Raw genomic sequence first — 288,358 nt, forward strand, 5'->3', positions numbered from 1 at the left:
ATTTAGACCCAAGGATAGATCCCAGGAGGAGACTGGATGATGAACAAAAGGACTCTGATTTTTAATGGCTTGAACCTGAGCAAGCCTAACAATCCACATTTCACAGAGAACAGCGGTTACAGGACCCAAGTGTCAAAGGCCTCAAAGGTCAGGTGATCAGAGATCGGGACTGTCAGGACCACCACTACTACCGCCACCACTTTTGTGACCAACACCACTCACTCGCGACACATGCCTCGGATGCTACTGTACAGGGGGACTCCTCACTCACTTGTCCCTCCTGACAATGAGCGGAGCGCCCCCCCCAGCCAGTTACCACATCAATATCACACTTTCTTCTGTCACCATTTACCATTTTGACCGGCCTCGGAGACACCAGCACTGGGTCACACACTTGCACACAGGCCGCCCTGCTTTCCCGAGAGCACCTAATAGGTCCCCTTCTTGCACTCCGGCATACACAGGGTAACACAGTCCTGCTATTCTCACCCTCCTCAGGGATTAACAACAGTTGGCCAGGGACACCACAGGCTGTGGTCCTACAGAGAGGGGCATAGACCACCAGCCAGAGGTCACTGGAATGAGACCCGGAGATGAGCCATGACCATTACACACACGCAGATAGGGACCAGAAATTGTAAGGGGGTGAGGGGGTGTGGAGGGACAGTTTGGAGCACAGTACAGAGAAGAGACAGTGATAGGGGATGATGGTGAGGGCACAATATGGAGGGAACAGAATGCAGAGTTGGGAAAGTGTGAGGAGGAGGCACAGTATAAAGATTAGACGGTATGGGGGAGGGGGGAACGTGTGCGGTTAGTGGGAAGAGGGGACCTAGTATGAAAAGGATCAGCGTGGTGGGATTCTGAAGATAGGGACAATGTGGCGGTTATAGCTAATCAGAGCAGACAGTGTGGCGGTTATAGCTAATCAGAGCAGACAGTGTGGCAGTTATAGGTCAGAAGGTTGAACACTGGTGATTATAGTTCATAACAGGGGATGGTGTTGAGGCAGTATTTTATAAAAGGACAATGTGGAGGCCTTGTTCCGTAAGAGGTACATTGTGGGGGTCACATATCTTTTGCAGAGAGCAAAGTCGGGGAGAATTATTCATTCAGGGGCACAGCATAGGTGTTACACACACGTCCCAGTCCATTGCACTTTCTTGTGCTCCGCTTGGGCTTTGCAGGTTGCCTGGCAGGTTTCCATGTGATGAAATGCCTGGGCTTAAGGGCTTGAAAGACACACACCTGGGCCTTGAGACTAGACTTGCAGTGTGTGTGCACAGCAACCTGGCTGCAGGACGTTTCCTGTAGACCAGCAGCTTCTAGTGCCTTCTTCCTACTGGTTTGCGGCTTCTAGTGACTCTGGAGTTGTCGGCTACCTGTCCCCAGGTCTCCTGGACCTCTTCTGTGTCCACTTACGGTTTTCATTACATCTTTCTGGCTTTGTGTGGCTTCCTTGGCTGCTGACTCTCCCATTATTCCGGAGTGTTATGTGCTACCTGCTTAGTTTCCTGCACTTCTCCTGCTTGCCTGCGGTTTCCCACTATCCCCTTGCCTGCCTGTGGTTTCCTGATGTCCTCCACCTGCCTGCAGTTTCCAGCATTACATCTCTCTACCTATGGTTTCCAGTCCCTCTACTCACCAACCTGCTACACCGATGCTCGTGGCCCATGTGCCCACCTGGGCCTTGAAGATGCACCTTACTCAGTGAGCCCCTTAAACTTCTTGTAACAATAGGGCAGATAATTTTATTAAGGGACATTATGATGTCATTGTTAGTTTTATCCCCACAATATCAGGATGTGCTGCAGGAGCCCGGCGAAGATTGAAGTCTGCAGACAAGAGCTGTAGATGTGAAAAATCATTATGGTGTCTGGACAGGAGGGAGAAGAAAATAAAGAGAACAACTGTAAAGTACATGCATGTAAAAGTTTATTGTGATAATGACTACATCTCATAAGGATTGTGGTTCCAGTACAGCCTGCTGATGGTTGTTAAAAACAACTCACTGGGTTCGCCTGACATTGCAATTGATCACTGTACTAAGCTTGTCAATGTATTCATGTATTGATGGCAGTTCTGGTGATGTATTCATCTAGTGATGATGGTTGTGCTGTATTCATGTAGTGATGGTGGTTCTGGTGATGTATTCCTGTACTGATGGTGGTTCTGGTGATGTATTCATGCGATGGTGGTAATGGTGATGAATTCATATACTGATGATGGTTCTAGTGAGATACTGTCACAGCCGAAAGTGTTCTAACCCTTGAAATTGTTCCAGAAAATAAAGTATTTATCCTAGAAAATTATTGCAATTACACGTTTTCTTATGCACATGTTTATTTTCTCAGTGTGTACTGGAACAACAACAAAAAGAGAAAAAAGGGGCAAATTGGACATAATTTCACACAAAACCACAAAAATTGGCCAAACAAAATTTCCAAAAATGTGGGTAAACAACTTTGTTTCAAGCATGTGATGCTTGTTCTAACTCACCTGTCTAACTCACAGGTGGGGGCAATATGAAAATCACACCTGAAACCAAATAAAAATGGGAGAAGTTGACTCAATCTTTGCATTGTGTGTTTGTGTGTGCCACACCAAGCATGGAGTACAGAAAGAAGAGAACAGTCTGAGGACTTGAGAACCAAAATAGTTGAAAATATCAACAATCTCAAGGTTACAAGTCCATCTCCAAAGATCTTGATGTTCCTTTGTCCATAGTGTGCAACATCAGGAAGTTTACAACCCATGGTGCTGTAGCTAATCTCCAGGTCGTGGACGGCTTAAAAACATTGATGAAAGGTTGCAACACAGGATAGTCCGGATAGTGGATAAGCCCCAATCAAATTCCAAAGAAACTATCCATCAAATGTGAATGAAATGCTATAGCAGGAGGCCTAGGAGGATCCCACTGCTGACACAGAGAAATAAAAAAAGCTAGACTGCAGTTTGCTAAAATAACCAAAATCCTTCTGGGAAAGCGTCTTGTCGACAGATGAGGACTAGAAAGAAAAGAACACAGTGCCTACAGTCAAATATGATTGAGGGTCAGAAATGTTTTGGAGTTGTTTTGCTGCCTCTGGCACTAGGTGCATTAACTGTACTCGGCATCATAAAAGCTGACATTTACCAAAGGATGTTGGGTCGCAATGTAGTGCCCAGTGTCAGAAAACTGGGTTTGTGTCCTAGGTCATGGGTTTTCCAGCAGGACAATAACCCAAAAATACATCAAGAAGTAGCCAGAAATGGATGGAAACAAAGCGCTGGAGAGTTCTGAAGTGGCAGCAATGAGTCCAAATCTACATCGCATTGAACATCTGTGGAGAGATCTTACAATTGCTGTTGGGAGAAGACGCTGTCAAACATGAGAGACCTGGAGCAGTTTGCAAAAGAAGAGTAGTCCAAATTTCCAGTTGAAAAGTGTAAGACGTTGATGGTTATACAAAGTGCTGAATTTAGGTTATTTATCCCAAAGGATGTGCAACCAAATATTAAGTTGAGGGGGCCAACAATTTTGTCCAGCCCATTTTTGGGGTTTTGTGTGAAATTATGCTAAATGTGCCTTTTTCTCTTTTTTTTGTGTTGTCCTAATACAAAGGAGATAAATACATGAATAACAAAACATGTAATTGTAATAATTTTCTGGGATAAATACTTAATTTTTTTTAAACAATTTCAAGGGTGCCAACACTTTTGGCCATGACTGTGTTCATGTACTGATAGTGGTTCTGGTGACATGTTCTAGTACTAACGGTGGTTTTGGTGATGTATTGATGGTGATTTAGGGGATGTATTCACATACTGATGATGGTTCTGGTTATGTATGACTGTACTGATGATGGTTCTGGTGTTCTTTTCATGTACTGATGATTGTTGATGGTTTTGGTGATGTATTCATGTGCTGATGGTAGTCCTGGTAATGTATTCATATACTGATGATGCTCATGGTGATGTATTCTTGTACTGATGGTGGCTCTGATAATGTATTCATGTAGTGATGAAGTGTTTGGTGATGTATTAATGTATTTAATATATTTATGATGGTTCTGGTGAAACATTAATGTACTGATGGTGGATCTGGTGATGTATTTATGTACTGATGTTGGATCTGATGTATTCAGGTATTGATATAGGGTTTGGTGATGTATTCATGTACTAATATTGGTTCTGGTGCTGAATTCTTGTATTGATGGTGTTTTTTTGGTCATGTACTACTCCTTTATTCTCCAGGATCTCTCTGCAGCATTCGACACTGTGGATCACCAGCTCCCTCTCACTATGCTCCAGTCTATTGGCCTGAAGAATACCATTCTCTCTTGGTTCTCCTCCTACCTATCTGACTGCATCTTCACTGTATCTTTTGCCAGTCCTTACTCCTCTAATCTTTCCCTTACTGTTGGGGTTCCTCGAGGCTCAGTCCTAGACCCTCTCCTCTTCTCCCTTTATACTGCCCATATTGGACAAACCATCAGCAGATTTAGTTTCCAGTATCATCTCTGATACTGATGATGGAGCGGTATTCATGCACTAATAGTGGTTATGGTGCTGTATATATGTACTGATTGTGCTTTTGATTTATGTATTGATGGTGAATCTGGTGATGCATGACATGGTGGTGTTGGGGATGTATTCATGTACTGATGGTGCTTCTGGTGATGCATTCATGTACTAATGGTTGTTTTACCGATGTATTCATATGTTGATGGTGGGGTCTAGTCATGTATTTCTGTACTAATGATGGTTCTGGTGATGTGTTCATGAGCTGATGGTAGTTTTGGTGATGTATTCATGGTGGAACTGGTGATATATTGATGTACTGATGGTGGTTTTGGGGATGTATTTATTTGCTGATGGTGGCTATGGTGATACATTCATGTACTGATGATGGTTCTGATATATTCACGTGTTGATATTAGTTCTGGTGATGTATTCATGTACTGATGGTAGATTTGGTGTTGTACTCATGTAGTAATGATGGTTCTGTATTCATGTACCGATGGTAGTTTTGGTGCTGTATTCATGTACTATTGGTGGGTTTGGTGACGTATTAACAGTAAGTATTGATGGTGATTCAGGTGATGTATCCATGTCCTAATGATGGTTTTGATTATGTATTTATGTACTGATGGCAATTTTTTATTCATGTACTGATTATGGTTCTGTATTCACGTACTGATAGTGGTTCTGATGACGTATATATGTACTGATGGTGGCTTTGGTGATGTATTCCTGTACTGATGAAGGGTCTGGTGATGTTTTCATGTGCTGATGGTAGTGCTGGTGCTATATTTTGGTACTGATGGTAGTTCCGGTGCAGTATTCATGCACTGATGGTGTTTTTGGTGATGTATTCATGTACTGATTGTGGCTCTGGTGATGTATTCATGTACCGATAGAGGTTCTGGTGATGTATTCATGTACTGATTGAATCTGCTATGGTAGACTGAGCTCAGTGGTTCGCAGCCAAGATACAAAAACAAGGGCATCAGCAAAGAGCCAGCACTAGACCCATGGAGGGTGAGTACCTGCTTCGTACACTAATAAGGTAATGTCAACAATTTCCCTGTACATTGACTGATGAGGTAATGACGACCATGTCCTCATACGCGGACTGATGAGGTAATGACAGTTATCTCCCTATACGCTGAGTGCTAAAGTAATGACGGGCATCTCCCTGTACGCTGACTGATGAGACAATAATGTCCATCTCCCCGTATGCTCCCTGATGAGGCAATGAAGGCCATCTCCTCGTATGCTGAGGGAAGGCACACATACACACACCTTGGTACACTCACTGCCAGCTCCACAATAAGAAAAAGAACCATTAGCTGCCACAGGCCAATTGGACGCCCATTACAGGTAGCGTATGGCTTGATTGTGCGGTTTACAGAGCAACAGGAACAGAGCTATTAAATTGTATATTTAATCCAGAAAGATAGGCAGTGTTTATAAAAATGTATAAGAGGATACAGGATGGGAACAAAACAATATGATATATATAATTAGTTACAAAAAAATAAAAGGGACAACGAAAGAAACTTACTAAACCTGATCACAGAAATGGCTCAGAGCTTAGCGGAGGGAAGCACTCCTGAATTGGAAAATGGACACACAGCGAACTGGGTGTTCCCAGAATGACAAAAGGCCCAAACCCAGATGCTGCTTTTTATTAGCTCTAGGACAAGTCCACACCTCCCCTTGACCTCATGTGGAGGCTGTTTGAGGGATGTTCTCAGCGCTTCAGGATTTGAGGAGATCCCTAAATTTACAAGATATCTTTGCCGCTAAAGGTCCCAGGCATTAGATATTGACGTTATATTTTCCATTGTGATTTTACCTTTACATAGAGAGCAAATATGATCTGGTTCGCATCATCTATAAGACCTATATTAAGTTGGAGGAGTTCTAGTGTCCCCACATCGATGAGTGAAAGCACTTCATTCAATCTCTTGCTACAACGCCGGAAATCTATGTCCCATAAATATTGGATTGATATAAAACCCCAATATTCATATCTGGACAATGGAAACACAAAGGCTGGAACATCCTCAGCAAGATCCTTTTGAATCCTGGTTTAATTACCTGTTCACAACAGGGAGTCCTGGCTTCAAAGGGGATGAGGTGTTAGCTCTCTGTATTTCCTCTCTTTTAATTAGTTGCTCTCTCTCTTGCTATAAGTAATTTTCCCTCTTCCCTATATGCTCCTTGTAAAGGTCTACTTTAAATGGAGTTTACTTCTGTAGCTGTCTTATGGATTTAAATATTTCTATGACATTTGCCATCTTTGATATAGATTTACTAACGTCTGTAGGTTCATACTGTGTGGCATAATATAGGATTATGTTTTTGGTTCCCTCTTTCCCCTATTGATTTGTGAAACCTCTGCTTGAATGAATTAACTGACGCCTTGTATGATGGATATACGGCTGCGCTGTGTGTAAAAGGTACAAATCTGTCCTACGTATGCTCAATATAGGGATGCACAGTGTGTAAAAGGTACAAATCTGTCCTACGTATGCTCAATATAGGGATGCACTGTGTGTAAAAGGTACAAATCTGTCCTACGTATGCTCAATATAGGGATGCACTGTGTGTAAAAGGTACAACTCTGTCCTACGTATGCTCAATATAGAGATGCACTGTGTGTAAAAGGTACAAATCTGTCCTACGTATGCTCAATATAGGGATGCACTGTGTGTAAAAAGGTACAAATCTGTCCTACGTATGCTCAATATAGGGATGCACTGTGTAAGAAAGGTACCTGTCTGGCCTATGTACGGTCTATATAAGGCTGCGCTCTGTATGAAAGGTACCTGTCTGGCCTATGTACGGTCTATATAAGGCTGCGCTCTGTATGAAAGGTACCTGTCTGGCCTATGTACGGTCTATATAAGGCTGCGCTCTGTATGAAAGGTACCTGTCTGGCCTATGTACCCGTCTGGCCTATGTATGGTCTACATTGGCCTGTGCTATGTGTGACAGATATTTGACTTGCATCCAATTTTTTTTTCAATCTATAGCCGCCATTTTAGGGGATGGAGGTTAAAGCACCTTAAAATGCAAAACAAAAAAATAGTGAGAAATGGTCACTGCGCTCTAGAGTGCTGACATATGTGGTAGGTTCAGTCACTGCGCTCTCGTGTGCCGACATATGGGGTGGGTTTACCGTCACTGCGTTCTAGCGTGCCGACATATGTGGTGGGTTTACCGTCACTGCGCTCTAGCGTGGTGGGTTCACTGTCACTATGCCGACATATCTGGTGGGGTTTACAGTCACTGCGCTCTAGTGTGCCGACATATGTGGTGGGTTTACAGTCACTGCGCTCTAGCGTGCCGACATATGTGGTGGGTTCACTGTCACTATGCCGACATATCTGGTGGGGTTTACCGTCACTGCGCTCTAGTGTGCCGACATATGTGGTGGGTTTACCGTCACTGCGCTCTCGTGTGCCGACATATGTGGTGGGTTTACCGTCACTGCGCTCTAGTGTGCCGACATATGTGGTGGGTTCACTGTCACTATGCCGACATATGTGGTGGGTTTACCATCACTGCGCTCTAGTGTGCCGACATATCTGGTGGGTTCACGGTCACTATGCCGACATATCTGGTGGGGTTTACCGTCACTGCGCTCTAGCGTGCTGACATATGTGGTGGGTTTACAGTCACTGCGCTCTAGTGTGCCGACATATGTGGTGGGTTTACAGTCACTGCTCTCTAGCGTGCCGACATATGTGGTGGGTTTACCATCACTGCGCTCTAGTGTGCCGACATATCTGGTGGGTTTACTGTCACTATGCCGACATATCTGGTGGGGTTTACCGTCACTGCGCTCTCGCGTGCCGACATATGTGGTGGGTTTACCGTCACTGCGCTCTAGTGTGCCGACATATCTGGTGGGTTCACTGTCACTATGCCGACATATCTGGTAGGGTTTACCGTCACTGCGCTCTAGTGTGCCGACATATGTGGTGGGTTTACAGTCACTGCTCTCTAGCGTGCCGAAATATGTGGTAGGTTTAGCATCACTGCGCTCTAGTGTGCCGACATATCTGGTGGGTTTACTGTCACTATGCCGACATATCTGGTGGGGTTTACCGTCACTGCTCTCTAGCGTGCTGACATATGTGGTGGGTTTACCATCACTGCGCTCTAGTGTGCCGACATATGTGGTGGGTTTACCATCACTGTGCTCTAGTGTGCCGACATATCTGGTGGGTTCACTGTCACTATGCCGACATATCTGGTGGGGTTTACCGTCACTGCGCTCTAGTGTGCCGACATATGTGGTGGGTTTACAGTCACTGCTCTCTAGCGTGCCGACATATGTGGTAGGTTTAGCATCACTGCGCTCTAGTGTGCCGACATATCTGGTGGGTTTACTGTCACTATGCCGACATATCTGGTGGGGTTTACCGTCACTGCTCTCTAGCGTGCTGACATATGTGGTGGGTTTACCATCACTGCGCTCTAGTGTGCCGACATATGTGGTGGGTTTACCATCACTGCGCTCTAGTGTGCCGACATATGTGGTGGGTTTACCATCACTGTGCTCTAGTGTGCCGATATATCTGGTGGGTTTACAGTCACTGCTCTCTAGCGTGCCGATATATGTGGTGGGTTTATCGTAATTGCGCTCTAGCGTGCTGACATATGTGGTGGGTTTACGGTCACTGCGCTCTAGAGTGCTGACATATGTGGTGGGTTTACGGTGACTGCGCTCTAGAGTGCTGACATATGTGGTGGGTTTAACGGTCACTGCGCTCTAGAGTGCTGACATATGTGGTGGGTTTACAGTCACCGCGTTCTAGAGTGCTGACAGAGACACCAGAAGAATAAGTACATTCATATGCCATCCAGCAGATCCACTAGTCCGTTTCGGAGGCATTACTTGGTCTTCGGGGCTGGTCTTCTCTCCTTCTTCAGGTGGACGTTGGCGTGGGATTTTAGATTCGCGGACTCGTTGAAGGCTTTTCCACATTTGGTACAGATGAATGGTTTCTGTCCGGTGTGAAGACGTTCATGTCTGCGCAGGTTGGAGCTTTGAGTAAAACTCTTTCCACACTCCTGACAGTCCGTTTCGGAGGCGTTACTTAGTCTTCGGGGCTGGTCTTCTCTCCTTCTTCAGGTGGACGTTGGCGTGGGATTTTAGCTTGGCAGACTCGTTGAAGGCTTTTCCACATTTGGTACAGATGAATGGTTTCTGTCCGGTGTGAAGACGTTCATGTCTGCGCAGGTTGGAGCTTTGAGTAAAACTCCTTCCACACTCCTGACACTTGAACGGCTTCTCCCCATTATGGATTCTCTGATGACTGGCTGCGGAGGAGCGATCTCTGAAGCGTTTCCCACACACATGACATTCGTAGGGCTTTTCTCCACTGTGGATTCGCTGGTGGGCCACCAGGGTTGAGGGTTGGGTGAAGCACCTGCCACATTTCTGGCAGCTGAATGGTTTCTCCCCTGTGTGGATTCTCTGGTGTATAACAAGTGTGGTGTTGTCGGCAAAACATTTCCCACAATCCGAGCATCGAAATGGCTTCTCTTCTTTATGGCTCCGAAGATGCTCAGCAAATAATGATTTACTGAAGAATAAGTTCCCGCAGTCCATACACTGATATGGTTTATTGACTTTATGGGCTTTCTGATGTAACAGCAGCAGCGAATGCTGGACAAAGCGCTTCCCACACAACGGACAGACGAAGAGCTTCTCTTCTGTGTGACTCTTCTGATGAAGGTCGAGCAGTGCCGGCTGCAGGAAGCGTTTCCCACACTCGGGGCAGGAGTAAGCTTTCTTTCCTGAGGCTAGGCTTCTGTTTAGGATGGTCTTCTTACATTGAGTACATGTCTTACTCTGTCCACCGCTGCATGACCTCACATTCCACCTCCAGCCCTCTGCCGAGTCCAGATGTCTGGTTTTGATCACTGCGATAGTCATTTTTTTCCTACATCTGTTGCACTCTTTGAGCTTCCATGAAACCTTTTGAAGCAAACCTTTCCGTTTTAAAGCCTTGTCTGTACAGCTTTTAACCCTGATTCGTCGTAACATATGTGATTTCTTGCATTGTCTCCTAGTGTTATGCAGATCTGAGCCACATGGACCTCTAGCCGTGCCATGCACAGTGCAGAACCTGGGCCCCTTGCCTACACTTGTCTTCTTACAACCTGGCTGGGGTCCACTACCACTGGCATGGAAGGTGCAGGGCTCTGCCCATGGATCCACAGATCTAGTTAGGGACCCACTCGTTTGATCATTTGTGGAATCACAGGTACACCGTCTCTTTCCGGGATAAGTGATAAGTGATTTTTTTGGGCCACAATGAGATTTTTTCTCACATATTGCAGTGTTCCCAGCTGTATTTTCTGCACCCTTCTTGGACGGTCTAATGTCCTGCATTGCTGTGTCCTTGTGTTTAGCACATGCTCCATCTGGGGCTGGTGAGGCGGTGAGCCGGTCATAAGGTTCTGAAGGACTAAATGCGACTTCCCGACTCCTATCACTCCTTAAAGATCTTCGGGGGGAGAAGGGAGTTGGCTCGTTCCTATTGTCACAGCTTCTACTTTTGCTAACTCTTTTTCCACATAGTTTATCAGTTCTGCCAAGTGTTTTCTTTCGGTCTACCCTGCTGCCAGTTCTCTTTGGGACTGGATTACATACTTGCTCATCGTCTGGCGGGGATGGGACTGGATTACACACTTGCTCATCGTCTGGCGGGGATCTAGGCTTCACTTCTCTCTTGAATGAACAGTGAGCATATGCCATTTCACGGCATTGACCAGACTTGCTTGTACTGACACTATCGGTAACCCCTGGTTCCAAACACTCAAGAGTTACGTCTCCACGATTACTGCGCCCATCACCCTCTGATCCCACACGTAGAGACCTTGACTTGGAAGGATCAGGCATTTCCATTTTCTCCATTCCTCTGGTTTTGTTATTTGAGGGGGGCGCAGTTCACTCTTGTTAGGGTCCCGTGTGTGGGGTCTCTGCCCGAATGGTGAGTTTTTTTCAATCGTTACTCTGCTGCTTCAGTCTTTCTAACGTGAGATCTTATTTCTGGATTACTATGGAGTTGGCCAAGTTCCTGGCTGGTAAAGTGATAATTATATACATGGATATCATCTGCTTCTGAGAGCTTTCTGCAAAATTGCTTTGTAAGGACTTTTTGATTTCTTTAGTCCAGCAGATACTGAAGTATTCTTCCTATAGGCCTTTAAGATGTTTCACCTGTGGTCCACCGCAGGCAGGTCACAGCTGCACAAAAGAAACAGAAAACACTCAATGTCTGGACTGGAAAAATGCTAACATTGCCATCACAGAAAAGTTAGATAATGCTCAGTGGGTCACCACTTGTGAAAGGTCAGAAAAGGATGCTGGGGTGGGCTCAGCACAGGGGGCGAGTAAGTTGGAAGCAGGGCTGAAACAAGTTCTCAGAGGGGCACAGAGAGGTCATAAATTGGCAGTAGGGGTGGGGATAGAGGGTTCAATAGCAGAAAGCATGGATGAAGCACGGGCGCCGGCCGAGGGGTCAGGAGCCCAAAGTTTAAAAGGACGGAAAAGGCTTAGGAGTGGAGAGCCTGTGGGACACTGAGGGGGCATGCAGAAGGGTCACTTATCTGGAAGCAGTGGTGGGAACAAAAGGCTCTGAAGCAGGTGAGGAAGCAAAAGGCTCAGGAGCGGGGAGCATGAGACATACAGAGGGGTTGTAAGCGGTAGAACGAATGGGGATAGAGGGACCAGAAGTTGCAGGGCGCTGACAAAGGGGTTCAGCAGCTGGAAGAAGTGGAGACAGAATACGCAGAGGTTCCAATTTCTCTACTTTGGCCTCAGCCTCTAAATGTGAGGATGCAACCACAAGGATAAGTATGCGACAGCCCCTCATTTCATAAACTAGCACCCCCATAACTACAGCTGCTATTCATCCTGCCAATATATATTCAGGATGTGACGGTAAGCTCCAGTGCACAACACATAGCTCAAACACCATAGACTGTGTCCTCGAGGACTCTGCTGGGGAAGGAGACACCCAAAATCCTGGAAATCTCCTCCTCTGCTTGATGTAAAAAAAAAAGAAAAAAAAAAAAAAAAGGTAGGTTTGATCCATTGTGGAGATCCCCTCCCTTATCACAATGTCTTTTATAAAGGGGAATCCTGAATATCATGTCCTCACTGTACCACATCTATATATACCTCCATGTCCTGGTCTACACACCACTGGTAAAATGCCAGGTGTTTCATGTAGAAAACTCATACCAAGATGAATTTCAGCACTTTTTCCATAACCTGCACAACTCCATTGAGAAACAAAGTAAATCATTTTGGAGGTAGAAAATAAAAATAACAAAACTAAAATAATGTGGTTGCATAAGTGTAAACACCCTCTTATAATTTACAGCAATTCTGATTAACCCCAGAGAAAGGGGGTCCATAAACAGCTGAAAACACAGCAAAAGGATCTCATTGTAGAAATGTATCAGTCAGTAGAAAGGTACAAAAAATTTTAAGGCTATGCTCACACATTGCATTTTTTCAGCGTTTTTTTCTGCAGCAAACTTTGATCTTTTGGCAGGAAAGAAGCTGCATCAAAAACGCAGGTTCCCAAAGTTCAGCTCTGCTTCCACCACAGAAGCATGAACACAGGTCATCAATGCAAGACATATGTGAAACAATATTCACCAGAATAACAAATGTAACATTAGGGGGGTGGAGGTGGGTGTGAATTGCTCAGGAATAGTTTAACTAAGACACTGGCAGTGCATCGAGTTTGTATGACACTATTTACGTTCACACTATGGTCTGCCATTCAGTTGCTCAGGGCATTGTTCAATTTCACACCTCCCTGGGCTACAGGTATTGTTCAAATCTCACATTTAGCTCAGCTAATGTTTACACATTACTAATTTAATTAAACTCTCCTAATACAAACTACCATCTCAGTGACCACGACAGGATGGTAAAATCACAAAAATAAATGTGTTTCACAAACTGTTGTACTTGCTTATTTTCACTAAAAATGCAGCAAAACCTAATCGCTATGTTCACACTAGGTGTTTTTTCATTACCAATTACTTCCAATGGGTGAAAAACGTTGAAAAAAGTGACATGCTCTATTCTGCAAAACACTGTGAAGAAGTCATCAAGAAGTGACATTACCTAGAACTGGACATCTCTCAAAAATAGACAAAGACAAGAAAAAAAATTGGTGCTGCAGGCTTCCAAGAAGCTGACAGCAACACTAAAGGAGCTGCAGCAATTTCTGGTAAGTACTGGTTATCTATTGCATGTGACAACAATCTCCCGTATCTTTCATATGTCTATCCTGTGGGGTTGGGGGAATTTTGAAACTGAAAAAGTTTTAAATTTCATTCAATTTCGCAACAAAATTTTCTGGCCTCTGCTAAAATTATGAGGACAAAAAGGAATTTCACCATTCAGCACATAATGCCCCAAAGCGACCTCCAAATCAGCAAAATAATGGCTTAATCAGAAGATTAAAGATTTGGAATGGCCGAGCCAGATCCCAGACCTACACCCTATAGAGAATCTGTGACGACCTGAAGAGGGCGCTGTACACAGAAGTCCCAACGATCTGAGCTGTGGAGCGGATGCAAGGAAGAGCGGGCAAAGATAGTCACGTCTAGATATGCCGTGCTGATGGACCCCAAAAGACTGAACGCTGCCAGATATGCACGTGGCACTGCACCAGGGTATTAATGGAAGGGGGGGGCAGATTTATGCAATCCATATTATTTCAGTTTTTGATTTTTCTATTTCCACCTGAAAAGATTTCAGTTTATTTTCCAATTGAATTGTATGGATTATGGCCAACATTAGAGGTGGAAAAGGTTCGGAAATTATTGTTCTTTGTCTGATTTTTGTACATGACAGAAACCTGTAATTTTAAACAGGGGTGTGCAGACTTTTTATAATCACCTGCATGTCATGTATGACATCTTTTGGCAGCACATATGGGGTATTTGGCCCCCGGTGCCTGTCCTACCACTGTCCAACTCGTAAACCATGAAGCAATAGCACATAGAGATGAAGTGAGGGGCACTTTACATACACTTACCTGTGAATGCCGACATGCCCACCATTCAGTTCTTAAAGCTAATACATAAGGGTTGCCTTCTACATGGTGGTGTCTGTGTACTAGGACTCCTAGCTATTTCAAAGGGGTGCACCTGAAGAAGGAGTGTCCTAGAATGTACAAACTGTGACCAAGTCACTGGCAGAGTGCTGGAGGGGAGGACTCTTACTGAGGATATTCACTTCAGTGATTCGAAACCCAGAAGTTTTGCTCCAGCACACTAAGTGTTGAGAGGGGTTAATCAGCCATGTTAAGGGCTGGGTTTCTTAGAACCATAGAGTGGGTGTTAGGTTGTTCTCCATATCTCCACCTCAGGGTGCGGTCTGGGGTTTAAATAGACGGCCTGCTGAGGCATTCAGTGTTCAGGGTGTCTGGAGAGGCTAGCTCCAGAGACGCTCGCTCCAGAGACGCTCGCTCCAGAGACACGCTTGTGTGTTGCTACACTGACCCTGAGCGGGCAGACCCCCGCAGGCCTATGGGCAGTTGTATTCATTTTATTTTGTTTACCCATTACGCCAGAAAGGCCGTGTTCGTTCTGATGGACTTTACAGTGCTTACAGAGTACTAACACATATCTGCGCCCTGGGACTTAAGAGCCTGGTACGTATTAGTACGCCTTGGCGATTTCGCCCGCACACAAGCAGTACGGGGCGATCGCCGCCGGGTGTCAGCTGTGACAATGTGCTGGGAGCAGTCCTGTTGCGCTTCCAGCACATTAACCCCCGAAATGCTGCAATCGAAGTCGATCGCAGCATTCCGGAGGTAAGCGCAGGTACTCACCTCTTCCCCGGCGTACCGCGCTGTCTGAGGCCGGGTCACGTGGTTGTCATGATGACCCGATGTCGTCATGACAACATCCGGGTCACCAGACAGCAGGAAGATACTTTGGTCATGCGCAGTGCACGATCAAAGTATCTTCTGTCTCTGCAGCGCTGACAGCCTGTATATAGCATAGGGATGGTGCTCCATTCCTGTGCTATACAGGCGATCAGAGTAAAAAAAGTGAAAGTCCCAGAGTGGGACAAAATGTAAAAGTAGGAAAACTGTCAAAGTGGCAAAAAAAAAATCCCCAAAAAATAAAAATATAATGTAACCTTGAATAAATAATGAAAAATAAACAAAGTACACATATTTGGAACGACCTATAAAACTGTCCCACTAGTTTAACCCCTTCAGTGAACACGGTAAAAAATAAATATAAAAAACAATGCTTTATCATACCAAACAAAAAATTTAATAAAACGCGATCAAAAAGACGAATGTAAATAAAAATGGTACCGCTGAAAACATCATCTCGTCCCGCAAAAAACAAGCCGCCATACAGCTCCATCAGCTGAAAAATAAAAGTTATACCTCTCAGAATAAAGCGATGCAAAAAAAATTTTTTTTTCTATAAAATAGCTTTTATTGTGTAAAAGCACCAAAACATAGAAAAACAATATAAGGCTGTGTGCCCACGATGCGTTTTTTAAGCATTTCCGCTGCGGATTATCATTGCGGAAAAAAACGCAGCACTACCAATTATTTTGCAGCAGCGCTGCGTTTTCGCCGCCATTGACTTGCATTGGAACGCATGGAATCCGCATCACTGCATCTGTACATGCAGAATCCATGCGTTTCAATGTGCGGATGGTACTCGGGTGTGGAGGACAGGAGACTCTCCTCCAGACCTCCCCCCTACCATAGAACCTGTGAAAAAAGAATAAAATAAATATACTTACCTTCTGATGGCCTCCGGTGTGCTGGTCTTCGCTTGCTGGCAGATCACGGTGGACTGAAGGACCTGCGCTGACGTCATAGTCATGTGACGGCAGGTCCTTCAGTGTACCGCGATCTGCCGGCGGCCAGGACGGAGCGAAGCAAGACAGTAGGGGGCCATCAGAAGGTAAGTATAGATTTATTTTTTACCATTCTTATTCTTTTCTTTTAACTATTACTTGGTCACACTATATATGCCGGTTGCCAGTTGCATGGATTTATATAGTGTGACTGAGGTGTCAAGCACTTTCCAAGTGATGCTAAAATCGCTTGTCAACCCGCATGCGGAAATGCATGTGAAGAACGCGTCACATCCGCATGTCCCTGGCAGGAAAATGCACGCACAATCCGCACGCACAAACCGCACGCGCAATCCGCATGCATTTTTTCTGCCAGGGAGATGCAGAAACGCTCAGGAAAAAATCCAGAACATTTCTGCATGGTGGGCACATAGCCTTAATGTGGTACCACTGTAAACGTACTGACCCAAAGAATAAATCTTATAAATTTTACCACACGCGGAACGGCATAAAAAACACCCCCAAAAAAAACTATTCCTGAATTGTTGGTTTTTGTTTATTCTGCCTCCCAAAAATCGGAATAGAAAGTGATCAAAAAATGTCACAAATAAAAACGTCAACTCATCCCGCAAAAAACAACCCGTCACATGACTGTCTGCCAAAATATGGATTGCCTGCCATGCACGAGCGATCTCCGCATGTTTTTTTTTGGGTGTCTAATAACTGTGAAACATGCGGGCGGGGACTCGAGCATATCACTCGAGCACCCGCGATACATGGTGCATACCCGAGTACCCGATGCAAACTCAAGTAGCGAGCACTTGCACTCAAGATTAATGACAACTTATTCAATATGATGACCTAATGTTATCAAATTCTGTGCCGTACCTCTGGGATCAAAATGTTCACTATACCTCTTGATAAAATCCTTGAGGGGTGTAGTTTCCAAAATAGTGTCACTTGTGGTGGGTTTCCACTGTTTAGGCGCATCAGGGGCTCTCCAAACACAACATGGCGTCTGCTGTTAATTCCAGCCAATTTTGCGTTCAAAAAGTCACACAGTGCTCCTTCCCTTCTGAACTCTGCCGTGCACCCAAACACTGTATTTTCCCCACATATGGGGTATTGGTGCACTCAGGAGAAATTGCACAACAGTTTTTGGAGTCCATTTTCTCCTCTTACCGTTGTGAAAATAAAAAAATTTGGGGCTAAAAGATTATTTTTGTGGAAAAAGTTTGATTTTTTTTTTTATTTTCATGGCTCCATGTTATAAACTTCTGTAAAGCATTTGGGGATTCAGGGTGCTCACCACACATCTAGATAGGGGGGGGGTCTAGTTTCCAAAATGGGGTCACTTGTGGTGGGTTTCCACTGTTTAGGCACATCAGGGGCTCTCCAAATGCAACATGGCGTCCGCTAATCAAATTTGACATTCAAAAAGTCAAATGGCGCTCCTTCTCTTCCGAGCGCCCAAACAGTAGTTTTCCCCCACATATGGGATATTGGTGTGCTCAGGAGGAATTGCACAACAAATTTTGGGGTCCAATTTTTCCTGTTACCCCTGCGAAAATAAAAAACATTGGAGTCTAAAGTAAAATTTTTGTGAAAAAATATAAATGTTCATTTTTTTTCTTCCACATTTGATTAGTTCCTGTGAAGCATCTGAAGGGTTAATAAAGTTCCTGAATGTGGTTTTGAGCACCTTGAGGGGTGCATTTTTTAGAATGATGTCACTTTTGGGTATTTTCTGTCATAAAGACCCCTCAAAGTGACTTCAAATGTGATGTGGTCCCTAAAAAAATGGTTTTGCAAATTTTGTTGGAAAAATAAGAAATCACTGGTCAACTTTTAGGCTATGTGCCCACGATGCAGAAATGAAGCAGAAAATTTCTGCAGCATTTCTGCATCTCCCTGGCAGAAAAAAAACGCATGCAGATTGTGCATGCGTTTTTCCTGCAGAATACATGCGGATTCACATGCGTTTCCGCATGCAGATTGACAAGAGCTTTCCAGGCGATAGCATCACTTGGAAAGTGCTTGACAACTAGGTCACACTGTATAAATCCATGCAAACAGCAACCAGCATGGATTTATACAGTGTGAACCGTAAAAATTAAAACAAATAAAGCTATACTCACCCCCGAGGCCCCGGCGTGGCTGCAGCGCTGCTTCCTGTCTGGTTCCCGGCTGCCGGCATATCGCGAGACAGAGCGGTGAAGGGCCTGCGGTCACATGACTGTGACGTCACCGAAGGTCCTTCAGCGCTGCTGGCATTCAGAGAGAAGACGCCGGAAAGGTGAGTATAAACTTTGTTATTTTATTCTTTTTTTACAGGTACAATGGTACACAGGTCTGGATGAGAGTCTCCTCTCCTCCAGAACTGGGTACCATCCGCACATAGAGACGCACAGAAGCCGCTTGTAAAAATGTACATGTTATGATCTGCTACAGAGACTAAGGAAAGGAAGGAGATCTGTCCCTACAATAGAACTAAACTAGATCCCTACGATGTAACGGGGAACCTGATCCTGCGATCAGACCCGCTAAAGTCCTCGGCTAGTCTGTACGAAGACCTATAGATGTGAGGGAGGGATCCCTACAAGAACTAGGGACTGGTATAAGTTGGACACCTCCTAGCAGAAATAGTAGCAGTCAAAGACAAACACACAACAAAAAGCATAGAGGTCAGAAGACCTAGCAAAACTAACAGAGAACGGCAACAGAGCACCAAGCTAGCTCAAGAGTAGTAAATACAATGAAGTCCAGCAAGACCAGGAGGGCGGAGCCGGATTAAATAGGCAAAAATGGTCATGTGACCAGCAAACTAAAAAAAAACTAACAGGAGAGTTCTAACAGTACCCCCTCTTCTAAGAGGATCCTCCGGATCCCCTAGGCCCAGGCTTACCAGGAAACCTCCTGTGAAACGCTCTGACAAGTCTGGAAGCAGAACCATCATCCGCCCTCACCCATGAGTTATCCTCAGGTCCGAAACCCTTCCAAGCGACGAGATACTGCAAACTCCCTCTATACCGTCTAGAATTTAGGATGCGGGAAATTTCATATTCCCCGTCCTCCACCACCGGAGGAACAGTGGCAGAGGCGTCACAATCAGACACATCAGCTTTTTTCAACAGAGAAACATGAAACACCGGGTTAATCTTCCAGGACGTAGGAACCTCCAACCTAACAGCAGATTGGTTAACTATCTGAAGCACCTTAAAGGGCCCTACGAACTTGGGACCCAATTTTTTAGAAGGAATCCTCAATCGCAGATTCTTAGAGGACAACCAAACCATGTCACCAACAGCAAACAAAACCTCTTGCCGTTTCCTATCAAAGTACCTCTTAGATTTCTTGTTAGCCTCCTGAAGATTACCACGCACATCCGTCCAAACTCTCTCCAAATCACCGGAAAAACTCTCCTCCTCAGGCACAGCCGATACCAATTTGGAAAATGACCCAAAAGACGGATGTCTCCCAGAACAACAAAAAAAAAGGCGAACACCCAGCAGAAGAGGATGTATGGTTGTTAAGAGCAAATTCAGCAAGTGGCAGAAACTCAGACCACCCCTCTTGATTGTCTGCCACAAAACAACGCAAGAACTGCTCAACATCCTGGTTCTTCCTTTCAGTCTGGCCATTAGACTCCGGATGATATCCGGATGAAAACGACAAATGAACTCCCAACCTGTCACAAAAGGCACGCCAAAAACGAGCCACGAACTGAGGTCCCCTATCAGAAACAATGTCAGTAGGAACACCATGTAGTCTGACAATTTCCTTGACAAAGGCCTTAGCGAGTGTCTTAGCGCAAGGCAGTTTGATGAAGGGAACCAAGTGACACATCTTGCTAAAACGGTCCACGACCACCCAGATGACCGTGAAACCTTCAGAGGGAGGAAGGTCAGTAATAAAGTCCATAGCCAGATGTGTCCAAGGTGCACTAGGAACCTCCAGAGGGCAAAGCAACCCTGCAGCAGGAGCATGCGAAGACTTGGATCTAGCACACACAGTACATTGGCGCACCCACTTAATTACTTCCTTCTGCCATCCAGGCCACCAAAAACTGCGACCCACAAGTCTCTTAGTCTCAGAAATTCCTGGATGACCTGCCAACCGAGACTCATGACACTCAACAAACAAATCTCTCCTAAAGGTCCTAGGCACAAACAACCTCCCATGGGGAGTGTTAGATTGGGCATTCTCCTGAGCTTTAAGAATCTCATCCTCCAAAACGGAGTCCAAAGCAGCAATCACAACACCTTCTTGTAAAATGGTCTCCTCCTCCTCCTCCTCCTCAACACCTACCATGGGAGAAAAGCTGCGAGACAAAGCATCCGCTTTAACATTCTTGGTACCCGGGATGTAAGTAACGGAAAAATTAAACCGCGAGAAAAAAAGTGCCCACCTAGCCTGACGGGCATTCAAGCGCTTGGCAGCATCAAGATAGATCAGATTTTTATGATCAGTGAAAACCTGAATGGGAAATTCAGCACCTTCCAAGAAGTGACGCCAGTGTTCAAATGCGTGTTTAATCGCCAGCAATTCCCGATTACCAATATCGTAATTAAGTTCAGTCTCAGAAAATTTTTTTGAAAAAAAGGCACAGGGATGTAATCCATCCTTGTTTTCCTGCGACAAAACAGCACCGACCCCCACAGAAGAAGCATCAACCTCAACCAAAAACGGCTTAGTCACATCAGGCTGCATAAGGATGGGAGCAGAGCTGAACCTCTCCTTGAGATACACAAAAGCTTCAATGGCCTCAGAAGTCCACTGAACCGCATTAGCACCTTTCCTGGTGAGATCGGTCAGCGGTTTGACAATAATAGAAATTTTTTATAAATTTTCTGTAATAATTGGCGAAACCCAAAAACCTCTGTATCGATTTCAAACCAATAGGCCTAGGCCATTCCTGCACAGCTTGAACTTTAACCGGGTCCATCTCAAAACCTTCGCTGGAGATAATGTAGCCCAAAAAACTAATTCTCTGTACAGCGAACTCACATTTCTCCAGCTTAGCAAAAAGCGAATTGTCCATTAATAACTGTAATACCTCACGCACGCTCCGCCAATGAGACTCCAGATCTGGCGAATAAATCAGAATGTCATCCAAATACACAACCACATTTTTACCGATCAAAGGTCTAAGGATGTCATTAATAAGATTCTGAAAAAATGCTGGAGCATTAGTAAGACCAAAAGGCATAACCAGATTCTCAAAATGACCCACAGGAGTGTTAAAAGCAGTCTTCCATTCATCACCCTCCTTCATGCGCAACAGATTGTATGCCCCCTTAAGGTCAATTTTAGAGAACCACTTGGCCCCCAATAACTGGTTAAACAGATCAGGAATCAATGGCAGTGGGTAAGGATTGCGTACAGTAATTTTATTAATCTCACGAAAATCCAGACAAGGACGTAAACCGCCGTCCTTTTTTTTAACAAAAAAAAATCCAACCGCCACAGGAGACTTAGAGGGCCTAATGTGACCGGCGGCCAAACTTGTCTGTATGTATTCCTCCAAAGCCTTCCTCTCAGGAATAGTAAGGTTAAATAAACGACTTTTAGGAAGAGTCGCTCCAGGGACAAATTCAATAGAACAATCATAGTCTCTATGGGGAGGCAAAACCTGCGATTCCTTCTCAGAAAAAACTCTCCAAAAATCCTGAATAGGAACAGGCAATTCCCCTTTTTCCACCGCAGCAATGCGCCCGTTACAACACTTGTCATAACACTTAGGGCTCCAGGACTTAATTTCATTGGTAGACCAATCCAGTACAGGATTGTGCAATTTTAACCAGGGCAAACCCAATATTACTGGAGAAGGCAAATTATCCAATACCACCAAATCCAAATTCTCTTGATGAATACCATTAATAGTGAGGGGAAATTCACAGACCTTGTGAGTAACACTCTTCAAGGGGGAGCCATCAACAGAAACCACAGCAATAGGGGATGACAAAGGTTTAGGTTCTAATCTAAGTTTTTCCAAGAATCCCCCATCAATCACATTCAGAGTAGAACCACAATCCACAAATACCCGAAATTCAATTAATTCATCCTGAGCAGCAGTAGTGGCAGATAGGAATACCCCCTTAGAATTTAAACAGGCAATACGAGCATGACTGACCATTTTTTTTTTTCTTTCTTCATACGAAGCACACAGCTCTTAATAAAATGAGCAGAATTTCCGCAATAGAAGCACAAGCCTTCAGAAAATCGGCGGTCTTTTTCCTGAGAGCGGGGTGCCATCGCCCCAATTTCCATCGGCTCTCCATTGTCAGCACAGACCCTCTCAAGACTCGAAGCTGACATAGCAGAGGATTTACTCTCATTAACCCTTGCACGCAGTCTCCTGTCCACCCGTATAGCTAATTGCATTGCCTCCTGCAAGTTTCCAGGTGTGGGATAAGCAATCAGTAAATCCTTAACCCTTTCACCTAGCCCTGCAAGAAACAAGCTTTTCAAAGCTGAATCGTTCCACCCCACCTGGGCAGACCACCGACGGAAGTGAGAACAATATTTTTCCACATTACCTGATCCCTGCCTCAAACGTCTTAATTCAGACTCAGCAGATGAGACACGATCAGGATCATCATACAACAACCCCAAAGCAGAAAAAAAACTATCCACTGATCTAAAGCATGGATCACTAGGTTGGAGAGAGAAGGCCCATCCCTGAGGATCTTTGCGCAAAAGTGACATTATGAACCCTATGCGCTGTGATTCATCACCAGAGGATCCGGTCTCAAACGAAAATATAATAGACAAGCATTTTTAAAAGAAAAAAAATCTTGTTGTTCGCCAAAAAATAAATCAGGCAGACGTACCTTAGGTTCCACAAAATGTGCTCCAGAACAGCTACTCACGTGTTGTTGGAGCTTGGCCACCTCCAGAGAGAGTCCCTGCAAGCGTTGAGCCAAATCTTGCACCGAGATCATGATGGAAAACTGGATGTCTTTCCCCAGAGAAAATCCTTTCCCTTTTTTTTTTTTTTTAAGGCTGGACTTACTGTTATGATCTGCTACAGGAACTAAGGAAAGGAAGGAGATCTGTCCCTACAATAGAACTAAACTAGATCCCTACGATGTAACAGGGAACCTGATCCTGCGATCAGACCCGCTAAAGTCCTCGGCTAGTCTGAACGCAGACCTATAGATGTGGGGGAGGGATCCCTACAAGATCTAGGGACTGGGATACGTTGGACACCTCCTAGCAGAAATAGTAGCAGTCAAAGACAAACACACAACAAAAAGCATAGAGGTCAGAAGACCTAGCAAAACTAACAGAGAACGGCAACAGAGCACCAAGCTAGCTCAAGAGTAGTAAATACAATGAAGTCCAGCAAAGCCAGGAGGGCGGAGCCGGATTAAATAGGCAAAAATGGTCATGTGACCAGCAAACTAAAAAAAACCTAACAGGAGAGTTCTAACAGTACAGTCGCGGTTTCTGTGCGTCTCAATGCAAGTCAATGGCGGGAGTGCCGCTGCGCTTCCGCAAAATTAAATGACATGCTGCGGATTTTTGTACGCAGCATAAACGCTCCGGAAAAATCCGCAGCATGTGCATAGAACATGCGGAATCCCCTTGGGGACCATGGGGTGCGGATTACCTAGCGTTTCCGCTGCGGAAATTCCGCAGCATAAACGCTTGAAAAACGCTACGTGGGCACCCAGCCTTAACCCTTATAGCTCCCTAACAAAAAAAAAATGTTGGTTCCAAAATTGTGCTGATGTAAAGTAGACATGTGGGAAATGTTATTTATTAACTCTTTTGTGTGACAGATCGCTCTGATTTAAGGGCATGAAAATTAAAAGTTTAAAAATAGCAAAATTTTCACCAAATTTCTGATTTTTTCACAAATAAACGCAAGTGATATCGAAGAAATGTTACCACAATCATGAAGTACAATATGTCACGAAAAAACAATCTCAGAATCAGGGGGACCCGGTGAAGCTCCAGAGTTATTACCTCATAAAGGGGCAGTGGTCAGAGTTGTAAGAATTGACCCGGTCATTAACATACAGACCACCCTCGGGGGTAATAAAACAGTGAGAGATTTAAAGAGACAGCGTTCCTGTGTCTACCTCAGCGTGAGCCGATCTACCACAGGTGGTGCTTCGAATGCATGCATCGCTCTAGGCACACGTGTAGGGCTGTGGACAAACCGCATGTACTGGGTAGAGGCGGCCATAAGCCGGTAAGCGACGTTCGACAGCATGGAGGACCTAATTAAGCACCTTGTGATAGCCCAGCAGGAGACAAGTAAACTGCTTATGCAGCAGATCCAGCAACAGCAGGAGCATATATATCTAGCAAGTATACAGCTAGATGCTTCAGTAACTTGTGCGCTGACACATTTCTCTAATTATTCTTAGGAGTTATATGCTCAAAAAAAGCCTTCTGCGTGATCCCTGGAATTTTGCAAAATCCTGATTAATAACTTAATACAAGTTGTCTCCCCGAGGAAGAATTCTCGATTCCACGCTGCTGCTGGGTCCGATGGATAAAGAGTCCATGTTTTAGAAATCGTGTAGGAGTTGAGCCAGGGGCGCCCAGAGATAGAAGAGGGCACCTGTGCAATAACAGTATATGGGCCCTCTGAGGTCCAATAGCTCTTAATAATGCAACCCTTCATGTACAGGTTTGAGGGCGTAGTGGGACCCCTTACCTCTCGGGCCCCTGTGCAGCTGCACAGGTTGCACCAATGATGCGTCCACCCCCGAATTGAGCCACATTATAGATGGTCACAGACTCTGGGACTTCCATGCTATTGGTACAACCTATGCAGTAAACAACTTCTGTCACCCACATTATTGAACTCCAAAGGGCCGAAATACTATTTTTGCACAGGGGCCCTCTTGTCTCGGACTCTCGGTCAAGCCAGGTGTGGGAAAGACTCAGTGCAACACAAAGGGAAGAGGGAAAGGGAGCCCAGACATTAGGGAAAGTGGAGACCTCCTAGGTTAATCTAGCGTCACCCTGTCTCCCCTAACGTCCCTGTATTGGCTTTCCACCAATAGCCGCACGCGTGCCTTGTCCTGTCTTTCCCTGGCGTATGGGTAAGGCTAAGGAAGGGAGATGAGCACTAGTCGATCACCACTAAACACTATAGACAACAGGGGTGGACAAACGGGAAAATTGCTTAGCATTAGACAACTCCAGACAAATGCGCACATGTCCTCAAGCTCCCGAGAGGACGAAGTAATGCTCTTCCTAAAGCCTTCACAAGTAGTAAGGAATATTGCCGGCATCTCCCTCTGTACACAGCAGGTATTTATACACCCATGCCAGGGTGTTAATTAGCCAGAGGAAGGTAGCCGCTGGGTCCTAGAAACAGCCAGCCTGTAAGAAGATGTCTGCAATGCCAAACGTAGAGATCTGCAACCAACTGTAGGGTGACTGTCTGTCACCTCTGACACTCCCGTGACACTATCCCTGCACAGGTATATGTGCAACTTCCATTTAGATTTGATCTTCGTATTGACCCTTGGTCAATATGGCAAGATTGTTTCAAACCTTACAGGCCAATAAGAATGGCAATGGCATTGTATTTCCTCCAGCGCTCACAAAGAGAAGCTTTTGTTCATTTCATACAGGAAGAGGAAATTATAGATCATGGATGTTTAGGCTCATAGAAGAAGGCTGCGCCCTCCTGTTCTTCAGCTCTTCCACCACAGACAGGTTAATCTGCACTTTATCATGGAAAATGAATCATACAGAGCTGAAACTAGGAGTCCTCCAGTGGCTCAGTGGTTAGTACTGTATGATGGCTCAGTGGTTAGCACTGTATCATGGCTCAGTGGTTAGCACTGCAGCCTTGCAGCGCTGAGGTCCTGGGTTCAAATCCCGAGGACAACATGTGCAAGGAGTTTGTATGTTCTCGCCGTGTTTCCTTGGTTTTCCTCCGTTTTTTTCCCACACTCCAAAGACTGATAGAGAATGTAGATTGTGAGCCCTAATGGGGGCAGTGCCGATAATGTATGTAAAGCGCTGCGGAATATGTTGGCGCTATATAAAGAGGATTATAGATTTTTTGTCATTATGTAGTCGTAGACTCTGCTACCGCCACCCTGCAGCCGATGGACTGGCAGTGAATCTCATGGACTGGCGGTGAATCTCGCCTTTTCTTAGATGCCTGCTTGCACATTCCTATTTCAGTGGAATACAGAAGAGTTTTCAGAATTGCTGCGATCAGAGATAATATTTTTATTCCTCTCCAGATTACCACCAGCTTCAAGGGTGTTGACAACAGTCGCCATTGTGGCTGAAACAGCTTCTGTCTTGGAAACGCGTCATCCTAGAACTAGATGATTGGGTGGTACACTTTCCCCAATAAGCCTTCAGTTTCCCTGTGAATGACACCATCTTTTCCATAATTTACCTCCAGCTATCCGATAGTTGTTCCTTGACCTCATGGTGGACTCTACATACCAAATCTTGTTTCCTCCTGAGGAAAAGACTTTTAACCTCAAGAAGAATGTGGATTGATTCCTCTCCCCCTGACACCTGATTCCTCTCCCCCCGATTCCGCTCCCCCCCAACGCCGCGCATTCAGTCATCAGTGTTCTGGGTGTTCGCTGCTCCCATCCTTACAAGTCCTAACGTGGAGATCCATATTTTCAGGATCTACAGAAGAACTTTCGTTCCGAGATTGTGATCCTGCAAGTTCTCAAGATGAACAGAAGTCTCCTTACTTGGAAGTCCTATCGTAGTGGATTTAACAGATCGGCCATTCCAGAAGTTAATATTTTCAACCAATGGAAAAAAATTGCTTAAATTTTGATGCTTCAGTCGGATGATGGGGAACCTGTCAGCGAAGAGTTCATGAGAGGTCTCTGGTCTTTCTAGGATAGAATATGTCCATCCACCTCAGAACAAAAGACCCAAGTTCTTTAATTTAAGGAATCAAATAAAGAAAAGGACTGGTCAGAATATGCAAATCTGTATTTAACCTCAACAATACAAGAGGCATGAGAAGGCCAACCTTTTTATGACCATGCAAGGCGATCCTGAATTGGGCAAAATGAGATCTGTAGGATTGACAACCCTTGCATTTAAGAAGTTCTGTGATCAAGCGGATCTTCAGAGGAGTCTGAATCCATCAGAGGAATTACACTCACAGATTTGGATTTCCTCAGATAGAAAATGTTCTTCCATATCTGCCTGACATAGATATTCACCCCCCTCCCTTATTCCCCTTCTGCTCAGCACAAAAGCCCCAATTAACACACGCCTGGTAAATAGTTTATGCAAACACGGCCAGCCAAGGAGTGTTATAACTTCGTTAGGAAGCAAGCATCGTGTCTCTGAAAGACGCAGGAGGTAATTAAAAAGCAGGCTTGCACTAATTTGCGTGTAACTGTTGAAGCTGCTTCCCGTGCCTCAAAGGGAAATTTCAAGACGCACTGACTCCAATATGAAATATGAAATCTTGTGAGTTCCATAGGTCCGACAGTAACGGGACCCATACGTGTAGTGACCCAATCAGCCCAGGAATGTATAGGTAGTTTTCCAGGGCTGTAACCAAAATCAGGGAGCTGTAGCGCAAAAACACCAGAATGGCAGACTGCAGTTATGTGATGTGGGATATCTAAATAAAGATAAAATCATAAGGGAAAAAATGGCGTAGTTTGCACGCTTCTGCGATCAACGAGCGATGAGTTATCGCAGAAGTTAGCGTTTTTAATAAAAATGTACAGGCTGGAGACCGTCCCACATGATGTCACCACAAGGGGCGTGGGGTCAGATCTCCCCTCAGGTATAAGAGAATCTATGGAGAAGACAGGAGCACTAATTGCCAGGGGGGAATAAGAATTATAAGCAACGGGTCCTGTTCAATAACAGCATAATCTGGAGAGCCCCTCCTCCACCTATATTGAATAGTCTCCGCGATCGTATAGTGTAAGTTGTCTTCTTTTCACCCTGTTTATTTTATGTAACTGCCTATGTATTTTAATGTCCCCTTTGTAACATCCTTGTATATATTTTTCCTAAACACGGCCTCCCTTTTGGATTAAATATAAAATTTAATAGTCCCGTTTCTTTTGTTCTGTAATCGTTCCCTTCCCCAAAGCCATATACGCTACCAAAACGCAGGCGTCCGGCCTGTATTATATTTCAAACTCGGCCGGTGGTGGCAGAGAGTATTAATAATTGGGCTATCGTGAAGCTGACAGTGACCGTACGGAGGGCGTTACACACGGATTCCAGGCTGTGGAACCCAGGGTGTTGCGCCATACGCTCACTGGTCGCTTACCGATACCTAAATAGATAGTCTGGATCGCGTGCTCGCGACTCCGGACGAAATACGGACAGCGCGACGGCACGGTGAGATATTGCAGGATCTCCCCGGTGTCGTTCCTGACTGTGTGTAGGTGGAATTCCTGACCAATTGGTGGCAGCGGTGGGATATTGTGTGATCCTGCTGATGCCGTTCCTAACAGCCTTATATGCAAGTCATTACCTGTCCCTTAACATTTTTTTGGGGAAAAACCATTTTGTTTTTGCATGTTTTATTTTAAGTCAGTAAAAGTGGCGTAATAATCTGACAACGTTGTTCACAGCAGTGACCTGGGAGTCAGAGATGCTCCCAGGGGTCTTCTCCATGCTGTTCCCATGTCATTTGAGCACTGCTCCCATCGATTTTGGCAATTTTTAGGCCCTCTGCAGACCTCCGGGGAGGGGGCTCCAGAAAAATGCACGAGTTTCCCATAGACTTACATTGGGCTTGTTGCTCGCTTCAACCACCCGAGTATTCCAATGTGCTCGACCCGAGCAACGAGCATTTTACTGTTCGCTCATCACTAGTAATCACTCATTCTGTATAAGCCTTCTAGTCTTTTCAAAAGCATCTTTTACAAGTTGTTTGGGGTTTCCCTTTTCTAAAATTCTACCCCCTTAAGACCTTACTCTTTGAATCGCCACTTGATCAGAGCGTGTGAATAAGCTCCATACTGGTGAAAAAGAAAAATCTATGGGCCAGCCGAAACGTCCGTGAAAAGTTACTCTGCGTCACAAGCCGCGAGCTGGGATAGTCAAGGATTCCGAGGTCAATAGCCAGGAGGGTATGTCATAAACAGGGGAAGAGACCAGGGCTGTGGGGTCGGTGAGCCAAACCTCCAACTCCTCAATGTCCACGACCCCGACTCCAACTCTCTCATACACGGCCCTGACCCCCTCATACACGGCCCCGACCCCCTCATACACAACTCATGTGCACAGATTCATCTCAGCTAAGTCCAGACCCTGAGATCAGTAATAGGACAGACATTTATAGGACATTTTCATAACTTTCCCAAATTATTATGAAAAAATATTCCCCACAAACTGCACTGAACGACTGCACCCAATTTATTATATATTTTAGGAGTCGGAGTTGATCCATTTTATACCGACTCCACCAAAATGGGCTCCGACTCCACAGCCCTGGAAGAGACCGTCTTAGGTAACAACCCAAGGTCAAAATACTGGGAGGATAGCAGATAAGAGGAAAGGGTTGAGGCAAAAGGGATGGTCAGAAGGAGGTCCAAGGTCAGGCAGCGATAGATCAATGAGCAAGACACTAGGCACAAAGAACAAACCCCACGGAGCTGGTGACGGCCGGCAGCTATCTGGGACTAACAGCCCAGCTAAATAAGTGAGCAATAAAGGGAGCAAGGGGCATCTGGGGGGAGCGCAGCACCTCGCAGTCTCAGACTGGACGCCGGGCTGCTAAGAAAAGCACAGACAGCTCAGCATACCTGTGAAGATCTGAGGCTGTGGGTAGTATTAATCACATAGGCAATTAGTCTTATTTCTTCCGTCCACGGTCTCACAGCACCTCCGGGAGGTTAATCACAACAACATGACCCCAGTGCACAAGCTCCCAACACAGAACCGGTAGCTGCATTGCCCCTGTGCCAGGCAATACCCACTGTCTCCCAACTGTTGTATCCCCCGCCGGTATAGTCTGCAGCCTATGCTACTCCAGACGATGGATACCACAACCGTATGGATCCAGCTCCAGCTGCCAATAACCCTCCATTCCCCGGTCAGTGTCCGCGCCTCCCGGAAATGGATCCCATCCCTCAGGAGACCACTGCCACCATCCCAAAGCTAACTGTGCATTGGTGGAAGTATTTTGCTGAGGCCGAGCCCCTGACCTGTGACTGCATGCGAGACCCCCTGTGGTGACAGCTCCACAGTCTACTATCCCAATCCACATAATGGGACTAGTGACTGGGAGAACAAGGCTTAATGCCCCTGAGACATGGATGTGAGTAATGATGGGTAATCAGGTGAAGCAATCCCCTGCTGTATACATAAGATCTGTCACTGAATGATAACAGCCATTCCTGAGCCTGGAGAGAGTTGTGCTCCTTAAACTGATGAGCAAATGTCTAATAACACATAACAAGAGTGATGTAAGCAGGACCTCCGCACGAGGGACAGAGCGTCATAGCGTCTGTGCGGGGGGGGCTGTAATCACAGCAGGGACATGTAGAAAGGCGCCTGCGCCCCCAATGTCAGCGCTTGCCGAAGCAATATTCAAGTACATGGGAGCGGCCAGCAGCGACTGAGGATCACAGCGCTATGACTGCACCAGCGGCGACTGAGGATCACAGCGCTATGACTGCACCAGCGGCGACTGAGGATCACAGCGCTATGACTGCACCAGCGGCGACTGAGGATCACAGCGCTATGACTGCACCAGCGGCGACTGAGGATCACAGCGCTATGACTGCACCAGCGGCGACTGAGGATCACAGCGCTATGACTGCACCAGCGGCGACTGAGGATCACAGCGCTATGACTGCACCAGCGGCGACTGAGGATCACAGCGCTATGACTGCACCAGCGGCGACTGAGGATCACAGCGCTATGACTGCACCAGCAGCCAGGACAAAGTGTATATCATGTTCTAAAATCATTATACCACCAGTTTTAATGAAAAAAGCTTCTAGTGATGCACATTGCACCACTAACAACCTCAGTGTAGAGGGCAGCGGGACAGGTTAAGGACCCCTTGATAATGGCGACAATCTCCGCCATCTTTGCGGGAGGGCATGCGTCTGATCCGGAGCCCAGGTTCTGCCTCTGTAACATAATCATTTCTTTTTGCTGATCCAGCACTAGTGTTTGCAACTTAGAACATTTTTCTTGGTAGGTGGCATCAAAATCCTAAAGTTCAGAAACTTGTTGCCTCAAGGTGGTCACAATGGACTCCGGTTTGTGCGAGCGCAGTCAACGGAGGCCGAGGCCGATGCATCTTAGCAGTTAAGAATGGAGGAGCAGCCGGTAGAGAAGAGCTGGGCTGAAGGCTGGGAGCTCGATAATGGCGCCAGGAAGGAAGCGCAAGGCCAGGATTAAATAGGGGAGCCAACTCCCAGAACGCCACAGGGCGGAGCCAACTCCCAGAACGCCACAGGGCGGAGCCAACTCCCAGAACGCCACAGGTACTGGTGGTATCTGGATTAGCAAGGAACTGTCCAGAGAGCTGAATAGCTCAAAGGGAAAAGCTTCTGCCTGGTCTACTGGAGTCACAGGATTTGAGTCTTGACATTTGTCTTCCTCCAAAAACAATTCACACCCAAGTAATTCCTGAAAGGCTTCTAGTAATAGTTGATTAAAGTTGTGGAAGAAAGTCTCTTTTTGGCCCAAAGTGCAGGATTATTCTTCACAGATCTACTAAGTGTGATTGAACTTCTGCAACATGGTTTCCATAAGGACCTCAGAACTAAGACCCTTGTAGGACCCATTATTGCTACCAGCTGAATCATGGAAGGCTTTACAACCACAAATCCTTGACTAGACCGTCTCCATCTGAACCTCTTTACTGATGCTGACATAGAACTATCATCCGGGACTGGGGATAGCCATGTAGCAGCTAACAGAGGCCACAGCTGCCTGCTGCACCCAGCACCGGGCATTGATCGCCCCTGCCAGAGACTCAGCTACTGCCTGTCAGAGAAGCGGGGTCTCTTCCCGTTGACAGGGCGGGACTACTGGCGTCGTGCTGATTGACAGCCGTCTCTCTACTGCCTATTTCGGGGAAGCCTACTGTCAATCAGCACGACGCCAGTAGTCCCGCCCTGTCAACAGGAAGGGTTGGTTTCTATGGCCATCACATCCTCCTAGGAATTAAGAGCTACAAGAACGTTCTCGTTTCCGGATAGTGGTGTTTAAGGACAATTCCAGTGTTTATTTCCTCTCAGTAATAGCGTCAGTCATAATCCATCAAATGAGTAATATGTCTTATTCACCACCAGGTTCTCTGCCCTGGAGATCTGCCTTATGTGACCATCGAGGTTCTCTGCCCTGGAGATCCGCCTTATATAACCATCGAGGTTCTCTGCCCTGGAGATCCGCCTTATATAACCATCGAGGTTCTCCGCCCTGGAGATCCGCCTTATATAACCATCGAGGTTCTCCGCCCTGGAGATCCGCCTTATATAACCATCGAGGTTCTCCGCCCTGGAGATCCGCCTTATATAACCATCGAGGTTCTCCGCCCTGGAGATCCGCCTTATATAACCATCGAGGTTCTCCGCCCTGGAGATCCGCCTTATATAACCATCGAGGTTCTCCGCCCTGGAGATCAGTCTTATATAACCATCGAGGTTCTCCGCCCTGGAGATCCGCCTTGTATAACCATCGACTTCAATCAAAACATTAGTTGTTGCTTTTCTGAGTCCTTTGATTGGGCTCAAAGTCTCCTAATGACTTCAACCAAATGAATACGGTCATCTGTAAGATAAGTTATTCACTTGGAAGAAATACTCCAGTTTGTCCCACTTAAAGCTGATCCTGCCAGATCTACTTCCACATGATTGGCAGAAGGATCTGGAGATCCACAACTTGTCCTCTGTAAGACTATAAACTGTCATCCTCATCTGTGGTAACAACTTATACCAGAATTCAGCAATCAGCACAGGGGGCTCCAAGAGCAGTGCTTGAGAAATCACCCACCATCATACCTGGAGCGAGCCTGATCCCACCTGTGCCGCCAGATACAGTACCACCAGATCCCACCTGTGCCGCCAGATACAGTACCACCAGATCCCACCTGTGCCGCCAGATACAGTACCACCAGATCCCACCTGTGCCGCCAGATACAGTACCTTATATAACCATCGAGGTTCTCTGCCCTGGAGATCCGCCTTATATAGCCATCGAGGTTCTCTGCCCTGGAGATCCGCCTTATATAACCATCGAGGTTCTCTGCCCTGGAGATCCGCCTTATATAACCATCGAGGTTCTCTGCCCTGGAGATCCGCCTTATATAACCATCGAGGTTCTCTGCCCTGGAGATCCGCCTTATATAACCATCGAGGTTCTCTGCCCTGGAGATCCGCCTTATATAACCATCGAGGTTCTGCGCCCTGGAAATCCGCCTTATATAACCATCGAGGTTCTCCGCCCTGGAAATCCGCCTTATATAACCATCGAGGTTCTCCGCCCTGGAGATCCGCCTTATATAACCATCAAGGTTCTCCGCCCTGGAGATCCGCCTTATATAACCATCGAGGTTCTCTGCCCTGGAGATCCGCCTTATATGACCATCGAGGTTCTCTGCCCTGGAGATCCGCCTTATATGACCATCTGTGCCGCCAGATACAGTACCACCAGATCCCACCTGTGCCGTCAGATACAGTACCACCAGATCCCACCTGTGCCGCCAGATACAGTACCACCAGATCCCACCTGTGCCGCCAGATCCCACCTGTGCCGCCAGATCCCACCTGTGCCGCCAGATACAGTACCACCAGATCCCACCTGTGCTGCCAGATACAGTACCACCAGATCCCACCTGTGCAGCCAGATACAGTACCAGCAGATCCCACCTGTGCAGCCAGATACAGTACCACCAGATCACAGCTGTGCAGCCAGATACAGTACCACCAGATCCCACCTGTGCCACCAGATACAGTACCACCAGATCCCACCTGTGCAGCCAGATACAGTACCACCAGATCCAAACTATGCCGCAAGATCCCACCAGATCCCACCTGTGCTGTGCGATCCCGCGAGATAGTGGGGGTGGACAGGGGGGCAAGAGGAGGAAGGGCAGGGCGAAAGGGTGGGGGAGTACATACGTCATGTGATGACAAAGAGGAAATAATAATGACAGAAAACAGCCCCCCACCCCTTATATACCGCGCTCTTCTCCCCACGTGTCCTCCTGTACCTGCAGCGGGTACTCCTCAGAGACACTTCCGGGTCCAGCTGCACACGGCCGAGACTAGAATGGAGGTGCTGCAGGGAGTGATGACGTCACCGGAAAGGGCGGGGCCTCCTCCTCCAGTGCAGCCCGAAAACAGGAAGCAGCAACCAGTGCTGGAGAGGAGACGAGTGTATACGAGAACCAAGAGCCGAGTACAGCCGAGTACAGCCGAGTACAGCCGAGTACAGCCGAGTACAGCCGAGTACAGCCGAGTACAGCCGAGGGGACGGGCGTAACGGCTGTGTATATATACACAGCTCAGCAGTCAGTATCACACAGGAGAGGATTAGATACACGGCTCAGACAGTATCACACAGGATAGGATTAGATACACGGCTCAGCAGACAGTATCACACAGGAGAGGATTAGATACACGGCTCAGCAGACAGTATCACACGGGAGAGGATTAGATACACGGCTCAGCAGACAGTATCACACGGGAGAGGATTAGATACACGGCTCAGCAGACAGTATCACACAGGAGAGGATTAGATACACGGCTCAGCAGTCAGTATCACACAGGATAGGATTAGATACACGGCTCAGCAGTCAGTATCACACAGGATAGGATTAGATACACGGCTCAGCAGTCAGTATCACACAGGATAGGATTAGATACACGGCTCAGCAGACAGTATCACACAGGAGAGGATTAGATACACAGCTCAGCAGTCAGTATCACACAGGATAGGATTAGATACACGGCTCAGCAGACAGTATCACACAGGAGAGGATTAGATACACGGCTCAGCAGTCAGTATCACACAGGAGAGGATTAGATACACGGCTCAGCAGACAGTATCACACGGGAGAGGATTAGATACACGGCTCAGCAGACAGTATCACACGGGAGAGGATTAGATACACGGCTCAGCAGACAGTATCACACGGGAGAGGATTAGATACACGGCTCAGCAGACAGTATCACACGGGAGAGGATTAGATACACGGCTCAGCAGACAGTATCACACGGGAGAGGATTAGATACACGGCTCAGCAGACAGTATCACACGGGAGAGGATTAGATACACGGCTCAGCAGTCAGTATCACACAGGATAGGATTAGATACACGGCTCAGCAGACAGTATCACACGGGAGAGGATTAGATACACGGCTCAGCAGACAGTATCACACGGGAGAGGATTAGATACACGGCTCAGCAGACAGTATCACACGGGAGAGGATTAGATACACGGCTCAGCAGACAGTATCACACGGGAGAGGATTAGATACACGGCTCAGCAGACAGTATCACACGGGAGAGGATTAGATACACGGCTCAGCAGACAGTATCACACGGGAGAGGATTAGATACACGGCTCAGCAGACAGTATCACACGGGAGAGGATTAGATACACGGCTCAGCAGACAGTATCACACGGGAGAGGATTAGATACACGGCTCAGCAGACAGTATCACACGGGAGAGGATTAGATACACGGCTCAGCAGACAGTATCACACAGGAGAGGATTAGATACAGGCTCAGCATACAGTATCACACAGGAGAGGATTAGATACAGGCTCAGCAGACAGTATCACACAGGAGAGGATTAGATACAAGGCTCAGCAGACAGTATCACACAGGAGAGGATAAGATACACGGCTCAGCAGACGGTATCACACAGGAGAGGATTAGATACACAGCTCAGCAGACAGTATCACACAGGAGAGGATTAGATACACGGCTCAGCAGACAGTATCACACAGGAGAGGATTAGATACACAGCTCAGCAGACAGTATCACACAGGATAGGATTAGATACAGGCTCAGCATACAGTATCACACAGGAGAGGATTAGATACAAGGCTCAGCAGACAGTATCACACAGGATGGGATTAGATACACAGCTCAGCAGACAGTATCACACAGGATAGGATTAGATACACGGCTCAGCAGACAGTATCACACAGGAGAGGATTAGATACACGGCTCAGCAGACAGTATCACACAGGAGAGGATTAGATACACGGCTCAGCATACAGTATCACACAGGAGAGGATTAGATACACAGCTCAGCAGACAGTATCACACAGGAGAGGATTAGATACACGGCTCAGCAGTCAGTATCACACAGGAGAGGATTAGATACACGGCTCAGCAGACAGTATCACACAGGATAGGATTAGATACACGGCTCAGCAGTCAGTATCACACAGGATAGGATTAGATACACGGCTCAGCAGTCAGTATCACACAGGATAGGATTAGATACACAGCTCAGCAGTCAGTATCACACAGGATAGGATTAGATACACGGCTCAGCAGTCAGTATCACACAGGAGAGGATTAGATACACGGCTCAGCAGTCAGTATCACACAGGAGAGGATTAGATACACGGCTCAGCAGTCAGTATCACACAGGATAGGATTAGATACACGGCTCAGCAGTCAGTATCACACAGGATAGGATTAGATACACGGCTCAGCAGTCAGTATCACACAGGATAGGATTAGATACACGGTTCAGCAGACACTATCACACAGGATAGGATTAGATACACGGCTCAGCAGACAGTATCACACAGGTTAGGATTAGATACACGGCTCAGCAGACAGTATCACACAGGATAGGATTAGATACACGGCTCAGCAGACAGTATCACACAGGATAGGATTAGATACACGGCTCAGCAGACAGTATCACACAGGAGAGGATTAGATACACGGCTCAGCAGTCAGTATCACACAGGATAGGATTAGATACACGGCTCAGCAGTCAGTATCACACAGGATAGGATTGGATACACGGCTCAGCAGACAGTATCACACAGGATAGTATTAGATACACGGCTCAGCATACAGTATCACACAGGAGAGGATTAGATACATAGCTCAGCAGTCAGTATCACACAGGAGAGGATTAGATACACGGCTCAGCAGACAGTATCACACAGGAGAGTATTAGATACACGGCTCAGCAGACAGTATCACACAGGAGAGGATTAGATACTACATGGCTCAGCAGACAGTATCACACAGGAGAGGATTAGATACACGGCTCAGCAGACAGTATCACACAGGAGAGGATTAGATACACGGCTCAGCAGACAGTATCACACAGGAGAGTATTAGATACACGGCTCAGCAGACAGTATCACACAGGAGAGGATTAGATACTACATGGCTCAGCAGACAGTATCACACAGGAGAGGATTAGATACACGGCTCAGCAGACAGTATCACACAGGAGAGGATTAGATACACGGCTCAGCAGACAGTATCACAGGAGAGGATTAGATACACGGCTTAGCAGTCAGTATCACACAGGATAGGATTAGATACACGGCTCAGCAGTCAGTATCACACAGGATAGGATTAGATACACAGCTCAGCAGACAGTATCACACAGGTTAGGATTAGATACACGGCTCAGCAGTCAGTATCACACAGGATAGGATTAGATACACGGTTCAGCAGACACTATCACACAGGTTAGGATTAGATACACGGCTCAGCAGACAGTATCACACAGGATAGGATTAGATACACGGCTCAGCAGACAGTATCACACAGGATAGGATTAGATACACGGCTCAGCAGACAGTATCACACAGGAGAGGATTAGATACACGGCTCAGCAGTCAGTATCACACAGGAGAGGATTAGATACACGGCTCAGCAGTCAGTATCACAGGAGAGGATTAGATACACGGCTCAGCAGACAGTATCACACAGGAGAGGATTAGATACACGGCTCAGCAGACAGTATCACACAGGAGAGGATTAGATACACGGCAAGTGACCGGGGCAGTCTCTGGGTAAAGGATTGGTACGACCTGTGGCGGCAGATGATAGACGTGAGCTCCCAGGTGAGCAGGCGAGAGTCTCTGGATAAACGGGTGGTCACAGCATGTGATGGCGGAGCCTCCAGGAAGACCAACAGACAGGTAGCAGGTGACCGCTCCCAGGTGAGCGGGCAGGAGTCTCTGGACAGGCGGGTGGTCACAGCACGTGACGGCGGAGCCTCCAGGTAGGCTAGCAGGCAGGTAGTTGATGTGCGCTCCCAGGTGAGCGGGCAGGAGTCTCTGGACAGGCGGGTGGTCACAGCACGTGACGGCGGAGCCTCCAGGTAGGCTAGCAGGCAGGCAGCAGATGAGCGCTCCCAGGTGAGCGGGCAAGCTGGTCCATAGACAGACTGACAGAAGTTGGAAGGCAGACCGTCGGACCTCAGGCTAGCAGGCAGGTGGCAGGATATCAGGCAGGAATTAGACAGCAAGCTGGCAGGTATCTGGCAGGTATCTGGCAGGTATCTGGCAGGTATCTGGCAGGTATCTGGCAGGTAACTGGCAGGTATCTGGCAGGTAACTGGCAACGGGACCTGAGGGCTGAAGCAGAGTAGTGAACAGTGCTACAACATTGCTCGGGCACCTCCATTTTGGAGGAGGTGCCTTTTATATGGGAGGTCCTCCGGCAATTGGCCGGGGACTCCTTAGGACGGCGCGCGTGGTCCCTTTAAGAGAGAGGGAGCGCGCGCGCCCTAAGCACACTGCCGGGGAAGGAGCGCGTGCCGGAAGCAGCGGGGAGAGAAGCACTGGAGGACGCCGCGCCAGGAGCGGGGAGGTGAGAGGGACGGCGTCTCTGCCTAGAACGGGGCAGAGACGCCGATGCTACAGTACCCCCCCCTTTAGGCCCCCTCTTTTTTTGGCCAGAAAGAAATTTCTCAAGGAGAAGCGGGGCGTTGATGTTCTCCCTGGGTTCCCAAGTTCTCTCCTCAGGACCAAACCCCTTCCAATCTACCAGAAAAAAGGTTTTTCCTCTTACCCTCTTGGAGGCCAGAATACTCTCTACCTCAAAGATGTCATCAGCGGAAACCGGAGCAGGAGGGGCACCTGGATTTTTGGAAAAAAAGTTAAAGACAACGGGTTTGAGGAGAGATACGTGGAAGGAGTTGGGGATCCGTAGGGTGGCCGGGAGTTTTAATTTGTAGGCCACAGGGTTAATTTGCCTGAGGACTTCGAAGGGGCCGATGAATCGAGGACCCAACTTGTAGGAGGGTACTTTGAGCCGCACATGTTTGGATGAGAGCCAAACCTTGTCTCCCTGACGGAATTGAGGCGGATCCAGACGTCTCTTATCAGCATATCTCTTCATCCGCTCAGAGGAGAGAAGAAGAGCGGACCTGGTGCTCTCCCAAATAGTAGAAAATTCGCTGACAAGAGACTCCGCAGCAGGGTTGTCCACAGAAACGGAGACAGGAAGTGGAATCTGGGGATGTTGGCCACCGACTATAAAGAACGGGGATTTGGAAGAGGACTCGCTCTCATGGTTATTAAAAGAGAACTCGGCCCATGGTATGAGATCCACCCAGTCCGAGTGGTGAGCATCAACGAAGTGCCGGAGGTAGCTGGACAAGATCTGATTGATCCGCTCCACTTGACCATTGGACTGAGGGTGGTAAGCGGAGGAGAAATCCAGGGTAATGTCCAGCAGCTTACATGTGGCTCTCCAGAAGCGAGAGGTGAACTGAACCCCACGATCCGACACGATGTGGAGGGGCAGACCATGGAGACGGAAGATGTGGCGGATAAAGTCTTCAGCCAGCTCGGGTGCAGACGGAAGACCAGGCAGGGGAATGAAGTGGGCCATCTTAGAAAAACGGTCAGCGACAACCCAAATGACAGTACAACCGGCAGAAACTGGAAGGTCGGTGATAAAGTCCATAGCGATGTGTTGCCAAGGAGCAGCAGGTACGGGAAGGGGCAGGAGATGGCCGGTAGGTAGATGTCGGGGAACTTTGTTACGGGCACAGGATGAACAGGCCGCGACGAAGTCTACCACATCCTTACGCAGGGTAGGCCACCAGTAATGCCGGGTAATAAGTTGGAAGGTCTTCTTTTGGCCAGCATGGCCAGCTAGTTTAGAAGAATGTCCCCAGCGAAGAACCCTCTCCCGATCTGGCACAGCTACGAACGTCTTACCGGGTGGAAGACGAGTCAGATCCAAGGGGGCCAAATTCATCACCTTGGAGGAGTCGATGATGTGCGTAGGTTCCTCCTCTTGATCGGAGGACAGGAAGGACCGGGACAAGGCATCAGCTTTGACGTTCTTGTCCGCCGGACGGAAATGAAGAATGAAGTCGAAGCGGGCAAAAAACAACGACCACCGGGCCTGGCGAGGATTGAGTCTCTGGGCATTTTGGAGATATGCCAGGTTTTTGTGATCCGTGTAGATAATTACCGGGTAGAGAGCCCCTTCAAGCAGATAGCGCCACTCTCCCAGTGCCAATTTGATGGCTAGCAATTCCCGGTCTCCAATGGAGTAGTTGCGCTCCGACGAGGAGAAGATTTTGGAGAAGAAGCCGCACGTTACCATTCTCCCGGTAGAAGACTTCTGGGTGAGCACCGCTCCGGCTCCGGAGGAGGAGGCATCAACCTCCAGGTAGAATTGTTTATTTGTCACGCTGTCTCTGTATACTGGAGGTAGGGGGCCTAAGCTGACCCTAAGCTGGGGCCCTGACTAATCCCTCAACCTGGAGGTACTGTTAAAGGTACAGAGGTCCAGGCCGCCAGCGTAACCCCTACCTCCTGAGGATCCCTGCACCTAAGTAATCTAGTCCTGAGAAGGACCCCGATCACAACAAAAGGGGACAAGTAATAATATGCCCACACACAGTACTTAGACGAACGAGACAGTACAAGGGAAAAACCAAAACCACCTTGCATACAAAAACTACACAACTACAACAGAGGGAACACCAACGGGAAAGGAGATAAATGATAAAGCGAGGAAGGGAAAAAACACTCCAAATACACTTATCTCTGAAACTCCAAATACCACGATCTGCTCTGTTAGTCTGCATGAAATGCTTTCACCGACACTTCCCTAACAGACCAGCAGGCATTTGAAGGAGTCTCACTACAGCAGCATTGATTGCAGCTGGGCGAGGCTGGACCTCGTCTAGCACAGAGAGAGAGAGAATTAACTCCCTCACTGCCGAAAAACACAAAGCACCAAAAAGTCAGCTGCGAGAAGTCAGGCTGTGTAATCGTGACGATCTTCGTGGCGACACACCCGTGACATTATTACAGTCCGGACGGTGCAGGACGGGAGCAGAGGCGAAGGCTTTCTTTAGGGAAAGGAAGGCCTCCTCGGCTTCAGGCGACCATGTCCTGGGGTTAGCCCCCTTACGGGTAAGTGCAGATATGGGAGCAGTCCGAGACGAGAAGTGTGGGATGAAAAGACGATAATAATTAGCGAAGCCCAGGAATCGCTGTATCGCCTTCAAACCTTCAGGACGAGGCCATTTTAGAACGGAAGAGAGCTTCTCGGGATCCATTTGCAGACCTGTTTGGGAGATGACATAGCCCAAGAACGGAAGGGAGGTCTGATCGAAGAGGCACTTCTCGTATTTGGCGTAAAGGTGGTTCTGCCGAAGCCTAAGCAGGACCTGACGAACATCCCTCCGGTGTGTGGGGAGATCCGGAGAGAAGACCAAGATATCGTCCAGGTATACCACTACGCAGGAGTACAGGAGGTCACGGAAGATGTCGTTGACTAGTTCCTGAAAGACCGCGGGAGCATTACAGAGACCGAAGGGCATCACAAGGTACTCGTAGTGACCGTCCCGAGTATTGAATGCCGTCTTCCACTCGTCTCCTTGACGGATACGGACCAGATTATACGCTCCTCGTAGATCCAGCTTGGAGAAGATCCTGGCGCCCTTGAGACGGTCAAACAATTCGGAGATGAGTGGCAGGGGATATTTGTTTTTTACCGTGATGAGATTGAGTCCTCTGTAGTCAATACAGGGACGTAGCGAGCCGTCTTTCTTTTTGACAAAGAAGAATCCGGCTCCAGCCGGGGAGGTAGATTTTCGGATAAATCCCCTAGCCAGATTCTCTTCAATGTACTCAGACATGGCTCGGGTCTCGGCTGCAGACAATGGGTAGATACGCCCACGGGGAGGAGTGGTGCCAGGTACCAGGTCGATCGGGCAATCGTATGGCCTATGGGGTGGCAACGTCTCAGCTTCCTTCTTACCGAAGACGTCCGCATAGGGCCAGTAGGGAGCCGGGAGACCAGGTAAGTTAGCTGGAGTAGGCTGAGGGCGAAGTGGACGGACCGGGACCAGGCAGGTCCTATGGCAGTCAGGACCCCATCGGAGTACTTCACCGGACCGCCAGTTCAATACGGGTTCATGTGTCTGGAGCCAAGGTAGACCTAGCAACAGGGAGTGAGAAAGTCCGGACAGCACATGGAATGAGATCTCCTCAGAGTGCAGCATTCCCACCTGCAGGGTTATGGGTTCGGTGACGAGCAGGATGGTCTCCGAGAGAAGTCTTCCATCCACGGAGGCGACTGACAATGGTTCAGCCAGGGACTTGGTGGGAATATGGTATCTCTCTACCAGAGACTGGGAGATGAGGTTTCCAGCAGCTCCAGAATCCAGATGGGCTAGTTCAAAGAGACGGTTTTCTCCCCAAGCAATAGAGACCGGTAAGGTCAGAGACGGAGAGGGCTTACTTTTGTCTAGGACGACCTCTCCGAGTGGTCCTAGACACTGGCGTTTCCCGGCTTTTCCGGGCAGGAACGGATGAAGTGCTTCATACTGCCACAATAGAAACAGCTTCCCTCGGCTCGGTGAGATTCTTGGCGAGAACCGACCATCTTGGTCTGGTCGACCTGCATAGGCTCAGGAGAGTGTAGCTCAGGAGAGACGGAGGGAGTGACGGGTTTCTGAAAAGTAGGAGCTAGACGTGGAAACCTCCTCTCACGGGTGACCTCTTTGGCACGCTCCTGGAACCGCAGGTCAATCCGGGTGGCAAGAGTTATTAGGTCATCGAGAGTGGTAGGAATGTCCCGACCGGCAAGTTCATCTTTAATATGGCCGGACAGACCCTCCCAGAAGACGGAAACCAGAGCGTCATTATCCCAGGCCAGCTCCGAGGCAAGGGTACGGAACCGTATGGCATATTGGCCCACGGTGAGACTTCCCTGACGGAGGCGTAGCAGAGATGATGCGGATGAGGTCTTCCGTCCGGGTTCGTCGAAGACTTTCCGGAAAGCCGTGAGAAAGGCAGGCAAGTCGGACACCAGGGGGTCTCCTCTCTCCCATAGAGGATTTAGCCAGGCCAGGGCCTCTCCGGTGAGATGGGACATGATGAAGGCAATTTTGGCCCGGTCGGAGTTAAACTGGTGAGACAGGAGTTCAAAGTGCAGGGTGCACTGATTTATGAAGCCCCGAGCCTGGGCGGAGTCGCCTCCGAAACGAGGAGGTGCAGAAAGCCGGGGTCCGGGGTAGGATACCATGTTATTAGTGGGCAGTGGAGCTGCCGGATTGCGAGTCATGGCACTGGCGGTGGTTGCAGGCAGAGCAGTCAGAGTGTCCAGGCGAGAATTGACATTCCGCAGGTGACCCAGGATGGACTCCTGTTGGGACCTCTGACGGGACAGTTCATGACATAGGTCCGAGAGCGAGGGAGCTTGGGTGCCACCGGGTTCCATGGCCCGAGCAAACTGTAACGGGTCTGGGAGGCGGAACCTCTGAGCTACTATACAAGGGGGCGGTCCTTGTAAGGGAGCGGGTGGCGACCAGGGTAGACGGGCAGGCAGTCACAGCAGGTGACTGGGACAGTCTCTGAATGAACGGACAGGAGGTCACGGCAAGTGACCGGGGCAGTCTCTGGATGAAAGGGCAGGAGGTCACGGCAAGTGACCGGGGCAGTCTCTGGATGAACGGGCAGGAGGTCACGGCAAGTGACCGGGGCAGTCTCTGGGTAAAGGGTTGGTACGACCTGTGGCGGCAGATGATAGACGTGAGCTCCCAGGTGAGCAGGCGAGAGTCTCTGGATAATCGGGTGGTCACAGCATGTGACAGCGGAGCCTCCAGGAAGACCAACAGACAGGCGGCAGATGAGCGCTCCCAGGTGAGCGGGCAGGAGTCTCTGGACAGGCGGGTGGTCACAGCACGTGACGGCAGAGCCTCCAGGTAGGCTAGCAGACAGGTAGCAGATGAGCGCTCCCAGGTGAGCGGGCAAGCTGGTCCATAGACAGACTGACCGGAGCTGTAAGGCAGACCGTCGGACCTCAGGCAAGCAGGCAGGTGGCTGAAGTGCGCTCCCAGGTGAGCGGACAGGCTGGTCCTTAGACTGACAGGAGTTGGAAGGCAGACCGTCGGACCTCAGGCTAGCAGGCAGGTGGCAGGATATCAGGCAGGAATTAGACAGCAGACTGGCAGGAATCTGGCAGGTAACTGGCAACGGGACCTGAGGGCTGAAGCAGAGTAGTGAACAGTGCTATAACATTGCTCGGGCACCTCCATTTTGGAGGAGGTGCCTTTTATATGGGAGGTCCTCCGGCAATTGGCCGGGGACTCCTTAGGACGGCGCGCGCGGTCCCTTTAAGAGAGGGGGAGCGCGCGCGCCCTAAGCACACTGCCGGGGAAGGAGCGCGTGCCGGAAGCAGCGGGGAGAGAAGTGCTGGAGGACGCCGCGCCAGGAGCGGGGAGGTGAGAGGGACGGTGTCTCTGCCTAGAACGGGGCAGAGATGCCGATGCTACACGGCTCAGCAGTCAGTATCACACAGGATAGGATTAGATACACGGCTCAGCAGTCAGTATCACACAGGATAGGATTAGATACACAGCTCAGCAGACAGTATCACACAGGATAGGATTAGATACACAGCTCAGCAGACAGTATCACACAGGAGAGGATTAGATACACGGCTCAGCAGACAGTATCACACAGGAGAGGATTAGATACACGGCTAAGCAGACAGTATCACACAGGAGAGGATTAGATACACGGATCAGCAGACAGTATCACACAGGAGAGGATTAGATACACGGATCAGCAGACAGTATCACACAGGATAGGATTAGATACACGGATCAGCAGACAGTATCACACAGGAGAGGATTAGATACACGGCTCAGCAGACAGTATCACACAGGAGAGGATTAGATACACGGCTCAGCAGACAGTATCACACAGGATAGGATTAGATACACGGATCAGCAGACAGTATCACACAGGAGAGGATTAGATACACGGCTCAGCAGACAGTATCACACAGGAGAGGATTAGATACACAGCTCAGCAGTCAGTATCACACAGGAGAGGATTAGATACACAGCTCAGCAGTCAGTATCACACAGGAGAGGATTAGATACCCGGCTCAGCATACAGTATCACACAGGAGAGGATTAGATACACGGCTCAGCAGACAGTATCACACAGTAGAGGATTAGATACACAGTTCAGCATACAGTATCACACAGGAGAGGATTAGATACACGGCTCAGCAGACATTATCACACAGGAGAGGATTAGATACTCAGCTCAGCAGACAGTATCACACAGGATAGGATTAGATACACGGCTCAGCAGACAGTATCACACAGTAGAGGATTAGATACACGGCTCAGCAGACAGTATCACACAGTAGAGGATTAGATACACGGATCAGCAGACAGTATCACACAGGAGAGGAATAGATACACGGGTCAGCAGACAGTATCACACAGGAGAGGATTAGATACACGGCTCAGCAGACAGTATCACACAGGATAGGATTAGATACACGGATCAGCAGACAGTATCACACAGGATAGGATTAGATACACGGATCAGCAGACAGTATCACACAGGAGAGGATTAGATACACAGCTCAGCAGACAGTATCACACAGGAGAGGATTAGATACACGGCTCAGCATACAGTATCACACAGGAGAGGATTAGATACACGGCTCAGCAGACAGTATCACACAGCAGAGGATTAGATACACGGCTCAGCAGGCAGTATCACACAGGAGAGGATTAGATACACGGCTCAGCAGACAGTATCACACAGGATAGGATTAGATACATGGATCAGCAGACAGTATCACAGGATAGAATTAGATACACGGCTCAGCATACAGTATCACACAGGATAGTATTAGATACACGGCTCAGCAGTCAGTATCACACAGGATAGGATTAGATACACGGCTCAGCAGTCAGTATCACACAGGAGAGGATTAGATACCCGGCTCAGCATACAGTATCACACAGGATAGGATTAGATACACGGCTCAGCAGTCAGTATCACACAGGATAGGATTAGATACACGGCTCAGCAGACAGTATCACACAGGATAGGATTAGATACACGGCTCAGCAGACAGTATCACACAGGATAGGATTAGATACACGGCTCAGCAGTCAGTATCACACAGGAGAGGATTAGATACACGGCTCAGCAGTCAGTATCACACAGGATAGGATTAGATACACGGCTCAGCAGTCAGTATCACACAGGATAGGATTAGATACACGGCTCAGCAGTCAGTATCACACAGGATAGGATTAGATACACGGCTCAGCAGTCAGTATCACACAGGATAGGATTGGATACACGGCTCAGCAGACAGTATCACACAGGAGAGGATTAGATACACGGCTCAGCAGTCAGTATCACACAGGAGAGGATTAGATACACGGCTCAGCAGTCAGTATCACACAGGATAGGATTAGATACACGGCTCAGCAGTCAGTATCACACAGGATAGGATTAGATACACGGCTCAGCAGTCAGTATCACACAGGATAGGATTGGATACACGGCTCAGCAGACAGTATCACACAGGAGAGGATTAGATACATAGCTCAGCAGTCAGTATCACACAGGATAGGATTAGATACACAGCTCAGCAGACAGTATCACACAGGAGAGGATTAGATACACGGCTCAGCAGTCAGTATCACACAGGAGAGGATTAGATACACGGCTCAGCAGACAGTATCACACAGGAGAGGATTAGATACTACATGGCTCAGCAGACAGTATCACACAGGATAGGATTAGATACACGGCTCAGCAGACAGTATCACACAGGATAGGATTAGATACACGGCTCAGCAGACAGTATCACACAGGTTAGGATTAGATACACGGCTCAGCAGACAGTATCACACAGGAGAGGATTAGATACACGGCTCAGCAGACAGTATCACACAGGATAGGATTAGATAAGATACACGGCTCAGCATACAGTATCACACAGGAGAGGATTAGATACACGGCTCAGCAGACAGTATCACACAGGAGAGGATTAGATACACGGCTCAGCAGACAGTATCACACAGGATAGGATTAGATACACGGCTCAGCAGACAGTATCACACAGGATAGGATTAGATACACGGCTCAGCAGTCATTATCACACAGGATAGGATTAGATACACGGCTCAGTAGTCAGTATCACACAGGAGAGGATTAGATACACGGCTCAGCAGTCAGTATCACACAGGATAGGATTAGATACACAGCTCAGCAGTCAGTATCACACAGGAGAGGATTAGATACACGGCTCAGCAGACAGTATCACACAGGATAGGATTAGATACACGGCTCAGCAGACAGTATCACACAGGTTAGGATTAGATACACGGCTCAGCAGACAGTATCACACAGGAGATTATTAGAAACACGGCTCAGCAGACAGTATCACACAGGAGATTATTAGAAACACGGCTCAGCAGTCAGTATCACACAGGATAGGATTAGATACACGGCTCAGCAGACAGTATCACACAGGTTAGGATTAGATACACGGCTCAGCAGACAGTATCACACAGGAGATTATTAGAAACACGGCTCAGCAGACAGTATCACACAGGAGATTATTAGAAACACGGCTCAGCAGTCAGTATCACACAGGATAGGATTAGATACACGGCTCAGCAGACAGTATCACACAGGAGAGGATTAGATACACGGCTCAGCAGACAGTATCACACAGGATAGGATTAGATACACGGCTCAGCAGACAGTATCACACAGCAGAGGATTAGATACACAGCTCAGCAGACAGTATCACACAGGTTAGGATTAGATACACGGCTCAGCAGACAGTATCACACAGGAGATTATTAGAAACACGGCTCAGCAGACAGTATCACACAGGAGATTATTAGAAACACGGCTCAGCAGTCAGTATCACACAGGATAGGATTAGATACACGGCTCAGCAGACAGTATCACACAGGTTAGGATTAGATACACGGCTCAGCAGACAGTATCACACAGGATAGGATTAGATACACGGCTCAGCAGACAGTATCACACAGGATAGGATTAGATACACGGCTCAGCAGACAGTATCACAGGAGAGGATTAGATACACGGCTTAGCAGTCAGTATTACACAGGAGAAAATTAGATACACGGCTCAGCAGTCAGTATCACACAGGAGAGGATTAGATACACGGCTCAGCAGACAGTATCACACTGGAAAGAATTAGATACACGGCTCAGCAGTCAGTATCACACAGGAGAGGATTAGATACACAGCTCAGCAGTCAGTATCACACAGGAGAGGATTAGATACACGGCTCAGCAGACAGTATCACACTGGAAAGAATTAGATACACGGCTCAGCAGACAGTATAACACAGGATAGGATTAGATACACGGCTCAGCAGGCAGTATCACACAGGAGAGGATTAGATACACAGCTCAGCAGTCAGTATCACACAGGAGAGGATTAGATACACGGCTCAGCAGACAGTATCACACTGGAAAGAATTAGATGCACGGCTCAGCAGACAGTATAACACAGGATAGGATTAGATACACGGCTCAGCAGTCAGTATCACACAGGATAGGATTAGATACACGGCTCAGCAGACAGTATCACACAGGATAGGATTAGATACACGGCTCAACAGACAGTATCACACAGGAGAGGATTAGATACACGGCTCAGCAGACGGTATCACACAGGAGAGGATTAGATACACGGCTCAGCAGACAGTATCACACAGGAGAGGATTAGATACACGGCTCAGCATACAGTATCACACAGGAGAGGATTAGATACACGGCTCAGCAGACAGTATCACACTGGAAAGAATTAGATACACGGCTCAGCAGACAGTATAACACAGGATAGGATTAGATACACGGCTCAGCAGTCAGTATCACACAGGATAGGATTAGATACACGGCTCAGCAGACAGTATCACACAGGATAGGATTAGATACACGGCTCAACAGACAGTATCACACAGGAGAGGATTAGATACACGGCTCAGCAGACGGTATCACACAGGAGAGGATTAGATACACGGCTCAGCAGACAGTATCACACAGGAGAGGATTAGATACACGGCTCAGCATACAGTATCACACAGGAGAGGATTAGATACACGGCTCAGCAGTCAGTATCACACAGGAGAGGATTAGATACACGGCTCAGCAGACGGTATCACACAGGAGAGGATTAGATACACGGATTAGCAGACAGTATCACACAGGAGAGGATTAGATACACGGCTCAGCATACAGTATCACACAGGAGAGGATTAGATACACGGCTCAGCATACAGTATCACACAGGAGAGGATTAGATACTACATGGCTCAGCAGACAGTATCACACAGGATAGGATTAGATACACGGCTCAGCAGTCAGTATTACACAGGAGAAAATTAGATACACGTCTCAGCAGACAGTATCACACAGGAGAGGATTAGATACACAGCTCAGCAGACAGTATCACACAGGATAGGATTAGATACACGGCTCAGCAGACAGTATCACACAGGATAGGATTAGATACACGGCTCAGCAGACAGTATCACACAGGAGAGGATTAGATACACAGCTCAGCAGACAGTATCACACAGGATAGGATTAGATACACAGCTCAGCAGACAGTATCACACAGGATAGGATTAGATACACGGCTCAGCAGTCAGTATCACACAGGATAGGATTAGATACACAGCTCAGCAGACAGTATCACACAGGTTAGGATTAGATACACGGCTCAGCAGACAGTATCACACAGGAGAGGATTAGATACACGGCTCAGCAGTCAGTATCACACAGGAGAGGATTAGATACACGGCTCAGCAGTCAGTATCACACAGGAGAGGATTAGATACACGGCTCAGCAGTCAGTATCACACAGGATAGGATTAGATAGACGGCTCAGCAGTCAGTATCACACAGGATAGGATTAGATAGACGGCTCAGCAGACAGTATCACACAGGATAGGATTAGATAGACGGCTCAGCAGACAGTATCACACAGGATAGGATTAGATACACGGCTCAGCAGACAGTATCACACAGGAGAGGATTAGATACACAGCTCAGCAGACAGTATCACACAGGAGAGGATTAGATACACGGCTCAGCAGACAGTATCACACAGGAGAGGATTAGATACACGGCTCAGCAGACAGTATCACACAGGAGAGGATTAGATACACGGCTCAGCAGACAGTATCACACAGGAGAGGATTAGATACACGGCTCAGCAGACCGTATCACACAGGAGAGGATTAGATACACGGCTCAGCAGACAGTATCACACAGGAGAGGATTAGATACACGGCAAGTGACCGGGGCAGTCTCTGGGTAAAGGATTGGTACGACCTGTGGCGGCAGATGATAGACATGAGCTCCCAGGTGAGCAGGCGAGAGTCTCTGGATAAACGGGTGGTCACAGCATGTGATGGCGGAGCCTCCAGGTAGGCTAGCAGGCAGGCAGCAGATGAGCGCTCCCAGGTGAGCAGGCAAGCTGGTCCATAGACAGACTGACAGAAGTTGGAAGGCAGACCGTCGGACCTCAGGCTAGCAGGCAGGTGGCAGGATATCAGGCAGGAATTAGACAGCAAGCTGGCAGGTAACTGGCAGGTAACTGGCAACGGGACCTGAGGGCTGAAGCAGAGTAGTGAACAGTGCTACAACATTGCTCGGGCACCTCCATTTTGGAGGAGGTGCCTTTTATATGGGAGGTCCTCCGGCAATTGGCCGGGGACTCCTTAGGACGGCGCGTGTGGTCCCTTTAAGAGAGAGGGAGCGCGCGCGCCCTAAGCACACTGCCGGGGAAGGAGCGCGTGCCGGAAGCAGCGGGGAGAGAAGCGCTGGAGGACGCCGCGCCAGGAGCGGGGAGGTGAGAGGGACGGTGTCTCTGCCTAGAACGGGGCAGAGATGCCGATGCTACACGGCTCAGCAGTCAGTATCACACAGGATAGGATTAGATACACAGCTCAGCAGTCAGTATCACACAGGATAGGATTAGATACACGGCTCAGCAGTCAGTATCACACAGGATAGGATTAGATACACAGCTCAGCAGTCAGTATCACACAGGATAGGATTAGATACACGGCTCAGCAGACAGTATCACACAGGAGAGGATTAGATACACGGCTCAGCAGACAGTATCACACAGGATAGGATTAGATACACAGCTCAGCAGTCAGTATCACACAGGATAGGATTAGATACACGGCTCAGCAGTCAGTATCACACAGGATAGGATTAGATACACAGCTCAGCAGACAGTATCACACAGGAGAGGATTAGATACACAGCTCAGCAGACAGTATCACACAGGAGAGGATTAGATACACGGCTCAGCAGACAGTATCACACAGGAGAGGATTAGATACACAGCTAAGCAGACAGTATCACACAGGAGAGGATTAGATACACAGCTCAGCAGACAGTATCACACAGGAGAGGATTAGATACACAGCTCAGCAGACAGTATCACACAGGAGAGGATTAGATACACGGCTCAGCAGACAGTATCACACAGGATAGGATTAGATACACGGCTCAGCAGTCAGTATCACACAGGATAGGATTAGATACACAGCTCAGCAGTCAGTATCACACAGGATAGGATTAGATACACGGCTCAGCAGACGTATCACACAGGAGAGGATTAGATACACGGCTCAGCAGACAGTATCACACAGGAGAGGATTAGATACACGGCTCAGCAGACAGTATCACACAGGAGAGGATTAGATACACGGCTCAGCAGACAGTATCACACAGGAGAGTATTAGATACACGGCTCAGCAGACAGTATCACACAGGAGAGGATTAGATACACGGCTCAGCAGACAGTATCACACAGGAGAGGATTAGATACACGGCTCAGCAGACAGTATCACACAGGAGAGGATTAGATACACGGCTCAGCAGACAGTATCACACAGGAGAGGATTAGATACACGGCTCAGCAGACAGTATCACAGGAGAGGATTAGATACACGGCTTAGCAGTCAGTATCACACAGGATAGGATTAGATACACGGCTCAGCAGTCAGTATCACACAGGATAGGATTAGATACACAGCTCAGCAGACAGTATCACACAGGTTAGGATTAGATACACGGCTCAGCAGACAGTATCACACAGGAGAGGATTAGATACACGGCTCAGCAGACAGTATCACAGGAGAGGATTAGATACACGGCTCAGCAGTCAGTATCACACAGGAGAGGATTAGATACACGGCTCAGCAGTCAGTATCACAGGAGAGGATTAGATACACGGCTCAGCAGACAGTATCACACAGGAGAGGATTAGATACACAGCTCAGCAGACAGTATCACACAGGAGAGGATTAGATAAGATACACGGCTCAGCAGACAGTATCACACAGGAGAGGATTAGATACACAGCTCAGCAGACAGTATCACACAGGAGAGGATTAGATACACGGCTCAGCATACAGTATCACACAGGAGAGGATTAGATACACAGCTCAGCAGACAGTATCACACAGGAGAGGATTAGATACATGGCTCAGCAGACAGTATCACACAGGAGAGGATTAGATACACGGCTCAGCAGTCAGTATCACACAGGATAGGATTAGATACACAGCTCAGCAGACAGTATCACACAGGAAAGAATTAGATACACGGCTCAGCAGTCAGTATCACACAGGATAGGATTAGATACACGGCTCAGCAGACAGTATCACACAGGAGAGGATTAGATACACGACTCAGCAGTCAGTATCACACAGGAGAGGATTAGATACACGGCTCAGCAGACAGTATCGCACAGGAGAGGATTAGATACACAGCTCAGCAGTCAGTATCACACAGGATAGGATTAGATACACGGCTCAGCAGACAGTATCACACAGGAGAGGATTAGATACACGGCTCAGCAGACAGTATCACACAGGATAGGATTAGATACACGGCTCAGCAGACAGTATCACACAGAATAGGATTAGATACACGGCTCCACAGACAGTATCACACAGGATAGGATTAGATACACGGCTCAGCAGTCAGTATCACACAGGATAGGATTAGATACACGGCTCAACAGTCAGTATCACACAGGAGAGGATTAGATACACAGCTCAGCAGACAGTATCACACAGGAGAGGATTAGATACACGGCTCAGCATACAGTATCACACAGGAGAGGATTAGATACACAGCTCAGCAGACAGTATCACACAGGAGAGGATTAGATACATGGCTCAGCAGACAGTATCACACAGGAGAGGATTAGATACACGGCTCAGCAGTCAGTATCACACAGGATAGGATTAGATACACAGCTCAGCAGACAGTATCACACAGGAAAGAATTAGATACACGGCTCAGCAGTCAGTATCACACAGGATAGGATTAGATACACGGCTCAGCAGACAGTATCACACAGGAGAGGATTAGATACACGACTCAGCAGTCAGTATCACACAGGAGAGGATTAGATACACGGCTCAGCAGACAGTATCGCACAGGAGAGGATTAGATACACAGCTCAGCAGTCAGTATCACACAGGATAGGATTAGATACACGGCTCAGCAGACAGTATCACACAGGAGAGGATTAGATACACGGCTCAGCAGACAGTATCACACAGGATAGGATTAGATACACGGCTCAGCAGACAGTATCACACAGAATAGGATTAGATACACGGCTCCACAGACAGTATCACACAGGATAGGATTAGATACACGGCTCAGCAGTCAGTATCACACAGGATAGGATTAGATACACGGCTCAACAGTCAGTATCACACAGGAGAGGATTAGATACACGGCTCAGCAGTCAGTATCACACAGGAGAGGATTAGATACATGGCTCAGCAGACAGTATCACACAGGAGAGGATTAGATACACGGCTCAGCAGTCAGTATCACACAGGATAGGATTAGATACACGGCTCAGCAGACAGTATCACACAGGATAGGATTAGATACACAGCTCAGCATACAGTATCACACAGGATAGGATTAGATACACGGCTCAGCAGACAGTATCACACAGGAGAGGATTAGATACACGGCTCAGCAGACAGTATCACACAGGAGAGGATTAGATACACGGCTCAGCAGACAGTATCACACAGGAGAGGATTAGATACACGGCTCAGCAGACAGTATCACACAGGAGAGGATTAGATACACGGCAAGTGACCGGGGCAGTCTCTGGGTAAAGGATTGGTACGACCTGTGGCGGCAGATGATAGACGTGAGCTCCCAGGTGAGCAGGCGAGAGTCTCTGGATAAACGGGTGGTCACAGCATGTGATGGCGGAGCCTCCAGGAAGACCAACAGACAGGTAGCAGGTGACCGCTCCCAGGTGAGCGGGCAGGAGTCTCTGGACAGGCGGGTGGTCACAGCACGTGACGGCGGAGCCTCCAGGTAGGCTAGCAGGCAGGTAGTTGATGTGCGCTCCCAGGTGAGCGGGCAGGAGTCTCTGGACAGGCGGGTGGTCACAGCACGTGACGGCGGAGCCTCCAGGTAGGCTAGCAGGCAGGCAGCAGATGAGCGCTCCCAGGTGAGCGGGCAAGCTGGTCCATAGACAGACTGACAGAAGTTGGAAGGCAGACCGTCGGACCTCAGGCTAGCAGGCAGGTGGCAGGATATCAGGCAGGAATTAGACAGCAAGCTGGCAGGTATCTGGCAGGTATCTGGCAGGTATCTGGCAGGTATCTGGCAGGTATCTGGCAGGTATCTGGCAGGTATCTGGCAGGTATCTGGCAGGTATCTGGCAGGTAACTGGCAGGTAACTGGCAGGTAACTGGCAGGTAACTGGCAGGTAACTGGCAACGGGACCTGAGGGCTGAAGCAGAGTAGTGAACAGTGCTACAACATTGCTCGGGCACCTCCATTTTGGAGGAGGTGCCTTTTATATGGGAGGTCCTCCGGCAATTGGCCGGGGACTCCTTAGGACGGCGCGCGTGGTCCCTTTAAGAGAGAGGGAGCGCGCGCGCCCTAAGCACACTGCCGGGGAAGGAGCGCGTGCCGGAAGCAGCGGGGAGAGAAGCACTGGAGGACGCCGCGCCAGGAGCGGGGAGGTGAGAGGGACGGCGTCTCTGCCTAGAACGGGGCAGAGACGCCGATGCTACAGTACCCCCCCCCTTTAGGCCCCCTCTTTTTTTGGCCAGAAAGAAATTTCTCAAGGAGAAGCGGGGCGTTGATGTTCTCCCTGGGTTCCCAAGTTCTCTCCTCAGGACCAAACCCCTTCCAATCTACCAGAAAAAAGGTTTTTCCTCTTACCCTCTTGGAGGCCAGAATACTCTCTACCTCAAAGATGTCATCAGCGGAAACCGGAGCAGGAGGGGCACCTGGATTTTTGGAAAAAAAGTTAAAGACAACGGGTTTGAGGAGAGATACGTGGAAGGAGTTGGGGATCCGTAGGGTGGCCGGGAGTTTTAATTTGTAGGCCACAGGGTTAATTTGCCTGAGGACTTCGAAGGGGCCGATGAATCGAGGACCCAACTTGTAGGAGGGTACTTTGAGCCGCACATGTTTGGATGAGAGCCAAACCTTGTCTCCCTGACGGAATTGAGGCGGATCCAGACGTCTCTTATCAGCATATCTCTTCATCCGCTCAGAGGAGAGAAGAAGAGCGGACCTGGTGCTCTCCCAAATAGTAGAAAATTCGCTGACAAGAGACTCCGCAGCAGGGTTGTCCACAGAAACGGAGACAGGAAGTGGAATCTGGGGATGTTGGCCACCGACTATAAAGAACGGGGATTTGGAAGAGGACTCGCTCTCATGGTTATTAAAAGAGAACTCGGCCCATGGTATGAGATCCACCCAGTCCGAGTGGTGAGCATCAACGAAGTGCCGGAGGTAGCTGGACAAGATCTGATTGATCCGCTCCACTTGACCATTGGACTGAGGGTGGTAAGCGGAGGAGAAATCCAGGGTAATGTCCAGCAGCTTACATGTGGCTCTCCAGAAGCGAGAGGTGAACTGAACCCCACGATCCGACACGATGTGGAGGGGCAGACCATGGAGACGGAAGATGTGGCGGATAAAGTCTTCAGCCAGCTCGGGTGCAGACGGAAGACCAGGCAGGGGAATGAAGTGGGCCATCTTAGAAAAACGGTCAGCGACAACCCAAATGACAGTACAACCGGCAGAAACTGGAAGGTCGGTGATAAAGTCCATAGCGATGTGTTGCCAAGGAGCAGCAGGTACGGGAAGGGGCAGGAGATGGCCGGTAGGTAGATGTCGGGGAACTTTGTTACGGGCACAGGATGAACAGGCCGCGACGAAGTCTACCACATCCTTACGCAGGGTAGGCCACCAGTAATGCCGGGTAATAAGTTGGAAGGTCTTCTTTTGGCCAGCATGGCCAGCTAGTTTAGAAGAATGTCCCCAGCGAAGAACCCTCTCCCGATCTGGCACAGCTACGAACGTCTTACCGGGTGGAAGACGAGTCAGATCCAAGGGGGCCAAATTCATCACCTTGGAGGAGTCGATGATGTGCGTAGGTTCCTCCTCTTGATCGGAGGACAGGAAGGACCGGGACAAGGCATCAGCTTTGACGTTCTTGTCCGCCGGACGGAAATGAAGAATGAAGTCGAAGCGGGCAAAAAACAACGACCACCGGGCCTGGCGAGGATTGAGTCTCTGGGCATTTTGGAGATATGCCAGGTTTTTGTGATCCGTGTAGATAATTACCGGGTAGAGAGCCCCTTCAAGCAGATAGCGCCACTCTCCCAGTGCCAATTTGATGGCTAGCAATTCCCGGTCTCCAATGGAGTAGTTGCGCTCCGACGAGGAGAAGATTTTGGAGAAGAAGCCGCACGTTACCATTCTCCCGGTAGAAGACTTCTGGGTGAGCACCGCTCCGGCTCCGGAGGAGGAGGCATCAACCTCCAGGTAGAATTGTTTATTTGTCACGCTGTCTCTGTATACTGGAGGTAGGGGGCCTAAGCTGACCCTAAGCTGGGGCCCTGACTAATCCCTCAACCTGGAGGTACTGTTAAAGGTACAGAGGTCCAGGCCGCCAGCGTAACCCCTACCTCCTGAGGATCCCTGCACCTAAGTAATCTAGTCCTGAGAAGGACCCCGATCACAACAAAAGGGGACAAGTAATAATATGCCCACACACAGTACTTAGACGAACGAGACAGTACAAGGGAAAAACCAAAACCACCTTGCATACAAAAACTACACAACTACAACAGAGGGAACACCAACGGGAAAGGAGATAAATGATAAAGCGAGGAAGGGAAAAAACACTCCAAATACACTTATCTCTGAAACTCCAAATACCACGATCTGCTCTGTTAGTCTGCATGAAATGCTTTCACCGACACTTCCCTAACAGACCAGCAGGCATTTGAAGGAGTCTCACTACAGCAGCATTGATTGCAGCTGGGCGAGGCTGGACCTCGTCTAGCACAGAGAGAGAGAGAATTAACTCCCTCACTGCCGAAAAACACAAAGCACCAAAAAGTCAGCTGCGAGAAGTCAGGCTGTGTAATCGTGACGATCTTCGTGGCGACACACCCGTGACATTATTACAGTCCGGACGGTGCAGGACGGGAGCAGAGGCGAAGGCTTTCTTTAGGGAAAGGAAGGCCTCCTCGGCTTCAGGCGACCATGTCCTGGGGTTAGCCCCCTTACGGGTAAGTGCAGATATGGGAGCAGTCCGAGACGAGAAGTGTGGGATGAAAAGACGATAATAATTAGCGAAGCCCAGGAATCGCTGTATCGCCTTCAAACCTTCAGGACGAGGCCATTTTAGAACGGAAGAGAGCTTCTCGGGATCCATTTGCAGACCTGTTTGGGAGATGACATAGCCCAAGAACGGAAGGGAGGTCTGATCGAAGAGGCACTTCTCGTATTTGGCGTAAAGGTGGTTCTGCCGAAGCCTAAGCAGGACCTGACGAACATCCCTCCGGTGTGTGGGGAGATCCGGAGAGAAGACCAAGATATCGTCCAGGTATACCACTACGCAGGAGTACAGGAGGTCACGGAAGATGTCGTTGACTAGTTCCTGAAAGACCGCGGGAGCATTACAGAGACCGAAGGGCATCACAAGGTACTCGTAGTGACCGTCCCGAGTATTGAATGCCGTCTTCCACTCGTCTCCTTGACGGATACGGACCAGATTATACGCTCCTCGTAGATCCAGCTTGGAGAAGATCCTGGCGCCCTTGAGACGGTCAAACAATTCGGAGATGAGTGGCAGGGGATATTTGTTTTTTACCGTGATGAGATTGAGTCCTCTGTAGTCAATACAGGGACGTAGCGAGCCGTCTTTCTTTTTGACAAAGAAGAATCCGGCTCCAGCCGGGGAGGTAGATTTTCGGATAAATCCCCTAGCCAGATTCTCTTCAATGTACTCAGACATGGCTCGGGTCTCGGCTGCAGACAATGGGTAGATACGCCCACGGGGAGGAGTGGTGCCAGGTACCAGGTCGATCGGGCAATCGTATGGCCTATGGGGTGGCAACGTCTCAGCTTCCTTCTTACCGAAGACGTCCGCATAGGGCCAGTAGGGAGCCGGGAGACCAGGTAAGTTAGCTGGAGTAGGCTGAGGGCGAAGTGGACGGACCGGGACCAGGCAGGTCCTATGGCAGTCAGGACCCCATCGGAGTACTTCACCGGACCGCCAGTTCAATACGGGTTCATGTGTCTGGAGCCAAGGTAGACCTAGCAACAGGGAGTGAGAAAGTCCGGACAGCACATGGAATGAGATCTCCTCAGAGTGCAGCATTCCCACCTGCAGGGTTATGGGTTCGGTGACGAGCAGGATGGTCTCCGAGAGAAGTCTTCCATCCACGGAGGCGACTGACAATGGTTCAGCCAGGGACTTGGTGGGAATATGGTATCTCTCTACCAGAGACTGGGAGATGAGGTTTCCAGCAGCTCCAGAATCCAGATGGGCTAGTTCAAAGAGACGGTTTTCTCCCCAAGCAATAGAGACCGGTAAGGTCAGAGACGGAGAGGGCTTACTTTTGTCTAGGACGACCTCTCCGAGTGGTCCTAGACACTGGCGTTTCCCGGCTTTTCCGGGCAGGAACGGATGAAGTGCTTCATACTGCCACAATAGAAACAGCTTCCCTCGGCTCGGTGAGATTCTTGGCGAGAACCGACCATCTTGGTCTGGTCGACCTGCATAGGCTCAGGAGAGTGTAGCTCAGGAGAGACGGAGGGAGTGACGGGTTTCTGAAAAGTAGGAGCTAGACGTGGAAACCTCCTCTCACGGGTGACCTCTTTGGCACGCTCCTGGAACCGCAGGTCAATCCGGGTGGCAAGAGTTATTAGGTCATCGAGAGTGGTAGGAATGTCCCGACCGGCAAGTTCATCTTTAATATGGCCGGACAGACCCTCCCAGAAGACGGAAACCAGAGCGTCATTATCCCAGGCCAGCTCCGAGGCAAGGGTACGGAACCGTATGGCATATTGGCCCACGGTGAGACTTCCCTGACGGAGGCGTAGCAGAGATGATGCGGATGAGGTCTTCCGTCCGGGTTCGTCGAAGACTTTCCGGAAAGCCGTGAGAAAGGCAGGCAAGTCGGACACCAGGGGGTCTCCTCTCTCCCATAGAGGATTTAGCCAGGCCAGGGCCTCTCCGGTGAGATGGGACATGATGAAGGCAATTTTGGCCCAGTCGGAGTTAAACTGGTGAGACAGGAGTTCAAAGTGCAGGGTGCACTGATTTATGAAGCCCCGAGCCTGGGCGGAGTCGCCTCCGAAACGAGGAGGTGCAGAAAGCCGGGGTCCGGGGTAGGATACCATGTTATTAGTGGGCAGTGGAGCTGCCGGATTGCGAGTCATGGCACTGGCGGTGGTTGCAGGCAGAGCAGTCAGAGTGTCCAGGCGAGAATTGACATTCCGCAGGTGACCCAGGATGGACTCCTGTTGGGACCTCTGACGGGACAGTTCATGACATAGGTCCGAGAGCGAGGGAGCTTGGGTGCCACCGGGTTCCATGGCCCGAGCAAACTGTAACGGGTCTGGGAGGCGGAACCTCTGAGCTACTATACAAGGGGGCGGTCCTTGTAAGGGAGCGGGTGGCGACCAGGGTAGACGGGCAGGCAGTCACAGCAGGTGACTGGGACAGTCTCTGAATGAACGGACAGGAGGTCACGGCAAGTGACCGGGGCAGTCTCTGGATGAAAGGGCAGGAGGTCACGGCAAGTGACCGGGGCAGTCTCTGGATGAACGGGCAGGAGGTCACGGCAAGTGACCGGGGCAGTCTCTGGGTAAAGGGTTGGTACGACCTGTGGCGGCAGATGATAGACGTGAGCTCCCAGGTGAGCAGGCGAGAGTCTCTGGATAATCGGGTGGTCACAGCATGTGACAGCGGAGCCTCCAGGAAGACCAACAGACAGGCGGCAGATGAGCGCTCCCAGGTGAGCGGGCAGGAGTCTCTGGACAGGCGGGTGGTCACAGCACGTGACGGCAGAGCCTCCAGGTAGGCTAGCAGACAGGTAGCAGATGAGCGCTCCCAGGTGAGCGGGCAAGCTGGTCCATAGACAGACTGACCGGAGCTGTAAGGCAGACCGTCGGACCTCAGGCAAGCAGGCAGGTGGCTGAAGTGCGCTCCCAGGTGAGCGGACAGGCTGGTCCTTAGACTGACAGGAGTTGGAAGGCAGACCGTCGGACCTCAGGCTAGCAGGCAGGTGGCAGGATATCAGGCAGGAATTAGACAGCAGACTGGCAGGAATCTGGCAGGTAACTGGCAACGGGACCTGAGGGCTGAAGCAGAGTAGTGAACAGTGCTATAACATTGCTCGGGCACCTCCATTTTGGAGGAGGTGCCTTTTATATGGGAGGTCCTCCGGCAATTGGCCGGGGACTCCTTAGGACGGCGCGCGCGGTCCCTTTAAGAGAGGGGGAGCGCGCGCGCCCTAAGCACACTGCCGGGGAAGGAGCGCGTGCCGGAAGCAGCGGGGAGAGAAGTGCTGGAGGACGCCGCGCCAGGAGCGGGGAGGTGAGAGGGACGGTGTCTCTGCCTAGAACGGGGCAGAGATACCGATGCTACACGGCTCAGCAGTCAGTATCACACAGGATAGGATTAGATACACGGCTCAGCAGACAGTATCACACAGGAGAGGATTAGATACACAGCTCAGCAGACAGTATCACACAGTAGAGGATTAGATACACGGCTCAGCAGACAGTATCACACAGGAGAGGATTAGATACACGGCTAAGCAGACAGTATCACACAGGATAGGATTAGATACACAGCTCAGCAGACAGTATCACACAGGAGAGGATTAGATAACCGGCTCAGCATACAGTATCACACAGGAGAGGATTAGATACACGGCTCAGCAGACAGTATCACACAGTAGAGGATTAGATACACAGTTCAGCATACAGTATCACACAGGAGAGGATTAGATACACGGCTCAGCAGTCAGTATCACACAGGAGAGGATTAGATACCCGGCTCAGCATACAGTATCACACAGGAGAGGATTAGATACACGGCTCAGCAGACCGTATCACACAGGAGAGGATTAGATACACAGCTCAGCAGACAGTATCACACAGTAGAGGATTAGATACACGGCTCAGCAGACAGTATCACACAGGAGAGGATTAGATACACGGCTAAGCAGACAGTATCACACAGGAGAGGATTAGATACACGGCTCAGCAGACAGTATCACACAGGAGAAGATTAGATACACGGCTAAGCAGACAGTATCACACAGGAGAGGATTAGATAACCGGCTCAGCATACAGTATCACACAGGAGAGGATTAGATACACGGCTCAGCAGACAGTATCACACAGGATAGGATTAGATACACGGCTCAGCAGACAGTATCACACAGGAGAGGATTAGATACACGGCTCAGCAGACAGTATCACACAGGATAGGATTAGATACACAGCTCAGCAGACAGTATCACACAGTAGAGGATTAGATACACGGCTCAGCAGACAGTATCACACAGGAGAGGATTAGATACACGGCTAAGCAGACAGTATCACACAGTAGAGGATTAGATACACGGCTCAGCAGACAGTATCACACAGGAGAGGATTAGATACACGGCTCAGCAGACAGTATCACACAGGAGAGGATTAGATAACCGGCTCAGCATACAGTATCACACAGGAGAGGATTAGATACACGGCTCAGCAGACAGTATCACACAGGATAGGATTAGATACACGGCTCAGCAGACAGTATCACACAGGAGAGGATTAGATACACGGCTCAGCAGACAGTATCACACAGGAGAGGATTAGATACACGGCTCAGCAGACAGTATCACACAGGATAGGATTAGATACACGGCTCAGCAGACAGTATCACACAGGAGAGGATTAGATACACGGATCAGCAGACAGTATCACACAGGAGAGGAATAGATACACGGGTCAGCAGACAGTATCACACAGGAGAGGATTAGATACACGGATCAGCAGACAGTATCACACAGGAGAGGATTAGATACACGGCTCAGCAGTCAGTATCACACAGGAGAGGATTAGATACACAGCTCAGCAGTCAGTATCACACAGGAGAGGATTAGATACCCGGCTCAGCAGACCGTATCACACAGGAGAGGATTAGATACACGGCTCAGCAGACCGTATCACACAGGAGAGGATTAGATACACAGCTCAGCAGACAGTATCACACAGTAGAGGATTAGATACACGGCTCAGCAGACAGTATCACACAGGAGAGGATTAGATACACGGATCAGCAGACAGTATCACACAGGAGAGGAATAGATACACGGGTCAGCAGACAGTATCACACAGGAGAGGATTAGATACACGGCTCAGCAGACAGTATCACACAGGATAGTATTAGATACACGGCTCAGCAGTCAGTATCACACAGGATAGGATTAGATACACGGCTCAGCAGTCAGTATCACACAGGATAGGATTAGATACACGGCTCAGCAGTCAGTATCACACAGGATAGGATTAGATACACGGCTCAGCAGTCAGTATCACACAGGATAGGATTGGATACACGGCTCAGCAGACAGTATCACACAGGAGAGGATTAGATACACGGCTCAGCAGTCAGTATCACACAGGATAGGATTAGATACACGGCTCAGCAGTCAGTATCACACAGGATAGGATTAGATACACGGCTCAGCAGTCAGTATCACACAGGATAGGATTAGATACACAGCTCAGCAGACAGTATCACACAGGAGAGGATTAGATACACGGCTCAGCAGTCAGTATCACACAGGAGAGGATTAGATACACGGCTCAGCAGACAGTATCACACAGGATAGGATTAGATACACGGCTCAGCAGACAGTATCACACAGGATAGGATTAGATACACGGCTCAGCAGACAGTATCACACAGGATAGGATTAGATACACGGCTCAGCAGACAGTATCACACAGGTTAGGATTAGATACACGGCTCAGCAGACAGTATCACACAGGATAGGATTAGATAAGATACACGGCTCAGCAGACAGTATCACACAGGAGAGGATTAGATACACGGCTCAGCAGACAGTATCACACAGGAGAGGATTAGATACACGGCTCAGCAGACAGTATCACACAGGAGAGGATTAGATACACGGCTCAGCAGACAGTATCACACAGGATAGGATTAGATACACGGCTCAGCAGACAGTATCACACAGGATAGGATTAGATACACGGCTCAGTAGTCAGTATCACACAGGAGAGGATTAGATACACGGCTCAGCAGTCAGTATCACACAGGATAGGATTAGATACACAGCTCAGCAGTCAGTATCACACAGGAGAGGATTAGATACACGGCTCAGCAGACAGTATCACACAGGAGAGGATTAGATACATAGCTCAGCAGACAGTATCACACAGGATAGGATTAGATACACGGCTCAGCAGACAGTATAACACAGCACAGGATTAGATACACGGCTCAGCATACAGTATCACACAGGAGAGGATTAGATACACGGCTCAGCAGTCAGTATCACACAGGAGAGGATTAGATACACGGCTCAGCAGACAGTATCACACAGGAGAGGATTAGATACACGGCTCAGCAGACAGTATCACACAGGAGAGGATTAGATACACGGCTCAGCAGACAGTATCACACAGGATAGGATTAGATACACGGCTCAGCAGACAGTATCACACAGCAGAGGATTAGATACACAGCTCAGCAGACAGTATCACACAGGTTAGGATTAGATACACGGCTCAGCAGACAGTATCACACAGGAGATGATTAGATACACGGCTCAGCAGACAGTATCACACAGGAGATGATTAGATACACGGCTCAGCAGTCAGTATCACACAGGATAGGATTAGATACACGGCTCAGCAGTCAGTATCACACAGGAGAGGATTAGATACACGGCTCAGCAGACAGTATCACACAGGAGAGGATTAGATACACGGCTCAGCAGGCAGTATCACACAGGAGAGGATTAGATACACGGCTCAGCAGTCAGTATCACACAGGAGAGGATTAGATACACGGCTCAGCAGACAGTATCACACTGGAAAGAATTAGATACACGGCTCAGCAGTCAGTATCACACAGGAGAGGATTAGATACACAGCTCAGCAGTCAGTATCACACAGGAGAGGATTAGATACACGGCTCAGCAGACAGTATCACACTGGAAAGAATTAGATACACGGCTCAGCAGACAGTATAACACAGGATAGGATTAGATACACGGCTCAGCAGTCAGTATCACACAGGATAGGATTAGATACACGGCTCAGCAGACAGTATCACACAGGAGAGGATTAGATACACGGCTCAGCAGTCAGTATCACACAGGATAGGATTAGATACACGGCTCAGCAGTCAGTATCACACAGGAGAGGATTAGATACACGGCTCAGCAGACGGTATCACACAGGAGAGGATTAGATACACGGATTAGCAGACGGTATCACACAGGAGAGGATTAGATACACGGCTCAGCATACAGTATCACACAGGAGAGGATTAGATACACGGCTCAGCAGACGGTATCACACAGGAGAGGATTAGATACACGGATTAGCAGACGGTATCACACAGGAGAGGATTAGATACACGGCTCAGCATACAGTATCACACAGGAGAGGATTAGATACACGGCTCAGCATACAGTATCACACAGGAGAGGATTAGATACACAGCTCAGCAGTCAGTATCACACAGGAGAGGATTAGATACACGGCTCCGCATACAGTATCACACAGGAGAGGATTAGATACACGGCTCAGCAGACGGTATCACACAGGAGAGGATTAGATACACGGCTCAGCAGACAGTATCACTCAGGAGAGGATTAGATACACGGCTCAGCAGACAGTATCACTCAGGAGAGGATTAGATACACGGCTCAGCAGACAGTATCACTCAGGAGAGGATTAGATACACGGCTCAGCAGACAGTATCACACAGGAGAGGATTAGATACACGGCTCAGCAGTCAGTATCACACAGGAGAGGATTAGATACACAGCTCAGCAGACAGTATCACACAGGAGAGGATTAGATACACAGCTCAGCAGTCAGTATCACACAGGAGAGGATTAGATACACGGCTCAGCATACAGTATCACACAGGAGAGGATTAGATACACGGCTCAGCAGTCAGTATCACACAGGATAGGATTAGATACACGGCTCAGCAGTCAGTATCACACAGGAGAGGATTAGATACACGGCTCAGCAGACAGTATCACACAGGATAGGATTAGATACACAGCTCAGCAGACAGTATCACACAGGAAAGGATTAGATACACAGCTCAGCAGACAGTATCACAGGAGAGGATTAGATACACGGCTCAGCAGACAGTATCACACTGGAAAGAATTAGATACACAGCTCAGCAGACAGTATCACACAGGAGAGGATTAGATACTACATGGCTCAGCAGACAGTATCACACAGGATAGGATTAGATACACGGCTCAGCAGTCAGTATTACACAGGAGAAAATTAGATACACGTCTCAGCAGACAGTATCACACAGGAGAGGATTAGATACACAGCTCAGCAGACAGTATCACACAGGATAGGATTAGATACACGGCTCAGCAGTCAGTATCACACAGGATAGGATTAGATACACAGCTCAGCAGACAGTATCACACAGGTTAGGATTAGATACACGGCTCAGCAGACAGTATCACACAGGAGAGGATTAGATACACGGCTCAGCAGACAGTATCACACGAGAGGATTAGATACACGGCTCAGCAGACAGTATCACACAGGAGAGGATTAGATACACGGCTCAGCAGTCAGTATCACACAGGAGAGGATTAGATACACAGCTCAGCAGACAGTATCACACAGGAGAGGATTAGATACACAGCTCAGCAGACAGTATCACACAGGAGAGGATTAGATACACGGCTCAGCAGACAGTATCACACAGGAGAGGATTAGATACACGGCTCAGCAGACAGTATCACACAGGATAGGATTAGATACACGGCTCAGCAGACAGTATCACACAGGATAGGATTAGATACACAGCTCAGCAGACAGTATCACACAGGAAAGGATTAGATACACAGCTCAGCAGACAGTATCACAGGAGAGGATTAGATACACGGATCAGCAGACAGTATCACACTGGAAAGAATTAGATACACGGCAAGTGACCGGGGCAGTCTCTGGGTAAAGGATTGGTACGACCTGTGGCGGCAGATGATAGACATGAGCTCCCAGGTGAGCAGGCGAGAGTCTCTGGATAAACGGGTGGTCACAGCATGTGATGGCGGAGCCTCCAGGTAGGCTAGCAGGCAGGCAGCAGGTGAGCGCTCCCAGGTGAGCAGGCAAGCTGGTCCATAGACAGACTGACAGAAGTTGGAAGGCAGACCGTCGGACCTCAGGCTAGCAGGCAGGTGGCAGGATATCAGGCAGGAATTAGACAGCAAGCTGGCAGGTAACTGGCAGGTAACTGGCAACGGGACCTGAGGGCTGAAGCAGAGTAGTGAACAGTGCTACAACATTGCTCGGGCACCTCCATTTTGGAGGAGGTGCCTTTTATATGGGAGGTCCTCCGGCAATTGGCCGGGGACTCCTTAGGACGGCGCGTGTGGTCCCTTTAAGAGAGAGGGAGCGCGCGCGCCCTAAGCACACTGCCGGGGAAGGAGCGCGTGCTGGAAGCAGCGGGGAGAGAAGCGCTGGAGGACGCCGCGCCAGGAGCGGGGAGGTGAGAGGGACGGTGTCTCTGCCTAGAACGGGGCAGAGATGCCGATGCTACACGGCTCAGCAGTCAGTATCACACAGGATAGGATTAGATACACAGCTCAGCAGTCAGTATCACACAGGATAGGATTAGATACACGGCTCAGCAGACGTATCACACAGGAGAGGATTAGATACACGGCTCAGCAGACAGTATCACACAGGAGAGGATTAGATACACGGCTCAGCAGACAGTATCACACAGGATAGGATTAGATACACAGCTCAGCAGACAGTATCACACAGGAGAGGATTAGATACACAGCTCAGCAGACAGTATCACACAGGAGAGGATTAGATACACAGCTCAGCAGACAGTATCACACAGAGAGGATTAGATACACGGCTCAGCAGACAGTATCACACAGGATAGGATTAGATACACAGCTCAGCAGACAGTATCACACAGGATAGGATTAGATACACGGCTCAGCAGGCAGTATCACACAGGATAGGATTAGATACACAGCTCAGCAGACAGTATCACACAGGATAGGATTAGATACACGGCTCAGCAGGCAGTATCACACAGGAGAGGATTAGATACACGGCTCAGCAGTCAGTATCACACAGGATAGGATTAGATACACAGCTCAGCAGTCAGTATCACACAGGAGAGGATTAGATACACGGCTCAGCAGACGTATCACACAGGAGAGGATTAGATACACGGCTCAGCAGACAGTATCACACAGGAGAGGATTAGATACACGGCTCAGCAGTCAGTATCACACAGGATAGGATTAGATACACAGCTCAGCAGTCAGTATCACACAGGAGAGGATTAGATACACGGCTCAGCATACAGTATCACACAGGATAGGATTAGATACACAGCTCAGCAGACAGTATCACACAGGAGAGGATTAGATACACAGCTCAGCAGACAGTATCACACAGGAGAGGATTAGATACACAGCTCAGCAGACAGTATCACACAGAGAGGATTAGATACACGGCTCAGCAGACAGTATCACACAGGATAGGATTAGATACACAGCTCAGCAGACAGTATCACACAGGATAGGATTAGATACACGGCTCAGCAGGCAGTATCACACAGGAGAGGATTAGATACACGGCTCAGCATACAGTATCACACAGGAGAGTATTAGATACACAGCTTAGCAGACAGTATCACACAGGAGAGGATTAGATACACAGCTCAGCATACAGCATCACACAGGAGAGGATTAGATACACGGCTCAGCAGACAGCATCACACAGGAGAGGATTAGATACACGGCTCAGCAGACAGTATCACACAGGATAGGATTAGATACACGGCTCAGCATACAGTATCACACAGGAGAGGATTAGATACACGGCTCAGTAGACAGTATCACACAGGAGAGGATTAGATACACGGCTCAGCAGACAGTATCACACAGGAGAGGATTAGATACACGGCTCAGCAGACAGCATCACACAGGAGAGGATTAGATACACGGCTCAGCAGACAGTATCACACAGGATAGTATTAGATACACGGCTCAGCAGACAGTATCACACAGGATAGGATTAGATACACGGCTCAGCAGACAGTATCACACAGGATAGGATTAGATACACGGCTCAGCAGACAGTATCACACAGGATAGTATTAGATACACAGCTCAGCAGACAGTATCACACAGGATAGTATTAGATACACGGCTCAGCAGACAGCATCACACAGGAGAGGATTAGATACACGGCTCAGCAGACAGTATCACACAGGATAGTATTAGATACACAGCTCAGCATACAGTATCACACAGGAGAGGATTAGATACACGGCACAGCAGACAGTATCACACAGGAGAGGATTAGATACACGGCACAGCAGACAGTATCACACAGGAGAGGATTAGATACACAGCTCAGCAGACAGTATCACACAGGATAGGATTAGATACACAGCTCAGCAGACAGTATCACACAGGAGAGGATTAGATACACAGCTCAGCAGACAGTATCACACAGGAGAGGATTAGATACATGGCTCAGCAGACAGTATCACACAGGAGAGGATTAGATACATGGCTCAGCAGTCAGTATCACACAGGAGAGGATTAGATACACAGCTCAGCATACAGTATCACACAGGAGAGGATTAGATACACGGCACAGCAGACAGTATCACACAGGAGAGGATTAGATACACGGCACAGCAGACAGTATCACACAGGAGAGGATTAGATACACGGCTCAGCAGACAGTATCACACAGGAGAGGATTAGATACACGGCTCAGCAGACAGTATCACACAGGAGAGGATTAGATACATGGCTCAGCAGACAGTATCACACAGGAGAGGATTAGATACATGGCTCAGCAGTCAGTATCACACAGGAGAGGATTAGATACACAGCTCAGCATACAGTATCACACAGGAGAGGATTAGATACACGGCTCAGCAGACAGTATCACACAGGAGAGGATTAGATACACGGCACAGCAGACAGTATCACACAGGAGAGGATTAGATACACAGCTCAGCAGACAGTATCACACAGGATAGGATTAGATACACAGCTCAGCAGACAGTATCACACAGGAGAGGATTAGATACACAGCTCAGCAGACAGTATCACACAGGATAGGATTAGATACACAGCTCAGCAGACAGTATCCCACAGGAGAGGATTAGATACACAGCTCAGCAGACAGTATCCCACAGGAGAGGATTAGATACACAGCTCAGCAGACAGTATCCCACAGGAGAGGATTAGATACACAGCTCAGCAGACAGTATCACACAGGATAGGATTAGATACACAGCTCAGCAGACAGTATCACACAGGAGAGGATTAGATACACAGCTCAGCAGACAGTATCCCACAGGAGAGGATTAGATACACAGCTCAGCAGACAGTATCCCACAGGAGAGGATTAGATACACAGCTCAGCAGACAGTATCACACAGGAGAGGATTAGATACACAGCTCAGCAGACAGTATCACACAGGAGAGGATTAGATACACAGCTCAGCAGACAGTATCACACAGGAGAGGATTAGATACACAGCTCAGCAGACAGTATCACACAGGAGAGGATTAGATACACAGCTCAGCAGACAGTATCACACAGGAGAGGATTAGATACACGGCTCAGCATACAGTATCACACAGGAGAGGATTAGATACACGGCTCAGCAGACAGTATCACACAGGAGAGGATTAGATACACGGCTCAGCAGACAGTATCACACAGGATAGGATTAGATACACGGCTCAGCAGACAGTATCACACAGGAGAGGATTAGATACACAGCTCAGCAGACAGTATCACACAGGATAGGATTAGATACACGGCTCAGCAGACAGTATCACACAGGATAGGATTAGATACACAGCTCAGCAGACAGTATCACACAGGAGAGGATTAGATACACGGCTCAGCATACAGTATCACACAGGAGAGGATTAGATACACGGCTCAGCAGACAGTATCACACAGGATAGGATTAGATACACGGCTCAGCAGACAGTATCACACAGGAGAGGATTAGATACACAGCTCAGCAGACAGTATCACACAGGATAGGATTAGATACACGGCTCAGCAGACAGTATCACACAGGATAGGATTAGATACACGGCTCAGCAGTCAGTATCACACAGGAGAGGATTAGATACACGGCTCAGCAGACAGTATCACACAGGAGAGGATTAGATACACGGCTCAGCAGTCAGTATCACACAGGAGAGGATTAGATACACGGATCAGCAGACAGTATCACACAGGAGAGGATTAGATACACGGCTCAGCAGACAGTATCACACAGGAGAGGATTAGATACACGGCTCAGCAGACAGTATCACACAGGATAGGATTAGATACACGGCTCAGCAGACAGTATCACACAGGAGAGGATTAGATACACAGCTCAGCAGACAGTATCACACAGGATAGGATTAGATACACGGCTCAGCAGACAGTATCACACAGGATAGGATTAGATACACAGCTCAGCAGACAGTATCACACAGGAGAGGATTAGATACACGGCTCAGCATACAGTATCACACAGGAGAGGATTAGATACACGGCTCAGCAGACAGTATCACACAGGATAGGATTAGATACACGGCTCAGCAGACAGTATCACACAGGAGAGGATTAGATACACAGCTCAGCAGACAGTATCACACAGGATAGGATTAGATACACGGCTCAGCAGACAGTATCACACAGGATAGGATTAGATACACGGCTCAGCAGTCAGTATCACACAGGAGAGGATTAGATACACGGCTCAGCAGACAGTATCACACAGGAGAGGATTAGATACACGGCTCAGCAGTCAGTATCACACAGGAGAGGATTAGATACACGGATCAGCAGACAGTATCACACAGGACAGGATTAGATACACGGATCAGCAGACAGTATCACACAGGAGAGGATTAGATACACGGATCAGCAGACATTACTGTGTCTTGTATGAAATGGTTTTGATACTTGCAGCAGATTAGTTTCTGCTGAGTTGTATAACCTTCTTTCATAGGATTAGATACACATTGGATACACAGGTTGGGTACAGCCAGTAACATGACTTTTCTGGTGATATAACTGCAGCCTTCAGGACAGGGTCCTGTAGCTTTAAGTGGGTGTTGTGGGTGTCAGGTGTCCTCAGCGGCTCCGCCTGGTAATGTCCTCCCTGGTCAGAGGCTCCATGGCTGCTCTGCTGTCAGTGAGGCTGAGGACTGGCCGCCTCTGCCGCTCATACGGAGTGACAGCCCAGGTACGGTGACCACACCGGGGTGACAGCGCAGGTACGGTGACCCCACCGGGGTGACAGCGCAGGTACAGTGACCCCACCGGGGTGAGAGCGCAGGTACGGTGACCCCACCGGGGTGAGAGCGCAGGTACGGTGACCCCACCGGGGTGAGAGCGCAGGTACGGTGACCCCACCGGGGTGAGAGCGCAGGTACGGCGACCCCATCTGGGTGAGAGCGCAGGTACGGTGACCCCACCGGGGTGAGAGCGCAGGTACTTTGACCCCACCGGGGCGACAGCGCAGGTACGGTGACCCCACCCGGGCGACAGCGCAGGTACGGTGACCCCACCGGGGCGACAGCGCAGGTACGGTGACCCCACCGGGGTGAGAGCGCAGGTACGGTGACCCCACCGGGGCGACAGCGCAGGTACGGTGACCTCACCGGGGTGAGAGCGCAGGTACCGTGACCCCACCGGGGTGAGAGCGCAGGTACCGTGACCCCACCGGGGTGAGAGCGCAGGTACCGTGACCCCACCGGGGTGACAGCGCTTGTACGGTGACCCCACCAGGGTGACAGTCGGCGTCATGTGTCCACCCACACCTCATGTCACTGTGGACCCCAATATTTATAGAACTGGGGGCTTGTACTTCGTCATTCTGCACTGATAGATATGGTATTGGCTGCGCTAACAATGGCGGACCCTGCACTACATTCGCCCTGCGCTAACAATGGTGGGCGCTGCACTACACTCGCCCTGCGCTAACAATGGTGGATGCTGCACTACACCCGCCCTGCGCTAACAATGGTGGACGCTGCACTACACCCGCCCTGCGCTAACAATGGTGGACGCTGCACTACACCCGCCCTGCGCTAACCATGGTGAACGCTGCACTACACCCGCCCTGCGCTAACAATGGTGGACGCTGCACTACACCCGCCCTGCACTAACAATGGTGGACGCTGCACTACACCCGCCCTGCGCTAACCATGGTGAACGCTGCACTACACCCGCCCTGCGCTAACAATGGTGGACGCTGCACTACACCCGCCCTGCGGTAATAATGGTGGACGCTGCACTACACCCGCCCTGCGCTAACAATGGTGGACGCTGCACTACACCCGCCCTGCGCTAACAATGGTGGACCCTGCACTATGACGCGCCCCCTGGGACATATTCCTTTTTGAGGGGAATACCCGGCACCGGATCAGATGGGGGGTTGTAGTCTCCGAGCGGCTGTGACCCGGCCCCGTGCCCAGGGCGTCAAGCTCAGTGTTATGTGGCAGTCCTACAGATGTTATTAAGAGTTCTTTTGTGTCGACTACGCCACCCGTTGTGATGCGGTCACTGTGGCCGCCGCTGCAGCAGGGTCCGCTGAGGCTGATGGTGGGTGCGCAGCTTGGTGGGATAACCCCCAACGGGAGGGGTATAGCCTCAGGGAGGACAGGTGCAGAGGATGGGGGTTGTGGTGGTGCAGTGCAGACGGCAATGAAGACAGAGTCGGGTTGTGCAGTTAAGGGTGTTTACTTACTGCAGATGTTGTACTGGTCACTCCAGCTGCTAGTGACCACCCGAGCCGTGCCGCGTCCACCAGGTCCTGGATCCAGCCAACCCCCAAACAAGTCCGGAGCGTGGCCCTGAGCTCTCCTTCTGTCCCGTTCTCTGGCCGTCCCCACCAGTGATCCACCTAGGTCCAGCTCCCTCGGGCCTTCTGTTGGGACACCCTTGGCCTTGGGTTCCCTGACCCTTCATGTGGTGTGCCTTCGGGGTGGATGTGATGGGTGGCCGTGGCAGATGCTGCCCACGGCCTCCGGTCTCTGGCTAGGGTGTGTTTTCTGCCCCCACCAGCTTGGGTTCCGGTACCCTGTGCCGACTCCTCACCCGGTGCTTTAATTTGGGTTCTTGGGTCCTCTCTGTTCTCCCCTCTGGGTACTCCTTCTCTGCTCCTCTCTCACTCAGGGTCTCTCTTCTCCCTTGCTGCAGGCTGACTTCCTCTCTGCTTGCTGTCTGCTCCTCTGCAGCTGTCTTGCTGTCTCCAACTGACTTGTTCTCTGCATCTGACCCTGATCTTAGTTGGTGCCCACCTTATATACACCCTCTATGTGTGAGCTCAGGTGACCAGCACCCAATGAGCTCCTATCTTTACCCAGGCTGCTCCCCCTATCTGCCCCTACACTACTTGGGATGTACCACCCCCCTCCCACTCCAGCCAGGAACAGACTCGGTCGTACCTGCACATTTCTAAGTGGGAGTACCGTTGGTCTGTTCCTCGGAAATGGGATGTATGTAGTGCATGCAGCCTACCGAGCTCAGATCCACACTCCATCCTTACCCGGGAGTGGAATATCACACCTCTGGGTTGAGGTGCAATACCCCTGTAGCAGCCGAATCCTCAGGGTGCTACACACTACACTCGCCTTGCGCTAACAATGGTGGACGCTGCACTACACCCGCCCTGCGGTAATAATGGTGGACGCTGCACTACACCCGCCCTGCTCTAGCTATGGTGAACGCTGCACTACACCCGCCCTGCGCTAACCATAGTGAACACTGCACTACACCCGCCCTGCGCTAACAATGGTGGACCCTGCACTACACCCGCCCTGCGCTAACAATGGTGGAATATGCACTACACCCGCCCTCCTCCAACCATGGTGAACGCTGCACTACACCCGCCCTGCGCTAACAATGGTGGACGCTGCACTACACCCGCCCTGCGCTAACAATGGTGGACCCTGCACTACACCCGCCCTGCTCTAACCATGGTGAACGCTGCACTACACCCGCCCTGCGCTAACCATAGTGAACACTGCACTACACCCGCCCTGCGCTAACAATGGTGGACCCTGCACTACACCTGCCCATGCGCTAACAATGGTGGAATATGCACTACACCCGCCCTCCTCCAACCATGGTGAACGCTGCACTACACCCGCCCTGCGCTAACAATGGTGGACGCTGCACTACACCCGCCCTGCGCTAACAATGGTGGACGCTGCACTACACCCGCCCTGCGGTAACAATGGTGGACGCTGCACTACACCCGCCCTGCGCTAACAATGGTGGACGCTGCACTACACCCGCCCTGCGCTAACAATGGTGGACGCTGCACTATACCCGCCCTGCGCTAACAATGGTGGACGCTGCACTACACCCACCCTGCGCTAACAATGGTGGACGCTGCACTACACCCGCCCTGCGCTAACCATGGTGAACGCTGCACTACACCCGTCCTGCACTAACCATGGTGAACGCTGCACTACACCCGTCCTGCACTAACCATGGTGAACGCTGCACTACACCCGCCCTGCGCTAACCATGGTGAACGCTGCACTACACCCGCCCTGCTCTAACTATGGTGAACGATGCACTACACCCGCCCTGGGCTAACAATGGAGGACGCTGCACTACACCCGCCCTGCGCTAACAATGGTGGAATATGCACTACACCCGCCCTGCTCTAACCATGGTGAACGCTGCATTACACCCGCCCTGCTCTAACCATGGTGAACGCTGCACTACACCCGCCCTGCGCTAACAATGGTGGACGCTGCACTACACCCGCCCTGCGCTAACAATGGTGGAATATGCACTACACCCGCCCTGCTCTAACCATGGTGGACCCTGCACTACACCCGCCCTGCGCTACCAATGGTGGACGCTGCACTACACCCGCCCTGCACTACCAATGGTGGACGCTGCACTACACCCGCCCTGCGCTACCAATGGTGGACGCTGCACTACACCCGCCCTGCGCTAACAATGGTAGATGCTGCACTACACCCGCCTTGTACGAGCTTATGGGGTCAGCCATTCTTCTCCCAGGACTCTGTAAGAATGTTTAGGATTAGCAGAGAGAGACTTAACAATGAAGCATGCTAAGATAGTCATGCGACATCCATTGGTCAGAACCAGGATGGACGACAAAGGAGTCTGGAGGGGCACAGTAGGTCTGTAGGGTGCTATTGACTCAGTCATCCTGGATGGAGAACTCTGGAGGAGATGGAGGGGCGCAGGCGTCCTTTGAGGTGCTATGGCCCTAGGCACCCTGAATGGAGGAGATGGAGGGGTGCAGGAGGTCTGTGAGGTGTTATGGAACCAGTCATCCTGGACAGAGGAGCCTGGAGGAGATGGAGGGGCGCAGGAGGTCTGTGAGGTGTTATGGACCCAGTCATCCTGGACAGAGGAGCCTGGAGGAGATGGAGGGGCGCAGGAGGTCTGTGAGGTGTTATGGACCCAGTCATCCTGGACAGAGGAGCCTGGAGGAGATGGAGGGGCGCAGGAGGTCTGTGAGGTGTTATGGGCACAGTCATCTTGGATAGAGGAGTCTGTAGGAGATGGAGGGTCGCAGGAGGTCTGTGAGGAGTTATGGGCCCAGTAATCCTGGACAGAGGAGCCTGGAGTAGATGGAGGGGCGCAGGAGGTCTGTGAGGTGTTATGGACCCAGTCATCCTGGACAGAGGAGCCTGGAGGAGATGGAGGGGCGCAGAAGGTCTGTGAGGTGTTATGGGCACAGTCATCTTGGATAGAGGAGTCTGGAGGAGATGGAGGGCGCAGGAGGTCTGTGAGGTGTTATGGTCCCAATAATCCAGGATAGCGGAGCCTGGAGGAGATGGAGGGGCGCAGGAGGTCTATGAGGTGTCATGAGCCCAGTCATCCTGGACAGAGGAGCCCGGAGGAGATGGAGGGGCGCAGGAGGTCTGTGAGGTGTTATGGTCCCAATAATCCTGGATAGAGGAGATGGAGGGCGCAGGAGGTCTGTGAGGTGTTTTGGGCCCAGTCATCCTGGACAGAGGAGCCTGGGAGGAGATGGAGGGGCGCAGGAGGTCTGTGGGGTGTTATGGGCCCAGTCATACTGGACAGAGGAGCCTGGAGGAGATGGAGGCGCGCAGGAGGTCTGTGAGATGTTATGGGCCTAGTCATCCTGGATAGAGGAGCCTGGAGAATATGGAGGGGCGCAGGAGGTCTGTGAGGAGCTATGGGCCGAGTCATCCTGGACAGTGGAACCTGGAGATGATTAAGGTTCTCAGGAGGTCTGTGGGATGTCATCAGCCCAGTCATCCTGGACAGAGGAGCCTGGAGGAAATGGAGGGGTGCAGGAGGTCTCTGAGGTGCTATGGACCCAGTAATCCTGGACAGTGGAGCCTGGAGGAGATGGAGGGCGCAGGAGGTCTGTGAGGTGTTATGGGCCCAGTCATCCTGGACAGTAGAGCCTGGAGATGATGGAGGTTTGCAGGAGGTCTGTGAGGTGTTATGGGCCCAATAATCCTGGATAGAGGAGCCTGGAGGAGATGGAGGAGTACAGGAGGTCTGTGAGGTGTTATGGGCCCAGTCATCCTGTACAGTGGAGCCTGGAGGAGATGGAGGGGCGCAGGAGGTCTGTGAGGTGTTATGGGCCCAGTAATCCTGGATAGAGGAGCCTGGAGGAGATGGAGGAGTACAGGAGGTCTGTGAGGTGTTATGGGCCCAGTCATCCTGTACAGTGGAGCCTGGAGGAGATGGATGGGCGCTGGAGGTCTGTGAGGTGTTATGGGCCCAGTCATCCTGGATAGAGGAGCCTGGAGGAGATGGAGGGGCGCAGGAGGTCTGTGAGGAGTTATGGGCCCAGTAATCCTGGACAGAGGAGCCTGGAGGAGATGGAGGGGCGCAGGAGGTCTGTGAGGTGTTATGGGCCCTGTCATCCTGTATAGAGGAGCCTGGAGGAGATCGAGGGGCACAGGAGGTCTGTGAGGTGTTATGGTCCCAGTCATCCTGTACAGTGGAGCCTGGAGGAGATGGAGGGGCGCAGGAGGTCTGTGAGGTGTTATGGGCCCAGTCATCCTGGTTAGAGGAGCCTGGAGGAGATGGAGGAGCACAGGAGGTCTGTGAGGTGTTATGGGCCCAGTCATCCTGGGCAGAGGACCCTGAGAGGAGATGGAGGGGCACAGGAGGTCTGTGAGGTGTTATGGGCCCAGTCATCCTGGGCAGAGGACCCTGAGAGGAGATGGAGGGGCACAGGAGGTCTGTGAGGTGTTATGGGCCCAGTCATCCTGTACAGTGGAGCCTGGAGGAGATGGAGGGGCGCAGGAGGTCTGTGAGGTGTTATGGGCCCAGTCATCCTGTATAGAGGAGCCTGGAGGAGATGGAGGGGCGCAGGAGGTCTGTGAGGTGTTATGGGCCCAGTCATCCTGTATAGAGGAGCCTGGAGGAGATGGAGGGGCACAGGAGGTCTGTGAGGTGTTATAGTCCCAGTCATCCTGTACAGTGGAGCCTGGAGGAGATGGAGGGGCGCAGGAGGTCTGTGAGGTGTTATGGGCCCAGTCATCCTGGATAGAGGAGTTGGAGGGGCACAGGAGATCTGTGAGGTGTTATGGGCCCAGTCATCCTGTACAGTGGAGCCTGGAGGAGATGGAGGGGCGCAGGAGGTCTGTGAGGTGTTATGGGCCCAGTCATCCTGGATAGAGGAGCCTGGAGGAGATGGAGGGGCGCAGGAGGTCTGTGAGGTGTTATGGGCCCAGTCATCCTGGGCAGAGGACCCTGAGAGGAGATTGAGGGGCACAGGAGGTCTGTGAGGTGTTATGGGCCCAGTCATCCTGGGCAGAGGACCCTGAGAGGAGATGGAGGGGCACAGGAGGTCTGAGAGGTGTTATGGTCCCAGTCATCCTGTACAGTGGAGCCTGGAGGAGATGGAGGGGCGCAGGAGGTCTGTGAGGTGTTATGGTCCCAATAATCCAGGATAGCGGAGCCTGGAGGAGATGGAGGGGCGCAGGAGGGCTGTGAGGTGCTATGGGCCCAGTCATCCTGGACAGTAGAGCCTGGAGATGATGGAGGTTTGCAGGAGGTCTGTGAGGTGTTATGGGCCCAGTCATCCTTGATAGAGGAGCCTGGAGGAGATGGAGGAGCACAGGAGGTCTGTGAGGTGTTATGGTCCCAGTCATTCTGTACAGTGGAGCCTGGAGGAGATGGAGGGGCGCAGGAGGGCTGTGAGGTGTTATGGGCCCAGTCATCCTGGATAGAGGAGCCTGGAGGAGATGGAGGAGCACAGGAGGTCTGTGAGGTGTTATGGGCCCAGTACAGTACTTCAGACGTATATTGGTAACTCTTTGCTGGTAATGGTGGTCTGCGAGTACATGGGGTACTTTACACGTATTGTCGGGGGTGGGAGGGCTGTCGGGGTACACCCTGGTACTGTCCTCTCTGCTCATCACCGTATCCTTCTCTTGGCAGCTGATCGGTGATCTCAGGGCAGTGGTCGGAGGTAGCAATGTGTCCACAGCAATGGCCGTTCGTGAGCAGCATGGCAGGGATGAGTCGATGCACAGGTAAGCCTGGTATCATTATCTGTCCACATGGACCGGGTACAGGTCCACAGACACTTGGGACTGGTGTCTGGAGCAGAATCCGCTCTCTGTACCATCTATCAGGGTTGTCAGGCACGGACTGTGCGACCATTACTCACAAATGTCACTGCCTTTGATAGTTGCGATGTCCTGTAGGAAAGATGCTGATGGCGGCTTTTCTTCCTTTTGATAAGTTGTAGATGGACAGACGTCACCCCGGGCGGCTCAGCTGCTCTGCCCTCAAATCCTGAGCACTCCAATTTACTGAGGTCGGGGGGCCACCATCCCACCAGGCTGAGAGCTGGACATACAGCCACCATTTCTGAGATCTCACTTCTGTATGAATAGGGGTGATAGGAATCCCGGCACCTGTCACAGAAAGCGCCCCATATGCATTTGAAAAAGTCTTCGCACCCTGTGAACTTTTCCACATTTTTCTCGTTACTTCCATGTATTTTATTGGGACTTTCTGTGACACTAAGTAGAAGTACCTGTGACGTGTGAGGAAACGATACGGGGTCAGTAATTGCTGTAACCGTATAAATCTGACCATTGTGCATTAATATTCACGGAGCAAAGCTAATAGGGCGGTCATTACAGAGATCGACCTTAATAACTGCAGGTTGAGCTTAGACTTCCGAGACTTGATGGGTCCGATAAGCTCTACAGCTGAACATACCAGACCCGGGAGTGAAGCCTTCACTATTGGAGCAGGGCTGGATCTGCTGCTTCTGGACATAGGACCAGCGGAGCAGGAGGGTGGGATAGCGCTTACACCAGGGGCTGGGGGGCTCGTGACTCCTTAATCTAACCAGGGTGACCAATGTTTCTGACAACAAGTCCGTGTGTAATTCCCAGCTAGATGGTCCTCTAGTCTGGCGATCAGACGTTCTCTGGGGGTTGTTTCCAGGGGATTGAAGGGAGGTGTTTGCAGCGCCTATCAGAAGGGCCAGGAGGCCATGCTAGTCTGCTTTATCAGACCCCCTGAAGGTGAGCTCCACCATCGGCCAGTGTGGATTGCTTTATCAGACCGCCTGATGGTGAGCTCCACCACCGGCCAGTGTGGATTGCTTTATCAGACTGCCTGAAGGTGAGCTCCACCACCGGCCAGTATGGATTGCTTTATCAGACCGCCTGATGGTGAGCTCCACCACCGGCCAGTATGGATTGCTTTATCAGACTGCCTGATGGTGAGCTCCACCACCGGCCAGTGTGGATTGATTTATCAGACTGCCTGAAGGTGAGCTCCACCACCGGCCAGTATGGATTGCTTTATCAGACCGCCTGATGGTGAGCTCCACCACCGGCCAGTATGGATTGCTTTATCATACTGCCTGAAGGTGAGCTCCACCACCGGCCAGTATGGATTGCTTTATCAGACCCCCTGAAGGTGAGCTCCACCACCGGCCAGTGTGGATTGATTTATCAGACTGCCTGAAGGTGAGCTCCACCACCGGCCAGTGTGGATTGCTTTATCAGACTGCCTGAAGGTGAGCTCCACCACCGGCCAGTGTGGATTGATTTATCAGACTGCTTGAAGGTGAGCTCCACCACCGGCCAGTATGGATTGCTTTATCAGACCCCCTGAAGGTGAGCTCCACCATCGGCCAGTGTGGATTGATTTATCAGACCGCCTGAAGGTGAGCTCCACCACCGGCCAGTGTGGATTGCTTTATCAGACCGCCTGAAGGTGAGCTCCACCATCAGCCAGTATGGATTGCTTTATCAGACCCCCTGAAGGTGAGCTCCACCACCGGCCAGTATGGATTGCTTTATCAGACCCCCTGAAGGTGAGCTCCACCATCGGCCAGTGTGGATTGCTTTATCAGACCGCCTGATGGTGAGCTCCACCACCGGCCAGTGTGGATTGCTTTATCAGACCGCCTGAAGGTGAGCTCCACCACCGGCCAGTGTGGATTGCTTTATCAGACCCCCTGAAGGTGAGCTCCACCATCGGCCAGTGTGGATTGCTTTATCAGACCGCCTGAAGGTGAGCTCCACCACCGGCCAGTGTGGATTGCTTTATCAGACCCCCTGAAGGTGAGCTCCACCATCGGCCAGTGTGGATTGCTTTATCAGACCCCCTGAAGGTGAGCTCCACCACCGGCCAGTATGGATTGCTTTATCAGACCGCCTGAAGGTGAGCTCCACCACCGGCCAGTATGGATTGCTTTATGGTAGGACCGGATGTCTGGCGGCCCACTCCCCTCATGATTTCTTTATATGGCAGTCTCGCTTATTTCCATCTCCAGACATAGTGAGACAAGTTTTGATTTATGGAGGTGAATAGGGGGCGTATTCATTGTGTACAGTATTTCTTGTAAAATATATCACTTGATTACATTTTTCCTACCCATCCAGGACAGACGAGGCTCCTCAGGAGCAAGGACTTTTGTTTGATGGAATACTCTTGGGTCGCTAGTGATGAAGACTCCTAGGTATTTTATATGTTATGGAGGCCATTTCACTGGAGTATTCTTTTTTAGGGTTTCCATTTCTATTTTTGGAGCGGTAATGTTAAGGGCTTCTCATTTGTCCAGTTTTATTTAAAAATGTGAGATTTCTCCGAATTGCTGAAAAAGTTCTGTGAGTTTGGGGAAAGAAATGTTTGGGTTTGAGAGTAAACGTAGTAGGTCGTCAGCAAAAGCGGCAGCTTTTTGTTCTGAGCTTTCTACCTTCTAATCGGAATAATTTCTATTTCTATAGCGCTAACATGTTCCGCAGAACTGTACTATAGACGGGAAGATGGACAGACAGTAACACATTACAATGTGCCACGTTCCACCAGTTCCAGGAGGAGCGAGGGTCCTGCGCCTCACAATCTTACCATCTATCAGATTGGACCTTTAATCCTTGATGGACGGATCTTCTAACGTTCTGTATGCAAGCCTCCATAATTACTACTGAAAGTGATGGGCAGAGCGGACATTGACTCCTCGCTGAAGGTTGAATATCGGGGGATTGCAGGTTTCTCTAGTCTACTTCCGTACACAGCTAATAGTATCCCGCGCTTTTTCTGCGTCGGTGGACAGAAGGGTCAGGGGGGACTTTGATTTCACGGCGTGGTGCATGGGATGAAGAATCCTTGCACAATCCTCTTTCCTTCTCTGCGTTGCCCGTTCGGTCGGAGTATTAGTTTTGGTGGCTCTTCACTCATCCGTCTTGCCAGACTTTTCTCCCAAGGCTTCGTTTCTGCATTCAGTAATGAAATAGGATGAGAGCTGCAACATAAGGAAGGTAAAGACCCCGTATTTAGGATAATTGAAATGAATGCTTCCAAGAATTGTTTTGGGGGGTTTCCTGCGGAGTATCACGCTTCCTGTGGAGTATTTGGTCAGTATTTGTAAGCCACAATCAGGAGTGGGTGATAAATACAGAAGTGGTGACGAGTTTCTATTATACTTATCCTCTGATTGTTCCTCTCCTGGTTTTGGCTTACAAATACTGAGGTATAAAACTCACCAAATATTCAACATGTGCACATGGCCTAATACGTTTTCTTCCAGGATTTCCCTGTGTTTAGCTCCAACCATCTTCCCATCACCTCTGACCAGATTCCCTGCTCTTGCCAAAGAAAAGCCTCCCCAAAGCATGATGCTGCCACCACCATGTATGATGGAGAGGATGGTGTTTTCAGGGAGATGTGCAGTGTTAGTCTTCACCACACATAGCATTTAGCCTAAAATGTTCTCCTTTGACCTCATCTGACCAGAGCCCCTTCTTCCACATGCTCGCTGTGTCCCCAAATGGCTTTTGCAAAATGAAAATAGGACTTATTATAGCTTTCAAAAATGTCTTTCTTCCTTTCTTCTTGCTACTCTTCCATAAAGGCCGGATTTGTGGAGCATACAACTAATAGTAGTCCCGTGTACAGATTTTTCCCCTTGAGCTGTGGATCTCTGCAGCTCCTCAGTGACCATGGGCCTCTTGGCTGCTTCTCTAAGACTGTGGGGACCCCCCACCAAACCCTGACGCTCAGCCCCCCTACCGCCCTCCTTTCCTTGACAATATAATAATGTAACTCGTACAACTGGATGGGTGAGGATCAGTCACAGCTTTATTAAATCTTTTATATTCGTATCATTAGAAAGGCATTTCATTTCATAGGAAGAAATTACTTTGTGATCTGATGGTTATATATGTCTTTACTATTGTTACCGGACTCAGTGTACCATTTGTGGGTTGTAGAAGTACCCAAGTGTCCCTGCCCGCTGGAACCGTTTTCGATTTGCGTATGCGTAGACGTATTGCATTATTGGCTATGACTACGTCCTGGTGTAATAAGCCTCCACTCGTGGTAATTTTGGGTTGAGGGACTAATTCGCTTATACATAGCGCCCCGAAGAAGGCGATCACAAATACAGTAGACAGTAGTGTTGCTTCGAATTGTGAGTATCATGTTAATGGTGTTAGGGATATGATGTGAGAAATCGGTTTTAGTGACACGGGACGGGACGTCTACACTCCTGACTTGGCTGACCCCTTTTCCATCCTTTTATGGATTGTCTGATGATGAATCTCTTTGTCACATGTCCCCAATTCAGTAGTTGGAAGTGAAATGCTACTCCGGTCAGACACCGCTGCGCTGACGCCCCTGATATGCCCCTCATCATTAGCTGGTGGAGAAATTCTATGGTGACTTGTAATCAGGCTTGTTCACATTTGTCAACCCGTCTGCCTGCTGTTAGAACTCTCCTGTTAGGTTTTTTTAGTTTGCTGGTCACATGACCATTTTTGCCTATTTAATCCGGCTCCGCCCTCCTGGCCTTGCTGGACTTCATTGTATTTACTACTCTTGAGCTAGCTTGGTGCTCTGTTGCCGTTCTCTGTTAGTTTTGCTAGGTCTTCTGACCTCTATGCTTTTTGTTGTGTGTTTGTCTTTGACTGCTACTATTTCTGCTAGGAGGTGTCCAACTTATCCCAGTCCCTAGTTCTTGTAGGGATCCCTCCCTCACATCTATAGGTCTTCGTACAGACTAGCTGAGGACTTTAGCGGGTCTGATCGCAGGATCAGGTTCCCCGTTACATCGTAGGGATCTAGTTTAGTTCTATTGTAGGGACAGTTCTCCTGTCTTTCCTTAGTTCCTGTAGCAGATCATAACAGTAAGTCCAGCCATAAAAGTAAAAAAAAAAAAAAATTTTCTCTAAGGAAAGACCTCCAGTTTTCCATCATGGTCTCGGTTCAAGATTTGGCTCAACGCTTGCAGGGACTCTCTCTGGAGGTGGCCAAGCTCCAACAACACGTGAGTAGCTGTTCTGGAGCACATTTTGTGGAACCTAAGGTACGTCTGCCTGATCTATTTTTTGGCGAACAACAAGATTTTTTTTCTTTTACAAATGCTTGTTTATTGTATTTTCGTTTGAGACCCGGATCCTCTGGTGATGAATCACAGCGCATAGGGTTCATAATGTCACTTCTGCGCAAAGATCCTCAGGGATGGGCCTTCTCTCTCCAACCTAGTGATCCGTGCTTTAGATCAGTGGATAGTTTTTTTTCTGCTTTGGGGTTGTTGTATGATGATCGTGTCTCATCTGCTGAGTCTGAGACGTTTGAGGCAGGGATCAGATAATGTGGAAAAATATTGTTCTCACTTCTGTCGGTGGTCTGCCCAGGTGGGGTGGAACGATTCAGCTTTGAAAAGCTTGTTTCTTGCGGGGCTAGGTGAAAGGGTTAAGGATTTACTGATTGCTTATCCCACACCTGGAAACTTGCAGGAGGCAATGCAATTAGCTATACGGGTGGACAGGAGAGTGCGTGCAAGGGTTAATGAGAGCAAATCCTCTGCTATGTCAGCTCCGAGTCCTGAGAGGGTCTGTGCTGACAATGGAGAGCCGATGGAGATTGGGGCGATGACACCCCGCTCTCAGGAAAAAGATCGCAGGCTTTCTGAAGGCTTGTGCTTCTATTGCGGAAATTCTGGTCATTTTATTAAGAACTGTGTGCTTCGTATGAAGAAAGAAAAAAAAATGGTCAGTCATGCTCGTATTGCCTGTTTAGATACTAAGGGAGTATTCCTATCTGCCACTACTGCTGCTCAGGATGAATTAATTGAATTTCGGATATTTGTGGATTGTGGTTCTACTCTGAATGTGATTGATGGGGGATTCTTGGAAAAACTTAGATTAGAACCCAAACCTTTGTCATCCCCTATTGCTGTGGTTTCTGTTGATGGCTCTCCCTTGAAGAGTGTTACTCACAAGGTCTGTGAATTTCCCCTCACTATTAATGGTATTCACCAAGAAAATTTGGATTTGGTGGTATTGGATAATTTGCCTTCTCCAGTAATATTGGGGTTACCCTGGTTAAAATTGCACAATCCTGTACTGGATTGGTCTACCAATGAAATTAAGTCCTGGAGCCCTAAGTGTTATGACAAGTGTTGTAACGGGCGCATTGCTGCTGTGGATAGAGGGGAATTACCTGTACCTATTCAGGATTTTTGGAGAGTTTTTTCTGAGGAGGAGTCGCAGGTTTTGCCTCCCCATAGAGACTATGATTGTACCATTGAATTTGTCCCTGGAGCGACTCTTCCTAAGAGTCGTTTATTTAATCTTACTATTCCTGAGAGGAAGGCTTTGGAGGAATACATACAGACAAGTTTGGCCGCCGGTCACATTAGGCCCTCTAAGTCTCCTGTGGCTGTTGGATTTTTTTTTTGGTTAAAAAAAAGGACGGCGGTTTACGTCCTTGTCTGGATTTTTGTGAGCAATCCTTACCCACTGCCATTGATTCCTGATTTGTTTAACCAGTTAGTGGGGGCCAAGTGGTTCTCTAAAATTGATCTCCGGGGGGCATACAAATTGTTGCGCATGAAGGAGGGTGATGAATGGAAGACTGCTTTTAACACTCCTGTGGGTCATTTTGAGAATCTGGTTTTGCCTTTTGGTCTTACTAATGCTCCTGCATTTTTTCAGAATCTTATTAATGACATCCTTAGACCTTTGATCGGCAAAAATGTGGTTGTGTATTTGGATGACATTTTGATTTATTCACCGGATCTGGAGTCTCATTGGCGGAGCGTACGTGAGGTATTACAGTTATTAATGGACAATTCGCTTTTTGCTAAGCTGGAGAAATGTGAGTTCGCTGTACAGAGAATTAGTTTTTTGGGCTACATTATCTCCAGCGAGGGCTTTGAGATGGACCCTGTGAAGGTTCAGGCAGTTCAGGAATGGCCTAGGCCTATTGGTTTGAAATCGATACAGAGGTTTTTGGGTTTCGCCAATTATTACAGAAAATTCATTAAAAATTTTTCTATTATTGTCAAACCGCTGACCGATCTCACCAGGAAAGGTGCTAATGCGGTTCAGTGGTCTTCTGAGGCCATTGAAGCTTTTGTGTTTCTAAAGGAGAGGTTCAGCTCTGCCCCCATCCTTATGCAGCCTGATGTGACTAAGCCGTTTTTGGTTGAGGTTGATGCTTCTTCTGTGGGGGTCGGTGCGGTGTTGTCTCAGGAAAACAAGGATGGAGTACATCCCTGTGCCTTTTTTTCAAAAAAATTTTCTGAGACTGAACTTAATTACGATATTGGTAATCGGGAATTGCTGGCGATTAAACACGCATTTGAACACTGGCGTCATCTCTTGGAAGGTGCTGAATTTCCCATTCAGGTTTTCACTGATCATAAAAATCTGATCTATCTTGATGCTGCCAAGCGCTTGAATGCCCGTCAGGCTAGGTGGGCACTTTTTTTCTCGCGGTTTAATTTTTCCGTTACTTACATCCCGGGTACCAAGAATGTTAAAGCGGATGCTTTGTCTCGCAGCTTTTCTCCCATGGTCGGTGCTGAGGAAGAGGAGAACATTTTACAAGAAGGTGTTGTGATTGCTGCATTGGACTCCGTTTTGGAGGATGAGATTCTTAAAGCACAGGAGAATGCCCCATCTAACACTCCTCATGGGAGGTTGTTTGTGCCTAGGACCTTTAGGAGAGATTTGTTTGTTGAGTGTCATGAGTCTCGGTTGGCAGGTCATCCAGGAATTTCTGAGACCAAGAGACTTGTGGGTCGCAGTTTTTGGTGGCCTGGATGGCAGAAGGAAGTCATTAAGTGGGTGCGCCAATGTACTGTGTGTGCTAGATCCAAGTCTTCGCATGCTCCTGCTGCAGGGTTGCTTTGCCCTCTGGAGGTTCCTAGTGCAACTTGGACACATCTGGCTATGGACTTTATTACTGACCTTCCCCCTTCTGAGGGTTTCACGGTCGTCTGGGTGGTCGTGGACCATTTTAGCAAGATGTGTCACTTGGTTCCCTTCATCAAACTGCCCTGCGCTAAGACACTCGCTAAGGCCTTTGTCAAGGAAATTGTCAGACTACATGGTGTTCCTACTGACATTGTTTCTGATAGGGGACCTCAGTTCGTGGCTCGTTTTTGGCGTGCCTTTTGTGACAGGTTGGGAGTTCATTTGTCGTTTTCATCTGGATATCATCCTGAGTCTAATGGCCAGACAGAAAGGAAGAACCAGGATGTTGAGCAGTTCTTGCGTTGTTTTTTGGCAGATAATCAAGAGGGGTGGTCTGAGTTTCTGCCACTTGCTGAATTTGCTCTTAACAACCATACATCCTCTTCTGCTGGGTGTTCGCCTTTTTTTTGTTGTTCTGGGAGACATCCGTCTTTTGGGTCATTTTCCAAATTGGTTTCGTCTGTGCCTGAGGAGGAGAGTTTTTCCGGTGATTTGGAGAGAGTTTGGATGGATGTGCGTGGTAATCTTCAGGAGGCTAACAAAAAATCTAAGAGGTACTTTGATAGGAAACGGCAAGAGGTTTTGTTTGCTGTTGGTGACATGGTTTGGTTGTCCTCTAAGAATCTGCGATTGAGGATTCCTTCTAAAAAATTGGGTCCCAAGTTCGTAGGGCCCTTTAAGGTGCTTCAGATAGTTAACCAATCTGCTGTTAGGTTGGAGGTTCCTACGTCCTGGAAGATTAACCCGGTGTTTCATGTTTCTCTGTTGAAAAAAGCTGATGTGTCTGATTGTGACGCCTCTGCCACTGTTCCTCCGGTGGTGGAGGACGGGGAATATGAAATTTCCCGCATCCTAAATTCTAGACGGTATAGAGGGAGTTTGCAGTATCTCGTTGCTTGGAAGGGTTTCGGACCTGAGGATAACTCATGGGTGAGGGCGGATGATGTTTCTGCTTCCAGACTTGTCAGAGCGTTTCACAGGAGGTTTCCTGGTAAGCCTGGGCCTAGGGGATCCGGAGGATCCTCTTAGAAGAGGGGGTACTGTTAGAACTCTCCTGTTAGGTTTTTTTTAGTTTGCTGGTCACATGACCATTTTTGCCTATTTAATCCGGCTCCGCCCTCCTGGTCTTGCTGGACTTCATTGTATTTACTACTCTTGAGCTAGCTTGGTGCTCTGTTGCCGTTCTCTGTTAGTTTTGCTAGGTCTTCTGACCTCTATGCTTTTTGTTGTGTGTTTGTCTTTGACTGCTACTATTTCTGCTAGGAGGTGTCCAACTTATCCCAGTCCCTAGTTCTTGTAGGGATCCCTCCCTCTCTTCTATAGGTCTTCGTTCAGACTAGCCGAGGACTTTAGCGGGTCTGATCGCTGGATCAGGTTCCCCGTTACATCGTAGGGATCTAGTTTAGTTCTATTGTAGGGACAGTTCTCCTGTCTTTCCTTAGTCCCTGTAGCAGATCATAACACCTGCTACTAGTCGTGTCCACTCTTCCCATGCCTTACCGTATGCTTGCCACATTGACGGGGCAACTGACGCTCTGATTAATGGCATCAACTGTTCGCCACTAGATCCCATAGGGAGGGTGGGCAACTGTTGCCCGATGAGTGGGCATTGGGGAGGAGCTCTGTGAAAATCTGCCAATTGAATTGTGATAAAGCGTTAGCAGCAGCTTTAGACCCCTCAGCATCGTGGCTAGCGCGGACCCATACATTGTGTTTTAGGCACAGGAATGCTAGCCGGCATAGTAGGCCTAGCACTGGGAGAGACGATGATGCCATCTTATTAATGCAGTGCGCTAGGCTGGTGTTTTTTGTTATGAAGAGTATATTTTTGTTAGCTAGGAACATGCCCCATATTTCTATTGCTACCACTATTAGAAACAGTTCCAGGACTGTCTGTTTTTTTGTCAGCACTTGTTCTGCCCAATACGGAGGCCATAAGCTTGTGCACCATTGGTTATCTAGTATCGCTGCATATCCGCCTGATTCTGCCGCCCCGGTGAATAATCTTAGTTCAATGTTGGACTGTTCTGCTGACATAAATATCGTGTGACCGTTGAATGATTATAAGAAGGTTTTCCGCACCTCTAAGTCCGCCCGTAGCTGCCTGCTGATTCTGATTCTATGACTCGGTTTAGATGCCCCTTTTGTTTCGGGCGATAAATGAAGAGAAAAAACCCTTCCGACTGGCATCACCCGGCTCGCAAACACGAGGAGACCTAGAAATACTTGCATCTGCTGTAGTGTTACTTTCCATACTGCGCAAAAAACCTAGATCAGGTGTAATGTTTTGGTATTTTTTTCCATTGGGAGGTGGAATAACCTTGCTGTGGTGTCGATTTCGATGCCTAAGAATGATAGCTTTGTTGTGGGGCCTATGGTTTTTGTTGGGCATAATGGGACTCCAAACCGACGGGAGATGTTTGTGAATTCGTTGAGTAATGATTGGCATTGATTTGAATCTTTGGGTCCGATGAATAGGAAGTCATCTAGGTAATGTGTGACGGACCTACTGCCGGTTTCGTACCTCAGCATCCATTCTAGGAAGGAACTGAATAGTTAAAAGTAATAACAAGATATTGAACAACCCATTGGGAGGCAAGTGTCATAGAAGTATTCATTGTCCACTTGGCATCCCAGCAGGTGGTAGCAGTCTGGGTGCACCGGAAGTAGGCGAAAGGCGGATTCTATGTCGGATTTAGCGAGGAGCGCTCCGGGCCCCGCATCGCGTACTAACATTACTGCTCTGTCGAACGACGCGTAGGAGACCGAGGCGTCTTCAGACGAAATACCGTCATTCACAGACTCTCCTTTCGGGTAAGATAAATGATGGATAAGCCGGAATGAACCTGGCTCTTTTTTTGGGATTATTCCCAGAGGGGAAACTCTTAGGTTTCTGAATGGTGGTGTTGGGAAAGGGCCCGCCACTCTGCCTAGAGATACTTCTTTTTAGATTTTTTTTAAAACTATTTCGGGGTGCTCTTTCGCTGATTTTAGATTATTTGCAAAGGTGGGTGATTTATTGAGTTTGAAAGGAATGAAAAAACCGTATGTGAAACCAAAACATAACTGCCCTGCTGCGTCTTTCTTAGGATATTGGTGTAGCCAGGGGCCCATCGCGGTTACGCTCACCGGGGTCCTTGGATTCTGACTGTGAGCGTTTAATTGATAATTTGCTTGCGGGGCGAGAACATCTTGCTGCAGGGTGGGCTCCTCCGCAGGCTGAGCATTCATGCTTGTATCTGCATAAGGTGTAGAAACGACAGTGTCCCTCACTGTACTGCCAGCAGGCCCCTGGTCTACGTACTACCACTGAGTTTTGGCCTGCTGTTGTCGGTTGTCCAGTAGCCGTTGTTGGAAAGGGATGGTGTTTCTGTGACAGCATTAGTCTCAACCATACGTCTGTAGCTTTTACCCCCCGGCCCAGCTGTGGTTGCAGGGCCAACCGCCTCCGGAACTCTTCATCGTAGCGCCACCATGCTGAACCGCCGTGGGCTTTGTACGAGTTATACACCGTATCCTGGTATATGAATAGTTCCGAGCAGCGCTCCGGATGCTTTTGGCCCATGATGCAACCCAGCACAGAAAATGCCTGTAACCAGTTACTCATTGTCTTTGCGACCTTTTGTCTGTGTTTGTCGGTCTGTCGGCTACCCTTCTCTCTTTGTCGATCGTATTCTGGTCAGCGGATACCAGGGACCAAATGTCGATGTAATCGTTGCTCCATATTTTAGTTTTGGTTTCCTTATCTATATGTGATCCTAATGGACTAATCCCACATAAACATGCATCCTCGTGTACGCTGGCTAATGGCGGTGTCACTTTTGTAGTATTATTTACCGAGCCTGGTGGCGCGGATAGTTGTTCAACTAGGGCCTTAAGGGCCGCTATCAAGTGAGTGTTACTATTTCCCAATCCAGTTATATCGCACTCAGCCATTCCTGCGGCTGGAGGAGGCACTCCGGCACCAGTCTCGCTCGGGGTGAGCGGCGTGCCTCTGCTCGTAGTCCTGCGTGATGGCGTTGAACCGTGCAGGCTGGAGGCTCTACAGGGCGCCCTTTCCTCACTTCTGTCCCCCGGAGGACGGGATCGATGTGCCCAGCTGTCGGGGCTCGACATCTCTGATGCGGAGGATGGTGAGCGCCACCTCGAGGAGATGGACCTGTGCCCCCTCCTGTTGGATGCCGATCTTCTCCATTAGTGCAACGACCGCTTCCTTCGCCGGTGATAATTGTGCGAGGATGTGAATGCTTCTTCAGAGGAACTATGGCGAGTTCACCTGGTGCGAGTACGCCTGGTGTCTCTCTCTCCATGGGGTGATATGGGGGGTTGTGCTATGTTAGCAGGTGTCCCGCCGGGACCTGTGGGTGCTACTTGTGGCCATCTGGTAGGTGTTAGGGGGACGTTGAAAGTGATCTGGTCGTATGGCAGCTGCACAGCTGTCGATGCGGGGTTAAGCAAGTCCGTTGCTGCGCCATTGTTGGGGTGTATGGACAGGCAGGGTGGCTGCTGAAGCGTATCCTCTCCCTGCAGTGCTTGTCAGTGGTCTATCAGTGTATGTACTGTTGTATGTATTGTTTTGTGAATTTTTACTTTTTTTTTTTACTGGCTGTATTCTGGTTTGTTACCAGAGGGGGCGGCAGAGCACAGCTGCCGGCAGGGAACTGTGCGCCAGCGCTGGGCTCTGCCGTCTCCTCTGCTGTCTGCTGCTAAGGGGGCGGGGAATCCTGCACGTGACCTGCGGCTTCTGGGCCGTGGGGTGCTATGCCTGTAGCGCACTGGAGGGCGGGAGTGTCGGACGGACCTCCGCTCTCCAGGGCGCTCCTTTTGGCGTTGACTGGAACCGGGTTGGTGAGTACGGAGAGAGGTCGGGTCGTGGGCCTCGCTAGCATCGGTGTGGTTCCAACTCAGGCACCGCGCCGGCAATCGCTTTCTGGGCCTAAGTGTGCGGCGCCTGTGTGGAGGACAAAGGGGACGGCTGGGCACCGTGATCCATGCCGCACGCTGGCGGCGGGTGCGGACCCAATGCAGGCGCAGCCTGGATCGTCACTGCTCGTGCGGCGCCTGCCCGGGTGTGGGGGGCAGTATTTCAGCTATTTCACTCGGATGTGAGCGCAGGCCTGTCTGGGGGAATCACGACCCACCGCATCCCCTGGTGGCAGGCGCAGGCATAACGCTAGGGCAGCGCCATCCACTGGCACTAAAACACTAGATTGCAGGGGCAGCATGGAGCGAGGGGGCGCGCATAGAGAGGGAGCCGCCGATAGCATGGGTCCCTCTCCTTGAGGGGCTGCGGGGGACAGGCCTGCGCTACAGGGAGTGATAATGGGAGTGGGGGTTCGGAGCTGGGGCCAGGGGGATGAGCACTGAGCCCTGAGATGAGGACCTGTAACCAGCGCTCGCCCCCCTGTGCAAATCCAGCCCACAGGGCCTCAGCCATCTGACCTGCTCCTTCCATGGATGGGACGTTCGACTCTAAGACCACCAGGGCAAAGGAAGGAGGGGTGGGACATCCCGTGTCCGCTTCATTGGTCCGTTCAGGGACTTCAGGATCACTGATCAGTAAGGGGCAGCGAAGGGGGATCAGCAATCGCCACGGTCCGGGGAGGGGCCGCCACAGTCAGAGGCTCTTTCCGTATTTAGTGTAGAGCCTACCATTAATGGTCACCTTGCTTGGGATGTCAGGTTAGGTGGACAGCCATGTCTTGGTCGGTTTGCCATGAGATGTCCAGGGCTTGGGCTATGGTTTTAGAACCTATTCCTGTTATCCTGAGGATAAATCACACCCAGGTGGACGCAATCTGCTAATTATGTGACTTTCTGGAGGTGAATGGTCACTCGGGATGTTATTTAGGGGCATCAGACTACAGGGGGATGAATACTAATGCACATCATAATTGACATATTTATATTTTGAAAATAATTAGAAAACCATTTATCTTTTCCTTTACACGTCACAAATACTCGCTCTGTTGTGTTGGTGTCACATAAATCCCAATAAAAATGCATTTAAGTTGTAGGTGTAGTGTGAAAAAATGTGAAAAGTTCACGGGGCATGAATACTTTTTTAAGGCACTCTACATGTGCGGAAAAGATGATCAGTCACTGAAAGGTGCAAACCTACAACCGCCATGTGAACAGAAGCGGGCAGATGCCCCGAGGTCAGGTCCCCCTCTGGTGTCTCTGCCACCACCAATGGGCATGGGTTCACCAGTCTCACCTAAAAGCGAGGAAGATGCCACAGGAACGCATTTACCTGTGTCTCTATCTCTCAGGCATCTATCTAAACGAACAGCCAGTGTCATGGCTTCCTCCAGGGACTGCGGGCAGGGATTGTAAACCATCATGTCCCTAATCTGACCCGAAAGTCCCTGACAGAACTGACTCCGAACCGCGGAGTCGTCCCAGGAAGTTTCTACTGCCCAACGTCTTGTAAGCAGTGGTCCTCAGCTCCACATCCATCCTGAACCAATTTACTGATCTTGGATTCAGCAACAGCGAATTTGTCAGGGTCATCATAAATGAGGCCAAGAGCCGAGAAACCTATCTCAACAGGAGAAAATGCCGGGGAATCCACAGGCAAAGAAAATGCCCAGGTCTGCCGATTTCCCCAGAGCAAAGACAAAATAATGCCCACTCGCTGACTCTCTAAACCAGAGAAGGCAGGACATAGGCGAAAGTATAACTTGCATGAGGCAGAAAAAATTGAGAACCTACTTCTATTCCCATCAAAGCAGTCCAGTAACTTTACCTCGGATTCCACTGCGCCAATTAGGATTAGCGAGTTATTGATGATCGCTGATATCCGCAACTTCCAAGGACAAAGTTTGAAGTTGTGCAGCCAAAGCATTCATGGAATCCATGATGATGCCCCGGCGCACCAAATGGCCTGGCTATAATGTTATGACTGTATAAGCTCTCGCAGGTCACATACAAACCAGGAGAGACAAACACCTGAACACCACAGGTCCCTGTTCTAACTATTAAAGTCCCTAATTTGAACCTGATTTGTTCCTGCCTGACCGTGGAGGTTGGCACCATAAGTATACGCAATGGCGCCCTCACTCAACCTCTACTTGCCCGGAATGTCCTTAACAGCACCCTCTCTATAAATAATGTGCAACACTAATACAATAATAACTATGAAGTGAAATACACAAAAATCTGGGGAATAGGCACAGGCCTATGAATGTGGACACACAGGAAAGATAGAAGATAATAAGAACCACACAACAAACGGAAATCCCAGACCCCAAACGTTAAAGAAAGGAAAGGGTACTGGGGAGGAAGACACACAAACAAACTGTAGGAAAAGCAACAGAGATTAACCAGGTAAGATGATCCCGAGCTGGGGAGATGGATCTCCAAGCACCATCCGTCTGGAAATGTAGCCAGCATAAGATGCAGGTGGGTCATTCCATGTCAAGTGAACCAATGAATTTTATCACTATATTTTTAACTCTTTTGATCATTTGTTCTTTGGTAATACTGTGTTAGAAGATGCAAAATGTGAAGAAAAAAATTCTATAAATTAGTTGTTTTTTTTAATTACTTTTCAAAGTTGTGAAAAAATGTGACTCTCTGTGCTGCGCTTTTACGTTTCTCCTCATAACTCAGACCGGAACCAAGATAGAGAAATGGGAAGACGCCATTCAGCTTCGAGCAGCGCCGATTTTACCCATGTGGAATCAAAAGCAAAATTTCAAAACACATTTCCGAAAAATCAATATAATATTAAATTTGCAAAAAATTCCCATGTGCCTCCTGTGCTCCCAGCCACATCTGTACCAATATTCACGTTGGGCTCTCATTGGGATCATACTTTATAAATGCGAAAACCTTGACTTCAGATCTGTTCAGCTGGCGGTGTAAAAGTGCCGGGTCTGTGGTTTCCTCCTGGTTCCTTAGATATTGGAGGGTGGAGGGATTCGGCTTCTTCTTCACACGACGAGCAGCTGACCGGACCTGAGATGATCTTTATAAATCCTCAGATCCTCCGCTCAGACTCCTCCACCATCTCTCCCTGATCTGCCCAGTAACGGACAACCTGAGCAGATTCTAGACAGGCGAGTACCACAAGCACATCCCAGAAGGGGGAATATAGCAAGAATTACAATAAAAAGGACCAAATAAAGAAATACCTGAAGGGGGGAAATTAAGGGGTTAATACTGGCAGAAGTGAAGTATTGTTTTAAAAGTGAGAGGCAAAGGAGAACCCATCACAGGACTCGGTGATACCTCACGGTCATTCCATGGAGCGAGACTGAAGTAACAACAAGGGTTTATTCACTCAGCAACGACTGAAGACCATGAAGAGACTGAAGACGGCACCAGACCGGCGATGGATGACAGAACTGGTGATGGGACCTGTGAGTGTGATTGGCACCGCCGGCTAATGGACTCTCCAAAGATTACACTAATGAAGAAGTAGAAGGGACTTTTCTGCAGCTTCTGGTCCATCCCCATCCTTTGTGTATCCAAGAAAACCAGACAATAAAAGTAAAGAAAAGTCAGATATAACTTAGGTGGAACAAACCCCATAACAGCTCCTCTCCCAAGATGTGATAGAACAAAACCAAACTGGTAATGTAGAGAAAGAGAGCGGCCCACATCCTAGTGTAGAGAAAGAGAGCGGCCCACATCCGAGTGTAGAGAAAGAGAGCGGCCCACATCCGAGTGTAGAGAAAGAGAGCGGCCCACATCCGAGTGTAGAGAAAGAGAGCGGCCCACATCCGAGTGTAGAGAAAGAGAGCGGCCCACATCCGAGTGTAGAGAAAGAGAGCGGCCCACATCCGAGTGTAGAGAAAGAGAGCGGCCCACATCCGAGTGTAGAGAAAGAGAGCGGCCCACATCCGAGTGTAGAGAAAGAGAGCGGCCCACATCCGAGTGTAGAGAAAGAGAGCGGCCCACATCCGAGTGTAGAGAAAGAGAGCGGCCCACATCCAAGTGTAGGGAAAGAGAGCGGCTCACATCCGAGTGTAGGGAAAGAGATCGGCTCACATCCAAGTTTAGAGAAAGAGAGCGGCCCACATTATTATTATTAATTATTATAGCGCCATTTATTCCATGGCTCTTTACATGTAAAAAAGGGGTATACATAGCAAACGACAAGTACAATAATTTGAACAAAAACGAGTCGTCAACTGGAACAGGAGAGGTGAGGAACCTGCCCGCTAGGGCTCACAATCCACAATCTACAAGGGATGGGTGAGGATACAGTAGGTGAGGGTACAGCTGGTCATGCAGCGGTATGGTGGAATGGTGGTTACTGTAGGTTGTAGGCTTGTCGGAAGAGGTGGGTCTTCAGGTTCCTTTTGAAGGTTTCCACGGTAGGCCAGAGCCTGGTATGTTTGGGTAGAGCATTCCAGAGTAGGGGGGATGCACGGGAGAAATCTTGTATGCGATTGTGGGAAGAGGAGATAAGAGGGGAGATGAGAAGGAGATCTTGTGAGGATTGGATACTGAAAGCCATGAGACTCTATGAGCTGTCCGACGCCGAAGGTGTAGATGGAGAAGAGCAGAGGTCCTAGAACTGACCCTTGGGGGACACCGACAGGTAGGGAGCGAGATGAGGAGGTGGTGTGTGAGTGGGAGATAATGAATGTCTGGTCTGTTAGGTATGAGGAGATCTAAGATAAGGCCAAGTCTGTGATGCCAAGAGATGAGAGAGTCTGTAGTAAGAGGGAATTATTATTATTATTATTTATCATTATAGCGCCATTTATTCCATGGCGCTTTACATGTGAAAAAGGGGTATACATACAAGAACAATTGCAATAATCTTGAACACAATGTGACGGCGACTGGTACAGGAGGAGCGAGGACCCTGCCCGCGAGGGCTCACAGTCTACAAGGGATGGGTGAGGATACAGTAGGTGAGGGTAGAGCTGGTCGAGCAGCGGTATGGTGGAGCGAGGACCCTGCCCGCGAGGGCTCACAGTCTACAGGGGATGGGTGAGGATACAGTAGGTGGGGGTAGAGCTGGTGGTGCTGCGGTATGGTGGAGCGAGGACCCTGCCCGCGAGGGCTCACAGTCTACAGGGGATGGGTGAGGATACAGTAGGTGAGGGTAGAGCTGGTCGTACAGCGGTATGGTGGAGCGAGGACCCTGCCCGCGAGGGCTCACAGTCTACAAGGGATGGGTGAGGATACATTAGGTGAGGGTAGAGCTGGCCGTGCAGCGGTGGTTACTGCAGGTTGTAGGCTTGTCGGAAGAGGTGGGTCTTCAGGTTCCTTTTGAAGATTTCCACGGTAGGCGAGAGTCTGATGTGTTGGGGTAGAGAGTTCCAGAGTAGGGGGGAAGCACGGGAGAAATCTTGTATGCGATTGTGGGAGGAGGAGATAAGAGGGGAGTAGAGAAGGAGATCTTGTGAGGATCGGAGGTTGCGTGCGGGTATGTAACGGGAGACTAGGTCACAGATGTATGGAGGAGACAGGTTGTGAATGGCTTTGTATGTCATGGTTAGGGTTTTGAACTGGAGTCTCTGGGCAATGGGGAGCCAGTGAAGAGATTGACAGAGGGGAGAGGCCGGGGAATAGCGGGGGGACAGGTGGATTAGTCGGGCAGCAGAGTTTAGGATAGATTGGAGGGGCGCAAGAGTGCTGGAAGGGAGGCCACAGAGCAGGAGGTTGCAGTAGTCAAGGCGGGAGATGATGAGGGCATGCACTAGTGTTTTTGCAGATTCATGGTTGAGGAATGTGCGGATCCGGGAGATATTTTTGAGTTGGAGTCGGCAGGAAGTGGAAAGGGCTTGGATATGTGGTTTGAAGGAGAGATCAGAGTGCAGGGTTACTCCAAGGCAGCGAGCTTGAGGGACTGGGGAGAGTGGGCAGCCATTGACATTGATAGATCGGTCAGTTGTGGGGGGGTGAATGGGATGGCGGAAAGATGATGAATTCTGTTTTGTCCATGTTAAGTTTTAGAAATCTAGCAGAGAAGAAGGATGAAATAGCAGACAGACATTGTGGGATTTTGGTTAGTAAGGAGGTGATATCGGGTCCAGAGAGGTAGATCTGTGTGTCATCAGCATAGAGGTGATAATGAAAGCCATGAGACTCTATGAGCTGTCCCAGGCCTAAGGTGTAGATGGAGAAGAGCAGAGGTCCTAGGACTGAACCTTGGGGGACACCGACAGATAGGGGGTGAGATGAGGTGGTGCGTGAGTGGGAGATACTGAATATCCTGTCTGTTAGGTATGAGGAGATCCAGGATAGGGCCAAGTCTGTGATACCGAGAGATGAGAGAGTTTGTAGTAAGAGGGAATAGTCCACTGTGTTGAAGGCAGATGACCAGTCGAGGAGGAGGAGGACAGAGTAGGGCCTCCTGGATTTGGCTGTTAGTAGGTCGTTGGTGACTTTAGTCAGGGCAGTTTCAGTAGAATGGTGCGGTCGGAAACCAGATTGTAGGCGGTCGAAGAGGGAGCAGGAGGAGAGGTGGGAGGACAGCTCAGAATGGATGTGTTGTTCCAGTAGTTTTGAGGCTTAGGGGAGAAGTGATATGGGGCGGTAGCTAGACAGAGAGGATGGGTCAAGGGAGGGCTTTTTGAGGATGGGTGTGATCGAGACACCAGTTGTTAGTGACAGTTTGAAGAGGTGGGCTAGGGCTGGGATGAAGATAGTGGTAAGGTTTGGGATGAGGTGGGACGGGATTGGGTGAAGTTCACAGGTGGTGAGGTGTGATTTGGAGAGTAAAGAGGAAAGTTGATCTTCCGTAATGGTGGAGGAGGAGGGTTGAGTAGGTGTGGGGAGGGGCTGTGGGGACTTTAGGCAAAAGCTTTGTCTGATGGTGTCAATCTTCTGCTTGAAGAATGAGGCCAAGTCTTCGGCTGAAATAAGAGGAGAGGGAGGAGGCACTGGGGGACGGAGGAGAGAATTGAAGGTGTTGAATAGTTGTTTGGGGTTGTGAGACAGGGAGGATATGAGAGATGAGAAGTATGTTTGTTTTGCTGCAGAGAGTGTGGACTTGAAGGTAGTGAGGGACTGTTAGGATGGCATGAGTCAGAGGGGTTACGGCGCAAGTTCTTATTCACTGATGGGATACCTATGTAACTGACGCATGCGCCGTAACCCCTCTGACTCATGCCATCCTAATTTGATTACCATACTCAGCTGGTTAGAATAGGTATAAAAGCGGTACCTTGTGCACATATGTTAGTGCCCCCATTGAAGAAGCTTGTGGCAAACGGCGTCGTCGGGGTTAACTTCACCATCCCTCCTCTGATCAACTTATTGAATTACTATATGTGAGTACTCTCCACTGGCTTTAATGTTTTGCCATAACACACCCTATATGTAGCTACACTATATGCACAGCCTTAGTAATTGGTACATTTAATATGCATGAGCCTGATGCCTTTATACCTTGTACTTATCTGCTGACTTACTTATAGCACATAGGGGCCATATGCTCCAATATTTCAACTTCTGTTTGTAAAATATTCTTGTGTTGTGCTGCTACTTTGATGCTAATCTTTCCACATACTTAAGACAACCCCCCCTTTTTGCACTTGCACTTTACCTTGTTTCAGGGGAGTTCTAGATGCATTTTTCATTCACGGATTAATTGGTAACAGCACTTTATAATAGGGTTCGTGCAATATTGGATCTATGAATCAAAATAGCCATGGATGGGCTAATTTTCATGTACTAATATAGCTATGTTGGAGGTTTGGTTGTTGTAATATTTGAAGGCACCTGTTTTTTATATAAAAATATATATTTTTAAAACTATTGAAATAAATTATATTGATTTTATATGTGTCTATTTATCTTCCTTTAAACTTGGCCTATACAGCTTGAGTTTTTTTGTTTGTTTAAAATTACTCTGGGAGTGATAACCTTGACCTTGTTGAGCCAAGCTTTGGTATGTGTGAGGGGGGCGACAGAATCGAGAGCTGCTGCTGTTGTGGTGTTTTATAAAGCGACAGCAGGATCGGCATCATGTAAGGAACTTATGTCTGTAAGAAGGAGAAGGGATTCAGAGAGTGAGTGTAGGTCAAGGTGTCTGAGATTTCTGCGAGGGTACGCAAGTTTGTGAAGTGGGGATTGTGCACCTGGAGAGGAGAGGGTAGAGAATGTGAGGAGGTTGTGGTCAGAGAGAGGGAGGGGAGAGTTAGAGAGGTTAGATAGGGAACAGAGGCCGGTGAAGATGAGGTCCAGTGTGTGGGCGTCTTTGTGGGTGGGTGTGGAAGACCACTGAGTAAGACCGAAGGAGGAGGTGAGGGATAGAAGCTTAGAGACAGATGAGAGGGAAGTGTCAATGGGGATGTGGAAGTCACCCATGATGATAGTGGGGATGTCAGCGGAAAGGAAAGGAAGTAGCCAGGTGGTGAATGGTCGAAGAAGGTGGTGGCTGGTCCTGGGGGGCAGTAAATGACAGCCAGTTGGAGGAGGAGTAGATGCGCACACAGTGCACCTCAAACTAGGAGAGAGTAGCGGAGGGTGGCGGTGGCATATGGGAAAAGGAGCAGTTATCTGACAGGAGGATACCAATTCCTCCGCCATGCTTGCCGTTGAGGCGGGGGTGTGGGAAACGTGGAATTCGCTGTACAAAAGTGCAGCTGGAGAGGCTGTGTCAGAGGGGGTGCGCCAGGTTTCGGTGAAGGCGAGGAAGGGAAGTTTGTTAGTAATGAAAAGATCATGGATGTAGGAAAGTTTGTTGCAGATGGAGCGAGCGTTCAATAGGGCTTCTGTTAGAGGGACTGAGGAAGCGGGGGCTGGGCAGATGTGTATGAGGTTAGAGAGGTTGCGGAAATTGGTGGTAGATTGAGGATAAGAGTTAGAAGTGACTGTGGGGATGTGGTGAGGAGGGCAGGGATTTTGGGAGATATTGCCAGCAGTGAGGAGGAGAAGAGAAAGTGTTAGCAGGTGGGAGCAGGAGAGGGCATGAGGTGGCTGTCTGTGTTTGGAGACACAGGATTGTATGTTGAAGAGCAGTTCTGAGGAGGAGGTGACATGTATGGGGAGGATGGAGGGAGAGATGACCAGTTCATTCCTAGGTGTAGGGATTAGTGGAGTTAGTAGGAAATGAACTATAGGAATGAGAGTGAAAACTAACAGAAACATTGTTTACTGTGACTAAGTATCCAGTCACCTTCAGTTCCCTTCTGGTTCAATTCTGGTATAATTCAGAGCGCTACACTTCTTCAGAGCGCTACACTTCTTCAGAGCGCTACACTTCTTCAGAGCGCTACACTTCTTCAGAGCGCTACACTTCTTCGGAGCGTTACACTTCATCGAAGCGCTACACTTCTTCAGAGCGCTACACTTCTTCGGAGCGCTACACTTCTTCGGAGCGTTACACTTCATCGAAGCGCTACACTTCTTCAGAGCGTTACACTTCTACAGAGCGTTACACTTCTTCAGGGCGTTACACTTCATCGAAGCGCTACACTTCTTCAGAGCGTTACACTTCTTCAGAGCGCTACGCTTCTTCGGAGCGTTACGCTTCTTCGGAGCGTTACACTTCTTCAGAGCGTTACACTTCTTCAGAGCGTTACACTTCTTCGGAGCGTTACACTTCTTCGGAGCGCTACACTTCTTCGGAGCGTTACACTTTTATGTTGCACTTGTACGGTGCACTGAGCAGGCTGATGTCTTGCAGACGTAGTGCTCACAATATAATGGCTTCAAAATGCATTCAGGTGTGAAACAGAGGGGAATAGCCTTTGCTCATCTTTATCAGATAATGAAGCCAGATACAGGATATTCAAGGCAGAGTAAACATGGAGGTCATAAATAAGGGTGGTGAAAGACATACCAAGACAGTACAGCAGAGGTAAGGGAAATCACAGCATGGGAAAGCTGAGTGACGTACCAAGACAGTACAGCAGAGGTAAGGGAAATCACAGCATGGGAAAGCTGAGTGACGTACCAAGACAGTACAGCAGAGGTAAGGGAAATCACAGCATGGGAAAGCTGAGTGACGTACCAAGACAGTACAGCAGAGGTAAGGGAAATCACAGCATGGGAAAGCTGAGTGACGTACCAAGACAGTACAGCAGAGGTAAGGGAAATCACAGCATGGGAAAGCTGAGTGACGTACAAGAGAGTACAGCAGAGGTAGGGGAAAGTCAGCAGTCTTCCCCATGATTGTGGAGCCTACTGAAAGAGACTAAGGGACCTTTTTAAATGCTTAGGAAGCCTTTGCAGGTTTTTTTTGTTAATTATTCTAATTTACTGAGATGACATTTGTGTTTTCATTGGCTGTAAGCCATAATCATCAACATTAACAGAAATAAACCCGTGAAATAGATCACTTTGTGTGTAATGACTCTATATAATAGATCCCTCTGTGTGTGATGACTCTATATAATAGATCCCTCTGTGTGTAATGACTCTATATAATAGATCCCTCTGTGTGTAATGACTCTATATGATAGATCGCTCTGCGTGTAATGACTCTATATAATAGATCCCTCTGTGTGTAATGACTCTATATAATAGATCCCTCTGTGTGTAATGACTCTATATGATAGATCCCTCCGTGTGTAATGACTCTATATAATAGATCCCTCTGTGTGTAATGACTCTATATAATAGATCCCTCTGTGTGTAATGACTCTATATGATAGATCGCTCTGCGTGTAATGACTCTATATATTAGATCCCTCTGCGTGTAATGACTCTATATAATAGATCGCTGTGTGTAATGACTCTATATAATAGATCCCTCTGTGTGTAATGACTCTATAATAGATCCCTCTGTGTGTAATGACTCTATATAATAGATCCCTCTGTGTGTAATGACTCTATATAATAGATCCCTCTGTGTGTGATGACTCTATATAATAGATCCCTCTGTGTGTAATGACTCTATATAATAGATCCCTCTGTGTGTAATGACTCTATATGATAGATCGCTCTGCGTGTAATGACTCTATATAATAGATCCCTCTGCGTGTAATGACTCTATATAATAGATCGCTGTGTGTAATGACTCTATATAATAGATCCCTCTGTGTGTAATGACTCTATATAATAGATCCCTCTGTGTGTAATGACTCTATATGATAGATCCCTCTGTGTGTAATGACTATATAATAGATCCCTCTGCGTGTAATGACTCTATATAATAGATCCCTCTGCGTGTAATGACTCTATATAATAGATCGCTGTGTGTAATGACTCTATATAATAGATCCCTCTGTGTGTAATGACTCTATATAATAGATCCCTCTGTGTGTAATGACTCTATATGATAGATCCCTCTGCGTGTAATGACTCTATATGATAGATCCCTCCGCGTGTAATGACTCTATATGATAGATCCCTCCGCGTGTAATGACTCTATATAATAGATCCCTCTGTGTGTAATGACTCTATATAATAGATCCCTCTGTGTGTAATGACTCTATATAATAGATCCCTCTGTGTGTAATGACTCTATATAATATAGGAGTTTCACTTTTTTTTGTATTGAAAAACTGAAATAAATTAACTTTTTAATGATATTCTAATTTAGTGAGATGCACCTGTATGTGTATGTGTGTGTGTATATACATACATACATACTGTAAGGTAGCGCTATTCATCACGCTGGGGGACACTCGCTTCACGGGGTTAATTAAAGCATACCAGCCACGTTTTCTGATAACACGACATCCAGCAGTTTATTACACTTCATAACTGCACATAACAGAGTCCATCTCAGTGGCTCACCGGCATGGTTATACACATAACATCCAGGAGACCTTTCCAGTGGCAGCTATGCCCGCTTGGCTTTAGATACAGACTTCAGCAAGGTACAACATCAATGTCCATATAAAGAACCATTTTTACCTTTGCTGGGTCTTAGCTTCTTCTCTCAGCTCTGTTCTGCCACAGCTGTGGCTTTAAGGCTTCCCAGCCGTGGTCTCCAAGCCACGTGCCTTCCAGGGCTACTGCGTCCCAAACACAGGGATTTAGCCTCTTGCCTCACCAGGCCCCTCCTGGCTAATGGTGTCCCACACACAGGGATCAGGCCTCACGCCTTTCACCTGTTTCTAAAACTACCAGGGCTTATATATCAGTCTGTGCATACAGGACCTGTGATGATGTCACAGTCATGTGATCAGTCTCAGTCACCTGAGGGGAGGTACATGGTCAGCCAGAACACACCCCCTGGACATTTTAGCAATGCTGCAAGCCGCTGCATTACATATCCCCCCCCTCTGTTCAAACTTGTGGGGTTGAACACATAATATACACATCACATTATAACCCACAGTTCACACAGAGACCATGTACTTGACAATTGCACTGCTCAGCCCCTGGAACATTAGTCAACGACATTAGCCCATTCCTTAGGGACCTACCATCTGTCATTGTCACTGACTTCGTTAAGTCACATTTCTGGGTCGTAACCCTGTCAGACCTCCCCCGCTCCCAGCGGTCAGTCGTCACCTTGTCAGACCTCCCCCGCTCCCAACGGTCAATACAGCGATGTGACTCACATGCCCTGGTATCTAAGGTCCGGTTCGACTCCGTACTGTCCCGTACTCTATTGGGTCGTTTGTATGGGCTGCTCAAACCTGAGTTACTGGAGGTCTCACTACCTCTAAACCCACACCCACTACCCTCAGGACATCTTGGAAGGTCTCTACCTTCTACTGTAGCCGTTCTATTATTTGAAGGGCCCTTTCTCTGTCTGGTCTCACAATTTCTAGATGGCTGCCATCTTCTACTGCTCAGGCGATGCTGTCTTTCCACTCGCAGTCTGGCGAGATTCAACTGTTCTACCTCTCGCAGGTAGGTCACTTGGTACTTCATCAGCATGCGTATATATGCAAGACTTTCTTCCGTTCCTACAGCGGAAAATGACACCATGGCATCTTCATCTGGTATCCAGTCCTGACGATCACGTGGACTGCTTACTTTCATCACACCAGACTTCTTTACCATCATCTGCATGGTTCGGCCATTTCTCCCAATGAGCTTTCTTACCAGAACATGAGGCACCCGGATGACCTCTTCCCGCAGACTGTGAGCTTTTCTCATAAGCTCCAGTTGTCTAATGGCTTGTTCCGTCTTCAACCGGACAAACCGCTTCGTGCGAATACATCGCCAGTGCATATCACTTAGGATAGCCACCCTCTTCACTGTGACTTCGGTTGTGGACACGACCACCAGCCGTTTAGTTTCTGATGTCGAGTACACCTTACAGGCTCCCACGGCCTTCTTAAACTCTTCATGCACTGACTCTCTGGTGCACTCTTCTCTCAAATCAAGGCACTTGTACCGAGACGTTTCTGTCTCACCAGAGGTTTCCAAGCAGTCATCCGGCTCAGGTTGCAGGGACAACTGACTCTCAGCTTCTTCATCCTGTATGCTTCTCCTGAGCCGACTCACAGCTATGACCTCAAGAATTCTCGTCTTGACCACTTCTATTTCATACTTATCTTCTTTTAACACTTTCTCAGCTCTCCTGAGGTCCAACTTCTCATGGTATAAAGGAGTAAGTGCCACTTGTTTGCCCTTTTCCTTCTCCAAGGAGGCCTCGTTCACTGAGTGGTGCTTTGCCAGGCGACCTTTGAGCTTAACAACTTCTTCCTCTAGCTCAGCTACTCACCTCTCAGCAGCCCATCTCTGCAGCTCTTCCTGCTTCAACTGCTCCTTTAACAGTAGAGTTCTCTCAGACCTCTCTGTCTCCAATGCGCCCACTCGGCTGTCAACAGCCAGTCTCTCAAGCTTCTCTTGCTTCAAATGGGCTTGTAGCGTCTCCTTGAGCTCCTTGATCTCGGCTCTTACATCCACCGAATCATCCGAGCTCGCATTATTCGAGGATGTATTTGTTTCATACCTCCCATCTCCAGTGGCCAACTCCTGGCCCTGGTCTGTGGCTTCTCCGATAGACTCCTCCATCTTTTTCCGCTCAACTTCCATCTTGCTGATTCTTTCCTTAAGGCACGTCTCTGCCCTCTGGAGATCATCACAGAACGTCTGCAGCCCCTTCACCTGAGCTTCCAGACCTAGGGTCTTTCTGCGGAGATCATCATTTTCATCACGGGTGTCCTGCAGAGTGGTCTCAACCACTTGGCGCATGTGCTCTGCATCCGCCTTATCCTCCTCTAGTTTTTCTTTTAACCCTGAGGAGATCCTCATAGTCTCTCTTAATTTGTTGCAGTTCCCTACTGCGTTCACCATATTCCTTCTTGGAGTCACACAGCTCCCGGTTGAGCTGTTTGCGCAGTCGTTCTAGGTTTTGTTCACGCCCAGAAACTTCATCCTGCAGCGCCTCCTTCTCAAGCTTCAACTGCAAAACCTCCTCCTCCTTGGTTTTGCGGCGGTCCTCCTTAATTCCCTGGAACATTTCCTTCCATTGGTTAACTTCCTCGCTGCTTTCCTCCAGTTCTTGCTGTAAGTTCCTCACAACCTGGTATATTTTCTGCCGTTCAGACTCCAGGTTTTCCCATAGTTGCGGTATGTCACTCTGACACTGCTGCCTGATAGGCTCCAGCTCTTGGTCATGACTGGTCGCCTCCTCTTTCAGGGCTATCAGATCCTTCTGTCTCAGTACTGTACCGGAGGTTGCTACTGGCAACGTCACCTCCTCTTCTACCTCTAAAGGAGGATCCACACTTGGAACAAAGGCACACAGTACTACATTTTCTTTATTTTCACTTGCAGCAAAGACTATAGGAGCAACCTTTTTGTGGCCCTTGCGCCGTCGACGACGAGAGGGGGACTTTCTCTCCTCGTTTAGCTCCTCCTGACTGAACTCTCCTTCTACTTTCAAAGTGTCACCGTCAGCTACGGGGTCTGTGTCACTCCCCATGGTGTCGTGGACCAATAAGTCACCTCCCACTTTGACGTCAACCCCTTCTAGTGGAGCTACCCCGTTATCAACGGTCAAATTGTCATTTTTAGGCAGGACCAACCCACAACCAGTAACAAATTTTGGTTTTCTTTACTCCACGCTCTTTTGGAAATCCGCCCCCTTTTTAGACTCCGCCCCCTTTTGGACACCCACACCTGTAGGAGAATTTTTACAAAAAAAATCAACAATAGACTTAGGACTCAGTTCACAACATCTCTTACCACCTCCCCGGGCACTCTGGGACAATACTGGCGCCCCCGGAGAGTTCACAGAATGGTCCACTGCCGCCATTCTATACGGTGCCCATAGCTCCTGCAGTTCCTCCACCATGTCCTGTACACGTTTCTCACATTTCTGCTGCGGTTTTAACCAGCAGTTTAATTGCTCAAAAGCTTCATTTTCTTTTGCTGCTCCGTTCACAGCCATCGCGGTACACTATTCACACTACACACTTCACACCGCTCTTCCCGGAAAATCTTCGTGGCCCCGCCAAGCCACAGCAAACCAGGTTTGAGTGCGGTGACAATTTTCGTAACCCCGCCGAGTTACAGCAAGATGCTTTAATCTTCGTGACCCCGCCGAGTCACAGCAAGATGCTTGTATCCACATTTGTCGTCCTGTGCCGTTACCCCTAGCAACCGGGCTGCAGTTGCCCCTAGCAACCGGGCTGCAGTTGCCCACATTCTCGAACCACATGTAAGGTAGCGCTATTCATCACGCTGGGGGACACTCGCTTCACGGGATTAATTAAAGCATACCAGCCACGTTTTCTGATAACACGACATCCAGCAGTTTATTACACTTCATAACTGCACATAACAGAGTCCATCTCAGTGGCTCACCGCCATGGTTATACACATAACATCCAGGAGACCTTTCCAGTGGCAGCTATGCCCGCTTGGCTTTAGATACAGACTTCAGCAAGGTACAACATCAATGTCCATATAAAGAACCATTTTTACCTTTGCTGGGTCTTAGCTTCTTCTCTCAGCTCTGTTCTGCCACAGCTGTGGCTTTAAGGCTTCCCAGCCGTGGTCTCCAAGCCACGTGCCTTCCAGGGCTACTGCGTCCCAAACACAGGGATTTAGCCTCTTGCCTCACCAGGCCCCTCCTGGCTAATGGTGTCCCACACACAGGGATCAGGCCTCACGCCTTTCACCTGTTTCTAAAACTACCAGGGTTTATATATCAGTCTGTGCATACAGGACCTGTGATGATGTCACAGTCATGTGATCAGTCACCTGAGGGGAGGTACATGGTCAGCCAGAACACACCCCCTGGACATTTTAGCAATGCAGTAAGGCGCTGCATTACAATACATACAGTGGGTACGGAAAGTATTCAGACCCCTTTAAATTTTTCACTCTTTGTTTCATTGCAGCCATTTGGTAAATTCTAAAAAGTTCATTTTTTTCTCATTATAGTACACTCTGCACCCCATCTTGACTGAAAAAAAAAGAAATGTAGAAATTTTTGCAAATTTATTAAAATAGAAAAACTTAAATCTCACATGGTCATAAGTATTCAGACCCTTTGCTCAGTGTTGAGTAGAAGCCCCCTTTTGAGCTAGTACAGCCATGAGTCTTCTTGGGAATGATGCAACAAGTTTTTCACACCAGGATTTGGGGATTCTCGGCCATTCTTCCTTGCAGATCCTCTCCAGATCCGTCAGGTTGGATGGTGAACGTTGGGGGACAGCCATTTTCAGGTCTCTCCAGAGATGCTCAATTGGGTTTAGGTCAGGGCCCTGGATGGGCCAGTCAAGAATGGTGACAGAGTTGTTCTGAAGCCACTCCTTCCTTCAATTGCAACCAGTCGTCCTGTCCCTGCAGCTGAAAAACACCCCCATAGCATGATGCTGCCACCACCATGTTTCACTGTTGGGATTGTATTGGGCAGGTGATGAGCAGTGCCTGGTTTTCTCCACACATACCGCTTAGAATGATCACCAAAAAGTTCTATCTTTGTCCCATCAGACCAGAGAATCTTATTTCTCATAGTCTGGGAGTCCTTCATATGTTTTTGAGCAAACTCTATGCGGGCTTTCATATGTCTTGCACTGAGGAGAGGCTTCCGTCGGGCCACTCTATCATAAAGGCCCGACTGGTGGAGGGCTGCAGTGATAGTTGACTTTGTGGAACTTTCTCCCATCTCCCTACTCCCATCTCTGGAGCTCAGCCACAGTGATCTTGGGGTTCTTCTTTACCTCTCTCACCAAGGCTCTTCTCCCATGATTGCTCAGTTTGGCTGGACGGCCAGGTCTAGGAGGACTTCTGGTGGTCCCAAACTTTTTCCATTTAAGGATTATGAAGGCCACTGTGCTCTTAGGAACCTTGAGTAATGCAGAAATTCTTTGGTAACTTTGGCCAGATCTGTGCCTTGCCACAATTCTGTCTCTGAGCTCCTTGTGCAGTTCCTTTGGGCTCATGATTCTCATTTGGTCTGACATGCACTGTGAGCTGTGAGGTCTTATATAGACAGGTGTGCGCCTTTCCAAATCAAGTCCTATCAGTTTAATTAAACACAGCTGGACTCCAATGAAGGAGTAGAACCATCTCAAGGAGGATCACAAGGAAATGGACAGCATGTGACTTACATATGAGTGTCTGAGCAAAGAGTCTGAATACTTATGACAATGATATTTCAGTTTTTCTTTTTTAATAAATTTGCAAAAATTTCTACATTTCTGTTTTTTTAATAGTCAGGATGGCGTGCAGAGTGTACTTTAATGAGAAAAAATGAACTTTTTAGAATTTACCAAATGTCTGCAATGAAACAAAGAGTAAAAAATGTAACGGGGTCTGAATACTTCCCGTACCCACTGTACATATTATATATATTGTGGTAAGACGACTCACTCGGCCACTTTCGGAAGTAGACTCAGGAACCTGGTTTTCGCTGCAGGCTTTATTATGTGGCATAAAGCTCTGCAGCTCCAGCAAAAACAAACACAGCTTTACTGGCAAAACCACAAAACAAAAGATACACAATAGCACAGTCCATAGGATTGTGGGGTTCGCCCACACTGGTTGTATCATAGCCTTCAGCTCCTTCCTGAGCTATGGCCTCCCAGTCTGGAGACCTTGCCTCCAAAACACAACAACAGAAAAAAAAATAGTGACGGAGCTTTTAAGCTCGCTCAGCCACACCCTGAGGGGAGGTAGGAAAAATGGCCCCACACCCTCTTTGCCATTCCCATAAAACCACACCCTTTAGGATTTAACCCCCAATATATAACATGCTGGAGGAAAGTTTGTAGGTTTCAGTTCACACAGGCTAGCAGCCGGAGTGACACGTACCCCCCCTTGCATGCAAGACCAGTGACTCTGTCACAATATATTATTCCATGCGTTTGAATTGGAGGTGTATATACCATACGCCGTTAGTTCCCTAATAACCGGCCTAGTAGTGGAAGCAGCTACAGCCTCGTCTGTCACTCGTCACTTAATTGTGTAGCTGTCCCGGTGATTGGAGGAAGCAGAGTTTTGGTAATGGCTCCTGTCCTTGCAAGCGCAGTACCCAAGTGTACCCTCAACTTAGTCCCATAAAAACCCTCCCGACGCGTTTCTTTCTCCTTTCGGAGAAGTCATCAGGGGAGTTTGTTAGGCATTTGGGAGGGCACGGGTATTATACAGAAAACAAGTGACTCTGTGCTTAAAAAGTGCTTAAAAACACCAAAAGAGCTTCCTCACAATGGTGAGTGATCTCTCATAGTGGTGCAGAGTGCTGCCACCGCTATTTCCAGCAAAAATAATAGGGGGAGTTAATAGAATAGGGACATTTTCCTTCTTTGTTATTTTGAGCTCTTGTTTATGATCACGTATGTTATCTAACCGTCAGGACATTACATGTGAAGAGATATGACAGATATGACATTTATGAATATAAGAGTTTATTGTGTCTGTTATATATAGCTCTCAGTGTCCTGAGGTTAGCAGGGTCTTTTTTGGTTAAGCTTCTCGGGTCTATGGCAATTGAGGCCAATATTTTTTATAATAACAAGTAAAAGTTAAGTTTTAAGAGAATCCTCTAGGCTGTATCTGGCACTGAGTTGGTAGGACATTGTTTACTTTCATACATTGGTAGGCCATTTAGTTGATAGGGCATTGTTTACGTCTCTACATTAGTAGGGCACTGAGTTCTTAGGGCATTGTTTGATTTCACACATTGGTAGGGCATTTAATTGGTAGGGCATTATTTACTTTCATACATTTGTAGGGCACTAAGTTGGTAGGGCATTATTTACTTTCATACATTGGTAGGGCATTTAATTGGTAATGCATTGTTTACTTTCATACATTCGTAGGGCACTAAGTTGGTAGGGCATTGTTCAATTTCAGACATTGGTAGGGTATTTAGTTGGTAATGCATTGTTTACTTTCATACATTTGTAGGGCACTGAGTTGGTAGGGTATTGTACGATTTCACACATTGGTAGGGTATTTAGTTGGTAGGGCATTGTTTACTTTCACACATATCACTAAGTTAAATTTGGGAACATCACAAAAATAAATGGGTTTCACATCCTGATGTACCTGCGTTATTTTTCACCAAAAACGCTGCAAAAACTGATGGCAAAGTTTTTGCTGCTTTTTTTTTCACTTACTCATTATTTTCCATCGGTAAAAAAACGCTTGAAGATTTTACACGCTGAAGTTTTCCAATTTAGTCGGGAAAAAAACAAACGTGCAGGAGATTTCTAAAAATCTCATAGTTTTTGCAGGCACTGTAAACAGCAGCTTTTAATTTGCATAAAAGGCAGTAAAAACACAACGTGTGAACACAGCCTTACACTACAGCTTTGATCAGTGGGTCCAGCTGAGCCGCATTCTCGGAGTCTGTAATCCCTTTTCTATGATCTTCTCTCCTTTCAGCCTTCAGCCTCCTGATGTCGTCATCTGGCCGCAGGACACGGAGCACGTCAGCAAGGTGGCAAAGCTTTGTTACACACACGACGTCCCCATGATTCCTTTTGGCACCGGGACAGGGCTGGAAGGAGGGGTGAGCGCGCTGCAGGTGGGTGAGCGACGGCACAGTCCTGATCAATGCTGATAAATCTGATTACAGATGGTTATAGTAATGTAACGCTGTATACTACACAGTGTCCTGACCCTGACAATGTATATACTGCCAGGTCATAGCAACAGGACGCTGTGTACACCGCTGCATCGTAACAGATCACTGTGTACACCACTGCATCATAACAGATCACTGTGTGCACTGCTGCATCGTAACAGATCACTGTGTACACCGCTGCATCGTAACAGATCACTGTGTACACCGCTGCATCGTAACAGATCACTGTGTACACCGCTGCATCGTAACAGATCACTGTGTACACCGCTGCATCGTAACAGATCACTGTGTACACCGCTGCATCGTAACAGATCACTGTGTACACCGCTGCATCGTAACAGATCACTGTGTACACCGCTGCATCGTAACAGATCACTGTGTACACCGCTGCATCGTAACAGATCACTGTGTACACCGCTGCATCGTAACAGATCACTGTGTACACCGCTGCATCGTAACAGATCACTGTGTACACCGCTGCATCGTAACAGATCACTGTGTACACCGCTGCATCGAAACAGATCACTGTGTACACCGCTGCATCGAAACAGATCACTGTGTACACCGCTGCATCGAAACAGATCACTGTGTGCACCGCTGCATCGTAACAGATCACTGTGTGCACCGCTGCATCGTAACAGATCACTGTGTACACCGCTGCATCGTAACAGATCACTGTGTGCACCGCTGCATCGTAACAGATCACTGTGTACACCGCTGCATCGTAACAGATCACTGTGTACACCGCTGCATCGTAACAGATCACTGTGTACACCGCTGCATCGTAACAGATCACTGTGTACACCGCTGCATCGTAACAGATCACTGTGTACACCGCTGCATCGTAACAGATCACTGTGTACACCGCTGCATCGTAACAGATCACTGTGTACACCGCTGCATCGTAACAGATCACTGTGTACACCGCTGCATCGTAACAGATCACTGTGTACACCGCTGCATCGTAACAGATCACTGTGTACACCGCTGCATCGTAACAGATCACTGTGTACACCGCTGCATCGTAGCACATCACTGTGTACACCACTGCACCACACCGGCAGGAGGCTGCGTACACCGCTGCACCACACCGGCAGGAGGCTGCGTACACCGCTGCACCACACCGGCAGGAGGCTGCGTACACCGCTGCACCACACCGGCAGGAGGCTGCGTACACCGCTGCACCACACCGGCAGGAGGCTGCGTACACCGCTGCATCACACCGGCAGGAGGCTGCGTACACCGCTGCATCACACCGGCAGGAAGCTGCGTACACCGCTGCATCACACCGGCAGGAGGCTGCGTACACCGCTGCATCACACCGGCAGGAGGCTGCGTACACCGCTGCATCACACCGGCAGGAGGCTGCGTACACCGCTGCATCACACCGGCAGGAGGCTGCGTACACCGCTGCATCACACCGGCAGGAGGCTGAGTACACCGCTGCACCACACCGGCAGGAGGCTGCGTACACCGCTGCACCACACCGGCAGGAGGCTGCGTACACCGCTGCATCACACCGGCAGGAGGCTGCGTACACCGCTGCATCACACCGGCAGGAGGCTGCGTACACCGCTGCATCACACCGGCAGGAGGCTGCGTACACCGCTGCATCACACCGGCAGGAGGCTGCGTACACCGCTGCATCACACCGGCAGGAGGCTGCGTACACCGCTGCATCACACCGGCAGGAGGCTGCGTACACCGCTGCATCACACCGGCAGGAGGCTGCGTACACCGCTGCATCACACCGGCAGGAGGCTGCGTACACCGCTGCATCACACCGGCAGGAGGCTGCGTACACCGCTGCATCACACCGGCAGGAGGCTGCGTACACCGCTGCACCACACCGGCAGGAGGCCGCGTACACCGCTGCATCACACCGGCAGGAGGCTGCGTACACCGCTGCATCACACCGGCAGGAGGCTGCGTACACCGCTGCATCACACCGGCAGGAGGCTGCGTACACCGCTGCATCACACCGGCAGGAGGCTGCGTACACCGCTGCATCACACCGGCAGGAGGCTGCGTACACCGCTGCACCACACCGGCAGGAGGCTGCGTACACCGCTGCATCACACCGGCAGGAGGCTGCGTACACCGCTGCATCACACCGGCAGGAGGCTGCGTACACCGCTGCATCACACCGGCAGGAGGCTGCGTACACCGCTGGATCACACCGGCAGGAGGCTGCGTACACCGCTGGATCACACCGGCAGGAGGCTGCGTACACCGCTGGATCACACCGGCAGGAGGCTGCGTACACCGCTGGATCACACCGGCAGGAGGCTGCGTACACCGCTGGATCACACCGGCAGGAGGCTGCGTACACCGCTGCATCACACCGGCAGGAGGCTGCGTACACCGCTGCACCACACCGGCAGGAGGCTGCGTACACCGCTGCATCACACCGGCAGGAGGCTGCGTACACCGCTGCATCACACCGGCAGGAGGCTGCGTACACCGCTGGATCACACTGGCAGGAGGCCGCGTACACCGCTGCACCACACTGGCAGGAGGCCGCGTACACCGCTGCACCACACCGGCAGGAGGCCGCGTACACCGCTGGATCACACCGGCAGGAGGCTGCGTACACCGCTGGATCACACCGGCAGGAGGCTGCGTACACCGCTGCATGACACCGGCAGGAGGCTGCGTACACCGCTGCATGACACCGGCAGGAGGCTGCGTACACCGCTGCATCACACCGGCAGGAGGCTGCGTACACCGCTGCATCACACCGGCAGGAGGCTGCGTACACCGCTGCATCACACCGGCAGGAGGCTGCGTACACTGCTGCACCACACCGGCAGGAGGCTGCGTACACCGCTGCATCACACCGGCAGGAGGCTGCGTACACCGCTGGATCACACCGGCAGGAGGCCGCGTACACCGCTGCACCACACTGGCAGGAGGCCGCGTACACCGCTGCACCACACTGGCAGGAGGCCGCGTACACCGCTGCACCACACCGGCAGGAGGCCGCGTACACCGCTGGATCACACCGGCAGGAGGCCGCGTACACCGCTGGATCACACCGGCAGGAGGCTGCGTACACCGCTGGATCACACCGGCAGGAGGCTGCGTACACCGCTGCATGACACCAGCAGGAGGCTGCGTACACCGCTGCATGACACCGGCAGGAGGCTGCGTACACCGCTGGATCACACCGGCAGGAGGCTGCGTACACCGCTGCATGACACCGGCAGGAGGCTGCGTACACCGCTGAATCACACCGGCAGGAGGCTGCGTACACCGCTGCACCACACCGGCAGGAGGCTGCGTACACCGCTGGATCACACCGGCAGGAGGCTGCGTACACCGCTGCATGACACCGGCAGGAGGCTGCGTACACCGCTGGATCACACCGGCAGGAGGCTGCGTACACCGCTGAATCACACCGGCAGGAGGCTGCGTACACTGCTGCACCACACCGGCAGGAGGCTGCGTACACCGCTGCATCACACCGGCAGGAGGCTGCGTATACCGCTGCACCACACCGGCAGGAGGCTGCGTACACCGCTGCACCACACCGGCAGGAGGCTGCGTACACCGCTGGATCACACCGGCAGGAGGCTGCGTACACCGCTGGATCACACCGGCAGGAGGCTGCGTACACCGCTGCACCACACCGGCAGGAGGCTGCGTACACCGCTGCACCACACCGGCAGGAGGCTGCGTACACCGCTGCACCACACCGGCAGGAGGCTGCGTACACCGCTGCACCACACCGGCAGGAGGCTGCGTACACCGCTGCACCACACCGGCAGGAGGCTGCGTACACCGCTGCATCACACCGGCAGGAGGCTGCGTACACCGCTGCATCACACCGGCAGGAGGCTGCGTACACCGCTGGATCACACCGGCAGGAGGCTGCGTACACCGCTGCATCACACCGGCAGGAGGCTGCGTACACCGCTGGATCACACCGGCAGGAGGCTGCGTACACCTCTGCATCACACCGGCAGGAGGCTGCGTACACCGCTGCATCACACCGCTGCATCACACCGGCAGGAGGCTGCGTACACCGCTGCACCACACCGGCAGGAGGCTGCGTACACCGCTGCATCACACCGGCAGGAGGCTGCGTACACCGCTGCACCACACCGGCAGGAGGCTGCGTACACCGCTGCACCACACCGGCAGGAGGCTGCGTACACCTCTGCATCACACCGGCAGGAGGCTGCGTACACCGCTGCACCACACCGGCAGGAGGCTGCGTACACCGCTGCATCACACCGGCAGGAGGCTGCGTACACCGCTGCATCACACCGGCAGGAGGCTGCGTACACCGCTGCATCACACCGGCAGGAGGCTGCGTACACCGCTGCATCACACCGGCAGGAGGCTGCGTACACCGCTGCATCACACCGGCAGGAGGCTGCGTACACCGCTGCACCACACCGCTGCATCACACCGGCAGGAGGCTGCGTACACCGCTGCATCACACCGGCAGGAGGCTGCGTACACCGCTGCATCACACCGGCAGGAGGCTGCGTACACCGCTGGATCACACCGGCAGGAGGCTGCGTACACCGCTGGATCACACCGGCAGGAGGCTGCGTACACCGCTGCACCACACCGCTGCATCACACCGGCAGAAGGCTGCGTACACCGCTGCATCACACCGGCAGGAGGCTGCGTACACCGCTGCATCACACCGGCAGGAGGCTGCGTACACCGCTGCATCACACCGGCAGGAGGCTGCGTACACCGCTGCATCACACCGGCAGGAGGCTGCGTACACCGCTGCATCACACCGGCAGGAGGCTGCGTACACCGCTGCATCACACCGGCAGGAGGCTGCGTACACCGCTGCATCACACCGGCAGGAGGCTGCGTACACCGCTGCATCACACCGGCAGGAGGCTGCGTACACCGCTGCACCACACCGCTGCATCACACCGGCAGGAGGCTGCGTACACCGCTGCATCACACCGGCAGGAGGCTGCGTACACCGCTGCATCACACCGGCAGGAGGCTGCGTACACCGCTGGATCACACCGGCAGGAGGCTGCGTACACCGCTGGATCACACCGGCAGGAGGCTGCGTACACCGCTGCACCACACCGCTGCATCACACCGGCAGAAGGCTGCGTACACCGCTGCATCACACCGGCAGGAGGCTGCGTACACCGCTGCATCACACCGGCAGGAGGCTGCGTACACCGCTGCATCACACCGCTGCATCACACCGGCAGGAGGCTGCGTACACCGCTGCATCACACCGGCAGGAGGCTGCGTACACCGCTGCATCACACCGGCAGGAGGCTGCGTACACCGCTGGATCACACCGGCAGGAGGCTGCGTACACCGCTGGATCACACCGGCAGAAGGCTGCGTACACCGCTGCACCACACCGCTGCATCACACCGGCAGAAGGCTGCGTACACCGCTGCATCACACCGGCAGGAGGCTGCGTACACCGCTGCATCACACCGGCAGGAGGCTGCGTACACCGCTGCATCACACCGGCAGGAGGCTGCGTACTCCGCTGCATCACACCGCTGCATCACACCGGCAGGAGGCTGCGTACACCGCTGCATCACACCGGCAGGAGGCTGCGTACACCGCTGCATCACACCGCTGCATCACACCGGCAGGAGGCTGCGTACACCGCTGCATCACACCGGCAGGAGGCTGCGTACACCGCTGCATCACACCGGCAGGAGGCTGCGTACACCGCTGGATCACACCGGCAGGAGGCTGCGTACACCGCTGGATCACACCGGCAGGAGGCTGCGTACACCGCTGCACCACACCGCTGCATCACACCGGCAGAAGGCTGCGTACACCGCTGCATCACACCGGCAGGAGGCTGCGTACACCGCTGGATCACACCGGCAGGAGGCTGCGTACACCGCTGGATCACACCGGCAGGAGGCTGCGTACACCGCTGCATGACACCGGCAGAAGGCTGCGTACACCGCTGCATCACACCGGCAGGAGGCTGCGTACACCGCTGCATCACACCGGCAGGAGGCTGCGTACACCGCTGCACCACACCGGCAGGAGGCTGCGTACACCGCTGCACCACACCGGCAGGAGGCTGCGTACACCGCTGGATCACACCGGCAGGAGGCCGCGTACACCGCTGCACCACACCGGCAGGAGGCCGCGTACACCGCTGCATCACACCGGCAGGAGGCTGCGTACACCGCTGCATCACACCGGCAGGAGGCTGCGTACACCGCTGGATCACACCGGCAGGAGGCTGCGTACACCGCTGCACCACACCGGCAGGAGGCTGCGTACACCGCTGCATCACACCGGCAGGAGGCTGCGTACACCGCTGAATCACACCGGCAGGAGGCTGCGTACACCGCTGCACCACACCGGCAGGAGGCTGCGTACACCGTTGCATCACACCGGCAGGAGGCTGCGTACACCGCTGCACCACACCGGCAGGAGGCTGCGTACACCGCTGGATCACACCGGTAGGAGGCTGCGTACACCGCTGGATCACACCGGCAGGAGGCTGCGTACACCGCTGGATCACACCGGCAGGAGGCTGCGTACACCGCTGCACCACACCGGCAGGAGGCTGCGTACACCGCTGCACCACACCGGCAGGAGGCTGCGTACACCGCTGCACCACACCGGCAGGAGGCTGCGTACACCGCTGCATCACACCGGCAGGAGGCTGCGTACACCGCTGCATCACAAAGGCAGGAGGCTGCGTACACCGCTGCATCACACCGGCAGGAGGCTGCGTACACCACTGGATCACACCGGCAGGAGGCTGCGTACACCTCTGCATCACACCGGCAGGAGGCTGCGTACACCGCTGCATCACACCGGCAGGAGGCTGCGTACACCGCTGCACCACACCGGCAGGAGGCTGCGTACACCGCTGCATCACACCGGCAGGAGACTGCGTACACCGCTGCACCACACCGGCAGGAGGCTGCGTACACCGCTGCATCACACCGGCAGGAGGCTGCGTACACCGCTGCATCACACCGGCAGGAGGCTGCGTACACCGCTGCATCACACCGGCAGGAGGCTGCGTACACCGCTGCATCACACCGGCAGGAGGCTGCGTACACCGCTGCATCACACCGGCAGGAGGCTGCGTACACCGCTGCACCACACCGGCAGGAGGCTGCGTACACCGCTGCACCACACCGGCAGGAGGCTGCGTACACCGCTGCACCACACCGGCTGGAGGCTGAGTACACCGCTGCATCACACCGGCAGGAGGCTGCGTACACCGCTGCATCACACCGGCAGGAGGCTGCGTACACCGCTGCACCACACCGGCAGGAGGCTGCGTACACCGCTGCGTACACCGCTGCATCACACCGGCAGGAGGCTGCGTACACCGCTGCACCACACCGGCAGGAGGCTGCGTACACCGCTGCATCACACCGGCAGGAGGCTGCGTACACCGCTGCATCACACCGGCAGGAGGCCGCGTACACCGCTGCATCACACCGGCAGAAGGCCGCGTACACCGCTGCATCACACCGGCAGGAGGCCGCGTACACCGCTGCATCACACCGGCAGGAGGCCGCGTACACCGCTGCATCACACCGGCAGGAGGCTGCGTACACCGCTGCATCACACCGGCAGGAGGCTGCGTACACCGCTGCATCACACCGGCAGGAGGCTGCGTACACCGCTGCATCACACCGGCAGGAGGCTACGTACACCGCTGCATCACACCGGCAGGAGGCTGCGTACACCGCTGCATCACACCGCTGCATCACACCGGCAGGAGGCTGCGTACACCGCTGCATCACACCGGCAGCAGGCTGCGTACACCGCTGCATCACACCGGCAGGAGGCTGCGTACACCGCTGCACCACACCGGCAGGAGGCTGCGTACACCGCTGGATCACACCGGCAGGAGGCTGCGTACACCGCTGGATCACACCGGCAGGAGGCTGCGTACACCGCTGCATGACACCGGCAGAAGGCTGCGTACACCGCTGCATGACACCGGCAGGAGGCTGCGTACACCGCTGCATGACACCGGCAGGAGGCTGCGTACACCGCTGCATGACACCGGCAGGAGGCTGCGTACACCGCTGCACCACACCGGCAGGAGGCTGCGTACACCGCTGCATCACACCGGCAGGAGGCTGCGTACACCGCTGCATCACACCGGCAGGAGGCCGCGTACACCGCTGCATCACACCGGCAGGAGGCCGCGTACACCGCTGCATCACACCGGCAGGAGGCCGCGTACACCGCTGCATCACACCGGCAGGAGGCCGCGTACACCGCTGCATCACACCGGCAGGAGGCCGCGTACACCGCTGCATCACACCGGCAGGAGGCTGCGTACACCGCTGGATCACACCGGCAGGAGGCTGCGTACACCGCTGGATCACACCGGCAGGAGGCTGCGTACACCGCTGCATCACACCGGCAGGAGGCTGCATACACCGCTGCATCACACCGGCAGGAGGCTGCGTACACCGCTGCATCACACCGGCAGGAGGCTGCGTACACCGCTGCACCACACCGGCAGGAGGCTGCGTACACCGCTGCATCACACCGGCAGGAGGCTGCGTACACCGCTGCATCACACCGGCAGGAGGCTGCGTACACCGCTGCATGACACCGGCAGGAGGCTGCGTACACCGCTGCACCACACCGGCAGGAGGCTGCGTACACCGCTGCATCACACCGGCAGGAGGCTGCGTACACCGCTGCATGACACCGGCAGGAGGCTGCGTACACCGCTGCATGACACCGGCAGGAGGCTGCGTACACCGCTGCAAGACACCGGCAGGAGGCTGCGTACACCGCTGGATCACACCGGCAGGAGGCTGCGTACACCGCTGCACCACACCGGCAGGAGGCTGCGTACACCGCTGCAAGACACCGGCAGGAGGCTGCGTACACCGCTGGATCACACCGGCAGGAGGCTGCGTACACCGCTGCATGACACCGGCAGGAGGCTGCGTACACCGCTGCATCACACCGGCAGGAGGCTGCGTACACCGCTGCACCACACCGGCAGGAGGCTGCGTACACCGCTGCATCACACCGGCAGGAGGCCGCGTACACCGCTGCATCACACCGGCAGGAGGCCGCGTACACCGCTGCACCACACCGGCAGGAGGCTGCGTACACCGCTGCATCACACCGGCAGGAGGCCGCGTACACCGCTGGATCACACCGGCAGGAGGCCGCGTACACCGCTGCATCACACCGGCAGGAGGCCGCGTACACCGCTGCATACACCGGCAGGAGGCTGCGTACACCGCTGGATCACATCGGCAGGAGGCTGCGTACACCGCTGGATCACACCGGCAGGAGGCCGCGTACACCGCTGGATCACACCGGCAGGAGGCTGCGTACACCGCTGCATCACACCGGCAGGAGGCTGCGTACACCGCTGCATACACCGGCAGGAGGCTGCGTACACCGCTGCACCACACCGGCAGGAGGCTGCGTACACCGCTGCATACACCGGCAGGAGGCCGCGTACACCGCTGGATCACACCGGCAGGAGGCCGCGTACACCGCTGCATCACACCGGCAGGAGGCTGCGTACACCGCTGCATCACACCGGCAGGAGGCTGCGTACACCGCTGCATCACACCGGCAGAACTGTTCATGGTTTTGCTCTGTTTCAGGGAGGGGTTTGCTTCAATCTATCACGGATGGACCGGATCCTGAACCTCCGTGCCGATGATTTCTATGTGACGGTGGAGCCTGGTGTCACCCGGAAGACCCTGAATTCGTATCTGCGAGGCAGCGGTCTGTGGTTCCCTGTAGGTGAGGTCGCTGTGATGTTTGGGACTGTGGCGCTCGATGCGAGGGTGGAAGTAGAAGCTTCACGTCACAGACAAATGTTTCTTGGGATTTCCTAGATCCAGGAGCTGATGCTTCTCTCTGCGGCATGGCGGCCACCAGCGCGTCAGGCACCAACGCAGTGCGTTACGGTACAATGCGTGACAACGTCATCAATCTGGAAGTTGTTCTGCCTGATGGTCGCGTACTGAACACGGCAGGAAAGGAGCGAAGTTTCAGGTCTGGTCTATGTGCTGGAGAACTTGGGCATACACCCGAGTTATAGGGAGGAGGGTATAGAAAACCGCTTAGAAAAGAACAAATGAACGAGGTAATACTCACTGAACATGGGAACATTCACATGACGGAAATTTCAGTCAGGAATTTGATGATTCGTTTTCCTCAGGTCATATGATCTCATGGTGACCCCCTGGAAATTGCATGTCTGTGTTCTCTGAAAGGGGTCACCATCTCAGTCAATAGACTTGTCTTTACTGTTCCACCCGAGTCTTCTACAGGAGTATCAGAATCTCCTATCACAGAGAGTGATGATGACTGCACAGCTCCTGTTATACAGTTATAATGGAGGAGATGACAGCTCAGGCTTCCTGACTGTATAATTATAATATGTATGGAAGGAGAATCACAGTGCCCACCCAGCAGGCAGAGATTGCATGGGCACCAGCTGGCCGAGGGTATTTTGTGTGTAATATATATATATATATATATTCTGATAAATCTTTACACCAGATGTACTGTACATAATAAGTACATAAATCCAAAGAAGTGAATTAAGAGTAGGGAAGTAAGTATGGTAACAATATAAATACATCTCCAACTGCAAAAATAGTTGGACTGTTGTATAAAAAGTGCATAAAATAAGAATGCAATGATTTGGAAATCTCGTATTGCCATATTTAATTCACACAGAACATAGGACACATCAGAAGATGAATGTTGGACATTTTTCCAATTTCATTTGTAAAAATTAACTGATTTAGAAACTGATGGCAGTGCCAAATCTCAGAACAGTTGTGCCCGAAGCTGTGTCCACCATTATGGTCGGGGCTGTGTCCACCATTATGGTCGGGGCTGTGTCCACCATTATGGTCGGGGCTGTGTCCACCATTATGGTCGGGGCTGTGTCCACCATTATGGTCGGGGCTGTGTCCACCATTATGGTCGGGGCTGTGTCCACCATTATGGTCGGGGCTGTGTCCACCATTATGGTCGGGGCTGCATCCACCATTATGCCCGGAGCTGTGTCCACCATTATGGTCGGGGCTGCGTCCACCATTATGGTCGGGGCTGTGTCCACCATTATGCCCGGAGCTGTGTCCACCATTATGGTCGGGGCTGTGTCCACCATTATGGTCGGGGCTGCGTCCACCATTATGCCCGGGGCTGCGTCCACCATTATGCCCGGAGCTGTGTCCACCATTATGGTCGGGGCTGCGTCCACCATTATGCCCAGAGCTGTGTCCACCATTATGCCCGGGGCTGCGTCCACCATTATGCCCGGGGCTGCGTCCACCATTATGCCCGGGGCTGCGTCCACCATTATGCCCGGGGCTGCGTCCACCATTATGCCCGGAGCTGTGTCCACCATTATGGTTGGGGCTGCGTCCACCATTATGCCCAGAGCTGCGTCCACCATTATGCCCGGGGCTGCGTCCACCATTATGCCCGGGGCTGCGTCCACCATTATGCCCGGGGCTGCGTCCACCATTATGGTCGGGGCTGCGTCCACCATTATGCCCGGGGCTGCGTCCACCATTATGGTCGGGGCTGCGTCCACCATTATGGTCGGGGCTGCGTCCACCATTATGGTCGGGGCTGCGTCCACCATTATGCCCGGGGCTGCGTCCACCATTATGGTCGGGGCTGCGTCCACCATTATGGTCGGGGCTGCGTCCACCATTATGCCCGGAGCTGCGTCCACCATTATGGTCGGGGCTGCGTCCACCATTATGCCCGGGGCTGCGTCCACCATTATGCCAGGAGCTGCGTCCACCATTATGCCCGGAGCTGCGTCCACCATTATGCCCGGGGCCGCGTCCACCATTATGCCCGGGGCCACGTCCACCATTGTGTAGTGTTCACCCTTCTTCTTACAACAGCCTGTCTCTTCACTTCCTTGATATTTACAGTCGCTTGAGTTTTGGGACAAGAATCTGATGTTGGGTTCTTCCTGCTCCTCGGTTCAGGGTTTTTGCCGTATTGTTTGTTTCATAATACACTGTGAGGACACAGCTTATAATCTTATTTAGCCAGATGTCTAAATTCGTTAAGCCAGGAGAAATACACTATTATGTTTATGTTGACTTTTGAATTTATGTGTTTTTCTTTCTTCAGGTGGAACAAGAAACATGGACTTTTGTCATAAGTCTGAATGTTGATTTCTCTTGTAGGTTGAGTTGATATTTGGTAATTGATGAATAGCTGTTATTTACATCTTAGATCAGCTCCTACAGTTTATTGTACTGTTATCTTTGCACAGGGTCTGTGAACAATGAATGTTTACTAAATACAGTGGGTACGGAAAGTATTCAGACCCCTTTAAATTTTTCACTCTTTGTTTCATTGCAGCCTTTTGGTAAATTCTAAAAAGTTCATTTTTTTCCTCCTTACAGTACACTCTGCACCCCATCTGGACTGAAAAAAACAGAAATGTAGAAATTTTTGCAAATTTATTAAAAAAGAAAAACTGAAATATCCCATGGTCATAAGTATTCAGCCCCTTTGCTCAGTATTGAGTAGAAGCCCCCTTTTGAGCTAGTACAGCCATGAGTCTTCTTGGGAATGATGCAACAAGTTTTTCACACCAGGATTTGGGGATCCTCTGCCATTCTTCCTGGCAGATCCTCTCCAGTTCCGTCAGGTTGGATGGTGAACGTTGGTGGACGGCCATTTTCAGGTCTCTCCAGAGATGCTCAATTGGGTTTAGGTCAGGGTTCTGGCTGGGCCAGTCAAGAATGGTCACAGAGTTGTTCTGAAGCCACTCCTTTGTTATTTTAGCTGTGTGCTTAGGGTCATTGTCTTGTTGGAAGGTGAACCTTCGGCCAAGTCTGAGGACCAGAGCACTCTGGAAGAGGCTTTCAGCCATGATATCTCTGTACTTGGCCACATTCATGTTTCCTTCAATTGCAACCAGTCGTCCTGTCCCTGCAGCTGAAAAACACCCCCATAGCATGATGCTGTTACCACCATGTTTCACTGTTGGGATTGTATTGCGCAGGTGATGAGCAGTGCCTGGTTTTCTCCATGCAGAGCAGAGAAGTATAAGCTATGCAGATCGATTAAATGCTCAAACAATGAGACCTGCACCTCTCCCCCTGACCTCTGAATGATGACCTGATCTACAATTGTAAATATAAAAAGGGATTTCCATAGTGCTGCAAGGGGAATCAGAGAGACTTTTCAGGACAGCAGGTTGGTAGCATTGCTTTATCCAGAGGGACACAGATTTGGATTCTGCTGGATGCCAGCCTAAGTGAACACTGTTCTGGCTGGAAAGGTACAGATCTGCTCCATTGACCATCACTGACTCTATGGAGACGTTTGGGGAAACCAGGATTGTGACTCTCCGGTCACCTGGTCCCATGGATATGTTTGGGTTAGCCAGGTTGGGGCCATCTGGTCACCTGGAACCCATGGATACACTCGGAGAACGTCAGGTTGGGACCATCCGGTCACCTGGATCCATGGATATGTTCGGAGAAAGCCAGGGTGGGACCCTCAGGTCTCCTGGCCTTGTACCTCGATGGACTGCTAGCTTCCTAAGCTTGCCGCTACCTCCTCTCTGTTGTAGCACGCCAGAAGCGGGGGGCCACTGGTTGAGGTAGTCGGCCCTGGAAGTCCCAAATTCGCAGCTGCTCTATCCCAGGCGGGCGGAGGAGGAAGGGTGAGACTGTGTAATGTTCCACCATCTTGGGTATTTGCTGGGACTGTTCTGTGTGTTTATTGTCCGCTTTGTGGGTCAGTAAAGTATTGCCACGCTGTTTTACCCTCACCCTGTGTTGTCTGAGTAGCGTTACACCCACGGAAGACCCCGGGTCCTCACATACACCAAATGTTTTATGTTGGTGAAAGGTCCAGACTGCAGGCAGCAGATCCATCACTGAACCCTTCTGTGGAGCCGTGCTGCTGTGATGGATGCAGTATTTGGTTTCCTATTGTCCTACTGAAATATAAAAGGTCTTCCCTGAAACAGACATTGTCTGGATGGAGCAGATGTTGTTCTAAAACCTCTATTTAACGCTTAGCATTGATGGCGCCTTTCATGTGTGCGCTGCCCCTGCCACAAGCACTAACGCCCCCCATACATCAGAGGTGCAGGACTGTGGGCTGATAACGCGCTGGACGGTCCCTCTCCTCCATAACAAGCCGGGCCGTCCCTCTCCTCCCGAGTCTGCAGGACACGACTTCAAGGGTCTCCATAGAGAATTTCACATTCTGATTCCTCTGACCACCGAACAGTTTTCCTTTTTGCCTCCGTCCATTATCAATGATCTGTGGCCCAGAGAAGATGTTGGTGTTTGTAGATTGTTCGGCTTCTCTACATCATGGCGCCGTCTCTTGCATTTGTGGATTGCACGGTGACCTGTGATCACATATGATGATTTCTGGAAGTTTTCCTGACCCCATGCAGTGATTTGCACGACCAGATCCTGCCTGTATTTAATGCAGTGCGGCCTGAGGGTCCGGCGATCACGAGCCTCCAATACTGACCACCACCTTGTCCATTGTGCACATGGATTACTCCACAATTTCTGAATTTTGACATGTGCTGTAGGTGGTGGATAGTCAAAGTCTTTGTTGTTCATAAATCAGACCTCCGACCATCTTTGCTGCTGAGAGACTCTGCCTCTCTCACATGCTCTTTTTATACAATTATTGACCCTCCAACTGATTTTCCTTAGTGCCAATTACTTTTCCAGCCCTGTGTTAATCCTGTCCCAACTTTTTTGAGATGTGTGACTGCCATCAACTTCTATAGGAGTTAATTTTTACAAATGAAATGGAGAAATGTCCAGCGTTCTCTGTGTGATCTGTGTTGTCTGTTCTATGTCCACAAAACATTTCCACATCATTGCATTCTTCTGTGGTTTTTATATTTTACACAGCGTCCCAACTTTGGAATTTGAGTTATAAAATATGACCTTCATTTAGCATATGTTAAAAAAATCACCTTCTTAAAAAGAACCTGTCACCAGAAAAAACGCTATCTGCAGGTTAATAGCTTTTATGCTGGTGACGGGTTCCCTTTAAGCATATTTATTATTCAAGTGAGAATTGCACTGTGTCTACATGCGTAAATGACCGTATTATGTTTTGTAAGATTTTTTTTACAGCCGACATTTAAAGAGAATCTGTCATCAGGTTTTTGCAACCTCATGTGAGCGCAGCATGGTACAGGAAAAAAGACCCTGATGCCAGCAACGTGTCACTTAGTTTACTGGGTGCAGCTGTTCTGACAGAGTTTTTAGATTTAGCATGTAGCAGAGCTCAGAAATCTGCCTCCGCCCACACCACAGCTGACCCGCCCACACCACAGCTGACCCGCCCACACCACAGCTGACCCGCCCACACTACAGCTGACCCGCCCACACTACAGCTGACCCGCCCACACTACAGCTGACCACGCCTACACCACAGCTGACCATGCCTACACCACAGCTGACCCGCCCACACCACAGCTGACCCGCCCACACCACAGCTGACCCGCCCACACTACAGCTGACCACGCCTACACCACAGCTGACCCGCCCACACTACAGCTGACCCGCCCACACTACAGCTGACCCGCCCACACCACAGCTGACCCGCCCACACTACAGCTGACCCGCCCACACTACAGCTGACCCACCCACACTACAGCTGACCACGCCTACACTACAGCTGACCACGCCTACACCACAGCTGACCCGCCCACACTACAGCTGACCCGCCCACACTACAGCTGACCCGCCCACACTACAGCTGACCCGCCCACACTACAGCTGACCCGCCCACACTACAGCTGACCCGCCCACACTACAGCTGACCCGCCCACACTACAGCTGACCCGCCCACACTACAGCTGACCCGCCCACACTACAGCTGACCCGCCCACACTACAGCTGACCCGCCCACACTACAGCTGACCCGCCCACACTACAGCTGACCACGCCCACACTACAGCTGACCACGCCCACACTACAGCTGACCACGCCCACACTACAGCTGACCACGCCCACACTACAGCTGACCACGCCTACACTACAGCTGACCACGCCCACACTACAGCTGACCACGCCCACACTACAGCTGACCACGCCCACACTACAGCTGACCACGCCCACACTACAGCTGACCACGCCTACACTACAGCTGACCCGCCCACACTACAGCTGACCCGCCCACACCACAGCTGACCACGCCTACACTACAGCTGACCACGCCTACACTACAGCTGACCCGCCCACACTACAGCTGACCCGCCCACACTACAGCTGACCCGCCTACACTACAGCTGACCACGCCTACACTACAGCTGACCACGCCTACACTACAGCTGACCACGCCCACACTACAGCTGACCACGCCCACACTACAGCTGACCACGCCCACACTACAGCTGACCACGCCCACACTACAGCTGACCACGCCCACACTACAGCTGACCCGTCCACACTACAGCTGACCATGCCTACACTACAGCTGACCACGCCCACACTACAGCTGACCACGCCCACACTACAGCTGACCACGCCCACACTACAGCTGACCCGCCCACACTACAGCTGACCCGCCCACACTACAGCTGACCCGCCCACACTACAGCTGACCCGCCCACACTACAGCTGACCCCGCCCACACTACAGCTGACCCCGCCCACACTACAGCTGACCCCGCCCACACTACAGCTGACCCGCCCACACTACAGCTGACCCGCCCACACTACAGCTGACCCGCCCACACTACAGCTGACCCGCCCACACTACAGCTGACCCGCCCACACCACAGCTGACCACGCCTACACCACAGCTGACCCGCCCACACTACAGCTGACCCGCCCACACTACAGCTGACCCGCCCACACTACAGCTGACCCGCCCACACCACAGCTGACCACGCCTACACTACAGCTGACCCGCCTACACTACAGCTGACCACGCCTACACTACAGCTGACCACGCCTACACTACAGCTGACCACGCCTACACTACAGCTGACCCGCCTACACTACAGCTGACCCGCCCACACTACAGCTGACCCGCCCACACTACAGCTGACCCGCCCACACTACAGCTGACCCGCCCACACTACAGCTGACCCGCCCACACTACAGCTGACCCGCCCACACTACAGCTGACCCGCCCACACTACAGCTGACCCGCCCACACTACAGCTGACCCGCCCACACCACAGCTGACCCGCCCACACCACAGCTGACCCGCCCACACCACAGCTGACCCGCCCACACTACAGCTGACCACGCCCACACTACAGCTGACCACGCCCACACTACAGCTGACCACGCCTACACTACAGCTGACCACGCCCACACTACAGCTGACCACGCCCACACTACAGCTGACCACGCCCACACTACAGCTGACCACGCCCACACTACAGCTGACCACGCCTACACTACAGCTGACCCGCCCACACTACAGCTGACCCGCCCACACCACAGCTGACCACGCCTACACTACAGCTGACCACGCCTACACTACAGCTGACCCGCCCACACTACAGCTGACCCGCCCACACTACAGCTGACCCGCCTACACTACAGCTGACCACGCCTACACTACAGCTGACCACGCCTACACTACAGCTGACCACGCCCACACTACAGCTGACCACGCCCACACTACAGCTGACCACGCCCACACTACAGCTGACCACGCCCACACTACAGCTGACCACGCCCACACTACAGCTGACCACGCCCACACTACAGCTGACCCGTCCACACTACAGCTGACCATGCCTACACTACAGCTGACCACGCCCACACTACAGCTGACCACGCCCACACTACAGCTGACCACGCCCACACTACAGCTGACCCGCCCACACTACAGCTGACCCGCCCACACTACAGCTGACCCGCCCACACTACAGCTGACCCCGCCCACACTACAGCTGACCCCGCCCACACTACAGCTGACCCCGCCCACACTACAGCTGACCCCGCCCACACTACAGCTGACCCCGCCCACACTACAGCTGACCCGCCCACACTACAGCTGACCCCGCCCACACTACAGCTGACCCGCCCACACTACAGCTGACCCGCCCACACTACAGCTGACCCGCCCACACTACAGCTGACCCGCCCACACTACAGCTGACCCGCCCACACCACAGCTGACCACGCCCACACCACAGCTGACCCGCCCACACTACAGCTGACCCGCCCACACTACAGCTGACCCGCCCACACTACAGCTGACCCGCCCACACTACAGCTGACCCGCCCACACCACAGCTGACCACGCCTACACTACAGCTGACCCGCCTACACTACAGCTGACCACGCCTACACTACAGCTGACCACGCCTACACTACAGCTGACCACGCCTACACTACAGCTGACCCGCCTACACTACAGCTGACCCGCCCACACTACAGCTGACCCGCCCACACTACAGCTGACCCGCCCACACTACAGCTGACCCGCCCACACTACAGCTGACCCGCCCACACTACAGCTGACCCGCCCACACCACAGCTGACCACACCTACACCACAGCTGACCCGCCCACACCACAGCTGACCCGCCCACACCACAGCTGACCCGCCCACACTACAGCTGACCCGCCCACACTACAGCTGACTACACCAACACCACAGCTTACCGCCCACACCACAGCTTACCGCCCACACCACAGCTTACCGCCCACACCACAGCTGACCCGCCCACACCACAGCTGACCCGCCCACACCACACCTGACCCACCCACACCACAGCTGACCCCGCTCACATCACAACTGCCTTGCCCACACCACAGCTGACTACACCAACACCACAGCTGACCCCGCTCACATCACAGCTGACCCCGCTCACATCACAGCTGACCACACCTACACCACAGCTGACCCCGCCCACATCACAGCTGACCCGCCCACACCACAGCTGACCCACCCACACCAGGCTCTCTATGTACATTGTCTATGGACAGTGAGCTTCTTATCACAGGAGGGGGTGGAGTCAGACCAGGGCTCTAGTACACTGTATCCCATGTGACAAAGTCACTGGCAAAGTACTGGAGGGGAGAGATGTAGCACTGAGATTGTTACCTCCAGTAATTAAACATAGGAAAAAGGTTCCAGCACACAAGGGGGTTAATCAGCCATCTTAGTGCTAAGGTGATTAAACACCTGCAGAGAGGGAGGAGGTCAGAGGATAAATTCACAGTGTGCATGTTAAGGAAAGCTAAACCTTGTGTTGTTTGTTCCTGAAGCGGGCGGTTACCCGTAGCAACAAGGACTGTGCCATACGTTATGTTTTGTTTTCCTGTTAGGCCGGGAAGGCCGTGTTTGTTTTGCTAATTATGCTGTGGCTTAATAAACTACAGAAGATTTAAAGAGACAGTGTTCCTGTGTACCTCTGTGTGCAACCAAGTGAGCCGATCTACCACACCCAGCAGTGATAATCTTCTGGTGATAAACCCTTTATTGTATGGAAACAGCACATAGCCTATAAGTGACACATCCCAGAAATCTATGGCTCAGCCTCTACCTCATGCTGTCCTCAGATTACATAGCAAAAACCTGCTGACAGATTCCCTGTAAGAGATTATATCCAATTACGACAGTGATCCCAGGCCGGGAGTCACGCAGAACCACCTGCTGTGATCTTTGGAGTGAACAGCTCTCTACTGCCCCTTACCGTCTGGACAATTACACGATTGGCTGATGATCAATGGAGGAGGCCGCAGGCTGTTCCCACTAATTAGTTATTGGAAAATTAACAGTGAGCGTAAGGCATATACACCTCCAGATTACAACACATGGAATATGTGTATATACCCTCGTACGATCAGTGCTAACTCCACGATAACCCCAGAAGGATTATTCGCTGCCACCACCAGTCGGTTTTTAAAATAAAGGCTGACTGGACACCTGGAATAGGTAGCGTATGGCTTTGAGGCGAGGCGCGATTACAGAACAAAAGGAACAGAACTATTAAATGTTATATTTAATCCAAAGGGAGGCAGTGTTTAGGAAAAACAGACAAAAGATTTTACAAGGGGAACAAAACAATACAGCATATACAGTCACAGAAAAATAAAATGGATTAACAGAAGAAATTACTATATCGATATATTACTATATCGATCGCAGAGACGATTCAGTTTAGCCGAATCAGGGCACTTTGATTGGCCGTTTTACCAACGGGGTTCCTCCATAAGCGATGTGTATCTCTCTATGCAAATGCAAATCATAATTCGGCTGGATCTTTTATCAGCCTCTCAGTCCCACCCACACACTCTCCTGTGATTACCTCACATGGGCCCGGTTGTGGGCTGGCCTCAGCCCTTCATGATTTTATGAAATCCCCAACTTATGCAATAACTCCTCTCCAGATGATTGCAGTTGTTGGAGATTGATGCCATATTTTTTATCGGGATTTTATCTTTACTTGGGGACCAAGCATGGCATAGCTGTTATCAGTTATCTTGTCACTGTGGATTTATGGCTCATAGGCAGGTGCCACAGATATGAAAAAATATGTGTTATGCACACGCCCGGACTGACTGTCGTGTGCGTGTTTATGTAGTGATTCCACTGTGCCATGAACCGGAGAGTGCCTGGAGGGGCGTAACTAAGTATCTGCCCGATCCGACCAAGGTCGCACGACGGCATACGACGCCAGTGCACCAGGGAGGAACCGAGCAGAAGAACCAGGGTCTACTCCAGGTCAGACTCCGGACACGGCTGTTGACCCACACCGGGGAATACAGGAACAGGCAGACTAGAGCACAAGCTGGGTAGAGTCCAGTACAGACTGGGAGACAAATTCGAAACCGCAGACGCGGTGGACAGAGCTGAGCAAAGCGAAAACCGCAGACGCGGTGGACAGAGCTGAGCAAAGCGAAAACCGCAGACGCGGTGGACAGAGCTGAGCAAAGCGAAAACCGCAGACGCGGTGGACAGAGCTGAGCAAAGCGAAAACCGCAGACGCGGTGGACAGAGCTGAGCAAAGCGAAAACCGCAGACGCGGTGGACAGAGCTGAGCAAAGCGAAAACCGCAGACGCGGTGGACAGAGATGAGCAAAGCGAAAACCGCAGACGCGGTGGACAGAGCTGAGCAAAGCGAAAACCGCAGACGCGGTGGACAGAGCTGAGCAAAGCGAAAACCGCAGACGCGGCGGACAGAGCTGAGCAAAGCGAAAACCGCAAACGCGGCGGACAGAGCTGAGCAAAGCGAAAACCGCAGACGCGGCGGACAGAGCTGAGCAAAGCGAAAACCGCAGACGCGGCGGACAGAGCTGAGCAAGGCGAAAACCGCAGACGCGGCGGACAGAGCTGAGCAAAGCGAAAACCGCAGACGCGGCGGACAGAGCTGAGCAAAGCGAAAACCGCAGACGCGGCGGACAGAGCTGAGCAAAGCGAAAACCGCAGACGCGGCGGACAGAGCAGAGCAAAGCGAAAACCGCAGACGCGGAAGGAACAGGGCTCTGTTCACACGGAACAGACTAGAAGGGAAAGGCAGAACCAGATACCCACAGGGTACTTGCAGAGAAGTAGCGAGTGGACCACAAACTCACAAACGGAAGTACAGTGACAACGAGCAGGAGTAGGTACGAGTTCAGACTCTGCAGAAAAAGGAAAGGAACGGACATAGAGAAAAAACAGGTAAAAGATAGGAGAGAGTTCAGACTGGAACTGAGTGTACGGAGGAGACCGACACTGCAGCGGGATACAGGAGCGGGTCTGGGAATACGGACCCCAGAGAGGCGGGACGAACAGGCAAGGAGCGTGTTCAGACTGGCCTGGAAATACAGCCTCCAGGAAGGCAGAACGAACAGGCAAGGAACGAGTACAGACTGCAGGTTAAGGTACACAGATAGGACACAGTACAGACATGGGAACAGATACTGCAAGACAGGTAACATAGACAGGACCTGGCATGTCAGAGACAAAAGCCAACTGACAGGGCAAGATGCTCAGGCATGGGTTAATGGGGCAGCTGGTTTAAATACCAGGTGACAGACAGCAATAGGCTGAGGACGCACAAAGGGTGTGCCTGCAGCAGGTACAAAAAGCAGGAAGTGATCGGGCGCCGCCCATAAGCAGCAGACACAGAAGCAAACAGACAGCATGGAGGGAAGCCAGAGAGACACCCTGGACTGGAGATCAAGTGCGCGCTCTTGCACAGTGGGAGATGGACCACTATGCAAGGATGCCGCCAGGTATGTTACAGTACCCCCCCCTTACGCCCCCTCTTCTTCAGGCCTGCCAGAATGTTCCGCAGGGAATTCGAGGGCCAATCCTTTACTTCAAGGAGATCACTTCCACTGTCCACTGGAGAAACTGGTCTCATCTGGGTAGCTAGGATGCTACCTCCTATCCAGCCATCCTCAGCAACAGACGAAACAGGTGGAGTACCAGGAACAGCACACAGGGAAGTCTCTCTCCACTTATTATCAGGTAGCACCCCAGAGGGTTCAGGAGACAACTGAAAGTCCTCCGCCGGGTTGAAGGAGTGCAGAGACTCGGGGGTAACCTCTGCTTCAGAGTACACTAGGTCGGACTCACTGGACGAAGCAAGCGAGGTATCAGATCCAGGATATAGGAAAGTCTCTGTCCATTCACCACCAGGTGGCACCCCGAAGGGTTCTAGAGACAACTGGAGGTCCTCCGCCTGGTCGGAGGGATGTAGAGACTCGGGAGTAACCTCTGCTTCGGAGTACACTAGGTGGGACTCACTGGACGAAGCGAGCAAGGTATCAGGTACAGAGTATAGGAGAGTCTCTGTCCTTTCGCTACCAGGTAGCACCCCGAAGGGCTCAGGAGACAACTGGAGGTCCTCCGCCAGGTCGGAGGGGTGAAGAGACTCATGGGTAACCTCTGCTTCAGAGTACACTAGGTTGGACTCACTGGATGAAGCAGCCGAGATATCAGGTACCGAGTATAGGAAAGTCTCTGTCCATTCGCTACCAGGTAGCACCCGGAAGGGTTCAGGAGACAACTGGAGATCCTCTGCCTGATCGGAGGGGTGTAGAGACTCAGGGGTAACCTCTGCTTCAGAGTACACTAGGTCGGACTCACTGGACGAAGCAAGCAAGGTATCAGATCCAGGATATAGGAAAGTCTCTATCCATTCACCACCAGGTGGCACCCCGAAGGGTTCTGGAGACAACTGGAGGTCCTCCGCCTGGTCGGAGGGGTGTAGAGACTCGGGAGTAACCTCTGCTTCGGAGTACACTAGGTTGGACTCACTGGACGAAGCGAGCGAGGTATCAGGTACAGAGTATAGGAGAGTCTCTGTCCTTTCGCTACCAGGTAGCACCCCGAAGGGTTCTGGAGACAACTGGAGGTCCTCCGCCTGGTCGGAGGGGTGTAGAGACTCGGAGGTAACTACCACTTTGGGGTACCCATTGTCAGGCTCACAGGACGAAGCGGACAAAGTATCGAGTACCGGGTGTAGAGAAGTCTCTCTCCATTTGTCATCGAGTGGTATCCCGGAGGATTCAGGAGGCAACAGGGGGTCCTCCGCCAGGTAGTAGAGGTGCACAGACTCTGAGGTAACCACAGCTTTGGAGCATCCTTGGACATGCACACCGGTTAAAGTGGGTGAAGCATCTGATGCCGGGTGCAGGAAGTTCTCCTGTGTGGAGTCTGGATGGGCAGAAGTCTCTTCGGGCAGGAGAACTGGTGCACTACCCATGCACATTACCTGTTGGGGCTTCTCCGGGATACAGGGAGATGAAGCTTCAGTAGGGACTTCAAGGTTGGGGTCAGGAGGTCTCAGGGAGGACAGACCCTGGCGTGACGGCTTGCCTCTACGTCTAGACTGCCTCTTGAGGTTGGGAGAAGTATTCCGGAAAGCGTAGTCACCCTGTGAGGATTCTGGGTGGGCAGTAGTCTCATTGGGCTGGAGGACTATTGCGCTACCCACACACATTACCCGTCGGGGCTGCTCTGGGATATTGGGAAGTGAAGCTTCAGCAGGGGCTTCAGGGTTAGGGTCCTCGAAGACCATACGAAAGGCCACCAGGAAGGCCTGCAGGTCAAGGACGACAGGATCCCATGCTTCCCATAGGGGGGTGACCCATTTCAAGGCATCACCCGCTAGGTAGTCAATCATAAAGGCCACTTTAGCCCAATCGGAAGGAAAATAGAGAGGGTAGGCCTTAAAGTGTAGCATGCATTGCTCCACAAATGCACGACACTGTCTTGGATCCCCATAGTAACGTGGCGGATCCGCAGGAACGAGAGCTGATAGATCCATCTGGACGGGTGCGTAATTGCCTGGAACTCAGCTAAGGAAAAAAAAAATGTATTTATTTATTTTAATGCATGTATTCGCTGGAAAACTTCTCAGAGAGCGAAGGCCGTGGGGCTCAACGGGAACCATGGCCTGAGCATGCTGTTATGCACACGCCCGGACTGACTGGCGTGTGCGTGTTTATGTAGTGATTCCACTGTGCCATGAACCGGAGAGTGCCTGGAGGGGCGTAACTAAGTATCTGCCCGATCCGACCAAGGTCGCACGACGGCATACGACGCCAGTGCACCAGGGAGGAACCGAGCAGAGGAACCAGGGTCTACTCCAGGTCAGACTCCGGACACGGCTGTAGTCCCACACCGGGGAATACAGGAACAGGCAGACTAGAGCACAAGCTGGGTAGGGTCCAGTACAGACTGGGAGACAAATTCGAAACCGCAGACGCGGTGGACAGAGCTGAGCAAAGCGAAAACCGCAGACGCGGTGGACAGAGCTGAGCAAAGTGAAAACCGCAGACGCGGTGGACAGAGCTGAGCAAAGCGAAAACCGCAGACGCGGCGGACAGAGCTGAGCAAAGCGAAAACCGCAGACGCGGTGGACAGAGCTGAGCAAAGCGAAAACCGCAGACGCGGTGGACAGAGCTGAGCAAAGCGAAAACCGCAGACGCGGTGGACAGAGCTGAGCAAAGCGAAAACCGCAGACGCGGTGGACAGAGCTGAGCAAAGCGAAAACCGCAGACGCGGTGGACAGAGCTGAGCAAAGCGAAAACCGCAGACGCGGTGGACAGAGCTGAGCAAAGCGAAAACCGCAGACGCGGTGGACAGAGCTGAGCAAAGCGAAAACCGCAGACGCGGCGGACAGAGCTGAGCAAAGCGAAAACCGCAGACGCGGCGGACAGAGCTGAGCAAAGCGAAAACCGCAGACGCGGTGGACAGAGCTGAGCAAAGCGAAAACCGCAGACGCTGTGGACAGAGCTGAGCAAAGCGAAAACCGCAGACGCGGTGGACAGAGCTGAGCAAAGCGAAAACCGCAGACGCGGCGGACAGAGCTGAGCAAAGCGAAAACCGCAGACGCGGCGGACAGAGCTGAGCAAAGCGAAAACCGCAGACGCGGCGGACAGAGCTGAGCAAGGCGAAAACCGCAGACGCGGCGGACAGCTGAGCAAAGCGAAAACCGCAGACGCGGCGGACAGAGCTGAGCAAAGCGAAAACCGCAGACGCGGTGGACAGAGCTGAGCAAAGCGAAAACCGCAGACGCGGTGGACAGAGCTGAGCAAAGCGAAAACCGCAGACGCGGTGGACAGAGCTGAGCAAAGCGAAAACCGCAGACGCGGTGGACAGAGCTGAGCAAAGCGAAAACCGCAGACGCGGCGGACAGAGCTGAGCAAAGCGAAAACCGCAGACGCGGCGGACAGAGCTGAGCAAAGCGAAAACCGCAGACGCGGCGGACAGAGCTGAGCAAGGCGAAAACCGCAGACGCGGCGGACAGAGCTGAGCAAAGCGAAAACCGCAGACGCGGCGGACAGAGCTGAGCAAAGCGAAAACCGCAGACGCGGTGGACAGAGCAGAGCAAAGCGAAAACCGCAGACGCGGAAGGAACAGGGCTCTGTTCACACGGAACAGACTAGAAGGGAAAGGCAGAACCAGATACCCACAGGGTACTTGCAGAGAAGTAGCGAGTGGACCACAAACTCACAAACGGAAGTACAGTGACAACGAGCAGGAGTAGGTACGAGTTCAGACTCTGCAGAAAAAGGAAAGGAACGGACATAGAGAAAAAACAGGTAAAAGATAGGAGAGAGTTCAGACTGGAACTGAGTGTACGGAGGAGACCGACACTGCAGCGGGATACAGGAGCGGGTCTGGGAATACGGCCCCCAGAGAGGCGGGACGTACAGGCAAGGAGCGTGTTCAGACTGGCCTGGAAATACAGCCTCCAGGAAGGCAGAACGAACAGGCAAGGAACGAGTACAGACTGCAGGTTAAGGTACACAGATAGGACACAGTACAGACATGGGAACAGATACTGCAAGACAGGTAACATAGACAGGACCTGGCATGTCAGAGACAAAAGCCAACTGACAGGGCAAGATGCTCAGGCATGGGTTAATGGGGCAGCTGGTTTAAATACCAGGTGACAGACAGCAATAGGCTGAGGACGCACAAAGGGTGTGCCTGCAGCAGGTACAAAAAGCAGGAAGTGATCGGGCACCGCCCATAAGCAGCAGACACAGAAGCAAACAGACAGCATGGAGGGAAGCCAGAGAGACACCCTGGACTGGAGATCAAGTGCGCGCTCTTGCACAGTGGGAGATGGACCACTATGCAAGGATGCCGCCAGGTATGTTACAATATGCATATTCTTCCCCACCTTGCCCCGGTGATGAAAATGTATATCCCATCCCTATCGGGTTTATAGAAACTCCAATATTCTAGATTTTGTTTCGGTGCCTTAGTGTCCAGCAAATATGTGTGGATTAAAGGAATGTGCACCTGTGAAAGACAATAGCTATTTCTAAAGAGTGTGCGATATTCCCTTTTATCCTTAACAAGCCTTTTCCTGTCTATTCAATCTGTACTCTTTTTTTCTATACACAATACAGATCCTTGTTCAGTCACCTGGCCCATATGTTAAACTGTGTAATTCACTAGACTGTCAGCTCTTGCATGTTAATTAAGCTGGTTCACCATTCAATTTCCTACTTGTATTCTATTGTACAATCCTACATCTAAGTGTCAGCTCAGATTGCAAATGGCAGAGGGAAGGAGGGAGGGGCGAGTGACTTCAGAGATTTTTAATATTTTCTATGACATTCCCTTTAATATAATCCTATGAATCCCATGTAACAGAAAAGGATTTTTTGGTAAGGTTGATATGATGGTTTCGGCAGGGTACCATTGTTTAGGTGAACACCTGATGCAGAGGATGGATAATATACTAATACTGTAATGCACACGCCCGGACTGACTGGCGTGTGCGTGTATAAGTAGTGATTCCACTGGACCGTACCGGAGAGTGAATGCCTGGAGGGGCGTAACTAAGTATCCAAGGTCGCACGACGGCATACGACGCCAGTGCACCAAGGAGGATCCGAGCAGAGGGACCAGGTGCTACTCCAGGTCAGACCCCGGACACGGCTGTTGATCCACACCGGGGAATACAGGAACAGGCAGGTTAGGCTGGCACACAGACTGGTGGGTATAGGCAGACACGGCTGGTATGCAGACGGGTAGATGCTGGTAAGCACGACTGGTATGCAGGCAGGGAGGTACTGGCAGGTACGACAGGTTGGAGCACAGAGTGGATAGGACCCAGTACAGACTAGGACTCAGGAACAGAACCGCAGATGCGGTGGACAAACACAGCAGAGTGAGGTCGCCCAGAGCGGTGAGCAAGAGCAGAGCAAGAGCAGAGCAAGACGAGACCACCAAGAGCGGTGAGCGAGAGCAGAGCAAGACGAGGCCGCCTGGAGCGGCGAGCAAAGGGTCAGAGCAGAGCAAGACGAGGCCGCCTGGAGCGGCGAGCAAAGGGTCAGAGCAGAGCAAGAACCGCCGGAGCGGCGAGCAAAGGGTCAGAGCAGAGCGAGAACCGCCGGAGCGGCGAGCAAAGGGTCAGAGCAGAGCGAGAACCGCGGGAGCGGCGAGCAAAGGGTCAGAGCCGAGCGAGAACCGCGGGAGCGGCGAGCAAAGGGTCAGAGCAGAGCGAGAACCGCGGGAGCGGCGAGCAAAGGGTCAGAGCAGAGCGAGAACCGCGGGAGCGGCGAGCAAAGGGTCAGAGCAGAGCGAGAATCGCCGGAGCGGCGAGCAAAGGGTCAGAGCAGAGCGAAAACCGCCAGAGCGGTCAGCAAGGCAGAGCAGGCAAGAACCGCCGGAGCGGTGAGCAAGGCAGAGCAGGCAAGAACCGCCAGAGCGGTGAGCAAGGCAGAGCAGGCAAGAACCGCCGGAGCGGTGAGCAAGGCAGAGCAGAGGGGACACGGCTCTGTTCACACGGAACAGACAGGAAGGGAAAGGCAGAACCAGATACACACAAGATACTTGCAGTGAAGTAGCGAGTGGACTCTAAACTCACAAACGGAAGTACAGCGACAACGAGTAGGAGTTAGGTGCAGGTTCAGACTCTGCAGAAAAAGGGAAGGTACGGGCATAGAGAAAAACAGGAGACAGGTTAGGAGACAGTTCAGACAGGAATTGTTACTGCAACAAATACAGGAACGAGCCAAGGTAAAGCCAAGTGCTGGTTCAGACAATGCAGGAGAAAGGGAAGGTACGGGCATAGAGAAAAACAGGAAGCAGGTTAGGAGACAGTTCAGACAGGAACTGTTACTGTAGCGAGATACCGGAGCGAGTCTGGGTATGCGGCCCCCATAGGGCGGGACGAACAGGCTAAGAGCGTGTTCACACGGGCCTGGAAATACAGCCTCCAGGAAAGGCAGAAAGACAGCTGGCTAGAGTGCAGACAGGACACAGTTCAGACACCGGAACTGATACTGCAAGGCAGGAAACATAGACAGGACCTGGCACATCAGTGACAAGAAGCCAACTGACAGAACAAGATGCTCAGGCATGGATTCCAAGGAGGAGCTGGTTTAAATACCAGGTGACAGACAGCAATAGGCTGAGGACGCATTAGGGGTGTGTCTGCAGCAGCTACAAGAAACAAGAAGTTCAGCGGGCATCGCCCTAAGCAACCAAAGCAGAGCAAAACAGACAGAATGGAAAGAAGCCAAAGTGGCAGTCTGGCCTGGAAATCAAGTGCGCGCTCTTGCACTGGTCTCATCTGGGTAGCTAGGATGCTACCTCCTATCCAGCCATCCTCAGCACCAGACAAAACGGGTGGAGTACCAGGAACAGCACACAAGGAAGTCTCTCTCCACTTATTATCAGGTAGCACCCCAGAGGGTTCAGGAGACAACTGGAAGTCCTCCGCGAGGTTGGAGGGGTGCAGAGACTCGGGGGTAACCTCTGCTTCGGGGTACATCTTGTCAAGCTCACAGGATGAAATGGGCGAGGTATCAGGTGCAAGGTGTAGAAAAGTCACTGTCCCTTTGTTATCTGGTGGTACCCCGGAGGATTCAGGAACAACTGGAGGTCCTCTGCCGGGTCGGAAGAGTGCAGAGACTTGGGGGTAACCTCTGCTTCGGAGTACACTAGGTCAGACTCAATGGACGAAGCGGGCGAGGTATCAGGTGCAGAGTATAGGAAAGTCTCTGTCCATTCGCTACCAGGTAGCACCCCGAAGGGTTCAGGAGACAACTGGAGGTCCTCCGCCTGGTCGGAGGGGTGTAGAGACTCAGGGGTAACTACCACTTTGAGGTACCCTTTGTCAAGCTCACAGGACGGAGCAGATGAAGTATCGGGTACCGGGTGTAGGGAAGTCTCTCTCCATTTGTCATCAAGTGGTATCCCGGAGGATTCAGGAGGCAACAGGGGGTCCTCCGCCAGGTTGTAGAGGTGCACAGACTCTGAGGTAATCACTGCTTCGGAGTACCCTTGGACAGGTTCACCGGTTAAAGTGGGTGAAGCATCAGATACCGGGTGCAGGAAGTCCTCCTGTGTGGATTCTAGGTGGGCAGAATTCTCTTCGGGCAGGAGAACTGGTGCGCTACCAACGCACATTACCCGTCGGGGCTGCTCCGGGATACTGGGAAGTGAAGCTTCAGCAGGGACTTCAAGGTTGGGGTCAGGAGGTCTTTGGGAGGACAGACCCTGGCGTGACAGCTTGCCTATACGCCTAGCACGTCTGGACTGCCTCTTGAGGTTGAGAGAAGTATTCCGGAGAGTGTAGTCATCCTGTATGGATTCTGGGTGGACAGTAGTCTCTTCGGGCAGGAGGACTAGAGCGCTACCCACACACATTACCCATCGGGGCTGCTCCGGGATATTGGGAAGTGAAGCTTCAGCAGGGCCTTCCGGGTTAGGGTCATCAAAGACCATTAGAAAGGCCACCAGGAAGGCCTGCAGGTCCAGGACGATAGGATCCTGAGCGTCCCATAGGGGGGTGATCCATTTCAAGGCATCACCCACTAGGTAAGACATCATGAATCCCACCTTAACCCGATCGGTGGGAAAATAAAGAGGGTAAAACTTGAAGTGTAGCATGCATTGCTCCACAAATGCATGACTCTGTCTTGGATCCCCATAGTACCGTGGCGGATCCGCAGGAACGGGTGCAGAAAGCTCCATCTGGACGGGTGCGTAATTCGCCTGGAACTCAGCTTGTAGCAAAAAAATTAATTTCTTCTAGATGCACGTATTCGCTGGAAAACGTCTCAGAGAGCGAAGGCCGTGGGGCTCAACGGGAACCATGGCCTGAGCATGCTGTAATGCACACGCCCGGACTGACTGGCGTGTGCGTGTATAAGTAGTGATTCCACTGGACCGTACCGGAGAGTGAATGCCTGGAGGGACGTAACTAAGTATCCACCCGATCCGACCAAGGTCGCACGACGGCATACGACGCCAGTGCACCAAGGAGGAACCGAGCAGAGGGACCAGGTGCTACTCCAGGTCAGACCCCGGACACGGCTGTTGACCCACACCGGGGAATACAGGAACAGGCAGGTTAGGCTGGCACACAGACTGGTGGGTATAGGCAGACACGGCTGGTATGCAGACGGGTAGATGCTGGTAAGCACGACTGGTATGCAGGCAGGGAGGTACTGGCAGGTACGACAGGTTGGAGCACAGAGTGGATAGGACCCAGTACAGACTGGGACTCAGGAGCAGAACCGCAGATGCGGTGGACAAACACAGCAGAGTGAGGCCACCCAGAGCGGTGAGCAAGAGCAGAGCAAGACTAGACCGCCAAGAGCGGTGAGCGAGAGTAGAGCAGGACGAGGCCGCCTGGAGCGGCGAGCAAAGGGTCAGAGCAGAGCGAGACTGCCGGAGCAGCGAGCAAAGGGTCAGAGCAGAGCGAGACTGCCGGAGCAGCAAGCAAAGGGTCAGAGCAGAGCGAGACTGCCGGAGCAGCAAGCAAAGGGTCAGAGCAGAGCGAGACTGCCGGAGCAGCGAGCAAAGGGTCAGAGCAGAGCGAGAACCGCCGGAGCAGCGAGCAAGGGGTCAGAGCAGAGCGAGAACCGCCGGAGCAGCGAGCAAAGGTTCAGAGCAGAGCGAGAACCGCCGGAGCAGCGAGCAAAGGGTCAGAGCAGAGCGAGAACCGCCGGAGCAGCGAGCAAAGGGTCAGAGCAGAGCGAGAACTGCTGGAGCGGTGAGCAAGGCAGAGCAGGCAAGAACCGCCGGAGCGGTGAGCAAGGCAGAGCAGGCAAGAACCGCCAGAGCGGTGAGCAATGCAGAGCAGGCAAGAACCGCCGGAGCGGTGAGCAAGGTAGAGCAGAGGGGACAGGGCTCTGTTCACACAGAACAGACAGGAAGGGAAAGGCAGAACCAGATACACACAAGATACTTGCAGTGAAGTAGCGAGTGGACTCTAAACTCACAAACAGAAGTACAGCGACAACGAGTAGGAGTTAGGTGCAGGTTCAGACTCTGCAGAAAAAGGGAAGGTACGGGCATAGAGAAAAACAGGAGACAGGTTAGGAGACAGTTCAGACAGGAATTGTTACTGCAACAAATACAGGAACGAGCCAAGGTAAAGCCAAGTGCTGGTTCAGACAATGCAGGAGAAAGGGAAGGTACGGGCATAGAGAAAAACAGGAAGCAGGTTAGGAGACAGTTCAGACAGGAACTGTTACTGTAGCGAGATACCGGAGCGAGTCTGGGTATGCGGCCCCCATAGGGCGGGACGAACAGGCTAAGAGCGTGTTCACACGGACCTGGAAATACAGCCTCCAGGAAAGGCAGAAAGACAGCTGGCTAGAGTGCAGACAGGACACAGTTCAGACACCGGAACTGATACTGCAAGGCAGGAAACATAGACAGGACCTGGCACATCAGTGACAAGAAGCCAACTGACAGAACAAGATGCTCAGGCATGGATTCCAAGGAGGAGCTGGTTAAATACCAGGTGACAGACAGCAATAGGCTGAGGACGCATTAGGGGTGTGTCTGCAGCAGCTACAAGAAACAGGAAGTTCAGCGGGCATCGCCCTAAGCAACCAAAGCAGAGCAAAACAGACAGAATGGAAAGAAGCCAAAGTGGCAGTCTGGCCTGGAAATCAAGTGCGCGCTCTTGCACTGGTCTCATCTGGGTAGCTAGGATGCTACCTCCTATCCAGCCATCCTCAGCACCAGACAAAACGGGTGGAGTACCAGGAACAGCACACAAGGAAGTCTCTCTCCACTTATTATCAGGTAGCACCCCAGAGGGTTCAGGAGACAACTGGAAGTCCTCCGCCGAGTTGGAGGGGTGCAGAGACTCGGGGGTAACCTCTGCTTCGGGGTACATCTTGTCAAGCTCACAGGATGAAATGGGCGAGGTATCAGGTGCAAGGTGTAGAAAAGTCACTGTTCCTTTGTTATCTGGTGGTACCCCGGAGGATTCAGGAACAACTGGAGGTCCTCTGCCGGGTCGGAAGAGTGCAGAGACTTGGGGGTAACCTCTGCTTCGGAGTACACTAGGTCAGACTCAATGGACGAAGCGGGCGAGGTATCAGGTGCAGAGTATAGGAAAGTCTCTGTTCATTCGCTACCAGGTAGCACCCCGAAGGGTTCAGGAGACAACTGGAGGTCCTCCGCCTGGTCGGAGGGGTGTAGAGACTCGGGGGTAACTACCACTTTGAGGTACCCTTTGTCAAGCTCACAGGACGGAGCAGATGAAGTATCGGGTACCGGGTGTAGGGAAGTCTCTCTCCATTTGTCATCGAGTGGTATCCCGGAGGATTCAGGAGGCAACAGGGGGTCCTCCGCCAGGTTGTAGAGGTGCACAGACTCTGAGGTAATCACTGCTTCGGAGTACCCTTGGACAGGTTCACCGGTTAAAGTGGGTGAAGCATCAGATACCGGGTGCAGGAAGTCCTCCTGTGTGGATTCTAGGTGGGCAGAAGTCTCTTCGGGCAGGAGAACTGGTGCGCTACCAACACACATTACCCGTCGGGGCTGCTCCGGGATACTGGGAAGTGAAGCTTCAGCAGGGACTTCAAGGTTGGGGTCAGGAGGTCTTTGGGAGGACAGACCCTGGCGTGACGGCTTGCCTCTACGCCTAGCACGTCTGGACTGCCTCTTGAGGTTGAGAGAAGTATTCCGGAGAGCGTAGTCATCCTGTGTGGATTCTGGGTGGGCAGTAGTCTCTTCGGGCAGGAGGACTAGAGCGCTACCCACACACATTACCCAAATGTGTGTGGGGCGGGACGAACAGGCTAAGAGCGTGTTCACACGGGCCTGGAAATACAGCCTCCAGGAAAGGCAGAAAGACAGCTGGCTAGAGTGCAGACAGGACACAGTTCAGACACCGGAACTGATACTGCAAGGCGACAGACAGCAATAGGATGCATTAGGGGTGTGTCTGCAGCAGCTACAAGAAACAGGAAGTTCAGCAGGCGTCGCCCTAAGCAGCCAAAACAGAGAAAAGCAGACCATATGGAAAGAAGCCAGAGTGGCAGTCTGGACTGGAAATCAAGTGCGCGCTCTTGCACAGTGGGAGATGGACCACTATGCAAGGACGCTGCCAGGTATGTTACAAATACATTATTACCGGAGGCAATATACAGCTCAGCTCCCTGCCTTGTTTCACTGTAGACATCACCGAGTCTCCGCCGTGCTTCACTGTACTCATACATACTGGAGGCTGTATATACATCCATGTGCAGGGAGCACCTCCTAGTGGTGGCTGCATATACACCCATGTGCAGGGTGCTCCTCCTAGTGGTGGCTGTATATACATCCATGTGCAGGGAGCACCTCCTAGTGGTGGCTGTATATACATCCATGTGCAGGGTGCTCCTCCTAGTGGTGGCAGGATATACATCCATGTGCAGTGAGCTCCTCCTAGTGGTGGCAGGATATACATCAATGTGCAGTGAGCTCCTCCTAGTGGTGGCAGGATATACATCCATGTGCAGTGAGCTCCTCCTAGTGGTGGCTGTATATACATCCATGTGCAGGGTGCTCCTCCTAGCGGTGGCTGCATATGCATCTATGTGCAGGGTGCTCCTCCTAGTGGTGGCTGTATATACATCCATGTGCAGGGTGCTCCTCCTAGTGGTGGCTGTATATACATCCATGTGCAAGGTGCTCCTCCTAGTGGTGGCTGCATATAAATCCATGTGCAGGGAGCTCCTCCTAGTGGTGGCTGTATTTACATCCATGTGCAGGGAGCTCCTCCTAGTGGTGGCAGGATATACATCCATGTGCAGTGAGCTCCTCCTGGTGGTGGCAGGATATACATCCATGTGCAGGGAGCTCCTCCTAGTGGTGGCTGTATATACATCCATGTGCAAGGTGCTCCTCCTAGTGGTGGCTGCATATAAATCCATGTGCAGGGAGCTCCTCCTAGTGGTGGCTGTATATACATCCATGTGCAGTGAGCTCCTCCTAGTGGTGGCTGTATATACAGTACAGACCAAAAGTTTGGACACACCCTCTCATTTAAAGATTTTTCTGTATTTTCCTGACTATGAAAATTGTACATTCACACTGAAGGCATCAAAACTATGAATTACCACATGTGGAATTATATACTTACCAAAAAAGTGTGAAACAACTGAAAATATGTCTTATATTCTAGGTTCTTCAAAGTAGCCACCTTTTGCTTTGATGACTGCTTTGCACACTCTTGGCATTCTCTTGATGAGATTCAATGAGTGTGAATGACTTTGTGTGGTGTCTACCAGGAATATTAAGTTGAAGGTTCCTTCCTGGAAGCTGGGACCTAGATTTATTGGTCTTGAGCTACTAAGGCCCTTAAGATCCACATTGTGTTTCACAGGTCTCTGCTCAAGAAATAAGTAGAACCTCTTTTGAGGATTGTGGAGTCGTTCCCTACAGTACTTGGTGCACTGGAGGGGTTATAGTCCAGAGGAGAGTATGTGAGTTTCGGCATCAGTGGTGAACACCCCTAGGCTGGTTCGTTCGTTCCACACCTCTCATCCTGAGAAACCTGGTCCTGAGTGTCCGGAGGCCACTCGTAGAGGGGGGTACTGTCACGGGTGCATCAAGTGTGACAGACAGTCGCTCTGGGTCTGGCAGTAGAAGGTCACTGCGCTTGGCATTGCAGACACCTTTTTGATCCTCTCACCTCTGTAGTGTATTGATTTCCTTCTTCCTTTAGGACCCAGCAGCAACCTCCACCTTCTGCTGCTAATCGACACCCTTGCTTGTTAGTGAAAAATTCTGTGTCTCCAGAGAGTCACCGGTGATAGTTCTATGTTCCTCTGTCCATGTCTGGAGTACTAGTAGTCAACTAGTTTCTTCTTGGACTTCCCTTGGCGTTATCTCTCTGGTGTCTTCTCAAGCTAAGTGTATCCCCTTTGTTTGTTTACCTTGTTGTCTTTAGTTACAGTGGGGCCTGACTAGTGTTCACCCCGTCCCCTCCCTACCTCGGACCTAGCTCTAGGGACAGTCAAGGATTAGGTTTCCTGCTCGGCGATAAATGCAGAACCTATATAGGGACGTTAGGGTAGTCAGGGTGAGATTAGATCTGCCTAGGGGTCTCCACTCCCCATTTCCCCCTCTTCCCGTCGTTGTACACTTGTTCCTTCCCTCACGTTGACACTGATATCTGCGATCTGATGTCGTATTCCAGAGAAATTTGCGTTCTTCTTATATGTAAATGAGGTGTTCAGGGCTATGGGCAGGATGTTGTCAGGAAGATAACTCCGCCTCCAGAGGTTATTTTAAATAAAAAGGGGCATGACCAGTGTGAGACACGTAACTAACAGAGAACAGGAGAAATGAACTTTGCCTTCTTACAAACAGCTCTCTGAGCTCTGCTGTATTGTAACATTACAGCCCCTTCTTCCTGTGAGATGGAAGCTCCAGATGTGTCCGGTATAATCACACACAGCTCTGCAGTGAGAGCAGGGAGCGGCCATCATACATCACACTGTAAAATAAGCTATGGAGGCGGAGTCTCATGCAGATATATGCCCCGCCCATAGCCTGGAACTGCTCTGTGAGGAAGTGGCCACTTACTAAAGACTGAGACTTTTCCAGCAAGGAGCACCATTTTCGTCAATATTATTATTGTGTTTTATTAGAGATTGCCGGCTGTGCTTTATTAATGTTCTGCTTGCTCGTCACTTTATGTACACTAATATAACTTGTAAAGTGTCCAGCATTCCACTAATCTCATCAGTATCTCAGGAGCCTCTAACCATTGTTCCAAAGCAAATAATCTCATTGTGTGAGTGTTGATTGTGGACACAGTGGAGCCGTCACCACAGGAGGTCTTACCCGCAGTCTCAGGTGAAGGCTCTTGGAATATTCTTCATTGTTTCAGCTAAAGTAAATGCTTAAGGGGGAGGGTGTCATCACTTCTGACCTTTTGAGGGGGCTGAGCCAAGGGAAGAAAAAGGACACATGTTTTTGACTCGCCCAGGGGGGATACGGGGGTTACTCGGTACCCGGGCCTTGACGTTCTGTGGGATGTCACGGCAGTCGGCTCCCTGGCCCGTACCCAGGGGTCACTCTTTAAAAGGGGTTTTGTTAACAGTTTTGTCTTGTGACGCCACCTGTGGCTCCTGGTAATGGGTACCAGCGCTGCTGCAGACCTCCGGGGGTGATGGGATGGCAGCTGGGATGTCTCTGCTCCCCACAGGCCGAGCAGGCCCCCGGGGCAGGGTTGATGAAAGGGATGCAGGTGAGAGGTGGCCCGGTCGGGTCAGGGGGAATGACGGACACGCACACAGGGGGTTCGCTTCAGTACCTTTACTGGTGTAGACGGCAGGTACGGTCCAGGGTACTTGATAGGAAGGGTGCACTTCTGGACTCTCCCCAGTGAGCGGGTATAAGGCCTCCTGATCCGTTTCTTCCTCTCACTCTGAAGCTTCTGACCAGCCTGAAACTAGGCCTAGCTTCTATGCTGTTTCACTCTCTCACCTGTCTGCTTGGTAATAGAAGTTTTCTCCGGCTACCACTATCCCTGGATGCTGGGACCTTCGTGGTTCCTAGTTCTGTAAAATGGTGGTAGCTTCAGGTTGACCAGGGGTCTGGAATCCTGCTGGTATGCCGGTTGTCCCTACTGAGTGTGGAGGACCATGTAGGCGCGGACCTGATGTCCGGCTTGTGTCCTGGGGTGAGCTTCAGATGCTCCTCTCTCCTTGCCTCGGCCACACTCGGAGCCCTCAACACAGCAGCTCATGTGCTGCTTCTTCACTGGTGTCAGTGCCAGCACACTCTGCCTACCTAACTCCACCCTCCAGTATATATATCCCTAACAGGGCTCCCTCTGGTGGTCTGAGGTGGAAGGGTGGAGGTGTCTGTTATGTAGTGAGGGCCTCTTATGGAGAAGTCCGTCCATGCACCCTTTTGGGTCCTGTGGTACCTGAAATAGCAGGGTGCCACATTTTAGTGAGGGGTTGTGTGGAAGGACATCAAAGGAATAGGAGAGACTGTGGTTCTGGACCATGAATGGATCGATGGGATATTGAGATCAGTACCAACTGGGCTGGATAAGGGTGCTACAGTGTGGATATGTTATTTGGATCTAAACTTGAAGGACTGTTGCTGGATACCTGTGCTTTCATTGTTTTATCTGTCGTCTCGAGGATCACGGACTGTGACTACAGACTATACTGGAGGGAGATACGAGATCTGTGGGCCAACTAAAAGTTGGGAGACAGTGAGTATGGCCTGATACAAAGCCAGTGGAACTACTGATCCCAGGTTGGGAACTTGAGGACTGGGTTAGGACTGTATTTTGGCCATTTACCTGGAATTGCTTTATTACCACGGAGGTGATTAATAAAATATTGCTGCATTGTTAACCTGCCGAGGTGATTACTTACAACCCACAACCTCAGATCTTTACAAGCTCATTTACATATAAGAAAAACATGCATTTCTCTGGAATAAGATATCGGATCGCAGACATCAAGGTGTCGTTGTATTCCTCTTCCTATGACCTGTTCTAATATAGACGGCTCAGGAAGGACGATGGCGAACACATTCTCTTCAACATATTGCAGTCATCATATTATACAGCGCTGTGGACTGACAATTGCTCATTTTCCCTTTCTACCCAGATAATTCTCCTCTTTTCTCTGTTCTGTGTAGAAACAGGAAGTCTCTTGTCCCTGCATGAATCATTCCTCTCTTCACCTCGTGACCCAGCTGCTCCCTCTTCCCCCACTAGGGACTTTTGCATTGACTCATACTGGGAAAATTGACCTCCTGTTTCTACATAGAGCTTAAAAGGATTTAGCTCATCAGTTTTTAACCCCGTCACGACCTATGACGTATAGGTACATCATAGGTCGTGTCTCCCCCTTTGATGCGGCCTCCGGCGCTGAGCCCGTATCTTTTTCGGGCACATGACAACTGATCTGATCGGATGCTCCCTGTGCGGATGCTCCCTGAGCGGGTGCTGCCTGAGCGGGTGCTGCCTGAGCGGATGCTGCCTGAGCGGGTGCTGCGTGGGCGGGTGCTGCCTGAGCGGATGCTGCCTGAGCGGGTGCTGCGTGGGCGGATGCTGCCTGAGCGGGTGCTGCGTGAGTGGGTGCTGCCTGGGTGGATGCTGCCTGGGTGGGTGCTGCTTGGGTGGGTGCTGTCTGGGCGGGTGCTGCCTGGGCGGGTGCTGCCTGGGCGGGTGCTGCCTGGGCGGGTGCTGCCTGGTTGGGTGCTCCCTGGGCGGGTGCTGCCTGAGCGGGTGCTGCCTGAGCGGGTGCTCCCTGGGCGGGTGCTGCCTGAGCGGGTGCTGCCTGGTTGGGTGCTCCCTGGGCGGGTGCTGCCTGGGCGGGTGCTGCCTGGACGGGTGCTGCCTGAGCGGATGCTGCCTGAGCAGATTCTGCCTGGGCGGGTGCTGCCTGAGCGGATGCTGCCTGAGCGGGTGCTGCGTGGGCGGATGCTGCCTGAGCGGGTGCTGCGTGAGTGGGTGCTGCCTGGGTGGATGCTGCCTGGGTGGGTGCTGCCTGAGCGGGTGCTCCCTGAGCGGATGCTGCCTGGGCGGGTGCTGCCTGAGAGGATGCTGCCTGAGCGGGTGGTGCGTGGGCGGGTGCTGCCTGGGCGGGTGCTGCCTGGTTGGGTGCTCCCTGGGCGGGTGCTGCCTGAGCGGGTGCTGCCTGGTTGGGTGCTCCCTGGGCGGGTGCTCCCTGGGCGGGTGCTGCCTGAGCGGATGCTGCCTGAGCGGGTGCTGCGTGGGCGGGTGCTGCCTGAGCGGATGCTGCCTGAGCGGGTGCTGCCTGAGCGGATGCTGCCTGAGCGGGTGCTGCATGAGCGGGTGCTGCGTGAGTGGGTGCTGCCTGGGTGGATGCTGCCTGGGTGGGTGCTGCTTGGGTGGGTGCTGCCTGAGCGGGTGCTCCCTGAGCGGATGCTGCCTGGGCGGGTGCTGCCTGAGAGGATGCTGCCTGAGCGGGTGGTGCGTGGGCGGGTGCTGCCTGGGTGGGTGCTGCATGGGTGCTGCCTGAGCGGGTGCTGCCTGGGCGGGTGCTGCCTGAGCGGGTGCTGCGTGGGCGGATGCTGCCTGAGCGGGTGCTGCGTGAGTGGGTGCTGCCTGGGTGGATGCTGCCTGGGTGGGTGCTGCTTGGGTGGGTGCTGCCTGAGCGGGTGCTCCCTGAGCGGATGCTGCCTGGGCGGGTGCTGCCTGAGAGGATGCTGCCTGAGCGGGTGGTGCGTGGGCGGGTGCTGCCTGGGTGGGTGCTGCGTGGGTGCTGCCTGAGCGGGTGCTGCCTGGGCGGGTGCTGCCTGGTTGGGTGCTGCCTGGTTGGGTGCTGCCTGGTTGGGTGCTCCCTGGGCGGATGCTGCCTGGTTGGGTGCTGCCTGGTTGGGTGCTCCCTGAGCGGGTGCTGCCTGGGCGGGTGCTGCCTGAGCGGGTGCTGCCTGGTTGGGTGCTCCCTGGGCGGATGCTGCCTGGGTGGGTGCTCCCTGAGCGGGTGCTGCCTGGGCGGGTGCTGCGTGGGTGCTGCCTGAGCGGGTGCTCCCTGGGCGGGTGCTGCCTGGGCGGGTGCTGCCTGGGCGGGTGCTACCTGAGCGGGTGCTACCTGAGCGGGTGCTGCCTGAGCGGATGCTGCTGTTGGCAATTACTGGACCTGCGTAGGAAAACTCCCCATCTGCTATCACTTCTACATTTTTAGGAGGACGGGCGCCATGCTGCCCTCTAAGCAGTGTTCTGTCAGGGCAGTGACGGCTCCTCTCTGGGGACGGTGGTGGTTACTCCATGGATGTTCTGGCATCACAGTAGAAGCGTTGCAATTCCACAAAATGTCACACAAACCACAGCTGGAAATGAGCGGCTTCTACCCAGAGAAGGATTTATGCTGCTGATTTTCACCACCTTTGGTAAAACGAGAGTTAAATCGGCAGCACATCCCATCCTGGTGGCAGAACCGTCCTCTGATGTTCCCGTGTTAGTGCTGAAACCATTAGGGTCAGTGCTGCCTGCGGCCCTGACGCTGTGAACAGCCGCGTGGCTTCCGCTCTCTTTTTATGCAAATGAGCAGCGTGATTTTTTTTTTCACATGCGGAACCGCCAGAGAAACGGACATGCAGCGGTCCTGAAAGACGCCCCACATGTACGTGTCTGCGGGTGGTCCGCAGGTGCACAGAGACGCATAGTGGACCTGGATCTGTAGGAATCCACTGTGCTGGAACATCTGGACGCTGTATAGACACACTGCTTCGAGCCCGCTGCCGCTCCTGACCGTGGGCACAGGGCATTAGAGACCCGGTCAATCCTTTATCACGGCGCCCTGTCCCTAACCGTTTACACTTTCTGCAGGAAGACGGCGGCTGGATACAACCTGACCAGCCTGATTGTGGGCTCAGAGGGAACGTTGGGCATTATAACCGAAGCCACGCTGCGCCTGTACGGCGTGCCGGAGGCCACTGTGTGCGCGGTGTGCGCCTTCCCCAGCGTGCAGGCTGCGGTGGACAGCACGGTCCAGATCCTGCAGAGTGGAATCCCCATCGCCAGGATTGGTGAGTGGTCCGCAGGTGGTGATACCAGAAGCCACAGCTCATGATCTCCCCCATTCCTGAGGTTCGACCAGGGGCTGGGTCTAGATGTTCACCCTCCATCTCCAAAGCCTCTGGACGTGCACACGGACAGGTCTGTAGGCACAGATCACACTGACCCCCGCCTCCTACATCTGCCCCCGCCTCCTACATCTGCCCCCGCCTCCTACATCTGCCCCCGCCTCCTACATCTGCCCCCGCCTCATATGTATGTGACCCCCCGCCTCCTACATCTGCCCCCGCTTCCTACATCTGTGACCCCCCTCCTCCTACGTCTGTGACTCCCCCGCTTCCTACGTCTGTGACCCCCCTGCCTCCTACGTCTGTGACCCCCGCCTCCTACGTCTGTGACCCCTGCCTCCTACGTCTGTGACTCCTGCCTCATACGTCTGTGACTCCCCCGCTTCCTACGTCTGTGACCCCCCTGCCTCCTACGTCTGTGACCCCTGCCTCCTACGTCTGTGACTCCTGCCTCATACGTCTGTGACCCCCCCGCTTCCTACGTCTGTGACCCCTGCCTCCTACGTCTGTGACCCCTCCCTCCTACGTCTGTGACTCCTGCCTCATACGTCTGTGACCCCCCCGCTTCCTACGTCTGTGACCCCTGCCTCATACGTCTGTGACCCCCCCGCTTCCTACGTCTGTGACCCCTGCCTCCTACGTCTGTGACTCCTGCCTCCTACGTCTGTGACCCCTGCCTCCTACGTCTGTGACTCCTGCCTCCTACGTCTGTGACCCCCCCGCTTCCTACGTCTGTGACTCCTGCCTCCTACGTCTGTGACCCCTGCCTCCTACGTCTGTGACCCCTGCCTCCTACGTCTGTGACCCCTGCCTCCTACGTCTGTGACTCCTGCCTCCTACGTCTGTGACCCCCCTGCCTCCTACATCTGTCCCCGCTTCCTACATCTGTGACCCCCCTGCCTCCTACGTCTGTGACCCCTGCCTCCTACGTCTGTGACTCCTGCCTCCTACGTCTGTGACTCCTGCCTCCTACGTCTGTGACCCCTGCCTCCTACGTCTGTGACTCCTGCCTCCTACGTCTGTGACCCCTGCCTCCTACGTCTGTGACCCCTGCCTCCTACGTCTGTGACTCCTGCCTCCTACGTCTGTGACCCCTGCCTCCTACGTCTGTGACCCCCCCGCTTCCTATGTCTGTGACCCCTGCCTCCTATGTCTGTGACCCCCCTGCCTCCTACGTCTGTGACTCCTGCCTCCTACGTCTGTGACTCCTGCCTCCTACGTCTGTGACCCCCCCGCTTCCTACGTCTGTGACCCCTGCCTCCTACGTCTGTGACCCCCCCGCTTCCTACGTCTGTGACCCCTGCCTCCTACGTCTGTGACCCCCCCGCTTCCTACGTCTGTGACCCCTGCCTCCTACGTCTGTGACCCCTGCCTCCTACGTCTGTGACCCCTGCCTCCTACGTCTGTGACCCCTGCCTCCTACGTCTGTGACCCCTGCCTCCTACGTCTGTGACCCCCCTGCCTCCTACGTCTGTGACCCCCCCGCTTCCTACGTCTGTGACCCCTGCCTCCTACGTCTGTGACTCCTGCCTCCTACGTCTGTGACCCCTGCCTCCTACGTCTGTGACCCCTGCCTCCTACGTCTGTGACCCCTGCCTCCTACGTCTGTGACCCCTGCCTCCTACGTCTGTGACTCCTGCCTCCTACGTCTGTGACTCCTGCCTCCTACGTCTGTGACCCCTGCCTCCTACGTCTGTGACCCCTGCCTCCTACGTCTGTGACTCCTGCCTCCTACGTCTGTGACCCCTGCCTCCTACGTCTGTGACCCCTGCCTCCTACGTCTGTGACCCCCCTGCCTCCTACATCTGCCCCCGCTTCCTACATCTGTGACCCCCCTGCCTCTTACGTCTGTGACCCCTGCCTCCTACGTCTGTGACCCCTGCCTCCTACGTCTGTGACCCCTGCCTCCTACGTCTGTGACCCCTGCTTCCTACGTCTGTGACCCCTGCCTCCTACGTCTGTGACCCCTGCTTCCTACGTCTGTGACTCCTGCCTCCTACGTCTGTGACCCCTGCCTCCTACGTCTGTGACCCCTGCCTCCTACGTCTGTGACCCCCCCGCTTCCTACGTCTGTGACCCCTGCCTCCTACGTCTGTGACCCCTGCCTCCTACGTCTGTGACCCCCCTGCTTCCTACGTCTGTGACCCCTGCCTCCTACGTCTGTGACCCCTGCCTCCTACGTCTGTGACCCCCCCGCTTCCTACGTCTGTGACCCCTGCCTCCTACGTCTGTGACCCCTGCCTCCTACGTCTGTGACCCCTGCCTCCTACGTCTGTGACCCCCCCGCTTCCTACGTCTGTGACCCCTGCCTCCTACGTCTGTGACCCCTGCCTCCTACGTCTGTGACCAGCCCCGCTTCCTACGTCTGTGACCCCTGCCTCCTACGTCTGTGACCCCTGCCTCCTACGTCTGTGACCCCTGCCTCCTACGTCTGTGACCCCTGCCTCCTACGTCTGTGACTCCTGCCTCCTACGTCTGTGACCCCCCCGCTTCCTACATCTGCCCCCGCTTCCTACATCTGCCCCCGCTTCCTACATCTGCCCCCGCTTCCTACATCTGTGACCCCCCCGCCTCTTACGTCTGTGACCCCTGCTTCCTACGTCTGTGACCCCTGCCTCCTACGTCTGTGACCCCTGCCTCCTACGTCTGCCCCCGCTTCCTACATCTGCCCCCGCTTCCTACATCTGTGACCCCCCTGCCTCTTACGTCTGTGACCCCTGCCTCTTACGTCTGTGACCCCTGCCTCCTACGTCTGTGACCCCTGCCTCCTACGTCTGTGACCCCTGCCTCCTACGTCTGTGACTCCTGCCTCCTACGTCTGTGACTCCTGCCTCCTACGTCTGTGACTCCTGCCTCCTATGTCTGTGACCCCCTCGCTTCCTATGTATGTGACCCCTGCCTCCTACGTCTGTGACCCCTGCCTCCTACGTCTGTGACCCCTGCCTCCTACGTCTGTGACCCCTGCCTCCTACGTCTGTGACCCCTGCCTCCTACGTCTGTGACCCCTGCCTCCTACGTCTGTGACCCCTGCCTCCTACGTCTGTGACCCCCCTGCCTCCTACGTCTGTGACCCCTGCCTCCTACGTCTGTGACCCCTGCCTCCTACGTCTGTGACCCCTGCCTCCTACGTCTGTGACTCCTGCCTCCTACGTCTGTGACCCCTGCCTCCTACGTCTGTGACCCCTGCCTCCTACGTCTGTGACTCCTGCCTCCTACGTCTGTGACCCCTGCCTCCTACGTCTGTGACCCCTGCCTCCTACGTCTGTGACCCCCCTGCCTCCTACATCTGCCCCCGCTTCCTACATCTGTGACCCCCCTGCCTCTTACGTCTGTGACCCCTGCCTCCTACGTCTGTGACCCCTGCCTCCTACGTCTGTGACCCCTGCCTCCTACGTCTGTGACCCCTGCTTCCTACGTCTGTGACCCCTGCCTCCTACGTCTGTGACCCCTGCTTCCTACGTCTGTGACTCCTGCCTCCTACGTCTGTGACCCCTGCCTCCTACGTCTGTGACCCCTGCCTCCTACGTCTGTGACCCCCCCGCTTCCTACGTCTGTGACCCCTGCCTCCTACGTCTGTGACCCCTGCCTCCTACGTCTGTGACCCCCCTGCTTCCTACGTCTGTGACCCCTGCCTCCTACGTCTGTGACCCCTGCCTCCTACGTCTGTGACCCCCCCGCTTCCTACGTCTGTGACCCCTGCCTCCTACGTCTGTGACCCCTGCCTCCTACGTCTGTGACCCCTGCCTCCTACGTCTGTGACCCCCCCGCTTCCTACGTCTGTGACCCCTGCCTCCTACGTCTGTGACCCCTGCCTCCTACGTCTGTGACCAGCCCCGCTTCCTACGTCTGTGACCCCTGCCTCCTACGTCTGTGACCCCTGCCTCCTACGTCTGTGACCCCTGCCTCCTACGTCTGTGACCCCTGCCTCCTACGTCTGTGACTCCTGCCTCCTACGTCTGTGACCCCCCCGCTTCCTACATCTGCCCCCGCTTCCTACATCTGCCCCCGCTTCCTACATCTGCCCCCGCTTCCTACATCTGTGACCCCCCCGCCTCTTACGTCTGTGACCCCTGCTTCCTACGTCTGTGACCCCTGCCTCCTACGTCTGTGACCCCTGCCTCCTACGTCTGCCCCCGCTTCCTACATCTGCCCCCGCTTCCTACATCTGTGACCCCCCTGCCTCTTACGTCTGTGACCCCTGCCTCTTACGTCTGTGACCCCTGCCTCCTACGTCTGTGACCCCTGCCTCCTACGTCTGTGACCCCTGCCTCCTACGTCTGTGACTCCTGCCTCCTACGTCTGTGACTCCTGCCTCCTACGTCTGTGACTCCTGCCTCCTATGTCTGTGACCCCCTCGCTTCCTATGTATGTGACCCCTGCCTCCTACGTCTGTGACCCCTGCCTCCTACGTCTGTGACCCCTGCCTCCTACGTCTGTGACCCCTGCCTCCTACGTCTGTGACCCCTGCCTCCTACGTCTGTGACCCCTGCCTCCTACGTCTGTGACCCCTGCCTCCTACGTCTGTGACCCCCCTGCCTCCTACGTCTGTGACCCCTGCCTCCTACGTCTGTGACCCCTGCCTCCTACGTCTGTGACTCCTGCCTCCTACGTCTGTGACTCCTGCCTCCTACGTCTGTGACCCCTGCCTCCTACGTCTGTGACCCCTGCCTCCTACGTCTTTGACCCCTGCCTCCTACGTCTGTGACTCCTGCCTCCTACGTCTGTGACCCCTGCCTCCTACGTCTGTGACCCCTGCCTCCTACGTCTGTGACCCCTGCCTCCTACGTCTGTGACCCCTGCCTCCTACGTCTGTGACCACTGCCTCCTACGTCTGTGACCCCTGCCTCCTACGTCTGTGACCCCTGCCTCCTACGTCTGTGACCCCTGCCTCCTACGTCTGTGACTCCTGCCTCCTACGTCTGTGACTCCTGCCTCCTATGTCTGTGACCCCCCGCCTCTTATTCTGTCCGCAGAGTTCTTAGACGACGTCATGATTGATGCCTGCAATAGATTTAGTAACCTGAGTTTTCCTGCACTTCCCACACTTTTCCTGGAGTTCCACGGTACTGAGTCCGGAGTCAAGGAGCAAGTGCAGCAGACAGGTAGGAATCACCTCTGATGTATACATGTGCTGCCCCTCATACAGCGCTGTGCTCCCCCCTCATACAGCGCTGTGCTCCCCCTCATACAGCGCTGTGCTCCCCCCGCATACAGCGCTGTGCTCCCCCTCATACAGCGCTGTGCTCCCCTCATACAGCGCTGTGCTCCCCCTCATACAGCGCTGTGCTCCCCCTCATACAGTGCTGTGCTCCCCCTCATACAGCGCTGTGCTCCCCCTCATACAGCGCTGTGCTCCCCCACATACAGCGCTGTGCTCCCCCTCATACAGCGCTGTGCTCCCCCTCATACAGCGCTGTGCTCCCCCACATACAGCGCTGAGCTCCCCCTCATACAGCGCTGTGCTCCCCCTCATACAGCGCTGTGCTCCCCCTCATACAGCGCTGTGCTCCCCCCTCATACAGCGCTGTGCTCCCCCCTCATACAGCGGTCTGCTCCCCCTCATACAGCGCTCTGCTCCCCCTCATACAGCGCTGTGCTCCCCCTCATACAGCGCTGTGCTCCCCCTCATACAGCGCTGTGATCCCCCTCGCCTCTTATACAGCGCTGTGCTCCCCCTCGCCCCTTATACAGCGCTGTGCTCCCCCTCGCCCCTCATACAGCGCTGTGCTCCCCCTCATACAGCGCTGTGCTCCCCCTCGCCCCTCATACAGCGCTGTGCTCCCCCTCGCCCCTTATACAGCGCTGTGCTCCCCCTCGCCCCTTATACAGCGCGGTGCTCACCCTTATACAGCGCTGTGCTCCCCCTCGCCTCTTATACAGCTCTGTGCTCCCCTTCGCCCCTTATACAGCGCTGTGCTCCCCCTTATACAGCGCTGTGCTCCCCCTCGCCTCTTATACAGCGCTGTGCTCCCTCTCGCCATTTATACCGCGCTGTGCTCCCCCTCATACAGCGCTGTGCTCCCCTTTATACAGCGCTGTGCTCCCCCTCGCTCCTTATACAGTGCTGTCCTCCCCCTTATACAGTGCTGTGCTCCCCCTCATACAGCGCTGTGCTCCCCCCTCATACAGCGCTGTGCTCCCCCTCATACAGCGCTGTGCTCCCCCTCATACAGCGCTGTGCTCCCCCTCATACAGCGCTGTGCTCCCCCTCATACAGCGCTGTGCTCCCCCCTCATACAGCGCTGTGCTCCCCCCTCATACAGCGCTGTGCTCCCCCCTCATACAGCGCTGTGCTCCCCCTCATACAGCGCTCTGCTCCCCCTCATACAGCGCTGTGCTCCCCCTCATACAGCGCTCTGCTCCCCCTTATACAGCGCTGTGCTCCCCCTCGCCCCTTATACAGCGCTGTGCTCCCCCTCGCCCCTTATATAGCGCTGTGCTCCCCCTCGCCTCTTATACAGCGCTGTGCTCCCCCTCGTCCCTCATACAGCGCTGTGCTCCCCCTTATACAGCGCTGTGCTCCCCCTCGCCCCTTATACAGTGCTGTGCTCCCCCTCATACAGCGCTGTGCTCCCCCTCATACAGCGCTGTGCTCCCCCTCATACAGCGCTGTGCTCCCCCTCGCCCCTTATACAGCGCTGTGCTCCCCCTCGCCCCTTATACAGTGCTGTGCTCCCCCTCATACAGCGCTGTGCTCCCCCTCATACAGCGCTGTGCTCCCCCTCATACAGCGCTGTGCTCCCCCTCATACAGCGCTGTGCTCCCCCCTCATACAGCGCTGTGCTCCCCCCTCATACAGCGCTGTGCTCCCCCCTCATACAGCGCTGTGCTCCCCCCTCATACAGCGCTGTGCTCCCCCCTCATACAGCGCTGTGCTCCCCCTCATACAGCGCTCTGCTCCCCCTCATACAGTGCTGTGCTCCCCCTCATACAGCGCTGTGCTCCCCCTCATACAGCGCTGTGCTCCCCCTCGCCTCTTATACAGCGCTGTGCTCCCCCTCGCCCCTTATACAGCGCTGTGCTCCCCCTCGCCCCTCATACAGCGCTGTGCTCCCCCTCATACAGCGCTGTCCTCCCCCTCACCCCTCATACAGCGCTGTGCACCCCCTCGCCCCTTATACAGCGCTGTGCTCCCCCTCGCCCCTTATACAGCGCTGTGCTCCCCCTCATACAGCGCTGTGCTCCCCCTCGCCCCTTATACAGCGCTTTGCTCCCCCTCTCCCCTTATACAGCGCTGTGCTCCCCCTCATACAGCGCTGTTCTCCCCCTAGCCCCTTATACAGCGCTGTGCTCCCCCTCTCCCCTTATTCAGCGCTGTGCTCCCCCTCATATAGCGCTGTGCTCCCCCTCATACAGCGCTGTGCTCCCCCTCATACAGCGCTGTGCTCCCCCTCGCCCCTTATACAGCGCTGTGCTCCCCCTCGCCCCTTATACAACGCTGTGCTCCCTCTCATACAGCGCGGTGCTCCCCCTCATACAGCGCTGTGCTCCCCCTCGCCCCTCATACAGCGCTGTGCTCCCCCTCGCCCTTATACAGCGATGTGCTCCCCCTCGCCCCTTATACAGCGCTGTGCTCCCCCTCGCCCCTTATACAGCGCTGTGCTCCCCCTCATACAGCGCTATGCTCCCCCTCGCCCCTTATACAGCGCTGTGCTCACCCTCATACAGCGCTGTGCTCCCCCTCGCCTCTTATACAGCGCTGTGCTCCCCCTCGCCCCTTATACAGCGCTGTGCTCCCCTTCGCCTCTTATAGAGCACTGTGCTCCCCCTTATACAGCGCTGTGCTCCCCCTCGCCCCTTATACAGTGCTGTGCTCCCCCTTATACAGCGCTGTGCTCCCCCTTATACAGTGCTGTGCTCCCCCTCACCCCTCATACAGCGCTGTGCTCCTCCTCGCCCCTCATACAACGCTGTACTCTCCCTCATACAGCGCTGTGCTCCCCCTTACACAGCGCTGTGCTCCCCCTCGCCCCTCATACAGCGCTGTGCTCCTCCTCGCCCCTCATACAGCGTTGTGCTCCCCCTCATACAGCGCTGTGCTCCCCTCATACAGCGCTGTGCTCCCCCTCATACAGCGCTGTGCTCCCCCTCATACAGCGCTGTGCTCCCCTCATACAGCGCTGTGCTCCCCCTCATACAGCGCTGTGCTCCCCTCATACAGCGCTGTGCTCCCCTCATACAGCGCTGTGCTCCTCCTCGCCCCTCATACAGCGCTGTGCTCCCCCTCATACAGCGCTGTGCTCCCCCTCATACAGCGCTGTGCTCGCCCCTCATTCAGCGCTGTGCTCGCCCCTCATTCAGCGCTGTGCTCCCCCTTATACAGCGCTGTGCTCCCCCTCGCCCCTTATACAGCGCTGTGCTCCCCCTCATACAGCGCTGTGCTCCCCCTCGCCCCTCATACAGCGCTGTGCTCCTCCTCATACAGCGCTGTGCTCCCCTTCATACAGCGCTATGCTCCCCCTCATACAGCGCAGTGCTTCCCCTCATACAGCGCTGTGCTTTCCCCTCATACAGCGCTGTGCTCCCCCTTATACAGCGCTGTGCTCCCCCTCGCCACTTATACAGCGCTGTGCTCCCCCTCTCCCCTTATACGGTGCTGTGCTCCCCCTTATACAGTGCTGTGCTCCCCCTTATACAGTGCTGTGCTCACCCTCATACAGCGCTGTGCTCCCCCTCGCCCCTTATACAGCGCTGTGCTCCCCCTCGCCCCTTATACAGCGCTGTGCTCCCCCTCTCCCCTTATACAGCGCTGTGCTCCCCCTCATACAGCGCTGTGCTCCCCGTCATACAGCGCTGTGCTCCCCCTCGCCCCTTAAACAGCGCTGTGCTCCCACTCTCCCCTCATACAGCGCTGTGCTCCCCCTCTCCCCTTATACAGCGCTGTGCTCCCCCTCATACAGCGCTGTGCTCCCCCTCATGCAGCGCTGTGCTCCCCCTCATGCAGCGCTGTGCTCCCCCTCATGCAGCGCTGTGCTCCCCCTCATACAGCGCTGTGCTCCCCCTCATACAGCGCTGTGCTCCCCCTCGCCCCTCATACAGCGCTGTGCTCCCCCTCATACAGTGCTGTGCTCCCCCTCACCCCTCATACAGCGCTGTGCTCCCCCTCACCCCTCATACAGTGCTGTGCTCCCCCTCACCCCTCATACAGTGCTGTGCTCCCCCTCACCCCTCATACAGCGCTGTGCTCCCCTCACCCCTCATACAGTGCTGTGCTCCCCCTCACCCCTCATACAGTGCTGTGCTCCCCCTCACCCCTCATACAGCGCTGTGCTCCCCTTCACCCCTCATACAGTGCTGTGCTCCCCCTCACCCCTCATACAGCGCTGTGCTCCCCCTCATACAGTGCTGTGCTCCCCCTCACCCCTCATACAGCGCTGTGCTCCCCCTCACCCCTCATACAGCGCTGTGCTCCCCCTCACCCCTCATACAGCGCTGTGCTCCCCCTCACCCCTCATACAGTGCTGTGCTCCCCCTCACCCCTCATACAGCGCTGTGCTCCCCCTCACCCCTCATACAGCGCTGTGCTCCCCCTCACCCCTCATACAGCGCTGTGCTCCCCCTCACCCCTCATACAGCGCTGTGCTCCCCCTCACCCCTCATACAGTGCTGTGCTCCCCCTCACCCCTCATACAGCGCTGTGCTCCCCCTCACCCCTCATACAGCGCTGTGCTCCCCCTCACCCCTCATACAGTGCTGTGCTCCCCCTCACCCCTCATACAGTGCTGTGCTCCCCCTCACCCTTCATACAGTGCTGTGCTCCCCCTCACCCCTCATCGAGCGCTGTGCTCCCCCTCACCCCTCATACAGTGCTGTGCTCCCCCTCACCCCTCATACAGCGCTGTGCTCCCCCTCATACAGTGCTGTGCTCCCCCTCACCCCTCATACAGCGCTGTGCTACCCCTCACCCCTCATACAGCGCTGTGCTCCCCCTCACCCCTCATACAGTGCTGTGCTCCTCCTCACCCCTCATACAGCGCTGTGCTCCCCCTCACCCCTCATACAGCGCTGTGCTCCCCATCACCCCTCATACAGTGCTGTGCTCCCCCTCACCCCTCATACAGCGCTGTGCTCCCCCTCGCCTCTTATACAGCGCTGTGCTCCCCCTCGTCCCTCATACAGCGCTGTGCTCCCCCTCGCTCCTCATACAGCGCTGTCTTCCCCCTCATACAGCGCTGTGCTCCCCCTCGCCCCTTATACAGCGCTGTGCTCCCCCTCTCCCCTTATACAGTGCTGTGCTCCCCCTCATACAGTGCTGTGCTCCCCCTCATACAGCGCTGTGCTCCCCCTCATACAGCACTGTGCTCCCCCTCATACAGTGCTGTGCTCCCCCTCACCCCTCATATAGCGCTGTGCTCCCCCTCATACAGCACTGTGCTCCCCCTCACCCCTCATACAGCGCTGTGCTCCCCCTCATACAGTGCTGTGCTCCCCCTCGCCCCTCATACAGCGCTGTGCTCCCCCTCATACAGTGCTGTGCTCCCCCTCGCCCCTCATACAGCGCTGTGCTCCCCCTCACCCCTCATACAGCGCTGTGCTTCCCCTCGCCCCTCATACAGTGCTGTGCTCCCCCTCGTCCCTCATACAGCGCTGTGCTCCCCCTCGCTCCTCATACAGCGCTGTCTTCCCCCTCATACAGCGCTGTGCTCCCCCTCGCCCCTTATACAGCGCTGTGCTCCCCCTCTCCCCTTATACAGTGCTGTGCTCCCCCTCATACAGTGCTGTGCTCCCCCTCATACAGTGCTGTGCTCCCCCTCATACAGCGCTGTGCTCCCCCTCATACAGCACTGTGCTCCCCCTCATACAGTGCTGTGCTCCCCCTCACCCCTCATATAGCGCTGTGCTCCCCCTCATACAGCACTGTGCTCCCCCTCACCCCTCATACAGCGCTGTGCTCCCCCTCGCCCCTCATACAGCGCTGTGCTCCCCCTCATACAGTGCTGTGCTCCCCCTCGCCCCTCATACAGCGCTGTGCTCCCCCTCACCCCTCATACAGCGCTGTGCTCTCCCTCATACTGTGCTGTGCTCCCCCTCGCCCCTCATACAGCACTGTGCTCCCCCTCGCCCCTCATGCAGCGCTGTGCTCCCCCTCGCCCCTCATACAGCGCTGTGCTCCCCCTCATACAGCGCTGTGCTCCCCCTCATACAGTGCTGTGCTCCCCCTCACCCCTCATACAGCGCTGTGCTCCCCCTCGCCCCTCATACAGCGCTGTGCTCCCCCTCATACAGTGCTGTGCTCCCCCTCGCCTCTTATACAGCGCTGTGCTCCCCCTCGCCCCTCATACAGCGCTGTGCTCCCCCTCATACAGCGCTGTGCTCCCCCTCACCCCTCATACAGCGCTGTGCTCCCCCCTCATACAGTGCTGTGCTCCCCCTCATACAGCGCTGTGCTCCCCCTCACCCCTCATACAGCGCTGTGCTCCCCCTCGCCCCTCATACAGTGCTGTGCTCCCCCTCGCCCCTCATACAACGCCGTGCTCCCCCTCATACAGCGCTGTGCTCCCCCTCATACAGTGCTGTGCTCCCCCTCACCCCTCATACAGCGCTGTGCTCCCCCTCGCCCCTCATACAGCGCTGTGCTCCTCCTCATACAGTGCTGTGCTCCCCCTCGCCTCTTATACAGCGCTGTGCTCCCCCTCGCCCCTCATACAGCGCTGTGCTCCCCCTCATACAGCGCTGTGCTCCCCCTCACCCCTCATACAGCGCTGTGCTCCCCCTCATACAGTGCTGTACTCCCCCTCATACAGCGCTGTGCTCCCCCTCGCCCCTCATACAGCGCTGTGCTCCCCCTCACCCCTCATACAGTGCTGTGCTCCCCCTCATACAGTGCTGTGCTACCCCTCATACAGCGCTGTGCTCCCCCTCGCCCCTTATACAGCGCTGTGCTCCCCCTCGCCCCTTATACAGCGCTGTGCTCACCCTCATACAGCGCTGTGCTCCCCCTCGCCTCTTATACAGCGCTGTGCTCCCCCTCGCCCCTTATACAGCGCTGTGCTCCCCCTCATACAGCGCTGTGCTCCCCCTCACCCCTCATACAGCGCTGTGCTCCCCCTTGCCCCTTACACAGCGCTGTGCTCCCCTTCGCCCCTCATACAGCGCTGTGCTCCCCCTCATACAGCGCTGTGCTCCCCCTCGCCCCTCATACAGCGCTGTGCTCCCCCTCACCCCTCATACAGTGCTGTGCTCCCCCTCATACAGTGCTGTGCTCCCCCTCATACAGCGCTGTGCTCCCCCTCGCCCCTCATACAGCGCTGTGCTCCCCCTCACCCCTCATACAGCGCTGTGCTCCCCCTCGCCCCTCATACAGCGCTGTGCTCCCCCTTGCCCCTTACACAGCGCTGTGCTCCCCTTCGCCCCTCATACAGTGCTGTGCTCCCCCTCATACAGCGCTGTGCTCCCCCTCGCCCCTCATACAGCGCTGTGCTCCCCCTCACCCCTCATACAGCGCTGTGCTCCATTGCAGAGGAAATAACACGACAGAATGAAGGATCAGACTTTACTTGGGCGAGAGATCAGAAGGAGAGTGACAAGCTGTGGGCCGCTAGACACAATGCATGGTACGCCGCCCTGGCTCTGCGTCCGGGGTGCAAGGTGAGTCTTTTCATGCCTATATAATACCGTATGTGCACCTTTGTGTTACTGCCGTGGTCAGCGCACCTGGTGTGTCCTGATGGACAGCTGTTGGGCCAAGCGCTATCTCTACATATTACTCACCTGGGCTCCGGACATTTCTCGTTTCTCCTTGTTTTTTTATTTAGGGTTATTGCACTGATGTTTGTGTTCCTGTATCCAAACTGCCCCAAATCATAGTGGAGACCAAGGAAGACCTCCTGACATCTCGCCTGACAGGTACATCACCCAGGCCCATCACACCTCGTCTGTCACCTGGCACATCCCATGACTATCACATATCATAGAACATACAGACATGGCACACATACCGTGCATTGTGAAAGTATTTGCCTCCTTGAACTTTTCTACCTTTTGTCACATTTCTGGCTTCAAACATAAAGATATAAAATTCAAATTTTTAGGGGAAGAATCAACAACAAGTGGGACACAATCGTGAAGTGGAGCGAAATTTATTGGATATTTTAAACTTTTTTAACAAATTAAAAACTGATAAGTGGGGCGTGCAATATTATTCAGCCCCTTTACTTTCAGTGCAGAAGATCCGTGAGGATCTCTGAAGGATCCAATGTTGTCCTAAATGACTGGTGATGATACATAGGATCCACCTGTGTGTAATCCAGTCTCGTATAAATGCACCTGCTCTGTGATAGTCTCATGAAGCATCATGAAGACCAAGGAACACACCAGCAGCTCCGAGATACTGTTGTGGAGAAGTTTAAAGCCGGATTTGGATACAAAAAGATTTCCCAAGTTTTAAACATCTGAAGGAGCAGTGTGCAAGCGATCATATTGAAATGGAAGGAGTATCAGACCACTGCAGATCTACCAAGACCCGGCTGTCCCTCTAAACTTTCATCTCGAACAAGGAGAAGACTGATCAGAGATGCAGCCAAAAGGCCCATGATCACTCTGGATGAACGGCAGAGATCTACAGCTGAGGTGGGAGAGTCTGTCCATAGGACAACAATCAGTCCTACACTGCACAAATCTGGCCTTTATGGAAGAGTGGCAAGAAAAAAGCCATTTCTCAAAGATATCCATAAAAAGTCTCGTTTGAAGTTTGCCACAAGCCACCTGGGAGACACACCAAACATGTGGAATAAGGGGCTCTGGTCAGATGAAACCAAAATCAAACTTTTTGGCCACAATGCAAAATGATATGTTTGGCGTAAAAGCAACACAGCTCATCACCCTCAAAACACCATCCCCACTGTCAAATATGGTGGTGGTAGCATCATGGTTTGGAGCTGCTTTTCTTCAGCAGGGACAGGGAAGATGGTTAAAATTGATGGGAAGATGGACAGAGCCATATACAGGACCATTCTGGAAGAAAACCTGTTGGAGTCTGCAAAAGACCTGAGACTGGGACGGAGATTTATCTTCTAACAAGACAATGATCCCAAACATAAATCAAAATCTACAATGGAATGGTTCAAAAATAAACGTATCCAGGTGTTAGAATGGCCAAGTCAAAGTCCAGACCTGAATCCAATCGAGAATCTGTGGAAAGAGCTGAAAACTGCTGCTCACAAACGCCCTCCACCCAACCTCACTGAGCTCGATGGAAGGAAGAATGGGCAAGAATTTCAGCCTCTCGATGTCACGGGTGTGTCGCCACGAAGATCGTCACGATTACACAGCCTGACTTCTCACAGCTGACTTTTTGGTGCTTTGTGTTTTTCGGCAGTGAGGGAGTTAATTCTCTCTCTCTCTGTGCTAGACGAGGTCCAGCCTCGCCCAGCTGCAATCAATGCTGCTGTAGTGAGACTCCTTCAAATGCCTGCTGGTCTGTTAGGGAAGTGTCGGTGAAAGCATTTCATGCAGACTAACAGAGCGGATCGTGGTATTTGGAGTTTCAGAGATAAGTGTATTTGGAGAGTTTTTTCCCTTCCTCGCTTTATCATTTATCTCCTTTCCCGTTGGTGTTCCCTCTGTTGTAGTGGTGTAGTTTTTGTATGCAAGGTGGTTTTGGTTTTTCCCTTGTACTGTCTCGTTCGTCTAAGTACTGTGTGTGGGCATATTATTACTTGTCCCCTTTTGTTGTGATCGGGGTCCTTCTCAGGACTAGATTACTTAGGTGCAGGGATCCTCAGGAGGTAGGGGTTACGCTGGCGGCCTGGACCTCTGTACCTTTAACAGTACCTCCAGGTTGAGGGATTAGTCAGGGCCCCAGCTTAGGGTCAGCTTAGGCCCCCTACCTCCAGTATACAGAGACAGCGTGACATTTTCACCGACCACTTAGTTTTTCTCCAGCTACCATGGATCCAGTAGCCGGTCTAGCTCGGCAGTTGCAGAGTTTGTCCATGGAGCTGGCGGACGTTAGGTCCAAGGTTTTGTATCCTCAGGAGCAAGCCGGACCAGAACCTAAAGTAGCTCTCCCTGACAGGTTCACTGGGGGGCGGGACAAGTTTTTTGTTTTCCGGGAGGCATGCAAGTTGTACTTTCGGCTGCGGCATCGGTCATCGGGGAGTGAAGAACAAAGGGTGGGAATTGTCATCTCGCTCCTACAAGGGGACCCACAATCTTGGGCGTTCTCTCTTCCCCCGGGCTCCCCGGCTCTCCAGTCAGTGGATAGGTTTTTCGCTGCTCTGGGACTCGTATATGATGACCCAGATCGGATCTCCCTTGCTGAGTCTAAGTTACGTAGGATTCAGCAGGGAGATCGTCTGGCGGAGGAATTCTGTTCGGAGTTCCGTAGGTGGGCCACGGACACCCAGTGGAATGACCCGGCTCTTAGGAGCCAGTTTTGTCAAGGTTTATCCGACAAATTACAGGATGTGTTGGCACAGTATGACTCTCCCGCGTCACTGGAAGCCGCTATGGCCCTTGCTATTCGCGTTGACAGACGGCTTCGGGAGAGGTGCGGGATAACTCTACCCCCTGTGATGACTCCACCTCCTACAAGGTCCCCTCATATGGTGGTTCCCCTGGTCAGTCCAGAGGAGCCTATGCAATTAGGAGGGACATCATTTCGGGGGAGGGGACCGGTGGTGCGCCATAAGACAGGAAGGTGTTTCTTCTGCGGGAGAAAGGGACATTTTATTGGGGGGGTGTCCATCCCGTCCCTTGCAGAGTGAAGAGTCGTCGGAAAACTGTTGATCCCAGGTTGTGTGGTGGACGGCAATCTGGGAGTAGGTATTTCGTCCCTAGGTTCGTCTCAGTTTCTCGTACCGGCGGAGGTGGTGGTGGGTACGAGAACTGAGAGGATATCTGTTCTTCTGGATAGTGGGGCCGGGGCTAATCTGGTTGATGCTCGGTTTGCCCGGGTTCAAGGTATGCGATTGAGTGAGTTGGCTAAACCCATCCCCATATTCTCGATCGATGCCAGGCCTCTCGGTCAGGGAAGTTTTTTGCAAGCTGTGCATGACGTAAAACTTCAAGTGGGGGCGATACATAAAGAACTGTTGTCTTGCTACGTGTTGGAGGGTCTTCCCACTCCTATAGTGTTGGGCCTTCCTTGGTTAACTAAGCATAACCCGGTTATTAATTGGCAAACCAGAGAGATAAGCCAATGGAGTAAATTCTGTAATAAAAACTGCATGAACACGGTCATCGGTGCGGTTACTCCTTGGGTCTTACCTCCATTTCTGGCGGACTTTGAGGATGTATTCTCGGAGAAAGGGTGTCAGGAACTACCTCCTCATCGCGAGTATGACTGTTCTGTAAAACTGCTCCCTGAGGCCAAGTTACCTAAAGCTAGGTTGTATAACCTTTCTGGTCCTGAGAGGCAGGCCATGAAGGATTATATTTCAGAAAGTCTGGCTAAGGGGCATATTAGACCTTCATCTTCACCGGTGGCTGCGGGGTTCTTCTTTGTTAAGAAGAAAGATGGAGGCCTACGCCCTTGCCTGGATTTCCGTGAACTTAATCGGATTACGGTCCGAGATCCGTATCCGCTCCCACTTATTCCCGATCTCTTTAATCAGATCGTGGGCGCCAAATGGTTCTCTAAGTTGGATCTCAGGGGGGCGTACAATCTGATTAGGATGAAGGAGGGGGATGAGTGGAAGACGGCGTTTAACACTCCGGAGGGGCATTATGAGAACCTTGTCATGCCATTCGGTCTGACTAATGCCCCGGCGGTGTTCCAACACTTTGTTAATGACATTTTTCGCCGCCTGGTGGGACAGTTTGTTGTCATATATCTGGATGATATCTTAATTTACTCGCCGGATCTGGTGTCTCATCAGGAGCACGTTAGGCAGGTGTTACAGATCTTGCGGGATAATAAACTGTATGCCAAATGGGAAAAGTGTGTGTTTGCCGTACAGGAACTCCAGTTTTTAGGCTTCCTGGTTTCAGCGTCCGGTTTTCGTATGGGCCCTGGGAAAGTGCGGGCAGTTCTTGAGTGGGATCGGCCAGAGAATCTTAAGGCACTACAACGTTTCCTGGGGTTTGCTAATTATTACCGGAAGTTCATTCGTAATTTCTCGTCCATGGTTAAGCCTCTCACAGACATGACTAAAAAGGGGACGGATTTTTCTAGGTGGTCTGACAAGGCTTGTCAAGCATTCTCCTCCTTGAAAAAATGTTTTGCCTCGGCACCCATACTCATTCAACCTGATGCGTCACAGCCATTCATTGTAGAGGTAGACGCTTCCGAGGTAGGGGTGGGAGCAGTATTGTCACAAGGTTCGTCCCCTGGTAAGTGGCATCAGTGCGCCTTTTTCTCTAAAAAAATTGTCGTCCGCTGAGAGGAATTACGATGTCTGCAATAGGGGACTCTTGGCCATTAAGTTAGCTTTTGAGGAGTGGCGCCATTTTTTGGAGGGGGCAGTCCATCCGGTCACCGTCATCACCGATCACAAGAACCTGCTATATCTGGAGTCCGCGAAACGTCTGAATCCCAGACAAGCTAGGTGGTCATTGTTTTTTACCAGGTTTAATTTTGTCGTTACATATCGTCCTGGGTCAAAAAATGTAAAGGCCTTATCTCGTAGTTTCCCTGGGGCCGGGAATACGGACGACCCGATTCCTATCCTTCAGGAGGGGGTGGTGGTTTCGGCAGTATGCTCTGAGCTGGAGGAGGAGGTATTGGAGGCTCAGGGGGACGCCCCTGTTGGACCTCCGGGGAGACTGTTTGTTCCAGATCAGTTGCGACAAAAGGTGATCGAGGCACACCATAACTCAGTTTTTGCAGGACACCCGGGGAGTAAAGCAACTGTGGATCTCCTCTCGCGTCGGTTTTGGTGGCCTAACTTACATAAGGAGGTGGTAACTTTTGTCGCGTCCTGTGGGGTTTGTGCGCGCTCTAAGACCTCACATACCCGTCCGTCTGGGGCCCTCTTACCTTTGAAGATCCCGGAGCGTCCTTGGACTCATCTGTCTATGGACTTTATTACGGACCTCCCTCCGTCTTCGGGTAAAACGGTCATACTCGTTGTAGTGGACAGGTTCAGCAAGATGGCACATTTTATCGCTCTTCCTGCTCTCCCTAATGCTAAAACTCTTGCGCAGGTGTTCATTGGGGAGATTGTGAGGCTTCACGGGGTACCCTCCGAGGTGGTGTCTGATCGGGGGTCTCAGTTTGTGTCCAAGTTCTGGAAGGCGTTTTGTACACGGCGGGGGATGCATTTATCGTTCTCATCGGCTTTTCATCCTCAGACCAATGGTCAGACGGAACGAATGAACCAGAGCTTGGAGACATATCTCCGGTGTTTTGTGTCAGAGAACCAGGAGGACTGGGCTTCTTTCTTACCTCTGGCAGAGTTTGCTCTTAATAATAGGCGGAGCGAGTCCACTGGTAAGTCCCCGTTTTTTGGGGCATATGGTTTTCACCCCCAGTTTTGTACTTTCAGTAGGGGGGGCTCTTCGGGGGTTCCTGAGGAGGAACGATTTTCCTCATCATTCGCTTCAGTATGGAGAGGGGTGCTGAAGAATCTGAATACTATGGGGAACCGATACAAACGTATGGCTGATAGGAGGAGAGTGTCTGGTCCGGACCTAAGTGTGAACGATCGGGTATGGTTGTCTACCAGGAATATAAAACTTAAGGTTCCCTCCTGGAAACTGGGTCCCAGGTTCATCGGGCCGTACAGAATCAGTTCTATAATTAATCCGGTGGCATTCCGTCTTGACCTCCCCCCTACGTTTAAAATTCACAACGTGTTCCACAGATCGTTGCTTAAGAGGTATGTGGCGCTGGTGGTACCGTCACCTTTACCTCCCCCTCCAGTGGTGGTCAATGGTAACTTGGAGTTCCAGGTATCGAGGGTCATCGATTCACGCTTTAATCGCCGGTCTCTTCAGTACCTGGTTCATTGGAAGGGGTATGGTCCTGAGGAGAGGATGTGGGTTCCTGCGTCGGATATTAACGCAGACCGATTAGTTCGGGCCTTCCACACGACTCACCCGGATAAACCTGGCCCTGAGGGTCCGGAGGCCCCTCGTAGAAGGGGGGGTACTGTCACGGGTGTGTCGCCACGAAGATCGTCACGATTACACAGCCTGACTTCTCGCAGCTGACTTTTTGGTGCTTTGTGTTTTTCGGCAGTGAGGGAGTTAATTCTCTCTCTCTCTGTGCTAGACGAGGTCCAGCCTCGCCCAGCTGCAATCAATGCTGCTGTAGTGAGACTCCTTCAAATGCCTGCTGGTCTGTTAGGGAAGTGTCGGTGAAAGCATTTCATGCAGACTAACAGAGCGGATCGTGGTATTTGGAGTTTCAGAGATAAGTGTATTCGGAGAGTTTTTTCCCTTCCTCGCTTTATCATTTATCTCCTTTCCCGTTGGTGTTCCCTCTGTTGTAGTTGTGTAGTTTTTGTATGCAAGGTGGTTTTGGTTTTTCCCTTGTACTGTCTCGTTCGTCTAAGTACTGTGTGTGGGCATATTATTACTTGTCCCCTTTTGTTGTGATCGGGGTCCTTCTCAGGACTAGATTACTTAGGTGCAGGGATCCTCAGCAGGTAGGGGTTACGCTGGCGGCCTGGACCTCTGTACCTTTAACAGTACCTCCAGGTAGAGGGATTAGTCAGGGCCCCAGCTTAGGGTCAGCTTAGGCCCCCTACCTCCAGTATACAGAGACAGCGTGACACTCGATGTGCAAAACTGATAGAGACGTACCCCAAGAGACGTGCAGCTGTAATCACAGCCAGAGGTAGCGCTACAAAGTATTAACTCAAGGGGGCCGAATAATATTGCACGCCCCACTATTCAGTTTTTAATTTGTTAAAAAAGTTTAAAATATCCAATAAATGTCGTTCCACTTCACGATTGTGTCCCACTTGTTGATTCTTCCTAAAAAAAAATAGAATTTTATATCTTTATGTTTGAAGCCTGAAATGTGGAAAAGGGTAGAAAAGTTCAAGGGGGCAAATACTTTCACAATGCACTGTAAAACTGCAGGCGCATCACCTTATATCATACAAGCATAAAATAAAGAGATCACACAGCGGATATAATACCGGGATGAAACACGTCATATATAACATGGCATGTGGAGAGGATAGTGTGGAGGGTGCAGCGTGATGGATGCATGTGGAGAGGATAGTGTGGAGGGTGCAACGTGATGGATGCATGTGGAGAGGATAGTGTGGAGGGTGCAGCGTGATGGATGCATGTGGAGAGGATAGTGTGGAGGGTGCAGCGTGATGGATGTGACTCGCCCCCTGGGCCGTGGGACACGCGGATCCGGGCAATGGGGGAACGCTGGGAGTAGTAGTGGCGGCCCGCTCCCGCGGCTCAGGGTGGTCAGACCAATGGTAGTCTGCTATGTGCTTCAGATAATGTCCGACTACGCCACCCGTGGATTGCGGTTATTGGGAACCGCCGCTGCAAGGCAGTCCGCTGGGGCTGATGATGAATGCAGCTGGGATGGTGTGACTCCCCACGGGAAGAGTGCGGCCCCAGGGCAGTGTAGTGGATGGTGGGAGTGATGGTAGTGAGAGTCCCGGTGCTGATAGTGCTGGAGGAGCGAAAGAGCACACAGACAACGTACTGCAGTCCAATGTTGTTTACTCACAGTTCAGGTACTCCAGGTCACTTCTGTACAGGTAGTGACCGCCCGAGCCGTGCTGCGTCCACCAGGTGAGGGGCTCGGTCAACTCCCAGGCAGTTCAGGAGCATGGCACAGGACCCCCTTTAATCCTTTCTCTGGCCTGCCTCACCAGTGACCCACTTTTGTCCGGCTGCCGCGGACTTGTGCGGTTAAACGTGGGCCCCATCCTCCGCTGTCCTATATAGTGCCTTCCTAGTGGATGTAGTGAGGTGTCGCACCAATATATGATCATGACGACCGGTCTTTGGCTGAGGGTAGTTTCTCCTCCACCAACTTGGGATCTGGTACCCTTAATCTGCCTGACCCTGCACCCTGGATTCTCGTGGGTTCTTAGGGTCCCTTCCACCTTCTTGTTCCTGAGCCCTTCTGTTTCTCTGTCTCTTCTTCTCTTTCTCTGTTCCTTTCTGTTCCTTTCTTGTTCCGTTCTCTTGGAGCTGAGATGAGCCAAAATCCCAGCTCCACTTCACCTCCTCCTCGGCCTCTCACTAGGCCCTCCTGGAGTAGAGCTCCTACAGAGCCTCTACTCCCGGTCTTCTCCTCTGACTGAACGAACCTAGATCTAAGATGGTGCCCACCTTTTATACCTCCCTCTGACCATGAGCCCAGGTGACCAGCAACCAATGGGCTCCTTCCTACGCTCAGGAACCAACCCCTATCTGCCCCTACAGCACTGGGTGTTCCATCCCCCTCCCCCCTCCAGACAGGGACATAGTCGATCGTGCCTGCACTTCTGTCTAGTGGGAGTACCGTTGAGCTGTCCCTGGGAAATGGGGTGTGTGCCGTATGCAGCTAACTGAGCCCTGGTCCATACTCCATCCTTACCCGGGAGTGGAATATCACATCTCTGGCAGAGGTGCAATACCCCTGTAACGGCCGAACCCTCGGGGCGCTACAGATGCATGTGGGGAGGATAGTGTGGAGGGTGCAGTGTGATGGATGCATGTGGGGAGGATGGTGTGGAGGGTGCAGTGTGATGGATGCATGTGGAGAGGATAGTGTGGAGGGTGCAGCGTGATGGATGCATGTGGGGAGGATAATGTGGAGGGTGCAGCATGATAGATGCATGTGGGGACGATGGTGTGGAGGGTGCAGCGTGATGGATGCATGTGGAGAGAATAGTGTGGAGGGTGCAGCGTGATGGAGGCAGGTGGAGAGGATAGTGTGGAGGGTGCAGCGTGATGGAGGCATGTGGAGAGGATAGTGTGGAGGGTGCAGCTTGATGGAGGCATGTGGAGAGGATAGTGTGGAGGGTGCAGCGTGATGGATGCATGTGGGGAGGATGGTGTGGAGGGTGCAGTGTGATGGATGCATGTGGGGAGGATGGTGTGGAGGGTGCAGCGTGATGGAGGCATGTGGAGAGGATAGTGTGGAGGGTGCAGCTTGATGGAGGCATGTGGAGAGGATAGTGTGGAGGGTGCAGCGTGATGGATGCATGTGGGGAGGATGGTGTGGAGGGTGCAGTGTGATGGATGCATGTGGAGAGGATAGTGTGGAGGGTGCAGCGTGATGGATGCATGTGGGGAGGATAATGTGGAGGGTGCAGCATGATGGATGCATGTGGGGACGATGGTGTGGAGGGTGCAGCGTGATGGATGCATGTGGAGAGAATAGTGTGGAGGGTGCAGTGTGATGGAGGCAGGTGGAGAGGATAGTATGGAGGGTGCAGCGTGATGGAGGCTTGTGGAGAGGATAGTGTGGAGGATGCAGCTTGATGGAGGCATGTGGAGAGGATAGTGTGGAGGGTGCAGCGTGATGGATGCATGTGGGGAGGATAGTGTGGAGGGTGCAGTGTGATGGATGCATGTGGGGAGGATGGTGTGGAGGGTGCAGCGTGATGGATGCATGTGGGGAGGATGGTGTGGAGGGTGCAGCGTGATGGAGGCAGGTGGGAAGGACAGTGTGGAGGGTGCAGCGTGATGGATGCATGTGGAGAGGATAGTGTGGAGGGTGCAGCGTGATGGATGCATGTGGGGAGGATACCGTGGAGGGTGCAGTGTGATGGATGCATGTGGGGAGGATGGTGTGGAGGGTGCAGCGTGATGGTTGCATGTGGGGAGGATAGTGTGGAGGGTGCAGCGTGATGGTTGCATGTGGGGAGGATAGTGTGGAGGGTGCAGCGTGATGGAGGCATGTGGAGAGGATAGTGTGGAGGGTGCAGCGTGATGGATGCATGTGGGGAGGATAGCGTGGAGGGTGCAGTGTGATGGATGCATGTGGGGAGGATAGTGTGGAGGGTGCAGTGTGATGGATGTATGTGGGGAAGATAGTGTGGAGGGTGCAGCGTGATGGATGCATGTGGGGAGGATAGTGTGGAGGGTGCAGCGTGATGGATGCATGTGGGGAGGATGGTGTGGAGGGTGCAGTGTGATGGATGCATGTGGAGAGGATAGTGTGGAGGGTGCAGTGTGATGGATGGTGTGGAGGGTGCAGTGTGATGGATGCATGTGGGGAGGATGGTGTGGAGGGTGCAGTGTGATGGATGCATGTGGAGAGGATAGTGTGGAGGGTGCAGCGTGATGGATGCATGTGGGGAGGATAATGTGGAGGGTGCAGCATGATGGATGCATGTGGGGACGATGGTGTGGAGGGTGCAGCGTGATGGATGCATGTGGAGAGAATAGTGTGGAGGGTGCAGCGTGATGGAGGCAGGTGGAGAGGATAGTGTGGAGGGTGCAACGTGATGGATGCATGTGGGGAGGATGGTGTGGAGGGTGCAGCGTGATGGATGCATGTGGGGAGGATAGTGTGGAGTGTGCAGCATAATGGAGGCATGTGGAGAGGATAGTGTGGAGGGTGCAGCGTGATGGAGGCATGTGGACAGGATAGTGTGGAGGGTGCAGCGTGATGGACGCATGTGGGGAGGATAGCGTGGAGGGTGCAGCGTGATGGATGCATGTGGGGAGGATAGTGTGGAGGGTGCAGCGTGATGGAGGCATGTGGAGAGGATAGTGTGGAGGGTGCAGCGTGATGGAAGCATGTGGGGAGGATAGCGTGGAGGGTGCAGTGTGATGGATGCATGTGGGGAGGATAGCGTGGAGGGTGCAGCGTGATGGAGGCATGTGGAGAGGATAGTGTGGAGGGTGCAGCGTGATGGAAGCATGTGGAGAGGATAGCGCGGAGGGTGCAGTGTGATGGATGCATGTGGGAAGGATGGTGTGGAGGGTGCAGCGTGATGGATGCATGTGGGGAGGTTAGTGTGGAGGGTGCAGCGTGATGGAGGCAGGTGGAGAGGATAGTGTGGAGGGTGAAGCGTGATGGAGGCAGGTGGACAGGAGAGTATGGAGGGTGCAGCGTGATGGATGCATGTGGAGAGGATAGTGTGTAGGGGGCAGTATGATGGAGGCAGGTGGGGAGGATAGTGTGGAGGGTGCAACATGATGGAGGCAGGTGGGGAGGATGGTGTGGAGGGTGCAGCGTGATGGATGCATGTGGGGAGGATGGTGTGGAGGGTGCAGCGTGATGGATGCATGTGGAGAGGATAGTGTGGAGGGTGCAGCGTGATGGAGGCAGGTGGAGAGGATAGTGTGGAGGTTGCAGCGTGATGGATGCATGTGGAGAGGATAGTGTGGAGGGGTGCAGCATGATGGATGCATGTGGAGAGGATAGTGTGGAGGGTGCAGCGTGATGGATGCATGTGGAGAGGATAGTGCGGAGGGTGCAGCGTGATGGATGCAGGTGAAGAGGATAGTGTGGAGGGTGAAGCGTGATGGAGGCAGGTGGAGAGGATAGTGTGGAGGGTGCAGCGTGATGGATGCATGTGGAGAGGATAGTGTGGAGGGGGCAGTATGATGGAGGCAGGTGGGGAGGATAGTGTGGAGGGTGCAACGTGATGGAGGCAGGTGGAGAGGATAGTGTGGAGGGTGCAGCGTGATGGATGCATGTGGGGAGGATGGTGTGGAGGGTGCAGCGTGATGGATGCATGTGGAGAGGATAGTGTGGAGGGTGCAGCATGATGGAGGCAGCTGGGGAGGATAGTGTGGAGGGTGCAGCGTGATGGAGGCAGGTGGGGAGGATAGTGTGGAGGGTGCAGCGTGATGGAGGCAGGTGGAGAGGATAGTGTGGAGGGTGAAGCGTGATGGAGGCAGCTGGGGAAGATAGTGTGGAGGGTGCAGCAGGATGGAGGCAGGTGGGGAGGATAGTGTGGAGGGTGCAGTGTGATGGATGCATGTGGGGAGGATAGTATGGAGGGTGAAGCGTGATGGAGGCAGGTGGGGAGGATAGTGTGGAGGGTGAAGCGTGATGGAGGCAGGTGGAGAGGATAGTGTGGAGGGTGCAGCGTGATGTAGGCAGGTGGGGAGGATAGTGTGGAGGGTGCAGCGTGATGGAGGCAGGTGGAGAGAATAGTGTGGAGGGTGAAGCGTGATGGAGGCAGCTGGGGAGGATAGTGTGGAGGGTGCAGCAGGATGGAGGCAGGTGGGGAGGATAGTGTGGATCGTGCAGTGTGATGGATGCATGTGGGGAGGATAGTGTGGAGGGTGAAGCGTGATGGAGGCAGGTGGGGAGGATAGTGTGGAGGGTGAAGCGTGATGGAGGCAGGTGGAGAGGATAGTGTGGAGGGTGCAGCGTGATGGAGGCAGGTGGGGAGGATAGTGTGGAGGGTGCAGCGTGATGGAGGCAGGTGGAGAGGATAGTGTGGAGGGTGAAGCGTGATGGAGGCAGGTGGGAAGGATAGTGTGGAGGGTGCAGCAGGATGGAGGCAGGTGGGGAGGATAGTGTGGAGGGTGCAGTGTGATGGATGCATGTGGGGAGGATAGTGTGGAGGGTGCAGTGATGGATGCATGTGGGGAGGATAGTGTGGAGGGTGAAGCGTGATGGAGGCAGCTGGGGAGGATAGTGTGGAGGGTGCAGCGTGATGGAGGCAGGTGGTGAGGATAGTGTGGAGGGTGCAGCGTGATGGAGGCAGGTGGGGAGGATAGTGTGAAAGGTCCAGCATGATGGATGCAAGTGGAGAGGATAGTGTGGAGGGTGCATCAGGATGGATGCATGTGGAGAGGATAGTGTGGAGGGTGCAGCATGATGGAGGCGGGGGGGGAAATAGTGTGGAGGGTGCAACATGATGGATGCAGGTGGGGAGGATAGTGTGGAAGGTCCAGCATGATGGATGCAGGTGGGGAGGATAGTGTGGAGGGTGCAGCATGATGGATGCAAGTGGGGACGATAGTGTGGAGGGTGCAGCATGATGGAGGCATGTGGAGAGGATAGTGTGGAGGGTGCAGCATGATGGATGCATGTGGGGAGGATAGTGTGGAGGGTGCAGCGTGATGGATGCATGTGGGGAGGATAGTGTGGAGGGTGCAGCATAATGGAGACATGTGGGGAGGATAGTGTGGAGGGTGCAGCATAATGGAGACATGTGGGGAGGATAGTGTGGAGGGTGCAGCGTGATGGATGCATGTGGGGAGGATAGTGTGGGGGGGTGCAGCATGATGTAGGCAGGTGGGGAGGATAGTGTGGAGGGTGCAGCATGATGGAGGCAGATGGAGAGGATAGTGTGGAGGGTGCAGCAGGATGGAGGCAGGTGGGGAGGATAGTGTGGAGGGTGCAGCAGGATGGAGGCAGGTGGGGAGGATAGTGTGGAGGGTGCAGTGTGATGGATGCATGTGGGGAGGATAATGTGGAGGGTGCAGCATGATGGAGGCATTTGGGGAGAATAGTGTGGAGGGTGCAGCAGGATGGAGGCAGGTGGGGAGGATAGTGTGGAGGGTGCAGCAGGATGGAGGCAAGTGGGGAGGATAATGTGGAGGGTGCAGCGTGATGGATGCATGTGGAGAGGATAGTGTGGATGGTTCAGTGTGATGGAGGCAGGTGGAGAGGATAATGTGGAGGGTGCAGCGTGATGGAGGCAGGTGGGGAGGATAGTGTGGAGGGTTCAGTGTGATGGATGCGTGTGGAGAGGATAGTGTGGAGGGTGCAGCTTGATGGAGGCAGGTGGGGAGGATAGTGTGGAGGGTTCAGCGTGATGGAGGCAGGTGGAGAGGATAGTGTGAAGGGTGCAGCATGATGTAGGCAGGTGGGGAGGATAGTGTGGAGGGTGCAGCATGATGTAGGCAGGTGGGGAGGATAGTGTGGAGGGGTGCAGCAAGATGTAGGCAGGTGGGGAGGATAATATGGAGGGTGCAGCAGGATGGAGGCAGGTGGGGAGGTTAGTGTGACGGGTGCAGCAGGATGGAGGCATGTGGAGAGGATAGTGTGGAGGGTGCAGCGTGATGGATGCATGTGGAGAGGATAATGTGGAGGGTGCAGCATGATGGCGGCAGGTGGAGAGGATAGTGTGGAGGGTGAAGCGTGATGGAGGCAGGTGGAGAGGATAGTGTGGAGGGTGCAGCAGGATGGAGGCAGGTGGGGAGGATAATGTGGAGGGTGCAGCGTGATGGATGCATGTGTGGAGGATGGTGTGAAGGTTGCAGCGTGATGGAGGCAGGTGGAGAGGATAGTGTGGAGGGTAAAGCGTGATGGAGGCAGGTGGGGAGGATAGTGTGGAGGGTGAAGCGTGATGGAGGCAGGTGGAGAGGATAGTGTGGAGGGTGCATCGTGATGGAGGCAGGTGGAGAGGATAGTGTGGAGGGAGAAGCGTGATGGAGGCAGGTGGGGAGGATAGTGTGGAGGGTGCTGCGTGATGGAGGCAGGTGGAGAGGATAGTGTGGAGGGTGCAGCGTGATGGAGGCAGGTGGAGAGGATAGTGTGGAGGGTGCAGCGTGATGGATGCATGTGGAGAGGATAGTGTGGAGGGTGCAGCGTGATGGATGCATGTGGAGAAGATAGTGTGGAGGGTGCAGCGTGATGGAGGCAGGTGGGGAGGATAGTGTGGAGGGAGAAGCGTGATGGAGGCAGGTGGGGAGGATAGTGTGGAGGGAGAAGCGTGATGGAGGCAGGTGGGGAGGATAGTGTGGAGGGTGCAGCGTGATAGAGGCAGGTGGGGAGGATAGTGTGGAGGGAGAAGCGTGATGGAGGCAGGTGGGGAGGATAGTGTGGAGGGTGCAGCAGGATGGAGGCATGTGGAGAGGATAGTGTGGAGGGTGCAGCGTGATGGAGGCAGGTGGAGAGGATAGTGTGGAGGGTGCAGCATGATGGAGGCAGGTGGGGAGGATAGTGTGGAGGGTGCAGCAGGATGGAGGCATGTGGAGAGGATAGTGTGGAGGGTGCAGCGTGATGGAGGCAGGTGGAGAGGATAGTGTGGAGGGTGCAGCATGATGGAGGCAGGTGGGAAGGATAGTGTGGAGGGTGCAGCGTGATGGAGGCATGTGGAGAGGATAATGTGGAGGGTGCAGCATGATGGAGGCAGGTGGAGAGGATAGTGTGGAGGGTGAAGCGTGATGGAGGCAGGTGGAGAGGATAGTGTGGAGGGTGCCGCAGGATGGAGGCAGGTGGGGAGGATAATGTGGAGGGTGCAGCGTGATGGATGCATGTGTGGAGGATGGTGTGAAGGTTGCAGCGTGATGGAGGCAGGTGGAGAGGATAGTGTGGAGGGTAAAGCGTGATGGAGGCAGGTGGGGAGGATAGTGTGGAGGGTGAAGCGTGATGGAGGCAGGTGGAGAGGATAGTGTGGAGGGTGCATCGTGATGGAGGCAGGTGGAGAGGATAGTGTGGAGGGAGAAGCGTGATGGAGGCAGGTGGGGAGGATAGTGTGGAGGGTGCTGCGTGATGGAGGCAGGAGGAGAGGATAGTGTGGAGGGTGCAGTATGATGGATGCATGTGGAGAGGATAGTGTGGAGGGTGCAGCGTGATGGATGCATGTGGAGAAGATAGTGTGGAGGGTGCAGCGTGATGGAGGCAGGTGGGGAGGATAGTGTGGAGGGAGAAGCGTGATGGAGGCAGGTGGGGAGGATAGTGTGGAGGGAGAAGCGTGATGGAGGCAGGTGGGGAGGATAGTGTGGAGGGTGCAGCGTGATAGAGGCAGGTGGGGAGCATAGTGTGGAGGGAGAAGCGTGATGGAGGCAGGTGGGGAGGATAGTGTGGAGGGAGAAGCGTGATGGAGGCAGGTGGGGAGGATAGTGTGGAGGGTGCAGCAGGATGGAGGCATGTGGAGAGGATAGTGTGGAGGGTGCAGCGTGATGGAGGCAGGTGGAGAGGATAGTGTGGAGGGTGCAGCATGATGGAGGCAGGTGGGGAGGATAGTGTGGAGGGTGCAGCAGGATGGAGGCATGTGGAGAGGATAGTGTGGAGGGTGCAGCGTGATGGAGGCAGGTGGAGAGGATAGTGTGGAGGGTGCAGCATGATGGAGGCAGGTGGGAAGGATAGTGTGGAGGGTGCAGCGTGATGGAGGCATGTGGAGAGGATAATGTGGAGGGTGCAGCATGATGGAGGCAGGTGGAGAGGATAGTGTGGAGGGTGAAGCGTGATGGAGGCAGGTGGAGAGGATAGTGTGGAGGGTGCCGCAGGATGGAGGCAGGTGGGGAGGATAATGTGGAGGGTGCAGCGTGATGGATGCATGTGTGGAGGATGGTGTGAAGGTTGCAGCGTGATGGAGGCAGGTGGAGAGGATAGTGTGGAGGGTAAAGCGTGATGGAGGCAGGTGGGGAGGATAGTGTGGAGGGTGAAGCGTGATGGAGGCAGGTGGAGAGGATAGTGTGGAGGGTGCATCGTGATGGAGGCAGGTGGAGAGGATAGTGTGGAGGGAGAAGCGTGATGGAGGCAGGTGGGGAGGATAGTGTGGAGGGTGCTGCGTGATGGAGGCAGGAGGAGAGGATAGTGTGGAGGGTGCAGTATGATGGATGCATGTGGAGAGGATAGTGTGGAGGGTGCAGCGTGATGGATGCATGTGGAGAAGATAGTGTGGAGGGTGCAGCGTGATGGAGGCAGGTGGGGAGGATAGTGTGGAGGGAGAAGCGTGATGGAGGCAGGTGGGGAGGATAGTGTGGAGGGAGAAGCGTGATGGAGGCAGGTGGGGAGGATAGTGTGGAGGGTGCAGCGTGATAGAGGCAGGTGGGGAGCATAGTGTGGAGGGAGAAGCGTGATGGAGGCAGGTGGGGAGGATAGTGTGGAGGGTGCTGCGTGATGGAGGCAGGTGGGGAGGATAGTGTGGAGGGTGCAGCGTGATGGATGCATGTGGAGAAGATAGTGTGGAGGGTGCAGCGTGATGGAGGCAGGTGGGGAGGATAGTGTGGAGGGTGCAGCGTGATGGATGCATGTGGGGAGGATAGTGTGGAGGGTGCAGCATAATGGAGACATGTGGGGAGGATAGTGTGGAGGGTGCAGCATAATGGAGACATGTGGGGAGGATAGTGTGGAGGGTGCAGCGTGATGGATGCATGTGGAGAGGATAGTGTGGGGGGGTGCAGCATGATGTAGGCAGGTGGGGAGGATAGTGTGGAGAGTGCAGCATGATGGAGGCAGATGGAGAGGATAGTGTGGAGGGTGCAGCAGGATGGAGGCAGGTGGGGAGGATAGTGTGGAGGGTGCAGCAGGATGGAGGCAGGTGGGGAGGATAGTGTGGAGGGTGCAGTGTGATGGATGCATGTGGGGAGGATAATGTGGAGGGTGCAGCATGATGGAGGCATTTGGGGAGAATAGTGTGGAGGGTGCAGCAGGATGGAGGCAGGTGGGGAGGATAGTGTGGAGGGTGCAGCAGGATGGAGGCAAGTGGGGAGGATAATGTGGAGGGTGCAGCGTGATGGATGCATGTGGAGAGGATAGTGTGGAGGGTTCAGTGTGATGGAGGCAGGTGGAGAGGATAATGTGGAGGGTGCAGCGTGATGGAGGCAGGTGGGGAGGATAGTGTGGAGGGTTCAGTGTGATGGATGCGTGTGGAGAGGATAGTGTGGAGGGTGCAGCTTGATGGAGGCAGGTGGGGAGGATAGTGTGGAGGGTTCAGCGTGATGGAGGCAGGTGGAGAGGATAGTGTGAAGGGTGCAGCATGATGTAGGCAGGTGGGGAGGATAGTGTGGAGGGTGCAGCATGATGTAGGCAGGTGGGGAGGATAGTGTGGAGGGGTGCAGCAAGATGTAGGCAGGTGGGGAGGATAATATGGAGGGTGCAGCAGGATGGAGGCAGGTGGGGAGGTTAGTGTGACGGGTGCAGCAGGATGGAGGCATGTGGAGAGGATAGTGTGGAGGGTGCAGCGTGATGGATGCATGTGGAGAGGATAATGTGGAGGGTGCAGCATGATGGCGGCAGGTGGAGAGGATAGTGTGGAGGGTGAAGCGTGATGGAGGCAGGTGGAGAGGATAGTGTGGAGGGTGCAGCAGGATGGAGGCAGGTGGGGAGGATAATGTGGAGGGTGCAGCGTGATGGATGCATGTGTGGAGGATGGTGTGAAGGTTGCAGCGTGATGGAGGCAGGTGGAGAGGATAGTGTGGAGGGTAAAGCGTGATGGAGGCAGGTGGGGAGGATAGTGTGGAGGGTGAAGCGTGATGGAGGCAGGTGGAGAGGATAGTGTGGAGGGTGCATCGTGATGGAGGCAGGTGGAGAGGATAGTGTGGAGGGAGAAGCGTGATGGAGGCAGGTGGGGAGGATAGTGTGGAGGGTGCTGCGTGATGGAGGCAGGTGGAGAGGATAGTGTGGAGGGTGCAGCGTGATGGAGGCAGGTGGAGAGGATAGTGTGGAGGGTGCAGCGTGATGGATGCATGTGGAGAGGATAGTGTGGAGGGTGCAGCGTGATGGATGCATGTGGAGAAGATAGTGTGGAGGGTGCAGCGTGATGGAGGCAGGTGGGGAGGATAGTGTGGAGGGAGAAGCGTGATGGAGGCAGGTGGGGAGGATAGTGTGGAGGGAGAAGCGTGATGGAGGCAGGTGGGGAGGATAGTGTGGAGGGTGCAGCGTGATAGAGGCAGGTGGGGAGGATAGTGTGGAGGGAGAAGCGTGATGGAGGCAGGTGGGGAGGATAGTGTTTAGGGTGCAGCAGGATGGAGGCATGTGGAGAGGATAGTGTGGAGGGTGCAGCGTGATGGAGGCAGGTGGAGAGGATAGTGTGGAGGGTGCAGCATGATGGAGGCAGGTGGGGAGGATAGTGTGGAGGGTGCAGCAGGATGGAGGCATGTGGAGAGGATAGTGTGGAGGGTGCAGCGTGATGGAGGCAGGTGGAGAGGATAGTGTGGAGGGTGCAGCATGATGGAGGCAGGTGGGAAGGATAGTGTGGAGGGTGCAGCGTGATGGAGGCATGTGGAGAGGATAATGTGGAGGGTGCAGCATGATGGAGGCAGGTGGAGAGGATAGTGTGGAGGGTGAAGCGTGATGGAGGCAGGTGGAGAGGATAGTGTGGAGGGTGCCGCAGGATGGAGGCAGGTGGGGAGGATAATGTGGAGGGTGCAGCGTGATGGATGCATGTGTGGAGGATGATGTGAAGGTTGCAGCGTGATGGAGGCAGGTGGAGAGGATAGTGTGGAGGGTAAAGCGTGATGGAGGCAGGTGGGGAGGATAGTGTGGAGGGTGAAGCGTGATGGAGGCAGGTGGAGAGGATAGTGTGGAGGGTGCATCGTGATGGAGGCAGGTGGAGAGGATAGTGTGGAGGGAGAAGCGTGATGGAGGCAGGTGGGGAGGATAGTGTGGAGGGTGCTGCGTGATGGAGGCAGGAGGAGAGGATAGTGTGGAGGGTGCAGTATGATGGATGCATGTGGAGAGGATAGTGTGGAGGGTGCAGCGTGATGGATGCATGTGGAGAAGATAGTGTGGAGGGTGCAGCGTGATGGAGGCAGGTGGGGAGGATAGTGTGGAGGGAGAAGCGTGATGGAGGCAGGTGGGGAGGATAGTGTGGAGGGAGAAGCGTGATGGAGGCAGGTGGGGAGGATAGTGTGGAGGGTGCAGCGTGATAGAGGCAGGTGGGGAGCATAGTGTGGAGGGAGAAGCGTGATGGAGGCAGGTGGGGAGGATAGTGTGGAGGGAGAAGCGTGATGGAGGCAGGTGGGGAGGATAGTGTGGAGGGTGCAGCAGGATGGAGGCATGTGGAGAGGATAGTGTGGAGGGTGCAGCGTGATGGAGGCAGGTGGAGAGGATAGTGTGGAGGGTGCAGCATGATGGAGGCAGGTGGGGAGGATAGTGTGGAGGGTGCAGCAGGATGGAGGCATGTGGAGAGGATAGTGTGGAGGGTGCAGCGTGATGGAGGCAGGTGGAGAGGATAGTGTGGAGGGTGCAGCATGATGGAGGCAGGTGGGAAGGATAGTGTGGAGGGTGCAGCGTGATGGAGGCATGTGGAGAGGATAATGTGGAGGGTGCAGCATGATGGAGGCAGGTGGAGAGGATAGTGTGTAGGGTGAAGCGTGATGGAGGCAGGTGGAGAGGATAGTGTGGAGGGTGCCGCAGGATGGAGGCAGGTGGGGAGGATAATGTGGAGGGTGCAGCGTGATGGATGCATGTGTGGAGGATGGTGTGAAGGTTGCAGCGTGATGGAGGCAGGTGGAGAGGATAGTGTGGAGGGTAAAGCGTGATGGAGGCAGGTGGGGAGGATAGTGTGGAGGGTGAAGCGTGATGGAGGCAGGTGGAGAGGATAGTGTGGAGGGTGCATCGTGATGGAGGCAGGTGGAGAGGATAGTGTGGAGGGAGAAGCGTGATGGAGGCAGGTGGGGAGGATAGTGTGGAGGGTGCTGCGTGATGGAGGCAGGAGGAGAGGATAGTGTGGAGGGTGCAGTATGATGGATGCATGTGGAGAGGATAGTGTGGAGGGTGCAGCGTGATGGATGCATGTGGAGAAGATAGTGTGGAGGGTGCAGCGTGATGGAGGCAGGTGGGGAGGATAGTGTGGAGGGAGAAGCGTGATGGAGGCAGGTGGGGAGGATAGTGTGGAGGGAGAAGCGTGATGGAGGCAGGTGGGGAGGATAGTGTGGAGGGTGCAGCGTGATAGAGGCAGGTGGGGAGCATAGTGTGGAGGGAGAAGCGTGATGGAGGCAGGTGGGGAGGATAGTGTGGAGGGTGCTGCGTGATGGAGGCAGGTGGGGAGGATAGTGTGGAGGGTGCAGCGTGATGGATGCATGTGGAGAAGATAGTGTGGAGGGTGCAGCGTGATGGAGGCAGGTGGGGAGGATAGTGTGGAGGGTGCAGCGTGATGGATGCGTGTGGAGAGGATAGTGTGGAGGGTGCAGCATGATGTAGGCAGGTGTGGAGGATAGTGTGGAGGGGTGCAGCATGATGTAGGCATGTGTGGAGGATAGTGTGGAGGGTGCAGAGTGATGGATGAATGTGGGGAGGATAATGTGAAGGGTGCAGCATGATGGAGGCATTTGGGGAGGACTTTGTGGAGGGTGGAGCATGATGGAGGCTGGTGGGGAGGATAGTGTGGAGGGTGCAGCGTGATGGATGCATGTGGAGAGGATAGTGTGAAGGGTGCAGCGTGATGGAGGCAGGTGGAGAGGATAGTGTGGAGGGTGCAGCGTGATGGATGCATGTGGGGAGGATAGTGTGGAGGGTGCAGCGTGATGTAGGCAGGTGGGGAGGATAGTGTGGACGGTGCAGCATGATGGATGCAGGTGGGGAGGATAGTGTGGAGGGTGCAGTGTGATGGATGCATGTGGAGAGGATAGTGTGGAGGGGGCAGCGTGATGGATGCATGTGGGGAGGATAGTGTGGAGGGCGCAGCGTGATGGATGCATGTGGGAAGGATAGTGTGGAGGGGGCAGCATGATGGAGGCAGGTGGAGAGGATAGTGTGGAGGGTGAAGCGTGATGGAGGCAGGTGGGGAGGATAGTGTGGAGGGTCCAGCATGATGGATGCAGGTGGAGAGGATAGTGTGGAGGGTGCAGCGTGATGGAGGCAGGTGGAGAGAATAGTGTGGAGGGTGCAGCGTGATGGAGGCAGGTGGAGAGAATAGTGTGGAGGGTGCAGCGTGATGGAGGCAGGTGGTGAGGATAGTGTGGAGGGTGAAGCGTGATGGAGGCATGTGGGGAGGATAGTGTGGAGGGTGCAGCGTGATGGATGCATGTGGAGAGGATAGTGTGGAGGGTGCAGCATGATGTAGGCATGTGGAGAGGATAGTGTGGAGGGTGCAGCGTGATGGATGCATGTGGGGAGGATAGTGTGGAGGGTGCAGAGTGATGTAGGCAGGTGGGGAGGATAGTGTGGACGGTGCAGCATGATGGATGCAGGTGGGGAGGATAGTGTGGAGGGTGCAGTGTGATGGATGCATGTGGAAAGGATAGTGTGGAGGGTGCAGCATGATGTAGGCAGGTGGGGAGGATAGTGTGGAGGGGTGCAGCCTGATATAGGCAGGTGAGGAGGATAGTGTGGAGGGTGCAGCGTGATGGATGCATGTGGGGAGTATAATGTGGAGGGGGCAGTATGATGGAGGCAGGTGGGGAGGACTGTGTGGAGGGTGCAGCGTGATGGAGGCTGGTGGGGAGGATAGTGTGGAGGGTGCAGCAGGATGGAGGCATGTGGAGAGGATAGTGTGGAGGGTGCAGCGTGATGGAGGCAGGTGGAGAGGATAGTGTGGAGGGGTGCAGCGTGATGGATGCATGTGGGGAGGATAATGTGGAGGGGTGCAGCGTGATGGATGCATGTGGGGAGGATGGTGTGTAGGGTGCAGCGTGATGGAGGCATGTGGAGAGGATAGTGTGGAGGGTGCAGCATGATGGAGGCATGTGGGGAGGATGGTGTGGAGGGTGCAGCGTGATGGAGGCATGTGGGGAGGATGGTGTAGAGGGTGCAGCGTGATGGATGCATGTGGGGAGGATAGTGTGGAGGGGTGCAGCGTGATGGATGCATGTGGGGAGGATGGTGTGGAGGGTGCAGCATGATGGAGGCAGGTGGAGAGGATAGTGTGGAGGGTGCAGCGTGATGGAGGCAGGTGGGGAGGATGGTGTGGAGGGTGCAGCGTGATGGATGCATGTGGGGAGGATAGTGTGGAGGGGTGCAGCGTGATGGAGGCAGGTGGAGAGGATAGTGTGAAGGGGTGCAGCGTGATGGATGCATGTGGGGAGGATGGTGTGGAGGGTGCAGCATGATGGAGGCAGGTGGAGAGGATAGTGTGGAGGGTGCAGCGTGATGGAGGCAGGTGGGGAGGATGGTGTGGAGGGTGCAGCGTGATGGATGCATGTGGGGAGGATAGTGTGGAGGGGGCAGCGTGATGGAGGCATGTGGAGAGGATAGTGTGGAGGGTGCAGCATGATGGAGGCATGTGGGGAGGATGGTGTGGAGGGTGCAGCGTGATGGAGGCATGTGGAGAGGATGGTGTGGAGGGTGCAGCGTGATGGAGGCATGTGGGGAGGATGGTGTAGAGGGTGCAGCGTGATGGATGCATGTGGGGAGGATAGTGTGGAGGGGTGCAGCATGATGGATGCATGTGGGGAGGATGGTGTGGAGGGTGCAGCATGATGGAGGCAGGTGGAGAGGATAGTGTGGAGGGTGCAGCGTGATGGAGGCAGGTGGGGATGATGGTGTGGAGGGTGCAGCGTGATGGATGCATGTGGGGAGGATGGTGTGGAGGGTGCAGCATAATGGAGGCAGGTGGAGAGGATAGTGTGAAGGGGTGCAGCGTGATGGATGCATGTGGGGAGGATGGTGTGGAGGGTGCAGCGTGATGGATGCATGTGGAGACGATAGTGTGGAGGGTGCAGCGTGATGGATGCAGGTGGGGAGGATAGTGTGGAGGGTGCAGCATGATGGATGCAGGTGGGGAGGATGGTGTGGAGGGTGCAGCATGATGGAGGCAGGTGGAGAGGATAGTGTGGAGGGTGCAGCATGATGGATGCAGGTAGGGAGGATAGTGTGGAGGGTGCAGTGTGATGGATGCATGTGGAGAGGATAGTGTGGAGGGTGCAGCATGATGTAGGCAGGTGGGGAGGATAGTGTGGAGGGGTGCAGCATGATGTAGGCAGGTGAGGAGGATAGTGTGGAGGGTGCAGCGTGATGGATGCATGTGGGGAGTATAATGTGGAGGGTGCAGTATGATGGAGGCAGGTGGGGAGGACTGTGTGGAGGGTGCAGCGTGATGGAGGCTGGTGGGGACGATAGTGTGGAGGGTGCAGCAGGATGGAGGCATGTTGGGAGGATGGTGTGGAGGGTGCAGCAGGATGGAGGCATGTGGGGAGGATGGTGTGGAGGGTGCTGCGTGATGGAGGCATGTGGAGAGGATAGTGTGGAGGGTGCAGCGTGATGGATGCATGTGGGGAGGATAGTGTGGAGGGGTGCAGCGTGATGGATGCATGTGGGGAGGATGGTGTGGAGGGTGCAGCGTGATGGATGCATGTGGGGAGGATAGTGTGGAGGGGTGCAGCGTGATGGATGCATGTGGGGAGGATGGTGTGGAGGGTGCAGCATGATGGAGGCATGTGGAGAGGATAGTGTGGAGGGTGCAGCGTGATGGATGCATGTGGGGAGGATAGCGTGGAGGGTGCAGTGTGATGGATGCATGTGGGAAGGATGGTGTGGAGGGTGCAGCGTGATGGATTCATGTGGGGAGGATAGCGTGGAGGGTGGAGTGTGATGGATGCATGTGGAGAGGATAGTGTGGAGGGTGAAGCGTGATGGAGGCAGGTGGGGAGGATAGTGTGGAGGGTGCAGCAGGATGGACGCATGTGGGGAGGATGGTGTGGAGGGTGCAGCGTGATGGATGCATGTGGGGAGGATAGTGTGGAGGGGTGCAGCGTGATGGATGCATGTGGGGAGGATGGTGTGGAGGGTGCAGCGTGATGGAGGCAGGTGGGGAGGATAGTGTGGAGGGTGCAGCGTGATGAAGGCATGTGGAGAGGATAGTGTGGAGGGTGCAGCGTGATGGAATCATGTGGGGAGGATAGCGTGGAGGGTGCAGTGTGATGGATGCATGTGGGAAGGATGGTGTGGAGGGTGCAGCGTGATGGATGCATGTGGAGAGGATAGTGTGGAGGGTGAAGCGTGATGGAGGCAGGTGGAGAGGATAGTGTGGAGGGGGCAGCATGATGGAGGCAGGTGGGGAGGATAGTGTGGAGGGTGCAGCGTGATGGATGCATGTGGAGACGATAGTGGGGAGGGTGAAGCGTGATGGAGGCAGGTGTAGAGGATAGTGTGGAGGGGGCAGCATGATGGAGGCAGGTGGGGAGGATAGTGTGGAGGGTGCAGCGTGATGGATGCATGTGGAGAGGATAGTGGGGAGGGTACAGCATAATGGAGGCATGTGGGGAGGATGGTGTGGAGGGTGCAGTGTGATGGATGCATGTGGGGAGGATGGTGTGGAGGGTGCAGCGTGATGGAGGCAGGTGGAGAGGATAGTGTGGAGGGTGAAGCGTGATGGAGGCAGGTGGGGAGGATAGTGTGGAAGGTGCATCGTGATGGAGGCAGGTGGAGAGGATAGTGTGGAGGGAGAAGCGTGATGGAGGCAGGTGGGGAGGATAGTGTGGAGGGTGCTGCGTGATGGAGGCAGGTGGAGAGGATAGTGTGGAGGGTGCAGTGTGATGGATGCATGTGGAGAGGATAGTGTGGAGGGTGCAGCGTGATGGATGCATGTGGAGAAGATAGTGTGGAGGGTGCAGCGTGATGGAGGCAGGTGGGGAGGATAGTGTGGAGGGAGAAGCGTGATGGAGGCAGGTGGGGAGGATAGTGTGGAGGGAGAAGCGTGATGGAGGCAGGTGGGGAGGATAGTGTGGAGGGTGCAGCGTGATAGAGGCAGGTGGGGAGGATAGTGTGGAGGGAGAAGCGTGATGGAGGCAGGTGGGGAGGATAGTGTGGAGGGTGCTGCGTGATGGAGGCAGGTGGGGAGGATAGTGTGGAGGGTGCAGCGTGATGGATGCATGTGGAGAAGATAGTGTGGAGGGTGCAGCGTGATGGAGGCAGGTGGGGAGGATAGTGTGGAGGGTGCAGCGTGATGGATGCGTGTGGAGAGGATAGTGTGGAGGGTGCAGCATGATGTAGGCAGGTGTGGAGGATAGTGTGGAGGGGTGCAGCATGATGTAGGCATGTGGGGAGGATAGTGTGGAGGGTGCAGAGTGATGGATGAATGTGGGGAGGATAATGTGAAGGGTGCAGCATGATGGAGGCATTTGGGGAGGACTTTGTGGAGGGTGCAGCATGATGGAGGCTGGTGGGGAGGATAGTGTGGAGGGTGCAGCGTGATGGATGCATGTGGAGAGGATAGTGTGAAGGGTGCAGCGTGATGGAGGCAGGTGGAGAGGATAGTGTGGAGGGTGCAGCGTGATGGATGCATGTGGGGAGGATAGTGTGGAGGGTGCAGCGTGATGTAGGCAGGTGGGGAGGATAGTGTGGACGGTGCAGCATGATGGATGCAGGTGGGGAGGATAGTGTGGAGGGTGCAGTGTGATGGATGCATGTGGAGAGGATAGTGTGGAGGGGGCAGCGTGATGGATGCATGTGGGGAGGATAGTGTGGAGGGCGCAGCGTGATGGATGCATGTGGGAAGGATAGTGTGGAGGGGGCAGCATGATGGAGGCAGGTGGAGAGGATAGTGTGGAGGGTGAAGCGTGATGGAGGCAGGTGGGGAGGATAGTGTGGAGGGTCCAGCATGATGGATGCAGGTGGAGAGGATAGTGTGGAGGGTGCAGCGTGATGGAGGCAGGTGGAGAGAATAGTGTGGAGGGTGGAGCGTGATGGAGGCAGGTGGAGAGAATAGTGTGGAGGGTGCAGCGTGATGGAGGCAGGTGGTGAGGATAGTGTGGAGGGTGAAGCGTGATGGAGGCATGTGGGGAGGATAGTGTGGAGGGTGCAGCGTGATGGATGCATGTAGAGAGGATAGTGTGGAGGGTGCAGCATGATGTAGGCATGTGGAGAGGATAGTGTGGAGGGTGCAGCGTGATGGATGCATGTGGGGAGGATAGTGTGGAGGGTGCAGAGTGATGTAGGCAGGTGGGGAGGATAGTGTGGACGGTGCAGCATGATGGATGCAGGTGGGGAGGATAGTGTGGAGGGTGCAGTGTGATGGATGCATGTGGAGAGGATAGTGTGGAGGATGCAGCATGATGTAGGCAGGTGGGGAGGATAGTGTGGAGGGGTGCAGCCTGATATAGGCAGGTGAGGAGGATAGTGTGGAGGGTGCAGCGTGATGGATGCATGTGGGGAGTATAATGTGGAGGGGGCAGTATGATGGAGGCAGGTGGGGAGGACTGTGTGGAGGGTGCAGCGTGATGGAGGCTGGTGGGGAGGATAGTGTGGAGGGTGCAGCAGGATGGAGGCATGTGGAGAGGATAGTGTGGAGGGTGCAGCGTGATGGAGGCAGGTGGAGAGGATAGTGTGGAGGGGTGCAGCGTGATGGATGCATGTGGGGAGGATAATGTGGAGGGGTGCAGCGTGATGGATGCATGTGGGGAGGATGGTGTGTAGGGTGCAGCGTGATGGAGACATGTGGAGAGGATAGTGTGGAGGGTGCAGCATGATGGAGGCATGTGGGGAGGATGGTGTGGAGGGTGCAGCGTGATGGAGGCATGTGGAGAGGATGGTGTGGAGGGTGCAGCGTGATGGAGGCATGTGGGGAGGATGGTGTAGAGAGTGCAGCGTGATGGATGCATGTGGGGAGGATAGTGTGGAGGGGTGCAGCGTGATGGATGCATGTGGGGAGGATGGTGTGGAGGGTGCAGCATGATGGAGGCAGGTGGAGAGGATAGTGTGGAGGGTGCAGCGTGATGGAGGCAGGTGGGGAGGATGGTGTGGAGGGTGCAGCGTGATGGATGCATGTGGGGAGGATAGTGTGGAGGGGTGCAGCGTGATGGAGGCAGGTGAAGAGGATAGTGTGAAGGGGTGCAGCGTGATGGATGCATGTGGGGAGGATGGTGTGGAGGGTGCAGCATGACTGAGGCAGGTGGAGAGGATAGTGTGGAGGGTGCAGCGTGATGGAGGCAGGTGGGGAGGATGGTGTGGAGGGTGCAGCGTGATGGATGCATGTGGGGAGGATAGTGTGGAGGGGGCAGCGTGATGGAGGCATGTGGAGAGGATAGTGTGGAGGGTGCAGCATGATGGAGGCATGTGGGGAGGATGGTGTGGAGGGTGCAGCGTGATGGAGGCATGTGGAGAGGATGGTGTGGAGGGTGCAGCGTGATGGAGGCATGTGGGGAGGATGGTGTAGAGGGTGCAGCGTGATGGATGCATGTGGGGAGGATAGTGTGGAGGGGTGCAGCGTGATGGATGCATGTGGGGAGGATGGTGTGGAGGGTGCAGCATGATGGAGGCAGGTGGAGAGGATAGTGTGGAGGGTGCAGCGTGATGGAGGCAGGTGGGGATGATGGTGTGGAGGGTGCAGCGTGATGGATGCATGTGGGGAGGATGGTGTGGAGGGTGCAGCATGATGGAGGCAGGTGGAGAGGATAGTGTGAAGGGGTGCAGCGTGATGGATGCATGTGGGGAGGATGGTGTGGAGGGTGCAGCGTGATGGATGCATGTGGAGACGATAGTGTGGAGGGTGCAGCGTGATGGATGCAGGTGGGGAGGATAGTGTGGAGGGTGCAGCATGATGGATGCAGGTGGGGAGGATGGTGTGGAGGGTGCAGCATGATGGAGGCAGGTGGAGAGGATAGTGTGGAGGGTGCAGCATGATGGATGCAGGTAGGGAGGATAGTGTGGAGGGTGCAGTGTGATGGATGCATGTGGAGAGGATAGTGTGGAGGGTGCAGCATGATGTAGGCAGGTGGGGAGGATAGTGTGGAGGGGTGCAGCATGATGTAGGCAGGTGGGGAGGATAGTGTGGAGGGTGCAGCGTGATGGATGCATGTGGGGAGTATAATGTGGAGGGTGCAGTATGATGGAGGCAGGTGGGGAGGACTGTGTGGAGGGTGCAGCGTGATGGAGGCTGGTGGGGAGGATAGTGTGGAGGGTGCAGCAGGATGGAGGCATGTTGGGAGGATGGTGTGGAGGGTGCAGCAGGATGGAGGCATGTGGGGAGGATGGTGTGGAGGGTGCTGCGTGATGGAGGCATGTGGAGAGGATAGTGTGGAGGGTGCAGCGTGATGGATGCATGTGGGGAGGATAGTGTGGAGGGGTGCAGCGTGATGGATGCATGTGGGGAGGATGGTGTGGAGGGTGCAGCGTGATGGAGGCATGTGGAGAGGATAGTGTGGAGGGTGCAGCGTGATGGATGCATGTGGGGAGGATAGCGTGGAGGGTGCAGTGTGATGGATGCATGTGGGAAGGATGGTGTGGAGGGTGCAGCGTGATGGATTCATGTGGGGAGGATAGCGTGGAGGGTGGAGTGTGATGGATGCATGTGGAGAGGATAGTGTGGAGGGTGAAGCGTGATGGAGGCAGGTGGGGAGGATAGTGTGGAGGGTGCAGCAGGATGGATGCATGTGGGGAGGATGGTGTGGAGGGTGCAGCGTGATGGATGCATGTGGGGAGGGTAGTGTGGAGGGGTGCAGCGTGATGGATGCATGTGGGGAGGATGGTGTGGAGGGTGCAGCGTGATGGAGGCAGGTGGGGAGGATAGTGTGGAGGGTGCAGCGTGATGAAGGCATGTGGAGAGGATAGTGTGGAGGGTGCAGCGTGATGGAAGCATGTGGGGAGGATAGCGTGGAGGGTGCAGTGTGATGGATGCATGTGGGAAGGATGGTGTGGAGGGTGCAGCGTGATGGATGCATGTGGAGAGGATAGTGTGGAGGGTGAAGCGTGATGGAGGCAGGTGGAGAGGATAGTGTGGAGGGGGCAGCATGATGGAGGCAGGTGGGGAGGATAGTGTGGAGGGTGCAGCGTGATGGATGCATGTGGAGACGATAGTGGGGAGGGTGAAGCGTGATGGAGGCAGGTGGAGAGGATAGTGTGGAGGGGGCAGCATGATGGAGGCAGGTGGGGAGGATAGTGTGGAGGGTGCAGCGTGATGGATGCATGTGGAGAGGATAGTGGGGAGGGTACAGCATAATGGAGGCATGTGGGGAGGATGGTGTGGAGGGTGCAGTGTGATGGATGCATGTGGGGAGGATGGTGTGGAGGGTGCAGCGTGATGGAGGCAGGTGGAGAGGATAGTGTGGAGGGTGAAGCGTGATGGAGGCAGGTGGGGAGGATAGTGTGGAGGGTGCAGCGTGATGGAGGCAGGTGGGGAGGATAGTGTGGAGTGTGCAGCGTGATGGATGCATGTGGAGAGGATAGTGTGGAGGGGTGCAGCATAATGTAGACAGGTGGGGAGGATAGTGTGGAGGGGTGCAGCATGATGTAGGCAGGTGGGGAGGATAGTGTGGAGGGGTGCAGCATGATATAGGCAGGTGGGGAGGATAGTGTGGAGGGTGCAGCGTGATGGATGCATGTGGGGAGTATAATTTGGAGGGGACAGTATGATGGAGGCTGGTGGGGAGGACTGTGTGGAGGGTGCAGGATGATTGAGGCAGGTGGGGCGGACTGTGGGGAGGGTGCAGCATGATGTAGGCAGGTGGAGAGGATAGTGTGGAGGGTGCAGTGTGATGGAGGCAGATGAAGAGGATAGTGTGGAGGCTGCAGCGTGATGGAGGCAGGTGGAGAGGATAGTGTGGAGGGTGCAGCGTGATGGATGCATGTGGAGAGGATAGTGTGGAGGGGTGCAGCATGATGTAGGCAGGTGGGGAGGATAGTGTGGAGGGGTTAAGCATGATGTAGGCAGGTGGGGTGGATAGTGTGGAGGGTGCAGCGTGATGGATGCATGTGGGGAGTATAATGTGGAGGGGGCAGTATGATGGAGGCAGGTGGGGAGGACTGTGTGGAGGGTGCAGCATGATGGAGGCAGGTGGGGTGGATAGTGTGGAGGGTGATGCATGATGGAGGCATGTTGGTGGAGAATAGTGTGGAGGGTGCAGCGTGATGGATGCATGTAGGGAGGATAGTGTGGAGGATGCAGCGTGATGGAGGCAGGTGGAGAGGATAGTGTGGAGGGTGCAGCGTGATGGATGCAGGTGAAGAGGATAGTGTGGAGGGTGCAGCGTGATGGATGCGTGTGGAGAGGATATTGTGAAGGGTGCAGCATGATGTAGGCAGGTGGGGAGGATAGTGTGGAGGGTGCAGCATGATGGTGGCATGTGGACAGGATAGTGTGGAGGGTGCAGCGTGATGGAGGCAGGTGGAGAGGATAGTGTGGAGGGTGCAGCAGGATGGAGGCAGGTGGGGAGGATAGTGTGGAGGGTGCAGCATGATGGAGGCAGGTGGGGAGGATAGTGTGGAGGGGTGAAGCATGATGGAGGCCGGTGGGGAGGATAGTGTGGAGGGTGCAGCATGATGGTGGCATGTGGACAGGATAGTGTGGAGGGTGCAGCGTGATGGAGGCAGGTGGAGAGGATAGTGTGGAGGGTGCAGCAGGATGGAGGCAGGTGGGGAGGATAGTGTGGAGGGTGCAGCATGATGGAGGCAGGTGGGGAGGATAGTGTGGAGGGGTGAAGCATGATGGAGGCCGGTGGGGAGGATAATGTGGAGGGTGCAGCAGGATGGAGGCAGGTGGGGAGGATAGTGTAGAGGGTGCAGCAGGATGGAGGCATTTGGGGAGAATAGTGTGGAGGGTGCAGCAGGATGGAGGCAGGTGGAGAGGATAGTGTGGAGGGTGCAGCGTGATGGAGGCAGGTGGAGAGGATAGTGTGGTGGGTGCAGCAGGATGGAGGCAGGTGGGGAGGATAGTGTGGAGGGTGCAGCAGGATGGAGGCAGGTGGCGAGGATAGTGTGGAGGGTGCAGCAGGATGGAGGCATGTGGGGAGGATAATGTGGAGGGTGCAACGTGATGGATGCATGTGGGGAGGATAGTGTGGAGGGTGCAGCATGATGGAGGCGGGGGGAATAGTGTGGAGGGTGCAGCGTGATGGAGGCATGTGGGGAGGATAGTGTGGAGGGTGCAGCGTGATGGAGGCATGTGGAGAGGATAGTGTGGAGGGTGCAGCGTGATGGAAGCATGTGGGAAGGATAGCGTGGAGGGTGCAGTGTGATGGATGCATGTGGGGAGGACAACGTGGAGGGTGCAGCGTGATGGAGACATGTGGAGAGGATAGTGTGGAGGGTGCATCGTGATGGAGACATGTGGAGAGGATAGTGTGGAGGGTGCAGCGTGATGGAGGCAGGTGGAGAGGATAGTGTGGAGGGTGCAGCGTGATGGGTGCATGTGGAGAGGATAGTGTGGAGGGGTGCAGCATGAGGGATGCATGTGGAGAGGATAGTGTGGAGGGTGCAGCGTGATGGATGCAGGTGAAGAGGATAGTGTGGAGGGTGAAGCGTGATGGAGGCAGGTGGAGAGGATAGTGTGGAGGGTGCAGCGTGATGGATGCATGTGGAGAGGATAGTGTGGAGGGGGCAGTATGATGGAGGCAGGTGGGGAGGATAGTGTGGAGGGTGCAACGTGATGGAGGCAGGTGGGGAGGATAGTGTGGAGGGTGCAGCGTGATGGATGCATGTGGGGAGGATGGTGTGGAGGGTGCAGCGTGATGGATGCATGTGGAGAGGATAGTATGGAGGGTGCAGCATTATGGAGGCAGCTGGGGAGGATAGTGTGGAGGGAGAAGCGTGATGGAGGCAGGTGGAGAGGATAGTGTGGAGGGTGCAGCATGATGGATGCATGTGGGGAGGATAGTGTGGAGGGTGCAGCAGGATGGATGCATGTGGGGAGGATACTGTGGAGGGTGCAGCGTGATGGATGCATGTGGAGAGGATAGCGTGGAGGGTGCAGCGTGATGGATGCATGTGGGAAGGATGGTGTGGAGGGGGCAGAATGATGGAGGCAGGTGGGGAGGATAGTGTGGAGTGTGCAGCATGATGGAGGCAGGTGGGGAGGATAGTGTGGAGGGTGCAGCGTGATGGAAGCATGTGGAGAGGATAGCGTGGAGGGTGCACTGTGATGGAGGCAGGTGGAGAGGATAGTGTGGAGGGTGCAGCGTGATGGAGGCAGGTGGTGAGGATAGTGTGGAGGGTGCAGCGTGATGGAGGCAGGTGGGGAGGATAGTGTGGAGTGTGCAGCATGATGGAGGCATGTGGAGAGGATAGTGTGGAGGGTGCAGCGTGATGGAAGCATGTGGAGAGGATAGCGTGGAGGGTGCAGTGTGATGGAGGCAGGTGGAGAGGATAGTGTGGAGGGTGCAGCGTGATGGAGGCAGGTGGTGAGGATAGTGTGGAGGGTGCAGCGTGATGGAGTCAGGTGGAGAGGATAGTGTGGAGGGTGAAGCGTGATGGAGGCAGGTGGAGAGGATAGTGTGGAGGGTGCAGCGTGATGGATGCATGTGGAGAAGATAGTGTGGAGGGGGCAGTATGATGGAGGAAGGTGGGGAGGATAGTGTGGAGGGTGCAACATGATGGAGGCAGGTGGGGAGGATAGTGTGGAGGGTGCAGCGTGATGGATGCATGTGGGGAGGATGGTGTGGAGGGTGCAGCGTGATGGATGCATGTGGAGAGGATAATGTGGAGGGTGCAGCGTGATGGAGGCAGGTGGAGAGGATAGTGTGGAGGGTGCAGCGTGATGGATGCATGTGGAGAGGATAGTGTGGAGGGGTGCAGCATGAGGGATGCATGTGGAGAGGATAGTGTGGAGGGTGCAGCGTGATGGATGCATGTGGAGAGGATAGTGTGGAGGGTGCAGCGTGATGGATGCAGGTGAAGAGGATAGTGTGGAGGGTGAAGCGTGATGGAGGCAGGTGGAGAGGATAGTGTGGAGGGTGCAGCGTGATGGATGCATGTGGAGAGGATAGTGTGGAGGGGGCAGTATGATGGAGGCAGGTGGGGAGGATAGTGTGGAGGGTGCAACGTGATGGAGGCAGGTGGGGAGGATAGTGTGGAGGGTGCAGCATGATGGATGCATGTGGGGAGGATGGTGTGGAGGGTGCAGCGTGATGGATGCATGTGGAGAGGATAGTGTGGAGGGTGCAGCATGATGGAGGCAGCTGGGGAGGATAGTGTGGAGGGTGCAGCGTGATGGAGGCAGGTGGGGAGGATAGTGTGGAGGGTGCAGCGTGATGGAGGCAGGTGGAGAGGAGAGTGTGGAGGGTGAAGCGTGATGGAGGCAGCTGGGGAGGATAGTGTGGAGGGTGCAGCAGGATGGAGGCAGGTGGGGAGGATAGTGTGGAGGGTGCAGTGTGATGGATGCATGTGGGGAGGATAGTGTGGAGGGTGAAGCGTGATGGAGGCAGGTGGGGAGGATAGTGTGGAGGGTGCAGTGTGATGGATGCATGTGGGGAGGATAGTGTGAAGGGTGAAGCGTGATGGAGGCAGGTGGGGAGGATAGTGTGGAGGGTGCAGCGTGATGGAGGCAGGTGGGGAGGATAGTGTGGAGGGTGCAGTGTGATGGATGCATGTGGAGAGGATAGTGTGGAGGGTGCAGCATGATGGAGGCAGCTGGGGAGGATAGTGTGGAGGGTGCAGCGTGATGGAGGCAGGTGGGGAGGATAGTGTGGAGGATGCAGCGTGATGGATGCATGTGGAGAGGATAGTCTGGAGGGGTGCAGCATGATGTAGGCAGGTGGAGAGGATAGTGTGGAGGGTGCAGCGTGATGGATGCATGTGGAGAGGATAGTGTGGAGGGGGCAGCGTGATGGAGGCAGGTGGAGAGGATAGTGTGGAGGGTGCAGCGTGATGGATGCATGTGGAGAGGATAGTGTGGAGGGTGCAGCGTGATGGAGGCAGGTGGAGAGGATAGTGTGGAGGGTGCAGCGTGATGGATGCATGTGGAGAGGATAGTGTGGAGGGGGCAGCGTGATGTAGGCAGGTGGAGAGGATAGTGTGGAGGGTGCAGCGTGATGGATGCATGTGGAGAGGATAGTGTGGATGGTGCAGCATGATGGATGCATGTGGAGAGCATAGTGTGGAGGGTGCAGCGTGATGGAGGCAGGTGGAGAGGATAGTGTGGAGGGTGCAGCGTGATGGATGCATGTGGAGAGGATATTGTGGAGGGGTGCAGCATGATGTAGGCAGGTGGGGAGGATAGTGTGGAGGTGTGAAGCATGATGTAGGCAGGTGGGGAGGATAGTGTGGAGGGTGCAGCGTGATGGATGCATGTGGGAAGTATTATGTGGAGGGGGCAGTATGATGGAGGCAGGTGGGGAGGACTGTGTGGAGGGTGCAGCGTGATGGATCCATGTGGAGAGGATAGTGTGGAGGGGTGCAGCGTGATGGATGCATGTGGAGAGAATAGTTTGGAGGGTGCAGCGTGATGGAGGCAGGTGGGGAGGATAGTGTGGAGGGTGCAGCAGGATGGAGGCGGGGGGGGAAATAGTGTGGAGGGTGCAGCAGGATGGATGCAGGTGGGGAGGATAGTGTGGAGGGTGCAGCGTGATGGAGGCAGGTGGGGAGGATAGTGTGGAGGGTGCATCAGGATGGATGCATGTGGAGAGGATAGTGTGGAGGGTGCAGCATGATGGAGGCAGGTGGGGAGGATAGTGTGGAGGGTCCAGCATGATGGATGCAGGTGGGGAGGATAGTGTGGAGGGTGCAGCGTGATGGATGCATGTGGAGAGGATAGTGTGGAGGGTGCAGCATGATGGATGCAAGTGGGGAGGATAGTGTGGAGGGTGCAGCATGATGGAGGCAGGTGTAGAGGATAGTGTGGAGGGTGCAGCAGGATGGAGGCGGGGGGGAAATAGTGTGGAGGGTGCAGCAGGATGGAGGCAGGTGGGGAGGATAGTGTGGAGGGTGCAGCGTGATGGAGGCAGGTGGGGAGGATAGTGTGGAGGGTGCATCAGGATGGATGCATGTGGAGAGGATAGTGTGGAGGGTGCAGTATGATGGAGGCAGGTGGGGAGGACTGTGTGGAGGGTGCAGCGTGATGGATGCATGTGGAGAGGATAGTGTGGAGGGGTGCAGCGTGATGGATGCATGTGGCGAGAATAGTTTGGAGGGTGCAGCGTGATGGAGGCAGGTGGGGAGGATAGTGTGGAGGGTGCAGCAGGATGGAGGCGGGGGGGAAATAGTGTGGAGGGTGCAGCAGGATGGATGCAGGTGGGGAGGATAGTGTGGAGGGTGCAGCGTGATGGAGGCAGGTGGGGAGTATAGTGTGGAGGGTGCATCAGGATGGATGCATGTGGAGAGGATAGTGTGGAGGGTGCAGCATGATGGAGGCAGGTGGGGAGGATAGTGTGGAGGGTCCAGCATGATGGATGCAGGTGGGGAGGATAGTGTGGAGGGTGCAGCGTGATGGATGCATGTGGAGAGGATAGTGTGGAGGGTGCAGCATGATGGATGCAAGTGGGGAGGATAGTGTGGAGGGTGCAGCATGATGGAGGCAGGTGGAGAGGATAGTGTGGAGGGTGCAGCAGGATGGAGGCGGGGGGGAAATAGTGTGGAGGGTGCAGCAGGATGGAGGCAGGTGGGGAGGATAGTGTGGAGGGTGCAGCGTGATGGAGGCAGGTGGGGAGGATAGTGTGGAGGGTGCATCAGGATGGATGCATGTGGAGAGGATAGTGTGGAGGGTGCAGCATGATGGAGGCGGGAGGGGAAATAGTGTGGAGGGTGCAGCATGATGGATGCAGGTGGGGAGGATAGTGTGGAGGGTCCAGCATGATGGATGCAGGTGGGAAGGATAGTGTGGAGGGTGCAGCGTGATGGAGGCATGTGGAGAGGATAATGTGGAGGGTGCAGCATGATGGATGCATGTGAAGAGGATAGTGTGGAGGGTGCAGCATGATGGATGCAAGTGGGGAGGATAGTGTGGAGGGTGCAGCATGATGGAGGCATTTGGGGAAAATAGTGTGGAGGGTGCAGCAGGATGGATGCATGTGGAGAGGATAGTGTGGGGGGGTGCAGCATGATGTAGGCAGGTGGGGAGGATAGTGTGGAGGGTGCAGCATGATGGAGGCAGATGGAGAGGATAGTGTGGAGGGTGCAGCAGGATGGAGACAGGTGGGGAGGATAGTGTGGAGGGTGCAGCAGGATGGAGGAAGGTGGGGAGGATAGTGTGGAGGGTGCAGTGTGATGGATGCATGTGGGGAGGATAATGTGGAGGGTGCAGCATGATGGAGGCATTTGGGGAGAATAGTGTGGAGGGTGCAGCAGGATGGAGGCAGGTGGCGAGGATAGTGTGGAGGGTGCAGCAGGATGGAGGCAAGTGGGGAGGATAATGTGGAGGGTGCAGCGTGATGGGTGCATGTGGGGAGGATGGTGTGAAGGGTGCAGTGTGATGGATGCATGTGGAGAGGATAGTGTGGAGGGTGCATTGTGATGGAGGCAGGTGGAGAGGATAATGTGGAGGGTGCAGCGTGATGGAGGCAGTTGGGGAGGATAGTGTGGAGGGTGCAGCGTGATGGCTGCGTGTGGAGAGGATAGTGTGAAGGGTGCAGCATGATGTAGGCAGGTGGGGAGGATAGTGTGGAGGGTGCAGCATGATGTAGGCAGGTGGGGAGGATAGTGTGGAGGGGTGCAGCAAGATGTAGGCAGGTGGGGAGGATAATGTGGAGGGTGCAGCAGGATGGAGGCAGGTGGGGAGGATAGTGTGGAGGGTGCAGCAGGATGGAGGCATGTGGAGAAGATAGTGTGGAGGGTGCAGCAGGATGGAGGCATGTGGAGAGGATAGTGTGGAGGGTGCAGCGTGATGGAGGCAGGTGGAGAGGATAGTGTGGAGGGTGCAGCATGATGGAGGCAGGTGGGGAGGATAGTGTGGAGGGTGCAGCAGGATGGAGGCATGTGGAGAGGATAGTGTGGAGGGTGCAGCGTGATGGAGGCAGGTGGAGAGGATAGTGTGGAGGGTGCAGCATGATGGAGGCAGGTGGGAAGGATAGTGTGGAGGGTGCAGCGTGATGGAGGCATGTGGAGAGGATAATGTGGAGGGTGCAGCGTGATGGAGGCAGGTGGAGAGGATAGTGTGGAGGGTGCAGCAGGATGGAGGCAGGTGGGGAGGATGGTGTGGAGGGTGCAGCGTGATGGAGGCAGGTGGGGAGGATAATGTGGAGGGTGCAGCGTGATGGATGCATGTGGGGAGGATGGTGTGAAGGTTGCAGCGTGATGGAGGCATGTGGAGAGGATGGTGTGGAGGGTGAAGCGTGATGGAGGCAGGTGGGGAGGATAGTGTGGAGGGTGAAGCGTGATGGAGGCAGGTGGAGAGGATAGTGTGGAGGTTGCATCGTGATGGAGGCAGGTGGAGAGGATAGTGTGGAGGGTGCAGCGTGATGGATGCATGTGGGGATTATAATGTGGAGGGGGCAGTATGATGGAGGCAGGTGGGGAGGACTGTGTGGAGGGTGCAGCATGATGGAGGCAGGTGGGGTGGATAGTGTGGAGGGTGCAGCGTGATGGATGCATGTGGAGAGGATAGTGTGGAGGGGTGCAGCGTGATGGATGCATGTGGAGAGAATAGTTTGGAGGGTGCAGCGTGATGGAGGCAGGTGGGGAGGACTGTGTGGAGTGTGCAGCGTGATGGATGTATGTGGGGAGGATAGTGTGGAGGTTGCAGCGTGATGGAGGCAGGTGGAGAGGATAGTGTGGAGGGTGCAGCAGGCTGGAGGCAGGTGGGGAGGATAGTGTGGAGGGTGCAGCAGGATGGAGGCATTTGGGGAGGGTAGTGTGGAGGGTGCAGCAGGATGGAGGCAGGTGGGGAGGATAGTGTGGAGGGGTGAAGCATGATGGAGGTGGGTGGGGAGGATAGTGTGGAGGGTGCAGCAGGATGGAGGCAGTTGGGGAGGATAGTGTGGAGGGTGCAGCAGGATGGAGGCAGGTGGAGAGGATAGTGTGGAGGGTGCAGCGAGATGGAGGCAGGTGGAGAGGATAGTGTGGTGGGTGCAGCAGGATGGAGGCATGTGGGGAGGATAATGTGGAGGGTGCAGCGTGATGGATGCATGTGGGGAGGATAGTGTGGAGGGTGCAGCATGATGGAGGCGGGGGGGGAATAGTGTGGAGTGTGCAGCGTGATGGAGGCATGTGGGGAGGATAGTGTGGAGGTTCCAGCATGATGGATGCAGGTGGGGAGGATAGTGTGGAGTGTCCAGCATGATGGATGCAGGTGGGGAGGATAGTGTGGAGGGCGCAGCATGATGGATGCAGGTGGGGAGGATAGTGTGGAGGGTGCAGCAGGATGGATGCAGGTGGGTAGGATAGTGTGGAGGGTCCAGCATGATGGATGCAGGTGGGGAGTATAATGTGGAGGGTGCAGCATGATGGATGCAGGTGGGGAGGATAGTGTGGAGGGTCCAGCATGATGGATGCAGGTGGGGAGGATAGTGTGGAGGGTCCAGCATGATGGATGCAGGTGGGGAGGATAATGTGTAGGGTGCAGCATGATGGATGCAGGTGGGGAGGATAGTGTGGAGGGTCCAGCATGATGGATGCAGGTGGGGAGGATAATGTGGAGGGTGCAGCATGATGGATGCAGGTGGGGAGGATAGTGTGGAGGGTCCAGCATGATGGATGCAGGTGGGGAGTATAATGTGGAGGGTGCAGCATGATGGATGCAGGTGGGGAGGATAGTGTGGAGGGTCCAGCATGATGGATGCAGGTGGGGAGGATAGTGTGGAGGGTGCAGCATGATGGATTCAGGTGGGGAGGATAGTGTGGAGGGTGCAGCATGATGGTGGCATGTGGAGAGGATAGTGTGGAGGGTTCAGCATAATGGAGGCATGTGGGGAGGATAGTGTGGAGGGTGCAGCATGATGGATGCAGGTGGGGAGGATAGTGTGGAGGGTGCAGCATGATGGTGGCATGAGGAGAGGATAGTGTGGAGGGTGCAGCAGGATGGAGGCAAGTGGGGAGGATAGTGTGGAGGGTGCAGCATGATGGAGGCAAGTGGGGAGGATAGTGTGGAGGGTGCAGCATGATGGAGGCATGTGGAGAGGATAGTGTGTAGGGTGCAGCATGATGGATGCAGGTGGGGAGGATAGTGTGGAGGGTGCAGCATGATGGAGGCATATGGAGAGGATAGTGTGGAGGGTGCAGCATGATGGATGCAGGTGGGGAGGATAGTGTGGAGGGTGCAGCATGATGGTGGCATGTGGAGAGGATAGTGTGGAGGCTGCAGCATGATGGTGGCATGTGGAGAGGATAGTGTGCAGGGTGCAGCAGGATGGAGGCAAGTGGGGAGGATAGTGTGGAGGGTTCAGCATGATGGAGGCATGTGGAGAGGATAGTGTGGAGGGTGCAGCATAATGGAGGCATGTGGGGAGGATAGTGTGGAGGGTGCAGCATGATGGATGCAGGTGGGAAGGATAGTGTGGAGGGTGAAGCATGATGGATGCAGGTGGGGAGGATAGTGTGGAGGGTGCAGCAGGATGGAGGCAGGTGGGGAGGATAGTGTGGAGGGTGCAGTAGGATGGAGGCAGGTGGGGAGGATAGTGTGGAGGGTGCAGCAGGATGGAGGCATGTGGGGAGGATAGTGTGGAGGGTGCAGCAGGATGGAGGCAGGTGGGGAGGATAATGTGGAGGGTGCAGCGTGATGGATGCATGTGGGGAGGATGGTGTGAAGGTTGCAGCGTGATGGAGGCATGTGGAGAGGATGGTGTGGAGGGTGAAGCGTGATGGAGGCAGGTGGGGAGGATAGTGTGGAGGGTGAAGCGTGATGGAGGCAGGTGGAGAGGATAGTGTGGAGGTTGCATCGTGATGGAGGCAGGTGGAGAGGATAGTGTGGAGGGTGCAGCGTGATGGATGCATGTGGGGATTATAATGTGGAGGGGGCAGTATGATGGTGGCAGGTGGGGAGGACTGTGTGGAGGGTGCAGCATGATGGAGGCAGGTGGGGTGGATAGTGTGGAGGGTGCAGCGTGATGGATGCATGTGGAGAGGATAGTGTGGAGGGGTTCAGCGTGATGGATGCATGTGGAGAGAATAGTTTGGAGGGTGCAGCGTGATGGAGGCAGGTGGGGAGGACTGTGTGGAGTGTGCAGCGTGATGGATGTATGTGGGGAGGATAGTGTGGAGGTTGCAGCGTGATGGAGGCAGGTGGAGAGGATAGTGTGGAGGGAGCAGCAGGATGGAGGCAGGTGGGGAGGCTAGTGTGGAGGGTGCAGCAGGATGGAGGCATTTGGGGAGGGTAGTGTGGAGGGTGCAGCAGGATGGAGGCAGGTGGGGAGGATAGTGTGGAGGGGTGAAGCATGATGGAGGCGGGTGGGGAGGATAGTGTGGAGGGTGCAGCAGGATGGAGGCAGGTGGGGAGGATAGTGTGGAGGGTGCAGCAGGATGGAGGCAGGTGGAGAGGATAGTGTGGAGGGTGCAGCGAGATGGAGGCAGGTGGAGAGGATAGTGTGGTGGGTGCAGCAGGATGGAGGCATGTGGGGAGGATAATGTGGAGGGTGCAGCGTGATGGATGCATGTGGGGAGGATAGTGTGGAGGGTGCAGCATGATGGAGGCGGGGGGGGAATAGTGTGGAGGGTGCAGCGTGATGGAGGCATGTGGGGAGGATAGTGTGGAGGTTCCAGCATGATGGATGCAGGTGGGGAGGATAGTGTGGAGTGTCCAGCATGATGGATGCAGGTGGGGAGGATAGTGTGGAGGGTGCAGCATGATGGATGCAGGTGGGGAGGATAGTGTGGAGGGTCCAGCATGATGGATGCAGGTGGGGAGGATAATGTGGAGGGTGCAGCAGGATGGATGCAGGTGGGTAGGATAGTGTGGAGGGTCCAGCATGATGGATGCAGGTGGGGAGTATAATGTGGAGGGTGCAGCATGATGGATGCAGGTGGGGAGGATAGTGTGGAGGGTCCAGCATGATGGATGCAGGTGGGGAGGATAATGTGGAGGGTGCAGCATGATGGATGCAGGTGGGGAGGATAGTGTGGAGGGTCCAGCATGATGGATGCAGGTGGGGAGGATAATGTGGAGGGTGCAGCATGATGGATGCAGGTGGGGAGGATAGTGTGGAGGGTCCAGCATGATGGATGCAGGTGGGGAGTATAATGTGGAGGGTGCAGCATGATGGATGCAGGTGGGGAGGATAGTGTGGAGGGTCCAGCATGATGGATGCAGGTGGGGAGGATAGTGTGGAGGGTGCAGCATGATGGATTCAGGTGGGGAGGATAGTGTGGAGGGTGCAGCATGATGGTGGCATATGGAGAGGATAGTGTGGAGGGTGCAGCAGGATGGAGGCAAGTGGGGAGGATAGTGTATAGGGTGCAGCATGATGGTGGCATGTGGAGAGGATAGTGTGGAGGGTTCAGCATAATGGAGGCATGTGGGGAGGATAGTGTGGAGGGTGCAGCATGATGGATGCAGGTGGGGAGGATAGTGTGGAGGGTGCAGCATGATGGTGGCATGAGGAGAGGATAGTGTGGAGGGTGCAGCATAATGGAGGCATGTGGGGAGGATAGTGTGGAGGGTGCAGCATGATGGATGCAGGTGGGGAGGATAGTGTGGAGGGTGAAGCATGATGGATGCAGGTGGGGAGGATAGTGTGGAGGGTGCAGCAGGATGGAGGCAGGTGGGGAGGATAGTGTGGAGGGTGCAGTAGGATGGAGGCAGGTGGGGAGGATAGTGTGGAGGGTGCAGCATGATGGAGGCATGTGGAGAGGATAGTGTGGAGGGTGCAGCATAATGGAGGCATGTGGGGAGGATAGTGTGGAGGGTGCAGCATGATGGATGCAGGTGGGGAGGATAGTGTGGAGGGTGAAGCATGATGGATGCAGGTGGGGAGGATAGTGTGGAGGGTGCAGCAGGATGGAGGCAGGTGGGGAGGATAGTGTGGAGGGTGCAGTAGGATGGAGGCAGGTGGGGAGGATAGTGTGGAGGGTGCAGCAGGATGGAGGCAGGTGGGGAGGATAGTGTGGAGGGTGCAGCAGGATGGAGGCAGGTGGGGAGGATAATGTGGAGGGTGCAGCGTGATAGATGCATGTGGGGAGGATGGTGTGAAGGTTGCAGCGTGATGGAGGCATGTGGAGAGGATGGTGTGGAGGGTGAAGCGTGATTGAGGCAGGTGGGGAGGATAGTGTGGAGGGTGAAGCGTGATGGAGGCAGGTGGAGAGGATAGTGTGGAGGGTGCAACGTGATGGATGCATGTGGGGATTATAATGTGGAGGGGGCAGTATGATGGAGGCAGGTGGGGAGGACTGTGTGGAGGGTGCAGTATGATGGAGGCAGGTGGGGTGGATAGTGTGGAGGGTGCAGCGTGATGGATGCATGTGGAGAGGATAGTGTGGAGGGGTGCAGAGTGATGGATGCATGTGGAGAGAATAGTTTGGAGGGTGCAGCGTGATGGAGGCAGGTGGGGAGGACTGTGTGGAGTGTGCAGCGTGATGGATGTATGTGGGGAGGATAGTGTGGAGGTTGCAGCGTGATGGAGGCAGGTGGAGAGGATAGTGTGGAGGGTGCAGCAGGATGGAGGCAGGTGGGGAGGATAGTGTGGAGGGTGCAGCAGGATGGAGGCATTTGGGGAGGGTAGTGTGGAGGGTGCAGCAGGATGGAGGCAGGTGGGGAGGATAGTGTGGAGGGGTGAAGCATGATGGAGGCAGGTGGGGAGGATAGTGTGGAGCGTGCAGCAGGATGGAGGCAGGTGGGGAGGATAATGTGGAGGGTGAAGCATGATGGAGGCAGGTGGGGAGGATAGTGTGGAGGGTGCAGCAGGATGGAGGCAGGTGGAGAGGATAGTGTGGAGTGTGCAGCGAGATGGAGGCAGGTGGAGAGGATAGTGTGGTGGGTGCAGCAGGATGGAGGCATGTGGGGAGGATAATGTGGAGGGTGCAGCGTGATGGATGCATGTGGGGAGGATAGTGTGGAGGGTGCAGCATGATGGAGGCGGGGGGGGGAATAGTGTGGAGGGTGCAGCGTGATGGAGGCATGTGGGGAGGATAGTGTGGAGGTTCCAGCATGATGGATGCAGGTGGGGAGGATAGTGTGGAGGGTCCAGCATGATGGATGCAGGTGGGGAGTATAATGTGGAGGGTGCAGCATGATGGATGCAGGTGGGGAGGATAGTGTGGAGGGTCCAGCATGATGGATGCAGGTGGGGAGGATAGTGTGTAGGGTCCAGCATGATGGATGCAGGTGGGGAGGATAATGTGGAGGGTGCAGCATGATGGATGCAGGTGGGGAGGATAGTGTGGAGGGTCCAGCATGATGGATGCAGGTGGGGAGGATAATGTGGAGGGTGCAGCATGATGGATGCAGGTGGGGAGGATAGTGTGGAGGGTCCAGCATGATGGATGCAGGTGGGGAGTATAATGTGGAGGGTGCAGCATGATGGATGCAGGTGGGGAGGATAGTGTGGAGGGTCCAGCATGATGGATGCAGGTGGGGAGGATAGTGTGGAGGGTGCAGCATGATGGATTCAGGTGGGGAGGATAGTGTGGAGGGTGCAGCATGATGGTGGCATGTGGAGAGGATCGTGTGGAGGGTGCAGCAGGATGGAGGCAAGTGGGGAGGATAGTGTATAGGGTGCAGCATGATGGTGGCATGTGGAGAGGATAGTGTGGAGGGTTCAGCATAATGGAGGCATGTGGGGAGGATAGTGTGGAGGGTGCAGCATGATGGATGCAGGTGGGGAGGATAGTGTGGAGGGTGCAGCATGATGGTGGCATGTGGAGAGGATAGTGTGGAGGGTGCAGCAGGATGGAGGCAAGTGGGGAGGATAGTGTGGAGAGTGCAGCAGGATGGAGGCAAGTGGGGAGGATAATGTGGAGGGTGCAGCATGATGGAGGCATGTGGAGAGGATAGTGTGGAGGGTGCAGCATGATGGATGCAGGTGGGGAGGATAGTGTGGAGGGTGCAGCATGATGGAGGCATATGGAGAGGATAGTGTGGAGGGTGCAGCATGATGGATGCAGGTGGGGAGGATAGTATGGAGGGTGCAGCATGATGGTGGCATGTGGAGAGGATAGTGTGCAGGGTGCAGCAGGATGGAGGCAAGTGGGGAGGATAGTGTGGAGGGTGCAGCATGATGGAGGCATGTGGAGAGGATAGTGTGCAGGGTGCAGCAGGATGGAGGCAAGTGGGGAGGATAGTGTGGAGGGTGCAGCATGATGGAGGCATGTGGAGAGGATAGTGTGGAGGGTGCAGCATGATGGATGCATGTGGGGAGGATAGTGTGGAGGGTGCAGCATAATGGAGGCATGTGGGGAGGATAGTGTGGAGGGTGCAGCATGATGGATGCAGGTGGGGAGGATAGTGTGGAGGGTGCAGCATGATGGTGGCATGTGGAGAGGATGGTGTGGAGGGTACAGCAGGATGGAGGCAAGTGGGGAGGATAGTGTGGAGGGTGCAGCAGGATGGAGGCAAGTGGGGAGGATAGCGTGGAGGGTGCAGCAGGATGGAGGCAAGTGGGGAGGATAGTGTAAAGGGTGCAGCATGATGGAGGCATATGGAGAGGATAGGGTGGAGGGTGCAGCATGATGGATGCATGTGGGGAGGATAGTGTGGAGGTTATAGCATAATGGAGGCATGTGGGGAGGATAGTGTGGAGTCTGCAGCATGATGGAGGCATGTGGGGAGGATAGTGTGGAGGTTGCAGCATGATGGAAGCAGGTGGGGAGGATAGTGTGGGGGGGTGCAGCATGATGTAGGCAGGTGGGGAGGATAGTGTGGAGGGTGCAGCATGATGGAGGCAGATGGAGAGGATAGTGTGGAGGGTGCAGTGTGATGGATGCATGTGGGGAGGATAGTGTGGGGGGGTGCAGCATGATGGAGGCAGGTGGGGAGGATAGTGTGGAGGGTGCAGTAGGATGGAGGCAGGTGGGGAGGATAGTGTGGAGGGTGCAGCAGGATGGAGGCAGGTGGGGAGGATAGTGTGGAGGGTGCAGCAGGATGGAGGCAAGTGGGGAGGATAATGTGGAGGGTGCAGCGTGATGGATGCATGTGGAGAGGATAGTGTGGAGGGTGCATTGTGATGGAGGCAGGTGGAGAGGATAATGTGGAGGGTGCAGCGTGATGGAGGCAGGTTGAGAGGATAGTGTGGAGGGTGCAGCTTGATGGAGGCAGGTGGGGAGGATAGTGTGGAGAGTGCAGCGTGATGGATGCGTGTGGAGAGGATAGTGTGAAGGGGTGCAGCATGATGTAGGCAGGTGGGGAGGATAGTGTGGAGGGTGCAGCATGATGGAGGCAAGTGGAGAGGATAGTGTGGAGGGTGCAGCGTGATGGAGGCAGGTGGAGTGGATAGTGTGGAGGGTGCAGCATGATGGAGGCAGGTGGGGAGGATAGTGTGGAGGGTGCAGCGTGATGGAGGCATGTGGAGAGGATAATGTGGAGGGTTCAGCGTGATGGAGGCAGGTGGAGAGGATATTGTGGAGGGTGCAGCGTGATGGAGGCATGTGGAGAGGATAATGTGGAGGGTTCAGCGTGATGGAGGCAGGTGGAGAGGATAATGTGGAGGGTGAAGCGTGATGGAGGCAGGTGGGGAGGATAGTGTGGAGGGTGCAGCGTGATGGAGGCATGTGGGGTGGATAATGTGGAGGGTGCAACGTGATGGATGCATGTGGGGAGGATGGTGTGAAGGGTGCAGCGTGATGGAGGCAGGTGGAGAGGATAGTGTGGAGGGTGAAGCGTGATGGAGGCAGGTGGGGAGGATAGTGTGGAGGGTGAAGCGTGATGGAGGCAGGTGGGGAGTATAGTGTGGAGGGTGCTGCGTGATGGAGGCAGGAGGGGAGGATAGTGTGGAGGGTGCAGCGTGCTGGAGGCAGGTGGAGAGGATAGTGTGGAGGGTGCTGCGTGATGGAGGCAGGAGGGGAGGATAGTGTGGAGGGTGCAGCGTGATGGATGCATGTGGGGAGGATAGTGTGGAGGGTGCAGTGTGATGGAGGCAGGTGGAGAGGATAGTGTGGAGGGATAAGCGTGATGGAGGCAGGTGGGGAGGATAGTGTGGAGGGTGCTGCGTGATGGATGCAGGAGGGGAGGATAGTGTGGAGGGTGCAGCGTGATGGATGCATGTGGAGAGGATAGTGTGGAGGGTGCAGCGTGATGGAGGCAGGGGGGGAGGATAGTGTAGAGGGTGCAGCATGATGTAGGCAGGGGGGGAGGATATTGTGGAGGGTGCAGCATGATGTAGGCAGGGGGGGAGGATAGTGTGGAGGGTGCAGCATGATGTAGGCAGGTGGAGAGGATAGTGTGGAGGGTGCAGCGTGATGGAGGCAGGTGGGGAGTATAATGTGGAGGGGGCAGTATGATGGAGGCTGGTGGGGAGGACTGTGTGGAGGGTGCAGCATGATATAGGCAGGTGGGGAGGATAGTGTGGAGGGTGCAGCATGATATAGGCAGGTGGGGAGGATAGTGTGGAGGGTGCAGCGTGATGGATGCATGCGGAGAGGATAGTGTGGAGGGTGCAGCGTGATGGATGCATGTGGAGAGGATAGTGTGGAGGGTGCAGCATGATGGATGCATGTGGGGAGTGTAATGTGGAGGGGGCAGTATGATGGAGGCTGGTGGGGAGGACTGTGTGGAGGGTGCAGCGTGATGGAGGCAGGTGGGGAGGATAGTGTGGAGGGTGCAGCGTGATGGATGCATGTGGAGAGGATAGTGTGGAGGGTGCAGCGTGATGGATGCATGTGGGGAGTATAATGTGGAGGGGGCAGTATGATGGAGGCTGGTGGGGAGGACTGTGTGGAGGGTGCAGCATGATGGAGGCATGTGGGGAGGATAGTGTGGAGGGTGCAGCATGATGGATGCATGTGGAGAGGATAGTGTGGAGGGTGCAGCGTGATGGAGGCAGGTGGAGAGAATAGTGTGGAGGGTGCAGCGTGATGGAGGCAGGTGGAGAGGATAGTGTGGAGGGTGCAGCGTGATGGAGGCTGGAGGAGAGGATAGTGTGGAGAGTGCAGCAGGATGGAGGCATGTGGGGAGGATAATGTGGAGGGTGCAGCGTGATGGAGGCATGTGGGGAGGATAATGTGGAGGGTGCAGCGTGATGGATGCATGTGGGGAGGATGGTGTGGAGGGGGCAGCATGATGGAGGCACGTGGAGAGGATAGTGTGAAGGGTGAAGCGTGATGGAGGCAGGTGGGGAGGATAGTGTGGAGGGTCCAGCATGATGGAGGCAGGTGGAGAGGATAGTGTGGAGGGTGCAGCGTGATGGAGGCAGGTGGAGAGGATAGTGTGGAGGGTGAAGCGTGATGGAGGCTGGAGGAGAGGATAGTGTGGAGGGTGCAGCAGGATGGAGGCAGGTGGAGAGGATAGTGTGCAGGGGGCAGCGTGATTGAGGCATGTGGGGAGGATAATGTTGAGGGTGCAGCGTGATGGAGGCATGTGGGGAGGAAAATGTGGAGGGTGCAGCGTGATGGATGCATGTGGGGAGGATGGTGTGGAGGGGGTAGCATGATGGAGGCATGTGGAAAGGATAGTGTGAAGGGTGAAGCGTGATGGAGGCAGGTGGGGAGGATAGTGTGGAGGGTCCAGCATGATGGAGGCAGGTGGAGAGGATAGTGTGGAGGGTGCAGCGTGATGGAGGCAGGTGGAGAGTATAGTGTGGAGGGTGCAGCGTGATGGAGGCAGGTGGAGAGGATAGTGTGGAGGGTGCAGCGTGATGGAAGCAGGTGGAGAGGTTAGTGTGGAGGGTGCAGCGTGATGGATGCATGTGGAGAGGATAGTGTGGAGGGGTGCAGCATGATGTAGGCAGGTGGGGAGGATAGTGTGGAGGGGTGAAGCATGATGTAGGCAGGTGGGGAGGATAGTGTGGAGGGTGCAGCGTGATGGATGCATGTGGAGAGGATAGTGTGGAGGGGTGCAGCGTGATGGATGCATGTGGAGAGAATAGTTTGGAGGGTGCAGCAGGATGGAAGCAGGTGGAGAGGATAGTGTGGAGGGTGCAGCAGGATGGAGGCAGGTGGGGAGGATAGTGTGGAGGGTGCAGCAGGATGGAGGCATTTGGGGAGAATAGTGTGGAGGGTGCAGCAGGATGGAGGCAGGTGGGGAGGATACTGTGGAGGGTGCAGCATGTTGGAGGCGGGGGGGGAAATAGTGTGGAGGGTGTAGCATGATGGATGCAGGTGGGGAGGATAGTGTGGAGGGTCCAGCATGATGGATGCAGGTGGGGAGGATAGTGTGGAGGGTGCAGCATGATGGATGCAGGTGGGGAGGATAATGTGGAGGGTGCAGCATGATGGTGGCATGTGGAGAGGATAGTGTGGAGGGTGCAGCATGATGGAGGCGGGGGGGGGAATAGTATGGAGGGTGTAGCATGATGGATGCAGGTGGGGAGGATAGTGTGGAGGGTCCAGCATGATGGATGCAGGTGGGGAGGATAGTGTGGAGGGTGCAGCATGATGGAGGCATGTGGGGAGGATAGTGTGGAGGGTGCAGCATGATGGAGGCATGTGGGGAGGATAGTGTGGAGGGTCCAGCATGATGGATACAGGTGGGGAGGATAGTGTGGAGGGTGCAGCATGATGGAGGCAGGTGGAGAGGATAGTGTGGAGGGTGAAGCGTGATGGAGGCAGGTGGGGAGGATAGTGTGGAGGGTCCAGCATGATGGAGGCAGGTGGATAGGATAGTGTGGAGGGTGCATCGTGATGGAAGCAGTTGGAGAGGATAGTGTGGAGGGTGAAGCGTGATGGAGGCTGGAGGAGAGGATAGTGTGGAGGGTGCAGCAGGATGGAGGCAGGTGGAGAGGATAGTGTGGAGGGTGCAGCGTGATGGAGGCAGGTGGAGAGGATAGTGTGGAGGGTGAAGCGTGATGGAGGCAGGTGGGGAGGATAGTGTGGAGGGTCCAGCATGATGGAGGCAGGTGGAGAGGATAGTGTGGAGGGTGCAGCGTGATGGAGGCAGGTGGAGAGGATAGTGTGGAGGGTACAGCGTGATGGAGGCAGGTGGAGAGGATAGTGCAGTGTGATGGATGTGTGGGGGGTCGTGATGACATTCCACTCGTCCTCCAGTCACTCCAAATTAAGGCTATGAGCATGGGTCAACCATTCAAAGAATGAGTCAGACAACAAGCTGGTTCAAACTCAGAGCACGCTCAAAAGACTACTACAGACAACGTTCTCAGCAATGTTCTGTGTTTATTCCTACATACACAAACCTAAATACACTACATAATGGGGAGGGGAAAGGGGTTGTCCGGGGCGGGGTAAGCCATGAAAGTCCAGTGTCTGGCCACTCCTGATTGGTCCACATCTCCTTATCTCAGTCTCTGGGCAGATATTGCAGCCGTCAGCTTATAATCTTGTTTCGTTTCTCTGAAATAAGTCTTGGCAACACTGGAACTGTCTTAGTTTAAGTTTCGATTTCAGTAATACGTAGCAAGGAAAGCTTATTGTTATAAGACACAAAATGGTGGTTAGTACATTAACAAAAAAGCGTATAAAAGTTACAAAAGTATAAAAGTTACAAAAATATATATATTCTTTTACCCCGAAATTCCCCCCTAAACACTAAGCTTTCCTTTGCTTCGGGGCCTTTGAGAAAGGTCCCGGAGGTTGGGACAACATTGGTTATAGCTTTCCTGTATAAGGGGACTATGCAGCATAGGACCACCAGGCCCAATACTAGTAGACCTCCTATCACTAAACAAGCTTGTTGGAAGAATCCCTTGAGCCCTCCCAACCAACCTGAGAAGAAGGAGGTATCTACCCCTGTGTGGTAGCTGTCCACCCTGGGACAGACAGTAAGCATATGGAAAGGATATAGAAGAAGGTAGTCATCTTTTATAGACTCGTTCTGTCTCTCTTGCAGTGGGAGGCGTGAATCCAGGTGCTCTTGCCCTCAAGCTTCAGAGCCGTCGGGGTGGTGAGAAGCACAGTGTACGGTCCCTCGAACCGCGGCTGGAGGCAGTCTTTCCGGACAAACTTCTTCACATACACTAGATCGCCTGGGATGAAATCATGTACTGCATCACCTGTAGATTCTGGGAGAGAAGCAGATACTGGAGAGCGGGTGTTAGTCAATTCTCTAGACAAGGCAATCACAAATTTTACCACTCTATCATGTGTTTCAGACAACTCTTGGGGCCTAATCTCTCCTATCTTGGGTGGGGTCCCAAACAAAATTTTATAGGGAGTCAGCCCATGTTTGGCCTGAGGAGTGTGTGTGATATGATACAATACTATGGGGAGTAGGTCGGGCCAGGGGAGGGGATGATCTTAGGTCATTTTCAAGAGCTGGGTCTTGAGTGTGGAATTCATTCTTTCCACTTTGCCTGAACTGGCAGGATGGTATGGAGTGTGGAGGCCCAAATCTGTTCCCAACATGTTCCAGAGTTCTTTGTAGATATTTGCTGTGAAAGCTGGTCCTTGATCTGATGAAAGCTGAGTACATGCGTCTAGGCAAGCAAGGCTTCCCATCCACTTGGTAAAGAGTCGAGTTGACCTTTGAATCTTTGCGACCTGCCAGCACAGCTCCAGAATACAAGTCGACCATATCCAAATGCCTAAAGCAGGAAAATAGGAGTACGTTTTGGTAGCCGTGGATATGTTCTCAGCCTGGCCCGAGGCCTACCCGGTTGTCAACATGACTGCTAAAGTCACAGCCAAGAAACTGATCACCGAAATTGCCTGCAGATTTGGAGTTCCCCAAGTCATAGAATCGGATCAAGGACCAGCTTTCACAGCAAATATCTACAAAGAACTCTGGAACATGTTGGGAACAGATTTGGGCCTCCACACTCCATACCATCCTGCCAGTTCAGGCAAAGTGGAGAGAATGAATTCCACACTCAAGACCCAGCTCTTGAAAATGACCTAAGATCATCCCCTCCCCTGTCCCGACCTACTCCCCATAGTATTGTATCATATCACACACACTCCTCAGGCCAAACATGGGCTGACTCCCTATAAAATTTTGTTTGGGACCCCACCCAAGATAGGAGAGATTAGGCCCCAAGAGTTGTCTGAAACACATGATAGAGTGGTAAAATTTGTGATTGCCTTGTCTAGAGAATTGACTAACACCCGCTCTCCAGTATCTGCTTCTCTCCCAGAATCTACAGGTGATGCGGTACATGATTTCATCCCAGGCGATCTAGTGTATGTGAAGAAGTTTGTCCGGAAAGACTGCCTCCAGCCGCGGTTCGAGGGACCGTACACTGTGCTTCTCACCACCCCGACGGCTCTGAAGCTTGAGGGCAAGAGCACCTGGATTCACGCCTCCCACTGCAAGAGAGACAGAACGAGCCTATAAAAGATGACTACCTTCTTCTATATCCTTTCCATATGCTTACTGTCTGTCCCAGGGTGGACAGCTACCACACAGGGGTAGATACCTCCTTCTTCTCAGGTTGGTTGGGAGGGGTCAAGGGATTCTTCCAACAAGCTTGTTTAGTGATAGGAGGTCTACTAGTATTGGGCCTGGTGGTCCTATGCTGCATAGTCCCCTTATACAGGAAAAATATAACCAATGCTGTCCCAACCTCCGGGACCTTTCTGAATCAAGAAACCACATCTCTGTTACATGATGATACCAGTAAGGAAGATATGGAGAAATACACTCCTTTGAACAAGCCTGACCAGACCCCCCATGACAGAGTCCAACTGAAAGATTTAGTTTAGGATCAGTTGGGAGAACTCCATGTGTCATTTAGGGTAGGGCTCAATTGTTCGGGGGCGTCCCATAAGGGGGCAGCTTCTAAGATGATTGGGTGAAGAAATCCACCTCCCCTCTCCCCACACATGGACAGTCTCAAAGGCCCCGAAGCAAGGGAAAGCTTAGTGTTTAGGGGGGAATGTCGGGGTAAAATAGAATGTATATATATTTTCTCTACTTTTATACTTTTATACGCTTTGCTTATGTACTAACCACCATTTTGTGTCTTATAACAATAAGCTTTCCTTGCTACGTATTACTCAAATCGAAACTTAAACTAAGACAGTTCCAGTGTTGCCAAGACTTATTTCAGAGAAACGAAACAAGATTATAAGCTGACGGCTGCAATATCTGCCCAGAGACTGAGATAAGGAGATGTGGACCAATCAGGAGTGGCCAGACACTGGACTTTCATGGCTTACCCCGCCCCGGACAACCCCTTTCCCCTCCCCATTATGTAGTGTATTTAGGTTTGTGTATGTAGGAATAAACACAGAACATTGCTGAGAACGTTGTCTGTAGTAGTCTTTTGAGCGTGCTCTGAGTTTGAACCAGCTTGTTGTCTGACTCATTCTTTGGATGGTTGACCCATGCTCATAGCCTTAATTTGGAGTGACTGGAGGACGAGTGGAATGTCATCACGACCCCCACAGATGCATGTGGAGAGGATAGTGTGGAGGGGTGCAGCATGATGTAGGCAGGTGGAGAGGATAGTGTGGAGGGTGCAGCGTGATGGATGCATGTGGAGAGGATAGTGTGGAGGGGGCAGCGTGATGGAGGCAGGTGGAGAGGATAGTGTGGAGGGTGCAGCGTGATGGATGCATGTGGAGAGGATAGTGTGGAGGGGTGCAGCGTGATGGATGCATGTGGAGAGAATAGTTTGGAGGGTGCAGCAGGATGGAAGCAGGTGGAGAGGATAGTGTGGAGGGTGCAGCAGGATGGAGGCAGGTGGGGAGGATAGTGTGGAGGGTGCAACAGGATGGAGGCATGTGGGGAGAATAGTGTGGAGGGTGCAGCAGGATGGAGGCAGGTGGAGAGGATAGTGTGGAGGGTGCAGCATGATGGAGGCGGGGGGGGGGAATAGTGTGGAGGGTGTAGCATGATGGATGCAGGTGGGGAGGATAGTGTGGAGGGTCCAGCATGATGGATGCAGGTGGGGAGGATAGTGTGGAGGGTGCAGCATGATGGATGCAGGTGGTGAGGATAGTGTGGAGGGTGCAGCATGATGGTGGCATGTGGAGAGGATAGTGTGGAGGGTGCAGCATGATGGAGGCGGGGGGGAAATAGTGTGGAGGGTGTAGCATGATGGATGCAGGTGGGGAGGATAGTGTGGAGGGTCCAGCATGATGGATGCAGGTGGGGAGGATAGTGTGGAGGGTGCAGCATGATGGAGGCATATGGGGAAGATAGTGTGGAGGGTGCAGCATGATGGAGGCATGTGGGGAGGATAGTGTGGAGGGTCCAGCATGATGGATGCAGGTGGGGAGGATAGTGTGGAGGGTGCAGCATGATGGATGCAGGTGGGGAGGATAGTGTGGAGGGTGCAGCAGGATGGAGGCAAGTGGGGAGGATAGTGTAGAGGGTGCAGCATGATGGTGGCATGTGGAGAGGATAGTGTGGAGGGTGCAGCATGATGGAGGCATGTGGGGAGGATAGTGTGGAGGGTGCAGCATAATGGAGGCATGTGGAGAGGATAGTGTGGAGGGTGCAGCATGATGGTGGCATGTGGAGAGGATAGTGTGGAGGGTGCAGCAGGATGGAGGCAAGTGGGGAGGATAGTGTGGAGGGTGAAGCGTGATGGAGGCAGGTGGTGAGGATAGTGTGAAGGGTGCAGCATGATTGAGGCATATGGAGAGGATAGTGTGGAGGGTGCAGCATGATGGATGCATGTGGGGAGGATAGTGTGGAGGGTACAGCATAATGGAGGCATGTGGGGAGGATAGTGTGGAGGCTGCAGCATGATGGAGGCATGTGGGGAGGATAGTGTGGAGGGTGCAGCATGATGGAGGCAGGTGGGGAGGATAGTGTGGAGGGTGCAGCAGGATGGAGGCAAGTGGGGAGGATAATGTGGAGGGTGCAGCGTGATGGATGCATGCGGAGAGGATAGTGTGGAGGGTGCATTGTGATGGATGCAGGTGGGGAGGATAGTGTGGAGGGTGCAGCAGGATGGAGGCAGGTGGGGAGAATAGTGTGGAGGTTGCAGCAGGATGGAGGATAGTGTGGAGGGTGCAGCAGGATGGAGGCAGGTGGGGAGGATAGTGTGGAGGGTGCAGTGTGATGGATGCATGTGGGGAGGATAGTGTGGAGGGTCCAGCATGATGGATGCAGGTGGGGAGGATAGTGTGGAGGGTGCAGCATGATGGATGCAGGTGGGGAGGATAGTGTGGAGGGTGCAGCAGGATGGAGGCAAGTGGGGAGGATAGTGTAGAGGGTGCAGCATGATGGTGGCATGTGGAGAGGATAGTGTGGAGGGTGCAGCATGATGGAGGCATGTGGGGAGGATAGTGTGGAGGGTGCAGCATAATGGAGGCATGTGGAGAAGATAGTGTGGAGGGTGCAGCATGATGGTGTCATGTGGAGAGGATAGTGTGGAGGGTGCAGCAGGATGGAGGCAAGTGGGGAGGATAGTGTGGAGGGTGCAGCAGGATGGAGGCAGGTGGAGAGGTTAGTGTGGAGGGTGAAGCGTGATGGAGGCAGGTGGTGAGGATAGTGTGAAGGGTGCAGCATGATTGAGGCATATGGAGAGGATAGTGTGGAGGGTGCAGCATGATGGATGCATGTGGGGAGGATAGTGTGGAGGGTACAGCATAATGGAGGCATGTGGGGAGGATAGTGTGGAGGCTGCAGCATGATGGAGGCATGTGGGGAGGATAGTGTGGAGGGTGCAGCATGATGGAGGCAGGTGGGGAGGATAGTGTGGAGGGTGCAGCAGGATGGAGGCAAGTGGGGAGGATAATGTGGAGGGTGCAGCGTGATGGATGCATGCGGAGAGGATAGTGTGGAGGGTGCATTGTGATGGATGCAGGTGGGGAGGATAGTGTGGAGGGTGCAGCAGGATGGAGGCAGGTGGGGAGAATAGTGTGGAGGGTGCAGCAGGATGGAGGATAGTGTGGAGGGTGCAGCAGGATGGAGGCAGGTGGGGAGGATAGTGTGGAGGGTGCAGTGTGATGGATGCATGTGGGGAGGATAATGTGGAGGGTGCAGCATGATGGAGGCATTTGGGAAGAATAGTATGGAGGGTGCAGCAGGATGGATGCAGGTGGGGAGGATAGTGTGGAGGGTCCAGCATGATGGATGCAGGTGGGGAGGATAGTGTGGAGGGTGCAGCGTGATGGATGCATGCGGAGAGGATAGTGTGGAGGGTGCATTGTGATGGATGCAGGTGGGGAGGATAGTGTGGAGGGTGCAGCAGGATGGAGGCAAGTGGGGAGGATAATGTGGAGGGTGCAACGTGATGGAGGCATGTGGAGAGGATAATGTGGAGGGTGCAGCGTGATGGAGGCAGGTTGAGAGGATAGTGTGGAGGGTGCAGCGTGATGGAGGCAGGTGGGGAGGATAGTGTGTAGCGTGCAGTGTGATGGATGCGTGTGGAGAGGATAGTGTGAAGGGGTGCAGCAAGATGTAGGCAGGTGGGGAGGATAATGTGGAGGGTGCAGCATGATGGAGGCAGGTGGAGAGGATAGTGTGGAGGGTGCAGCAGGATGGAGGCATGTGGAGAGGATAGTGTGGAGGGTGCAGCGTGATGGAGGCAGGTGGAGAGGATAGTGTGGAGGGTGCAGCATGATGGAGGCAGGTGGGGAGGATAGTGTGGAGGGGGCAGCGTGATGGAGGCAGGAGGAGAGGATAGTGTGCAGGGTGTAGTGTGATGGAGGCATGTGGAGAGGATAGTGTGGAGGGTGAAGCGTGATGGAGGCAGGTGGAGAGGATAGTGTGGAGGGTGCAACAGGATGGAGGCATGTTGGGAGGATAATGTGGAGGGTGCAGCGTGATGGATGCATGTGGGGAGGATGGTGTGAAGGGTTTAGCTTGATGGAGGCAGGTGGGGAGGATAGTGTGGAGGGTGAAGCGTGATGGAGGCAGGTGGAGAGGATAGTGTGGAGGATGCAGCGTGATGGAGGCAGGTGGAGTGGATAGTGTGGAGGGAGAAGCGTGATGGAGGCAGGTGGGGAGGATAGTGTGGAGGGTGCGGCGTGGTGGATGCATGTGGAGAAAATAGTGTGGAGGGGTGCAGCATGATGTAGGCAGGTGGGGAGGATAGTGTGGAGGGGTGCAGCATGATGTAGGCAGGTGGGGAGGATAGTGTGGAGGGGTGCAGCATGATGTAGGCAGGTGGGGAGGATAGTGTGGAGGGTGCAGCGTGATGGATGCATGTGGGGAGTATAATGTGGAGGGGGCAGTATGATGGAGGCATGTGGGGAGGACTGTGTGGAGGGTGCAGCATGATGGAGGCAGGTGGGGAGGATAGTGTGGAGGGTGCAGCGTGATGGAGGCAGGTGGAGAGGATAGTGTGGAGGGTGCAGCATGATGGAGGCAGGTGGGGAGGATAGTGTGGAGGGTGCAGCGTGATGGAGGCATGTGGAGAGGATAATGTGGAGGGTGCAGCGTGATGGAGGCAGGTGGAGAGGATAGTGTGGAGGGTGCAGCAGGATGGAGGCATGTGGGGAGGATAATGTGGAGGGTGCAGCAGGATGGAGGCATGTGGGGAGGATAGTGTGGAGGGTGAAGCGTGATGGAGGCAGGTGGGTAGGATAGTGTGGAGGGTGCAGCAGGATGGAGGCATGTGGGGAGGATAATGGGGAGGATGGTGTGAAGGGTGCAGCGTGATAGAGGCAGGTGGGGAGGATAGTGTGGAGGGTGCAGCGTGATGGAGGCAGGTGGGGAGGATAGTGTGGAGGGAGAAGCGTGATGGAGGCAGGTGGGGAGGATAGTGTGGAGGGTGCTGCGTGATTGAGGCAGGTGGGGAGGATAGTGTGGAGGGTGCAGCGTGATGGATGCATGTGGAGAAGATAGTGTGGAGGGTGCAGCGTGATGGATGCATGTGGAGAAAATAGTGTGGAGGGGTGCAGCATGATGTAGGCAGGTGGGGAGGATAGTGTGGAGGGTGCAGCGTGATGGATGCATGTGGGGATTATAATGTGGAGGGGGCAGTATGATGGAGGCAGGTGGGGAGGACTGTGTGGAGGGTGCAGCATGATGGAGGCAGGTGGGGAGGATAGTGTGGAGGGTGCAGTATGATGTAGGCAGGTGGGGAGGATAGTGTGGAGGGTGCAGCGTGATGGATGCATGTGGGGAGTATAATGTGGAGGGGGCAGTATGATGGAGGCAGGTGGGGAGGACTGTGTGGAGGGTGCAGCATGATGGAGGCAGCTGGGGAGGATAGTGTGGAGGGTGCAGCGTGATGGATGCATGTGGAGGGTGCAGTGTGATGGAGGCAGGTGGAGAGGATAGTGTGGAGGGTGCAGCGTGATGGAGGCAGGTGGAGAGGATAGTGTGGAGGGTGAAGCGTGATGGAGGCTGGGGGAGAGGATAGTGTGGAGGGTGCAGCATGATGGAGGCATGTGGGGAGGATAATGTGGAGGGTGCAGCGTGATGGAGGCATGTGGGGAGGATAATGTGGAGGGTGCAGCGTGATGGATGCATGTGGGGGGGATGGTGTGGAGGGTGCAGCGTGATGGATGCATGTGGGGAGGATAGTGTGGAGGGGGCAGCGTGATGGAGGCAGGAGGAGAGGATAGTGTGGAGGGGAAGCGTGATGGATGCATGTGGGGAGGATAGTGTGGAGGGTGCAGCATGATGGATGCAGGTGGAGAGGATAGTGTGGAGGGTGCAGCGTGATGGATGCAGGTGGAGAGGATACTGTGGAGGGTGCAGCGTGATGGAGGCAGATGGAGAGGATAGTGTGGAGGGTGAAGCGTGATGGAGGCAGGTGGTGAGGATAGTGTGGAGGGTGCAGCGTGATGGATGCATGTGGGGAGGATAAAGTGGAGGGTGCAGCGTGATGGATGCATGTGGGGAGGATAATGTGGAGGGTGCAGCGTGATGGATGCATGTGGGGAGGATAGTGTGATGGATGCGTGTGGAGAGGATAGTGTGGAGGGTGCAGTGTGATGGATACATGTGGAGAGTGCAGCGTGATGGAGGCAGGTGAAGAGGATAGTGTGGAGGGTGCAGCGTGATGGAGGCAGGTGGAGAGTATAGTGTGGAGGGTGCAGCGTGATGGAGGCTGGAGGAGAGGATAGTGTGGAGGGTGCAGCGTGATGGATGCATGTGGAGAGGATAATGTGGAGGGTGCAGCGTGATGGATGCATGTGGGGAGAATAATGTGGAGGGTGCAGCGTGATGGATGCATGTGGGGAGGATGGTGTGGAGGGTTCAGCGTGATGGATGCATGTGGGGAGGATATTGTGGAGGGTACAGCGTGATGGAGGCAGGTGGAGAGGATAGTGTGGAGAGTGAAGCGTGATGGAGGCAGGTGGAGAGGATGGTGTGGAGGGTGCAGCGTGATGGAGGCAGGTGGAGAGGATAGTGTTGAGGGTGCAGCGTGATGGATGCAGGTGCAGAGGATAGTGTGGAGGGTGCAGCAGGATGGAGGCATGTGGGGAGGATAATGTGGAGGGTGCAGCGTGATGGATGCATGTGGGGAGGATAATGTGGAGGGTGCAGCGTGATGGATGCATGTGGGGAGGATGGTGTGGAGGGTGCAGCGTCATGGATGCATGTGGGGAGGATATTGTGGAGGGTGCAGCATGATGGAGGCAGGTGGAGAGGATAGTGTGGAGGGTCCAGCATGATGTATGCAGGTGGAGAGGATAGTGTGGAGGGTGCAGCGTGATGGAGGCAGGTGGAGAGGATAGTGTGGAGGGTGCAGCGTGATGGATGCATGTGGAGAGGATAGTGTGGAGGGTGTAGCATGATGGATGCAGGTGGGGAGGATAGTGTGGAGGGTGCAGCGTGATGGATGCATGTGGGGAGTATAATGTGGAGGGGCAGTATGATGGAGGCAGGTGGGGAGGACTGTGTGGAGTGGTGCAGCATGATGTACGCAGGTGGAGAGGATAGTGTGGAGGGTGCAGCGTGATGGATGCATGTGGAGAGAATAGTTTGGAGGGTTCAGCATGATGGAGGCATTTGGGGAGAATAGTGTGGAGGGTGCAGCATGACGGAGGCAGGTGGAGAGGATAATGTGGAGGGTGTGGCATGATGGATGCAGGTGGGGAGGATAGTGTGGAGGGTCCAGCATGATGGATGCAGGTGGGGAGGATAGTGTGGAGGGTCCAGCATGATGGATGCAGGTGGGGAGAATAGTGTGGAGGGTGCAGCATGATGGATGCAGGTGGGGAGGATAGTGTGGAGGGTGCAGCGTGATGGATGCGTGTGGAGAGGATAGTGTGGAGGGTGCAGCGTGATGGAGGCAGGTGGAGAGGATAGTGTGGAGGGTGCAGCGTGATGGAGGCAGGTGGAGAGGATAGTGTGGAGGGTGCAGCGTGATGGAGGCTGGAGGAGAGGATAGTGTGGAGGGTGCAGCGTGATGGATGCATGTGGAGAGGATAATGTGGAGGGTGCAGCGTGATGGATGCATGTGGGGAGGATGGTGTGGAGGGTTCAGCGTGATGGATGCATGTGGGGAGGATATTGTGGAGGGTGCAGCGTGATGGAGGCAGGTGGACAGGATAGTGTGGAGGGTGAAGCGTGATGGAGGCAGGTGGAGAGGATAGTGTGGAGGGTGCAGCGTGATGGAGGCAGGTGGAGAGGATAGTGTTGAGGGTGCAGCGTGATGGATGCAGGTGCAGAGGATAGTGTGGAGGGTGCAGCGTGATGGATGCAGGTGGGGAGGATGGTGTGGAGGGTGCAGCAGGATGGAGGCATGTGGGGAGGATAATGTGGAGGGTGCAACGTGATGGATGCATGTGGGGAGGATAATGTGGAGGGTGCAGCGTGATGGATGCATGTGGGGAGGATGGTGTGGAGGGTGCAGCGTGATGGATGCATGTGGGGAGGATATTGTGGAGGGTGCAGCGTGATGGAGGCAGGTGGAGAGGATAGTGTGGAGGGTGAAGCGTGATGGAGGCAGGTGGGCAGGATAGTGTGGAGGGTCCAGCATGATGGATGCAGGTGGAGAGGATAGTGTGGAGGGTGCAGCGTGATGGAGGCAGGTGGAGAGGATAGTGTGGAGGGTGCAGCGTGATGGATGCATGTGGAGAGGATAGTGTGGAGGGTGCAGCATGATGGATGCAGGTGGGGAGGATAGTGTGGAGGGTGCAGCGTGATGGATGCATGCGGGGAGTATAATGTGGAGGGGCAGTATGATGGAGGCAGGTGGGGAGGACTGTGTGGAGTGGTGCAGCATGATGTACGCAGGTGGAGATGATAGTGTGGAGGGTGCAGCGTGATGGATGCATGTGGAGAGAATAGTTTGGAGGGTGCAGCATGATGGAGGCATTTGGGGAGAATAGTGTGGAGGGTGCAGCATGACGGAGGCAGGTGGAGAGGATAGTGTGGAGGGTGCAGCAGGATGGAGGCAGGTGGGGAGGATAGTGTGGAGGGTCCAGCATGATGGATGCAGGTGGGGAGAATAGTGTGGAGGGGTGCAGCATGATGGATGCAGGTGGGGAGGATAGTGTGGAGGGTGCAGCATGATGGTGGCATGTGGAGAGGATAGTGTGGAGGGTGCAGCATGATGGAGGCAGGTGGAGAGGATAGTGTGGAGGGTGCAGCAGGATGGAGGCATTTGGGGAGGATAGTGTGGAGGGGTGCAGCATGATGGAGGCAAGTGGGGAGGATAGTGTGGAGGGTGCAGCGTGATAAAGTTACGTTAAAGGGCCTCTGTCAGCACAGGATGGCGGTTCACACCTGGTGCAGGCGCTTGGGTCATCATGGTGGTCAGTCATTTGTCTGCACCTTCCTACCTGATTTTTTCCCCTCTATCTTCACCACCTTTTCCTTTGACAGATGGAAACCAAGCAGGTGGGAAGGTGTATATAGATGATTGGCCGCCATGATGCCCAAGCGCCTGAACTGGGTGTAAACCGTCATCCTGTGCTGACCAGGGCTGTGGAGTCAGTGACCATTTTGGTGCTGTTGGGATAAAATGGACCAACTCCGAAAATATATAACACATTGGGTGCATTAGTACACTATATTGGGGGCGGTAGTACAATATATAACACATTGGGAGCGGTAGTATAATATATAATACATCTGGGGCGGTAGTATAATATATAATACATTGGGGGCAGTAGTATAATATATAATACATTGGGGGCAGTAGTATAATATATAATACATCTGGGGCGGTAGTATAATATATAATACATTGGGGGCAGTAGTATAATATATAATACATTGGGGGCGGTAGTATAATATATAATACATTGGGGGCAGTAGTATAATATATAATACATCTGGGGCGGTAGTATAATATATAATACATTGGGGGCAGTAGTATAATATATAATACATTGGGGGCGGTAGTATAATATATAATACATTGGGGGCAGTAGTATAATATATAATACATTGGGGGCAGTAGTATAATATATAATACATTGGGGGCGGTAGTATAATATATAATACTTTGGGCGCGGTAGTATAATATATAATACATTGGGGGCAGTAGGACAATATATAATACATTGGGGGCAGTAGTATAATATATAATACATTGGGGGCAGTAGGACAATATATAATACATTGGGGGCGGTAGTATAATATATAATACATTGGGGGCGGTAGTATAATATATAATACATTGGGGGCAGTAGTATAATATATAATACATTGGGGGCGGTAGTACAATATATAATACATTGGGGGCGGTAGTATAATATATAATACATTGGGGGCGGTAGTATAATATATAATACATTGGGGGCAGTAGTACAATATATAATACATTGGGGGCGGTAGTATAATATATAATACATTGGGGGCGGTAGTATAATATATAATACATTGGGGGCAGTAGTATAATATATAATACATTGGGGGCAGTAGTACAATATATAATACATTGGGGGCAGTAGTATAATATATAATACATTGGGGGCAGTAGTATAATATATAATACATTGGGGGCAGTAGTATAATATATAATACATTGGGGGGCGGTAGTATAATATATAATACATTGGGGGCGGTAGTACAATATATAATACATTGGGGGCGGTAGTACAATATATAATACATTGGGGGCGGTAGTACAATATATAATACTTTGGGGGCGGTAGTATAATATATAATACATTGGGGGCGGTAGTATAATATATAATACATTGGGGGCGGTAGTATAATATATAATACATTGGGGGCAGTAGTACAATATATAATACATTGGGGGCGGTAGTATAATATATAATACATTGGGGCCAGTAGTATAATATATAATACATTGGAGGCGGTAGTATAATATATTATACATTGAGGCAGTAGTATAATATATAATACATTGGGGGCGGTAGTATAATATATAATACATTGGGGGCGGTAGTATAATATATAACACATTGGGGGCGGTAGTACAATATATAATACATTGGGGGCAGTAGTACAATATATAATACATTGGGGGCAGTAGTATAATATATAATACATTGGGGGCGGTAGTATAATATATAATACATTGGGGGTGGTAGTACAATATATAATACATTGGGGGCGGTAGTACAATATATAATACATTGGGGGCGGTAGTATAATATATAATACATTGGGGGCGGTAGTATAATATATAATACATTGGGGGCGCTAGTATAATATATAATACATTGGGGGCGGTAGTATAATATATAATACATTGGGGCGGTAGTACAATATATAATACATTGGGGGCGGTAGTACAATATATAATACATTGGGGGCAGTAGTATAATATATAATACATTGGGGGCGGTAGTATAATATATAATACATTGGGGGCGGTAGTATAATATATAATACATTGGGGGCGATAGTATAATATATAATACATTGGGGGCGGTAGTATAATATATAATACATTGGGGGCAGTAGTACAATATATAATACATTGGGGGCGGTAGTATAATATATAATACATTGGGGGCGGTAGTACAATATATAATACATTGGGGGCGGTAGTATAATAGATAATAATACATTGGGGGCAGTAGTACAATATATAATACATTGGGGGCAGTAGTATAATATATAATACATTGGGGGCGGTAGTATAATATATAACACATTGGAGGCGGTAGTATAATATATAATACATTGGGGGCGGTAGTACAATATATAATACATTGGGGGCAGTAGTACAATATATAATACATTGGGGGCAGTAGTATAATATATAATACATTGGGGGCAGTAGTATAATATATAATACATTGGGGGCGGTAGTACAATATATAATACATTGGGGGCGGTAGTATAATATATAATACATTGGGGGCGGTAGTATAATATATAATACATTGGGGGCGGTAGTATAATATATAATACATTGGGGGCAGTAGTACAATATATAATACATTGGGGGCAGTAGTATAATATATAATACATTGGGGGCGGTAGTACAATATATAATACATTGGGGGCGGTCGTATAATATATAATACATTGGGGGCGGTAGTACAATATATAATACATTGGGGGCAGTAGTATAATATATAATACATTGGGGGCAGTAGTATAATATATAATACATTGGGGGCGGTAGTACAATATATAATACATTGGGGGCAGTAGTATAATATATAATACATTGGGGGCGGTAGTATAATATATAATACATTGGGGGCAGTAGTACAATATATAATACATTGGGGGCGGTAGTATAATATATAATACATTGGGGGCGGTAGTATAATATATAATACATTGGGGGCGGTAGTATAATATATAATACATTGGGGGCAGTAGTACAATGCAGGATGTGCTGTAAATGTTTCCATAATAATTTGGGGAAGTTATGAAATGTCCTATTCCTGATCTCAGGATCTCGGCTTTTAGTTGCAATGAATCTGTGCTGCACTTTATGCACATGCTCAGTAGTGACCGGGGCTGCACTTTATGCACAGGCTCAGTAGTGACCGGGGCTGCACTTTATGCACAGGCTCAGTAGTGACCGGGGCTGCACTTTATGTTCATGCTCAGCAGTGACCAGGGCTGCACTTTATGTACATGCTCAGCAGTGACCAGGGCTGCACTTTATGCACATGCTCAGCAGTGATCAGGGCTGCACTTTATGCACATGCTCAGTAGTGACCAGGGCTGCACTCTATGCACATGCTCAGCAGTGACCAGGGCTGCACTTTATGCACATGCTCTGTAGTGAGCAGTGCTACACTTTATGCACATGCTGAGTAGTGAGCAGTGTTGCACTTTATGCACATGCTCAGTAGTGACCAGTGCTGCACTTTATGCACATGCTCGGAAGTGACCAGTGCTGCACTTTATGTACATGCTCAGTAATGACCAGGGCTGCACTCTATGCACATGCTCAGCAGTGACTAGGGCTGCACTTTATGCACATGCTCAGTAGTGAGCAGTGCTACACTTTATCCACATGCTGAGTAGTGAGCAGTGTTGCACTTTATGCACATGCTCAGTAGTGACTAGTGCTACACTTTATCCACATGCTCAGTAGTAACCGGGGCTGCACTTTATGCACATACGCAGCATTGACCAGTTGTACACTTTATCCACATGCTCAGTAGTGACCGGGGAAGCACTTTATGCAGACGCTCAGTAGTGACCGGGGCTGCACTTTATGCACAGGCTCAGTAGTGACCGGGGCAGCACTTTATGCACATGCTCAGTAGTGACCGGGGCTGCACTTTATGCACATGCTCAGCAGTGAGCAGGGCTGCATTTTATGCACATGCTCAGCAGTGACCAGGGCTGCACTTTATGTACATGCTCAGTAGTGACCTGGGCTGCACTTTATCCACATGCTCAGTAGTGACCTGGGCTGCACTTTATGCACTAGCTCAGTAGTGACCGGGGCTGCACTTTATGCACTGGCTCAGCAGTGACCGGGGCTGCACTTTATGCACATGCTCAGCAGTGACCAGGGCTTCACTTTATGCACATCCTCAGCAGTGACCAGGGCTGCACTTTATGCACATGCTCAGCAGTGACCGGGGCTGCACTTTATGCACATGCTCAGCAGTGACCGGGGCTGCACTTTATGCACATGCTCAGCAGTGACCGGGGCTGCACTTTATACACATGCCCAGCAGTGACCAGGGCTGCACTTTATGCACATGCTCAGCAGTGAGCAGGGCTGCATTTTATGCACATGCTCAGCAGTGACCAGGGCTGCACTTTATGTACAAGCTCAGTAGTGACCTGGGCTGCACTTTATGCACATGCTCAGTAGTGACCTGGGCTGCACTTTATGCACTAGCTCAGTAGTGACCGGGGCTGCACTTTATGCACTGGCTCAGCAGTGACCGGGGCTGCACTTTATGCACATGCTCAGCAGTGACCGGGGCTGCACTTTATACACATGCTCAGTAGTGACCAGGGCTGCACTTTATGCACTGGCTCAGCAGTGACCGGGGCTGCACTTTATGCACATGCTCAGCAGTGACCAGGGCTTCACTTTATGCACATCCTCAGCAGTGACCGGGGCTGCACTTTATACACATGCTCAGCAGTGACCGGGGCTGCACTTTATGCACATCCTCAGCAGTGACCAGGGCTGCACTTTATGCACATGCTCAGCAGTAACCAGGGCTGTGGAGTCAGGGAAATGAGGAGTCTGAGTCGGAGGTTTGGCTTACCAACTCCACAGCCCGGGTGCTGACAGAGGCCCTTTAAGAGACGCGTGAAATGTGACTGTCTGGTGCAGGCGGAGGACACATTGATATCTCATGAGTGTCATACTATACTATGCAGGTCCTATAGCTGGACATGTGGGGGACGGGAACTTCCATTGCATCATGGTGCTGGACCTGAACGACAAGCAAGAAGTGAGGAAAGTGAAGGAATTCACGGACCGCCTGGCCAGGTAAATCCCCCTGTACAACATCCTGGTGTCCCCCCCAGAAAAACATGAATCCCATTAGTCACTGAGACATCTCCTGTCAGTGAACATTCATCCTTAGTCCCCAACAGAACATGTTTTTGGGTCTCCTTAGTATTGCTCCAATGGAATCCTGAACCATGAGCTGTTGGTGGCTCCTGAGAACGGGCGTTGGGGTCACTACTTCACACCGTGAGGCCTCGAACCTGATCTAATGTGGATCTCCACATTGGTGCTGGTCAATAGCTGCAGTCACCTTGTGGAAATTAGATCCCAAAACATACGGCTGATAGAACAAGGGTCACTTCTGCCAAAGTTATTGTCATGTAATGGTGCCAGCTATGCATCGTTACAAACAACTGGCTACTGAACCCGTTCTACGCCCGGGTGGCCAGCATTTTATTGGTATATGGTCTCCCATGCTGGTATTTGTGCTGCCCCAATCCTGGTATTTGTATGGCACTCCTCATCCCCCAATCCTGGTATGTATGGCACCCCTCATCCCCCAATCCTGGTATGTATGGCACCCCTCATCCCCCAATCCTGGTATGTATGGCCTCCTCATCCCCCAATCCTGGTATGCATGGCACCCAACCCCTCATCCTGGTATGCATAGCCTCCTCATCCCTATTCTGGTATGTATGTTACCCCTCCTCCCAATTCTGGTATGTATGGCACCCCTCATCCCCCAATCCTGGTATGCATGGCACCCAACCCCTCATCCTGGTATGCATGGCACCCCTCATCCCAATTCTGGTATGTATGGCACCCTTCATCCCCCAATCGTGGTATGTATGGCCTCCTCATCCCCCAATCCTGATATGCATGGCACCGAACCCCTCATCCTGGTATGCATGGCACCCCATCCCTCATCCTGGTATACATGGCACCCCTCATCCCCAATCCTGGAATGTATGGCCTCCTCATCCCTAACTTGGTATACATGGCACTCCTCATCACCCAATCCTGGTATGCATGGCTTCCTCATCCCCCAATCCTGGAATGCATGGCACCACATATTCCTATTCTGGTATGCATGGTATCCCATCCATCATCCTGGTATGCATGGTACCCCGTATTCCTATCCTGGTATACGTGGCCCCCTCATACCCCCCAATCCTGGTATGCGAGGCCCCCTCAGCCCCCAATCCTGGTATGCATGGCACTCCTCATCCCCCAATCCTGGTATGCATGGCACCACATATTCCTATTCTGGTATGCATGGTATCCCATCTCTCATCCTGGTATGCATGGTAACCCGCATTCCTATCCTGGTATGTGTGGCCCCCTCATCCCTCCCAATCCTGGTATGCGTGGCCCCCTCATCCCCCCCAATCCTGGTATGCATGGCCCCCTCATTCCCCCCAATCCTGGTATGCGTGGCCCCCTCATCCCCCTCAATCCTGGTATGCATGGCCCCCTCATCCCCCCAATCCTGGTATGCGTGGCCCCCTCAGCCCCCAATCCTGGTATGCATGGCACTCCTCATCCCCCAATCCTGGTATGCATGGCACCACATATTCCTATTCTGGTATATATGGTTCCCCGCATTCCTATCCTGGTATGCGTGGCCCCCTCATCCCCCCAATCCTGGTATGCGTGGCCCCCTCATCCACCAATCCTGGTATGCCTGGCCCCCTCATCCACCAATCCTGGTATGCGTGGCCCCCTCATCCCCCCAATCCTGGTATGCGTGGCCCCCTCATCCCCCCAATTCTGGTATGCGTGGCCCCCTCATCCACCAATCCTGGTATGCATGGCCCCCTCATCCACCAATCCTGGTATGCATGGCCCCCTCATCCCCCAATCCTGGTATGCATGGTACCCCTCATTCCTATCCTGGTATGCTTGGCCCCCTCATCCCCCAATCCTGGTATGCATGGCCCCCTCATCCCCCCAACCAGGTATGCGTGGCCCCCTCATCCCCCAATTCTGGTAGGTATGGTAACCCTCATCCCCCAATCCTGGTATGCGTGGTCCCCTCACCCCCCAATCCTGGTATGTATGGTACCCCTCACCCCCCAATCCTGGTATGCGTGGTCCTCTCACCCCCCAATCCTGGTATGTATGGTACCCCTCACCCCCCAATCCTGGTATGCGTGGTCCCCTCACCCCCCAATCTTGGTATGTATGGTACCCCTCACCCCCCAATCCTGGTATGCGTGGCCCCCTCATCCCCCCAATCCTGGTATGCGTGGCCCCCTCAGCCCCCAATCCTGGTATGCATGGCACTCCTCATCCCCCAATCCTTGTATGATTGGCACCACATATTCCTATTCTGGTATGCATGGTATCCCATCCATCATCCAGGTATGCATGGTACCTCGCATTCCTATCCTGGTATGCGTGGCCCCCTCATCCCCCCAATCCTGGTATGCATGGCCCCCTCATCCCCCCCAATCCTGGTATGCGTGGCCCCCCTCATCCCCCCCAATCCTGGTATGCGTGGCCCCCTCATCCCCCCCAATCCTGGTATGCGTGGCCCCCTCATCCCCCCCAAATCCTGGTATGCGTGGCCCCCTCATCCCCCCCAAATCCTGGTAGGCGTGGCTCCCTCACCCCCCCAAATCCTGGTAGGCGTGGCCCCCTCATCCCCCCCAATCCTGGTATGCATGGCCCCCTCATCCCCCCAATTCTGGTATGCGTGGCCCCTCATCCACCAATCCTGGTATGCATGGACCCCTCATCCCCAATCCTGGTATGCATGGTACCCCTCATTCCTATCCTGGTATGCTTGGCCCCCTCATCCCCCAATCCTGGTATGCATGGCCCCCTCATCCCCCCAATCCAGGTATGCGTGGCCCCCTCAGCCCCCAATCCTGGTATGCATGGCACTCCTCATCCCCCAATCCTTGTATGCTTGGCACCACATATTCCTATTCTGGTATGCATGGTATCCCATCCATCATCCTGGTATGCATGGTACCTCGCATTCCTATCCTGGTATGCGTGGCCCCCTCATCCCCCCAATCCTGGTATACGTGGCCCCCTCATCCCCCCCAATCCTGGTATGCGTGGCCCCCTCATCCCCCCAAATCCTGGTATGCGTGGCCCCCTCATCCCCCCAAATCCTGGTATGCGTGGCCCCCTCATCCCCCCAAATCCTGGTATGCGTGGCCCCCTCATCCCCCCCAAATCCTGGTAGGCGTGGCCCCCTCACCCCCCCCAATCCTGGTATGCGTGGCCCCCTCAGCCCCCAATCCTGGAATGCATGGCACTCCTCATCCCTCAATCCTGGTATGGATGGCACCACATATTCCTTTTCTGGTATGCATGGTATACCATTCATCATCCTGGTATGCATGGTACTCCTCATTCCTATCCTGGTATGCTTGGCCCCTTCATCCCCCAATCCTGGTATGCGTGGCCCCCTCATCCCCCCCAATCCTGGTATGCATGGCCCCCTCATCCCCCAATCCTGGTATGCGTGGCCCCCTCAGCCCCTAATCCTGGTATGCATGGCACTCCTCATCCCCCAATCCTGGTATGCTTGGCACCACATATTCCTATTCTGGTATGCATGGTTCCCCGCATTCCTATCCTGGTATGTGTGGCCCCCTCATCTCCCCAATCCTGGTATGCGTGCCCCCTCATCCACCAATCCTGGTATGCGTGGCCCCCTCATCCCCCCAATTCTGGTATGCGTGGCACCCTCATCCCCCAATTCTGGTATGCGTGGCCTCCTCATCCACCAATCCTGGTATGCATGGCCCCCTCATCCCCCAATCCTGGTATGCATGGTACTCCTCATTCCTATCCTGGTATGCTTGGCCCCCTCATCCCCCAATCCTGGTATGCGTGGCCCCCTCATCCCCCCAATCCTGGTATGCGTGGCCCCCTCATCCCCCAATTCTGGTATGTATGGTACCCCTCACCCCCCAATCCTGGTATGCGTGGTCCCCTCACCCCCCAATCCTGGTATTTATGGTACCCCTCACCCCCCAATCCTGGTATGCGTGGCCCCCTCAGCCCCCAATCCTGGTATGCATGGCACTCCTCATCCCCCAATCCTGGTATGCATGGCACCACATATTCCTATTCTGGTATACATGGTATCCCATCCATCATCCTGGTATGCATGGTACCCCGCATTCCTATCCTGGTATGTGTGGCCCCCTCATCTCCCCAATCCTGGTATGCGTGGCCCTCTCATCCACCAATCCTGGTATGCATGGCCCCCTTATCCACCAATCCTGATATGCGTGGCCCCCTCATCCCCCCCAATTCTGGTATGCATGGCCCCCTCATCCACCAATCCTGGTATGCGTGGCCCCCTCATCCACCAATCCTGGTATGCGTGGACCCCTCATCCACCAATCCTGGTATGCGTGGCCCCCTCATCCACCAATCCTGGAATGCGTGCCCCCCTCATCCCCCCCAATCCTGGTATGCGTGGCCCCCTCATCCCCCAATTCTGGTATGCGTGGTCCCCTCACCCCCCAATCCTGGTATGTATGGTACCCCTCACCCCCAATCCTAGTAAGTGTGGTACCCCTCACCCCCCAATCCTGGTATGTGTGGTCCCCCTCACCCTCCAATCCTGGTATGTGTGGCCCCCTGATCCCCCCCCAATCCTGGTATGTATAGTACCTCTCACCCCCCAATCCTGGTATGCGTGGCACCCTCATCCCCCAATTCTGGTATGCGTGGCCCCCTCATCCACCAATCCTGGTATGCGTGGCCTCCTCATCCACAAATCCTGGTATGCATGGCCCCCTCATCCCCCAATCCTGGTATGCATGGTACCCCTCATTCCTATCCTGGTATGCTTGGCCCCCTCATCCCCCAATCCTGGTATGCGTGGCCCCCTCATCCCCCCAATCCTGGTATGCGTGGCCCCCTCATCCCCAAATTCTGGTATGTATGGTACCCCTCATCCCCCAATCCTGGTATGCGTGGTCCCCTCACCCCCCAATCCTGGTATGTATGGTACCCCTCACCCCCCAATCCTGGTATGCGTGACCCCCTCAGCCCCCAATCCTGGTATGCATGGCACTCCTCATCCCCCAATCCTGGTATGCATGGCACCACATATTCCTATTCTGGTATACATGGTATCCCATCCATCATCCTGGTATGCATGGTACCCCGCATTCCTATCCAGGTATGTGTGGCCCCCTCATCCCCCCAATCCTGGTATGCGTGGCCCTCTCATCCACCAATCCTGGTATGCGTGGCCCCCTCATCCACCAATCCTGATATGCTTGGCCCCCTCATCCCCCCAATTCTGGTATGCGTGGCCCCCTCATCCCCCAATTCTGGTATGCATGGCCCCCTCATCCACCAATCCTGGTATGCGTGGCCCCCTCATCCACCAATCCTGGTATGTGTGGCCCCCTCATCCACCAATCCTGGCATGCGTGGCCCCCTCATCCACCAATCCTGGTATGCGTGGCCCCCTCATCCACCAATCCTGGTATGCGTGGCCCCCTCACCCCCCCCAATCCTGGTATGCGTGGCCCCCTCATCCCCCGATCCTGGTATGCGTGGTCCCCTCACCCCCCAATCCTGGTATGCGTGGTCCCCTCACCCCCCAATCCTGGTATGCGTGGTCCCCTCACCCCCCAATCCTGGTATGTATGGTACCCCTCACCCCCCAATCCTGGTATGTGTGGCCCCCTCACCCCCCAATCCTGGTATGTGTGGCCCCCTCACCCCCCAATCCTGGTATTTGTGGCCCCCTCACCTCCCAATCCTGGTATGTGTGGCCCCCCTCACCTTCCAATCCTGGTATGTGTGGTACCCCTCATCCCCCAATTCTGGTATGCGTGGCACCCTCATCTACCAATCCTGGTATACGTGGCCTCCTCATCCACCAATCCTGGTATGCATGGCCCCCTCATCCCCCAATCCTGGTATGCATGGTACCCCTCATTCCTATCCTGGTATGCTTGGCCCCCTCATCCCCCAATCCTGGTATGTGTGGCCCCCTCATCCCCCCAATCCTGGTATGCGTGGCCCCCTCATCCCCCAATTCTGGTATGTATGGTACCCCCTCATCCCCCAATCCTGGTATGCGTGGTCCCCTCACCCCCCAATCCTGGTATGTATGGTACCCCTCACCCCCCAATCCTGGTATGCGTGGCCCCCTCAGCCCCCAATCCTGGTATGCATGGCACTCCTCATCCCCCAATCCTGGTATGCATGGCACCACATATTCCTATTCTGGTATACATGGTAACCCATCCATCATCCTGGTATGCATGGTACCCCGCATTCCTATCCTGGTATGTGTGGCCCCCTCATCCCCCCAATCCTGGTATGCGTGGCCCTCTCATACACCAATCCTGGTAGGCGTGGCCCCCTCATCCACCAATCCTGATATGCGTGGCCCCCTCATCCCCCCAATCCTGGTATGCATGGCCCCCTCATCCCCCAATTCTGGTATGCATGGCCCCCTCATCCACCAATCCTGGTATGCGTGGCCCCCTCATCCACCAATCCTTTTATGCGTGGCCCCCTCATCCACCAATCCTGGCATGTGTGGCCCCCTCATCCACCAATCCTGGTATGCGTGGCCCCCTCATCCACCAATCCTGGTATGCGTGGCCCCCTCATCCCCCCCAATCCTGGTATGCGTGGCCCCCTCATCCCCCGATTCTGGTATGCGTGGTTCCCTCACCCCCCAATCCTGGTATGTATGGTACCCCTCACCCCCAATCCTAGTAAGTGTGGTACCCCTCACCCCCCAATCCTGGTATGTGTGGCCCCCTCACCCCCCAATCCTGGTATGTGTGGCCCCCTCACCCCCCAATCCTGGTATGTGTGGCCCCCTCACCCCCCAATTCTGGTATGCGTGGTACCCCTCATCCCCCAATCCTGATATGTATGGCACCCTTCATCCCTTTCACGCTGCACACATTCAGAAAAAAAAACACATACTCACCTTTCTTCCCTGTGCTCCAGCGCTGCGGTGTCCTGTTCTGCCGGAGGCCAGGGGAGGAGTGCGGCACCGGAGTATGCGCGTGCCCATACCGCGCTGTCCAGCGCCATTTTGCTGAAGACACACTGCAAATGTGTCTTCAGTAAAATGGCGCCAGATAGTGCTATGCGAATGCACCGATTCTGACGCCTTCACTCCTGCCCTGGTGTTTGGCGAGAGGCACCGTGGCAACGCTCCTCCCGGTCAGGTAAGTATGGCGCCGGAGATAGCGGTATGCATTCAGTGCCTACACATACTGTGATCTCCAGCGCCATACACTCCTCTTACCTGTAACGGCTCCATGCGTTCTTCTGTCTGGAGCCAGACTGCGTGTCGCGCATGCGCAGTCTATAAAGGCTTCAGACAGAGGGACGCTTGTACGATTATTTTATAGATAACCACGATGTAAGTGTGAACTGAGCCAAGGTCAGAAATGAAGGCTGTCTACACCAGTGTTTCCCACACTCCAGTCCTCACGGCCCCCACATCTCATGTTCTCAGGATTTCCATAGTATTGCAGGGGAGAGAAGTCCTGGCTCCTTGATACTGCCATCACCTGTGCAATACCAGGGAAATCCTGAGAACGTTACTTGTGGGGGCCATGAGGACGGGAGCTTGGGAAACTCTGGTCTAAACATGGCACCATAACCTCAGCTGTGATTAAGGCCAGATTCGGTTCTCGTGGCCTGTTGTGGGGTCTTTCTAGCTGCTGCTTGTGATGACGTCTCATACATGTTGATCCTTTAGGAGAGCTCTGGCATTGAATGGCACCTGTACGGGCGAGCACGGCATTGGCATAGGGAAGCGCACGTTACTTCACGAGGAGATTGGGGACGTTGGAATCCAAGCAATGAAACAAATTAAAGCCGCATTTGATCCAAAAAATCTGATGAACCCAGGAAAAGTGGTTTAAGTGACTGAAAAGAGAATATAATTGGGAAAAGTGACCTCCCCAACCACGAAGAGTCAGAGCCTGGACCTGATGATTGTCACCTTCATTTACTGGGGATTCACAGGGAGGAATGGATGCACTTGTAATCAGAACGCTTTTGCTCCCTTACAATGTCTTCAATATTTGCAGAATTCTTACACATGAATATGTTCAATCAAACGGCTTTTAATATCCGACAGAACGAAATACAGTTTTGCCGTAACCGGCACCGTGGGAACATGTAAATCGCCCTCTTGCCTAACCCTAAATCAACGCGTTAACTCATTTCTCAAGCAACACCAGCGAATCACTGCTGAATCCGAACATCACAGAAGTAGTAAGAAAAGGTCAGGAGCACACGACGCTGCGACCTACAAAGATTCACATAGACGACGCTGCGACCTACAAAGATTCACATACACGACCCCGTAAACTAAGGAGATTCACACACGATGCTGCGATCTACAAAGATTCACACACGATGCTGCGATCTACAAAGATTCACATAGATGATGCTGCGATCTACAAAGATTCACATAGACGACCCCGTAAACGAAGGAGATTCACACACGAGCCTGCGATCTACAAAGATTCACACACGATGCTGCGACCTACAAAGATTCACATAGACGACGCTGCGACCTACAAAGATTCACATAGACGACGCTGCAATCTACAAAGATTCACATAGACGACGCTGCGACCTACAAAGATTCACATAGACGATGCTGCGATCTACAAAGATTCACATAGACGACGCTGCGATCTACAAAGATTCACATACGATGCTGCGACCTACAAAGATTCACATAGACGACGCTGCGATCTACAAAGATTCACATAGACGACGCTGCGATCTACAAAGATTCACATAGACGACGCTGCAATCTACAAAGATTCACATAGACGACGCTGCGATCTGCAAAGATTCACATAGACGACGCTGCGATCTACAAAGATTCACACATGATGCTGCGATCTACAAAGATTCACTCACGATGCTGCGATCTACAGATTCACACACGATGCTGCGATCTACAAAGATTCAAACACACACGACGCCGTAAACTAAGGAGATTCACACACGATGCTGCGATCTACAAAGATTCACATAGACGATGCTGCGATCTACAAAGATTCAGATACACGACGCCGTAAACTAAGGAGATTCACACGCGATGCTGCGATCTACAAAGATTCACATAGACGATGCTGCGATCTACAAAGATTCACATAGACAACGCCGTAAACTAAGGAGATTCACACACGATGCTGCGATCTACAAAGATTCACACACACGATGCTGCGATCTACAAAGATTCACATACACGACGCAGTAAACTAAGGAGATTCACATACACGATGCTGCGATCTACAAAGATTCACATAGACGACACCGTAAACGAAGGAGATTCACACAAGATGCTGCGATCTGCAAAGATTCACACACACGATGCTGTGATCTACAAAGATTCACATACACGACGCCATAAACTAAGGAGATTCACATACACGATGCTGCGATCTACAAAGATTCACATAGACGATGCTGTGATCTACAAAGATTCACATAGACGACACCGTAAACTAAGGAGATTCACACACGATGCTGCTATCTACAAAGATTCACACACACACGATGCCGTAAACTAAGGAGATTCACACACGATGTTGCGATCTACAAAGATTCACATACACAATGTCGTAAACTAAGGAGATTCACACCCGATGCTGCGATCTACAAAGATTCACATACACGATGCCGTAAACTAAGGAGATTCACACATGATGCTGCGATCTACAAAGATTCACATACACGACGCAGTAAACGAAGGAGATTCACACACGATGCTGCGATCTACAAAGATTCACATAGAAGATGCTGCGATCTACAAAGATTCACATACACGACGCCGTAAACTAAGGAGATTCACACACGATGCTGCGATCCACAAAGATTCACATACACGATGCTGCGATCTACAAAGATTCACATACACGACGCCGTAAACTAAGGAGATTCACACACGATGCTGCTATCTACAAAGATTCACACACACGACGCCGTAAACTAAGGAGATTCACACACGATGCTGCGATCTACAAAGATTCACATACACAATGTCGTAAACTAAGGAGATTCACACACGATGCTGCGATCTACAAAGATTCACATACACGATGCCGTAAACTAAGGAGATTCACACATGATGCTGCGATCTACAAAGATTCACATACACGACGCAGTAAACGAAGGAGATTCACACACGATGCTGCGATCTACAAAGATTCACATACACGATGCCGTAAACTAAGGCGATTCACACACGATGCTGCGATCTACAAAGATTCACATACACGATGCTGTAAACTAAGGAGATTCACACACGATGCTGCGATCTACAAAGATTCACATACACGATGCCGTAAACTAAGGCGATTCACACACGATGCTGCGATCTACAAAGATTCACATACACAATGTCGTAAACTAAGGAGATTCACACACGATGCTGCGATCTACAAAGATTCACATACACGATGCCGTAAACTAAGGAGATTCACACATGATGCTGCGATCTACAAAGATTCACATACACGACGCAGTAAACGAAGGAGATTCACACACGATGCTGCGATCTACAAAGATTCACATACACGATGCCGTAAACTAAGGCGATTCACACACGATGCTGCGATCTACAAAGATTCACATACACGATGCCGTAAACTAAGGAGACTCACACACGATGCTGCGATCTACAAAGATTCACATACACGATGCCGTAAACTAATGCGATTCACACACGATGCTGCGATCTACAAAGATTCACATACACGATGCCGTAAACTAAGGAGATTCACACATGATGCTGCGATCTACAAAGATTCACATACACGACGCAGTAAACGAAGGAGATTCACACACGATGCTGCGATCTACAAAGATTCACATAGACGATGCTGCGATCTACAAAGATTCACATACACGACGCCGTAAACTAACGAGATTCACACACGATGCTGCGATCCACAAAGATTCACATACACGATGCTGCGATCTACAAAGATTCACATACACGACGCCGTAAACTAAGGAGATTCACACACGATGCTGCTATCTACAAAGATTCACACACACGACGCCGTAAACTAAGGAGATTCACACACGATGCTGCGATCTACAAAGATTCACATACACAATGTCATAAACTAAGGAGATTCACACACGATGCTGCGATATACAAAGATTCACATACACGATGCCGTAAACTAAGGAGATTCACACATGATGCTGCGATCTACAAAGATTCACATACACGACGCTGTAAACGAAGGAGATTCACACACGATGCTGCGATCTACAAAGATTCACATAGACGATGGTGCGATCTACAAAGATTCACATACACGACGCCGTAAACTAAGGAGATTCACACACGATGCTGCGATCTACAAAGATTCACATACACGATGCTGCGATCTACAAAGATTCACATAGAAGATGCTCCGATCTACAAAGATTCACATTCACGATGCCGTAAACTAAGGAGATTCACATACACGACGCCATAAACTAAGGTGATTCACATACATGACGCCGTAAACTAAGGAGATTCACTCATGATGGTGTGATCTACAAAGATTCACATACATGACGCCGTAAACTAAGGAGATTCACTCATGATGGTGTGATCTACAAAGATTAACATACACGACGCCGTAAACTAAGGAGATTCACTCATGATGGTGTGATCTACAAAGATTCACATACACGACGCCGTGAACTAAGGAGATTCACACACGATGCTGCGATCTACAAAGATTCACATAGACGATGCTGCGATCTACAAAGATTCACATACACAATGCCGTAAACTAAGGAGATTCACACACGATGCTGTGATCTACAAAGATTCACATAGACGATGCTGCGATCTACAAAGATTCACATACACAATGCCGTAAACTAAGGAGATTCACATACACGACGCCGTAAACTAAGGAGATTCACTCATGATGGTGTGATCTACAAAGATTCACATACAGGACGCCGTAAACTAAGGAGATTCAATCATGATGGTGTGATCTACAAAGATTCCCATACACGACGCAGTAAACTAAGGAGATTTACACACGATGCTGCGATCTACAAAGATTCACATAGACGATGCTGCGATCTACAAAGATTCACATAGACGATGCTGCGATCTACAAAGATTCACATACACGACGCCGTAAACTAAGGAGATTCACACATGATGCTGCGATCTACAAGATTCACATACACGGTGCCGTAAACTAAGGAGATTCACATACACGACGCCATAAACTAAGGAGGTTCACATACACGACGCCGTAAACTAAGAAGATTCACTCATGATGGTGTGATCTGCAAAGATTCACATACACGACGCCGTAAACTATGGAGATTCACTCATGATGGTGTGATCTACAAAGATTCACATACACGACGCCGTAAACTAAGGAGATTCACTCATGTTGGTGTGATCTACAAAGATTCACATACATGACGCCGTAAACTAAGATTCACTCATGATGGTGTGATCTACAAAGATTCACATACACGACGCCGTAAACTAAGGAGATTCACTCATGATGGTGTGATCTACAAAGATTCACATACAAGACGCTGTAAACTAAGGAGATTCACACACGATGCTGCGATCTACAAAGATTCACATAGACGATGCTGCGATCTACAAAGATTCACATAGACGATGCTGCGATCTACAAAGATTCACATACACGACGCCGTAACCTAAGGAGATTCACTCATGATGGTGTGATCTACAAAGATTCACATACACGACTCCGTAAACTAAGGAAATTCACTCATGATGGTGTGATCTACAAAGATTCACATACAAGACGCTGTAAACTAAGGAGATTCACACACGATGCTGCGATCTACAAAGATTCACATAGACGATGCTGCGATCTACAAAGATTCACATAGACGATGCTGCGATCTACAAAGATTCACATACACGACGCCGTAACCTAAGGAGATTCACTCATGATGGTGTGATCTACAAAGATTCACATACACGACGCCGTACACTAAGGAGATTCACACACGATGCTGCGATCTACAAAGATTCACATACACGACGCCGTAAAGTAAGGAGATTCACACATGATGCTTTGATCGACAAAGATTCACATACATGATGCCGTAAACTAAGGAGATTCATATACACAACGCCGTAAACTAAGAAGATTCACTTATGATGGTGTGATCTGCAAAGATTCACATACATGACGCCGTAAACTAAGGAGATTCACTCATGATGGTGTGATCTACAAAGATTCACACACACGACACCGTAAACTAAGGAGATTCACTCATGATGGTGTGATCTACAAAGATTCACATACACGACGCCATAAACTAAGGAGATTCACTCATGCTGGTGTGATCTACAAAGATTCACATACACGACGCCGTAAGCTAAGGAGATTCACTCATGATGGTGTGATCTACAAAGATTCACATACACGACGCCGTAAACTAAGGAGATTCACACACGATGCTGCGATCTACAAAGATTCACATACACGACGCCGTAAACTAAGGAGATTCACACATAATGCTGTGATCTACAAAGATTCACATATACGATGCCGTAAACTAAGGAGATTCACATACACGACGCCATAAACTAAGGAGATTCACATACACGACGCCGTAAACTAAGAAGATTCTCTCATGATGGTGTGATCTGCAAAGATTCACATACACATCGCCGTAAACTAAGGAGATTCACTCATGATGGTGTGATCTACAAAGATAAACATACACGGCACCATAAACTAAGGAGATTCACTCATGATGGTGTGATCTACAAAGATTCACATACACTACGCTGCGATCTACAAAGATTCACATACACGATGCCGTCAACTAAGGAGATTCACATACACGATGCCGTAATCTAAGGAGATTCACTCATGATGGTGTGATCTACAAAGATTCACATACACGACACCGTAAACTAAGGAGATTCACTCATGATGGTGTGATCTACAAAGATTCACATACACGACGCCGTAAACTAAGAAGATTAACTCATGATGGTGTGATCTGCAAAGATTCACATACACGATGCCGTAAACTAAGGAGATTCTCTCATGATGGTGTGATCTACAAAGATTCACATGCACGACGCCTTAAACTAAGGAGGTTCACTCATGATGGTGTGATCTACAAAGATTCACATACACGACGCCGTAAACTAAGGAGATTCACTCATGATGGTGTGATCTACAAAGATTCACATACACGACGCCGTAAACTAAGGAGATTCACTCATGATTGTGTGATCTACAAAGATTCACATACACGACGCTGTAAACTAAGGAGATTCACACACGATGCTGCGATCTACAAAGATTCACATAGACGATGCGCCATCTACAAAGATTCACATACACGATGCCATAAACTAAGGAGATTCACATACACGACTCCGTAATCTAAGGAGATTCACTCATGATGGTGTGATCTACAAAGATTCACATACACGACGCCGTAAACTAAGGAGATTCACTGATGATGGTGTGATCTACAAAGATTCACATACACGACGATGTAAACTAAGGAGATTCACACACGATGCTGCGATCTACAAAGATTCACATGCACGACGCCGTAAAGTAAGGAGATTCACACATTATGCTTTGATCTACAAAGATTCACATACATGATGCCGAAAACTAAGGAGATTCACATACACGACGCCATAAACTAAGGAGATTCATATACACAACGCTGTAAACTAAGAAGATTCACTCATGATGGTGGGATCTGCAAAGATTCACATACACGACGCCGTAAACTAAGGAGATTCACTCATGATGGTGTGATCTACAAAGATTCACATACACGACGCCGTAAAGTAAGGAGATTCATATACACAACGCCGTAAACTAAGAAGATTCACTCATGATGGTGTGATCTGCAAAGATTCACATACACGACGCCGTAAAGTAAGGAGATTCACACATGATGCTTTGATCTACAAAGATTCACATACATGATGCCGTAAACTAAGGAGATTCACATACACGACGCCATAAACTAAGGAGATTCATATACACAACGCCGTAAACTAAGAAGATTCACTCATGATGGTGTGATCTGCAAAGATTCACATACACGACGCCGTAAACTAAGGAGATTCACTCATGATGGTGTGATCTACAAAGATTCACATACATGACGCCGTAAACTAAGGAGATTCACTCATGATGGTGTGATCTACAAAGATTCACATACACGACGCCGTAAACTAAGGAGATTCTCTCATGATGGTGTGATCTACAAAGATTCACATACACGACGCCGTAAACTAAGGAGATTCACTCATGATGGTGTGATCTACAAAGATTCACATACACGACGCCATAAACTAAGGAGATTCAATCATGATGGTGTGATCTACAAAGATTCACATACACGACGCCGAAAACTAAGGAGATTCATATACACAACGCCGTAAACTAAGAAGATTCACTCATGATGGTGTGATCTGCAAAGATTCACATACACGACGCCGTAAACTAAGGAGATTCACTCATGATGGTGTGATCTACAAAGATTCACATACACGACGCCGTAAACTAAGGAGATTCACTCATGATGGTGTGATCTACAAAGATTCACATACACAACGCCGTAAACTAAGGAGATTCACTCACGATGCTGCGATCTACAAAGATTCACATGCACGATGCCGTAAACTAAGAGATTCACACATGATGCTGTGATCTACAAAGATTCACATACACGATGCCATAAACTAAGGAGATTCACATACAAGACGCCACAAACTAAGGAGATTCACACACGATGCTGCGATCTACAAAGATTCACATAGACGATGCTGCGATCTACAAACATTCACATACACGATGCCGTAAACTAAGGAGATTCACATATACGACACCGTAAACTAAGGAGATTCACTCATGATGGTGTGATCTACAAAGATTCACATACACGACGCCTTAAACTAAGGAGGTTCACTCATGATGGTGTGATCTACAAAGATTCACATACACGACGCGGTAAACTAAGGAGATTCACTCATGATGGTGTGATCTACAAAGATTCACAAACACGACGCCGTAAACTAAGGAGATTCACTCATGATGGTGTGATCTACAAAGATTCACATACACGACGCTGTAAAATAAGGAGATTCACACACGATGCTGCGATCTACAAAGATTCACATAGACGATGCTGCGATCTACAAAGATTCACATACACGATGCCGTAAACTAAGGAGATTCACATACACGACGCCGTAATCTAAGGAGATTCACTCATGATGGTGTGATCTACAAAGATTCACATACACGACGCCGTAAACTAAGGAGATTCACTCATGATGGTGTGATCTACAAAGATTCACATACACGACGCCGTAAACTAAGGAGATTCACTTATGATGCTGCGATCTACAAAGATTCACATACACGACGCCGTAAAGTAAGGAGATTCATATACACAACGCCGTAAGCTAAGAAGATTCACTCATGATGGTGTGATCTGCAAAGATTCACATACACGACGCCGTAAAGTAAGGAGATTCACACATGATGCTTTGATCTACAAAGATTCACATACATGATGCCGTAAACTAAGGAGATTCACATACACGACGCCATAAACTAAGGAGATTCATATACACAATGCCGTAAACTAAGAAGATTCACTCATGATGGTGTGATCTGCAAAGATTCACATACACGACGCCGTAAACTAAGGAGATTCACTCATGATGGTGTGATCTACAAAGATTCACATACATGACGCCGTAAACTAAGGAGATTCACTCATGATGGTGTGATCTACAAAGATTCACATACACGACGCCGTAAACTAAGGAGATTCACTCATGATGGTGTGATCTACAAAGATTCACATACACGACGCCGTAAACTAAGGAGATTCACTCATGATGGTGTGATCTACAAAGATTCACATACACGACGCCATAAACTAAGGAGATTCAATCATGATGGTGTGATCTACAAAGATTCACATACACGACGCCGAAAACTAAGGAGATTCACATACACGACGCCAGAAACTAAGGAGATTCATATACACAACGCCGTAAACTAAGAAGATTCACTCATGATGGTGTGATCTGCAAAGATTCACATACACGACGCCGTAAACTAAGGAGATTCACTCATGATGGTGTGATCTACAAAGATTCACATACACGACGCCGTAAACTAAGGAGATTCACTCATGATGGTGTGATCTACAAAGATTCACATACACAACGCCGTAAACTAAGGAGATTCACTCACGATGCTGCGATCTACAAAGATTCATATGCACGATGCCGTAAACTAAGAGATTCACACATGATGCTGTGATCTACAAAGATTCACATACACGATGCCATAAACTAAGGAGATTCACATACAAGACGCCACAAACTAAGGAGATTCACACACGATGCTGCGATCTACAAAGATTCACATAGACGATGCTGCGATCTACAAACATTCACATACACGATGCCGTAAACTAAGGAGATTCACATATACGACACCGTAAACTAAGGAGATTCACTCACGATGGTGTGATCTACAAAGATTCACATACACGACGCCTTAAACTAAGGAGGTTCACTCATGATGGTGTGATCTACAAAGATTCACATACACGACGCGGTAAACTAAGGAGATTCACTCATGATGGTGTGATCTACAAAGATTCACATACACGACGCCGTAAACTAAGGAGATTCACTCATGATGGTGTGATCTACAAAGATTCACATACACGACGCTGTAAAATAAGGAGATTCACACACGATGCTGCGATCTACAAAGATTCACATAGACGATGCTGCGATCTACAAAGATTCACATACACGATGCCGTAAACTAAGGAGATTCACATACACGACGCCGTAATCTAAGGAGATTCACTCATGATGGTGTGATCTGCAAAGATTCACATACACGACGCCGTAAACTAAGGAGATTCACTTATGATGCTGCGATCTACAAAGATTCACATACACGACGACGTAAAGTAAGGAGATTCATATACACAACGCCGTAAACTAAGAAGATTCACTCATGATGGTGTGATCTGCAAAGATTCACATACACGAAGCCGTAAAGTAAGGAGATTCACACATGATGCTTTGATCTACAAAGATTCACATACATGATGCCGTAAACTAAGGAGATTCACATACACGACGCCATAAACTAAGGAGATTCATATACACAACGCCGTAAACTAAGAAGATTCACTCATGATGGTGTGATCTGCAAAGATTCACATACACGACGCCGTAAACTAAGGAGATTCACTCATGATGGTGTGATCTACAAAGATTCACATACATGACGCCGTAAACTAAGGAGATTCACTCATGATGGTGTGATCTACAAAGATTCACATACACGACGCCGTAAACTAAGGAGATTCACTCATGATGGTGTGATCTACAAAGATTCACATACACGACGCCGTAAACTAAGGAGATTCACTCATGATGGTGTGATCTACAAAGATTCACATACACGACGCAGTAAACTAAGGAGATTCACTCATGATGGTGTGATCTACAAAGATTCACATACACGACGCCGTAAACTAAGAAGATTCACACACGATGCTGCGATCTACAAAGATTCACATACACGACGCCGTAAACTAAGGAGATTTACATATGATGCTGTGATCTACAAAGATTCACATACACGATGCCGTAAATTAAGGAGATTCACATACACGACGCCGTAAACTAAGGAGATTCACTCATGATGGTGTGATCTACAAAGATTCACATACACGACGCCGTAAACTAAGGAGATTCAATCATGATGGTGTGATCTACAAAGATTCCCATACACGACGCCGTAAACTAAGGAGATTCACACACGATGCTGCGATCTACAAAGATTCACATAGACGATGCTGCGATCTACAAAGATTCACATACACGATGCCGTAAACTAAAGAGATTCACATACACGACGCCGTAAACTAAGGAGATTCACTCATGATGGTGTGATCTACAAAGATTCACATACAGGACGCCGTAAACTAAGGAGATTCACTCATGATGGTATGATCTACAAAGATTCACATACACGACGCCGTAAACTAAGGAGATTCACTCATGATGGTGTGATCTACAAAGATTCACATACACGACGCTGTAAACTAAGGAGATTCACTCATGATGATGTGATCTACAAAGATTCACATACACGACGTCGTAAACTAAGGAGATTCACTCATGATTGTGTGATCTACAAAGATTCACATACACGACGCCGTAAACTTAGGAGATTCACATACGAAGCTGCGATCTACAAAGATTCACATATACGATGCTGCGATCTACTAAGATTCACATACACGATGCCGTAAATTAAGGAGATTCACATACACGACGCCGTAAACTAATGAGATTCACTCATGATGGTGTGATCTACAAAGATTCACATACATGACACCGTAAACTAAGGAGATTCACTCATGATGGTGTGATCTACACAGATTCACATACACGGCGCCGGAAACTAAGGAGATTCACACACGATGCTGCGATCTACAAAGATTCACATACACGACGCCGTAAACTAAGGAGATTCACACATGATGCTGTGATCTACAAGATTCACATACACGATGCCGTAAACTTAGGAGATTCACATACACGACGCCATAAACTAAGGAGGTTCACATACACCACGCCGTAAACTAAGAAGATTCACTCATGATGGTGTGATCTGCAAAGATTCACATACACGACGCCGTAAACTAAGGAGATTCACTCATGATGGTGTGATCTACAAAGATTCACATACACGACGCCGTAAACTAAGGAGATTCACTCATGATGGTGTGATCTACAAAGATTCACATACACGACGCCATAAACTAAGGAGATTCACTCATGATGGTGTGATCTACAAAGATTCACATACATGACACCGTAAACGAAGGAGATTCACTCATGATGGTGTGATCTACAAAGATTCACATGCACGACGCCATAAACTAAGGAGATTCACTCATGATGGTGTGATCTACAAAAATTCACATACGCGACGCCGTAAACTAAGAAGATACACACACGATGCTGCGATCTACAAAGATTCACATAGACGATGCTGCGATCTACAAAGATTCACATACACGATGCCGTAAACTAAAGAGATTCACATACACGACGCGGTAAACTAAGGAGATTCACTCATGATGGTGTGATCTACAAAGATTCACATATAGGACGCCGTAAACTAAGGAGATTCACTCATGATTGTGTGATCTACAAAGATTCACATACACGATGCCGTAAACTAAGGAGATTCACACACGAAGCTGCGATCTACAAAGATTCACATAGACGATGCTGCGATCTACTAAGATTCACATACACGATGCCGTAAATTAAGGAGATTCGCATACACGACGCCGTAAACTAAGGAGATTCACTCATGATGGTGTGATCTACAAAGATTCACATACACGACGCCGTAAACTAAGGAGATTCACTCATGATGGTGTGATCTACACAGATTCACATACACGGCGCCGTAAACTAAGGAGATTCACACACGATGCTGCGATCTACAAAGATTCACATAGACGATGCTGCGATCTACAAAGATTCACATAGACGATGCTGCGATCTACAAAGATTCACATACACTACGCCGTAACCTAAGGAGATTCACTCATGATGGTGTGATCTACAAAGATTCACATACAGGACGCCGTAAACTAAGGAGATTCACTCATGATGGTGTGATCTACAAAGATTCACATACACGACGCCGTAAACTAAGGAGATTCACTCATGATGGTGTGATCTACAAAGATTCACATACACGACGCTGTAAACTAAGGAGATTCACTCATGATGATGTGATCTACAAAGATTCACATACACGACGCCGTAAACTAAGGAGATTCACTCATGATTGTGTGATCTACAAAGATTCACATACACGACGCCGTAAACTAAGGAGATTCACACACGAAGCTGCGATCTACAAAGATTCACATAGACGATGCTGCGATCTACTAAGATTCACATACACGATGCCGTAAATTAAGGAGATTCACATACACGACGCCGTAAACTAAGGAGATTCACTCATGATGGTGTGGTCTACAAAGATTCACATACAGGACGCCGTAAACTAAGGAGATTCACTCATGATGGTGTGATCTACAAAGATTCACATATACGACGCCGTAAACTAAGGAGATTCACTCATGATGGTGTGATCTACAAAGATTCACATACACGACGCCGTAAACTAAGGAGATTCACTCATGATGGTGTGATCTACAAAGATTCACATACACGACGCTGTAAACTAAGGAGATTCACTCATGATGATGTGATCTACAAAGATTCACATACACGACGCCATAAACTAAGGAGATTCACACACGAAGCTGCGATCTACAAAGATTCACATAGACGATGCTGCGATCTACTATGATTCACATACACGATGCCGTAAATTAAGGAGATTCACATACACGACGCCGTAAACTAAGGACATTCACTCATGATGGTGTGGTCTACAAAGATTCACATACACGACGCCGTAAACTAAGGAGATTCACTCATGATGGTGTGATCTACACAGATTCACATACACGGCGCCGTAAACTAAGGAGATTCACACACGATGCTGTGATCTACAAGATTCACATACACGATGCCGTAAACTAAGGAGATTCACATACACGACGCCATAAACTAAGGAGGTGCACATACACGACGCCGTAAACTAAGAAGATTCACTCATGATGGTGTGATCTGCAAAGATTCACATATACGATGCCGTAAACTAAGGAGATTCACTCATGATGGTGTGATCTACAAAGATTCACATACACGACGCCGTAAACTAAGGAGATTCACTCATGATGGTGTGATCTACAAAGATTCACATACATGACGCCATAAACTAAGGAGATTCACTCATGATGGTGTGATCTACAAAGATTCACATACACGACGCCGTAAACTAAGGAGATTCACTCATGATGGTGTGATCTAGAAAGATTCACATACACGACGCTGTAAACTAAGGAGATTCACACACGATGCTGCGATCTACAAAGATTCACATAGACGATGCTGCGATCTACAAAGATTCACATAGACGATGCTGCGATCTACAAAGATTCACATACACTACGTCGTAACCTAAGGAGATTCACTCATGATGGTGTGATCTACAAAGATTCACATACACGACGCCGTAAACTAAGGAGATTCACTCATGATGGTGTGATCTACAAAGATTCACATACACAACGCCGTAAACTAAGGAGATTCACACACGATGCTGCGATCTACAAAGATTCACATACACGACGCCGTAAAGTAAGGAGATTCACACATCATGCTTTGATCGACAAAGATTCACATACATGATGCCGTAAACTAAGAAGATTCACATACACGACGCCATAAACTAAGGAGATTCATATACACAACGCCGTAAACTAAGGAGATTCACTCATGATGGTGTGATCTGCAAAGATTCGCACACACGACGCCGTAAACTAAGGAGATTCACTCATGATGGTGAGATCTACAAAGATTCACACACACGACACCGTAAACTAAGGAGATTCACTCATGATGGTGTGATCTACAAAGATTCACATACACGACGCCGTAAACTAAGGAGATTCACTCATGATGGTGTGATCTACAAAGATTCACATACACGACGCCGTAAACTAAGGAGATTCACTCATGATGGTGTGATCTACAAAGATTCACATACACGACGCCGTAAACTAACGAGATTCACACATGATGCTGCGATCTACAAAGATTCACATACACGATGCCGTAAACTAAGGAGATTCACACATAATGCTGTGATCTACAAAGATTCACAAATACGATGCCGTAAACTAAGGAGATTCACATTCACGACGCCATAAACTAAGGAGATTCACATACACGACGCCGTAAACTAAGGAGATTCACTCATGATGGTGTGATCTGCAAAGATTCACATACACAACGCCGTAAACTAAGGAGATTCACTCATGATGGTGTGATCTACAAAGATAAACATACATGACGCCATAAACTAAGGAGATTCACTCATGATGGTGTGATCTACAAAGATTCACATACACTACGCTGCGATCTACAAAGATTCACATACACGATGCTGTAAACTAAGGAGATTCACATACACGACGCCGTAATCTAAGGAGATTCACTCATGATGGTGTGATCTACAAAGATTCACATACACGACGCCGTAAACTAAGGAGATTCACTCATGATGGTGTGATCTACAAAGATTCACATACACGACGCCGTAAACTAAGAAGACTCACTCATGATGGTGTGATCTGCAAAGATTCACATACACGACGCCGTAAACTAAGGAGATTCACTCATGATGGTGTGATCTACAAAGATTCACATACACGACGCCTTAAACTAAGGAGGTTCACTCCTGATGGTATGATCTACAAAGATTCACATACACGACGCCGTAAACTAAGGAGATTCACTCATGATGGTGTGATCTACAAAGATTCACATACACGACGCCATAAACTAAGGAGATTCACTCATGATGGTGTGATCTACAAAGATTCACATACATGACACCGTAAACGAAGGAGATTCACTCATGATGGTGTGATCTACAAAGATTCACATGCACGACGCCATAAACTAAGGAGATTCACTCATGATGGTGTGATCTACAAAAATTCACATACGCAACGCCGTAAACTAAGGAGATTCACACACGATGCTGCGATCTACAAAGATTCAGATAGACGATGCTGCGATCTACAAAGATTCACATACACGATGCCGTAAACTAAAGAGATTCACATACACGACGCAGTAAACTAAGGAGATTCACTCATGATGGTGTGATCTACAAAGATTCACATATAGGACGCCGTAAACTAAGGAGATTCACTCATGATTGTGTGATCTACAAAGATTCACATACACGATGCCGTAAACTAAGGAGATTCACACACGAAGCTGCGATCTACAAAGATTCACATAGACGATGCTGCGATCTACTAAGATTCACATACACGATGCCGTAAATTAAGGAGATTCGCATACACGACGCCGTAAACTAAGGAGATTCACTCATGATGGTGTGATCTACAAAGGTTCACATACACGACGCCGTAAACTAAGGAGATTCACTCATGATGGTGTGATCTACACAGATTCACATACACGGCGCCGTAAACTAAGGAGATTCACACACGATGCTGCGATCTACAAAGATTCACATAGACGATGCTGCGATCTACAAAGATTCACATAGACGATGCTGCGATCTACAAAGATTCACATACACTACGCCGTAACCTAAGGAGATTCACTCATGATGGTGTGATCTACAAAGATTCACATACAGGACGCCGTAAACTAAGGAGATTCACTCATGATGGTGTGATCTACAAAGATTCACATACACGACGCCGTAAACTAAGGAGATTCACTCATGATGGTGTGATCTACAAAGATTCACATACACGACACTGTAAACTAAGGAGATTCACTCATGATGATGTGATCTACAAAGATTCAAATACACGACGCCGTAAACTAAGGAGATTCACTCATGATTGTGTGATCTACAAAGATTCACATACACGACGCCGTAAACTAAGGAGATTCACACACGAAGCTGCGATCTACAAAGATTCACATAGACGATGCTCCGATCTACTAAGATTCACATACACGATGCCGTAAATTAAGGAGATTCACATACACGACGCCGTAAACTAAGGAGATTCACTCATGATGGTGTGATCTACAAAGATTCACATATACGACGCCGTAAACTAAGGAGATTCACTCATGATGGTGTGATCTACAAAGATTCACATACACGATGCCGTAAACTAAGGAGATTCACTCATGATGGTGTGATCTACAAAGATTCACATACACGACGCTGTAAACTAAGGAGATTCACTCATGATGATGTGATCTACAAAGATTCACATACACGACGCCGTAAACTAAGGAGATTCACACACGAAGCTGCGATCTACAAAGATTCACATAGACGATGCTGCGATCTACTATGATTCACATACACGATGCCGTAAATTAAGGAGATTCACATACACGACGCCGTAAACTAAGGATATTCACTCATGATGGTGTGGTCTACAAAGATTCACATACACGACGCCGTAAACTAAGGAGATTCACTCATGATGGTGTGATCTACACAGATTCACATACACGGCGCCGTAAACTAAGGAGATTCACACACGATGCGGCGATCTACAAAGATTCACATACACGACGCCGTAAACTAAGGAGATTCACACATGATGCTGTGATCTACAAGATTCACATACACGATGCCGTAAACTAAGGAGATTCACATACACGACGCCATAAACTAAGGAGGTGCACATACACGACGCCGTAAACTAAGAAGATTCACTCATGATGGTGTGATCTGCAAAGATTCACATACACGATGCCGTAAACTAAGGAGATTCACTCATGATGGTGTGATCTACAAAGATTCACATACACGACGCCGTAAACTAAGGAGATTCACTCATGATGGTGTGATCTACAAAGATTCACATACATGACGCCGTAAACTAAGGAGATTCACTCATGATGGTGTGATCTACAAAGATTCACATACACGACGCCGTAAACTAAGGAGATTCACTCATGATGGTGTGATCTAGAAAGATTCACATACACGACGCTGTAAACTAAGGAGATTCACACACGATGCTGCGATCTACAAAGATTCACATAGACGATGCTGCGATCTACAAAGATTCAAATAGACGATGCTGCGATCTACAAAGATTCACATACACTACGTCGTAACCTAAGGAGATTCACTCATGATGGTGTGATCTACAAAGATTCACATACACGACGCCGTAAACTAAGGAGATTCACTCATGATGGTGTGATCTACAAAGATTCACATACACAACGCCGTAAACCAAGGAGATTCACACACGATGCTGCGATCTACAAAGATTCACATACACGACGCCGTAAAGTAAGGAGATTCACACATCAGGCTTTGATCGACAAAGATTCACATACATGATGCCGTAAACTAAGAAGATTCACATACACGACCCCATAAACTAAGGAGATTCATATACACAACGCCGTAAACTAAGAAGATTCACTCATGATGGTGTGATCTGCAAAGATTCGCACACACGACGCCGTAAACTAAGGAGATTCACTCATGATGGTGTGATCTACAAAGATTCACACACACGACACCGTAAACTAAGGAGATTCACTCATGATGGTGTGATCTACAAAGATTCACATACACGACGCCGTAAACTAAGGAGATTCACTCATGATGGTGCGATCTACAAAGATTCACATACACAACGCCGTAAACTAAGGAGATTCAGTCATGATGGTGTGATCTACAAAGATTCACATACACGACGCCGTAAACTAACGAGATTCACACACGATGCTGCGATCTACAAAGATTCACATACACGGTGCCGTAAACTAAGGAGATTCACACATAATGCTGTGATCTACAAAGATTCACAAATACGATGCCGTAAACTAAGGAGATTCACATTCACGACGCCATAAACTAAGGAGATTCACATACACGACGCCGTAAACTAAGGAGATTCACTCATGATGGTGTGATCTGCAAAGATTCACATACACAACGCCGTAAACTAAGGAGATTCACTCATGATGGTGTGATCTACAAAGATAAACATACATGATGCCATAAACTAAGGAGATTCACTCATGATGGTGTGATCTACAAAGATTCACATACACTACGCTGCGATCTACAAAGATTCACATACACGATGCTGTAAACTAAGGAGATTCACATACACGACGCCGTAATCTAAGGAGATTCACTCATGATGGTGTGATCTACAAAGATTCACATACACGACGCCGTAAACTAAGGAGATTCACTCATGATGGTGTGATCTACAAAGATTCACATACACGACGCCGTAAACTAAGAAGACTCACTCATGATGGTGTGATCTGCAAAGATTCACATACACGACGCCGTAAACTAAGGAGATTCACTCATGATGGTGTGATCTACAAAGATTCACATACACGACGCCTTAAACTAAGGAGGTTCACTCCTGATGGTATGATCTACAAAGATTCACATACACGACGCCGTAAACTAAGGAGATTCACTCATGATGGTGTGATCTACAAAGATTCACATACATGACGCCGTAAACTAAGGAGATTCACTCATGATTGTGTGATATACAAAGATTCACATACACGACGCTGTAAACTAAGGAGATTCACACACGATGCTGCGATCTACAAAGATTCACATAGACGATGCTGCGATCTACAAAGATTCACATACACGATGCCGTAAACTAAGGAGATTCACATACACGACGCCGTAATCTAAGGAGATTCACTCATGATGGTGTGATCTACAAAGATTCACATACACGACGCTGTAAACTAAGGAGATTCACTCATGATGGTGTGATCTACAAAGATTCACATACACGACGACGTAAACTAAGGAGATTCACACACGATGCTGCGATCTACAAAGATTCACATACACGACGCCGTAAAGTAAGGAGATTCACACATGATGCTTTAGTCTACGAAGATTCACATACATGATGCCGTAAACGAAGGAGATTCACATACACGACGCCATAAACTAAGGAGATTCATATACACAACGCCGTAAACTAAGAAGATTCACTCATGATGGTGTGATCTGCAAAGATTCACATACACGACGCCGTAAACTAAGGAGATTCATTCATGATGGTGTGATCTACAAAGATTCACATACACGACGCCGTAAACTAAGGACATTCACTCATGATGGTGTGATCTACAAAGATTCACATACACGACACCGTAAACTAAGGAGATTCACTCACGATGCTGCGATCTACAAAGATTCACATACACGATGCCGTAAACTAAGGAGATTCACACATGATGCTGTGATCTACAAAGATTCACATACACGATGCCATAAACTAAGGAGAATCACATACACGACGCCACAAACTAAGGACATTCACACACGATGCTGCGATCTACAAAGATTCACATACACGATGCCGTAAACTAAGGAGATTCACATACACGACACCGTAAACTAAGGAGATTCACTCATGATGGTGTGATCTACAAAGATTCACATACACGACGCCTTAAACTAAGGAGGTTCACTCATGATGGTGTGATCTACAAAGATTCACATACACGACGCGGTAAACTAAGGAGATTCACTCATGATGGTGTGATCTACAAAGATTCACATACACGACGCCGTAAACTAAGGAGATTCACTCATGATGGTGTGATCTACAAAGATTCAGATACATGACTCTGTAAAATAAGGAGATTCACACACGATGCTGCGATCTACAAAGATTCACATAGACGATGCTGCGATCTACAAAGATTCACATACACGATGCCGTAAACTAAGGAGATTCACATACACGACGCCGTAATCTAAGGAGATTCACTCATGATGGTGTGATCTACAAAGATTCACATACACGACGCCGTAAACTAAGGAGATTCACTCATGATGGTGTGATCTACAAAGGTTCACATACACGACGCCGTAAACTAAGGAGTTTCACTCATGATGCTGCGATCTGCAAAGATTCACATACACGATGCCGTAAAGTAAGGAGATTCATATACACAACGCCGTAAACTAAGAAGATTCACTCATGATGGTGTGATCTGCAAAGATTCACATACACGACGCCGTAAACTAAGGAGATTCACTCATGATGGTGTGATCTACAAAGATTCACATACACGACGCCGTAAACTAAGGAGATTCACTCATGATGGTGTGATCTACAAAGATTCACATACACGACGCCGTAAACTAAGGAGATTCACTCATAATGGTGTGATCTACAAAGATTCACATACACGACGCCGTAAACTAAGGAGATTCACTCATGATCGTGTGATCTACAAAGATTCACATACACGACGCCGTAAAGTAAGGAGATTCATATACACAACGCCGTAAACTAAGAAGATTCACTCATGATGGTGTGATCTGCAAAGATTCACATACACGACGCCGTAAAGTAAGGAGATTCACACATGATGCTTTGATCTACAAAGATTCACATACATGATGCCGTAAACTAAGGAGATTCACATACACGACGTCATAAACTAACTAGATTCATATACACAACGCCGTAAACTAAGAAGATTCACTCATGATGGTGTGATCTGCAAAGATTCACATACACGACGCCGAAAACTAAGGAGATTCACTCATGATGGTGTGATCTACAAAGATTCACATACACGACGCCGTAAACTAAGGAGATTCACTCATGATGGTGTGATCTACAAAGATTCACATACACGACGCTGTAAACTAAGGATATTCACTCATGATGGTGTGATCTACAAAGATTCACATACACGACGCCGTAAACTGAGGAGATTCACTCATGATGGTGTGATCTACAAAGATTCACATACACGGCGCCGTAAACTAAGGAGATTCACTCATGATGGTGTGATCTACAAAGATTCACATACACAACGCCGTAAACTAAGGAGATTCACACACGATGCTGCGATCTACAAAGATTCACATACACGACGCCGTAAAGTAAGGAGATTCACACATGATGCTTTGATGTACAAAGATTCACATACATGATGCCGTAAACTAAGGAGATTCACATACGATGCTGCGATCCACAAAGATTCACATACACGACGCCGAAAACTAAGGAGATTCACACATGATGCTGTGATCTACAAAGATTCACATACACGATGCCATAAACTAAGGAGATTCACATACACGACGCCATAAACTAAGGAGATTCACATACACGACGCCGTAAACTAAGAAGATTCACTCATGATGGTGTGATCTGCAAAGATTCACATACACGACGCCGTAAACTAAGGAGATTCCCTCATGATGGTGTAATCTATAAAGATTCACATACACGACGCCGTAAACTAAGGAGATTCACTCATGATGGTGTGATCTACAAAGATTCACATACACGACGCTGTAAACTAAGGAGATTCACTCATGATGGTGTGATCTACAAAGATTCACATACACGACGCCGTAAACTAAGGAGATTCACTCATGATGGTGTGATCTACAAAGATTCACATACACAACGCTGTAAACTAAGAAGATTCACACACGATGCTGCGATCTACAAAGATTCACATAGACGTTGCTGCGATCTACAAAGATTCACATACACGATGCCGTAAACTAAGGAGATTCATATACACGACGCCGTAAGCTAAGGAGATTCACTCATGATGGTGTGATCTACAAAGATTCACATACACAACGCCATAAACTAAGGAGATTCACTCATGATGGTGTGATTTACAAGCTTCACATACACGACGCCGTAAGCTAAGGAGATTCACACAAGATGCTGCGATCTACAAAGATTCACATACACGACGCCGTAAAGTAAGGAGATTCACACATGATGCTTTGATCTACAAAGATTCACATACATGATGCCGTAAACTAAGGAGATTCACATACACGAAGCCATAAACTATGGAGATTCATATACACAACGCCGTAAACTAAGACGATTCACTCATGATGGTGTGATCTGCAAAGATTCACATACAAGACGCCGTAAACTAAGGAGATTCACTCATGATGGTGTGATCTACAAAGATTCACATACACGACGCCGTAAACTAAGGAGATTCACTCATGATGGTGTGATCTACAAAGATTCACATACACGACGCCGTAAACTAAGGAGATTCACTCATGATGGTGTGATCTACAAAGATTCACATAAACGACGCCATAAACTAAGGAGATTCACTCATGAAGGTGTGATCTACAAAGATTCAGATACAAGACGCCGTAACCTAAGGATATTCACTCATGATGGTGTGATCTACAAAGATTCACATACACAACGCTGTAAACTAAGGAGATTCACTCATTATGATGTGATCTACAAAGATTCACATACACGACGCCATAAACTAAGGAGATTCACACACGATGCTGCGATCTACAAAGATTCACATAGACGATGCTGCGATCTACAAAGATTCACATACACGATGCCGTAAACTAAGGAGATTCACATACACGACGCCGTAAACTAAGGAGATTCACTCATGATGGTGTGATCTACAAAGATTCACATACACGACGCCGTAAACTAAGGAGATTCACTCATGATGGTGTGATGTACAAAGATTCACATACACGACGCCGTAAACTAAGGAGATTCACTCATGATGGTGTGATGTACAAAGATTCACATACACGACGCCGTAAACTAAGGAGATTCACTCACGATGCTGTGATGTACAAAGATTCACATACACGATGCCGTAAACTAAGAAGATTCACACATGATGCTGTGATCTACTAAGATTCACATACACGACGCTGTAAACTAAGAAGATTCACATACACGACGCCATAAACTAAGGAGATTCACATACACGACGCCATAAACTAAGAAGATTCACTCATGATGGTGTGATCTGCAAAGATTTACATATACGACGCCGTAAACTAAGGAGATTCACTCATGATGGTGTGATCTACAAAGATTCACATACACGACGCAGTAAACTAAGGAGATTCACTCATGATGGTGTGATCTACAAAGATTCACATACAAGACGCCGTAAACTAAGGAGATTCACTCATGATGGTGTGATCTACAAAGATTCATATACACGACGCCGTAAACTAAGGAGATTCACACAGGATGCTGCGATCTACAAAGATTCACATACACAACACCGTAACTGAGGAGATTTACATACACGACGCCATAAACTAAGGAGATTCACATACACGACGCCGTAAACTAAGAAGATCCACTCATGATGGTGTGATCTACAAAGATTCACATACACGACGCCGTAAACTAAGGAGATTCACTCATGATGGTGGGATCTACAAAGATTCACATACACGACGCCGTAAACTAAGGAGATTCACTCATGTTGGTGTGATCTACAAAGATTCACATACATAACGCCGTAAACTAAGGAGAATCACTCATGATGGTGTGGTCTACAAAGATTCACATACATGACGCTGTAAACTAAGGAGATTCACACACGATGCTGTGATCTACAAAGATTCACATACACGATGCCGTAAACTAAGGAGATTCACATAAACGATGCCGTAAACTAAGGAGATTCACTCATGATGGTGTGATCTACAAAGATTCACATACACGACGCTGTAAACTAAGGAGATTCACTCATGATGGTGTGTTCTACAAAGATTCACATACACGACGCAGTAAACTAAGGATATTCACTCATGATGGTGGGATCTACAAAGATTCACATACACGACGCCGTAAACTAAGGAGATTCACTCACGATGCTGCGATCTACAAAAATTCACATACACGATGCCGTAAACTAAGGAGTTTCACACATGATGCTGTGATCTACAAAGATTCACATACACGATGCCGTAAACTAAGGAGTTTCGCACATGATGCTGTGATCTACAAAGATTCACATACACGATGCCGTAAACTAAGGAGATTCACATACACGACGCCATAAACTAAGGAGATTCACATACAATGCTGCGATCTACAAAGATTTACATACACGACGCCGTAAAGTAAGGAGATTCACACATGATGTTTGATCTACAAAGATTCACATACATGATGCCGTAAACTAAGGAGATTCACATACACGACGCCATAAACTAAGGAGATTCATATACACAATGCCGTAAACTAAGACGATTCACTCATGATGGTGTGATCTGCAAAGATTCACATACACGACGCTGTAAACTACGGAGATTCACTCATGATGGTGTGATCTACAAAGATTCACATACACGACGCCGTAAACTAAGAAGATTCACTCATGAAGGTGTGATCTACAAAGATTCACATACACGACGCCGTAAACTAAGGATATTCACTCATGATGGTGTGATCTACAAAGATTCACATACACAACGCTGTAAACTAAGGAGATTCACTCATGATGATTTGATCTACAAAGATTCACATACACGACGCCGTAAAGTAAGGAGATTCACACACGATGCTGCGATCTACAAAGATTCACATAGACGATTCTGCGATCTACAAAGATTCACATACACGAAGCCGTAAACTAAGAAGATCCACTCATGATGGTGTGATCTACAAAGATTCACATACACGACGCCGTAAACTAAGGAGATTCACTCATGATGGTGGGATCTACAAAGATTCACATACACGACGCCGTAAACTAAGGAGGTTCACACATGATGCTGCGATCTACAAAGATTCACATACACAACGCCGTAAATTAAGGAGAATCACTCATGATGGTGTGATCTACAAAGATTCACATACACGACGCCGTAAACTAAGGAGATTCACACACGATGCTGTGATCTACAAAGATTCACATACACGATGCCGTAAACTAAGGAGATTTACATACACAACGCCGTAAACGAAGGAGATTCACTCATGATGGTGTGATCTACAAAGATTAACATACACAACGCCGTACACTAAGGAGATTCACACACGATGCTGCGATCTACAAAGATTCACATAGACGATGCTGCGATCTACAAAGATTCACATACACGATGCCATAAACTAAGGAGATTCACATACACGACGCCGTAAACTAAGGAGATTCACTCATGATGGTGTGATCCACAAAGATTCACATACACAACGCCGTAAATTAAGGAGAATCACTCATGATGGTGTGATCTACAAAGATTCACATACACGACGCCCTAAACTAAGGAGATTCACACACGATGCTGTGATCTACAAAGATTCACATACACGATGCCGTAAACTAAGGAGATTTACATACACAACGCCGTAAACGAAGGAGATTCACTCATGATGGTGTGATCTACAAAGATTCACATACACAACGCCGTAAACTAAGGAGATTCACACACGATGCTGCGATCTACAAAGATTCACATAGACGATGCTGCGATCTACAACGATTCACATACACAACGCCGTAAACTATGGAGATTCACTCATGATGGTGTGATCTACAAAGATTCACATACATGACGCCATGATGATGTGATCCAAGGAGATTCACATACTTGATGCCATAAACTAAGGAGATTCACATACACGACGCCGTAAACTAAGGAGATTCACTCATGATGGTGTGATCTACAAAGATTCACATATAGGACGCCGTAAACTAAGGAGATTCACTCATGATTGTGTGATCTACAAAGATTCACATACACGACGCCGTAAACTAAGGAGATTCACACACGAAGCTGCGATCTACAAAGATTCACATAGACGATGCTGCGATCTACTAAGATTCACATACACGATGCCGTAAATTAAGGAGATTCACATACACGACGCCGTAAACTAAGGAGATTCACTCATGATGGTGTGATCTACAAAGATTCACATACACGACGCCGTAAACTAAGGAGATTCACTCATGATGGTGTGATCTACACAGATTCACATACACGGCGCCGTAAACTAAGGAGATTCACACACGATGCTGCGATCTACAAAGATTCACATACACGACGCCGTAAACTAAGGAGATTCACACATGATGCTGTGATCTACAAGATTCACATACACGATGCCGTAAACTAAGGAGATTCACATACACGACGCCATAAACTAAGGAGGTTCACATACACGACGCCGTAAACTAAGAAGATTCACTCATGATGGTGTGATCTGCAAAGATTCACATACACGACGCCATAAACTAAGGAGATTCACTCATGATGGTGTGATCTACAAAGATTCACATACATGATGCCGTAAACTTAGGAGATTCACTCATGATGTGTGATCTACAAAGATTCACATACATGACGCCGTAAACTTAGGAGATTCACTCATGATGGTGTGATCTACAAAGATTCACATACACGACGCCGTAAACTAAGTAGATTCACTCATGATGGTGTGATCTACAAAGATTCACATACACGACGCTGTAAACTAAGGAGATTCACACACGATGCTGCGATCTACAAAGATTCACATAGACGATGCTGCGATCTAAAAAGATTCACATAGACGTTGCTGCGATCTACAAAGATTCACATACACGACGCCATAAACTAAGGAGATTCGCACACGATGCTGCGATCTACAAAGATTCACATACACGACGCCGTAAAGTAAGGAGATTCACACATGATGCTTTGATCTACAAAGATTCACATACATGATGCCGTAAACTAAGGAGATTCACATACACGACGCCATAAACTAAGGAGATTCATATACACAACGCAGTAAACTAAAACGATTCACTAATGATGGTGTGATCTGCAAAGATTCACATACACGACGCTTAAACTAAGGAGATTCACTCATGATGGTGTGATCTACAAAGATTCACATACACGACGCCGTAAACTAAGAAGATTCACTCATGAAGGTGTGATCTACAAAGATTCACATACACAATGCTGTAAACTAAGGAGATTCACTCATGATGATGTGATCTATAAAGATTCACATACACGACGCCGTAAAGTAAGGAGATTCACACACGATGCTGCGATCTACAAAGATTCACATAGTCGATGCTGCGATCTACAAAGATTCACATACACGAAGCCGTAAACTAAGAAGATGCACTCATGATGGTGTGATCTACAAAGATTCACATACACGACGCCGTAAACTAAGGAGACTCACTCATGATGGTGGGATCTACAAAGATTCACATACACGACGCCGTAAACTAAGGAGATTCACACATGATGCTGCGATATACAAAGATTCACATACACAACGCCGTAACCTAAGGAGAATCACTCATGATGGTGTGATCTACAAAGATTCACATACACGACGCCCTAAACTAAGGAGATTCACACACGATGCTGTGATCTACAAAGATTCACATACACGATGCCGTAAACTAAGGAGATTTACATACACAACGCCGTAAACGAAGGAGATTCACTCATGATGGTGTGATCTACAAAGATTCACTTACACAACGCCGTAAACTAAGGAGATTCACAAACGATGCTGCGATCTACAAAGATTCACATAGACGATGCTGCGATCTACAAAGATTCACATACACGATGCCATAAACTAAGGAGATTCACATACACAACGCCGTAAACTAAGGAGATTCACTCATGATGGTGTGATGTACAAAGATTCACATACACGACGCCATGATGATGTGATCCAAGGAGATTCACATACACGTTGCCATAAACTAAGGAGATTCACATACACGACGCCGTAAACTAAGGAGATTCACTCATGATGGTGTGATCTACAAAGATTCACATATAGGACGCCGTAAACTAAGGAGATTCACTCATGATTGTGTGATCTTCAAAGATTCACATACACGACGCCGTAAACTAAGGAGATTCACACACGAAGCTGCGATCTACAAAGATTCACATAGACGATGCTGCGATCTACTAAGATTCACATACACGATGCCGTAAATTAAGGAGATTCACATACACGACGCCGTAAACTAAGGAGATTCACTCATGATGGTGTGAGCTACAAAGATTCACATACACGACGCCGTAAACTAAGGAGATTCACACACGATGCTGCGATCTACAAAGATTCACATACATGACGCCGTAAACTAAGGAGATTCACACATGATGCTGTGATCTACAAGATTCACATACACGATGCCGTAAACTAAGGAGATTCACATACACGACGCCATAAACTAAGGAGGTTCACATACACGACGCCGTAAACTAAGAAGATTCACTCATGATGGTGTGATCTGCAAAGATTCACATACACGACGCCATAAACTAAGGAGATTCACTCATGATGGTGTGATCTACAAAGATTCACATACATGACGCCGTAAACTAAGGAGATTCACTCATGATGTGTGATCTACAAAGATTCACATGCATGACGCCGTAAACTAAGGAGATTCACTCATGATGGTGTGATCTACAAAGATTCACATACACGACGCCGTAAACTAAGGAGATTCACTCATGATGGTGTGATCTACAAAGATTCACATACACGACGCTGTAAACTAAGGAGATTCACACACGATGCTGCGATCTACAAAGATTCACATAGACGATGCTGCGATCTACAAAGATTCACATAGACGATGCTGCGATCTACAAAGATTCACATACATGACGCTGTAACCTAAGGAGATTCACTCATGATGGTGTGATCTACAAAGATTCACATACACGACGCCGTAAACTAAGGAGATTCACATATGATGCTGTGATCTACAAAGATTCACATACACGATGCCGTAAACTAAGGAGATTCACATACACGACGCCGTAAACTAAGGAGATTCACTCATGATGGTGTGATCTACAAAGATTCACTTACATGACGCCGTAAACTAAGGAGATACAATCATGATGGTGTGATCTACAAAGATTCCCATACACGACGCTGTAAACTAAGGAGATTCACACACGATGCTGCGATCTACAAAGATTCACATAGACGATGCTGCGATCTACAAAGATTCACATACACGATGCCGTAAACTAAAGAGATTCACATACACGACGCCGTAAACTAAGGAGATTCACTCATGATGGTGTGATCTACAAAGTTTCACATATACGACGCCGTAAACTAAGGAGATTCACTCATGATGGTGTGATCTACAAAGATTCACATACACGACGCCGTAAACTAAGGAGATTCACTCATGATGGTGTGATCTACAAAGATACACATACACGACGCTGTAAACTAAGGAGATTCACTCATGATGATGTGATCTACAAAGATTCACATACACGACGCCGTAAACTAAGGAGATTCACTCATGATTGTGTGATCTACAAAGATTCACATACACGACGCCGTAAACTAAGGAGATTCACACACGAAGCTGCGATCTACAAAGATTCACATAGACGATGCTGCGATCTACTAAGATTCACATACACGATGCCGTAAATTAAGGAGATTCACATACACGACGCCGTAAACTAAGGAGATTCACTCATGATGGTGTGGTCTACAAAGATTCACATACACGACGCCGTAAACTAAGGAGATTCACTCATGATGGTGTGATCTACACAGATTCACATACACGGCGCCGTAAACTAAGGAGATTCACACACGATGCTGCGATCTACAAAGATTCACATACACGACGCCGTAAACTAAGGAGATTCACATATGATGCTGTGATCTACAAGATTCACATACACGATGCCGTAAACTAAGGAGATTCACATGCACGACGCCATAAACTAAGGAGGTTCACATACACGACGCCGTAAACTAAGAAGATTCACTCATGATGGTGTGATCTGCAAAGATTCACATACACGACGACGTAAACTAAGGAGATTCACTCATGATGGTGTGATCTACAAAGATTCACATACACGACGCCGTAAACTAAGGAGATTCACTCATGAGGGTGTGATCTACAAAGATTCACATACACGACGCCGTAAACTAAGGAGATTCACTCATGATGGTGTGATCTACAAAGATTCACATACAAGACGCCGTAAACTAAGGAGATTCACTCATGATGGTGTGATCTACAAAGATTCACATACACAATGCTGTAAACTAAGGAGATTCACACACGATGCTGCGATCTACAAAGATTCACATACACGACGCCGTAAACTAAGGAGATTCACTCATGATGGTGTGGTCTACAAAGATTCACATACAGGACGCCGTAAACTAAGGAGATTCACTCATGATGGTGTGATCTACAAAGATTCACATATACGACGCCGTAAACTAAGGAGATTCACTCATGATGGTGTGATCTACAAAGATTCACATACACGACGCCGTAAACTAAGGAGATTCACTCATGATGGTGTGATCTACAAAGATTCACATACACGACGCTGTAAACTAAGGAGATTCACTTATGATGATGTGATCCACAAAGATTCACATACACGACGCCGTAAACTAAGGAGATTCACTCATGATTGTGTGATCTACAAAGATTCACATACACGACGCCGTAAACTAAGGAGATTCACACACGAAGCTGCGATCTACAAAGATTCACATAGACGATGCTGCGATCTACTAAGATTCATATACACGATGCCGTAAATTAAGGAGATTCACATACACGACGCCGTAAACTAAGGAGATTCACATACACGACGCCATAAACTAAGGAGGTTCACATACACGACGCCGTAAACTGAGAAGATTCACTCATGATGGTGTGATCTGCAAAGATTCACATACACGACGCCGTAAACTAAGGAGATTCACTCATGATGGTGTGATCTACAAAGATTCACATACACGACGCCGTAAACTAAGGAGATTCACTCATGATGGTGTGATCTACAAAGATTCACATACATGACGCCGTAAACTAAGGAGATTCACTCATGATGGTGTGATCTACAAAGATTCACATACACGACGCCGTAAACTAAGGAGATTCACTCATGATGGTGTGATCTACAAAGATTCACATACACGACGCTGTAAACTAAGGAGATTCACCCACAATGCTGCGATCTACAAAGATTCACATAGACGATGCTGCGATCTACAAAGATTCACATAGACGATGCTGCGATCTACAAAGATTCACATACACTACGCCGTAACCTAAGGAGATTCACTCATGATGGTGTGATCTACAAAGATTCACATACACGACGCTGTAAACTAAGGATATTCACACACGATGCTGCGATCTACAAAGATTCACATAGACGATGCTGCGATCTACTAAGATTCACATACACGATGCCGTAAATTAAGGAGATTCACATACACGACGCCGTAAACTAAGGAGATTCACTCATGATGGTGTGAGCTACAAAGATTCACATACACGACGCCGTAAACTAAGGAGATTCACACACGATGCTGCGATCTACAAAGATTCACATACATGACGCCGTAAACTAAGGAGATTCACACATGATGCTGTGATCTACAAGATTCACATACACGATGCCGTAAACTAAGGAGATTCACATACACGACGCCATAAACTAAGGAGGTTCACATACACGACGCCGTAAACTAAGAAGATTCACTCATGATGGTGTGATCTGCAAAGATTCACATACACGACGCCATAAACTAAGGAGATTCACTCATGATGGTGTGATCTACAAAGATTCACATACATGACGCCGTAAACTAAGGAGATTCACTCATGATGTGTGATCTACAAAGATTCACATACATGACGCCGTAAACTAAGGAGATTCACTCATGATGGTGTGATCTACAAAGATTCACATACACGACGCCGTAAACTAAGGAGATTCACTCATGATGGTGTGATCTACAAAGATTCACATACACGACGCTGTAAACTAAGGAGATTCACACACGATGCTGCGATCTACAAAGATTCACATAGACGATGCTGCGATCTACAAAGATTCACATAGACGATGCTGCGATCTACAAAGATTCACATACATGACGCTGTAACCTAAGGAGATTCACTCATGATGGTGTGATCTACAAAGATTCACATACACGACGCCGTAAACTAAGGAGATTCACATATGATGCTGTGATCTACAAAGATTCACATACACGATGCCGTAAACTAAGGAGATTCACATACACGACGCCGTAAACTAAGGAGATTCACTCATGATGGTGTGATCTACAAAGATTCACTTACATGACGCCGTAAACTAAGGAGATTCAATCATGATGGTGTGATCTACAAAGATTCCCATACACGACGCTGTAAACTAAGGAGATTCACACACGATGCTGCGATCTACAAAGATTCACATAGACGATGCTGCGATCTACAAAGATTCACATACACGATGCCGTAAACTAAAGAGATTCACATACAAGACGCCGTAAACTAAGGAGATTCACTCATGATGGTGTGATCTACAAAGTTTCACATATACGACGCCGTAAACTAAGGAGATTCACTCATGATGGTGTGATCTACAAAGATTCACATACACGACGCCGTAAACTAAGGAGATTCACTCATGATGGTGTGATCTACAAAGATACACATACACGACGCTGTAAACTAAGGAGATTCACTCATGATGATGTGATCTACAAAGATTCACATACACGACGCCGTAAACTAAGGAGATTCACTCATGATTGTGTGATCTACAAAGATTCACATACACGACGCCGTAAACTAAGGAGATTCACACACGAAGCTGCGATCTACAAAGATTCACATAGACGATGCTGCGATCTACTAAGATTCACATACACGATGCCGTAAATTAAGGAGATTCACATACACAACGCCGTAAACTAAGGAGATTCACTCATGATGGTGTGGTCTACAAAGATTCACATACACGACGCCGTAAACTAAGGAGATTCACTCATGATGGTGTGATCTACACAGATTCACATACACGGCGCCGTAAACTAAGGAGATTCACACACGATGCTGCGATCTACAAAGATTCACATACACGACGCCGTAAACTAAGGAGATTCACATATGATGCTGTGATCTACAAGATTCACATACACGATGCCGTAAACTAAGGAGATTCACATGCACGACGCCATAAACTAAGGAGGTTCACATACACGACGCCGTAAACTAAGAAGATTCACTCATGATGGTGTGATCTGCAAAGATTCACATACACGACGACGTAAACTAAGGAGATTCACTCATGATGGTGTGATCTACAAAGATTCACATACACGACGCCGTAAACTAAGGAGATTCACTCATGATGGTGTGATCTACAAAGATTCACATACACGACGCCGTAAACTAAGGAGATTCACTCATGATGGTGTGATCTACAAAGATTCACATACAAGACGCCGTAAACTAAGGAGATTCACTCATGATGGTGTGATCTACAAAGATTCACATACACAATGCTGTAAACTAAGGAGATTCACACACGATGCTGCGATCTACAAAGATTCACATACACGACGCCGTAAACTAAGGAGATTCACTCATGATGGTGTGGTCTACAAAGATTCACATACAGGACGCCGTAAACTAAGGAGATTCACTCATGATGGTGTGATCTACAAAGATTCACATATACGACGCCGTAAACTAAGGAGATTCACTCATGATGGTGTGATCTACAAAGATTCACATACACGACGCCGTAAACTAAGGAGATTCACTCATGATGGTGTGATCTACAAAGATTCACATACACGACGCTGTAAACTAAGGAGATTCACTTATGATGATGTGATCCACAAAGATTCACATACACGACGCCGTAAACTAAGGAGATTCACTCAAGATTGTGTGATCTACAAAGATTCACATACACGACGCCGTAAACTAAGGAGATTCACACACGAAGCTGCGATCTACAAAGATTCACATAGACGATGCTGCGATCTACTAAGATTCATATACACGATGCCGTAAATTAAGGAGATTCACATACACGACGCCGTAAACTAAGGAGATTCACATACACGACGCCATAAACTAAGGAGGTTCACATACACGACGCCGTAAACTGAGAAGATTCACTCATGATGGTGTGATCTGCAAAGATTCACATACACGACGCCGTAAACTAAGGAGATTCACTCATGATGGTGTGATCTACAAAGATTCACATACACGACGCCGTAAACTAAGGAGATTCACTCATGATGGTGTGATCTACAAAGATTCACATACATGACGCCGTAAACTAAGGAGATTCACTCATGATGGTGTGATCTACAAAGATTCACATACACGACGCCGTAAACTAAGGAGATTCACTCATGATGGTGTGATCTACAAAGATTCACATACACGACGCTGTAAACTAAGGAGATTCACCCACAATGCTGCGATCTACAAAGATTCACATAGACGATGCTGCGATCTACAAAGATTCACATAGACGATGCTGCGATCTACAAAGATTCACATACACTACGCCGTAACCTAAGGAGATTCACTCATGATGGTGTGATCTACAAAGATTCACATACACGACGCCGTAAACTAAGGATATTCACACACGATGCTGCGATCTACAAAGATTCACATACACGACGCCGTAAAGTAATGAGATTCACACATCATGCTTTGATCGACAAAGATTCACATACATGATGCCTTAAACTAAGGAGATTCACATACACGACGCCATAAACTAAGGAGATTCATATACACAACGCCGTAAACTAAGAAGATTCACTCATGATGGTGTGATCTGCAAAGATTCGCACACAAGACGCCATAAACTAAGGAGATTCACTCATGATGGTGTGATCTACAAAGATTCACACTCACGACGCCGTAAACTAAGGAGATTCACTCATGATGGTGTGATCTACAAAGATTCACATACACGACGCCGTAAACTAAGGAGATTCACTCATGATGGTGTGATCTACAAAGATTCACATACACGACGCCGTAAACTAAGGAGATTCACTCATGATGGTGTGATCTACAAAGATTCACATACACGACGCCGTAAACTAAGGAGATTCACATACGATGCTGCGATCTACAAAGATTCACATACACGACGCCGTAAACTAAGGAGATTCACACATAATGCTGTGATCTACAAAGATTCACATATACGATGCCGTAAACTAAGGAGATTCACATTCATGACACCATAAACTAAGGAGATTCACATACACGACGCCGTAAACTAAGAAGATTCACTCATGATGGTGTGATCTGCAAAGATTCACATACACAACGCCGTAAACTAAGGAGATTCACTCATGATGTTGTGATCTACAAAGATAAACATACACGACGCCATAAACTAAGGAGATTCACTCATGATGGTGTGATCTACAAAGATTCACATACACTACGCTGCGATCTACAAAGATTCACATACACGATGCCGTAAACTAAGGAGATTCACATACACGACTCCGTAATCTAAGGAGATTCACTCATGATGGTGTGATCTACAAAGATTCACATACACGACGCCGTAAACTAAGGAGATTCACTCATGATGGTGTGATCTACAAAGATTCACATACACGACGCCGTAAACTAAGAAGACTCACTCATGATGGTGTGATCTGCAAAGATTCACATACACGACGCCGTAAACTAAGGAGATTCACTCATGATGGTGTGATCTACAAAGATTCACATACACGACGCCTTAAACTAAGGAGGTTCACTCATGATGGTGTGATCTACAAAGATTCACATACACGACACCGTAAACTAAGGAGATTCACTCATGATGGTGTGATCTACAAAGATTCACATACATGACGCCGTAAACTAAGGAGATTCACTCATGATTGTGTGATCTACAAAGATTCACATACACGACGCTATAAATTAAGGAGATTCACACACGATGCTGCGATCTACAAAGATTCACATAGACGATGCTGCGATCTTCAAAGATTCACATACACAATGCCGTAAACTAAGGAGATTCACATACACGACGCCGTAATCTAAGGAGATTCACTCATGATGGTTTGATCTACAAAGATTCACATACACGACGCCGTAAACTAAGGAGATTCACTCATGATGGTGTGATCTACAAAGATTCACATACACGACGACGTAAACTAAGGAGATTCACACACGATGCTGCGATGTACAAAGATTCACATACACGACGCCGTTAAGTAAGGAGATTCACACATGATGGTTTAGTCTACGAAGATTCACATACATGATGCCGTAAACTAAGGAGATTCACATACACGACGCCATAAACTAAGGAGATTCATATACACAACGCCGTAAACTAAGAAGATTCACTCATGATAGTGTGATCTGCAAAGATTCACATACACGACTCCGTAAACTAAGGAGATTCACTCATGATGGTGTGATCTACAAAGATTCACATACACGACGCGTAAACTAAGGAGATTCACTCACGATGCTGCGATCTACAAAGATTCACATACACGATGCCGTAAACGAATGAGATTCAGACATGATGCTGTGATCTAGAAAGATTCACATACACGATGCCATAAACTAAGGAGATTCACATACACGACGCCACAAACTAAGAACATTCTCACACGATGCTGCGATCTACAAAGATTCACATAGACGATGCTGCGATCTACAAACATTCACATACACGATGCCGTAAACTAAGGAGATTCACATATACGACACCGTAAACTAAGGAGAGTCACTCATGATGGTGTGATCTACAAAGATTCACATACACGACGCCTTAAACTAAGGAGGTTCACTCATGATGGTGTGATCTACAAAGATTCACATACACGACGCGGTAAACTAAGGAGATTCACTCATGATGGTGTGATCTACAAAGATTCACAAACACGACGCCGTAAACTAAGGAGATTCACTCATGATGGTGTGATCTACAAAGATTCACATACACGACGCCGTAAACTAAGAAGATTCACACACGATGCTGCGATCTACAAAGATTCACATACACGACGCCGTAAACTAAGGAGATTCACATATGATGCTGTGATCTACAAAGATTCACATACACGATGCCGTAAACTAAGGAGATTCACATACACGACGCCATAAACTATGGAGATTCACATACACGACGCCGTAAACTAAGAAGATTCACTCATGATGGTGTGATCTGCAAAGATTCACATACACGACGCCGTAAACTAAGGAGATTCACTCATGATGGTGTGATCTACAAAGATTCACATACACGACGCCGTAAACTAAAGAGATTCACTCATGATGGTGTGATCTACAAAGATTCACATACACGACGCTGTAAACTAAGGAGATTCACTCATGATGGTGTGATCTACAAAGATTCACATACACGACGCCGTAAACTAAGGAGATTCACTCATGATGGTGTGATCTACAAAGATTCACATACACGACGCCATAAACTAAGGAGATTCACTCATGATGGTGTGATCTACAAAGATTCACATACACAACGCTGTAAACTAGGAAGATTCACACACGATGCTGCGATCTACAAAGATTCACATAGACGATGCTGCGATCTACAAAGATTCACATACACGACGCCGTAAACTAAGGAGATTCACATACACGATGCCGTAAACTAAGGAGATTCACTCATGATGGTGTGATCTACAAAGATTCACATACACGACGCCGTAAACTAAGGAGATTCACACACGATGCTGCGATCTACAAAGATTCACATACACGACGCCGTAAAGTAAGGAGATTCACACATGATGCTTTGATCTACAAAGATTCACATACATGATGCCGTAAACTAAGGAGATTCACATACGATGCTGCGATCTACAAAGATTCACATACACGACTCCGTAAACTAAGGAGATTCACACATGATGCTGTGATCTACAAAGATTCACATACACGATGCCGTAAACTAAGGAGATTCACATACACGACGACATAAACTAAGGAGATTCACATACACGACGCCGTAAACTAAGAAGATTCACTCATGATGGTGTGATCTGCAAAGATTCACATACACGACGCCGTAAACTAAGGAGATTCATTCATGATGGTGTGATCTACAAAGATTCACATACACGACGCCGTAAACTAAGGAGATTCACACACGATGCTGCGATCTACAAAGATTCACATACACGACGCCGTAAACTAAGGAGATTCACACACGATGCTGCGATCTACAAAGATTCACATACACGACGCCGTAAACTAAGGAGATTCACACATAATGCTGTGATCTACAAAGATTCAAATATACAATGCCGTAAACTAAGGAGATTCACATTCAAGACGCCGTAAACTAAGAAGATTCACTCATGATGGTGTGATCTGCAAAGATTCACATACACAACGCCGTAAACTAAGGTGATTCACTCATGATGGTGTGATCTACAAAGGTAAACATACACGACGCCATAAACTAAGGAGATTCACTCATGATGGTGTGATCTACAAAGATTCACATACACTACGCTGCGATCTACAAAGATTTACATACACGATGCCGTAAACTAAGGAGATTCACATACACGACACCGTAATCTAAGGAGATTCACTCATGATGGTGTGATCTACAAAGATTCACATACACGACGCCGTAAACTAAGGAGATTCACTCATGATGGTGTGATCTACAAAGATTCACATACACGACGCCGTAAACTAAGAAGACTCACTCATGATGGTGTGATCTGCAAAGATTCACATACACGACGCCGTAAACTAAGGAGATTCACTCATGATGGTGTGATCTACAAAGATTCACATACACGACGCCTTAAACTAAGGAGGTTCACTCATGATGGTGTGATCTACAAAGATTCACATACACGACGCCGTAAACTAAGGAGATTCACTCATGATGGTGTGATCTACAAAGATTCACATACATGACGCGTAAACTAAGGAGATTCACTCATGATTGTGTGATCTACAAAGATTCAAATACACGACGCTGTAAACTAAGGAGATTCACACACGATGCTGCGATCTACAAAGATTCACATAGACGATGCTGCGATCTACAAAGATTCACATACACGATGCCGTAAACTAAGGAGATTCACATACACGACGCCGTAATCTAAGGAGATTCACTCATGATGGTGTGATCTACAAAGATTCACATACACGACGCTGTAAACTTAGGAGATTCAGTCATGATGGTGTGATCTACAAAGATTCACATACACGACGCCGTAAACTAAGGAGATTCACTCTTGATGCTGCGATCTACAAAGATTCACATACACGATGCCGTAAAGTAAGGAGATTCATATACACAGCGCCGTAAACTAAGAAGATTCACTCATGATGGTGTGATCTACAAAGATTCACATACACAATGCCGTAAACTAAGGAGATTCACTCATGATGGTGTGATCTACAAAGATTCACATACACGACACCGTAAACTAAGGAGATTCACTCATGATGGTGTGATCTACAAAGATTCACATACACGACGCCATAAACTAAGGAGATTCACTCACGATGCTGCGATCTACAAAGATTCATATACACGATGCCGTAAACTAAGGAGATTCACACATGATGCTGTGATCTACAAAGATTCACATACACGACGCCGTAAACTAAGGAGATTCACTCATGATGGTGTGATCTACAAAGATTCACATACACGACGCTGTAAAATAAGGAGATTCACACACGATGCTGCGATCTACAAAGATTCACATAGACGATGCTGCGATCTACAAAGGTTCACATACACGATGCCGTAAACTAAGGAGATTCACATACACGACTCCGTAAGCTAAGGAGATTCACTCATGATGCTGCGATCTACAAAGATTCACATACACGATGCCGTAAAGTAAGGAGATTCATATACACAGCGCCGTAAACTAAGAAGATTCACTCATGATGGTGTGATCTGCAAAGATTCACATACACGACGCCGTAAAGTAAGGAGTTTCACACATGATGCTTTGATCTACAAAGATTCACATACATGATGCCGTAAACTAAGGAGATTCACATACACGACGCCATAAACTAAGGAGATTCATATACACAACGCCGTAAACTAAGAAGATTCACTCATGATGGTGTGATCTGCAAAGATTCACATACACGACGCCGTAAACTAAGGAGATTCACTCATGATGGTGTGATCTACAAAGATTCACATACACGACGCCGTAAACTAAGGAGATTCACTAATGATGATGTGATCTACAAAGATTCACATACACGACGCCGTAAACTAAGGAGATTCACTCATGATGGTGTGATCTACAAAGATTCACATACACGACGCCGTAAACTAAGGAGATTCACTCATGATGGTGTGATCTACAAAGATTCACATACACGACGCCGTAAACTAAGGAGATTCACTCATGATGGTGTGATCTACAAAGATTCACATACACGACGCCATAAACTAAGGAGATTCACACACGATTCTGCGATCTACAAAGATTCACATACACGACGCCGTAAACTAAGGAGATTCACATATGATGCTGTGATCTACAAAGATTCACATACACGATGCCGTAAACTAAGGAGATTCACATACACGACGCCATAAACTAAGGAGATTCACATACACGATGCCATAAACTAAGAAGATTCACTCATGATGGTGTGATCTGCAAAGATTCACATACACGACGCCGTAAACTAAGGAGATTCACTCATGATGGTGTGATCTACAAAGATTCACATACACGACGCCGTAAACTAAGGAGATTAACTCATGATGGTGTGATCTACAAAGATTCACATACACGACGCTGTAAACTAAGGATATTCACTCATGATGGTGTGATATACAAAGATTCACATACACGACGCCGTAAACTAAGGAGATTCACTCATGATAGTGTGAGCTACAAAGATTCACATACACGACGCCGTAAACTAAGGAGATTCACTCATGATGGTGTGATCTACAAAGATTCACATACACAACGCTGTAAACTAAGAAGATTCACACACGATGCTGCGATCTACAAAGATTCACATAGACGATGCTGCGATCTACAAAGATTCACATACACGATGCCGTAAACTAAGGAGATTCACATACACGACGCCGTAAACTAAGGAGATTCACTCATGATGGTGTGATCTACAAAGATTCACATACACGACGCCGTAAACTAAGGAGATTCACACACGACGCTGCGATCTAAAAAGATTCACATACACGACGCCGTAAAGTAAGGAGATTCACACATGATGCTTTGATCTACAAAGATTCACATACATGATGCCGTAAACTAAGGAGATTCACATACGATGCTGCGATCTACAAAGATTCACATACACGACGCCGTAAACTAAGGAGATTCACACATGATGCTGTGATCTACAAAGATTCACATACACGATGCCGTAAACTAAGGAGATTCACATACACGACGCCATAAACTAAGGAGATTCACATACACGACGCCGTAAACTAAGAAGATTCACTCATGGTGGTGTGATCTGCAAAGATTCACATACACGACGCCATAAACTAAGGAGATTCACTCATGATGGTGTGATCTACAAAGATTCACATACACGACGCCGTAAACTAAGGAGATTCACTCATGATGGTGTGATCTACAAAGATTCACATACACGACGCTGTAAACTAAGGAGTAGTGTTGAGCCACCCCCGTAGTGTTCGAGTTCGGTTCAGTTCGTCGAACACCCGTGTGTTCGCCGAACTGTTCGTCGAACTGTTCGTCGAACACCTTCGAACACCGTTAAAACCAATGGCAGGCAAACAAAAACACATAGAAACACATAGAAAACACCTTCAAAGGTGTCCAAAAGCTGACAAACTGCTCAGAAGACACAACTAACACATGGAAAAGTGACAAGTACATATAGTCATGCGAAAAGAAAAGAGGTGGAGGAGTAAAAGGAGGGGGAGACACAGATATAGGCATGTCATGCCCTTCTAAAATCCAAAAAGTGAGAAGCCGAGACGGCCAGTCCGCTCCTGCCCGTGCCACCTCCGTGTCGCCGGGTTTGTGCCAGAGCCGCGGTGAACCCTGACGGCCAGCCCCCCTCTCCCAATACTGGTGCCTGTCCGCTGGTGGGTCGAGAGAGCCCCCCTGTGGTGGAGGCAGCTCTAAGCTTTTTAATTTAAATTGTCCCTCTAATTTGAATGAATACACTTTAAATCCATTTACAAGGATCTATTGGAGGGCAAGTCTCATGCCAGCAGCCGCGTAATTCCAGCTGCAGTAGCGTCCACTAAAGCTGCTGCAGTTAAAAAGCTTTTATAAGGATCGAGCTCGGCTGTCCACCGCAAGGCATCCTAGTGCCAGTCCCAGCCCCTATGCCTTGGGGTGCCTCCTGATGCTCTTCACTGAGTATCCCGTGGTCCCGAAGCATTTCCTTTGAAAAAATTAAGTGTCCAAACTACAGGTGGTGTAGCTTGCTTAACAGCCGGGATAATCCGCTGACTAGCAGACACTGCTACTAGGCACAAAGTATTTCCTGGGCTAGATGCAGTTAAAAATTTGTAAGTAGATACTCTCGTTGGATGCTGAGAAAGCATTCCATAGAGTCTCCTGGCACGCCATATATGATTCTCTTAAAAAGCTTGGGGTAGGGGTCTAGGGGACCCTTTTATAGCCAAAATCACGGCCCTGTATCACAATACGTCACCTAGGCTGAAGATAAATGGAACTGTAGCACCGAGGGCTCGGTTGCTACAGACGTATTGCACCTCACCCAGAGGTGTGATATCTCACTCTCAGATAAGGATGGAGTGTGGATCAGGACCCGACACCTGCATGCATTACACCACATTGCCGTGGGGCAGGGCGACCAATATGCCCCTGAGATGGGCACGACAGTCCCTGTCCCTGGCTGGAGTGGGGGGAGGGAACACTGAGGAAGGGGAACCCTGCAGTGCAGGAGCAGGGAGGAAGCAGTTCCTGGGTGCATTGAGAAGGGAGTATAAAAGGTGGGCACCATCTTAGTTCAGTGCAGAGAAGTCTGAGCAGAAGTGGCAGGGAGCAGGGGCTCTGCATGAGCTCTGCTCCGGAGGCGGGCCTAGTAACAGAGGCCCCGGCCTGCAAGAGGGAGAAGGAAGGAAGAGGAGCGGAGAAGGCTCCAGGAACGAGGAATGAAGGGATCCCAGGGGTGCGGACGGGCGAGTCGCCACCGCACGCCCGAATCCACCTGCGTGGAGGGGTCAGGCCAAAGGGGGAGACCGGTCCCCGAACTAGTGGAGGCAGGAAACGACCCTCAGCTAGAAACCGGAGGCTCTGACATTTTATGTGGCGCAGCCCCTTGCTCCACCCGCTAGGAAGGCACCACATAGGGTCAGGGAAACTGGCGCCAAGTTTACCAAGAGGAGGCCCGAGGCAGCCGGACAGAAGTGTTGGTAAGAAAGGCCAGACAAAGGACACACAAAGGGGGTCCTGTGAAGCGCTCCAAAGTTATCTGGGAGTTGTCTGAGCCCCTCACCTGGTGAGCACAGTACGACGTGGGCAGCCGTTACCTGCAGACGTGGTCTGGATAATAAGAACTGTGAGTAAAGGCCCTGAACTGCATCACTGACTCCGTGTCGTTACTGCTGCTGCCCTGCACCATCACCCCCATCCTCCGCATACACTGCCCTGAGGCTATACTCCTCCCGTGGGGAGTTATGCTACGCTCTGCTGCACCCACAACACCAGAATTAGCGGTCTGCCCTGTAGCGGCGGTTCACTCTGACCTCAATCCACGGGTGGCGTAGTCGGACATTTAAACATCAAAACCACATAAATAGTTCCGCCACTGGTTTGACCGCCCTGAGCCACGGAACCGGATCGCCGCCACGAAGACTACAACCACCAGCATCCACCAAAAAGGGTCCGGCTCCGGGTGTCCCAAGGCCCAGGGGGTGCGTCAGAACATTTTCATCACCTTTCACAATCACCAATGGGACAAGGCAGGGATGTCCTCTGTCCCCTCTCTTATACATCCTAGTGACGGAGCACCTGCTCTCATCAATTCGCCATAACCCCAATATTAGGTGGATTGAGGTGGGAGGCACCGAGTACAAGTGCTCTCTATTTGCTGATGATGTCCTAGTATATATCACTCAATCACATATATCCATCCCTGCTGTTATGGCTGAAATAGATCACTTTGTTACATGGTCAAATTTTAAAATCAATGCAGCGAAGTCTGAGGCCCTCGATGTCTCCCTCCCCAAATCCATATAGGATTCCATCCAGTCCAACTTTCCCTTTGCCTGGCCCTCACAGGGTATCAAATACTTAGGAATTCCTATTCATAGAGACCTCTCCCATCTATGTTATCTTAATTTTGGGCCCTTTATTGAACAACTCCATACAGACCACGGTTGGCAAGTTAGAACTGTAAGATTCACTACGTGAACCACTGGTGTTTTGTGGAAAAGCACATGTACACTGCGTTCCAAATTATTATGCAAAAAGTGTTTAGGAGTGATAAGGGAAGAATTTGTTTGTTTGTCAGTTAAACTCATTGATGGTGATGTGTGTCAGGGCTCTTTATATCACTGTAAGCAATTGCAGACACCTGTGCTAATTAGTTTGGCAGGTGTGTCCAATGAAAGGCAAGACTACTTAAGAAGGCTCTCTCACATTATTAAGCAGCCTACATTTTCTGCCAAAATGGGAAAGAAAAAGGATGTGTCGGCTGCTGAGAAGCAACAAATTGTGGAGTGTTTAGGTCAAGGCATGACTACAATCAACATTGTGCGATGATCAGGATGAAGTGTCTTGGCAATCAAGAAGTATGTAGCTGATTCACAGTACACACGTGTGCGTGCTGATAAGGGCAAATTGAGGACTCTTTCCTACAGGCAATTACGTCAGGTTGAAAGAGCAGCGGCAAAAAAGCCTGGTCATAGCAGCAGACAAGTTTTTGAAGCTGCTTGTGCCTCCAACGTCCCCCGAACAACAAGATGCAGGGTCCTTCAGAGGTTTGCAGCTGTGCATACGCCATCCTGTCGACCTCCTCTATCCACTTCACACAAGCAGAAACGGCTCCAGTGGGCCAAACATTACATGAAGACTGATTTCAAAACTGTTTTGTTCACGGATGAGTGCCGTGCAGCGCTCGATGGTCCAGATGAATGGAGTGGAGGATGGCTGGTTGATGGACACCCCACGCAAACACGGCTACAGCGCCAACAAGGAGGAGGTGGAGTAATGATTTGGGCTGGAATCATGGGGAGAGAGATTGTCGGCCCCTTTAGGATCCCTGAAGGCGCTAAAGATGAACTCCATAATGTATGTGGATTTTATCAAACTGCACTTCCTGCCATGGTTCAAGAAGAAGAACCGTGTATTTCACAGCAAGATCATTTTTCTGCATGATAATGCACCATCTCATGCTGCACATAAAACATCTGCATCTCTGGCTGATATGGGCATAAAAGGGGACAAACTTATGGTGTGACCCCCATGCTCCCCTGACCTCTACCCCATTCAGAACCTTTGGAGCATCATTAAAAGGAGTGTCTATGATGGCGGGAGGCAGTTCACATCTAAGCAACAGCTCTGGGAGGGTATTCTGTCCTCATGCAAAACAATTGAAGCAGAAACCATCCAAAACCTGACAAATTCAATGGACGAGAGAGTTCAGAAGCTCCTTTCGAACAAGGGGTCCTATGTGAAAATGTAACATCACCTAGAATAAAGTTTTGAGTTGAAAACTGTTTGATTTCAGTTTCTAACAACCTGCTAATGCTTATAATTTCAAAAATGACCATTTTTTTGGTCTTTATTAAAATGAAAAGGTTGATCGAAAAGTTTGGGGGATCTAAGAGTGTGGCAACCCAGTAGTCATGATTACTTCGAATTCTGACAATATGAGGGTCATGCTGCAGGTAGTGCAGCAAGAAGGCACTTATGTGTCTTGCGCATCTCGGAGCCCCAAAATTATTTTCCGGGCTAGATGCAGCTAAAAATTATTTTTAATTTTAAATCTGGTGGAGCTTATTATAGATGGCCTAATAGGATCAGTGCTGCACACTGCTACAAAGCCCAAATTATTTTCCAGTCAAGATACAGATAAACATGATTAGTAATTTTAAATCTGGTGAAGCTTATTATAGATGGCCTAATAGAATCAGTGCTGCACACTGCTACAAAGCCCAAATTATTTTCCAGTCAAGATACAGATAAACATGATTAGTAATTTGAAAGCTTAAAACGGTTGGTAGGGTGATTTTAACCAATCATCAAGCTTTTACTCTCCCCAGGATGACACAGGGGTAGAAAAGTCGTTTCGGATCCATGATTTGTTCATCTTTATGAACGTGAGTCTGTCTACATTATCAGTGGAGAGCCGCGTGCGCTTATCTGTCAGCACACCACCAGCAGCGCTGAACACACGTTCAGACAGAACGCTGGCTGCGGGGCATGACAAGATCTCCAAGGCGTAAGTGGCTAGCTCCAGCCATTTATCCAGATTGGAAGCCCAAAAAGAGCAAGGGTCCAGTGACACAGTCGTGGCTTCAATGTTTACTTGGAGATACTCCTGTACCATCGTCTCTAGGCGTTGACTATGTGTCAGACTTCTTGTCTCCTGTGGCCTTGCAAAGGATGGGCTAAAAAAGTGGTGAAATGATTCCGCAAAATTGATGTTACCAGCAGATACTGTGGTTCTGTTACGGTTTGAGTGCTGAACACTTGACGGTCCCACGGTTGGCAAGTTGGAACTGTGAGATTCACTACGTGCACCACTGGTATTTTGTGGAAAAGCACATGTAAGATTCTGCAACAGTCTCTGCTGATACTCCTGCATGCGTGCATCCCTTTCTATGGCAGGAATAATTTCTGCAAATTTACTTTTGTACCGGGGATCTAACAGTGTGGCAACCCAGTAGTCAGGATTATTTCTAATTCTCACAATTCGAGGGTCATGTTGCAGGTAGTGCAGCAAGAAGGCACTCATGTGTGTTGCGCATCCAGGAGCACCAAGTCCCTGTTGTGTTGGTGGCGAGGTAACAATCATGCTTCCTTCCTCTGTCCTCTCCCCCCAACCTCGCACAACAGAAATTTGATCAAGGTCTCCCTCATCTGATGAGTCTTCCATCAGTTCGTCCTCCACTTCGTCCTGGGCTCCTGCACCTTCCTCACTAGTTTGGCTGCTACCATGCGCCCTGGTAAAACCATCTCCCCCACCCTCACATGCCTGCCGCCTTGGTGCTGCCGACCGTCTGGACCTTGCAGATGTTAGCCCTTCCGC

The 288,358-nt window shown here is 51.2% G+C and overlaps 2 protein-coding genes across 7 annotated transcripts; one reads left to right on the forward strand and one right to left on the reverse strand.

Moving 5' to 3' along the window:
• Nucleotides 1–5,915: 5,915 nt before the first annotated feature.
• On the reverse strand, nt 5,916–74,034 carry LOC141175898 (uncharacterized). 5 transcript variants are annotated; one of them, XM_073659889.1, is made up of 2 exons: nt 74,011–74,034; nt 5,916–11,758 (listed from the first exon to the last, which is right to left on the reverse strand). In XM_073659889.1, exon 2 carries the CDS (start codon nt 11,423–11,425, stop codon nt 9,596–9,598), a length of 1,830 nt encoding a protein of 609 aa, XP_073515990.1. In that variant the 5' UTR covers nt 11,426–11,758; nt 74,011–74,034; the 3' UTR covers nt 5,916–9,595. The 5 variants fall into 5 exon arrangements, with proteins under 5 accessions (XP_073515990.1, XP_073515986.1, XP_073515987.1 ...); XM_073659885.1 differs by lacking the exon at nt 74,011–74,034 and adding an exon at nt 34,545–34,694; XM_073659886.1 differs by lacking the exon at nt 74,011–74,034 and adding an exon at nt 34,514–34,660.
• LDHD (lactate dehydrogenase D) lies at nt 61,367–240,887 on the forward strand. 2 transcript variants are annotated; one of them, XM_073659890.1, is made up of 11 exons: nt 61,367–61,546; nt 79,686–79,780; nt 112,646–112,787; nt 122,441–122,582; nt 122,678–122,837; nt 153,818–154,017; nt 159,048–159,176; nt 166,535–166,662; nt 166,830–166,920; nt 232,662–232,773; nt 240,458–240,887. In XM_073659890.1, exons 1-11 carry the CDS (start codon nt 61,382–61,384, stop codon nt 240,621–240,623), a joined length of 1,530 nt encoding a protein of 509 aa, XP_073515991.1. In that variant the 5' UTR covers nt 61,367–61,381; the 3' UTR covers nt 240,624–240,887. The 2 variants fall into 2 exon arrangements, with proteins under 2 accessions (XP_073515991.1, XP_073515992.1); XM_073659891.1 differs by lacking the exon at nt 61,367–61,546 and adding an exon at nt 72,348–72,504.
• The last annotated feature ends 47,471 nt before the right edge of the window (nt 240,888–288,358 follow it).

This window comes from Phyllobates terribilis, unplaced genomic scaffold (assembly GCF_046119375.1).
Source record: "Phyllobates terribilis strain yellow unplaced genomic scaffold, ASM4611937v1 Scaffold_14__1_contigs__length_39327217, whole genome shotgun sequence".
NCBI classification, from domain to species: domain Eukaryota; kingdom Metazoa; phylum Chordata; class Amphibia; order Anura; family Dendrobatidae; genus Phyllobates; species Phyllobates terribilis.

Excerpts from the sequence above, each read along its gene's own strand:
- LOC141175898 (XM_073659889.1), bottom strand. The coding sequence starts at position 11,425 with ATGGAGAAAATGGAAATGCCTGATCCTTCCAAGTCAAGGTCTCTACGT.
- LDHD (XM_073659890.1), top strand. The coding sequence starts at position 61,382 with ATGGGAGGTCCTCCGGCAATTGGCCGGGGACTCCTTAGGACGGCGCGC. Across the intron at positions 122,838-153,817 it reads GGAAAGGAGCGAAGTTTCAG|GAAGACGGCGGCTGGATACA; the intron begins GTCTGGTCTATG and ends CACTTTCTGCAG. Across the intron at positions 166,921-232,661 it reads CCTGACATCTCGCCTGACAG|GTCCTATAGCTGGACATGTG; the intron begins GTACATCACCCA and ends TATACTATGCAG.